The following is a 246,704-nucleotide window of genomic DNA, read 5'->3' on the forward strand; positions in this document are numbered from 1 at the left end:
TATGGTCCTTTGTAAACCGGTTTTCTTCAAATTCTAAGCTTTCTTTCTTCTGTATTCTCTTTCTTTTTGTTCCCTGAAAAAGTTTGGTCCATTTCTTCTTTTTTTTTCTGAGCAAAGGCAACTGGTGGCATTTGCACACGGCATCTTAAGGCCAGGAAGAGTCTATCTTGTACATATTTCTGGATCTGTGCATCACGATCTACAATGCTACCTTGCAATCTTAATAAATGTGGACCAACCTGTTACCTCCCTGCATATATATATATATATATGTGTGTATGATATATCAAACATGGGAAACTGTCACCTTCACTTCTCAATTTTTGTTGTGTCTCCCTCTCTTTCTCTCTTCTTACTTTCTCTTCACACTGCTAGTGTTGTAGTCAGACGATGAAAACCTAAATTCATATCGTGGTGACTTTTGTAGTATGTCTACATGGAAAAACTATAGAAAAAAGAGTTTATCTTATAAAATGGATGTATTACCTCCCAATAGATTGTGTGATTATATGAGCCCCTTGCCAAACTTGGGTGTTCCAAGCATATAAATTGTTGTGTAATCAAAAGAATTTCACTCGATCGCTCTCGATGTGGTAAAAACCATCAATCAAATTCGTGAGAAGATCATCTTTAATTTGTTAGCATGGTTGAAAGCATTTCTGTGGTCATTGATCACAGAGATGCATGAAATATCTATCTATATATTTATAGAGAAACTTTTTGGTTTATCATCTTTTTTTTTTCGGTTGAATGCTTCCAAATGACTGTACACCGATATGAATGAGTTATGCCTAGCAAATGCATCTTGGTTGGTTATATTCAAAACAGTCTTTGCTGTTTAAAGAGAGAATGAAGATTGGTATAAAGAGGAAACATTAATGGTTAGCAAGAAGCAGCACAGAGCTAAAAACCTACAATGGTTACGGAGGCATGAAATTGTAGCGGGTGCTAATTCAAATGCAAAGCGATTGTTACACCGACATCGTAGAAAAAGTACATGACACATTAAAAATGATCCCTGGACATGTGATTTGCCTGAAGACATCTGTTTTGTGATATTTTGTGCATTTCAAGCATTATAAGCCGATGTTAAGTTGCAATGAATGGAGAGCCTGTGATTGATGCATTAGTGTTAGTCCCACATACCCACTTCCCTGTCAGTCAAGATTCCCGCTCCCAAAAAGAATAACTTCCATACTTGCCTTGCCAGGAGATAAAGCAAAGCATCCAACCTGGCTTCAGGGGCACTAGATCATTTCTTTAACAGGTCCGTAGAAGGCCATGCATGCGGAAATTTTCTGGCTATAGATTTCATCTCTCTTAAAAATGGTTAGATTTCACTAGAAATTCTCTGGAAGTCTCATTTTTGTGCACATGTATGTTGTAATGCTCACATAATAAACAGAAATTATGATTATCTGATATTCTACAGGAGTGCAGCCACACACACACACACACACACACACACACACACACACAGACAAAACACCTTCCATCAATGCTGTTAATCAAGAGAGGTGGGGGAAGGGGGAAAACAATTCTAGATTGTCACTCCTGTTGGTTGTGGTTGGCAACAACTCTTCCAAACTAATGCCTCGCAATCATTCTGGGCGGGGCTACAACTTGACAGACATACAATACCCGGGTTAATGTATATTACACAGGTTCGTATCACACAAGTTTGTGCTACACATTCATCACACATACAGACCAAACAATCTTCAATCAAAACATTTTTGCATGAAAATCTAATCTAAACATGCCATCAAGATTTTGTAGCCGCATTACACCGTACATCACCTCCCATGCTAGTGCAAGCATCAATGCATTTATGAGTTTTAACCACTGAGATTTTGTACATTGTGATGTCATAGGGCAAGAGAAGAGGCAGTTAATCCTTTCATTGCTGCTGGCCATTTTGTTTCTGTACAATGTCTGTGGGCTTTTTTGAGGTGACGGTGCCAAGAGAGTTAAGCTGGCTGGTTGGTCGTGAGCATGTGAACTCTCTGTGATACGAAAAATGCAAATATCAGGGGGGATCCTTATTTGCTGCCGTTATCCCTGTGAAAAGTACACAGTGGTAACAAAAGTCCTTCATTTTAGAGTTTGCCTGCTCCATGTGATACAGTCAGTGTCAATTGTTAAGTTTATAATTTTCACAAAAAGTGCAAAATTCATGGTCAATTACTCCCCACCCCCCCCCCCCCCCCATGATTGCTTCCATGCTTTGCTGTAAAAAAACAAACAAACACAACAACAAAAAAACAAAAACAAAACAAAAATGTCCCCCAAGATTTACTGGAGGGTTATTGTCGGGGAAATTTACTGTTCAAGTGGTAGAGTGGGTAGTAGAACTGATTATTCAGGTGGTATTGTCCAGATACCTCGACATGAGTTTTTGTTTTGAAGTGTGCAAAGTTATTATTGACAGTGTGTTCACAGTGCGTCTGAAAGTGCCCCCATTCTCAAGTGATGTCGATATTTATAGAGTCGTTTAGACCACGCTGTCCATCCAGTGTCATCCACATAGTGAGTCCAAAGATTTCGAGGCACCGTTAAACGCCGGAAAGTTGTGACATTCATTTCAGATAAGGAGGGTGTAATGGTATAACCCGCATACTTACTCTCGTTTTGCGAGACTCCACGCCCTAAGAACAGGACAGGTTGGCAAGTGTGTGTGTTGCGAAAATCACACACTTATTTTCCTTGCAGGATACTGTTTATCTGTTAATTGTACGGTGTAATATCACACAATCGTAGTGCTAGTGAGCGAAAGTTTTTATCCTGTTAATATATAACAAACTTGTATCATTTTCTCACCGTGTCATATGTCATATATGTCTTCTTCCCCCGTCCTCGAATTAAAACAAAAGGACATTTGAATGTTTCATCATCTAAACCTCTAATTTTTATTCTGTTCTTGTTGAAATATCAAGATGCGTTATATCTACTCGTGTGAAAAAGTATACAGAGTATGTTTTGTTTTTCTTTTCTTTTTTTCTATAGGCCATGTTTGCTTGTTCTAACCACACAATTTGTGTCACATTTAACATGATAAACTTGTAACATATAATTCTTCCATACTGAATTTGTCATTAGTCGTAGGCTCCAGACTTGATCTATAATAAATCATGAACGAGAAAAAAACTTGTACAAACGAATCGTATGTGGTAATTTGGCCATATTGTCTGTGTGTAGATGTGATGTCTTTACCCTATGAAAAAAATCATTACTTCTTCTTCCATGGGTGGATATAGGCATAGTTTCCCTCCCTTCTCATGAACGCATTTTCTACATGACCCACTGTAGATTCCTTCTTTTTTTTTTTGAATTGCTCTTTTTGAGTTATAGGTACTTAGGTGTGTTAGCAAGAAAGCACATTGTGATAGATATACGGCCTTTTTCGTGTCTTCTGTTTCATCTCTCAATCTATCTCCTTCTATTTCTCTTTCTCGTTACGATCATCGTCATTGTCGTTCTCACTACTGTCGTTCTCATCACCAATATTGTCATTATCATCACCATCATCATGACTGTAATCTCCCATTTTCAAGTGGACGTTTCATAGCCCAAAGAATTTTATGAAATACCTACTGAAGTGGATTAGGAGATCTATCAATTACAAGACGAAAAAAAAAAATGTTGATGACTTATAAAGATTTAAAAAAAAAGATATCTATTTACTTGCGTAGTAGTTTGTGTGTATTACAAAGCATGTGACTATGCACTATTAACTGTTGGGATCTTATTTCACTTGTTATGTATTATGTATTACCTGTCTTTAATGAAAATATACATTTAAAGTAATTGTCCATTTGCAGCAATGTTTTGAAATAAACTAAATTCCATCTTGCCACGGAATATCAAATTTCAGGATTTGTCCTCGATCTGCTCATTCTTCTGTGTCCTTTTGTGTTTCCATTCTTCTCTGCATCATTTCCCTTCCCTGCCTGCTTCAAAATTGTTCTGAGAAAACCAGCTAGAAACGATAAGTTCATATCTAAGCAAGCAAGCAACCCCCCCCCCCCAAAAAAAAAAAAAAAAAAAAAATCACACTTCTATGAAGACACTTTATGGAGCATAAAACGTCAACTAAGAGAAGCGGCAAACATTGCCAGTGGTATATTTTGACCAACTCCCCCCCCCCCCCCCCAAAAAAAAAGAGGAAATTAGATAAAGTCTATAAAAATTTGTTTGGTCTAGATTTTTCTCATGCAAATTTCTTTCAGAACCCTTTTCTAGCTGTAGACAATAATTTAGCAAACTAGCCATGTGGGTTCTACTTGTTTAGACTTGTTGGAGCAATGGTATAGTTTGTGAGGTTTTTTTAATGACAAGAAAACATAATCGGGCTTGAATTATCACTCCTATACAGTATCAATTTCGGTATATCATAATTGAAGCATATGATGAATAATAAGGCTGAAAATATATGAAGTAAGTGAAGCTGCTTAACTTCTCTCAATCCAGTTAAAGTTTTTGTCCAAACTAAAATTGGAAATAAAGTTGCAGATTTTTAAAGTTTCAAGTTTCCATAAGATCAGTCATATTGGCTGGAAGCACATACAGTGCACTCCCGTTATAACGAACACAGTTATAACGAAATTCCGGTTACGATGGAATAAAAATTCAGGCCGCAACATTATCGGCTCTATGTTTTTTATTGTTTATTTGTTCGGTTATAACGAAATTTCGATATAACGAAAAAAAACTGCCGGTCCCAAGGACTTTGATATAACGGAAGTCCACTGTAATGCAAAATCAGATGAGGTAGTAATGTTGCCATGCAACTCTCTAATTTGCTGGAATGCAATCCACACAAATCTAACAATTCTGATCTTTCTAATTTAGCAAAACAAACACCCCCCCCCCCCCACCTTGAAATCATTCCTTTCTGAGATATTGCAACACAACAATACTTGAAAACCCCTGTTACAATAAGCTCGCTTGCAAGGTACCGAGGCATCACTTCACCGGTCCTGATTTCCATTACTGTACATATATTTTTAGCTGGTCTCTTTTAGTACATTTATGTAGGTAACTGGTCAAAAGGATGCAAAATTGGCAGTCCCGGCAACCTTGCTATAACAGGGTTTCCCAATATGTCGTTGCAAAGGTAATGACATCCTCCTCTAATCAAATTTGCCCACCAATACATGAATTTGACCAATATCGGTGTTTGCAAAAACTTCATTTCATATCAGATTCTAAGATGAAACTTTCCATCATTCTATTCCTCTGATTTGACTCGTACTGGCAATGCACTTTAAACCTCGAGTGACTTCTACATAATTTTTGAAGTACAGTGAAACCTAGTGATAATGAGGTTGGATATAGCTAGGTATAACGAGGTAATGCTTGATTGAAAGTCCCATTCTTTTTTTATTCTTTTGTTTTTATCCCTCGTATATAACAAGATACCTGATGTAAAGAAGAAATTTCAGTGGTGCCAGCAGCTTACGATAAAGAAGATTTCCTTCAGCATGTTCTCAACAGCAATAGATCATCTTAAGACATCGCTTAGTGGCAAGTCTCTACACTACTTCTTAACTCTCCTTTCTCTCCTCCTCCACCATCCCTCTCTCTCTCTTCTCATTCATCCCTCCATCCCCCCCCCCCCCCCTCTGAATATACCATCAAACTTGCCTAAGTCAACTTCACACAAGTTGGAAAACATTGACTGAGAACCAGAAACGCTCCAAAATTATAGCAATTTCAGGGCATATTGAGTTGTCGATTTTGATCTCCTGTTCACTATGGTGTCAATTCTGAAGTTTTTTTGTTTTGTTTTTTCATTTTCAGTAAAATGTTATTCAAAACCACAAGAGCACTTTCTTTACCCAATGTTTGGAAAAATGCTTATATATCTACCCACTTTTGATTACATTAACTTTTCATTTCATGAAAATTTATTGTTTAGTTTTCATTTACACTCAATTCTTAGAACATGATAGTGCCCTTCTGGTTCTCAGCTAACAAAAACAAAACAAAACAAAACAAAACAAAAAATTCTACCTGGGATGGATATAGACGTGTTAATTCTACTGTGTAAGTTGAAATTCATTTAAGTCAAGGGATTTTCTCTGGTCCTTTTGGATTTGACTTTGGTGCGGTTGACTGTAGTTGCATTCAGTTCCACCTGCCTGTTGTGAAAATTGAATGCGGAGCTGTTTGTAAGTTACATTTTTTCTTTCCCCCTTAACTTTATCTTATGTATGTGCTATGACACATGGGGCAGGTATAATATCTTTAGTCGTCAATATATATATATTTTTCTTATCTAATCACATAGCAGAAGTAACTGTCAAAGTTTTGACGACTTTCTTGTCTTCTCTTGACTGCCTAAACTTCATGATCAAACCATACAGAACATGTGGCAAGAAAATTGTAAGCCAGTTCAGGCCTGGTTCTACTCCACGCATAAGCAGAAAAGGGTCATTTGTACCAACAGGGCATGTTGGTTTTTAATTCACTGAGATAAAAGCATCAGCGATGTCATGATTATTCAAGTAATCCTTATAAATGGTGCTTGCTAGCACATCCACCTGACAGCAAAAGTGGTATTTGGCAATATCAACAGAAAGAAAAAGAAAGAAAGAGTGTTTATACATTCAATGCAATATAATGAAGTGGTTGCTTTCCTCAGTGTTAATTGATGGAACATTCTGGTCAGCTGGTCTATGCAAGTTTATCCTTTGTTTGACCATGACTGATGAATTCCATATAATAGATACTGTTACGTCCGGCAAGCTTACACATTTTGTGCGCTGAAAATGAGTGGAGTGCCTATAACAACTGAGTAAAGAAAGGGTCATTTGTACCCATATGCACATGAGCTAACTCTAAACTGGCTTACAGGTATTTCCCCCTCCCCATTAGCCAGACATGGTGATAATAAGGACCATAGAGGGCGCTCACACACAAATGGTACCGTCCACCCATGCTTCCCATGCTCTCAAATGGAACGCTGACTAACTCCGAATAAAATACATGCACAGCTAAGATTTACTACTTTAACAACATTTTTAATCATTTCATTCATTACATTGCACAGATAATGTATCAATCACATTTGCGTATCAAATTGTCGCTAGATAAACTTTGTATTATTTCTCAAATCAAAGACTAAAGTTGCCCCATATATCTTGTAACACTGACAATAAGTAACTGCCATTTATTTGATTTTATTGGTTCGCAGAGGTATGTAATCCTCATATTGCAAATGTCACATTTTGACGAGTCTGCCCCTTTGAATGAAGTACATTAGCACATAGCTGCAACAGATATTCTCTACATTCTGATTTTTTTTTTCTTTTTTGGTCAACATTAGGTAGAGTAAACCCAGCTGCTGGTGTGAACTTCTCTAAGAATGCCCATATCACTACAAAATAAACATGATACACAATGCAAAATTATTAATAAAGGAATTATGGCAGTGAAATGAACCACTGATATCGGTTTCAATATTGCATGTCAATATCAAATGTCAGTAGAAATGGAAAATGTGGCACTTTATCTGGGCAGGGTAACATGAACAACACACACAAAGAATTATCTAGTATGAGTTAATGGTACCTGTGTCCAACAGTTTTGCATCTCCGTAAGACAAGCTTGTGCTTCTAAAATCTAGAATAGAGGAATCAACTCTATAAAGAGCTATATTTTGGTATGATAGTAGATGCACTGACATGGGAATTATGGTGGTAAGAGATAACCACGATAATTTCTTGTCGCCGTTCTCAATGGCAAAATACCACAGTAATAGCAAATACAGATACCATGGAATTTCAGTTGGTATCATCCTCATTCATGAAATAGGTACTTCTGATCAGAAAGTACTACACTTCTTTTAGGTTAGCACTGCACATACGCATATCGCCTACAGGGAGGAGACAGGAAGTGTGTCGGGTCACATTAGAAATACACTGCAGTGCGGTGGGTGGTATTCTGTGATACGATTCACACTCAATTGTCGGATGCATAATTTGCGAGAAGTTATGATTACCACCCTAAATACCACAGTATTTTGCAATTGTAGGTATCTACGTTCACTTTACAAACTACCACAGTATTTAACCCTATGTGTGAATAGCCCTAGGTTTTTACCAGAACATTTTTTCATGAGTACAGTAGGACCTCGATTATCCGGCCACATCGGGACCGGCGGGCATCTGGATAATCAATTTGGCCGGATAAGAGAGTTATGCTCGAATACAGCACTTTACAGCATATCATGCTAGAAAGAGCAGTATTTGAAAAAAAAAAATCCCTTCATGTATTGTTTGTTTGATTGATACTGACCGACAATGAGATCGATATTGCAACTCGACAAATACTGCTGCTGCATTTTATTGTTACCACTGCTGTGCACTCAGTGCCAGTGACATGCGTGGCACCAGTCTTTGACATCATCTCATGAACTGACTTAAAAGTTACAGTTGGTTGCAATGATTGGAATGTGTCCCGTCGTGTATTCACACAATAACGGTTGAACTGGTGTTTGTTTTCAGTGAGATTTGACACTAAAAATACAGAAAAATATTTAAAAAAAACGTCAGCCAGTTGACGTCCGGATAACAGATAGTCCAGATAATCGATGGCCAGGTTAATCAAAGTCTACTGTATATTTGCACATATTGGTAGGCTTTTTATGGGTCTCTATTTTGCATCGTGCCATACATTCCTTCATGCAGAACATATTCATATAACAAGTATGTTGATGTGACTATCAGTGCTTGAGGTGGATTTTCAAGTGGCAGTAATGGTGGTTTGAAACTATCAGTGCTTTTCTGATGATCAAAACAACTAAGAAAATTTATGAGACCAAAGAACATACATGGAACAGTGTGGGTCCACAAAGAATCATAATTAGATAACACAAATATCACTGTTCAGTACAGTGTAAGCATAGTTGCAAATATATTCAAATTGAGATGGTACACTTCTGAGACACACAAAAAACCAGCTAGTGAGTTTATAACCTATCAAGTGCCATTTATTCTAAATGGTTCTATCAAAAATATAGGTAGATTTCTTTCTCATCAAAAAATTTACAAGGCCATCAGCTGATTTCATTTATATTACAGAACACTTGAATTATCTCCTTTTTTCATGCAGTACTGTGCTTTTAGTATATTTCATGTTTTTCATTGTTTCCATTCTAGACAAATATAGAATGCATTATCAGTCACATGTCAACTTAGTGTATCAGCATTTACGTGATGATAGCTTGATATGTCACGCTACTCTTACTTGAGGTTACAAAATAAGGAACTAAAATTGGTAAAATTTTAACTTTCTGAATGTGAAAAGAGCAGTGTTAAAATGGAAAGGGACTCTGTACAGTAAAATAAATATTGTCATATGAGCAACAGAAGGCTGCACGTGAAGTTTAAGGTCTATGGAATCAAATGGCTTTCTGGATCTCAATTGACAAATTACTGGCATACGAATGGAAATTTTCTCTCAATTATTTTTTCACACTTGAACGAGTACCTAAAATGAATTTCACGTTATTAGTTCCCTGGATGGTACCGACAATTGAGCGAGCACTTTACAGCTCATCGTTGCTATGGTGACTAAGCAAAAGATTAGCATGTTTTTACTTTCACACTACTTAAATGTTGCATATAACAGGCGAAAACTTCCAACCCGCGAAAATTTCCACTGTAATAGCAATAGCCACAGTCACATGAAAACTTTACTGGACCACATGACTTGGACCCTGTATGAGGGCGTTTGGACTTTAGGCAGTCCATATGAAATCACATTATAAGGATGTAATAGTCATATATATATCACAAGTTGTCTACCAACTGGCTACAGAATCTCTGGGCGTGGTAGTAGCATCTTTACCACCAGATCACTAAAACCCCATAAGGATACCCTGTTGACTCGGTAATGAGCAAGTGCAGACATCATGCAAGCCCTTGCAAATGTGAAAGTTCCTCAGGACCACCTGTGTCCTAAATAGTGGGGGTCTTAGGAGGCCTAAGTAACCCAGTGCATGGTATGGATAGAGCAAGAAAAAGGGCCCCTTTTGAGGCTCGCAAGGTCAATAATAGGTCTTAAGTCCCATTCTCATACACACCTGATATTAATCATTTCAAAAATCACTTATTCTTGTGATATGCATCACAGTGAAAAAAAAATTGGCCCTGCTTGAATTATTTTTCTTTGTTTAACAAATCATGCAATACTTTGCTCTGTAAAGCATGTGTGAATGGCATAAGAATTCTGCAATTTCTGCAACTTGCCAATTTAGGTTCACACACATACAACCATAGCATATATGAAAATAATTGCTCGATATTTGGTGGCGGCAAATGCTGTTTGGTAATTACACACAAGAACTCTATGTAAAGATTGTATTGAGCTCTTTACATTACCTTCAGTATTGCTGTCCTAAATGCACATAAGACCTAAAGTTCACAGTATATGTATTAAGTAATGTATTCTACATATAACTACAGCTCAAAGTTTGGTATTTATATATATTTCGGGATAATTTTTAATGCACTCATATCATATATTCAGCCTTAAATACCATGCAAAACTCTTCAGAAAAAAACATTACCTGATACAGAAGTGTTGAACAATTTTTCCATATATTGGATTAAAATTGAATTTGCAACAATCCAAATTTAGACAATGATTTGAACAAAACAAAAGTGGTAGAAACACTGATTCAAAGGCATAAACCCTCTGTAGCATACTGTATACACCAAACAGTTTGCAAACTTCACAAGTTGACTGATATTCGTAAATTAATAACACATCAACATATTGCTTTCCAGAACACATATGCAATATAGTTGCCTGCAAGATGGGAAAGTGCTAACTTTGTTTTTTCGAAAAGGATAACACTTTTTTTTTTTCACTCCACACTGTGGTTCTAGACCACATACTCATGACAGTTGGCTTTCTAGTCGAAGTTCCCAAAGTCTTGGCCTTGCAATATTCTGTATATGGCATAAACAGCAGCATCCGAGGGGTCTCAAATGAAAAGAAGAATGAACCCATTGTAGATCAAAATGGCAACACCTTCTGGTTGATGTTATGTCAGCAGACTTTCTTGTGAGATGTACCAAAAAACTGTACGTCAGAGAAAGCCTGCTTAACGCTGCAGCGTGATTTCTATAGTACCAGGATGGAAGACACCCAAGCATGGCATGGAAACTGCCTATACAGGGGCAGAGCACTCCATTAACCCCTCCTGTACCAAGGACTTTGGACAGTCTGTACAATGCTATGAGGTTTTCTGTGCAGATTGGCATGCAAAGCACATGAAGGGTTAATGTCCATCAAGTTCTGTGCAGCATTTCATGTCACTCCTAACAACCATATTATAAAGACACACCCATAAACGTATACACTTTTACACAAATAGTATAAAATGGTCCCAAGTACGGTGGTACAGGATTCTGAGCAAGGTGAGAGATGAGGTGCTCCATTCAACAAGGCAAACCGATTTGAATAGAGTGTCTCTTCTCTCACAAAATGTGGAATTTTGTTCCATTGCACAGGCTAAGACCATACACTATTTGTTCTATATAACACCTCAGATGCAACCCAATGTGGTCCATGCCAATTTCTTAATATAGTACAGAAATGGCAAATTAAATGGGGGGGGGGGGGGGGTGGAGGAGGAGATTTAGAACTGATAGATATTGCTATAACTTTGGAAAGTAGATTACTGTTGTCAACTGAGATTTCTTTGATTTGATCACAGATTTATATTTTTTTGTCATCTCTATTATCAAACTTTTATACAAATAAGTCATTTACATGAATCTCAGATCCATAGAAGAAGTGTAATCACACAGCAAAGCATTCTGCCATTGACAGTTTACTACATGTGGACAGAAACTGGAGCACACACTACAAATATTGCTTTAATGATTTGGAGACAATGTTCAAATCTGTTTTAATTTAAATCAAATGTACACAGAGCTGATGATCAATAGCACCTTCATTCCTAAAGTCTAAAGAAGACTGTCCAATGCTGCTTCAAAAAACAGACTGATATACAAAAGATATCAAAATAGTATTCATTACACTATTCAAAGTGCAAAATTAAGTGATGAGTCTATAAAGTTGGCCTATCTTTGTCATCAAAATCAACAACCCTGGATTGCCAGTATCAAAGTTTTGACGCATCGCTCTACGAGTGCTCACCTAGCGGGAGTCAGTCCAGTGGACAGAATGCCCTGAAAGCCAACAGGCCAGACTGCAGAGTGAACGACAGCGTCTGATTGGCCGAGAGGAAGAGTACTGACCCCTTGCAGAACAGCAGGCTCTGTCCATCTCCCAGGGAGGGATGCGTCACCGCTCCGTCTCCCTCGATGATGATGACGATGCTCGCGCTATCCTCCGCTCTCAGAGTGTAACTGGTCTGTTCTGCTGGCACCTGTCAGATAAAAGGAAAAAAGAAGGGAAAAAATACAAAACAAAAAATACATGAAAAGATGAATTTCCTAAGAGATTGACTGGTCACTCATACACACAGTACTGATCATTAATTTACTTTGCATAAATTTCACAAGAAACTTGTTAATGTCAAAAGAAGACCCCTCCTCAACTTTCTACTCACTTATCATCATTCATTCTGAACAGTCCTTTTAAAGACCACTACTACTACAATGTACATGGCGCAACCCTAAAAACATTCAACATCACACTCCAGAGAGTTTCAACAAAAGTATGAATTCCAAGCTATGCTACATTCAGTCTTTAATTACATAATTTCTTTATTTCAAACATTAAGAAAGCTTTCGCATAAACCTGATTACCCACATCAATATCCACATTTCTTCACAGACAGTTGAAAAAATGAGTGCGGGCATTAACACTAAGAAACTTTTAGAGCTCTGCCCCAAAGAAAGGCTACACTCCATGCAAGTGAGAAATTCCCAAACCTTTATCCTTGCCACTGCAAAGTCCGGCACGGGAGGGTCGTAAATGGTGAGGGTGGGATCTGAGGGGTCGGTCCTGCTGGGAAATACCCTCTCTGCCGGGGTGGACGGGAGGTAGGTCAGCATGTCACACAGGGTGGGAATGTCCTTGAACTTTGGGGTTAAGCCTGCCCTGACCACGTTGTCCGAGCATGCCATACACTCCATGCAATCTGCAATGCAAGACACACGACTATTCTCAGAATACCAGTATACCATTTCAACTGCCTTAACCCATTGAGGACGAGTCCAGAGTATACTCGGGCAAGCGTCTATGGGAAATGTGTGTTGTAGCAAAATCAGTCCCTCCTCAATGGGTTAATCCCTGGTATCTTTGATGATGACGATCACAGAAAGATGAGTGATAATAACAACTACAACAATATAATCATCATGATAACAATGATAATAATAAGAACAATAATAGTATTGTCAGTCATCATCAGAATGACTATCATTATCATCACAGAAATGCTTTTTCCTTTAATACAAAATAACCTTAAGTTTATATCTTGTTTATTGATGAATTCATATTGGGTAATGTAAGTCAGATTTCCATGCATATGATTTGACAATAGGTAATGGATGTAATTTAGTGAAATGGGTAATAAAATTGAACAGTGATGGTGAAATTATCAATATATCAATATGTCATTGGCAACCATTATCATCCAGAAATTTCATGCCACGTTTACACTATGTTTCGGAAGGGCATAGCAGCCCCGTGTGCCCAAAACGTAGTGCGCCATGGGTAGATGGGACATTCTCCTGTTTTACCCCTTCGTATTCTATTCTTGTTCATTCCAGTCCTGGCTCCAGTGAACATGTAGCTATCAGACGCCCTTCTCACAGCATCTGGTCAGGCTAGACTACACTATGTTTTCCATAGCGTCCCGCTACAGACCACCTCCAAGTTTCGTTATGGCATGTTATGTGCTATCATGTTTCATTGCATTCACTCCATTTTATTACAGCCTACAAGGTTTCTCAATAGCACCCCCGACTGTCATGGCAAATTTTTTAACATTCTAAAAATCTGACACAGCATCCACGGCAATCACGGCCTGTCCCATTTGCCCATCCCGTCCCAAAGCATTGTCTAAAGTGATTGCCATGGCCGCTGGGGAACATGGTGTAAACGCAGCATTACACCGAGTGTTAACCTGTCCAATAAGGATAAGGATGAAATAATTCTAAAAGTGATGTGGCCTTTAACTCACTGCCTGACAGGTATGCATGAGGCTCATTGGGCCCGAGAAACATGGCCTGGCCTGGTTCCAGGATCACATGGTTGAAGAGGTAGGACACGAAGCAGCCGACATCACCGGGGAACTGCCCCTGCAGCCGTAGCACCAGAGCTCCATTGTTCTGGGTCAGATCCTTACCAGCCGCCTCTGTATTTCGCAGCAAAAACAACACTAAATCGATACACTAAATCAATCCTGAAACAAGCCTCAAACTAGCTGTAAGTTACTCCTTTGGTTTGCTTTTTCACTGAACACTATAAAAGGGTTCGAGGAGTATGTGACTTAGTTCACTTGAGAGTAATACATGGCAACTAAATATGAGGCTTCCTACAAGAGAGGATTTATGTTTACTTGCAACAATATATTTCAGAATACATACACAATATTCGGCATGAGGATATGAGCAAATATTTGCTTTATATCCCTCCAACAAACATTAATATGAAAAAGAATAGTAAACTTCTTAAAATGAAAATATTTACACATAACAGTGCAGTCAAACAGTGTACCACAGTGAACGCAATTTACACATTACACAAGGCCAAAACCAACAGCACTTCACACACTCTATTGACAAAAAAAAAATAATAATAAAAATATCTAAGACATCATATTCATGGTATAGTGCACTATTCCATGAATATGACATCACAGTATACCATATTTTTCTCCATTGGCATTTTGTCTTCAACATAGTAATGTCATGTTTGTTCACATGACATTATGTAGACCAATCACTGAACAGGATTTCGTTCATGAAGGATATAATATTATATCATGAAATATTTTCTTGACTTGGGTCAAATATAAACCAATACACTATGACTACAGCAACAAATCATGGAAAACTTTCTGCATAAATATAATAAAGAAGAAAAAAATCCAGCATCTGAATACAAGAGACCCGGGGGTCACGCGCTCACCGGAGTATCGCAATTTCACCTTCCATGCATTCTTGCACACTCTTACCTGAGAACATTGGAAACTTAGGTCTGCATATGGATCCCCCCCCCCAAGAGGAATATGGTGCCCATTTGAAGAAATTGAGATTCTATCCCCCTAGGGATGCTACCTGCTAAGTTTGGTCAAAATTCATCATGAGGTTTTCAAGAAGATGAACATGTACAATTCAGGCTCCATTACAACTGTAGTACTTCTCCCCATCCCCTCTCCTGGGTCCCAAAAGGGGGGGGGGGGGGGGGGGGGGGGCATCCTGATTCTGCCAACCCCATGAACAAACTTGAAACTACAGTCGTCAACGTACTAACTCATACTAGTATCATCTAAGCCCTGTCACTTCTGGTTCTAGAGAAGATTTTTAAAGGTTCTTTAATTTTAGGGGGTTTGGGCCCCCTGGGGACCCCCAGGTGGGCCATGGTGCCCATTTGAACAAATTGAGATCCTATCCCCCTAGGGATGCTACCTACCAAGTTTGGGGAAAATCAGACATGGCAATCTCAAAGTGAAGATGAAAATGTACAATTTAGGCCCCATTAGGACCCCTCCCCACCCCCTCCCCTGGGTCCCAAGGGTGCACCTCTGATTCCCCCATGAACAAACTTGAAACTACAGTCATCAATGTACTTACTCATAGTATCAACTAAGCCCTATCACTTCTGGTTCTAGAGAAGAAGATTTTTAAAGATTCCTTAATTTTAGGGTGTTTGGGCCCCTCTGGGCCCCCCCCCCCCCCCCCCCCCCCCCCCAGGTGAGCCATGGTGCCCATTTGAAGAAATTGAGATCCTATCCCCCTAGGGATGCTACCTGCATCCTAGGGATGCTACCTGCTAAGTCTGGTGAAAATCGGTCATGGGGTTCTCAAGAAGAAGATGAAAATGTGAAAAGTTTAAGCACGACGGACGACGGACGACGGACGACGGACGACGGACGACGAACGACGGACGAAGAGCGATCGCAATAGCTCACTTGAGCCTTCGGCTCATGTGAGCTAAAAATGTGAGATTATGAGTTTGTCCTGACCTTCAGCTTGAAGACGTTTGATGAGCTTGTCCAGTTGGGCCGTCATCTCACTGATGTCCCTAGTCATAATGGCAGAGAAACACTTCCTGAGGGCAGCGCGGCATTCCTCGGTCTTCCCTTCACCACCACTAGCTGTGAGGGCGGCCTTCAATTCCGACGCGGCCTCTTCACCAACGACAGCTCTCAGTTCTGGCACCACTGTGTGCAAAGGGTGAGATTTGCATCAAAAGATGAAGTGTATTGATCATTGAGAGATGTTGCTGCAGAAATAATCACCCTGTAATCACTAAATTGGCATCTCTACCCTGACTTTCGCAGCATATCTTACACAGGTGAAAAATTAGGTGGAACTGGTTAAATTCAATGAATCTCCAAAGAATTACTAAAAGAAAATGAAACAATATTTCTAAATAGAGAAAGAAAAAGAACACTTATCATCCAAAACGCTTTGGCACTTTAAAAAACAGTCATAGGTTGAACGATTAAGAGGCTTTTGAAAATTCTGCAACCCAAGCCATTATAAGTTAATAATACAGGGCTCGAATGAAAAAGTATTTTTCATTCAACCTTATGAAATACTGAAAATGAATAGTCAAAATTACCATAAAGAGAGATAGCATAAAACTATAACATGTGTTTTTCCGGGATTTGATGAGCTAAAAGTCATCACTTTCTTATTCAAATTTATGAAGTTCTTCCGTCGTGATGTTTTCATTGCAACTGATTGACAAATTGCCCTACATCGACGTAAATAAGCACTGAATTGATCAGTGTTTTAGTAGTAGCCATGATAAAAAATCATGGGCGTACATACTCGAGCAGGATTCGAACCCACGACCTCCTGATCACCGGACAGGCGTCATCTCCACTAGACCACCGAGCTTTCGCCCGACAGCAAGTGTTGGTTCTAATCCTTATAGCATGCAGCGGGTACTGCTTTTGTTATTCAAATTTATGAAGTTCTTCCGTCGTGATGTTTTCATTGCAACTGATTGACAAATTGCCCTACATCGACGTAAATAAGCACTGAATTGATCAGTGTTTTAGTAGTAGCCATGATAAAAAATCATGGGCGTACATACTCGAGCAGGATTCGAACCCACGACCTCCTGATCACCGGACAGGCGTCATCTCCACTAGACCACCGAGCTTTCGCCCGACAGCAAGTGTTGGTTCTAATCCTTATAGCATGCAGCGGGTACTGCTTTTGTTATTCAAATTTATGAAGTTCTTCCGTCGTGATGTTTTCATTGCAACTGATTGACAAATTGCCCTACATCGACGTAAATAAGCACTGAATTGATCAGTGTTTTAGTAGTAGCCATGATAAAAAATCATGGGCGTACATACTCGAGCAGGATTCGAACCCACGACCTCCTGATCACCGGACAGGCGTCATCTCCACTAGACCACCGAGCTTTCGCCCGACAGCAAGTGTTGGTTCTAATCCTTATAGCATGCAGCGGGTACTGCTTTTGTTATTCAAATTTATGAAGTTCTTCAGTGCTTATTTACGTCGATGTAGGGCAATTTGTCAATCAGTTGCAATGAAAACATCACGACGGAAGAACTTCATAAATTTGAATAACAAAAGCAGTACCCGCTGCATGCTATAAGGATTAGAACCAACACTTGCTGTCGGGCGAAAGCTCGGTGGTCTAGTGGAGATGACGCCTGTCCGGTGATCAGGAGGTCGTGGGTTCGAATCCTGCTCGAGTATGTACGCCCATGATTTTTTATCATGGCTACTACTAAAACACTGATCAATTCAGTGCTTATTTACGTCGATGTAGGGCAATTTGTCAATCAGTTGCAATGAAAACATCACGACGGAAGAACTTCATAAATTTGAATAACAAAAGCAGTACCCGCTGCATGCTATAAGGATTAGAACCAACACTTGCTGTCGGGCGAAAGCTCGGTGGTCTAGTGGAGATGACGCCTGTCCGGTGATCAGGAGGTCGTGGGTTCGAATCCTGCTCGAGTATGTACGCCCATGATTTTTTATCATGGCTACTACTAAAACACTGATCAATTCAGTGCTTATTTACGTCGATGTAGGGCAATTTGTCAATCAGTTGCAATGAAAACATCACGACGGAAGAACTTCATAAATTTGAATAACAAAAGCAGTACCCGCTGCATGCTATAAGGATTAGAACCAACACTTGCTGTCGGGCGAAAGCTCGGTGGTCTAGTGGAGATGACGCCTGTCCGGTGATCAGGAGGTCGTGGGTTCGAATCCTGCTCGAGTATGTACGCCCATGATTTTTTATCATGGCTACTACTAAAACACTGATCAATTCAGTGCTTATTTACGTCGATGTAGGGCAATTTGTCAATCAGTTGCAATGAAAACATCACGACGGAAGAACTTCATAAATTTGAATAACAAAAGCAGTACCCGCTGCATGCTATAAGGATTAGAACCAACACTTGCTGTCGGGCGAAAGCTCGGTGGTCTAGTGGAGATGACGCCTGTCCGGTGATCAGGAGGTCGTGGGTTCGAATCCTGCTCGAGTATGTACGCCCATGATTTTTTATCATGGCTACTACTAAAACACTGATCAATTCAGTGCTTATTTACGTCGATGTAGGGCAATTTGTCAATCAGTTGCAATGAAAACATCACGACGGAAGAACTTCATAAATTTGAATAACAAAAGCAGTACCCGCTGCATGCTATAAGGATTAGAACCAACACTTGCTGTCGGGCGAAAGCTCGGTGGTCTAGTGGAGATGACGCCTGTCCGGTGATCAGGAGGTCGTGGGTTCGAATCCTGCTCGAGTATGTACGCCCATGATTTTTTATCATGGCTACTACTAAAACACTGATCAATTCAGTGCTTATTTATGTCGATGTAGGGCAATTTGTCAATCAGTTGCAATGAAAACATCACGACGGAAGAACTTCATAAATTTGAATAACAAAAGCAGTACCCGCTGCATGCTATAAGGATTAGAACCAACACTTGCTGTCGGGCGAAAGCTCGGTGGTCTAGTGGAGAAGACGCCTGTCCGGTGATCAGGAGGTCGTGGGTTCGAATCCTGCTCGAGTATGTACGCCCATGATTTTTTATCATGGCTACTACTAAAACACTGATCAATTCAGTGCTTATTTACGTCGATGTAGGGCAATTTGTCAATCAGTTGCAATGAAAACATCACGACGGAAGAACTTCATAAATTTGAATAACAAAAGCAGTACCCGCTGCATGCTATAAGGATTAGAACCAACACTTGCTGTCGGGCGAAAGCTCGGTGGTCTAGTGGAGATGACGCCTGTCCGGTGATCAGGAGGTCGTGGGTTCGAATCCTGCTCGAGTATGTACGCCCATGATTTTTTATCATGGCTACTACTAAAACACTCATCATTTCAGTGCTTATTTACGTCGATGTAGGGCAATTTGTCAATCAGTTGCAATGAAAACATCACGACGGAAGAACTTCATAAATTTGAATAACAAAAGCAGTACCCGCTGCATGCTATAAGGATTAGAACCAACACTTGCTGTCGGGCGAAAGCTCGGTGGTCTAGTGGAGATGACGCCTGTCCGGTGATCAGGAGGTCGTGGGTTCGAATCCTGCTCGAGTATGTACGCCCATGATTTTTTATCATGGCTACTACTAAAACACTGATCAATTCAGTGCTTATTTACGTCGATGTAGGGCAATTTGTCAATCAGTTGCAATGAAAACATCACGACGGAAGAACTTCATAAATTTGAATAACAAAAGCAGTACCCGCTGCATGCTATAAGGATTAGAACCAACACTTGCTGTCGGGCGAAAGCTCGGTGGTCTAGTGGAGATGACGCCTGTCCGGTGATCAGGAGGTCGTGGGTTCGAATCCTGCTCGAGTATGTACGCCCATGATTTTTTATCATGGCTACTACTAAAACACTGATCAATTCAGTGCTTATTTACGTCGATGTAGGGCAATTTGTCAATCAGTTGCAATGAAAACATCACGACGGAAGAACTTCATAAATTTGAATAACAAAAGCAGTACCCGCTGCATGCTATAAGGATTAGAACCAACACTTGCTGTCGGGCGAAAGCTCGGTGGTCTAGTGGAGATGACGCCTGTCCGGTGATCAGGAGGTCGTGGGTTCGAATCCTGCTCGAGTATGTACGCCCATGATTTTTTATCATGGCTACTACTAAAACACTGATCAATTCAGTGCTTATTTACGTCGATGTAGGGCAATTTGTCAATCAGTTGCAATGAAAACATCACGACGGAAGAACTTCATAAATTTGAATAACAAAAGCAGTACCCGCTGCATGCTATAAGGATTAGAACCAACACTTGCTGTCGGGCGAAAGCTCGGTGGTCTAGTGGAGATGACGCCTGTCCGGTGATCAGGAGGTCGTGGGTTCGAATCCTGCTCGAGTATGTACGCCCATGATTTTTTATCATGGCTACTACTAAAACACTGATCAATTCAGTGCTTATTTACGTCGATGTAGGGCAATTTGTCATCACTTTCTTGTTATCAAAATTCTGTGTTATGATGATCAATCTATTCATGATAAAAAAAAAAAAACCTGCTATACCTCTCCCACTTCATGGAAATGTGGAGAAAACAGAGGCTACATTCTTGAGGGTCTTAAAGAGAGTCACCAAAAAAAATACATCGAAACTATATTTCTTGCAAACCACTGAGCATTTTTACCTGAGATACAGTGTAGCTACACTTTACCTCTGGAGATGTATACAGCATTCAAAGAAATAAAAAGGCAGCCACAATCTGACAACTTTAATTGCGAGGAAATTAAAGGATGATGATGATACCATTCTGGGAAATCATCATCATTATTGTTCTCCCTGAGATGCTTGTCATTCTCTTCTCTGTGCCAACAATGGCTGACGAGAAACTTACTGTCCAGAAAGGCACAAATCTGCTTGACCGGTCTAAAGCCATTCATGCCCTCGAAGGGCGTCAGAGCAAGGGCCATCTCTGGTTTGTGGTTGGGGTCTGGGTACTTGTCTGGTCTCTCTGCATGTAACTGTTCAGCATGTGCCTTAAAAAACAAACAAACAAACAAACAAGGAAAAATATCCTCCTGGAAATATAATGAATCACAAAGCCAATGGAATGCTGGTATGTGATCACAATAACTTGAAGAAGTGATTTTTAAAAAGAAAGTATGGTTCATTAATTTTTTTCTTGTTTTGGCATGGTTGAAAAGGGTGCAGCATTCAACTAACAACAATTAAAGTTTGAGTCTCCCTTTTCTAACCCTGATAATTTGATACCTTGCACTGGTATATTGTCAAAGTACGTAATTAAGACCTTGCCTCAGAGTAAAAAGATACTATAGATTTCCAATGAATTTGTTTAGACCTCAAAAATTTCTAACTGTTATTCTTGGTATAAAAGGGGGAGCGTATTCTCAAGTGACATGGGATTAGTTATTTTATATTTATCTTTTTTTAAACTCTGAGGTGTATTAGCATAAGGTTTAATACATGACTTGGGGAGATGTTATTGTTCAACCATGCAACCATTTTGAGGAATGCACAGAGATATGCAGTAAAACAGTCATTTTGTAAAGACGATAACGGAAAGGGGAGGGAACAGGAAGCAGTGAGCGACAAGGACTCACTTGCCGATGTCCATAATCATGTGGCTTAACCATATTTTTGTATTTCATATTCTTCTGATCTATCTGAACCGGGATCATATCAGGCAGAATCCACTCTGTCATTCTCACTTCTTTGGCTTGAAGAGATGATCCTGTGTGAACAACATATCAGGTGTAAAGGATCAGAGCTAGTGGGCACTGAAATACTTTCAAGTGACTTCCAGACAGGATTTAAAAATTCTCTGTGAGTCTTTCTCACGGATCCACGCAGATATTTTGTCATTCACTGGGCAGCTGCCAAAGCTAGCACCATTTTCCTCTCTCTTACTTCATGACAACTGTGCGTGAAACGACAAGATGGCACAACATTCAAACAACTAGTGCAATATGACTGTAGAGCGCAGTCAACTGGAATACCCCCACTTCCTGAGAATGAGAACATTATAAACTCTGTTGTCGCCCTCTATTGTCAGACAAGCTCTCAACATCAAGGATGAGGTACATTTATCACATCTAAAACATTGTGCATGCCAGGTGCATGACAGCCTACAATCCAAGCGGAAGATGCAGCTACAGTCTTTACTGTCACACTAAACGTCTGATGCAGCGGGACTGTTTTCTTCGCTAAGCAACATGTCTGATGCCGCGAGACTACGAACGATGGATGCCTGCAAAGTATCCACCACCTATATCCACTCGTCTTGCTTTAGTCGACCTCTTCTCATTATCAACTATGAATCAGTGGGAGTTTGGGTAGGAAAAACTGCTGACTCATAGTCAATAATAAGAAAACAACGGCTAAAGCAAGACACATGGATATAAGCGGTGGATGCTTCCACTGTTTATGGTATCACCGCATCAGACATATTGCTTGGCAAAGACAATAGTCTCGCCACTTCAGACGTTAAGCGTAACAGCCAAGACAATAGCTGCATCCTCTGCCTAGATTATAGGCTTGGTGCATGACACCTTGATGCTTACCTTGTTCGGGTGAGCCTGAATGGAAAGGGATTTGTTGACGGAGAGGACCTTGAACAAGAACGGAAGCTGGTCACCAAACTTGGCCCTGACCTTCGACCCCAGACACTCCGGCTGCTTGGCGATCCAGTCACTGAGGAGCGTACCAGTGTGCGCTGAGCTGCTCACTGATGACGGGCCCTTGGGATGCGTTCCCATCCACAGCTGTTTTACAATCGGAAATGAAAAATCACATCAGTATTGTATTTTGTCAATCATCACAAGAATACATATAATTCTTGTGTTGCAATTGCCTAGTGACAGGCACAGTGAAATATGAATGACATTTGTCAATAAATGCACAGTCTTTACATTTCTTTTTTTTAAAACTAATTAAATTAATTATTACATCTTCAGCAATGACACAAATTCTTTGTTTATGCAGCTCCATATATAACACAATAACATGCCAAAGAACCAGAAAGGAGCTAATGAAATACAGTATTCTTGTCATGAACTGAAAATAACAAAATACATTAGTAAACTAAAGTGCAAGTTGCTAATTATGATGGAAATGGCTGTATCTGCTAGAAGGTTTGTTTTGTATGTTTTGGACCCCTCATGAGTGAATAATAGAACAAATATAAAGCTGTGTTAAAGATCACATTTACTAAACAAAATAAAAAGAATAATCACCAAAGAAATTAAATGAAATCAAAGTACAAAACTACAATACACAATAATACCTATCCAGGTTGTGTGCATTTGTGTGTGTGTGTGTGTGTGTGTGTGTGTGTGTGTGTGTGTGTGTACATCATTTGTTGCATCAAAGTGTCATTAATGATAAACAATATAATTGTAATGGAAGATGCATTCAATATATCACAACACGAAGACCCAAGACACTACTCCATCTGGCCCTATGACAATATCCTCCACAACATTTATCCTCATAATCTCCTTGGATGCTTATCCCAGGACACTTATCCCTAGAAAAATACCGTCAGGACACTTATCCCTTATGTCATCCCTCATTTGATAAGAGCATGATGAGAAAAAATAAATCTACACAGAAGCCAATTACAAGCCATGATCCAGTATGATGGAACCAATTGGATGTTATACAAATGATGCACAGGATAGAGTGCGTTAGTGGAGATGTAGTGCCACGAAATAATCCTGTGCATCATTTGTTTTATAAAATGGGTCGAAAACTAACAGCATTTTTCACGCACCTTTGTGGGTCAGTACCAGTCAGCTACATGTAGCACTCGCTCGTCCCAAACATTTACGCACGTCGCACTCGGAAATCCCGCACATATAAGTACTGTACGTATAAGAGTATACGTACGCCACATGTTATGCACAAGAAAGGCCGGCCGGCAGCCCGAACTAGAAGTTGTTTACAGGATTGACAGCGCGTATAGTAGCACGCGACGCACTTGTAACAATTGATTGAGTGCGCACTGCTAGTGTAAACATTGTGACGTCAGGCCGTTCATGTTAGTGAGAAATTATTGCACGCACACGTGACTCATTTCAGCGCTTCCAATGGGCTACATTCTTGAACCCATTTTATAAAACCTATTAACCCTTTGAGGATGGGCTGATTTTGCTACAACACATATTTCCCATAGACCCCTGCCCGAGTATACTCGGGACTCGTCCTCAACTGGTTAAAGCGAGTATCTAATAAACAAAAAGTAGAATTCAGCTATAGGATCGCATAAAACTGGGTAGGAATTATGAAAGTGCAAAAAGGACAAGGACTTACCTCTGCATAAGGTTGGTCCACCTTCATCTCAAATGTCTTGCTGCCGCTCTGGCTCAGGGTAGCCACAGCGCTGTCACTGCCTATACGGCCCCATGCATACTGCTGTACAGCACACTGAAGAGTAACAACTACGGGAATAGGGAAGGTATACGACTGTAAATCATGAGCAACTTTTCCTTTTCATCACTCATTATGATATCCTCAACAGAGATCCAGTTTATGCAAAAAACAGAATGCTACTGAAAGGCAATGACATGCAAAGTTTGTCATGGGTAGAAAAGGGAATGAAAATAACCCAGAAAAATATCATTATGCGTACGAAATCTTGAGTTATACATACAGTGTAGTAGTGAGGAAAGATTTCTGCGCTGGTTAGTATGACCTACATAAATTGCAACGTCTACTCACGAATTCGCGAAGCAGATGTACATTAATTAACAGAGGTAAGTTTGGAGCAATTTCTGCTCCAAAGAGAAATCGCAGACATCCTTCCATCAGGCTTTCAGAAAGACTACTCATTCATCACAACAACTCTCTCCTGCAACCCAATCATGGAGATGAACTCTGCAAAGCGACAGGATACCTGCACTGCTCTGCTGGATGCCACCAAGGCATTCGATACGGTCTGGCATGATGGACTCTTCTCCATGCTCCATAAGGCAGGCATCCAAGGAAACCTCTAGAAAATCCTGGGGAACCTGTATTGAAGACTAGAGAGCATGGCTCTACGGAATGGAATTCTCAGCCAACCCTTTCCAGAGACTCCAACTCTCCCGCTTTCGACGGGAGATCTCTCGCCGAAAGCCCATTTTTGCAAAATCTCCCGTTCTCCCGCTTGAGATTTAATTTCTCCTGCCCTGGCTCTGTGTCTCCCGTTATAAAGGATTTCTTACTTATAGCCACTGTATGTTGAAAAATAAGCCTTAGATAGCAAGAGAGAGCATCTTGAACCCTAGAGCTTCCAGGGCCCAGCGTTCTCCCGCTTGAGATTTAATTTCTCCTGCCCTGGCTCTGTGTCTCCCGTTATAAAGGATTTCTTACTTATAGCCACTGTATGTTGAAAAATAAGCCTTAGATAGCAAGAGAGAGCATCTTGAACCCTAGAGCTTCCAGGGCCCAGCGGGCCCTGGACCCCGAACGCAAGGAACTTCACGCTTTGCGCATATCAACGTGGAGTCTCCCGTTTTTTAGGGGTTTCAGGCAGGAGAATCTCCAGATCAGAAGGTGCTTGGGGTTGGAGTCTCTGCCTTTCCTGTCACTCACGGCATGAGACAAGGTGGGGTTTTATCCCCATGCCTGTACCTGGTGTACATAGATGGTCTCATTAAGGCCCTGAGATCAACAAACGTAGGATGCTCCCTAGGCCATGAATTCCTCGGTACCCTGGTCCTTGCACATGATGTGACACTTATCAGTTCAAAGCCAGAAGACCTACAAACCATGCTGGATGTCACTTACAAGTAGTCCTACAAGTGGAAGTATAAAGATCAATCCCTCAAAGAGTGCCATCATCTCTTCTTCTGCACACAGCCCATCAAACTGATGGCATCTTGGTGGAGACACTATTGCACTGGTGGAGGCAAAATCCCATCTGGGCATCAACCGTACTTTCTCCTTCTGTGACCCTACTCCAATGAAGACATCAAAACGTAGGAAAACATCGTATGCCCTTGCTGGTGCAGGGGCTCACCGGTGCGGACCGACTCCATGTAAAGTCAGTGCCCTCTGGAAGTGTTCCTGTCCTCCACGCATGCTCTACAAATGTATGGAGTGGATGTTTGTCATATGAGCAAACGAATGCTCATATGACTGGAATTTGGACTAAATGACAAATCAACAGATTGTAAGTTTGCTGATGATACTAAGCTAATCCACCCAGTGCAATCAGATAGTGACAGAACAGACATGCAATACAGTATCAGCCACCTCCACAAATGGGCAAACATATGGCAGATGAGGTACAGCGCAGACAAATGTCGAGTCATGCATTTTGGAAAGAATAACCCACACTACACTTACACAATGGACAACTCCCAGCTAAAGGAAAGTACAGAAGAAAAGGACCTTGGGGGCATTAGTCAACAAGTCCCTGAAAGTGGGCACCCAGTGTGCTGCACCAGCAAATAAAGAAAATTGGATACTGGGAATGATCAAACGGAACTTCACTTTCAGGAGTAGAGAGGTGATCCTTGGACTGTCCAAATCACTCGTCAGACCCCATCTAGACTATGCCACGCAGACGTGGAGCCCATACCTCGAAAAAGACAAAAAAGTGTTGGAAGAAGTCCAAGCTAGAGTCACAAAATTCATCCCAAACATTCATCATCTGCCATATGAAGAGAGACTAGCAAAACTGAAACTAACTACTCTGGAGAAAAGAAGAGAGAGAGGAGACTTACTTCAAACTTACAGGATAACGAAACAAATCGACTTAATCCAAACCAGAGAATTATTTTGAGATTGCCAGAATGAATAAAACAAGAAGTCATTCCATGAAACTAACCAAAACAAGAAGCCGCCTTGGCATTGGGAAGAACTTCTATAGCCAGAGAGTTGTCAACAGCTGGAACAAACTACCACAAATCGCCATTGATGCCCACACACTCCTAAGCTTCAGAAGACAATAATCGAAACTGAGTTTTTAAAGGGGTCCCAAGGGACTCCCTTAACCCTGCCACACCACACTATCTACAGTAATGTACTACCACGACCGTAGTAGCGAGGTGTGGCCTTCAAGGTAAATTCACTGACCTCGACAGAACGCAGTGTAGCATGTTCAAAGCTATCCTTGGCCTCCCTCGCAAAACAGCAAATAAGGCAATCTCCATACTTGCCAAGCTCTTAACAGTCACTCATGAATCTGACAAGCAGTTCCTCAGACTTCCTGAGGAAAATCCTCCTACTCCCTCACGACAGAGTCAAATGGAGACTGCTCATGGATGCCATCTCCCACATACCAATAAATCATACCGTGAAGAACCTTAAAAACAAGCTTGCCCTGTATGAACGCCTACACACCATAAGACTGATGAAGTGACTACACCTCCTGTGATCCAGGCTGTGTCACCCACATGAAGGAGAAACTGAATCTGCCAACTCTTGCCTCGAGACGCCAGGTCCTGAGATTAACATCCTTCTTCAAAGTAGTCGACAGGTTGGTCCCAGCCCTACCTGTTGAAAACTTCCTTTCAAAAGTACGACCAGAGCAAAACATTACAGCAAAGAAATTCAAAGATTGTAACGTAGACAACATTGTAGAGAAATATGTTACAAATCATACAAAGTGTTACTTGGTAAGACATGTAAAACAGAGCAACTAAAAATTCTTCTTTTTTTTTGTAAAAAAATCCCTGGCTTGGAACCAGCTCCCCATCGAATCGAAGTCATTAATATTATTACCTAAAGTATTCAAAGCAAAGATTGAGACGTCATCTTCGATTCAACTAAAGTACCTGCGCCCTCTCTCATCCGGTGCCTCATACCAAAAGGTCCTGCACTGCACTACATCCAGATCCAAATCCAGGTAAAACAAGGCAAAGCCCAGGATGCCCCTGTCGTCGTACCATTGAAACAGTGACCCACTTGGTGGGTGACTGCTCATGGTACAAAACCCTCAGAGACAGCTTTCTCACCAAGTGGCTAAAACAATGGGACAAAACATCTCACCACAACTACAACACCACCTGAATGTTTTACCAGACTCACTCTTCTTGGATCTTGTTGCAGCTAGAATGGTGTGCAATGACCACAGACAAACCACTAACGTTACTGCCACAAAACTTATGCAGGGGTTAGGCTGGGACTTGCTTTCGATCCGAAGGAAAGCTTCAAGGGTCAGTATGTTGCACAAGACCTTGGGGGGGGGGGCACTTGGCCCTGCCAGTGTCGGACTACCTACGTCCAGCTACACGAGCCACCGGACGAACTTCAGGAAACGCTTTCATCCAATACTTCATCCGCACCACCTGTTTCAAACACTCCTATATTCCCCGTACCATCAAGGATTAAAACTCATACCACCAGATATTCAGAGCACAGCCAACAATGACACTTTTAAACTTCAAGCAACCATTTTTTTTTCCGCAACCAAGACTCGAGCTACAAGGACTAACAGAGCAATATGTCACGCACTCCCCCTTTCCTCCTCGTTTGGTTCTAGATGGAACGTTGAGGAGTAAAATTACCTAGAAGAACTCTGCTATCTCCCTCTCAGACTTGAGAAACCCCTCACTGTTCAATAATCTATTGTCAAGATCTTTCTTCTCTAGGTACACTCATGTATGTTGTAGAATCTAGAGATCTATCTCTAGAGATTAGGAAAGCTCTAGAGCTCACAGGCATGTCTTCTTGACGTACATACTACATACCAGGTAACAAATGTACAATTCAATTGTGCGTCCATCATCAATGCATCATCACATTGTTACTATTGCACTTTGTAACTAGGCCTAGGGATGTGACTGTGCAGTGTCTAGTATTCGTTCAAAAAACCTCGCAAGTTTCTAGCCAACTCTGCAACTTCGGCAGTTCTCCTGACTGGAGGAATTCTAACCCCGTTATGGGTCGCTGTAACCAGTTACAAACGTGTTGGGGTCGCTGTTGCAGTTAGAGGAATTCAAGCAAAGAAGGCCAAGTCAACCACAACTGACATTTCTTCCAACACGATTTTGAATACATCGGACTGACGTTTCGTTGTTTGCGATAGTTGTGTCGTTTATGAGCGTTTTTTTAACACTGTGATAGTAACGTATTACTTTATAATGCCACGAAAATGTTCAAAATCCTTCTTACCAGCTGGAAAAGCCATTCTTAAATAGAATAAACACGATGTCAGTGTAAGACAGCTCTACTTTGTCAGGTTTTGTTTGGGTCCCTCTCTGACACGTTGCTGCATTTCCTTCAGGAGCAATGATGGGGGTGGGGTGCAGTGGTGCACTCATGTGTAGGTAGGTGCACCTGTACCGTGCAGGCGCGAACGAGCGAGGTACTGGTACATACTCTCTATAGCTTATTGGAGGTAAAACGCTCGTTCACATCTTGATGACTTTGGAATGCGGATATAATTACTGTTATATGTATGTCTACGTGATAGGATGTTCCTTTGACTGGTCTATCTGTCTGATCAGGGAGGTAGTTTTGTTCATTTTCTCTGTTCTCTGTTAGTTCTAACTGGGATGAACAGCGGGGGGGGGGGGGGGGGGGGGGAGGGGCGGAGGGGAGGGAGGTTTATGTACATAACAACCTTTCCTGTCAATGCTGTTTGAAATATACAAATCATCGAATGGCCAAAAATGATAATGGTAATAAAGAGCCACTGTAATGATAATAATGATAGGTAGTGATTTACATCGTTTTTATCATCACTGTTTTTATAATTATTTCATTATCATCATTATCCGCATCGTCATTTAAAGTTCAGACGAGGAGAAGGAGGATCATGCCAGAGGAGCAAAGTAGTAACCACAGAAATTATGAGTTTAGTAAGCCGGGGTCAGGGAACCCCCCCCCCCCCCCATCTGATCACTTGAAAATGGCCGGGCTATTTAGGTAGATCATAGAGCCGAGGGGGGGGGGGGCCTCCAAGGCCCCCCCCCCCCCCCCCCAGATCTCCAGATCTCGGCAGTCGACAGCGCGATCGCAGCAAAAATTGGCACACACATTGCCTATGGTGTAATCTAAAGTACCATGAAGTTATATATATTTTTTTAATTATCATTTATGCTGAATTATGCTAATTTATGCATAATGATGCATGAAATCAGACAATTTGGTATAAATCACTAAATAATGCTCAAAATGGGCACTTTTTTGTGTAAATATTCTTTTTAGTGTCCTGAGCAAACATAAGAGAAAAAAATTGTGCCATCAGAAAAAAATTTCTGAAGTATTTTATTGTTTTTTTAATTTCTTATGTATTTCTGTGTTTTTTCGACTTTATGTTTTTCATTGTTTTTTCTATGAAACATTGTCCCGAACAAGAAAATATTTCATTAATTGATTTTAATCAATAAAACCCAAAAATAATCATGCTTTTATGAAATTTGCCTGTAAGCACAGTTTGCATTGAAATTGTACACGAATTCACTTTTTTGAGCAATTTTTGGTCTGACATGCACATACATAATTATTTATGCGCAACTTCAGAACCGCGCGCCCGGGCATCGCAAATTTGGTGTCAATAGATGCGGGAGACTCGAAAGAAAAAAGTCATGAAACGTCGCGGCGATGGCTTTTCACGTTAGCGATACATCGCGCGGAACGTCGAGGGGGGGGGGGGGCCTCGGAGCCCCCTCCCCCCCCCCCCCCCGGCCTATAGTTAGGGTTAACCCAATGGGGGTTATATACCTACCGGGAAAAAGCAAAATCGAAACGATGATGGAAACTTTACTCCCACGCTGTGTTATGTATTTAAAGACGTCGTGCACGCAGGTTTAGAATGGTACCATAAAGCTTGAAAATTAAGTTTGTTTTCTTCTTGAGTAAAGATAATAAGCTTGCATACTTCGTCAGGTATTGTCACTAAAAAACATAAGCGAAACAATAAAAAAAGAACAAACACAAGGGCGTCATCAGCTTTTTTCAAGGGGGTGCGTTTATATTTTTGGTTCCACTTCCGGGTTTCATCAGCTATAAAATAAGCAAAAAAAAAAAAAAAAAAAACTGACAAGCAAAAAAAAAAAAAAATACAAAATTTGCCGTTGGTTATGGAGCGTTGCAACAAAAGGAATAATCACACACCTGCAGGTGGAGTCAGGTGACAGAAGAAATTTTTTATCTGCAGCAGCTTTGTGTCAATAATTGGTTTGAAAACGTTCTATAGGAGAATAGGGATAAGCAAATATTTCAAACAATATGTTAACTTAACATTGATGCTAATGTGCTTGTATAATGATCCCACGAGTCTCATTGAATCGAGATGCGTGCAAAAAATCATGTGAAATTCTAGTTCCCTATGGAAAATTTATGGCTTGCGTATCAAAGGTCTATCTGGGGATTTCAGAGTTCTGTATTTAAAACGGGCGGGTTAAAAGTACGTTGAAATCGTATCAATTATAGAGAAATCTTGTTCGTTGAAGTTTGTGCACTTTTAGTTACTTCTTTTTCATCATTGCCTTACTAAAATACGTGTAATAGGCTGTATGGTTTCATGATTTTGTTTATTGTTAATTGATATTAAAGACTTGAGAACTTTTTTTAGTTCTGTTGATTTTATCCATCATGCGATAATTCCTTTTCGGTTAAAAACAACAACAACCGATAAAACCAATACAACACTAACAAAAAACAAGCAAACAAACGGAAAACAGAGAGTGGATGATGCGAGCTCAGCCCCAATACCAATTAACTGGAGATTCTCCAGCCTGGATCTCCCTTTTCTCTATAAAATAGTGATAGCAAATTGGAGACTCGAACATTATGAACTGAACACATGCACACCACCAGCGCAAAGCGCGACGTCCTTGCGAACGGGCTGTGTGTATGTCGCTCTGTAGCCTTATTTTCTAACATCTATTTTGTATGACAAAACTAAAGTTGAGTGGGAGAAAGCTGAATTTCAAACAAGAGAAAGTGCATCTTAAAGAGGAAATCCACCACAAAAATGAATACACTCCTAAAGAGCGAAAATACCATTTCCCTACAGAACGTTACAATAATGACAAGTCGGATAGGAAATAAGGAAGATATGACATTTCAAAATTTCACAATTTTCCGGAAAACATTTCTTGACTAGTCCTTATGAATATTCAAATGAGCGAGTTGAAGATGTCATGCCCTCATAATCCTTCATGTATGTTATACAGAAGCGGATTTAGAGGGGGGGGGGGGGGTCGCAACCCCCCCTCCCACACACACACACACACACACACACAAAATCCGGGGACCATTTTTTTATTTATCTTATCTTTTTTTTTAACTTGAAATTTCATTTTTTTCTATTTATATATTTATTTTATTCTTTATTATTATTATTATTATTATTATAAAATAGTGGTGTTTTAGATGCAAGAAAACGCCATTTTCACACACAGATTTTTAAAAATTCTCCCTATACTGTGGGAGGGGGGACACCCCCTCCCACACCCTCCCCCCCCCCCTTTATAAAAAGCTAGATCCGCCCCTGTTATATAAATATGAAAAAAAATTTTTTAGATAATGCAGGTAAAAAGCATATTCCATAAGTATACGGAAATAATATATATCAGAGGTAACATTTGCTTTTTTCGGTGGTTTTCAGGCAAGCTTTATATTCATACAGCTGAAATATGAAATTATTGTCATTTTTGTAGGCTATATTATGAAATAAATAAAATATTGTGAGAGCACTGACATCACAACTTGCTGATCTGAATATTCATAACGACTGGTGAAGAAGTGTTATCCGAAAAATTTTGCAATTTCAGAATGTCATAACTTCCTTATTTCTCATACGATTTTGATCATTTTTGCACTTTTTTGCAGGAATATTTTCCCTCTTTTTTGTGAAATTGATAAGAATTTGGAGTGGATTTCTTCTTTAAGCAGGAGACACACATTATAGAGCGGGACAGATTCAACTGACTCAAGCAGGAGATTTTGTGAAAATGGCCTCAGAGCGGGAGTATTAGCTGGAGTCTCTGGCAACGTCTAAAATAAAAAAAGCCTGTAAATCATAACAGTCCAGTCTCTAAGAGTAGTCTCTTACAAATCCCATGAATATCACTTGCCTTTGACTAGGACGGTTTTTTGCAAAATCTTTATTCTCCTTTTCTGGACCAAAATTCTGGAATTCTCTTGATAATAATATAAAAGAACTTTTAAGTTTAATACATTTTCTTCAAAGTTAAAGAATCATTTAAAAACTTCGTATGCAGTATGATAATCCATTCTTCTTCTTTTTTCTTACTTTTGATTTTCAAAGTTGTTGTTGTTTAGTTATTAATCTCACTACTCTTTGTTCATCAGCGAGCCCGTGCTTCTGTGCCTCTAGTGCCCTGGTTATGACTCACTATTTCCCTCTCCTCTCCCCCCCCCCCCCCCCCCTTGTCCACCTCGGACTTATACCTTCTTCACTACTATATCTTTCTATTCTCTCATCAATCTTTCCTTACAAGAGAGCCGCCATGTGTTTGTTAATGTGCGTCCGTATGTGTGCATGTATGTCTGTATTTTTTTCTGCTACCGCTTAGGGAATTTTGTTGTTGTTGTTGTTGTTTTTTGCAATTATTTTTTTTCTCTATGAGGGGACTGCATTCTACAAGCTCTACTTTTTAGCAGTCCCCTCCATTTCCAGCAATATTGTTTATGCATTTACCACAGTGACGTAACAGTTATTTGTATCTCTGTTGATAATTACCTGTATCTTTTTTACAATGTTATTCTGTTTATCGCATTGTGTTACTGATTTCCCGACGTCTGTGTATATGAACGTTTCTTTGTATTTCTTGTTATTTGTTGGAAGTGAAATAAATCAACTTGAACAACTTGAAGACAGAAAGAGGGAAAAGGAGGTGAGCTTAGAGAGAGAGCGAGAGCTTTCAGAGAGGGGTCCATGAGTTTTCCATTATGGAAGTTTGTGTTGTTTTTATTCTAATCTTTTGCGTTTGTTTACTTCCTGTGCAGTCGACATGACAATACAAAATATCTTATTGATTACATGAGAGAACTTCAGCTGATATTAACGTTGCAAATTTCCCATCCTGATGCCCTTTTTCTCTCAACAGTCTGTGCTTTTACTACAGTAATTGATGTTTTGAACAGCACACTGATAGCTGTACACGCCCATTTTCAAACTTGCGGCCTTTAGTCACATACCGATGGTTCCTCTAATCGCAGGCACGTATAGTATTGTAGTGTTGAATTGGAAGCGAGGTTGCGAGAGATCGAGGAGCGCGTACACCGGTACCGTTGTATTGCACTCAATTCCTCGCTCGCTTCTTGCCGAATGGTCGGTCATTCACATAAACACCCTGGCCGCATACCGTGCACGCGTGCGGCGTACCGAGAGTCTCGCCGCCGCATCCAGCTCACAGTCGACACTGCATGCACCGCACATTCAGTGTGCCTGCCAGCGGATACACGACCGACCACAACTCGTACTCCATATCGTATACACACACAGTTTGATCATTGCACTTGGTTGTGCTTGCCTCATACCATTTCTACTCATCTTCTGTAGGCTGTGGCTCTGTTGTATGTAAGTGAATGAACAGAATTTGACCATTCTCGAGTTCTTTTGTGGATACATTGCTAACTATGGGGTTTGTGCGTTGGTTGCATCTAATGCTGTCATCTTGTTCATGATTAACTGCACACGATTCCCATTACTGATGACGCTTTTTCTGTTTTGACATTTTCATCGGGAATACTCTCGCTCTCTGCGAGGTCTTGTTGTATCGCCTACCGGCAGTAGCCTGCAACACAAAATGGCAGCGGCTAATCTTCCGATGCCCGTTCTGGAGCGGATGTTCTCATATTTGGACCTAGCGGAATTACTGTGTTGTTCATTAGTTTGTAAAGCATGGTATGACTGTCTCTACGATGAAAACAGTCCAGTTTGGAAGGTCCAGTGCCTCCGCAAGCTTGCTAAAGACGCCGTGAATGGGAAACTCTTGCAACATCTACCTTCGTACAAATCCAGATTGCGTGCGTTTCACCACGCATTCAACCCAAACGACTGCTCCAGAAACATTTACATACGACCGAACGGCTTCACGTTGCACAGAAATCCGGTGGCGCAGAGCACGGATGGGGCAAGGGGGAAGAAAGGGTTCAACGAGGGAAGGCACGCCTGGGAGGTGTGGTGGGAGGGGCCCCTGGGAACGGTAGCCGTTGTGGGCATTGCCACCAAACATGCCCCCATGCAGTGCCAAGGGTATGTTGCACTGCTCGGCAACAACGACCAAAGTTGGGGGTGGAACTTGGTGGACAACCTCCTCATCCACAACGGTGATCATCAGGGAAACTTTCCAAACTGCAATAATGCCCCCAAGTATGAGGTGAGTGGAAAAATCCAGTCGCCATGGAAATGTCGGCAGAACTCCATCAGAAGTGTATCGAATGAGCACTTATCTAACCGTTAATAGCAAAATTTAAGAGAATTATCAAATGTCATAATTATTGATATAGCGTCAATTACCGTATGGTCGCCACTTGTGTGTAATTCTTGTGCACGTCCGCGCTGGCGAACTAATATCGGCACTGAATAAGTTCGCCGCTCATAGCCTGCAACATATTATTAGCGTGTGTGTTATTGTACATACGCTTCAATGAAGGAGGCATTGTCGGTCACCGCGTTTGAAAATCTCCCTTAATCTGCCACCCGAAATCCTTTCTAAATCAAAAACATCCTCACATTAAAAATGGTTTTATCACTTGTTACATATGGTAAAATATATTTTGATTACAATTATTTGTGTTTTTACGGAGGAAAAAGGTGAATTACGAATGTATTTAGAGAGTAATGAAAATCCGTCGCCCAACCTGATCTCCGATCGCGGCGCGCGTTACATGCGATGTGAATGTCTGGCGACCTTACCGCAGTGGCGAACATACCGTAATTGACGTTAGAGGTTTCTACTGTAAAAGTGAAAATTTTCGCTGTGTTCAAACTTTCGTACATTTTGTGCAACCGATAAAAGCTAGTGTGAAAATGAATATTTTGTGTGCCATATATCACAGTAGTTGATGTCTTGATTCCGCAGAATTAAAAACACGCGAAACTCTTCTTACCCGGCTAAGCACGAAAAAACTAGTTGCACGAAAATATCCATTTTTACAGTATTACCTCCACCAAGGAGATTGCAGTGTTTGTTTTTGTCTGCATTGGTTTGTTTGTTTGTGTGCAAAATATTAAATTCCAAATAGTTGTTAACGGATTTGGATGAAAACTGCAGGAAAACTTTATTATAATGACACAAGGAACAGATGATTAAATTGTACATGTAGATGTGATCCGGAAGTTTTTATGAATTTTTGAAGGTTGTTTTTTTTTTTTGCTTTGTTTTGTTTTGTTTTGTTTATAGCAAATAGGGTCACTGAATATGTGGTTCATGCTGCACTTATTTAAGGTTTGCATGTGCAATAAATCACATATGGTGTACATGTATTCTGCTTGAGGTGCGTGCAGCAGGGTCATTGATGAGGTAAACATGAACACAAAGCTTCTTTATCATTTGGAAATTGTGTTGATTTTCATCATGCGTACTCAGATGGGTAGAAATAAACTGCTTGGCGGAGGCCTGCGCTCTCGGAGTGCTATTCTAGTTTATGATGAAAACCTTTGCAGATAGATGTCCATTATAGACAGGTTGGTAGCGAATATGATATCATAAAATGGTCTTATTGGTCATTTCATCTCTTTCTTCTCTCTTACCAAAGTTTGTGTCTTGAACCTTCAAGTAATAATCCCTTTCAGCAGCTCCTTGGAACTACAATGTCTGTATCCTGGGATGGTGAAAATGTTGTGTGCCAGTGAGAGGTGGCTGGGAGAACAATGGTGTCTTAACTCTTTAAGCCCTGTTCTAAAAGACCTTACCACAGCAACATCGCGACAACGTGCGGAGAACAAAATTCCTCTAAAATTCCAATAAAACCGCAGGAGAGAGTGAGGGGTACAGTTTTAGCAGACACACACCAAAAACCTTACCTGGGTAGATTTCCATGAAAGGGCTGTGTCCACTTGGTTGTACGTTACTACCACACCAACCGGCCAGCACCACCTGTTGTTCTAGATTGTGCACATACAAGAACTGGGTACAATCCATGCACGTGATCAGCATATGGAGTGTCGGTCATTCTCTGTCTGCGATGTTGTGCATGCAGGTTGAGTCTATCGAAGGAATGTTACCGCAGTTGCGTTCTAATAGGAGAGTTGCCAGGGTAGTGTCACGGTAATGTGAGGATGATGTCGTGGCAATAACCTGAGCTGGCTAGGGTAGAATTTGGCAAAAGTTGCCACGGCAACAGCTGAGCAACATTTTGTGTGAAGAGCTTGAACAGGCAGGGTGAAAAAAAGATTACCCTGACGTTACCCGGACTTTGCAGCGGTAACTATTGTTTGAAAGGCTCTGTTAAAACAGTACTTGAGACTAACTTCTGCACTTTAATGTCTGTCCTTTAAATTCAAAGTTTTGCATGTGAATATGTACTGCACTGAGCCTCATAAGGACTTGATGTCTAGATACATGACAAGCGAAATTGTTGTGTGGTATAATCAGCTACCAGTACCTGGTATGTTGCTAATGATCTGTACTCATAAACTTGCAGTTCAATGTAGTCAGGGCAATTTTTCATCTACATTGTATGCTTATGATGTACATAGGATGTCCCAATTAGCCATTGTGTGAATTTGTTTGACACAGAATGTTCAAAAGAATTACATGTACAATTGTACAGTATAGTATGTCTCATATGGTTTCATTTACACTGTTGCTCCTAAGCTACTGTATCACTGCCCCATACAAAAATTTGTAGTGTGGTTAATATATGGTTTATGGGATTATGAGTTTATTTACGTACATGACTGTACAATGTACAAATCACAGGATGTGTGGGTCCACATTTTTTTTTAATGTACACTTGTACATGTACAATGTGTGATAAGATCTGTGGTTTAAGTACATGTACAGTACATTCAGTGGTGTGTGTGCCATGGAATATTGTGTTTGAGTATGACAGAAGAAACACATGATTATAGGAAACTACATGTATCTAGAGTATTCTAGATGAAATGTACCAAATGTACAGCCTATGTCGTTACTTAGAACTATAAAATGTTCTCACCCTAGAAGGTAAATACAATATACAGTAACTGTACCTTGCTGTTGTGCTAGAAAAGTAAGTTAATAATACTGCATGTACAACTGTATCTGTTTCATTTCACACTTTAGTAAAGTACCAAAGGAACCCTTCCTGATTTGATTTCAAGCATTTATCTGAAACTGATTGCTTGAAATGAACTGCCATATGAAATAAGACAAAAATATGTATTTCAGTACTGAAAATGTCACATCATGCATGACATGCATTGTTATTCCAACATGGCTGACGGTTCTCCAGCAGAGAAAATTAGGTTACTTCACAATGCCTCAATTACCTTTAGGGTTACTTAAGGTCGCGTTTGTATGCACATGCAGTTTTTGCGATGTACAAGGTTATACAATCGTAAGTAAGAGTACTTTAAAGCAAGGCTTTGACGCAGTGTGCCACATGGTGATGAGTGGTTGTAATTTGAAAAAGTGGTCTGTCATTCAAATCGTCTACCATACAAATTCCAGGTCTTAGTGTTTCTGTGAGCTTTGCACTGTATGTGTATACATATATATGCACATTTAGCTATTCAAATTACATTTTAAGCGCCTACATACATGTTGTAGGTCCATTTGTGTGCATGTACATGTAACACAACAGTAAGCTGTGTGCCATGACTTTTGCAGTGTATCTGTATCATATTTGATACAGGAGAACCCCTTGAATCTGCTTTTGGCTGATTCGCAAAGTGACTTTGCAGAAGCCTCAGTGGTTTCCCATCAGTGAAAGTGGTTCCAGTCATGACAATAGAGGCCTTTCAGAGGCTCGTGTGAACTCCGTCATGTCCTAACATGATCCACTTCCTTGAGAAAGGAAACGTCGGCGGAGCTTTCATGACTACTGCTGTATACATGCGAAGGAGACAGGAAAAGACTAATTTTGCCCTGGCTTACCCCTAACTGAAACGTGTGGGATCAATGGGAACTCGTGGCTGCATTAAGTCATTTTCTGCACTCCGTGCCATTGAAATGCCTGTCTTTACATGTACAGTAGATGTGTCAGCTGCTCTAGTTGGTATTCTGGGAGTGAGAGCTTAATTCTTTCAATATATTGGATTAATAATGTACAGTTTAAGGAAAATATGACTTTCAAATTTAGTCTGCAATGATCATGGCCACTTCTGTTTATTTTACTAGTTCAGTAGATATGATCTTTGGCAACAAATAATGATAACAAAACTTGTTATCATTGTTCTTCTTTCATCATGTTCTTTCTATTATCATCAAAGATACGTTGTATGTAGATGTGTCTTACAGCATCCATGGTCCATGAGCAATGCAATATTCCCTCTCCCCAGTAAAGAGGATATGATTTTTAAAAAAGGCCAGCCAAGAGCAACTCTTGCTGATCATGCACATTGTACAGAAATTGTTACATGTATGTGTACAATGTACCTTGTATCATGAGAAGCGATACAATAAGAATATGTACCATCCTCTATTCCCTCTAACTGACCAAGTTGTGTTGTACATGAGACTCTTTAAGATTTTGTTTACATTGGATGTCACTTACTTGGCAGCTTGAGAAGTTTGGTGTGAGTCAAGCACTACTTCACAACCATGTGCATCCCCTCACATGAATCGTTGTCATAGGAAATTACACATCTTGGGATGGGTAACCTAAACAGTGCAATGTTTCACTCTTGATACGGTGGCTGTTTCTCCATGAGGCAGTATTAAATTGATTTTTGCAAAACCTGCGTTTTTCAGATAGTAGATTTAGATTGCAGGTATTACTCAATGGAAATTGAATTTGTTGATTCTGGGTATAACTTCTTATGGTTTCATCCCATTTGCCACAGATGCAAGGTAGCAATTTAGGATGATGGAATACGGTATGTCACCCCCTTGTGCCAAGAGTCACTGTTTGACAGACATGGCATATTAGAGGACTGCATTATTATTATTATTATTATTATTATTATTATTATTATTATGATTATTATGATAATAAAAATTTTATAATTATTATTATTATGATGATGATGATGATGATCACGATTATTGTTATGATAATAAACATTTTATATTTATTATTATTATCATTATCATTATTTTCAAAGTGCACTGTATTTATTTGTTGATTACCAATTTTTGATATACGTCTGTTGGTGGGTGAGGGAAAAGTCATTTTGAGTTTAAAGGGGTCAAAACACCAGCCTACACTGTATGTAAGTGAAGTTTGTGGGAAATTCAAGAAAACCTAAATCAAAGCGTAATCTCTTCACAGTGACGACCATTGTATTACAGTAATTGAATAATTTAGTGATATACCAAAGGTCATAACCTTGTAATGATTTGTTTACTTTCACAAAGATATTCATTAGTCTGTTTATTAGACAATTTTCATTGTTATGAAGGTTATGAAATTTGTATTCTTGATGCAGAAAACTTTTATCGGTTTGGGAGAGAGTACAGTATCATAACAGCAGAGACTCCAACTCTCCCGTTTTCGACGGGAGATCTCCCGCCGAAAGCCCATTTTTGCAAAATCTCCCGTTCTCCCGCTTGAGATTTGATTTCTCCCGCCCTGGCTCTGTGTCTCCCGGTGGAAAGGATTTCTTACTTATTGCTATCGTATGTTGAAAAAATAAGCCTTAGATAGCCAGAGAACATCTAGAACCCTAGGAACTTCGCGCTTTGCACACATCAACTTTGGAGTCTCCCGTTTGCTAGGGGTTTCAGGCGGGAGAATCTCCAGATCAGAAGGTGCTTGGGGTTGGAGTCTCTGTAACAGAAATCAAAACTTCAACCAGCCTGTATGTTTGACTTGCATATTTTCATTTATTACTGTGGTCGTCCTCGAGCTGTATTGTATTTTCCTTGATTTACAAACAGTAACACTGCTCACCAAATTTATAATGTGCAAATGCATTATGTGGTGTATGGACCTAAAATGTGCTTCACGTTGCAGTGTTGAATGCGAGCATTCCTCCCCCTCACAACCCCCTGTTCTGCCCCATGGATTTCACAGAAATGACTCCATATCCCCATTACATGTATATGCCAGCCCAGTGGGTCTTCATAGAGAAGGCAATTTAGCCATAATGAGAGGTAGTAATCACAGATTAATTGCGTGTTTGTGTCCAGTGTTCTACCCCACAGGATTGTACACATGCTGCGCTGCATCTAATTCTATAGCAATGACGTGCTGACACTGAAATGTCAGTGCACACCAATAGGGTGTCATTAAAGGGAAGCAGTCCTGAGATTTTCACTGTACTGATAATTAAGAAGAGTAAAAAATATAAACTTTCACCAATTTATACGCTTGGACATCAAAAATTGTCTCCGTACGCGATTTTTGAAAAATAATTCCTGCAAGCGATCGTGAAAGAGCCGGCAAAAAGATGCTATGTAGTGCATGCCCTACTCACCAAGTAGACAGCCGTGCCTCTAAAAACCAATTTAAGTGTTCAAATGATTAGTTGCAATTTTATCATATAATGTGAAAGTTTGTGGTTTTATAATTTCAAACAAAATATTTCAAGCTTAGATATATATAATTTACGAAAAATTAATATTGTAAACATAAATTTATATGTATTTTTAAACCAAATATACCATGAACTTAACATCAAATAGGCACGGTCGTTTTCTAACTTCCGTCCGTGTTGCATACTTCTTAGCGTAGAAACCACTCTCGCGCGCAAATCCTTACCATCTTATATACACAGTACACTCGACTCCGTCCAGTCGATTTTGGCATTCAAACCGAAGATAACCTGTGCATGAAAGAGTCGAATTCTTCAAAGAAAATATTGTTTGTATCTCAATATTTCTGTAAGTAGTCAGATAATCGCCTTTCCTCGAAAAAAAAAAAAATATATGACGTGAGCCGGGAAGGGTAAACACATGATTTCGCTCCACTTTGCCGTGCATGTCCAGCCGGCACTGGCAGCAGCTAGCACAGTGGCACTGTACTGCAGTCCAACCCCGGCTGCAGGCCCACGGTAAATTAAACATAGCTAGCCACTTTCCTTACCTCTCTATGCTTTTTTCCCTCGGTTCTCTTCGAAGTCGATGCTTGAGGTGTTTCTGTTTTATAACTCATGTGAGCAAATGGTCAGGATTGCATCTGGTTTCAGGAGTTTTCTCGGTTTATAACCGAGGGCCACAGCCTGCCGGTCCACGTAAAAACATCGCTTCACAAATTGTCCACGCACAGGTAGGTCACAACACGATTTCGAGATTTTGTAGGCCCTAAGTTTCTTATGTTCGGCATCGTTGTACCGATATTTCCCAGCCATACAGCTCACCTTTCACGATACTTTTGTTGGTCTGGGACGGAAAAAAGGATTTTCCTGGGAAATTTTCTGCACGATTCGAGCAAAACTACTGATGTAAGATAGCCTGACCAGACGACGCTGAATGCGGTCGCCCCTGTAGTGTACTAGCAGGCCTGCCTGTGTAGAATCGTTTCTACCTACAAATATGTACACTCTGTACGTACTATAGAACATGCATGAGCGGCGACAGGGCTGCAGCTGCGCTTGAGACTGGAAAAGTGCGAAGGGCAAACCGCGTACGGGGTGCGTATGCGTATCTACCGTAGATCTATCATCTAGTTGTACCGTCCACACGTGCGAATATAATACACAATACATACACACACACACAAACACACACACACACAACGTAGAAACAATGTCAAATACGAGTCGGAGTAGCCACCGACGTCTTCATGCATCCGGGTAAACTAGGGAGCGTACGGATAACGAGCAGAACACGGCTGGGAAGAGTTGTGCATCGACGACGTATGACTCTCCGCCAAGACTTGCTCATTAGCATATTCACCATGCAGAGTCACACTTTTTCAACCAAAATGTACGAGCTTATTTGGTGATTTTAAAGTTTGTTTTTGGTGAAAGTAGTTCATTCGAGGTACCAACAACAACATATTTTTTTAAATTTCGTGAGGACTGTGTCCCTTTAAGGCATCGTACCTGCTTTTATTGGAAAAAGAGAGTAACATGTACATTGTGTTTGTCTCAGTATTCTTTGAGTGTTTGTATGCATTATACATTGTTTATGTATTTATAATTGATGTATGCAATGTAAAGTATCGCCAAAAATTCACCATTTCCATCCAATTTAATAAATGGTTTGACTACTGATATTACAGTGTGTTCTCATTTTATTAGTTGCTATTACATGTCATACTATTGTACATGATGCACTTGCCTTTCGGTATGGCAAATCTGGTTCCAAAAAGAGCCCAAAAATCAGTATTGACAACTACATGTAGAGATTGGGATTTGTGTCCTCAAACACTCCACTTTTTAGTGATGTTTTGTGACTTGGTGCATGAAACATATTTCTCAAAGTTTTGACAGAAAAAAAAAAAAAGCTTTTTGGTCAGAATCACACTTTGCATCTTATAGTATGTACCTAATAGAACTTACAAAAATGCAATGTGAGTTGTCTGTTGTGCCCTAGCTTATTTATAGTCTTCGTTGTTGCATCATGCCACAATGTATCTAGAGGAAATACCTTTTTTTGCAAGTATTGTTCTAAATGATGATACGTGTACATGTTATGTACAAGTGTATAACATTACAGTTTAACATATGTACAATACAATGTAGTAAGAAAGTCTCAAATACAGAAATGTCAATAGAGACACATGCTTTGCCTGTAGATTTTGGTAAATTGCATACAGCAGTCAGAACTACTTTTGTAACATAAAACATTATTCATTCTAGATTAAACACACAAAGTTGACAGAGAGGGGTTTTGTTTTTATTTTGTATTTGCTTGTTCTCTCTCTTTTTTTTTTAAAGTTATATTGTATCCTTACACATGGATGATGATACCCCTACAACTGCCACTGCTGTTTCATAAAGAAAAGAGGTCACAAATCAGTGATAACTTGAGTTATTTTACTTTATGATTTGTCATCCTGTGAGATTCTTGAATTGCTGCCATGGTGAAATAACTACAACTGTATAGCATTTCTTACCTTTTTACAGCTCTTCATATAATGGGCCTCACCCAAAAATTTTAAGCTGGAAGAAAGAGAGAACTCCCTGAACATAAAAGTATTGCAGAGTGCCAAAATCATTTCTAACACAGGATTATCAAAGCATGTTATGACTGTATGTTCCAAACAATTAATGTGAGTGCTGTTATATGAATGCACGTGTATTGTATATGACCCAGGGTTTGGTATTACAATGTGCATAAGAAATCCATGCAGTGTGTAGCCAAGAGCATGATGAGAACTACAGTACTGTTAAGTGTAGCAAGGGCTGTGAAACCTTACAGATGAATAGAGAGCATAGAAGAGGGTTGATGGCCCAAGAAAGGAGTTCAGGAAGGGGGGGGGGGGTCCTTTTCAAACATTTTTACCTCCATGGCACTTCTTGTGCCTTTTGTTCATGTGCCCCTTGCCCTTTCACGTTGTCCCCATAGTGATTTTTTTTTTCACTGTGGAGGTACCAGTAGCCTTCCATCCAGATACTCCCTTTCTGGAGAATTTGTTTTTATAAAAGAAAATCCCTCGTATTAGTTTCTTAGTTTCTTTGTTTCATCCATTTTCAATGCTTATCAGTCTATCGATCATATAATTTCTTGTATTACGTGTGGGGGGAATGCAGCCTACAAGCTCAGCTTTTTAGCATTCCTCCCCATTTCCAACATTTTCCTATACCTACAAGTTTTCTGTAAATTTATCCTTTACTTTGTATGATGAAATTTATGCACTGTATTCAATTTTTGTAATATATTTATATGTTTTTGTTGGAAATGAAAAATAAATGAATGAATGAATGAATGAATATTCTTTCTTCCAACGTCATCCCTGTACTATTTATTAGAACTTCTAGAGTCCGAAATAACAGTAAACGAATAATTGAAAATGTTGCTATGGCTAAAGAAATAAACTAATGTTCTCTTGAAATATTAGAAAGGAAACATCATATTTCAGCCAGAATTGTTTTCTTGAGCTCTATATGGGTCTAACAGCAACTGGAGCATTTGTCTAAAGAAATGAAGTTAAAGCAAAAAGTATGAAGTTTGTTGACTGCAGCAGAAAGTGAAATGAAATGTCTCTCTACTCCAGATTATTACAATCACACTCCATTTAAAGGGATTGCACAGTATTTGTGGAGATAAGAATTGGGCTTTTAAGTTTTTGCGAGATACCAAGAAAACACTTATGAAATAGTACAGAGCACACCATTTTAAGAGGAATTCAAAGTTTATTTGATGAAAATCGGGTTTGGAATGACTGAAACATCCAAAAACAAAGTAAAACAACGTACACTGTTGTAATAAAATGTGGGTCCCACACTTTATTAGAATAGCTCCGTTTTGGATATCTCAGCCATTGCAAAACCAATTTTCATCAAATAAATGTTGAATTCCTCATGGAATTACATGCTCTTTCATATTGCATTAAAGGGACTGTACAGTACTGGTTGAGGTAGGGATTCATGCTTTGAACATTCCTAAGTGAGATAATGAAAAGCCTCTTATGAAATATGAAAGAGCATGTAATTTTAAGAAGGATTCAACGTTTATTTGATGAAAATTGATTTTCAAATGGTTGAGATATCCAAAAAAGTGCTAATAATAAAAGGCGACATGCCCCAACTTTATTAGTATCTCTTTGTTTCACCTTGTTTTTGGATATCTGAGCCATTTCAAAACCGATTTTCATCGAATAAACTTTTGATACCCCTTAGAACTGCATGCTATTTGACATCTCATAGAGTGGTTTCTGAATATCTCACAAAATGTTAAAAGCTAAATCTTCACCTCGACCAGAACTGTACACACCCTTTAAGATGTTTCTCATTATCTCACACAAGTAATTATGTTAGAAGCCTTAAATTAGGTCTCAACCAAAACTTTACGATCCCTTTAAAGCTGATACCATTTAAATCCACTGCTACAATTGTATCTGTACTAAGCTTTGTTGAAATAATGAAAGGCTTCCACCTGTAAAATGTAACAGTGTCTCAATTGGTATGCACAGATCCATGCAGTAATACAAATTTGTATATTATCAACCTACACGCTTCATATTTGTACATGGTGTGGATTTTGATGTATCATTCCTGCCCCCTTCCACTCTATCAGCACAGCGCATTTCCTGCGAAGAAGTCCCTGCTATTTTTGTCAGGCATTTCTTCTCCCTACATCCCCACTTCTGTTTCGTCCAAGGCCGCCATGTGTGCACCATTCATCCGTGTCCCCTGACTCATTCTTCATTTCATTTTCCATCGGTTTATTGCTAATACCTGACTATTTACCCCCCCCCCCCCCCCATTACTTGCTCAGTGTAATGACCGCAGCTGGGTCTAACTGAAGTAGATGTGGGTGTGGGGGTGTTGCACACTTTCAAAGAAAGTGTGTAGATGTTGCCAGTCAATTAATGCAGTTCCTTGTCACAGTTGTCAATTTTTTTAAGAGGGCATGAAAGTCTATGATGTACACAGCAGTGGAAGACTGTTTCCTTTGGATATTCCAGGCATTCACTGTTTTGTCTGACAACTTTTTTTTTTTTTTTTTTTTTTGAGGGCGGAAACACCCACTCACACTTCGAAGTGTTGTTGCTACTGGAAAACAAACAAACAAACAAACAAACTTGAATGCCAGTTGAAAAGATGAGACATGTGTGTCTTATGTAATCTTTTCCTAGAGGGACATGTGTGTACACCTACCATACTTGATTTAACAAAGCTCAGCAATGCTCCCAAAGGAACTTCAAGATTGTTTCTCCCTCCATACCCATTTTATAGTCAATAGCAAGCCAAAAATCAGCCAAGCCTATTCCATATCTGTACAAAGCCGGAAACAATGTTCTTTTTAATACTTGAGGTGCACTTTATAAAGTTAAGAGATAGGACAGGCAAGCTACATGTATGTTACTACATTGAGCGGATATGTAATTTATTGTTTTCTTGACTTTGATACAATAAGGCATCTATCCTGTGTCTGGGCTGGTATACAAATGTAGCTACTGTACTGAGCCAGGATGGCCACTTTAGCCTGGTTACTTGTGAATTATTTCTGTTTCCTGTTAGGATTTCTATCGCCAATGCAAGCATTTAAAGGGTTGTCAACCATGGTAAAATGTTGTTAATCTATCAATGTCCTGTTCGTAAAGGAAACCAGTAGATCATGTGATTGACCATATATACACACCTGTATCACTTAGAGCATTCTTTCCAAATGTAGATGTATCAGACTTTTCTCCTTATTACTGTAGTCAGATCCAACAATATTTTATCAGGACTTACAATAAATGTACTAAAATGTTCCATTAATATTGATGTTGCATATAGTGAGCACTGTTAATATGTCCTGCCTTTTATAAAGTGAACCTGTTTTGTCCGCAGTTGTTTACGTGCTTGAATAAGGTATAATCTGCAGTTATTATCAGAGTGATAATGATATAGTCATTCACTATTAAAAGCTCATATTTGCTACCATGAATTCATACTCGTATGAGATTGAACGAGAAGCGTGCGTGAGGAAAAACAATCACCTTGTGGCTTCGGTAGTTCCACCACTGATTAATGCATGAAGCGTTATTCCGAGATCTATCAAAGTGGCCAATTTGAGTTGATAACGCCAAAGGGGGAAGAAAGCATCGTCTGTCCTGGATTGCCCCAAGAAGAGTTCAATCCAAGCAAGTGGCCTGTTTTCTCACTCTTGTGAGAGGATTTTGTTGGACGTGGTGGTGGGTGGGGGGGGGGGGGGGGGAGAAAATTCAGCGCTTAAATATATTTGAAATCACCTAGGTGTGATTGGATGTAGTTGTATCCCTCCGTTGTTGTTCATCCTTCCAGCTATTCTGGCAGTCTTATAGTAAATTGACTGGTGAAATCAGCTTTCCCTCTTCAATCTAACTTTTCAGCAATCTGCCATGTTCTCCACAAAGAGGAGAAACATTCTTGATCCTCAGTTCCCCTTCGTCCTCCGTAGTCGTTTACTGTATGCAGAATCCGTGGCCTATAAAACTGTTCGAAGTCATGCACATGTACTTCAAATGTTGAGTATGAGAATCCTATAATATTCTGATATCTTACACTTGTATGTCTAAGTAAGACACGTTTAAGTTACAATTTTATATATTTAAATTTGTGTGTGTGTGCGCTTACACCTGTATCTCCCAACCCCAAATAGCCAAATATTCTACATGTATGATTTCTTGGAAATGGGGACTTGTTTAAAAAAGGCCAAAGTTAATGACATGAACACCCTATCAATAGTACAATTGTAGTTTGGTTTTTTCAAAATGCCATAACACTCATTGAAATGCTAAACAAGACAAAGATCCCATGTTTTAGGTTCCCATGTCTTGTAATATCAAGGACAGACAATTGTAGTCAATGTTTGTGGTATCATTATAAACCGGGTATTTTAAGTGGTGCTCTGTTGTACTGTTGTCATTTGCTCTGCCTGAAAAAGCCATCATCTCAGCATTTTTTTTTTCTTTTCCAAAGTCGTATGATTTACACCCATTACCAACCATACGTGCAGATCATCTGGATACAGGCGGACTTTTGCCTGTGGATTATCGCGTTCACCCTGCACTCTGAAATTGCACGTCACAGGGGAATGCGAAAGCAATATCAATTTGCATGTTTAATACGTGTGTCTGCATGCTGGCCAAAACACTCTACATGTATGTGGCTGAAATGTGTAGCCGCCAGTTTTGTCAGCCCTGGGCTCCGGAGTCCCTCCTGATTTTCCACAGCACAGAAAATGTCTTCCCCGTGGGGCATGGCGCCAGCCGACACTCGGGGAGCACTCCTGCATGCAGACAAGGCTCAGTGACTCCCAGCTCCAAGCCCAGAGCCCAGAAGCCCAGACTTATTAGTTAAAGGTGGAAACACTCTGTTTGTAAACCCATCCAATCTCCCTCAGACCCGCCAACACATACGATTCATGAATGCATGTGAATCAAAGTCATTCCCATGGATGTTCTTCTTTTGATGATGCGGTGTAATCAGCAAATTGGTTAGATCAGTATGATTAAATCTGCTTCCCAGTTTTATGCAGAAAATGTGGCCTGAATATCTACCTGATTGCATGCTCAAAACATCTTCCATTAGTCTTTAAAGCTACAAAGGTGTACCATATAGTCTGTTATTAATGGGTTTTGACGCATTATGCTTATACATTTTTTATGCTGATTTGGTATTACGAATACGAATCAAAAGTTTGGTATGCTTGTGACATGTGTCGCGACCTTTTAAAGCTACACTTTCCTACTGTGGTAAATAACATTTCAAGCAGAGACACTAGTCGTACGTGGAGATACAAAATGAAAGTACGATTTAATTCTGAATTATGATTTGTTTTATGTTAACCTGAGGAGCCAATGAATACATAACAAGCAACAACAGAATCAACAGATTTTATTCCCCTTCAAAGGACCAGGCAGTTGAGGATTATAGTGCTCGGGTGCCTTAGTCAAGATTTCTGGCCTAACCTTGTTTTACCATCCACTTAAGCCCTTTTTACACTTGTGTTTCTTAACCCCGGACTTTCTCTGACCCAGGACTATCATTAGTCCCGCACCAATTTTTTCAGCTTCTTACACTGGCCAATTAGTCCCGTACTATCTCTTGTCCGGGGCTAAGGAGAAAATTGATCTTTTTACACTTGTATTTCTTAGCCCCGGACTTTCCAAACCACATGAATATTCATGATTACACTGTGTACTGTACACGTACACGCACGCACCGGCAGCACTTGATTACCTCGTTTCTGATTGGTCAGTGAGGGTCGGACTTTGTCTCCGTCGCTTAGCCCAGGATTATTTTTTCGTTCTGTTTACACTCACTTGCTTGGCACCGCAATTGCGGTGCTAACCCTGCTATTTTGCAGGGCCAGATAGTACCGGACTATCGGTGGGGCTAGCCCACTGTGGCAAAAACGAGTGTAAACAGAAAGTGGGCTAAGGATAGTCCCATACCAACGGTGGGGCTAAGGCCCCCCCCCCCCCCCCCCCCCTTAGCCCCACCGTTGGTACGGGACTAAGCAAAAATTTACAAGTGTAAAAAGCCCTTCAGTGTTTCTTGATGATTTTAACCTACTTCAAAGTTGCTGAATCCAAATCTAGATGATGCATCTCTTGCAGCCTTGAGTTTAGTGAGATATTCAAGATGGCCACCCAACTGGCCACCAAAAATTTTGAATATTTCGAAACCCTCAAGGAAGCAAGAGTTGAATCAACCAGATTCAGGTTTGGCACTCTCGAAATAGGGTAAAACTATAGATTTATTTTTAATTTATGCACCACTTACAAGGAAATACTTGTATTGGAATTATTGGCTACCATCTTAGATTTTATCTCAAAACCCTCAGGGGCACAAGAGTTGCATCATCCAGATCCAGCGCCCTCGAAATAGGTCCAAACAATTAAATCTTTTCAATATTTCGCCATTTATATGGAAATACAATTGGAATGTCAGTTTTTTGTATCTTGAATATTGGGTGGTAGAAGACTTGACGGTGCACCACATACTCTTTCTTGGGTCTCTCTAGTGGGTTGGCCCTTTTCAGGACCGCATACATACCCAAGAAAGAATATGTGGTGCACCGTTATCAAAAGCTTTGTACCACCCAAAGTTCTACCCCCACGGAAGCCTTCAAAGATTTCATCATCTTGAATCTCAAAACCCTCAAGGATGTAAGAAAGTTTGCATCATCGAGATACATTGTACAGATTCAGCCCCCTCAAAATAAGGTAAAATGTTAATTTTTGTTTTCAGTTCTTCACCATTTGTATGGAAGTACGTATGTAGCGATTTCAGACTTACACAACCATTTTGCCTGCCATCTGGCATTATGTCAAAATTCTCAAAGATGCAAGAGTTGTATCATCCAGATTCGGATTGTGCATCCTTTAAATACGTAGAATAAAACCATTATAAAAACAGTAAACAAGGTTCAGCCTCTGGCACCCAGACTATTGCATAGGAGCACAACTGCTGCTACCAGGTGACTTGAACCTCAAAGACAAGTTTCACATTCAGGCCTGCACTTTGGTCATGTGATCATGCATGGACACCAAATGGAGGTGTGCACTTCATCATAATTTAATAGCTATTGGGATAGAATACAGGTTTTATAGTTCATTCAGAATAGAGCATGACAGTTAACAATCTTTGTACTGATTTTAGGCTGGTCTCTTAGATTTGACACATTGAGAACTTTCTGGTTGAATGCAAACTATCTTTCAGAAGAATTTTAGGACAATTTCTGTCAAAAGTGTCTTCATAAGAAGATATTTGAGGTACAAAAAATGTACTTGCTGTTCCTTATCTGCAATCATCTAAAAAAATGTCACCTAATAAATTTTCAAGCCTGAAGTGGATATGAATTTGACTGTCCTGATTATCATAGTTTTTCTGATATGTACATGTATAACTATCAGAGCTTAGATTTTGTGAAGAATTGATACATAATATCTTTGGGAAATTCAAATGGCACATGGTATGGAGATGGGCTGAATTATCAAACCATGTGAATCTTGTAAAACCTGTCATCATTACCATTTCTCGATAATCATTACAGATGTTCTGCTCCTTGACATCTTTGTGTTAATGGTCTGAGTAGATACAATCCATCCCAGTAATAAAAAAGAAAAAACAATACTGAAACTGTGGCAACTGCAAAATAGTGATCACTAATGCATTGAGAGGATATAGTAAAATATTTTAAATTTATCACTTGAAAAATCAAGGAAATTTAATTGCAGAGGTTTTGTGAAGTATGAACACGTTGCTTGTTAGCAACTGACATCACTGGATTATATCACATACGCTGTCCCTTGAGGTGAGCTTCGAAAAGCACTCAGTCTTTTCCAAACTCTCCCATCCCTTCCCCACCCCAACCCCTTCCCCAACCCCATCCCCACTATCACTACACACCCAGCAGAGAAGGAGTTGTCCTGCCATCTTGTGATTAACATTCCGAGGGACGTAATGATGTTGCTTTCATCCCCGGTGGTGGTGATTCAATGGCACACAGGCAGCACATTTTCAGCCCGTGACCTTGAGGGCAGGTCTGATGCACAGAGTGGGTGGAAGAGAAGATAACACTGAATGGATTGCATTGCCATAGTTTTTACAGTAGCATGGCTGATACGCACACCTACACACACATACATGCATACACACACACACACACACTCACTCACACACACAAACACACACTCACACACGCACAGCATTGTATTTATCATACTGATGATACTTAACATGAGACAGAGAAAATGATAAAAAAAAAACTTCAACAAATTATACATAATGAGGAGAATGTATCTGATAGGTACAATTGTAGATGTAAAGATAGATAAGTTCATCAGTCTCAGAGACTGATGTGGTGAGAATTACTGGCAATAAGAGAATGCAAGGAATATTTGGGAAATGAAAGTGATTGAATTATCCACCTGTATGATTATCTACAGTATACATGTCTGTTACAGAGAGAGAGGTACTGTATGTTGACTGCCACAGAATCAAAGGAAAGTAGATGAGAGTGGTGAGAATTATTATGCATACTGTATTTTAAAAAACTTATTTTTGCGAGGGTGTAATTTTTAGCGAATTTTTTAAATCACTGTCTGGCTGCAAATTTATCAACTGGCAAAAATATCGCCACCTGATCTTGATCACAGTCAGGCCGTAGTGTACTTAAATTAGTGTCCCTGTCAAATTGCAAAAACAGCATCTCAGAAAAATCTCTCTGACCTCATTTGCAAAAATACATTATATGTGTATGCAAAAATAACAACTCTTACAGTATCCCTACACGTACCTTCTTCAATCTGCCTAGATGGGCATTTCCACAGTGAAAGGGTACTTTTCAGGGATGTCTCTTTATTTTTTGTTTCCAGTGTGCAGTACCCCCAATACAGTGTGATCTTCTAGAGCACTTTAATGAGGAATAACTTTGCCCAAAAATTGCTTCAAACAAGCAATCTATTTGACTTTATTCCAAAATGAAAAGTTTCAGGTGAATGTGTGTAACACAGTCTGACAGAAATCTATGTACCTAAACATACATGTATGAAGGTCAAATATGCTCATTGAAACTTTGTTATATTTCAATTGAATGACCTAATTTTGATGAGAAAAGATAATAACAGCTCTAAAATTCTATTGAACATTGTGTTTATACCATTTCTAGACTTAGTGGTGAACGCGCGTAACATGGACAGACCAAAATGTGACAAGGAAATGCCCAGATCTGTATATCCAGCTACACACGATTTATCACATATCGGTCTCAAGACAGAGCTGGGGAGATGGTCACATCATCTGGAGAAAAGAAAGCAAAGTCAAGAGAAGTGATGTCCCATCAATTATCCCTCCGTCAGTCTACGTACAGTCTATGTCTCTCACATGCAGACGCAGAGAGGTGTAAGAGTTTTCACAGAATCCAGAAGGAAAAATTGAAGAAAGTGAAAAGTGTAATATCCATACTCTTCTTTTTTCTTCTTGTCTGTATTTCCACAGTATGTTTCCCCCACAGACAAATACACAGAAGATCATATAAATAGATTATAATGTAGGGGCTGTCATAGAATCTGGAAGAAAATTTAATGCTGTTAAAGAGGAAATTTTTGGGCAAGTAATTTTTTGCGCTTGGCAGGGTAAGCTAAATTTCACATGTTTTTAATTCCACAGAGTCAAAACGTTATATAATAGCATCACATTTAACAAAAATATTTGCATATTCTTGTGCATTTATTTTTTGCACTATTATCTGCTTGTGCCAAATGCATGAACATTTCTGCATCATGAAAATTTCCACTTTTACAGCAAGTGACAGACCCCGTTTACAGTGCAAGGCCGGGCCGAGCCGCGGCCGAGCCCAGCCTCAATTGCGGTACTCGGCCCCGCAATTTCGTCCGTTTACAGTGCCGGGCCCAGGCTTTTAATTCAAACCTTTCAATATTTTGTTGTAGTAGCGCTCTGCTTGTAAACAGTGGTATAGTCTGGTTTCCAGACCCTTTGTCGACTGGACTCCGCGGCAACAAAGTTGCCGCTCCGCGACAAAGTCGCCGCTCCGCGACAAAGTCGCCGCCTTTGCCGAAGGCAAAGACCTCTGCAGGACAAAACCACCTTAAACTATGTAGTTTTCGACGTTGAGGGCGTTAATATCCTGAATAGCGAAATAGTATGGGCAGAGGATCTGGAACCCAGACTAAATTTGGTACCGCATTTGGCCCAGTTTGCATTTACAGTGAGAAAAGGCCAGGCTCAACCGAGACTACCTCCAGAGCTTGGCCAAATGCGCGACCGATTTTGGTACCGCATTTGGCCTTTTGCGCGTTTACAATGAAATGAAGGCCGGGCTCCGCCATGGCCGAGCCCGGCCTTTTCACTCACTGTAAACGGGGTCTTAGAAGTCCCTCAGACAGAAAGTGGATTAAAAAGTGAAAGACAAGATGGAAGAGAAGAGGATTATGATATCCTTTACAGTGGCGTGTCCAGGAATTCAGTAAAGGGCGGCACAAAAAAAAAATATTTCTGGTGCCACTTCCGGGTTTAATCAGCTGACAAGCAAAAAAAAAAAAAAAAAAAAAAAAGGTTCCCGTGCAATTTTTTGTTTTTGCTTTTCATGCTGACAAGCAAAAGAAACAAAAAAAAAAAAAAATGTTTTTCTTTTTATTTCTTTTATTTTCCAAGAAATTAAAGGGGGCATGCGCCCAGTGTGCCCCCTCCCCCCGCCCGGATCCGCCACTGCTTTATTTATCCTTTATCCATCAACATTGCATCTCTCTCACAGACAGACATGCAGAGAAGTAGCATCAGTCCCAAAATCTCAAGGGAAATTGGAGACAAGAAGACCAAAAAAAAACCCAGGAAATAGTGTGGTTAGAGCATGGGAAGAGAGAACAATGGCTCCCAGGGAAGGCTGAAAATTGCAGATATTTATTAATGAGAAAAATAAAGTTAATGGGAGGGTGGGGGGTGGAGAAAAACAAGGCAGTAAAAAGGGGACCATAATTTTCAACATAACACACATATAAATGACAGAAGATTATTGCAGATGACAATTCTCCGTGGAGTGCATGACTTTTACATGTCAAGCCAGTTCTGCCCAGGAGCAACATTGTGAGATTCAAAGGAGAAAGGAAATAGCCTTCCCGCCGGCACGTTAAGATCAGCAAGGAAAATGGTGATTATATTCAGAATGCGGAATCAGCCAACCGGAAATATGATTCCATTCCTTGCAAGAATGGCAGGTTGTATTCGATTTTTTTTTTTCCCTCATCATCATCCCTCACTCAATTTTCCACAACGAGAAGACGAGAGTGTCTGTCAGATAACGATGACGATACGAGACTGCAAGTCAATTTCCACTTCCACGGCAAACATCGCTGAGAAGGAGTCAATCAATATATGATATTTGATTCATGAGATATGACAAATTTGTTGGCCTATGCTTGATGATTATGCAGGCTGGTGCATTCCGGGCTATAGATAGACATGATAGAAGCAAATCAATGGATTCAAGGCACATTCCATCCATTCAAATATGAAATTCCGGCACAGTTTATGAACAAGCATCTAAAGACACTGCATGTACCTTTAAACAACTTTCATCTCCATGTGGTTTACACGTATGTTGATTCCGAATATCTCGTTTTCTTTCTATTTGTATTGAATGCTTTATTGTGTAGGTTCATGGAAACATGCATGGGTATTTATAACTTTATTCTTGAAAGCTATGCTTGGGGAATTTACTTTTCTGAGGAGCAGCAAACCACTTGATAGCCTAATTGGGTACTCTTCCATTGGGGACACCCTAATTAGCTTTTGTGCAATATATTTAAAAAAAAGTTGATAATTGCCATATTTTCAAGTGGGCATTGCCTTCCTTTATATCTCGGTTCCAAATATGAAGGCTTGTTTCATCAGCAACAACAACAATAACATCAACAACAACAACATCAACAACAACAACAACAACAAAGAGGATTGTTTTCTTGGCTCTTTCTGTGTACATCGTGTGTATACGACTGAAAAGTCAGTGCGGGATATACTACCCCTTGTATTCACAGTAGATTTTAATGAGAACATGTCCTGGTAATATTACAGAACATAGTGCTGTATTACCTCGATGTGATTATACAACTGTACATATATCTGTTTAATGAGGTATTTGTTTTTTTTTAATGTCATTTTAATAGTTATCACTGACCTTGTCCTTTATGTTGCACCATTAGAATGTACATTAAATTGTAAATTCGCATTATATTATAAATTTAATCTAGGGAAGAGAACTCAAGGACTGCTGTACTAATCTGTTACATTCTGAGAGTTTACTGAGTCTTTAAATCAAAGGAGTGTATTATCTTTCAAATAAACAATTTATTGATTTATTGACCTAGATATTTAGAAATATGTTTCATTTCTGTTTCCTCAGTTTTGGTATTAATTGTCTCTTTGTATTTCCCAAGATGGTTTACCAGGAGCTGTTAAAGAGAAGTGAACAGAGAAAATGTCAAATTCTAAACTCACACAGGGATTAGACTGTGCGTTTGCTTGTTCAAGCTACACAAGAACTGACATATAACATGTACTTTGTAATAAGGTAGGACATAAGACGAAGCAACTCTCATGCATTTATGATGTGTGAGAGTGGCAACAAATGCGATCAATTGTAAGATGTTTGTTGCACACAGGCTAAACAGATTGTCAGCTCGTCTTTCAAGCGTGTCACTGCACGAGCTTATGTCGTTTCCAGAACTTTCCGCGCCGAGCAGAGCGTACCTTAAGATCAATCGTACATAATGAGATTCATTTTCCGGAGTTGACCCACTTTGGAAATGCCAGCAGAGCGCACTTCGCTGGGGGTCGGCATGCAGCGGCACCTGAGCGTCTTTTCATCGAGCGTTCGACCTTGAGCCGCTCCCTTGCCTCTGCGGAGAGATGGCTGTATCAAGTCGGCAGCATGTGAGGGAGCCCTTTATGAGATGCTTTTTAGTCTCGGGGGGGGGGGGGGGGGGTAGTTCATTGGATGAGAAATGGAGGTTAAGGTTGCGGGGTGTTTGATCATTTGTGAAAAGAGTGAGTGTGGAGAGATTTTGTAATTGTGTGCGCAGTGTAACTCAAAATAGACATTAGTATTAGATGTATAACAAAAAAAATAGTGTTACCACTTCATTTTGTTTTGTTTCTCGCTTGCTCTTTTTGGGGGGAATAAAAAAAAAGGAATGTTAATATTGTGATAAAGACAAGCAAGTTGGGACTTGGAGACAAGTATTTTTAAAGAATGCTGATCAAACTGGCTGAAATTTCTACTTCATTTCTTTTTTCCTTCTCTGAGGTTGAAGGTAATCTTTCCTCAAACTAATGACTTCAGTGGTGTATTGGGGCAGTGAGATTATCTATGTAGCCATGCGATATAGCAAAATGATAACTTCCCAGCTAGAATAAATCTAATAAAAGAGAATTTCTAGCTTCATAGAAGGGCAATCCAGGGGATTTGGAGTGTTAGTGGCTGCAACTCTCCCAATAATGCCGGGATAATGAATGCTAAAGTGATTGACTCACGAAGGCATCTCATATGCACCGTAATGACGAAGCGAGATTCCCCTATGTTCACATCTAAGTGAGATGGCTATTACAGGCACGCAGCCACATTGGCAGGCATTCCTGATGTATACGGTTTAACCCACTATATCTACTGCTTTGAAGAATCTAGAGAGGTTGTATGTTCATCTCCTTCCTTTTCTTCTTCTTCTTCTACTGCTTCTTTTGTTTTCTTCTGTCTTTGCTATGGTTTGTGAGGGACTAATGAGGTTATTGGAGCAGAGCTGTTCTGGTTTTCAGTTCTCGTGGTGCTCCAGGCATGCTTGAAGTGGGCCGCTTGATGCACAGGGCCATGCGGAGGTCAACATTGGGACTGTTTATCCCACCTGATGGCACGATTGTATTCACATACGTGCAGTAGCCTCTCAGTCGGGTCTTTTCATCCTACCCAATACAATAACACCCCTCCCCTCATCTCCTTTCTCTCTTTCTCTCTCTCTCTCTCTCTCTCTCTCTCTCTCTCTCATTCTTTCTGTTACTTTCTCTTCCTTTCTCCATCTGTCTCTCTCACTCCTTTTGCTCTATATCATTTCATGGTCTTTCTTTTTCCTTTACATGTTCGTGTAGTGTGCAGTGCTTTTTTTTTTTTTTTTTTTTTGTACAAAGCATAGTTCCAAAGGATAATGTGATTCTTACATTGTAGATTTTCAGAGCTTTTCATGCCTAGATTCATTCCATTTTGATGATTATGCAAGAAACAAGCTTCCGGTGCTTCGAACACCTGCTTAGTAGTGTAAATTAAAATAGTTAAATGTGAAGATTGCACAAGTACAATGTATGTCAGTGGCAGATCCAGAGGGGGGCGCACCGGGCATGCGCCCCCTGTTTATTTTTTGTTAAACAAAAGAAATAAAAAGAAAGGGGGGAAGGGGTGTGCACCTCCCTTTAATTTTGTAAAGGTGCCTCCCTTTTATGGAATTCCTGGATCCACCGCAGTATGTGTAGTTGCTGCTTTCCCCACATGTACTCTGCAGTCATGTTTGAATATCGTCATTCATACACTTTTGATGATGTCTTCAAAATTATTTGCAGTGCAGGAGCAAAACATTTTGATATTTCCCCAAAGCATTTACACACATGTGTATACATACAGGGCTTGACACTAATGGTGGCCCGGGGCCACCAAAAATGCACTTCGGGCCACCAAAATTGCAGGAGATTTTGGTGGCCCAATTGGGCCACCAAAAAAGTTGGATGTTTGCCTTTATTTTTAGACATGGCTACCTGTATCACTTCAGTAATACTTGATGTTTATTTTTCTATGTTTAGTAGGACTGATTTTTTTTTTTTTTGGGGGGGGGGGCAACCAGATTTTACTTTCAGGCCACCAAAAAATAAAAATCAATCATTTTGGTGGCCTAATCGGGCCACCAAAAATAAAAGTTAGTGTGGAGCCCTGGTATATACATCATACAAAACTTTCATATGATCCTTCAGTTTGCTTTGCTGCAAGCATTACTTTTTATGCATCTAGCTTCCCATTCTGACTTCTTTGTCTTTTTTTTCAAAACTATTAAATCATTCTGTTTGTCAATTAGTCCCTTGTTCGTTATTCATGTTCAATTTCTGAGCAATATTACTGTTCTTTATCTGTGGTAAACACAGATCAGGAATATGTTATGTACATCTTGCCAACAGGAAAGAAACAAACTAGTGATGATGCAGAAAACATACAAATTTGATGCAATTATTGTCATTTTTCATATCATCAGCATTTAAGCAATATTTTAATTATTGATTCTCCCTGCTACACTGTACCCCTGTGGCACGCCTACTGTTTTCAAACTGTTTTTCTCTCCCCTACCTCTTCTATAGATGGTGCCTCACACATGTAGCACATTGTATATCACACCTTATCTCCCACTCCACTCACTCACCTCTCTCTCAGCAACCTCTATCAACTGTCCACTTCTCAGTGTATAGCATGACTAATAGGTTACTTACACACTACCAGCAGCGACACATATTCTGACCTTTAAAGCTACAGTATATGTGGGGGGAGGGGATGATTAATTCCATTTTTCATCACGTTTGCAATTATACATAATTCCAGTCAACTATGTATGCATAAAGTTCGTGTTCCACTATATTCTTCTATTATATGCAGCACTTGCTTCATAGGAACTCATAATATTTCAGTGCTTTGTATTATCCAATTCAAAGTGGCATATGTAAAGAATAAAGAAAGAATTGGAGTGGAGATTCTTTATTTGGCATGCCAAGAACTTGCTTTGTGTCGTCATACCCCTTTGTAATATAGGTTTGGAGGAGATTATAAATTCTGTAGGAGTTTCCCCCCACTATCATTACATTGCATGCAACAAGGTCGTTAGCAAGGAGCGGTCTCCCGGCACCGCTCTTCCAGTTCATTGCCCTGTATTGTTCATTTCGAGCGGGAGTTCATGCCGTCGCTTACCTGTGGGTGCTATTTTTAAAGCAATCTGTGCAAATTTGGTATGCTATTATGGTAGTCCAGCATGTGGGCTTGACACATCAAGAAGTATAAAGAGCATTGTTTATGAAAAAGGATGACGACAAACATTCACATGCATGCAGTTCAAACCCTCATGAAATTAGCTGCGGGAGTTCACTCTTATTTAAGTGCGTCATTGGCATGATTTAAATTGTTCCCCTTTCAAAGATCATAAGAAAGTACAATTTAGTATTCCTTTTTCATATCTACCTGATAGCGTGATATTTTTCTCAAAGGGGACACTTTCTCAGCAACAGATAATTCCCTTGTAGAAATCTAAAATGGTGGAGAATATGCAAACCTGTGTGCAGCTTGCGTCACCTCAAGTTTTCTTCGTTGTGTACGTTTTCTTTGCCAGCAGTGTGTTGACTCAGAACAAAATGCACTTTTCCACAATACTCTGAGCAGGTTATGGTCACTAGTAGCAGTGACTACAGTTTAGTCACAGCAATGACTGCATAGCAAAGAACATGGTTGAATTCACACAAAAAGATAGGTCTATAAAAAAAAAGGAGGGGGTAAGAGTGTAATGTCCCTTTAAGATTGTTCAGTTGCCACTGGACGTGAGTCAGGGCTTCAACTCTGTCAATAATGCAGCATAAACTCCTTGCCTCACAAATCGATTGCGATCCTGCCCCCAAAATTAATTGATTGTTGGTGGAAACAGGTTTTGCACGCAGGCCTTTCGGGGACACAGTGTAAGGGAATTTTGATGCCTTTCTCACCCCTAAAGATATATTTCATGATGTCGGCTCCCTTAAGCGAGTGCATTTTTATCAGCCCTCATGTGTCCGGGCAATTTATATTCATCACTTTTGCAAGTGGAGTGTCATATTTTCACAAGCCATCAAAATGACGGGGAAAGGGTGTCGGTAGGGTGAGGGTCAATTATTTCTCACCTATTGGATGTTGTGCCAATATTTGTCAGTCCATTATGTGATACTACGAGGGATCTACAGTGCACTTTTCCTTAAATAGCGAAGCTTAAGCCTGCTGTTGTCAATATCTAGATTGTGCCTTTAACCCACCCAGGAATTTATAGAATACTACATCAAATATCTCATTTAGTAGCCAGTTGCCAGCAGGGATGAAATGGCGAATGAGTGTGTATGTGTGGGCATTGTAAACCAGCTAGCACCTGCCGTCATTGTATTCGTCTAATTGGAGTTTCTTCAAGTTCGCCTCTTATTGAAGGGAGCGATACAGAGATGTGGCAGTCATTTTGCACACTTTTCCCAGTCCTCACATCTGTTATCAAGTTAAATGTAAAGTCTCTAGCATTTACCAGTAGCCTACTGAAGATTTTTTTTTTAATTCATAAGATTTATTTTTTTTTTTGTAGATTAGTTTGTAGCAATGCAGAAAGTTTTAGCCTTTAATTATCTCCTGGATGAATACATGCACCTGTAATTGATCATCAAGCCTTTAGTATAATATCATGCCACCAATGACTTTTGAAGTGATATACAAGTATGTGCATTACTTTTAATAGTACATATATAGCATAGCATGTATTGCCTGACAATGATTCTTTGGAATTTTTGAGGTCATAGGGTCAAAGATCTACTCTTTCTTTCTTTTTTTAATGCTAAAAATATACTGCTTACATCTGAAATTACACTATTTTCTCTATACCTTGGTAATTACTCAATGTACTGCAAAAGTGAATATTTTTGCGTGACTAATTTTTGGTGCTCGGCCGGGTAAGAAGAGTTTCTTGTGTTTTTCATTCTGTGGAATCAAGACATCAACTACTGGAACATAGCAAGCAAAACTATTGGCATGCCTTTATTTTTTTGCTCGTTTCTGGTTGCGCGAAATGCGCGAAAATTTCAACACATCGAAAATTTCCATTTTTACAGTATGCACTATAAACTCGGTATATAAGATGTCATGCACTGCTGCACAATAATTCTTTTCTGAAAGATTTGTTCCAAGGGGTCAAAGGTCAAGTTAAAATGGTAAAATTTTGCTATTTGTTTCTATGTTTTGATGTGGCTCAAAGTATTGTCATGAGAATTTATTATAGATATTGCTAGATAGTGATTATTTGGGGAAAGTTGTGGAGTATGGGATCAAAGGTCTGTCCAATTTAGTAATACACATTGTCAAGATGAATGTACTGTACATAGACCTACTGTACATGTACTAGGAGTATAATGCGATACAGTGGGGGCATACCAGTCACCATTGCAACATTTCTAATTTTCTGAAATTCTTCTGCTAAACTACACCCAGTATACATGTGATTGTACCTTCTATGGAGTTGGAAGTTGATTCCAATCATCTATACATGGAAGACATTTGTATTATTTATTCATTTTTTAATCATGAAAAGTGGACTTGATATCAGGCACTTGCCAAATTTCATGTGTCATTGCACAATGCATCTCATGTGTAGACCTGTACAACTGTATACAGTTGAAAGTGTTGCACACCGTGCTCATGCAGCCCTCATTTACTGTATGAAGCAATGTTTGGAAGGGGAAGCTGCCTTCACACAAAAACACGCTAGAGGTAGAATGATAATGATAATGATGATAATAATAATAATGATAATAATAATGATGATGATAATAATAATAATAATAATAATAATGATAATTTTGATAATGATAATAATAAAGATAAATATTTGTATACATACATGCCTATGTGTGGGGATGAGAATAATAATAGTGTGTACTTCTATAGCGCAACAGTCCATCAAAAAGATGCTCATGGCGCTTGTGTAAAATATGTAAAAATGTGAGTTTGTTTTGGGTGTTTTTGTTGGAGATCTTTGAATAATTTATATCATCCCTGTACCGTATCAAGGTACTTGCCTGGGAAAGGTGCACTTTTTGGCAAGAAATACAACATTATTTTGGAAATATGCAAACAGTACTGACTGAAATACCACAGTAGTACTGTGTTATTTCGCCAATGAGAACAGTGGCAACAAGCTGTGGAATTGCATACCATAGTCCAAGTAATTCTAATGTGGATGCTCCTATTGTGTATGGTCAGTGATGACCACTTTCAGAGATGTCCTGAGGGCAATGAGTAGACATCACTGCTGGGATTAGAAGTAGAAATTTGGAGTGGACACACGATCTGACCGGCTGCCTGTGAAGTTATCAGAGGATTTGGGTCGCAAGGTTTTTGCCTCCTACATCTCTGTACACATTCTGCAGCTGAGCTCTGGATTTTCCTTTGAAGTTTTGCCATGTCGTTCCTCTTTAGCTCACTACACAAGACACCACAGAGGCACTCACTTTTATACTCGCTGATGAAACGCTATAATTTTGTAACCTATCCAGCCCCAGAAAACACATTGCTGTCGTCAGGTGCTTTTTATCATTTTACTGTAACTTTTGATATTTATTGTCAGTATTTCATACAAGTGAAGTTATAAAAACTTATTTTAGATTAGAATATTATCAGGGCCTACATTTTTATTATTTTTTTGAGGGCCCTATACCATTGTTTATTTCAGCTGCAGAATTTTTAGAAACTTCTTCATTAAGTATTTTTGATTAGTCCTTAAATTGGCAACACACGTAAAAAGGTGAAAGCAATCATTTCTAATTGGCAAATCTCGGTATTTTTTTCAGATTTTTGTGCAGATGTGTAATGAATTCAACCAGTTCTACCCTCTCTTTCTCCACTGTAAGATATGCATAAAAAATACTGAGTTGCCAATTTCATGAGGCTATTAGTGATACTTTTTTCAAAAGATAATCCATTTTGAGAATTGGAATGATCGCAAGTATAATTCACAAAATTCATGCATCCTTATCTTTAGCTAAATCCAAACAAGGTTTTAAATTTTTGTTTAGTTGTACTGTGAGAAATGTGCATTAAATCAAACATTTGGCTCTGACTGATGAAGTTCAGGGAGAACTTTCCATGACAGAACTCATATTATGAGCAATGAGAGTGAGTTCTGTTGTCATAGTAACAAAAGTCTGTATACAATGTATTGCCACTTGCTTACAATAAGCTCAAACTGGTGAAGGCCTTCCATTATTCTTTACATAGTTATTCAGAGAGCAGTAAATAATTTACAGAGCTCTGTCAATGCAAATGCATTATATACGTGTAGTATCGCAGCGGATAAAAAACATACAGATAGGGTAATGTTCAGTTAATAATACGGAACTCAGCTTGTGAGGCTGATGTATTTGCCAAGAACAAAGGCTGCCCACTCTAACAATTTCTCAAAGGATATTTTGGGTAAGCACAATCAAACTCGCCAACCTAATCCAATAAATGGCGAAGGGCGAAACTTGGGATCCTATTCCGTCCTTTCGCGTCGCCAGCGACATCAGTCAAGCTCGACGCAAGCAATGGTGTGAAACCGTCATTATCGCAATGAGGAAGTCTTATTTTCTCTCTATCCCTCCCTCTCTTCTTAGCACCCCTCCCTCTTTCTCTCTTTCTCTATATTGCTTTCCACACACACACACACACACACACACACACACACACACACACACACACACACACACACACACACACACACACACACACACACACACACATACTCGACACTGTTTCAGTGACATACCGGTACATTCATGTTCATCCAATCTTCCCTTGTGCTGAAATTATTCGTACTCGGTGTAAGAAGCTTCAATTAAGTTTGTATAACAAAGAGAGACTTTCATACTGTATGTGCCATGATTAGTGAGTCTTTTTTTCAAGAACCAACAATTTAACACATGGTTGAATTTGCAACCATGGAGTACAGCAGAGACAGAGAAATGTACATGTACACGTTGCTTTCATGTCGGGATCAGAATTGATAATTTCCCATGTTTTAAAATTCATGGATAGTACTTGACTCGCGACATTCATAAAAAATTAAAACGCAACAAAGTACATTTTAATTTGTATATGGCATATGTTATATACAGCATTATCATTGTGGTTATCATACAGTAATGTCAGTCATTACTGACCATTACAACCGTGAAATTTGTGTGTTGTATGATAGCATTTGAAGTCAAAACAATCGACCTACAGAAGAGGATTGCTGAGGAGTTTTCCCCAAGTTTGCAATTAAAAAAAAAGTCTCTTCAGTGAAATTTGCAATAATTCTATTCAGTGAAGTTAGGCAAAGGAATGGAGCAGAAACAGAGGAATGTAAACACAACTAACTCCCACTGTAGCTTAAGTATTACATACACACATGATCATTTAGAATTTTTTATTTCAGGATGGATGGTACCTGACATTAGATCGCAAATGTTTTGGCTAAACACACGTGCTAGACATTCAAATGGGCATGATTTTGTGGTGAGATCACCCTAGCTATGCGAATCCATCAAATCCATAACTGTGCACTTACGTCATATCGCTGGCATATTTTCATGCTGAGACGCAAGCCGAAAACCATTCAGAGATCCAGGCATTCTTATCGCAAGCCTCTTTCCAACTCGCAGTCATCACCCAGCATGTCTTTCCTACTCCTTTCTAAGTGAATATGACGAAGAAGATGAAGAAGAAAAAAAAAATGTAGTCGCTATTACTAAATATGCTGTGATTCATCCTTAATCTCCCAAATTCATGGAAAATCAGCTGGGGGCGGGGCAGCAGATGGGCTGAAGGCAAGATGGAAAAGGCCTGGGGACTCTTGGAAGATGTCCTAGCTGTACATGTAAGGTTGACCTGGGGGTGGGATATGGCCTGGGGGGAGGGGGAGGAGTGGGGTGGGCTTTGAATTGGAGGAATCTGCCAAAACATTTCTTTTGAAGGATGTCAGCTCAATGTGGAAGTGGTATGACATTCATCGTCCTCCGAGAGCATCCCCTCGGGAAGCAAGTCATCTGAATATTGATTGCGATCCATTTTTCTTGATCCGTGTTTTTCTTTTTCTTTTCTTTCTTTTTTGATTTGACCCAAGGGCTTCACCAGGCAAACATGAATCATGAGTCTCTCCTTAGATGAGTAAATACCAACATTCTCCATCCTGGTGTTAAAAATAAAGAGACTTGCAGCCTTTTGGTGGGTAATAGCAGGGTGGGTGGGGAGTTCCCTGAGGGATTATATATTGAAGAGTTTGATCGCAAAATGAAATAACTCCTTTCTTATTAATTTGAGATATTTGTGATCGAAGCTTTGAGAAAACAAAGAAAATAGTACGAAAATATGGGATATCTTTAATCATAGCTTGTAGATTACTCCTTGTTATGTAATAAGTGAAGTATCACTGGAAAGGTTTTGTTTTATCTGATGATGGACATTGAAATGTTAAGAAATGGCTCTTAAGCCATTTTTGATTAAACTCTTCAATTGTTTTTATACCATCACCTACAGTGTGTAAGAACAAAGAGGACTTTGTCCTTTCCTTGTTATCACCACCACTGTAAAAGTCATTACCAGATGGTGCTAATATTTTCTGTTGCATGGACTAATTCCTTTTCATTGTATTCTTTAAATGATGTCTTCTCTGTGATCATGACATTGACGTCATTGAGTATTAAGCAAAACCAAAGCTGTTTGCAGGATGTGTGAGCTTATGTCATTCATTCAGTGTGTTTGCTTAACACAAATATGCATATGTGGGACTAATGTGCATTTGGTTAACATGTTGACTAACAAACTGCTTTTTTTTTTCTTAGTAGGAAGAGGAATTTTGCTGCCCGCTTTTAGATCGCTCTGTGTCAAAATTTGATTTTGCTGCTAGATAAAAAAAGAAGGAAAAAAAAAACAAGATTGAGTGATGAAATCAGCATCTGATTTCTTCCAGGGTTTTTTGTGCAGTAGTTTAAGTCTTTAAGGAACAAACATGCCATCAGGCACGCATGGTGAGTCATTATTCAAGAGCCAGCACTTTGAGCCTCTTCATCGGGACATCATGCATTTTCATCATGCCCTTCTTGCAAAGCTGGCCTGCCAGATGAAATTTTATTGACGTTGTCATCAGGCGGACAGTTAGATAATCTGTATCAAGAGTCAAATTAATGGACTTAAACTCATAAAAACATTTTGTGAACTTGCGATCAGGTCACATGACAGAGTCCATGTCAAAATGTCTTCTGTAGTCAAATCTTTTCTTATTTTTTAATCCAAGCCCCTTCAAAAAATATTTTATCCATGTTCTTTAACAAATTTTATCCATGTTCTTGAATGAAGTCATGTGAGTCTACATTTGTGGGGGAAGTAAAAGGTGGTTCAAATTCTGAATTCTTTGGCAGAACAGTGCGGAGAACTAGAATGATATGTAATTCAGTATTTTGTCTGCAGCTTCTCCTGTGGAAGTAAAGACAGTACATGTACTTTATTTTTCATATTCGTGAGATTCAGGCTGATCAGCATGTTGCATCCTGTGTTTCTGTACTCCCGTACAATCATTGCTTCTATAACAGAACAGTTTTGTGAGCAAAATATGGAATAATTTCATTAAAATCACAATGATAATGAAATCACAGAAAAACTGAAGCCCCTTGGCACTATATGTTCCAGTTCATTTTAAGAGATCATTAATGAGTTTTTCTTTTCACCTATGACTGACTTTCCGTGTTCTAATTTCACGCTAGGCTGTATTTCAATAAGTGTCCTATATTCCCCTAGCCCATGGTGTTACATGTAGGGCCTACCTGTGATGCTTTTTTTTTTCTTTTTTTTTCTTTTTCTTGTTATTTACAAAGCATCATCCAGGGAGTAATTTGGAAGAGGTAATACCCCAAAGACATGATTCTCAACTAAGGATCAAATGTGCCAGACCAATATGACATTTAACACCACCTGGGCTACCTTAAAGGTAGTATGCCGCAATTGGAAGCCATCCCATTCACAGCAAAATTGATTCTGAGTGTTGCATTTGATTTGAGAAAGGGGGAGGGGGGATCGGATCTTTTATCTACATCAATCTGACTCTCAATCTTGCATTTGAATAATATTAATCATTTTAAGTACAAATTAAGACATTCATGAAATTCTTTCGTCGATATGTTTCCATTGCAACTGATTGGCAAATCAAATATTTACGTCGATGTAGGGCAATTTGTCAATCAGTTGCAAATGACATGTTCTAACTTTGTCAGAATCATTGTACATGTAGATACCTCATGTAATTATTGTTACTTGAAAGCCCTGGCATGAGATGTTGTGGTATATGCACAACATATGTTGAAATTTCAAGCTTTTGCTATGGACCCATTTTTGTGTGATAAATGATGTTAGAATTTTGACACCCACTCTTCAGGAAAAGATCCTTTCGAGTAGAATGATCAACTTTAAGTGTATGAGTAACACATTAAAGTAGCAGTGCTTGATAGGGCAAATGCAGTGAGTATATAGTACACATATAACTCTGAAGCCATCGTCAACCTTATGAAAAGAACAACTGTGATATTTTTGAAAGCTGTAAAATTATCAGAAATAAAATAAAACTAGAAGTGCAGAAATTTTGTTTCAGAAATATCTTTTGTATTAAACCAGTCACTTTGATTTATTATGAGTTATTGCTTACATTTTATAATGACTTCATCTGTTATTTTGCAATTTTCCAGCATATTTCACATATATCTCTGTCTAGGCACGTATGCAGAATGTGAAATTTGGATTATTCACAAGAGGATATTAAGGAAAAACAAGGAAAGGTCATTTTAAATAGATTGTTTTGAACATTGCTGTGGAGCGAGTGCAAGGTACAAAGTGTAGCTGTCGGGCAATCAAGACAAATATCAGTTGGGAACACAGCGTCCAAAATAGTATGATGAAAGTGATCTCCGGATGAGGGTTAAGACGCGAAAAAGCGAGTGATTGGCCGTAATACGGGACACTTGAAGATGTGGATGTTTTCTCGATTTTCATCTTCGCCACCACCACGGGGGTTGATGATGGGATGGATGATTGCGATGACAAGCACGATGAGGGTGACTAACGCCTCCGTCCCCCCCGCTAGAAATCACTCCTCAGATTGCGAAAACATGACCTGGTATGGCACGGTGATCCACCGCTCCGCTCCTCTATCTCCCCCTCTTCCCTGCCCCATCCCTCTCCACTCTATCCTCCCAGTTCTCCTCTCTTCTCTCCACTGATGCAAGACCCCTACACAGGTAGGACCATCACGGGGTTCATCTGAAGGTCGCGGCGCAATTAATCCTCCAAATCATCACCCAGCATGCAAGAGTTTTTTTCCCTTCCCACCATCTTTACCCCTCCCCCCCCCCCCCCCACTTTCTCATCTCCATCTGCTGGCAAATAATTTTGCGTGTTAATGAACGATGTCAGCCAGTATCGCCAGAGTGCATTTCTGAGATTTTTCTGTTTTTTGCTGACAGATATTACAAATACAGCTGCAATACCATGATGTATTCAAGGAGGAGTATTTTTCATCTGTGTGATATGAAATGAACAATCATACTCAGTGACACAAGAAAACAACAAAGCTAATGTTTTTATCGAGAGAATCTACCTTAGCAGATGTACAGAAAAAGCAATCGGAGTTTGAGGTTGGAAAAACATGTGTGACGTATGTGTGTGCCTTCTTGAGTGATGAAATAAAGACAGCCCATAATTTACCAGAGTTTGAGTTTACCAAAGATGCATTTATAGATTCGTTTTTTTTTATGCATAATTTGATTTGATTTGATTTGATTTATTTTAAATTATCTGAATTATCTTAAAAACTGATAATTATTTAAAATAAGTATGTTTCACTATTGATTTATGACAATATCTTGACAGGCATTATAGAAAGGATTACAAGTTATAATTCAGCTGGAATATACAGTTGTACCATTGCAACAAATGGTTTGCTCATGTAGAAAGCAATTTTATTTTAAGGGAAGGACGCTGTGGAGATAGAAAATGTACATAATATACCTTCGTGGGATTTTTTTGGTGGTGTTGGTTGTGGTCCATACGTCTCATTACATAGTTCGGAGCCATTGATTGGTACATGGCAACGCCAACCTCATTCAAAGGAGTCGTGCCAGCGTGCACACATAATCTATTGCAGCCTGCTGTGCGTGCCAATATTGTACTCTGCTGTGAACAGTCACTCTGCGTACAGTGAATTACGGGGGGGAAAAGCTGTACGCATGACTGCATGGCTGGCAGTATGTAATGACCACATGGTGTGTATATATGTGTGTGTGTTATTGGATTTACAAGAATGTGTCATCGAAAATAAATGGATTAATCGTGTAGAATCAAGGGGTGTATTACCCCTACTGTATCAAACACATTTATCATTCCTTCCAGACAAGCCCCTCATGTTTTGTATCTATAGTCAAACACACACACTCACACACACACACACACACACACACATACTAACATTGGTTCATATGAGTGTGTCATACAAAATAGTTGGATTTGCAGTATCATGCACAATTAGGCATGCACCTGCCCCTATCATTAAAGTAAGCATTTAGCATTCTTTCTGGACAATTTTTCCATGCAGATATACATGTGCACACGTATGTGTATCCACAACCCCCCCCCCACGCACACACAGACATGTAACATACACACATATATTCACACATACATACTTTTAAAAGACAAGTCCACCTTCATATACATGTGGATTGAGTGAATGCATCAATATTAGTAGAACGCGTCAGTGAACATTTGGGGAAAATCTGACAGTCCGTTCAAAAGTTATGAATTTGTAAAGTATCTGCGCATTTACTGCTGGATGAGAAGACTACTTCAGTGTATGATGTCACTTGCGTACAACGATATCAGGAAAATGTAAAGAGAATTTCACAGAATTTTACTTTCTGAAAAAGCATACATTTTCTTGACTTGTCACTGACATTTGTTAAGGGTAATATTATTCCCCTTGACTTCTGAAAGAGGCAAGTCAGGTGACCTTCTATTAAGTGAGAAAAGTGAAAATATGTTGAATTTTCTTTATATTTTCTTTATATCATTGTACACATGTGACATCACAAGCTGTAGTAGTCTTCTCATCCAGCAGTGACTGTGCAGAAACTTCAAAAATTCATAACTTTTGAACAGGTTGTCTGATTTTCCTCAAAAACTCTCAATGATGTGCTCTACTAATTATTGCTGCATTCACTCAATCCACATGTCTATGAAGGTGAACTTGTCCTTTAAGGTACACATAGGAAAACTTTATATCCATATGTTTTTCTTGATGTACCTTAAAAGTCTTACAGCAGTGCACAGTGCTATTAACATCTTCACATCTCCTCTAGATAACACTTTTAATCAAATTCTTTTTATTATCAATTAAAACATGGACTAACGTGGAAGCAATGGTTGGAAATTATAGTGTTAGATAAGTACTGACTATATGATGTACTAAATCCAGGGACACAAAGAATGGTCAGAAATTTTGTATTATATAGATTAACTGTAAAAGTGAAAATTTTCTTCCAAGTGAAAATTTTCTTGCAAGTAAATATTTGTAGGATAGTTGCATGGACTTATACTTCAGCAGAATCAGAATATAATATTGTGTCATATGTAAAAAGCAAAAAAAAAAATGTGTGCTTTTAATTCTTGCGCTAGTTTCATGTCACACAAATTGCTTTAGAATTTCCACACTGCAAAAATTTGTCACTTTTACAGTATCTTTGATCCCTGTCAGCAATACAATTGTGAATTCTTCCATCAAAGATGTAAGATGCGCCTTTCTTGGCATTGAAGTTTCACTTTTAATGTTACAAAGGATAGTCAGTAGTATTGCATTTTTATAGGTATTCCCATTTGACAGGGCTTTTCTGACTGATTTGAAGCCTTTTCCTATGAACAAAGCTATGAGATTCATGTCAGTACCTTTTGCGATGAATATTGTGTTCAATGTGTGATGTCATGCCATATCTCAGTTTGAGCAGACCTCATTGCAGTGCCCTGTTCATACATGTAGTCTGTCATTGTTATATACCCTTTTTATTCTCATCTTTCACATTTCTCCCTCTCCATCTTGTTTCCAGTAAAATATTGTGCCATAATGATGAGCTTGGGGAGATAGTCCACACTCTGAAACACAACATAAAATTTGTTCCAGACTACTCTGGTATTTGTGCTGGTATTTCCAACACATGCAGTAGTGTGTAGGCTGGGAATTCATGGTATTTTGTGCAAAGGGCCTATTGTCACAGTCATTGGACAGTAACCTCTTAAAGGTGCAACAGCAGGGGTCGCACTTAACTTTTTTTTTAACTAGCCAGGCGGACTACTTAGAATCAATTTTGACACTGAAGCAATATTTTGGCTAGCCAGACGGACTAGTTACTTCAGAATTTTATGATTTTTAGCTAGTCCGACATGATTTTGGGTGGCCAATGGCCAGCGGACCATTGCCAATTTCGAACCCTGAACAGTATGGGTTACAGCATTCCAAGAGTGAGAACTATGCAGTTGAACACTAGGCGTTTTCATATCAGCCCGATAAATATCCAAGCTGGAGATATTTTTTGCGATTGCGAATTAGCGCGCTATTTCATTTCTTATTCACATCAGCCCAAAGAGAATTAGCCCGGAATTTTTTCGAGTTAATTCGACAGCTAAGCATGTGCAAACAGCATCAGTAATGTGTGCACTTTCAAAAATTTCTCATGCTTTTGTGTGCAGTTTGCCTCGATCGATTGGGTCACACCCGCTAGGCATGATGGGATGCATCGCGCTGATTTCTTGAGGTGTTTTCATATTATCAAATAGCGCGCTAGTTCGCCAATTATCCCGCTATTTCAGAAATTTCCCGAGTTGGACTCGAGAAATTTTCGCGACCAGAGCGATACAATTAGCACGCTAATTTGTGTTCACATTATCAAATAGCGCGCTATTTCGTGATCGGGTTAATTTCCCAAGTCAGAAAATAGTGCGCTATTTCGAAACATCGGGGCTGATGTGAAAACGCCTATTGAGTCTAAAACTTCATATAAATATTCATAAAAATATGGATCTGTTTGATTGAAATCATGCATCATGTTGCATGTCTCACAGTGTTATGTTGCATTGATCGCTGTTGGACAAATAATTGTTTCTAGGAGAGGCATGTAAATATTGAAATGCTGACGTGATCAAATTTGTATCACATATATTCTCTCATGCAAAAGATACTCATGGCATTCACACTCTCTGCCGTTAATATTAGCATACACTGTATGTGTCATGTATTGGAATGATGAGCATTTGCTGATGATCTGTGGCAAAGAAAAAAAAAATGAAGAATGGAAGTTATTTGTGTCAAATACTCCCATAGTTTGTTCAATAAGCCATGATAGTATAAGGAGAGTTTTATTTAAAGGGATTACATAGTTTTGGTAGAGACCTAACTTCAGGTTTCTAACAATTTTGGGTGAAATAATGGGGAACCTCTCATGAAATATGAAAGAGCATGTAATTCCAAGAGGAATTCAATGTTTATTTGATGAAAATTGGTTATGAAATGGCTGAGATACCCAAAACAGAGCAATCCTAATAAAAGGTGGGACCCACCTTTTATTACGATTGCTTTGTTTTACCATGTTTTTGGATGTCTCGGCCATTCCAAAACCAATTTTCATCAAATAAACTATGAATTACTCTTAGAATGGCATTCTCTGTACTATTTTGTGAGTTGTTTCTTGATATCTTGCAAAAAGTTAAAATACCAATCCTCATCTCCACCAATACTATACCATCCCTTTAAAGCCTGGTTGATGTTAACTGATCAGATTTTAAGAAAAAAAATCGTAAAATCATCTTTTATGGTGAACAGAAGTAGAACTCTTCTCCATACTAAGAGAGAGAGAGAGTGAAGAGCATTTTGCAATGACTCTGATAATGACAGTAAGGATGCAACTTGTCATATTCCACTTCGGAGCTGATATAGCAATTTTTCTCGATTAATATTATGTTATGTTTTCATGAAATTATGAAATTTAGACTTTAATCAGATCATTTGTAAATTCCATTTTGTTTTTCAGACATACTTCTTGCTGGCAAAATATGACCATGATGGAACCACTTCATACTGTTCCTAGTAAAGTGGTTTTGATTTCATGACATGGTCTGCTAGTGCTATACGTGATAATCTCTCAACACTCATTTCAATCACTTTGTCTTTCATTTTTTTCTCCCATTTTATAATCTGTCTCATGTACATCATGAAATTGTTGCACATTTTTACTTTGACTGATTTTGATACACATGCTGTAGCTTGTCAATGCTCATTGCATCTTTTTTTTTTTGTCTTCTTTAATCCTTTTTCCTAGGTGGGAGAGAAAATCCGGGTAATTCTTGACTGCGAAGACAACTACTTGGCCTTTGAGCGTGGCTACGAGTTCCTGGGCGTGGCTTTCCGGGGCCTGCCCAATGAGAAGCTGTACCCATCAATCTCCGCTGTCTACGGCAACACGGAAGTCACCATGGTATACCTCGGGGAGCCTGTGGATGGATGACGAATGCTTCACAAACCAAACTCTTCTTACGACACCAAACGGGGGAATGCAGAAGCAGAACAAGAAAGAACTCATAGCAAATACTTAGCATTCAACAAGTAATCATTGTGTACATAGTCATATCGATATAGAACTTTTTTATCACAGTGTGTGAAGAGGGGGAGGAGGGTCGTTGCTATGGTTGCGAGAGTCACACATCCAGCATTGCAGGACTCAAGTGCCAAAACTCGACCGCTATCGTTTGCCAGGATTACCAGACGACCGCAACGGGCGAGCGATTTTAGCCGATGACGAAGTACGGAGATTGTAGGCAGGTCAGGGAAAGGCTCCATTCACTACGTATATTCTGCGGGTGTAATGATGCGGGCAGAGTCCGGCAGAGTCGTCCAAGCTGCCAGCGACTGGGCTTGTTGCCATGGAGACGGCTTCTCTTGGAGGGCAACGAGACGAGCAAGACATCTGCATCCAACTCCTTTGCGCAGCTAGCTGATGTGTGCTTAGCACCTGCAAACCCCCTGCTATGACACCACTACAAGAAAAAAAAATGATTCCCGAAACTTCATGTTGTAGCCATGGTGCATAGCTAGCCATTATCTAGTGTGGTGCCTGTTAGTTATGATGATACTTGTAGGAGGAAACAGTCCATTTTCTAGTCCTGGTGGCTTTAAAAACCTGAATATCAAGATAAATGGGTCAGATGTGAACATATTCGGAACATATATGTTTCATAAGTCATCTGGTACGATAGTCTGATGTAGAGAAAAGAAAGGGATACTGGTATCTCATCACAGATTTAATCCTAGTAGTTCATTTTTTGGTTTTGTAAAGGTATGCCTCTTTTTGCACATTTATTGGTATTCCTTTATTTTACTTCGTGATTTCTTCTGCTCATAAAAGGTTGATAAACTGATGTCGTGACAAAGAAAATGAAGGCGCTTTTTTTTGACAAGTAACTCTCTGTTGAGAGCGTATGAAATGTTTGATTGTAGAAACATTTGTCAAACTTCAGAGTTGCAGTTTATAGAAGTGGTTCACATTTTATGAGTGCAGTATTGAATTACGGCTCACGATGAAGACAATTTCTAAAAATACATTTGAATCTTGGAATTTGAGAATCCGGCTGAAATTCACCAGGATTAATTCCATACCTTCTGTCACTCAAAGTGAAGACTACAAAAGGACAGTAAGCTCTTATTTCCTCTTCTTTCCCATAAAAGCTTTGCCATCTGTTTCCCATATGTTAAAAATGAATTGACCATAATTTATTCAAGATCTTGCCATCCAATGCAACAGTTGTGCTGATTCTACCACCGTCCACCGCAGGCGGTACATTTGTGACATATTTGACTTATAATAACTGTAGATTTTAGAGCTGCAAATATGATCCAATTGTCAGTATTACATATTTCCATTCAGAAATACAATAAAAATTTTGATTTCACCAGAAACAATAAAATGTGAAATGCTTTCTACTACCAGAAAAATGAATCTCTGTCAACGTTAGCCCCCAGATTGAAAGATTTATGCATGCACCTCAGCAAATTACATCACCCAGCTGCAAATATAGAAAGTATTAGGAGAGATTTGTGGTTATCGATGCTCCCGAGTGACCTGATATAGCAGATCGAGTGCAGTTGGGCATCAAGCAATTTCTTCCAAATTGAAATGAAATACAGTCTCCATCATGATACGGCAGGTAGTCCCACCTAAATCCTGCCTAATTGTTTTGATTTGAATAAACAAAGTACATTTTGAAGCTATGGGACTGGATATGAAAATGAAGCAAATTCACTCATTTCATGGAAGAGCAACTGAAAATCAGAGTAATTAAGTGACAGAGTATCAACCGTCAATTTGATGTCAACAATTTGCTCGTAGAACATAGGGTAGCTTGTAATAAACAGAAAGATGTGGCAGTAAAACCTTTGTCAGGATCAGATTATTGATCAAAAAACGTGTTGCATCGGAATATAATTAATAATAATAATAATAATAATAATAATAATATATGATAATAATAATGATGATGATGGTGATGATGATAATAATAATAATAATTAAAAAAATAATATGGGAATGTTAATGATTTGTCGAAATATGCAACCGATCAGCAACTGAGTTGTCTCAGATGACCACAACATCAATGGAGAAATATTCCATATTTGGAATATATCCATAATAAATTACATTTTTTTTTAAGGAAACACATCAGTAGGCATATCAAATATGATATTACATTTTTTTAGGAAACAGATCAGTAGGCACCTGTTTGTATACCATCATCAAGACATAGAAAGTCATTTCCATCGTTCAGAGTACAGGGCAAAAACTAACAAAACTACACTGTGTTTTCCTGACTTTACGGACAAGGCAAATACCGTATGTCAAAAAAAAAAATTACAACGGGACCCTCAGCAGTGATAACTTTATGAATAGTGAATCAACCTAAATACACTGTCAAAGTATGAAACTATAACATGTTACCCATATTTTACAGAAACCCCATCCGATTTGCTTCTCTGGTCAAAGAGAAATGAGGATCTTTGTAGAGCATGTCAGGAATCCCTTCCTTCCAAGTTCTGTCCATTGTGTTCACTGCTCCAAGAGCATCCAAGTGCTGAACTTGGAAGAAACAGGCCCATGACTTGCTTTTCAACAATCCACATTTCTCTGTGACTGCTTAACCAAATTGAATGGGGTTTTCTCCAAAATGTAGGTAAGAAGTTAAAGTTTCATTCCCTGAAATAGCATTCAGATTGTGTAATTATTTTGAAAGTTATCAATGCAAAAATCCGATTGTAATTTTTTGTGGGGGACATACTGGATAGGAGGGCTACCCAAGACATGTGAGTGAGACTAAAATATGTGTCTGCCATTCAGATGGCATGTTAAAGTGACATAATTTCCATTCAGATTTTTGTTGTGCGTTTATTAAAATTTGCAAGATTTTTTGCAGCAGTGTTCGCCAAAACTGCTGCTAACATGTCCCTGAGTTGTCATTCCGAACAATTCACTCTGAAGTAAATTCTGCCATAGATTGCCATCAACTTCAAATGAAACTTTGAATTTCCCCACGTGTGCTTAGAGTGACAAAATCAATCACAACTATTGTGCAGATTTTAGTACTAGGATTATCACGTTTGTCTAGCATTGTCCAACCAGGTATGTTCCTTTAGGACGGGCATTTGCTTCTTCTTTTTTTTTAATCACAAAACCATTGTGACACCATGTGTATAATAATGTTTTCTGCCAAAGGGGTAACATGCTGTCCAACACATTTTCCAACTTTTTTTTTATTTATTTGGCCCTTGCTGCAACTATCTCTTATAAGATGAACAGTAAACCACTGATAGAGCCCAGAACACACTTTATCCATTAGACTGCGTTGACTTATGTGAAAATATTGAGAAAAACAAAATATTTGTCAATTTGTTAACTCGGTCACGTCACTCTGTTACTTTTACTAGCCATTTTCGAGAGTAAGTCATCTTCCAAATGAACAAGAAATTAGTTAGTATTCATTAATTCCATGCAAGAATTATTGCCAAACCATGTCAATCCACTGCCAATGTGTGCATATCAACTCCTCTCATTTTTCTGTGAAACTATTCCAGACAATATGCCAAAACAAGCAAACATCCTGTATTGCTCCCATAATGAACACTGTAAATACTCCAAATTTCACTTTCGAAGAGAAATCATATCATAAATGGTATAGGTGTATGAACTGATGAACTTTGTATGTGAGGAAGGGGATTCCCTATCCCATCACTCAAACACACAAACGCCTTTTTGAAAAAGGGGCTTGTCTTTATAATGAAGGTTCACTGTTTCCTTTGCATTGTGTGATATGTTGGACCAATAGCACTGTAGGGATTTAGAATGGTAAGGGGGCAGTCTTTTCTTTCAAAGCTCCTTGGAGGGGGAATGATACACCAAAAGGATGCTGTTGATGTGGTATAGTGGTCTTGGCCCAGGGGTCTTTAATTAGAAGTCCTGGGTTCAATCTGTCAGCCGCCTTAATACACATCCTTTTGATGTCAAGGACAGAGTGATCTCCATTCCCCTTTTTGCCTGCCTTGATGATGCCGAGCTAAGGCTGTCATCCATTTCGGAGGGGATTTATGGAGAATGTGTAGGCAGGAAGGTAAATAGTGAAAAGAATTATGCACTAAACTAATGACGATTGCTCAAAGCTTTGCCTTTGACCTTTTCTGGACATATTTATGACTACACGTTGACGTAATGATAACTACCTAACGAGTTTGAACGCATTCTCTCCTAGTTATGAGTCTACGCCTGTTTCTGCAAAGTTGTGTCATGGTAAAATTCAACACTTTAGAGACACGAGGGCATAAGTCAACATTTGTAAGTTTGCAAGTTAATGCCCTTCTGCATCTTAAAGTTATTGGGTTATCAGTTTTGTTTTGTTTTTTTAAACCACACTTGTTGATGATTAGATACTGTACACGCCAAATATTTCGCGAGGTTTTTATTTTCGCGAATTTCACGAGTCAGGTGCTATTCGCGAAATTAAAGACACACGAAAATATTGACTCTGATCCCGATACCCAGTCCCAGTACCAGACTCCACGATCACCAATTTAACCACTCGCAAAATCATCAGGAATTCCCGATTCGCAAAAATTTAGACTCGCAAAATATATGGCGTATATAGTAGTAGTGCAGTAGCAATGCAAGCTCGCTAGGGTCTGTTAGTGCCTGTGAACCTTCTACTTTAGGAGGAAGTTGAAATTGACTTTGTGGTAGCAAGAAAGAGGGTTTGGCATATTGATATAACTGCCCGTGGAATGAGGAAGAATTGGGAGTATAACTATTGATTCGATACGATGTCATGAGTGTGAGAGTCTTCTTAGTGATATATCAAAAAATTACATCTAAAGTTGTGTCTTATGTTGTGAGCAGAAGATTGTGGTGGAAATTAAAGGCATGTGTTTTTAAGTCTGCGGGAGATTCTGAACGCTGTACCGTCTTTCTTGTTCAAACGATGCTAAGGCATTTTTCATAGTGAGATTTTCTAGAATTCATCAATATTAAGGGAGGCATTCTCCAAACAAAAAATTGTAGGAATAGCTTGTTTAAAAAATGCAGGTTGTCGGAGCATTCTGTCAATTGTAAATTACCTTCAGCTATGAGGGTGAATAGTCTGAATGTTACCATTCTACAAAAATGCAAATGCAGATGATTCACATGTTAGCACTGTTTTATTTCATGGAGGATTTTTGCCTTTTATTCAAGACAGCAGATGCAGTGTAGGGTTTAGAGCTACTAAACTTTTGCATTACCCTACAGTTCACTGGTGGGAAAAGGGGGCGGGGTAAGACAGTTGCCATTACTCTGCAGAAGAAAAAAAAAAGACAACGGAAAAATCTGTGAATGAAAAGAAGCTGTGTGTTCAATGAAGCATTCATTGTATGTTATGGGGACAGTGTAGACACTGGATGTGTATACAAGGAAAACTTCTTTTCTTTGTATTTTTATGAGAGGGTATACATTACGGGAGACTACCAACACACATCATGAGTGGCCTCTTATTCTGCTCTGCACAAACTTGTCTCTTTTACGAAATGTCAGTGATGTGATATATGATACATACAAACATATATATATATTTACATATATTTATATATTTGAGATATTTCTTCTCTCATTGTGACAGATAATATACCTCAATAACAAAATTTCAATCTGTTTGTAAAGATGTCGTTTCTACAGAAGTGATTAAGAGTCTACACTTTCATCACTTGCATGGTAGGAAAATAGAAAAGGGCAAGATTTTTGTTTTATATAGTTTGTCAGGATATGATTGTCCTTTGTGTATGTTAGTTTGAATCTGTCTGCTGCATGTCTCTATGTGTACATTGCATTGGCCAAGTGTCATTACTTTGCTATATTTGTATACAAAATGATAATGGAAGTCTATGCTAGAAGTTTTGATGAATGGAATATGTCTTGAAAGCAGATATATATATATTTGAAAAAGATTCTTGTTCTAACAAAAAAAAAATATTTCTTTTTGTTCTGTGAGAATTCTATGGACTTTATTGCAGATGTATACTTTTCTCTTGACTACCTTCTGGAAGATTGTATTTTGTTGATTCAGTGGATGTACGATGCTATAGGCAGAACGAGGTGTTTGGGAATTCTTCTTTGTATAATTCGTGCAAATGTAAGTTCATTTGATGGTTTTGATATCTGTGGTTGAGAATCTTCGTTTAAGATTTGGTTAAATATGATATCTGATTCCGTGATAAGCTGATGTCCGATGTCCTTGCTATGAGCTCTTGTTTTTGTCTTTTTGTGTTTGCTATATAAAGATGAACTGCAATTTGTAGTGGTTAGAATTAAGGGATGAATTTGACACACAACTTCCTCACATTTTTCACTTTTCTGCCAGGATGGCCTGGTTTGAAATGATGTAACATGGGTCTCTAGTGGACTCAGAAGAATCTGGTATTTCGCGTGTTCAAACAAGAATAGACCAGTAAGAGAGATATTCCATGAATTTAGTGAGACTGTTGCGAGAGACAGGTGAAATTCTGGACCGATATTGCCTGAATATTAAGAGTGTTGCGACCAGGCAAATGTCAGTATGGATCTAAAAGGGTCTTGAACCACTTTTTCTGCGTAGTTGTCATGATCAGCTGACTTTGACACCACTTGCATGTGTACATGTTAGGAATCCTTCATTTCAAACATAGAAAGTATTACTGCTTTCACATTGTTGTAAAAGTCACAATTCTCACTGTACATCTGTACGATGGTGTATAATTGCACATCATCAACGAAGAAAGGAGGTTGACTCCTTCTTAAGCAATTCCCTACCAGTTCTTGAAATCATACTAGACCTTCTGCATGTCCTATCAGACTCCTGCAAGTGGTGGGTTAAATGAATGCAGTGAGGGCATATCTGTTCTCTTTGTATACAAGAGTAAAAGGAATACCTCCATGTTGGTGATGTCATAGTAACATGACAGACAGCTACAGTGTATCAAAGGTCATGTAGTTAAGTTGTGTTTGATAATTTGATGTTCAGACTGTCCATTAAGTATTTTAGTATTTGTCTGATTTCACTCGAAATTTTCAGATCTGTTGCTTTCACGTCACAGGATTTCATTCCGAGCAGCTTTCTCTGTGAAGTAAATTCTTTAAGCCATTTGAGATGTTTTGTTGCACTATAGAAGCAAAAACAAACAAACAAACAAACTAATAAGAGGTGACGAAATATGAGCGTGAACACTCTTTTGACAACAGCAAGACCAGCAGTTGACAGTGTATAACATGTGATTGTTAAGTCTGACGGCAGTGCATGCAAGAAACCCCCTACCATTTGTCATGCTGCAACAGGTGCATTTCAAAGTGCTCTGATCAAATTTAGATGAATGTGAAATCCTTTTTTTTTTTCCACAGGATATTCTCTAATCAAGTGGTTGTTAGGAAATTATTGTAAATGAATTTAAAGACAAAAATGAATTGAACAAATGATGCGAATAACTTTCTTTCTGTCAGTTTCCCTATCTCACAAAAATACTTTACACCATGTAGAAATGTAGAATGACTGCAGTTTCCATGATTGCGACTGGGCAACAACCAATCAGCTACAGCTATTTCAGTTGATATCAACTCCAGTCAAGTTATTGCTAGTACTGTTTGTTGCAAACTCCCCTCCCCAAAGTTAATTACTTTTTCTGGGTTATCATATGAGTTTGCAAAGTTATGTCAGCACACAAAAATAGCAGTGGTGATAGTAATTTGTTTCCCTGTAGGCAATGTCTTTGTGTGACCTGTTGCAATTGTAAGATTATGGGTTCCTCCTCAGTTAAAGCCCACTTGTGAGTGAAGAACAGACTGTCAAGAGGGGGAATGCTATGATCTGGAGGTGAATTATGTGCTGCCATGGACCTCAGGTACTGTACTTTTCAAAAGTAGGGATGGATAGTACCAGGTAATCTTTTAATGCTTGTCACTTTTAAAACAATTATTTAAAATACCATTATCACTTCTCTTCCCATCAGTTTGAAAGAAGAAAGGCATTCAAATCCATAGCCTTTGTTTAGTAGTATAACACCTTTCTTCTGCTTCTTCAACTTGCATGAACTTCACTGCAAGAACCGGTCTTTTCACCCCCAGCCCAGATATCACCGTAGAAGGTCATTTGAAGTTCATTAACATCTAGCCTATGCTTCGCATGGTTAATTGACTGGTGTGAGATTAAATATGTTGTGCTGCCCTCTACTGTTCTCTGATGGCAGAGTGGTACATAACCCATTATTACCCAGCATTGATCATTGCATTAAACTCATTGAGAATCTATGGCGTGTAGTAGTCTTATTGCTACAGGTGCTATTACAACCTACTGTACGTTTGATGGATATGATACTGATGTACATATCACTGAAACAAATCAACATATTTTGAGTGAAAGTACATGACCATTGTATACTTGACAGAGGATGATAGGGAGGGTACAAGTTACCCTTCTGTAATGCTGCAATTTTTAATGGTGATTTAAGGGGCGAGTTTTATCCCCCCAAGAGAAGTTTAACGTATTGAACACTTTCCAAGTCGTTATTCCGGATTGTGCATTACTGCACTAATGTACTGGTAATGTTGCTTCTTTATGGAGGTATTTTTAGTGCAGACATTTCTAGAACTGAGTTTGGAGTCACTTGATGAGTTTTTCATTTGTTTTTCATTTTTTGTTGGGGGGGGGGGGGAGGGGAAAAGATGAGATGTTACATTAGGGGATCCAAAAAGAAGCTTTTGTGTAATAGCTTAATTAGCCCTTGAAAGGTAGTAGCTATCATTTCCAAGGTATTGTTCAGCAGTCGAATGGAACTAGATGCGCTGTGGCACAAACTGATTGTCCATGCAGCAGTTTTGATTTTCATTCCACCTAGATCCAACTTTTACCTAAAAGGCTTTTTGCTGTCCAAAGGCAGTGAAACATGTTATAATCATTCAGTGTGAACAGTGGTATTACAGCTTACTGTCTGTTGAAACAGTCTAAAATGTTTAGAATGCTGTGGTACAGATTGTCCTGCTTCGTGCGAAGAAAGTGCGAGCAGAACTTAACCCCTAATATATTAAAATGGATCAGGATGCCGTTTTCAGAGAGTATTAAGTGCTAAAAAGAAAGGAGACGAGGGAAAAGTTCATTCCAGAGTGAGGTACTTCTAAAATGCCATCAGAGGAATAATCCAACTTCCAGGTAGTAAATGAGTTTTCTAATTACAAAGCACCCATGCCTATTTTCATTTGAGCCTCATTGCCATTGGAGTATATGCAATTTAATCGTGGGCCCCCTAATGACACTTTCTCTGGAATGTGTATAAGGTGCAAGTGAATTGGATAGGACGCTGTCTCCAAATTAACCCATACGTCCTTCAGCGCCCCACCCTCGTTTTCATTGAGTAGTCTACCTACGCAGACATATTCCTACACTCTGTAATGCAACAGACTCCGATCTCTCCATGTACCTACTCATTCAGGGGACCCATGACAGTGGACTATTATGTGATTACCACAGTTACTCTCATTTAAATGATTTTGTGGGTTTGAGGTTTACTTATCATGCAGTCTGTTTATGAAAAAGTTAAATGTCATTTTGCTATTTCCATAGTCCCTTCTATTTTGTTAGATGTAGTGTCTTTCATTAGTATTAATGTTTGGATTAAGTACAGATCAGGTTCAATGTATAAGAAATGTATGACGGGTATAATGTCCTATCCTGTTTTGTACAATTTTTGTACATTGGCTACGCACCCCAAACCGTTTCTGCAGACACCTGCCATTTTGAACCTCATCCCTTTTTTTCACCTTCCTTCCTTCCTTCCCCTCCACCACCCCCTCCCCACCCCACCACTCCCACCATCATTCAAGTGCTTTGTCGATTACAAAGGTGATTTTCTAATGGCATGTTCTGTGTGATTTCCAATAACTGTTAATGCCATGTAGGTTCTTTCTCTGTACAAAAGTTGCAAAACCCATGGTCCTGTGCAATTCAATTTTGTATGCAAACTGTGTAATGGCCTTTTTTTTTCCATTTGTGTATGTCTTGAACTAGCTCATTTGTTGTGATGTTATCAGATCGCACAAGCGAAATCCCATTATCAAGGGTTCCTGTGTCCACTATGAAGCTTGTCCAAAATGCCGACCGTTGATAATAGATAGAAAATTGAGGAAGAGAAGAGCACTGTTTTCCATGACTTTTGAGGAGCATTAATGCCCTTCTAGCTCAATGGATCGCTTTTATACAGTGTAGATTGGAAGGGAAATGCCCAGGAATTCTGAGTACATGGTTTAGAAAAATAAGGCTAATTCCAAGAAAGTGGCAGGTGTTTTTAAGCTCTTGCTTTTCTGTACAATTGTATGTTAATGTTTCAAGAAGATTTGTTGTACCTCTTTTTTAAGAATTTGTTTTTCAATGTTTTGTTTTGTTTTTGTTCTTGTTTCATATCCTGGCCTGATATATCAGGAAGATTTCAGATTGAATATTAGATGATATACGTACACATTATGACCCTGCTATCTCTTGTGTGTGGCCCCTATCTCTTTCCTGTTTCCAGACTTTGCATAGTGAGTAGATACATTCTTGGGAAGCCATCCAATGAATGCCTTTATGCGTATGATACTGACGATTATGGCCCCTTTCGCACTCGCAAAATAAGAGAGTTTGTACCATAGATCCAGACCTACCTCCGTCAGAGATACAATGTATTAACACTCAAAAGGTATGAGCATTGCAACTCTCCTACCGATTGTCACAGAGAAGTTCATCCAGGAGGAGAATGCAAGTCTGAGAGTCCTTGTATGTGCAATTTAAAGACAGGAGTGATAAGATCTGCACACAAAAAAATTATGATCGTTACAGAAGTGTTGCAACGCCTTCTCCGATTCAAAATCAGCTGCCCTATTGCAATGTATTGACAGTGTTGTGGCATGAAAAGAAATGCATTTAAGTGCAGAAACACGCAATCATTGCCTACCATTACAGCAATCATATGAATTTGCACCACTATTAATGCTCTTATTTCCGAATGTGAATGGGTCCTATGAAAGCTAGTGTGCACTTGTCTGACTTACGCATTATGCTTGGCCAGAGGTAAAGTAATGTAACTGCACATGCGCATTTCAATTCATCTGTGGTTGTGTGAACGGGGCCAACATTAATGCTAGAGCAACAGCAGATTGGGTCACTTTGCCCCATCGTCGGCAAATTGTGGAGTTGAAGGACTGTGCCCTCAGCAGACAGACAAACCTATCAGTCCGCTTTGTGTGTGGCTGCCACCATGTTGTACCACTTTGTGTGTGGCTGCCACCATGTTGTACCATTTTTCGTGTTCTCAGAGGCTTCAAGTCAATGAAGGAAAGATTAACCATAGCTAATATGGATTGTTGCTATATGGAGTATATTTCTCGAGACTGAATAATCAACAAAACATTTCTAACTGTTATGGTTACTAAAGAATTGCCTCATTCTCTCTTGCTTGGTTTTAGTAGTCCTTGTAGCAGGTGTTGTGATGTGCTCTGGAGGTGGCAGATGTGCCTGTTACAATTGTAACCGTGTGTCTTTCAATCGTACAAACTGTGTTGTGATTTGCTGTTGTGGAGGTATGTGCTGCAATTGAAACTGCACTTGTTGTGATTGGAGTTGTATTGGTGGTTGCTACTTGTTGAGATCATGATTTTCTGTGTTGTAATTGCTTCTGTGTTTTGGTGTTTCTGAAGTTGTGCGTGTTGTGAATATAGCTGTGTGTGTTGCAACTTTAGTTGTGCCTGTTGCACAGCAGCTGTTGATATGATAGCATGTGCCAATTTAGTTTTGAGCTGTTAAAAAAAAAATGGTTAAAGTGATTTTTTTCTGTATTTCTGTAGTTTTTAATGGTTGTTACATCCCTTTTGCAAAATAATGTCAAACAATTGTGCATGATTGGTGAATAATGTCTCCCAACATTGTGTATGAAATCTTATGGTAATTATACACCTCAGAGTTGAAATTAAAAAAAAAGAAATGAAAAACTAATTAACCCCACATCACTTCAGAATACGCTCCCCTTTTAGGACTGTGAGTAACAGTTGGATTTTCTTGGAGGGTAGAGTCCGAATAAATTCATTGGAAATCAATAAAATTGTTTCCCCGTCCATCATAAAGAAGTTTCCAGATTTATTTTTCTACCTCTTTTGAGCTTATGAAAGGACTCTTAATTTTCAGGGTTGCAAAAGGGACACACAAACTTAAAAACTTGCTAACATTATGAGGCTCAAATTAAAACAAACATCAAGTCACTCACACTTTGGTTTCAGAGCATTTAGCAAACATTTTCAACATCAAAATACTTTGATTTTTTTTTTTTTACATGTTGATAACACTGGTAACATTTAGGACAATACTGCTGAGATATTCAAAGTGAAAACACTGTTTCCAGGTTATGCCTGTTATTGCACCTTTCACATTGACAGACAGAACTTTACATATGAATATAAATGACTCGAATGAAACCGACTTTTATTTTTCATTTTTTTAGCTCTACCCTGCAAAACACTACAAGTGAATAGTAAAAATTACCAAAGAAAGTTACATCATTAAGCCACAGAAATGGAGCTTCTCGGATTTTATTTCCCGATCTTCTGTCTTACTCTATAGCAAGCAAGATAAGATAATTGAACTGATCAGAAGAAAGCGAGACTAAAAAAAATTAAAAAAAAAGATAATCATCATAATTTCGCGAAGCCGTTGTTGCACTACCTGAGTGTGCCAGCGGAGCTTGTAATGATAATAATAATAATAGTAATAGAGCAGTATATCCCGAACAACAAGGAAAACACTTGCAAGAAAAACTTGTCCAAATCCGAGAAGAGAAATATCAGGTCGCAAATACCGCGATGAGTTGCTCCAAAGAAATGTATGCTCAAAATAAAAGATGGTATAGTAGCAGGGCGTGAGAGAAGGAGAGAGAAAAGACATTGAACTGACTTGTTAAGAATAGATGTGACAGGAGCTTATTCTTGAGGCATTCTGTCACAAACCACAAAGACATGCTCATGAAAGAAATGAACTCAATTCTGATGAACAGAAATACACCGGATGACAAATATTGCGATGAATAGAATTACAAGACACAAAAAAATATATATAATATGAAGACAAGAAAAAAGATTGCGCAAACCTCAACATTGCACATTCATCGCGGTTTGCGGTCGCTTTCCCTCCTGGCGTCATGGTAACTCGAGATACCTCACTTGGTGCGAGGATCAAACGCCAAAATATTCTCTTGATGAGCTCTTTACAATACAAAGACATAATTATGCATGAATGTAAGTACAGCTCGAGATGAAATCATTGTTTTTTGTTTTTTCCCCGAAAGCGACAGAGAAGTGACTGGATTTGACAAACCGCAATGACGAACGAACGGACGAACTTTTCGTCAGCGCGCGGTGCATGGATGCATGGTCACCGCGACACTCCATGCTATGACGCTGTAGGGCCCCCAGACTACAGATTGATTATTAATGAAGATATTCGATCCCAGCATGTTACTAGAGTTCAGTAGCCGGTAGCAATTTCACATGAAATTTGAGACCCTCGTCCTGGGGAAGGCTTTACTTTCCTCTTAGCATTTTCGTCCTCGTTTTTGTGTAATGTATTGCATCTTGCCTGAGAGTTGTAAACAGATGAAGTTTTAGGACTTGTTTTTCCAACTGCTGTTTCTTGATTGTTAAGTAACTTGTCAGTACTCAATATTCAATCCTCTCTCAAATTCTTTCTCCCTCTTTCCCTTTGTGTCCTGTAAGGTGAATAAAGTGTCTGAGCTTCCTAATATACAGTATAGCTTTCTCGGTTTCTGTGATCTCAAAATTAGTCGGCTTGGCCCCCAACGACGGGAGATATTAAGTCTCATTAAAACTCAACCGGTGAAGAACACGAATATTCATTTTCGGTCCCACCTTCCATGGTGTACCGCAAACTATTAACAATAATCGACTGTAATGCGTGGCTATAAAATACAATTTCTTCGCTCTTGCATCTGTATATATTCGCCAGCTGGTGGTATACAATGCAATGGACTTTTGCGGAGGGAAGGGGGGAGGGGGTGAGTCAAGATGGTAAGTTTTACAGAGAGACCAATGATTGATTTCTTTTGAGCGATCGGTAAAGCGGATGTAAATCCGAGGTGTACCCAAGGTGGTTTATATTTCCATCTCTCTTTCTGAAAAACTCTCTTTATATAATCGGTCTGCCTGTCTCTCTCTTTTTATATTTCATTATCTATCTATCTCCCTCTCTCCCTCCCGCTCTCTCTATATCTCATATCTTCCTCCTTTCCAATCTCTTTTTCTGTCTGCCTTTCTGTTCATCTCTTTCCCTCCCTATTTTTCTTCCTCTGTCTATCTCTTTCTTTCTTTCTGTCTGGGAGTCCATTGTCTCCAGAGGATATTGTGATGCTCAAGTTGCAGAATACTGATACAAACTTTTTTTTTTTAAACTAAAAGTTATGGAACAATCAGGGGATCGGACAGAATTTACATGCGACATTTTCATTCCTTTACAGAGGCCAGTCTCCTGTTTTGCCTATGAATATGTGTGTATTCGTGGATGTGTGTGTGAGTGTGTGTGTGTGAAAAAAATATCGAAAATTGAAAAAAAAAGTGTGTGTGTGTGTGTGTGTGTGTGTGTGTGTGTGTGTGTGTGTGTTAGGGTGGGGCTTTCATATTTTTTCATTTTCATTTCATTTATTTCCACATCCTGATAAAAAACATACAAGTAATACTAGAACAAACACATACACAGTAGAACATTGGAGCAATACAGAAAAATGTTCAACTTATAACAATTCCACACCATACAAACACAACATAAAAGCAATTCGTTCAGTTTGTGGGGGGATCAACATAGACCGTTTGGTCTTTCTATGGCTGATCCCAAGTATTACAAATAAGATAGTTACATTGATGGAATACAAACAAGAAAACTATACTACCGGAAAAACACATACATTTAAAAAGGCAAGAGTCTCCATAGTGGCATGCTTATACACTGAATAAAACTTGAGACTTATAGCATATCTTTATAAACAAGAAAAAATTTATAACTTCTTTTAAATATTGACAGTCTATTAGACAACTTTATTACATTTGGCAAATCATTCCATAAGACAGGTCCCGTATATTTAAAAGTATATCTTGAAACACAGTATTTAAAATTTGGGATATGCAATCTATTCATCTGTCTAGTATTGTAATAATTCTTATTTTGGATGAAGGAAGTATCAAGAAACTTTGGCAAAATGTTGTTCATATATGTGTACATGAAAACAGCGAGAAAGAATTTGTGCATATCAAAAATCGTCAATAAGTTATGCTGTTTAAATAAAGGACCTGTGTGGCTAAGGAATGATCGATTACTAATCATACGAATTGCACGCTTTTGTAAAATAAAAATGCGCTCTAAGAGATACTTTGCACAATTTCCCCATATTATGTTACAGTAAGATAAATGAGGCATAATCAAAGTATAATATAACTTTATAAGAATTTCAGATGGTACGATTGCACGTATGCTATTGATTGCACCTATTGCTCTGGAGACTTTGCAGCATACTTCGTTGACATGATATCTCCATGTTAAATGATCATCAATGATGACTCCAAGAAATTTGGTAAAACAAACAACCGGAATTTTAAATTCAGCAATGCTAACATCAAAATTATCAATACTTACTACTTTATTTCTTGGTCTAAAAATCATACATGATGTTTTATCTGCATTTAATTTCAATTTATTGGCTATGAACCACTGATTAACTTTCTCTAATTCACAATTTAAGATTGCACTGATACTTTGTATATCTTCACATGAAATAAAAAAACTAGTATCATCTGCATATGAGATCAACTCTAAATATTTGCTAGCATACTGTAAGTCATTTATGTAAAGAATAAAAAATAATGGGCCTAAAACTGACCCCTGAGGTACACCGATATTTACAGTCACACGGGGAGAAGAAAAACCATTATATGTTACATATTGCACACGATTTGAAAGATAACTCTTAATCCAATTCAAAGCTGTACCTCTTATTCCATAAAACTGCAGTTTACTCAACAGTATAGTATGGTCAATGCAGTCAAAGGCCTTCGACAAATCAAAAAATATTCCTACTAACAGGTTCTTATTTTCAATGGAAGTTGTGATTTTGTCTATAAAATCTAATAATGCCATATATGTGGAGTATTTTTGTCGAAATCCAAATTGTTTATTGAACAATATATCATTTTGGGAGAGGTAAGACATGAGACGAGTATGAACAAGTTTCTCAAATATTTTGGAAAACACAGATAAAATAGAAATTGGTCTATAATTTGATAAAACATTCTTCTCTCCTTTTTTATATATTGGTATAACTTTGACTACTTTTAAATTTTCTGGAAATATACCCTTTTCTATAGAAGAATTAAATATATGACACAATGGTGTTACAAAATAATATATTGACTTCTTTACAACTGAAGGATCGATGTCATCAAATCCAGAACTCTTATTTGTTTTCGATTCTCGCACAATATTAATTATTTCGTCTACATGGATAGGTTGCAAGAAAAGAGAATGTGAGAATGATATATGTGGCAAGAATTGCATAGAATTTGAGTCAGATTCAGGTAAACTCTGTGCGAGTTTGGATCCTATATTGCTAAAAAATATATTGAATGTATTGACAACAGTTTGAGGGTCAGATTAGGGCAGATTAACTAATGATAACGAAAGTGTGACGGCATAACGGAATGCATAGCAACGAATGAAATCAAAATAAAATAAACAAATTGGAGGAAAAAAGGTGTGTACACCTATATCATTAGTTGATTGAACGATTGAACTGGAATTAAGTAAACTTCAAACTTTACGAAAAAGATATTGCCGTATCTATAAAGTTTATGATTATATAATTACGAAAGTAAAGAAGTCACCAGAATTGTCATTGTACTCGGTTGGAAATAAGATCCCCACCCTTCTGCTCCCTCTCATTCCTACGTCACCCCCACCCTCTCCCCCCCCCCCCCCCACACACACACACAGACATACTCACGCATATAAATCGAAATTGAAAATTACGTGTCCTTTCCACTCTCCTGCTCGCATTGAAATATATTTGCATAATGAATCTGATTCTAGCGCCGCCACTGGTACACATCTCCATTTCAAATTGAATTTCTCTCTTCGTTCGATTTCGTGTTAGAGCAGAGCTATGTTTTGGGTTTCAGGGTCATGCAAGCCTTTTCTCTCCGTCAACTATCATGCTACTAAGAAACAATATTTCGATTTGTTTTCCTTGTGAGACACATGATATGAAAAAGTTTGATGCCAAAACGAAATAAGTCCTTTATTGTTAATTTGAAATATATGTGATTGAAGCTGCTGAAAAAAAAAACTCACACAAATAGTAAGACAAATTTATTATGGGATATTCTTCATTATAACTTCCAAAATATTCCTTGGTATGCAACACGTGGGATATCACTGGAAAGTTTATTTTGCTCTACACTGTAAAAACATCGGTGTTAGATTTAACACCACGGGTGTTAAATCTAACACCGATCAAACTTCAATAGAGGACCACATCCACAGGTGTTGAAAATGCACTGTGATGGTGTTGAAAAGTGTTCACCTGACACTTCGTGGTGTTAATTTGACACTGTACCTGGTGTTATTTTGACACTGTACTGGTGTTAATTCAAAAATGACACCACATGGTGTTGATTTGATATTTGTTGGTGTTATTATCAATGGTTTAACACCCGTCCAGCTTCAATAAGAGACCACACCAGCTGGTGTTACTTTGGTGTAAATTTATTTTCACATTTTTTTCAAAAATCTAGTATTTTAATGTAAAATTCATGATCGTCTTGTTTAAATTAAAAATCAACAAGAAGTGCAGTTACTAAGAAACTCTTCAAAAAACAGTTTAAAATTTGGAAATGACACCCGGAGGTGTTAATTTAACACCAGCTCGGTGTTCACTATTTAACACCGGATTTTTTGCAGTGTACTAGTATACTGATAATGCACTTATGTTAACATGCTTAAAATGGCGCTTAAGTCATTCTGCAATCAAACTCTTTACTATATATTCGACGTATCTTACATGATGATGTATTGTCAATAAGTCCATAATCTAGTTTGGCTTTTGCATTCGGATTACTTTCATTTTTACTTCTCCATTCCTCCTCCTCGTCCTCTTCATTCTCTTTCATTCAAGATTACATTTTTGTTATCCATATTTACCATATATATAAAGCTATTAACCACAACTGGCATCGGTATCACTCTTTTTTTATAGTTGACTTTCTTTCTTCTCCGCTTTCACTTCGCCATTCTTCTATACGTTCCTCTTCAGAGACAACGACAATATTATTCCCAGATCCGATCGCTCTTCGTGAACATCAATGACTTTCACAATCAATCCTTCTCCTCTTTCTCGCCCTCGTCTTCCTCCTCTCCTTTCTCCTCCATCTACTTGTCCTTCTTCTTCTCCTCCCCCCTCTCTCCTCTTCTTCCTCTTCTCCTGCTTCTACACTCTTAGAAAAATAGGTTCAGCTTTGCACCTTTACTAATTTCACACTGGGAGCACCTTTACGGGTGCAACTTTGCACCTTTCAAACCAGTATCACAATGGGAGCACCTTTAAAGGTGCAATTTTGTACCTTTCTGTCACAATCGTATTCATAAATTACATGAATTTATCATGTAATTGTATTCATAAATAATATTACAGAAACGTAGTATTCGGTTGATTACCCACTCTTCATATTTAGCTCCCAGTAAGCCATTATTTCTTAAGATGAAAATTTTACCTATTCAAGAATTTATTTCTTTGGAAAGTATGATTTTTATGTTTAAAGTTTGTAATAATGTTCTTCTTGATATATTTCAGAATCAATTCATTCCAAACTGTTCCATTCACAATTACAATACCAGGAATGCCCAAAATATTCACACACCATTAAACCGGATTTCAGAAACTCAATCTTCCATATTTTACCATGGCCCTATTCTTTGGAATACCCTTCTTCCATCAATCAAGAGTAGTAAGACTTTAAGTCAATTCAAAAGGCTTTATAAAAAACATATTTTTGATGAAATGTACTTGAAGCTATAAGTATAAGTATGTATTGTTTCCACCTCTGCCTCTTTTCTTCCCTTTTCATTGTATCTTCCACCTTTGTTTTATCAATCGAATTTGTCTGATAATTGTTCAGTTGAAATGTAATAATTGTTTGTGTGGGGGATCATTTCCAACAAGCCTCTTGTGTGCTTTCTATGATCCCTCCATTCAAAATGTGATATGAATTGTACCAAGGCAATTGAGTTTTGATTTTTGTAAATGTTATGTTTTGATATGCAAATAATATAATGAATGAATGAATGAATGAACAATGGGAGTCTGAAAGGTGCACAGTTGCTCCCGTAAAGATGCTCTCAGTGTGACATTGGTCTGTACCTTTTAAGGTGCAAAGTTGAATCTATTTTGTGTGCTTCTTCTGCCCCCTCCCTCTTCATCTCCCCTGTTCTCCTTCTCCTTCTTCTTATTGTCTTCTCTTCCTCCTCTCCTCCCCTCCTCATCTGTCTCGCCCTCTTCTAACTCCACCTATATTTTTCTCATCCTATTTCTCCGTCTCCCTCATCTGTCTATACGTATTGGATTAAGACATGAGTTGCGTCCCAGTTATAGGTAGCCACCCTAAAACTCCTGGGCAGAGTATCGCTGTACTCTACCAGGTCCTTAGTTTTGCATCCATTCATCTCAATGAGCACTTGTTGGTTGGCGGCTGAACGTGCCGTGTCCACCGGTACGTGAGATATGCGTCTCCAGTGTTTATAACCGCACTCCTTGAACGTTGAGTGGCTACCGACTTGAAGTATATGTGCCTCTCAATCTATTGAACTCGGGATATACGCACATTTCTTGTCAACCCAGCTGGAATAAAGACTGCACCACAAGAAGGATCAATGTCTTCCAAATGCCTTCGCTCACATTACTCTCTCTCACATTGCTCTCTCTCTCCCTCTCCCTCTCTCTCTCTCTCTCTCTCCCCCTCTTTCTCTTCCTCATGTATCGTATATATATATATATATATATATATATATATACATACATACAATTATTTATATACAACATAACATTTATTATGATGTGTCTTCTAAATATCTGTAGTAAATATTTTATTCGGGTACTTAACAATACAGGCTTCTATACAGAACTGTATATGCCTCTCTCTATATATATACGGATTTACAATAATTTCCGGAGGGAAAGTATTGATGACTTATAGGAAAACAAAAAGGATAAAAAAGATACAAAAACAAAGCAAAAAACATATACATATATATTATGTATATATATATATATATATATATATATATATATATATACATATAATATATATATACATATATATATATATATATATATATATATATATATATATATTATGTATATAATTAAGTCTTATGGCTTTTTCTGACTGCCACACATGGTAAGTATATCTTTTTGTGTCATTCTCTTGTTCCCAACGTAAACGCAATGTGCAACATAATGTTATGTCCGTGTATTTGTGTTTTCTTTATACATATTTTTAGCATGTGGAATAAATGAATTGAATTGAAATGAATAATAAATACATACACAAATATACGTGTGAATTTAACATCTTTCATCTAGAAATTTGTTATCAACATGATGGACACTTCAAGCATCTGAGAAACACTTCACTGCTCTTCTCGAAAGAGCAATGTTCATCAAATTCGCTTAGTGTTCAGTTTTGTAATAAGGGCACATGATGTGATCTGTTCCTTTTTTTTCTCTCCTTCAGGTTGTCTAATTTGGAGCCAGCAACCATGGAAACGAGCGTTACTGATGACGTCACCTCGGTGCTCGATTTGGTATACTCTGTTTGTATCGGAGTGGTTGCGTAATCGAGCGTAACACTCTCTAAATATTTAGCGAAAGTGTTGTATTCTAGATGGCTATAAATACCCCTATAGTTCAAACGGCGCCACATTCGATGAACAGTTTTGTGTCATTCTTGTCTTTGGTGGACATGATATATCGCTATGTCCCAAAATATAGCCGCTCACATCCCTGGAATCTCTAGACAAAGTCGTCGATGTTTTGATGACGGCAACGCTGGCAGCAAATTAAAGATATATTGTAATTTTAGGCGCTGATCTTCGCTCCAGTGAATTCAACGGACACAATTTGTAACGTAGTGGAAAACACTGGAAGACTCATTGATTTAAACCTGAAGTTGATTTGAGTACACTATATCTTCATTACACCTTTATTACTTAAATTGCATTCATCTATACATTTAATCCCTATATATTGTGATGCCATAGAATACAAACAAAAATCATAAACATACAGAATGTTCAGTATGGAAAGATAAAATCTGAAACTGGGGAATAAACTCGGGCAGGTTGTTTTTCCTTGTTGTCCACGTGAGATATAAAGGCGCCACTCCCCGACCCTTCATCGTCTTCTACCGGGGCTCTCTCCCTATGGGTAGGAGGGATGTCGGGCCGTTGACCCGCTCGATGCTTCTTACGTTGTCTACGTTTCTCACTTTTGCTCGCTCTGAACTGTCTAGACCTGCGTAAATGGGAGGAGGAATAGCGAATAGATGGCATTACGTAATCATTTGATTAAACGAATAGACCGTGATGACGTAGTGAAAACGCACTCAATTAAATGGTCATTACTATTCTTATTGTTCAAACTGTGTTTTTTTTTTATGAAATAAAAAATGGAAAAGATAATATTAATCGCCTTATAGGGCAGCTGGATGTATCTTTATGAGAAATAGAAGAATTCGCTTTTAGAGTCTGTACTGGTTTGAATATTCTAATTTACACAATAATGCACAATATTATAATACGAACATGTACACACACACAAACACAAACAAACATTATAGTGAAAACTTTGAGCAAAGAAAATGAGTTTCCATCGGGATTTATTATATACGAAATGATGTATCAACACACGGGTGCAGACAAGAAATTTAACGTACCATTTTCAGTTTGTCCTTCTCTCTTTCTTTCTTTTGTCTATACATATATTCGGAGTTTTTTATCTTTTATCTATTTCCTTATTTCTTTTTCTGTATGTACGTCTAAATCCCTGAGTTGACTCCTTAACCTTGTTTTCATTTGACGCCCTTTATTCATTTTGTTTCTCTCTCTCCCTCCACTCTCTCCCTCCTCTCTCTCCCCTCCCCCCCCCTCTCTCTCTCTCTCTCTCTCACTCTCTCTCTCTCTCCTGCATGCTTTGGCCTCTCCCGAATCCCCTATTTCATCGATTCTGCTTTTCTCACCCAGTTTTTGTGCCAATGAATCAAATCTGCACAAATTTTGCACACAAACCTACATGCAGGTTATGCGTCACGCAGAGGGTTATAGGCTCACCCTTCAATCGCGGCTTCCTTCGGTGCCATCCCGTGGTTGAGCCACTTACTCACACTGTCTCGGCCGTGATGGAGGACCCCGTCATCATTGCCCTGTTCAGCGTAGGCTTCGACGTCGACAGACTGGCCCGAAGCAGCCGCGTCCGGAGCGCGAGGTCCTGGCGGAGGTCAGTTGAGAATCACACATAACATGAAACTCCGCTTTAATTATGTTTTAAATTGACACTAAAACGAAAAGAGGACTCTCTAACGAACAGGACACAATGACTTTCCTTTGCAGACTAAAAGGAGGATTGATCGAACTCATAATCAAATGTTGCAATTTTTCACGAATTGGCGATAACAGTGGGGAATTTAAAGTTAATGCCGATGGTTTCATCACCTCAAATCTGACTTATTCGTATGAATGTGAAAACGTTTCAAAAGTCAAGGGCTGTCAAAGATTCAGCAAATGTTTCACGTCTCATTTGAAAGGTCATCATTATTTGATTTGTACACAATCCTACCATTATTTCACCCGAGGAGAGCAACAATCTGCTCTTTTTGCATTCAGTAAACAAGCAATTTGACGAAAAGTGCATATCTTACTAAGTAAAAGACTTCTGAGGGGATGATGTTATCAAACAGTTTAAAGTGCTTATGTGACTTTCAGCCATATCAATGTTTTATTAAAAACGAACAAAATAAGATTTTATCCGATTGTGATAAAATTATCATTGTTTTGTCTCTTTGACTCTATTATTTATAGCAATACTGAACATGGAGCGAGATTTTCCTACGAAGGAAAATGAAACCCAAATATATATGTGGATTGGGTTAATGCTAAAATTTTAATAGGACACATCAGTCAAATTTGAGGAAAATTGGACAACCTGTTCAAAAGGTATGAATTGCCAGTTTTGGTATACCGCAATTCACTGGATAAGAAGACTACAGCAATTCGTGATGTCGCATATATTTATGAACAATGATATAGAGAAAATATTAAAGAGAAATCCACAAAATTTCATATTCTATGAAAAGCATACATTCCTTCCACTTTGTTATGGTATAACTTTGTTACTGATTATGTTGAGCATAGCAATGATTACCCCTGCCTTCTGAAAGAGTTGAGCCAAGCGCTTTTTCATTGAAAATCAAGTATCTTGAATTTTCCAAAGCTAAATGAACTTGCCGGATTGACGTTTTCGGTTTAACTTTTATATTATTATAATTACACACGATAATAGCAAACACACCTGTAGGAAATTGAATTCATAGATAAAATTCTTCTATAGGACCTACACCACTTGGAATGTTCATATTACTATAAAAGATATTCGATACATGAGTTTCCCTCTCAGCAGAAAAAGATAAAATATCGACATTTGTTGGCAGTGATAATGTTCCCGAAGGGCCTATTTTTACTAAACCCTTTACCGTGAATTCATGGCCCGGTGTGAAAATGTCAACAGCGACGATAGGTACAAAAGTATAAATAATTAGTTCACGTATATTGACCCTTACGGAACAGCGCGTATAAAAATTTTATACTAATTTCATTTATTCATTCTCATTTTCAACAAAAAATATAAATGCACAAAACATATCATGCTAATAAGAAATAAGAATACACAGTCATATTCAAGATATGTCAAAATTTAGTATTATCACAAAATTGTAGGTTGCAAAGCAAATATTCATATCTACTATAATATTAATGTTGAAAATTGAGGGGAAGCTAAAAAGCAGGGCTTTTAATATGCATTCCCCTAAAAGCAAATATAATAAGGTAGAGAACATTTTTGGCTAAAAAAAAAGAAGAAAAAATCATGAGTAACTGTTTGTAAAATTCAAATGTTTGATATCTATTTGGGTATTTGGACCAATGTTCAATAAAACAATGTCCGTATTACCCCTGACATTGTGTATACTTTCAACATTTTTACATCTGGAATATCTACCTGTGAAATTTTTACCATGCACCGGATTAAACCGTTGATCACGTCTTACCTAGAGCTCTTGCATTCGTCTGGACTGTCTCGAGAATAATCATCCCAAACAACACCGGGAGGAAGAGCATCGGTCGCATTTCTAAAGTCAGGTTTTCACTGCAACTGCAACGCACAGATTCTGTTTTGAGGAGAAAACTAAATACCGACTGGCTCCAGAACCAGTTGAACACCAGTTCCGAAATGGATTGTGGATTGTGTTTTATTGAAACCTGACTACAATTTCAACGTATGGGCTCAACATGATGACATTAACGCATGGCAGCATAAAATAGTGATACACTGTCGCGTCAAATGAACTTCGCTAATTTTAGGACAGTCTTCTTTACCTACGTGTAAGCATTTGTTGCTATCAAAAGAAAGAAGGAGAGAAAGATAGATTACAAAAGCAAGGCTTATCCAGTCAGTGAGCACCCAGCTGTTTAGAAGTAAACAACCGTTTTGTTCAAACACGACGTGCATTCTATGAAAGAATTGATTACTTTGTCTTCCTCCGTCATAGCATATACCTCACTTCTCTTTTTTAAAGGGATGGTATAGTTTTGGTTGAGATGGGACTTCAGGTTTCCAACTTTTCTTTGTGGGTTAGGAAGAAACCTCTTATGAAATATGAAAGAGCATATAATTCTAAGAGGAATTCAAAGTTTATTAATATTTTGATGAAAATTGGTTTTGAAATGGCCGAAATATCCAAACAAATTGATACTAATAAAATTTGGGACCCGCCCTTTATTAGGATCACTTTGTTATATTTTGTTTTTGGATATCTCCGCCATTTCAATTTTCCTCAAATAGAAAAGTATGAATTCCTATTTGAATGAAATTCTTTTTGACATTTCATAAAGTCGTTTCTAAATATCTCACAAAAAGTTTAAAGCTCAATCCTCACTTCAGTCAATACTAGTATACCATTCCTTTAATAATCTCTTGCTTTCACGACAAGCTTTGTTTAAACTGGTTATGCATTGACTATGAGCAGTCACACATAACAGTTGACGGTGCATGCTTCTTTATGAATAACGCGTCCTTCCTAAATGAATTCGTCAATCAATTTACATTAGTCCAATATCTAATCAGTTAACATTTAGTTGTTTTTCTTTGTGTTGTAGTTTATTGATGATGTCACCACTATTCTTTTGGAGAAAGCTGCATTGTATAAAAGAAAAATGTTACTCGATACACTCAATATTAGATTGGATAGTAACTACCTTTGTATGTACTATGACATTTTCTTTAAAAAAGAATTAAATCAGGTTTCAGGACCGTCCACTATATAATCTCCTGCTCATTGAAAATGATGTATTCTCTATTGTGACCGTTATGAAATTAAGATAACTCATTATAATGAAATGAAAATATGATTTAATTACACATAACCGCGAGTATTCACATTAATCGATTTTTGCGTCGAGTTATTTTTCGTTCCCTATATACTGATTAACAAAGTGACCTGCAGTGCTCTGTGGCAACTAGTTAACAAAGTGCTTTAAATGAGCAACGATGTTTCGGTGTTTACTGTAGCCATGATAAAAAAAATAATAATACTTGACGAATTGCCTTTCATCGATGTATCCTGAAGTAAGCACCGATTATTCAGCGATTAGTAGGCCTATAGCTATATATGATAAATAAATGAATGAACAAATATATGTATCATATATAATATATCTCATGGCTTAAACTCAAATACTGATCATGACTAGTTCCAAAGAACATGATGAATGATTAATATCACATGATTACATCGTTTTACATAATATAGAAAACCAATCATGAACGGTTGAATAAAAGTGAACGGAAAAGAAATGGGACATAAACTATTTACACCATGTAGCGGTTTGCAGAGGTGCAATTGATGACGTCATTAGGTTTATAACCTTGCACAGGCGCCTTCCCCTATCATTGCTTAAAATAGAAAATGGCCCAAAGGCAAATTCCACACCACCAGACGTTCAAAATAATCACACTTCGACAAACACCATACAGTCAGGTAATCAAAACCCAAGAAATATGGACTTCGACAAATTTAATGTAAGAAGTTTTCTCGAAACAGTCGGATGCAATTACATGCATACAAATGCATATAATAATGAAGTGATAGGGGCTTATTAGTACCACACACAAGTATTGCTTCTATGTACCCAAATCCTCAATTTTCTTTCTTCATGAGTTAAAAAAGGTTGAGATTGTGTCCCTCGCATCAAACTATTCTTTAGTTGTAACACCTTAAAGAAGACGACCTTAAAGAATAGAATATAATTATTCTAGTTACTATATCGGTTAAAAATAAAAATGATTCTACTCATATTTTGCCGTGCACAAAGTGATGCCAACATTGCATAATCGCATTATATTTACTATGTAATTGTGAAGCCAAATTACAATTACATAAAGGCGATAAACTCAAAAACTCTCTTCACTTTCCTCCTTATCACTTTATTCTTTGATATTATTACATAACATCATCAAAACCAACGTGAAGACATTGAATATACATATAGCAACCATTTATCCACCACACTCGCAAATATATGAGGTGAGTAAAAAAATAATGTGTGTGTATGTGTGTATGTACATAATGTAAATAAATTATGTATATATATATATATATATATATATATATATATAATATCTGTCTATTCATAATCTTGATTAATAGAGAGCATATATATATATATATATATATATATATAATATATTTCTTTGCTCAAGTTGCACTAATAAATCATTCATTTCTGGTCAGTTTTCCCTGTTTTCATTATATATTTACACATATTATGCATATGTATTTCTTATATCTATCTATTCATAATACATATAAAGAGAGAGTGAGGGAGACAGAGGGGGGGGGGGGGAGGGGAAGGGGGGAGGGAGAAAAGAGAGCACGATGGGTTTCGATACATTTCTTATCACGCGACGTCGTGGTCCTTGGTCTAGAAATTCCTAATTATAAACCGAGAGACGGCTGTTGCGCAATTAGCGTGTTTGGCGATACAGACAGGGTATACAACTAGAAGATTAATCAACACGCATCAAGAAACATCTGCTTGAATAAAGGAGTGGTGATTATATCGATTCAACAGCTGGCAAAAAACAACAACACTTGCAACATATTATGACTCATCGGTTGAAGGTGCGAATATTGGAAAAGGTCATAATAACGTATTCTTGTTTCATGCATACATGCATTATGGCAAAGGTTGTTCCTGACAGGTAGAAAGCTTGCTCTAGGCTCGTTCTATACATAGCAACAATCAACGCATGCAAACTGGATCAACGTATTTGAGTTTATTAAGTGAAAACAGGTGAACCGAATAACTCGCAATTAAAGTCCTTCTCATGGAGACATATCCAGTGATAAGTTTGAACGATCCTGAACAGTAGCCTGCCCCTTCTTGGCCGTTCCACGTTGTTGTTGTTGTTGTTGTTGTTGTTGTTGTTGTTGTTGTTGTTGTTGTTGTTGTTGTTGTTGTTGTTGTTGTTGTATGGTATAGTTTTGGTTGAGATGGGGCTTTAGGTTTCCAAGTTTAGTTTTGAGATGATGAGAAACCTCATCAATTTCCTTATGAAATTTGAAAAAGCATGCATTCCAAGAAGAATTCAAAGTTCAGCTAATGAACATTGGTTTTGAAATGGCTGAGATATCCAAAAACAAAGAGGTCCTCGTAAAAGGTGTGACTCACATTTTATCAGGACCACTTTGTTTTACTTTGTTTTGGGATATCTCAGCCATTTCAAAGCCCATTATGCAATGCTATAGGAAGGGGAATTCAAAGTTTATTTGATAAAAATTTTCATCAAATAAACCTTGAATTCCTCTTCTTATAGAATTGTATGCATTTTGATATTTCCCAAGTGGTTTCTGATTATCTCAGAAAAAAGTTAAGATCTGAATCCCCCATCTCAACCCTCAAATATACCATCGCTTTGAGTACTTAACTGCTAAAACAGGATTTCTGGGGAATAGAAGAACATGAATTATATGACTGCTAGAGCATGGAGCTGCTAAGAAGCTCCATTGTTGAAGCTGATTTATTCTCTGATACACACAAATGGATGAAAGAAAAAAAAAGACTATACAAAGTCACAGCCGCCAAGATTATTGATTGCTTACCAAGTCTGGGAGCGATCAGCTGTCTCTTGCACAAGTAATTACAAAAACCAAAAATAAAATGGTTGCGTAAAACCAATCAATGCAGGAATTCAGTTGCACATCGAAAGGAGTAAATGACAGGTGGTGATGACAGAGATTACGAAGCGTAATGATGATGCAAATGATGATGATGATGATAATGATGATGATGATGATAATAATAATAATAATAATAATAATAATAATAATAATAATAATAAACAATATTGACACTACAAAAATAACAATCATAATCATCATCATTATCATCATCATCTTCTTCAGCACGATACCTGCCAGGTATCCACATACCAACACCATTAAAGAGGAACATATTAGTGAACACATGTAATATTGTTTGTGCCAATGGGGATTCGAACCCCTGACCTGCTCATAGAGTCCAGAGTATCATCCACTAAACCAACAAAAATTGTTAACATTGCAGTGATGATGGGGATTCTGCTTCCTAAAAATCAGATTTTACGTCTTCATAATTTACATTTCACAGCTACTGCATCATCTTGCCCAACGATCACTTCACCTGCTTTTTGAAAATAAAAACAAAAACAAACAAAAATGCCTTTGCTTGTCTTCCATGCCGTTAATTGGTCTGTTATTCCATGTAATTCTAAGTTGATAAAAAGCTATCATTCAGGACATTTATAATCTGCAAACACATCTTGTATGTATGCATTTTTTATTTTTTTTTTGCAAGCCGACCTACTTTTTGGGAAAGGACTGCCTCAAGTCATTTGCAATACCTCCTAGCTGTCCTCTGCAAAAGAGTGACTGGAGTCCTAAGCGGATCGGGGGGGGGGGGGCGCCCTGGGTGCACGCCCCCTATTTTTTCTTCTAAAACAAAAGGAAAAAAATTGGAAGTGGGCGCGGGTGCCCCCCCCCCCCTCAGGTTTTGAAGAAACCACCTTTGTAAGCTTTTTGTTTTGTTTTTTTACTTGTCAGCCAATGAAACCCGGAAGTGGCACCAGAAAATGTTTGCAGCCCCCCCCCCCCCTCCCCCTTTCGGAATTCCTGGATCCGCCCCTGGGAGTGGTTCTCAAAACAACTTGTGCATGTATAATATGTGGTTAGTTCCCTCATGCACATTCCCATAACACACACACACACACACACACACACATGCCCGTGGGATTCATAATTTTAACGGTGGCTTGACACAGTGCATATTTTTGTTTTACATCCCTCCAAAGACTCGTTAAAAAGATCATGGAATGGTTTTAAGACAAAGATGTTTGCTTATTGAAGCACAAGGTCTGGTGATCACAGTGCCGCAGAGGGACTCATGTTTACATGGTAGTCTACAAGGCCGATACTGATATCGATAGCGCTTTAATTACACTATCAATGACAAGCCATTGATTGCTAGCATGATATGGTGCACTATACCATGAATGACGTCACTGTATAGCACAGTTTTCTCCGTCAGAATTTTGTTTCTAACATCATTGACATAGTAATGATGTGTTTGGTCACATGACACTGAAATAGACCAATCAGTAAATAGGATTTCATTAATGAGGTATATAAAAACAAATATATTATAATTAAAGGAAAGCAAGATCCACACATGGCTGAGACCACATATGAATCATTTAATTTTGGTGAACTTGGATTCACATGCTGCCTTATCTCCCTTCTCAATGACCCCTTTCCTCTGAAATTGCTCCATTTGTGATGTACTTTGTGACCATGTAACAGTCTGTATATCTTGTTCTTTGGTCAAATTAATAATTGAACCATTTATAAGTAAATGGATCTGATGACAGTTATAGTTACCATAAGAACAATGATGATGATGATAATGGTGATAATGATGGTGATGATGATGATGATGGTGATGGTGATGATGATGATGATGGTGATGATGATGATGATGGTGATGATGATGGCAATGATGATGATAAAACAATATTAATAATGAAGATGATAACAATAATAATAATACCACACATGCGTACACACACATACAAGCATACATACATACATGCATACATACATGTACATACATACATACATACATACATACATACATACATACATACATACAAAATATGCATATACATGTATGTACTTATGTGTGAATATGTTTGCATACGTTCACGGGTAGCAAACCAAATTAGTAAACACACTTAGGCAGATACCAGAACCAGAAAGTAAAGTGACAGTACTACAAATACTTTATTTACATCAACTTTTTTTGAGTTGTAGGTTTCAAGAAACCTTTGCTTTTCAAAATGTTATTGCTCATTGACACCATGAAATTTGCATCAAAGAAGACAGATAAAATTTTGCATGCACTTTCCCTGACTGAATTCATTACTACAGTTCAGGTACGCATATGATATGTTGCCATTTTCTTCTAAAATTAGAAAAAAAATATATAGTTTAGAGCATTGTAAGAATGGAAGCATCATAAATGAATGTACAGAAGGATGATATTGAGTAGATTTTTTTTTCTAGAGAAGAGTATATATGATGGTTTTGGACATTCACACACTAAAATACAAATTTGATCATTCAACCGTAAGTATCCATGCTGACCCCTGACCCATCTTCCTCAATAAATTGTCCAGTAACAGTTAGTGGTCTTTGTCAAACTCCCTTTAAAACTGCCTGAATCCTGTCAAACTATTTAAAAACAATGAAATATTACAATTTGACATTTATAAGATTAACCTTCATTCCAGCCTAAACACATAACCAAGGTAATACTATATTGCACTATTTCCAACTTTGAATATACTGAAAATGTCCATAGAGATACAGTAGAACATACAACAATTCCGACTTGTACGTAGACTACAGATCCATTACTACAGTAAAGGAAAAAAAATGCTCCCTTTTTAACCTGTCAGTGACTGCATTATCAAATAAATGTAATGAAATGTCTCTCAATTCAGTGACTAAGATGAACTAATATATATATTCATCTATTTATTCAAACTCACTTCATATCTTCCAATCTACAAAACAAAACCCATCAGTAATTAACCAGCTTGACAATTTTTCCTTTGACCTTCATCACAAAAGTTTTGGTTTATCATTTTATATCTTGCTTCCTCTTTGTTCATCTTTGTCCCACTTTGCAGCAATGTATGATCTCATCAACGTACACCTTCAGACGATAAAAAGGATTTTATAAAAAGCAATATTATGAATGGACAGAATATATTTGGAAGAGGTACAAAACAATCAAGACAATCATGAGGTAGATAAAATATGAAAAATCCATCTATGATATTCATATGCAAATGTCATTTCTTTCTCCTACAGAAAGCTTGTTTAATCTTGAAAGAAAAAAAAATTGAAGGAAAAAATTAAATGAAAATGCCTACATATTTTTACTACTTTATTTATTTATCCATTTATTCATACTTACTTCATGTTTTCCACACTCAAAAGATTTTGAACAGAAGATCTAAGCAGCTCTACCCTCCCCCCCCAAAAAAAAAAGAATATCTAGCTAAAACATAACAAAATCAAAGCTCATCAACAATTAACTAAACTTTTTTTTTCATCCTGATTAAGATGACCTGTGTTGTAGTATCAGTCCAACATATGTTTCTGTCCACTGCACTCCTCCCAGTTGTCCACCAGTTTATCCTGCTGTTTGCCACGAGTCCTGTAGCTGAAATTCTCCTATGAACAATTTGATGATCATATGCAGTTCTTCCAACTCTCATAAGCTGAATATGTAGCGGATACTGGATATACTGTATAAGCGGTTATTTTCGTAAGAATTTAATTTTCGCGAATTTTGCGAATTCCTGATGGACCATGAATTTAACAACATGAGAAAATCTTGCCATACACTAAAGTGATAGTGCACTTACTACAGCCTCTTGTTGATTCGCAAAAACAACATCTTGAAAAAATGTCTTTGATCTCTTCATTCGCGAAAATAACAGCTTACACAGTAGTCGAATGCAAACATCTGGATGTTAAGTATGGTTCAGAAATCTCCTCGATGCCATGCTGACACTGGTAGATATATAACAGCTTTTCACGGGAAGCCCTTATCAATCCTGAGTATCTTGTAGAGAACAAAGTGCAAGACACTGAAGAGCATCAACCATCGGCAGCCTCCTTCGCCTTCAAGGGTGCAAATCGCATCTCCCTCGTGACGTCGTGTGGCGCGACCATCGACCGGCGGGCGTAGCGGTGCATGATGGTGGGGAGCGGGAAGATGTCGACCCACGCCTCGTCGTCGATCTGCTCGGCGTTGGCGTCAAACTTCAGTCCGTGCTTCCGTAGCCTCAGCATGTAGTCCGAGTGATACTTGCCATCTGTGTAGTCCAGGAACCGCTGGTAGTCTCTTTGGATGTCCTAGGGTGGGGGTTTCAAAAGGAAACCAAGCGATAATTTCAGGTGATTAAAACACAATGGGCAAAAGAATCTTTAATGAGGCAGCCCGTACTACTGTAAAGCCAGAAATGTTTGCATGCAAGAAACTTACGCAAATTTCGCAAGGAGCCAGGATTTTCAAAAGTAAAAAGCATACAAAAGGCTATTTCTACACAATGCATTGAATGCCAGCAGCAATGCACAAAATTTCTATGTCACCAGCTCCAATTTGCGAATTTTTCTGGTTCTACAGTAGTCCTATTGTCAAATGGTACTTATTCACACATAAATACATAAAAACTACCTTGTCTGTTGCTTTGGCATTGACTCAATGCCCAACTTTCTATTCTTCAATCAACTAGCTGGATGTTATCATTTCAGCCCAAGATATAAGATACTTCACAGGCAAACATAACCAAGCAATTACTTCAGGTGATCAACAAATGATGAGGAATCACAGGAAAGAATCTCCAATGAAGCATTCTACATTTTTCTTTTTTTTTTAAATGACATATTCATAAAGAAATACATGAAAGCAATTTGTCTGCCTAGTTTGACACTGATTTGACAACATCCTCTCTTTCCCTCAATAGACAAGTTGGACGTTGTGATGTCAGCCCAAGTTATAAGACATCGATTCTTTGCCTCTGCCCACTCTTTGCCAATACTCCAATAATGGATTGTATGTCCACTGACATTTATCAGTGACACCATAAACACTGTGTAAGCTGTTATTTTTGCAGGGGTTTAATTTTTGCGAATTTCGCGAATCACTGTTGGACCGCGAATTTGACAATACGCGAAAATGTCGACAAGCGCTAGGGTAATAGTGCACTTGTGATAGCCTCCATGTCAATTTGCGAAAACATCTGGCAAATATGTCCATGACCTCCTAATTCACAAAAATTACTGCTTATACAGTAGAGCAGGAGAGCCAGTGAATACGAAATATCTAGGAGACAGAGACAAGCTTACCTTGAAGTCAGTCTGTACCCAGTCTCTTGCCTGCATCTCATCCCGCAGCTCTCGATTAGTCTCATGGATACTGTCGATACAAAAAAAAAGAAAAAAAAAAGAATGGCAATACAGTGCACTCCCGCTACAACGAACACAGTTATAACAAAATTTCGTTATAACGAAGTAAAACTTCTGGTCCCAAAATGATCGCCATCAATGTCTATGGTACAAAATTCGCTTACAACGAACACGGTTATAGCGAAATTTTCATTATAACAAAGTCTTTTCCGAGCCCCACGGACAAAGAAAAACAAAAGAAATGTGCTCCGTTATAATGAAATGCGGATGGCTTTCGAAAATACGTATAATTGTATAGCGGAACAAGCATGGGCGAACGCTTCACATCACGATGTGTTCACTCCGTGTGTCACGCACAGTTTCCGTCAATTTTATGCTCTCTTTAATGTAATATCCAAACGAAATTTAAAAGGTACAGTGTACCATCCCGTTTCACATAGCTGCACAGTGTAAGATGAGTATTCAACAAACAGAATATGATATATGCGTGGTTTCCTTGTTTTTGTTATATATTGTATTTGTTCGGTTATAACGAAATTTCGTTATAACAAAAGAAAACTGGCGGTCCCAAGCATTTCGTTATAACGGGAGTGCACTGTATGTATTGTAATCTTTCTGACTAAAGGTGTTGTTTAAATTGTGTTAGAGTATGTCAGAGAATTTCAGTACTGTACAGAAAAAGTTACAAATAGATCCTTCTCATTCATGGGACATACATTTTTGCCCAAACCTGATTTGACATCAATCAAATGTGAAAGTGGAATTGGATATATTATATACCACACACTTCATGTCAATGTTATCTCAGTCACTTTGAAAAAGAAAATAATGACAGCTTCACAACCAGAAATCCCAATGTCGAATGGCAAGGTAACTACTCCAGGAAAAAAATGATTCTCCTGTATCCTGTATAACGTCGGTTGAGAACCAGTAGGGCGTTGTTGGTATTTTTTTTTTTTTTTGGGGGGGGGGGGGATCAGCTTGATCTTCTCTGTATTATGATGTCAATATTACATTATTTTCATTTTCAGTAAAATGTTACAAATCAAAACCACAAGGGCACTATTTTACCGGACATTTAGAACAATGCTTATAAATCTACACACTTTTGATCAAGTAAACTTTTCACTTCACTGAAATTGAATGTTACGTGTACTCTTAGGCTCAAATCGTAGAATGCAATAGTGCCCATCTGGTCCTCTGCTGAAAAAAAAAATATATAGACATCTGACATATCATACGGCAACCACTCACACTTTGTTCAGCCTCATGCATTCTTCTCTGTGTAGCTTGGCAACCCTGGCTGTCTCCTCCGCCGCCTTCCTCTCACACTCTGCCTTCGTTTCCTCTATAGCCTTCTTCAAGCGATAAGCAAAGTGAAACTGCAGCAATGACAAGGAATACAAAAAAGAAAATAAAACTTGGTTAAAGGGGTATTTAAGACAATATATATAATTTCAAATTGTGTAGCATCATGTACGGTGTAAGCTGTTATTTTCGTATACAAATATTTTCGCAAATGAGGAGGTCACAGACATTTTTGCGAGAAGCTGTTTTCGCGATTTTGACACCGACACTATCGTAAGCGCACTAATGCTTGACAGTTTGAGATATTCTTGCATGTTTCTAAATTCGCGGCCCAACAGTGATTTGTGGAATTCGCAAATATTAAACCATCACGAAAATAACAGCTTATACAGAAGTATATAAATTGATAGTGCTATGTATAGATTTGTGGAATTTATTGTGGTCCTTGAGCAGACACAAACAAATACTCTGAAAAACTCAAAACAGAATACACTGAACAAGAATGATGGCATACAGGCTCACATACTCTAGTAATGTAGCAATATTATCCATTACAACACCACTTCCTTAACAAGTTCACCTGTGTATAATCTATGCATACTTTCTTCATTTGTCCTACTTCCTTAAGCACCCAATCATGCATTCTCATGTGAAGCTGCTATGCCATCATTCCTGTTCACTGTGATTTGTTATGAATTTTGAACAACAACAACAACAAAAATAAACCACAACATATTACTCATCCCAATCACTATAAATTCTGAAACTCTGTACCCAGTATAAATTTATAGATGCTCAAATGCAAAAACCTAAAGATCATCTGGAGGTCTCCTTCAAGAGAATGCGTGCATAGTACAGAGTGTCTCTTCATCTCCCTGATGAGCAGTTTTCTCCTTTTAATAATGCCAAACTATTCTCATCGAGGTTGCAAGTATATTTGCTCAGAATTCAAAGTGAATATTTGCTCTACTGGATGATTAATACTCATTGATTGATAGATATGTTTCTAACTTTAATAGGCAGTGTAAGATGTATTGTTGCAATTAACTTGACTATACAAATGTACAATGTATACCATGTCACTTGTTCTATGAACTACTGAACAATATCTCAGTCAAAAGCATCACAAATAATGATCAACTTGAGATTCCAAAATCTAATTTCATACACATTACAGAATGAATGTGTATATACTTCATATCATCCTGGAAGAAAAACATAGGGACAGAAATATCTTACCCTTGCTATCTTCAGTGCTCTCGCGACAGCAAATTCCTTGGCAACCAGGAACTGCTTGCGGAGTTTGATGGTCGTCTGCTCAATGGCATCTTCCACCGCCTTCTTCTTGATGCGTTCACACTCCTCCCACTGTTGCCGTAGCGCCTCCTCCTTCTCCTTCCGGAAGGCCCACGTCAGCTTGGCGATGCGCTCCTCCTCCATCTGGTCTCTTGCCGCTTTGACCCTCGCCGCCGTTTCTTCGGCGATCTGTGAAGATTGAGTTTAATTTTCAGTTGTATCTATTCATCTGCATCTAACATACATGGTGAGGAGGAGTCTTGTTGCTGTGGTTGAGAGCTTGGGCTAAGAACAAATGTCTGCTTGTTCGAGCCAAAGTCACAAATGGCATCTAACAAATTTGGCACAATTAGTTTTGTTTTGTCTTTTTTCTCCATCTGAACTGCCACTCTCCAACTGAGAGCAAATTCACACTGCTCTGGACATCAGTTTGTCCAGGGCTCTGCTGTGTGAAAAGTTGTGATTCAAGTCAAGCATTACTGTACAGAGCAACCAATTTCAAAACCTTTAATAGCTAATCAGAATCCTGCACCTTCAGAATCGGTCTTCATTTTACAGCTTGATTTCAAACACAGCTTGTGAATGCCCCAGGTACCTCACAAAACAAGGCACTGTCAGTGAGAACTCAGCCAGACAGAGAACCTGTAAAATTTGATTTTTTTTTGCTCATTTCGCATGACATAAAAATACTGTGAAAATAAAAGTACAAATAATTTTTGCTTGTTATATCAAGCTTGTGTCATATGTAACACTAAATAATATTTTGATGCTGTAGAATTAAAAACGTGCAATTAATTCTCACCGACTGAACGCGAAAAATCCCTCATATGAACATTTCCACTTTTACAGTATATCTTTTTGAAAGACACTGACACTACTTGCAAAAGTTACAGAACAAGCAACTGTTCAAATTTCTCAATGAGAATGAGAAAGCACTACAGTATGGTTTGTTTTGTTGTGTACCAAAAACTTAATGAAAACCCAATACAGTATCACCAAATGTTCGCCGGCACCAGGATGTAGCTGAAATATTCTTTTGGGGTAGGGCAAAACACGTACTACATGAGTTATTTTCATGAAATGTAGTCTTTTCTTAGTGCTAAAGACTGATTTATTGACAGGTACCTAGCTATGAATTCCATGACATAAAAGAGTCTTGATGTTCCACACAAATAGAGGAAACAACAACCACAACAACAACTTGACTTCTTCATTTAGGGGGAGAGTTTTTTGGGATGGGCTGAGGATCGAAGACGGGGACCCAGAGAAAAATGACATCACGCTCCCTACCCGTCTAGCTTCCTCCAGGGCTCTCTTCTTCTCCTCCTCCGCCTCCCGATGAGCCCGCTCCAGGGATTCCTTCAGGATGCGGGCCGCTCTCGCCTCCGTCTCCTCGATGGCTCGTCTGACAGACTCCTCCTTGTCTAGCCTCCAGGCCTCGTGGGCTCGGAAGTACGCCGCCTCTCCAACATCTACAGTTCGAATTTAGTGCATGGAATATGAGGGAGCATGTGGGTCAAATCGAAAGTCACAATTAGGAATAAATCATGTTGGAAAAAAAAAATTGATGTTGCCTTTAAAAAGTCTCTCTGCAACTAGAACTTAGTAGAAGACCGTCCAAAGAATTCAATGTATTTTCACCTTTACCTTTCTAGCATAATGAAACAGCACTTGACTTATCTCTTTCAGAAAGCAGGGGGAATAATATGACCTTCAACATACATGTATGTCAGTAACAACTAGACGAGGGTATCATTGTCCAGCAGTGATATCTTTAACTGTTGTTGTCTTCTCATCCAGCGATGGCGGCAATGAAAATTTAAACATTCATAACTCATGTATTGTCTGATTTTCCTTAAACTCACCAATGTGTTCTACTAATATCGCTGAATTAACTGAAAAAATCCACAAAATATATGGGTTTCACTTCCCTTTAACTTTCAACAAAATGAAGAAATTCCCCAACAGATCAACCCAGACTACATTATACATAGAAACAACATTATTCATTCTCTAAATTCATGTAACGTTATTAAATGCTAAATTTGCAGTCTTGGGTAAAACCACCAAAGGTCTGTTTTGAAATCAGGTTAATTGATTCCTAGAAGAAATCATTAATTTATAGGGAATTTAATTGATTAAATAATCATTATGAGGTTTTAGAACTCTCTTTCGAATACTTAATAATGACTACTGAGGAACATCAATATCGATCACCAAAAAGAGTGTCAGTGATCAAGTCATATAATTATAAGAGTAAATACTTATCACCAGCACTGACACCACTCTATTCATGTATAAAAATGTTTAGCGTTTAATACGGTTTCATTTCAGCTAACATGTAATCTAAATTTATTTATTTTCGTGATGACAGCAAAGATCTGCTTGTCTGAAAAGAGTGTCTCGTCCAATTTCAATAACGATATGCTCGGCTTTCACAAGTTTTAAATGGTGACAGGCTCATAATACTACTTAATAATGCTGTTACTTTTGTCATACTTTGCTGTATTCCACGCCACACTTTAGGCATCCCACCGAGCCTCGGCTGCTCGGTGATCACCGGCCCGGGCGGCGGGGAGCACTCGACTGCAGAGTTCTTACCTTCAACGTTTTTATGCGCGATCCGCTGAGTTGTGAGCGTTGATCGCTCAAGCATACGCTCGAGTAATTCTGTAGAATTTTGTTTTCTTCTGCACGACCTCGTAGACATGATGTCCTAAGATTGTTATTGATATTTACCATGTAAAAAGGTTACTTTGATTTTGATTGCTTGAGTATAAAAGTTCGGAGAGAACATGTCCGTCCTTCGGATTGAGTTTACGAGTCGCTAGCTATACGAGCGAGTCGCTATCTAGCTAGCTAGCTATACGATAACAACATGACACACTGCGTGTGTTTGCACTGTGCATGCATGCATCATGCATGCACCCACAACGTACTGTGTACGTATGTGTACAGAGACCATACACACAAGCGAGCTGTGCGCGTGGGAAATCCCTGGCAACATGAATATTCATTCCAAAATATGCAAAATATGCCAAGACCGTGTAAGACCTTTGACCTACATCTTTGGGTGTCACCGGCTAAAAAATGGCGTCTCACATCGACAAGAATTTCCCAGTTGCCGGTTTATTGCCAAAGAATGAGACTGGTGCTACCGCTTTCCTCACCAAATATCCAGAGTATGATGGAAGAGGGGTAACAATCGCAATTTTGGATACCGGAGTCGATCCAGGCGCACCGGGTCTTCAGGTATGTATTGGTCGTCAGGGTTGTTAATTCGCTTTCCTAGCCTCATCACTCGTAGTCCCACATATTGCATGAAGCAACAGGAATCTAGGATTCGGACATCCACGGCCACGATCGGCATCCGGCATCATGCATCATCACGGGTGTCACACAACCGTCGTAAAATTGTGGAAGATGTTATTTAGATTCTGTAAACTCTCTGTCTTACCTGACCTGACAATAATCTGAATTGACTAAACTAACTCAATTGTAACTGGTCAGTTTGAGTTGCTAGTTTGTAAATTGAGACCATGGCTAAGTGAACTCACGACTCGGACGAGCTCACTTTTTTGAAGTTGAAAGATATTTCCACAACATAACAACATTCTGGAGTGGATTATAGGATTTCTAACTGTTAGTGTTAGATTCTTCTAATTTTTAGATCACTCTAATGGTTAGTTAGATAGAATTGTAATTTCACAAAACCAAAATTACATAATAATATTCGTGCCTTTAAATGTAAAATATGAACAACTTTATATTTTCAAAGTCAATACTGAGAGCTGTCAGTAGACACTTCTAATGTTAGTTCTAGTATTTCTACTGTAAAAGTGGAAATTTTCGTGGTGTTGAAATTTTTGCGCAATTCGCACAACCAGTAACTAGCGCGAAAACAAAAGCACGCGAATATTTTTGTTTGCCATATGTTCCAGTAGTTGATGTCTTGATTCTGCGGAATTATAAAAAAACATGCGAAACTCTTCTTACCTGGCCGAGTGCGAAAATTAGTCGCGCAAAACTATCTACTTTTTTTACAGTAAGTTTAGACCAAATTAGTAAATAGTAGCTGTAAATTTGAATTATCTGTGTAGCTTACAATAGTTACATAGTTTTATTAAATGTTTTATTATCATAATTGTGATTTGATTCTAATGAAAAATATGAAAAAAAAATTATTAATCAGCCTCCATTCTGCCTCCTTGAGCACCCAATCAGGCATTCTTATGTGAAGCTGCTGTCATCCTCGTTCATTGTAATTTGCCATGAATTTTGAAAGCTGCCTTATTCCTTATTCAAATCACTATAAATTCTGTAACTCTGCACCAAGTATAACCAATTTATAGGTGCTCAATTGCAAAAGTCTGAAAGTCTTTCGGAATACTCTTGTTAGTTTTGTGTTGGTTTGCAGGATTCTTAAATTGAACACTTTATAGGGAAACTATCCTTCCCTTCTCAATTTTAGATATAGGTATGTTTTGTTAATTCTCATTTTGACTTTGGATTATCTTGCATCGACAGACGACGACTGAAGGTCTTCCTAAAGTAGTGGACATCATCGATGCTACCGGCAGCGGTGACGTGATAACCTCAACGGTTGTAGAAGTGAGAGATGGAGAGATAAATGGTCTGACAGGCAGAAAACTGAAGGTAAAATGCGATATCCCACAAAATCAACCACTGTCTGTGAAAGCTCTGCAGACTGTAGGCTCATTTTGTCTTTGAGGTCAACACCGTGTTAGGCGTAATCACTGTATCACTCTTGTATTTGTCTGACTTTAGAAATTTGATTTTTATGCCTCCGCAACGAAGTGGCCGGAGGCATTATGTTTTCGGGTCGTCCGTCCGTCCGTCCGTCCCGTTTTGTTTTTGTCGATATCTCAAGAACCGTGTGGTGGTTTTACATCAAACTTGGTATGAGGGTATATCCTTGGGGGATAATACTTTGTGTGGATTTTAGGGTCACAGGGTCAAAGGTCAAAGGTCACAGGTTATTTTGTGAAAAAAAAAATTGAAATTTCATGTTTTTCTCCATATCTCGCAAATGGTTCAAGGTATCTTCATGGAACGTAGTATATATGCTTGTACTGATGGGCAGTGATTATCTAGGGAAGTTGGGGTCGTGGGTCAAAGGTCAGGGGGTCAAAGGTCAAGGTCAACTCCTCAAAATATCACTACTTTCCTTAGAATGCAATATGCCTGAAGGTTTTTTTTTTTTTAATACTTGATGTATGGCATGTATTACCCAATATATATTTTTGGGGAAGTTTCTTGCCAAAAGGTCAAAGGTCAAAGGTCAAAGGTCAAGTGAAAGTGCTAAATTGCACTTTTTCCTCCATATCTCGAAAGTAACTCCAGGTATCATCATGAAACTTACATATTTATGCATGTTCAACCTAACAGTGATTCTCTTTGGAACTGTGAGGTCAAAGGTCAAAGGCCAGGTTTAGATAATGCTATTTTCCCATTTGATACTGAAATTATACTTTTCCTCAATACCTTGAAAATTACTCAATGCATAAACTTATAAAAGGGTCAAAAGTCAAGTAAAAATCATCAGTTCCCCAAATACCTGCACTCTGACATTTTAATCATTCATCCAATTGAACCTAGTTCTAGGAAAGTGAACATTCAGCACATTTGTGTCAAACCTGTCCTTTTAATATTTTGCCAGTTGTGTGAAACTGTCATCACACATTGTCAAGACATTGTACTATAGACCTATTAGGAGAACCATGCATTATGGCGGAGGCATATCAGTAGCCGTAGCGATATGTCTAGTTGTTGTTGTTTCTTGGGGGGTTTAGATTTAGTGATGTCATCATGTGGTTTGAGGCTTAATGTTTTGATAAAATATTTGCATTAAATAGAAATTGTACTGTGGATTTAATTCTAGTATCATTAGCCTTGTCTTTGTTATTATAGTGTTCTTTTCAGGTCACAGGCTCTTTTCAGAAATTTAACTCGAATGTTCTACTAAATTAGTGTTGTTTGCATTTATGTGTTTTTACAATGTATATGATTTTTATTTTTGTATGACTTTATGGTAGAACACATGTCACAGAAGTTTTGTACATCTGCATTTTTCTGTGCATTCAGATCCCCTCATCTTGGCAGAATCCTAGTGGGAAGTATCACATCGGTGTGAAAAATGCATATGAACTTTATCCAAAAGGGCTCAAGGAAAGAGTTCAGGTAAGATTCTCCTACTAAGGACAATTTTCATGTTCCAGACACTTTGATAAAAGTGATACATGTAGTACAAAAAACAAACAAAAAAATCTGTTACAGATTTTTTTGTGTGTGTGTTTTTTTTTTTAAGTTTCATAAGTAGTATACTCCATGGACACTGATTTCTTTTTTTCTGTTCCCTTTCCAGTTAATTTTCTATCCAGTCTCTACATAAGTATTTGTTTGCTTGTTTGTTTTTTGAAGCAGATTGAATTGTGAAATATTGACACATATTGATATTTAAATTGAAATGTAATAATGAAGGCATGGAAAAAAATCACCTCTATTTGACACATGCATTAATACCACAGACTACTAATTCTAGGCAAGTCATGTAGTAATGTCTGCAGAAGAAACTTAAGTGTCCTGTTACTCACTCTTGTATTTATTTTTCTATTGTCAATGGTTGCTTTACAGAGAGACAGAAAAGAGAAGCTGTGGGACACCTACCACAAACCGGCTATCGCCGAGGCAACGCGTCAGCTGGAAGCGTTTGACTCCGCCCACCCGAATGTCAGCAAGCAGGAGGACAAGCTAGAACGAGACAACCTGGTTGCCCTTCTGGAAGTCCTGAACAGTGCTGACAAGAAGTATTCCGACCCCGGGCCGGTCTACGACTGCGTGGTCTTCCATGATGGCCAGACTTGGAGGTAGAAATGTCTTGATCAAACAAACAAACTAATTAGCTAACTAACGAAGGAACTAACTAACTAACTAACTGACTAACTAACTAACTAACTAACTAACTAACTAACTAACTAACTAACTAACTAACTAACTAACTAACTAACCAACCAACTAACCAACTAACTAACTAACTAACTAACTAACTAAAACCAGCAAACACATTTGAGAAGTTGCATGTGGTCACTATAGAACTCATTATTTCCCTTTCACTTTGATAACAAAGCACAAAATTGTTCACATTGTTTTCACTGTCCATTGTTCATTGAGACCCTTACATGTTTCTTCTCTGATCATTGTTTGAAATTGTATTCTGGTTTTAGTTAATTTTCATTATTTACGCTATGTACAATGTGTAAAATTTGTATTGTGGAAGCAAACTTCTCACACCTCATATTTTGATGCTGAGGCAGGGCAAAATGGTATGCTGTAGGTATACGTGTGATTCAAATAACCAATATAGTACTCCATTATGAAGCACTTTGCGCACCACAATAATGGGGAAGAAACGTTCTATAGAAGAGAAAAACACAGCAACAAGTTATTAGGTAAGGTTTCATAATTTTTACCAAAGTTTACATATTGAAAGGAAAGCCACATTCACTTGTACAGACACTCACTGAGGTATTGTTGCCAATTTGCACAATTACATTTCACTTCCCCCCCCCCTTTTGTTTCCTTCCATCCATCTGCTCATGGTTACAGAGCTGCCGTTGACACCTCCACCACCGGTGACCTGGCCTCCTGCACTCTGATGGCTAGCTACAAGGAAGAGAAGCAGTATGATACCCTCAGTACACTGGGTGAGTAGACTGTGATCTAGAATTCATCAGGGACTATTATTCAGTATTGATGAATGGCATCTTTACTGTCAAGAACTAACGAGACTTGAGTTTAGCTGTGGTTTAGGTTCTCCAAATAAATGTCTGAGTGAGTTCGCTCAGTTGTGGGACATGAACTCCCATCTTGACTTTCATGTACAATGTCTGGAAATTTTGTTTATGTGATTACTTTCCCTGCCTGTTTGTCATTGTACCTCAGACGAAGATTCTGCTAGGATCGAAAGCTCGGGCCCCGTTTGACTCCATTCATGTTTTTATTAAAACAAATGTTGAAATGTCAAACTGCTTGAATCCTCTCAGATATGTTGAATTACTCCCTCAACATCTACGATGATGGGAACGTCCTGAGCATAGTGACAAACTCTGGCTCGCACGGTACCCATGTCGCCGGCATTGCGGCGGCCCACTTCCCAGACAACCCCGAGAAGAACGGTGTGGCTCCAGGGGCGCAGATTGTGGCCGTGAAGATCGGCGACTCTCGTCTCGGCTCCATGGAAACGGGGAGTGCGTTGGTCAGAGCGGTGAGTCGAACATCGCACTGTCAAACTGGAAAGATTTGTGCGAGAAACAGCAACTCTTATGAATTCATGTTCTGTGCATGCTTTGGTCACAAAAGAATCCCTTCACAATCGCAAAGCTTTGCCAGAGACTTGCCCTATATAGCAACAACTGACGAATGTGAGGATAAATTTCTGTTTAAGAAAATGGGAGGCAACAGGTGAATAAAAATGTTTCATTACTAGCCTTAAGGAAAAAATATCCATGAATGTTAGTGTGTTACTGAAATGACAGTCTATTGATTGTTAGTGCTCATGCAAATGTTATTGATGTTACATTTTTTTTCAGGTCCACTCTCAGTTTGCTATTAGTAATACTGTATATTCTTGTGGATAAAATCACATCTTGCCAAACTTTCTGGTTTTAAGCATATTAATATAGCAGTAAGATTGGCATGTTACAGTAACAGTCATTTTCTTTCTTTTTCCTTTTTCTTTTTGTGCAGATGATAGCTGTGATAGATCACAGGGTAGATTTGGTCAACTTCAGTTATGGTGAGGCAGCACACTGGCCTAACGGAGGGTAAGCTCAGTTAGTAGTGCTTTGGGTTATGGGTTCAAATCCCAGGCTAGTTCTTCGTGTTTGTGTAAATACAAATTGAATGTGCAATTGTGCTTATAGAGAGCAAAAGTGATGAAGATATTGTCTTTGTAGCTAGTGTTCAGGAGACTCATGAATTACTGTAAGAGTGGACAATTCTTGCACATTTCCCAAGACCAGAAACTAGCGCAAAGGTAAAAGCACACAAATATTTTTGCTTGTACAGTACTCTCCGCATAATAGGGTAGGCTCGGGCAGAGCATTTCTTACCCGATTAAGCGGAGTACCCGATTAACAGAAGAACACTTCTAATTCACAATTGACACACGCAATGTGTATGTACATGCATCGTACACTGCACCAAAAACCTACACCGTATGCTTAACACGCGTGCTTGCACGGCACATTATACTCAGTACATACCTTATTCTTGCTCAGTTACAAGCAATAATTTACACTCGTTTTATGGACAAATATGTCTTCAGAAAATTTTGTCATTTGACTATAGACTTCTCGCTAACACGCAGGCGTTTTCCGAAATGCACACGTCTCTTTGCGTGCACTAGTCACGTAGAACATCGGGTTACTTTTCGAGAAGTGACTGGGGAAAATGACAATTATGGTGCTGGTGCATGGCCTGATTTTCGTCGCAAACTTCTCGTATTGTGAATGTTGTTGTGGTGCAAAGGAGGAGCGCAAGTGTGTTCAACTCCTGTCTGTCTATGCAATTGTGAGCGCCAGCTACATGTGTAATGTTCGTTTACGTGTGGCAATATGTCGGTACTGGTACATGTGTTTTCATGTGTAAATCGCTCCCAAAATGATCGGTCTTCATTGCAAATTAAGCAGAGAATGCGATTAGTCGTGAAAATTTTGACATTCATGATTTCTTGTAGTGTTATACAATTGTATCTGCGATAAAATGTGGGTAGAAATAAGATTAGAAGAAAACTATTTACCCGTTTATGCGGAGAGGCAACCCGATTATCAGGTAATTTTAATGTGCATTGGAACTGATTTTGATATTACTACCCAATTAAACGGAGTACCCGTTTAAGCGATACCCGATCACACGGAGAGTACTGTAATATGTACCACTGTGTAATGTCTTGATTCCGCTAAATAGAATAAAAAACACGCCAAATTCATGTGACTCGACCGAGCACGAAAAATTACTCACACAAGAACATCCATTTACTTACACTAGAGAGAAGGAAAATGTGAAGTATAAGGCATTTATTTGAATATTTGTTCCAGCTTTACTGTGTCACTGTACGGTGGGGGGGGGGGGGGGGGGGGGAGGGATGGGATGGGGTCTTAATACATACTTCTCAGAGCCTCCCCAAATAATCTTTTTAATACTTGAATTCCTCTGGCATCACAATTTTCAAATGTAGTGTGCTGTCTCATTTAAATCAAATGATCTGACATTCCCTGTTATATCTGATTAACTAAAATGTGCAATTTATACCATAATGGCGTATTTGACCTGTGAATCCCTTCTTACTCTCCCGATCCCTCGACCAGCCGTGTGTGTGAAATCATCTCAGAAGCGGTTAACAACCACAACATCATTTTCGTCTCCTCGGCGGGGAACAATGGACCTGCGCTGTCCACAGTCGGGTGTCCTGGTGGCACAACTTCAAGTATTATAGGTAAGTTTGTAACATGGCAAAAGATATTGTTGCTGTTGTTGTTGTTTGTTTGTTTGTTTGTTTGTTTTTTTGGTTGTTTTTTTTTTGGGGGGGGGTAATGGATCCCACAAAAATAATGATTTGAATCTTATGTTTCTCTCATGTTGCCATATTCATTCTGTATTATATATTCTATGTAATATATCGTGGATATTGGTTAATGTCTATACCAGAAAAACAGTAGATTTTGCTTGATTTATATAAACCAGTCAGTGAGTATATTTCATTGAGCTGATAATGAGATGGGTCACCATGACCACTGGTGTGAAGGTATTCTTTTACTTTGTAAACTCTCTTGTTCATTCCGAAGACTTTCGCAATGTGCAGTATAGTATCAAATCATCCAATTTTCGAATTTCTCCATGAACTCGATGAAGATGTCTGATAAGGGTACATTGCTGTGACATCTGGTATTGATCTAATGACAGTTTGAAAATATATTCTACTGTGTGAAATGTACACAAATGGGAAGATGTATGCCCTTTCATACTAAGCAAATTTCATTTGGTGCACCCACATAGACATGCAAAATCTTGTAATATGAAAGGTCTTGTCACTAGCTGCAGTGGCAGAATCTTGGTTTTGAAGTTTTGTTTTTTTGTTGTTTTTTTTTTGTGGGCATATCCAAGTAATCTGAAGAAAAATAGTAGAAATATTATTATAAAACATACGACATATATTTAGATATTCTTTTTTGCCACATATTTGTAATTATGAATCAGTTCAAGTCAGCATGCATTTGCATTGCATAGTCCCTTTAAAGGGACTGTCTAGTACTGGTTGAGGTGGGGATTCATCTTTTGAACATTCCTAAGTGAGATAATGAGAAACCTCTTATGAAATATGAAAGAGCATGTAATTTTAAGAAGGATTCAATGTTTATTTGATGAAAATTGGTTTTCAAATGGCTGAGATATCCAAAAAAGTGATAATATTAAAAGGCGACAGGCCATGCCTTTTATTAGGATCTCTTTGTTTCACCTTGTTTTTGGATATCTAAGCCATTTCAAAACCGATTTTCATCAAATAAACTTTTGATACCCCTTAGCATTGCATGCTCTTTGACATCTCATAGAGTGGTTTCTGAATATCTCACAAAACGTTAAAAGCTAAATCCTCTCCTCAACCAGAAATGTACACACCCTCTAAAATGACAAAGTCTGTTCTCTCTCTTCATCCCGGTGTGAAGGTGTGGGTGCCTACGTGTCACCTGAAATGTCAGCAGCTGAATACTCACTCAGGGAGAAGCTTCCAGGGATGCCATACACGTGGTCGTCACGGGGACCGACGTAAGTTTCCATTCTCCTTCGTCACGAAGATGACGATGATTACTGTAACAATGATGATGATGAGGATGATTTTTGTAACAATGATAAGGATGTTGATGATGGCACTGATTGTAATTTTGGTGATGATGATAACGATGATTATTGTAACAACAGTGATGATGATGATGTTGATAACAGTGATAGTGATTTTGGTGATGGTGATGATGGTGTTGATAGTGGCAGTGGTGATAACGTTGCCATCAAAAGACAATGACAATACTGATAATGTTGGTGATAATTATGGTATTGATGACATCAGTGTAAGCAGACGTATACCCACATGTGTCAGTTACATGCTGTGTTTCCTGATAAGACACCATGTGTATACCCCAGTGATTTACTCTTTTGCTGTGCAAATTGATAAAAAGCGTGTCAACATCTCAAAATATGTAACATGTCATTGTGTGTGGTTCTTGCGAAGAATAGGAGCAAATGCAAATTGGATTTCCTTCTGTTATATTGCATATGTAGTTATCTGTAACATCAGTTTTAAGAGATGATGATAGTGGTGATGTTTTAGTAGACAACTCAAGCCAAAATAAATGTGCTGGACTGAAGATTCTGTTGAATACTGTTCCATTTTGCTGGAATACACTGAAATTCTAATAATGCAAGTGACTTAATATCTGTCCAAATTTTCATATACTGGTACAATATCAGACCTTCAGTATAAGCCAGTTCGGGGTTCCACTTTGAGCATGAGCAGAAAAAGGTCATCTGTACCAGCAGAGCATGTTGGTTTTTTATTCACTGAGATAAGCATATGTGATGTAATGATTATTCAAGTGATCATTATGACTGGTGCTTGCCAGCACATCCACCTGACAGCAAAAGTGGTATTTGACAGTATCAATAGAAAAAGATTGTTAATACATTCAATGCAAAATAATGAAATGGATGCTTTCCAAAGTGCTAATTGATGAACCATTCTGGTCACCTGGTCTACGCAAGTTCATTCTTTGTTTGAACATGACTGATGAATTCCATAAATTGTTATGTCGGGTAAGCTGAAATACCTTCTCTCGCTTGAAAACTCGTGGAGTGCCTAATCAACTGAGAAAGAAGAAAGGTCATTTGTACCGATGTGCCCATGAGTTAACCCCGAACTGGCTTATAGAGATTGAGTTGAATGTTCATTTTTTTTTTTTTTTTGGGGGGGGGGGGGTGGGGTTCAGCATGTAGGATCTTTAACATCATAAAACCTGTAGCATCAAATTGTATGTTAAATTCAATCTGCACCTTTTCATGCATTTTTTTTTTCAAAGATATGTGTGGTATACTTTTCTAAGGCATTGCATTGACTGTTTCTTTCTACATCTTTCAGGGTTGATGGCGCTCTAGGTGTAAGCATCAGTGCTCCAGGGGGCGCTATAACATCCGTACCGAATTGGACATTACGAGGGTCCCAGCTCATGAATGGAACGTCCATGTCCTCGCCGAATGCCTGCGGTAGTATAGGTGAGTGATAGGTTGCTCATTGGCATTTGAAATTAGGGTGGGGGGTGGGGGGGAGGCCTTTTTGGCCCCCCTTCAGATCTCAGTCGTGGATCGCACGATCCTCACGAAAGTTTGCACTAAGGTAGAGGCCAACGTAATCTACAGGACTGTATAGTTAGATTTTTCAAATTTTAATTTATGTATTTTATATTAATTTATGCTAATTTATTCAAAAATATTTTGTTTGCCTATAAATATAAAAATAAAGCTCCAAGACTTCTAATTTTTGGTGAACATATTCTTTTCAATATCCTCAACAGTAATTCTGAAGCAAAAATTCGGCCTCATAATGATTTCTTATGCATTTTATTGTTTATTGAATTTCTTATGTATTTCTTTGTTTTTACTCTTTTTTTTTTAGCATCACGCGTTGCGGAATAATAACGCGAAACGTCGAGGGAGGGGGGGGGCCAAAATGGCCCCCCTCCCCTGGTGGGAATAGGGTTAAACTGGAGATTCTCTTGCCTGGATCCCCAAGCAAACTGGAGACTGATCGCACAAAAATGTGCACAATAGTATGAGCGCAAAGGGCACAATACAAGTGTGATACACAGTGTCCCTTCGCAGGGTCCATGGGCCCTCTGTTGGGTCCTGGAGGCTCCAGTGTTGCAGATACTCTTTGGTGCTATCTTAGCCGTATTTTTGAACATAGTACTATGTCAAGTAAAATTGGACAGGCGAAAGTTGAATTTAAGGTAGGAGAAAAGCATCTTGCACAGCTAGAGTGAGAGAAATTGAACCTCAAGTGGAGGAGCAGGAGATTTTGTGAAAATGGCCACAAAACAGGAGAGTTAGCATCTCTGTACATATGGGTACAATGCTTGATCCTCACCTCAGATACCAATACATCAGAGACAGTAATGTGTCTCTCCCAGTTTCAGTAGCAATGCAGGCTAATGATGTTTCCATCATATTCTTGTCTCTGCTCATCGATGTGTAACAAGACATTAATCAGTGACTGATATTTCAGATACTGTCAAACATACTCAGTAGAGCCAGGCAAAGGATAAGCAGAAATGATCACTATGGACAGGTGGCCACTAATGACAGGTTACGATTATAACAGGCTCCAGCACTTTTGAAAAGAAAAGAAAAGAAAAACTAGAGAAGCACTCTGAGAGTGCAGACCTCCGCCAAGCATGCAAATCATTTTCACCACTGATCTTGTTCTTCCGTAGAGATATCAGTGATTTCCACCCATACGTACTGCATTGTGTGCTGAAAGTTGCCTGATTTCCCAATATAGAAGCCTTTGTTACGTCATAAACCCTCAGCTGCACGGCGCGCCTCACCCCAGCAGAAACTAGAGCAAGCACTTTAGTGCGCGCAGGCAAACCTCAAATACGCACAGCCTGAACTCCCAAGTTCACTGACCCTACCTGCCAAAATGTCAAAAATCCTTCATAAATTCCCCAATAATTCTCGGATCACTGCCAACTAACTAACTAACTAACGAACTAACTAACGAACAAACCAACGGTAACGAAAACATAACCTCCTCCCTTGGCGGAGGTAACAACAGAATACTAACTTCACCTGTGGAGGAACACTGCACATCAATATAATTAGCACAAGTGAGCAACCAAGATGAAAATGAGTGTGTTTTGTAAACAACCATATTGGTTTTACAAGGACCCTTCTGAGTTTAGGTCCTGTTTGATTTGAATTTCCTTTCTTTTCTTCCTTTTTTTGTGCTAGTGTTGGTACTTTCCATGAGTCTCTCTGCTCATTTATTGCTGTCTCATACATCTGGCTTAATGCAATTGTTCAGATGAATAGTATTCTCAAGTTGTCAGGTATATCTCTCTTACCATCAAAGAGCACCTTTATCACTGTACTCTTTTTATTTGGGGGGGGGGGAATGGGGGATGTTGCTCTCGTCCGTTTAATAACTACTCGGCTCACTATTCATCTGTGCCATGTACTCAACTGATATCTCCTATGCATGTATTGCTCATCTCAGGTTTGATTCTGTCGGGGCTGAAAAAGCTGTCCATACCGTACACACCTCACAGCATACGTAGGGCCGTGGAGAACACGGCACAGGTCCTTGACAACGTGGAGCACTTCTCGCAGGGATATGGTTTAGTCCAGGTGAGTTTGTCCTTCGCTGTAAATGCCACCAAACCCGGACTCGTATGTTTAGGAAGCAAGAAACCCTCACTCACGTGTTCATATCTGATATTTTTGTGGTAGAGCAGAGAAGAATGGAAATGGACGTTCCTTGCATTGCGCATTTGTTTTTTAGTGAGTTATCAAGGCAAATTTTAGACATTTGAGTATAAGCATGCCTTATTCATGTATAAATGTGTAATAGTTTTGTGATATGAGTACATAAATATTCAGATGCAACTGCAAACACCGGCAAAATATTATATTGTGAGCCCTTTTTCTTTGATTGTATTACTCCTTTCATTGAACATTCCTGAAAAACTTTGAAATTTCAGTCAACTTTGTGTCAAATGTTCTAGCAATTGAAACCATCAACAAATACTAATCGTAATCAGCAAAGTTTATTTCCATGTTGTTTGAAATTACATTACTTACAAAAATGAAATTAATAGTTTGTTGGAACCTTATAATCTGTGTCTTTCTGCTTTTTTTAATAACTGTAATTTCAAACTCTTAACAAGGTTGTGATTGCTCGTAGTGGAAATCTTACATCACAGTATTATAAAAGCTACATCGTCATATCAGTTTGATTGTAACATACATAATGGTAAATTCCTACATTCTTACGTAAGGAGTGTGGATTTACCTATTCATTTGCTTCATATCAAAGTCATATCAAATGAAAGTGCATGGACGTCGTACTTTGTGTTGCACACACACATAGGTCATCAAAGCATTTGAATACTGTCTGGAATATTTAAGATGTATCTAGCGTGATTCGTTTGCTTTGGATCAAAGTAATATTAAATGACTTTGCTATTGTACACACAGAGGTCATCAAGACATTTGAATACCTTTAGAAATATGCAAGATGTATGGAGCAGTATTCATTTGCTTCATATCAAAGTAATATTATATGACTTTGTGTTGTACACACACACTACACACACACACACACACACTTAATTTGTCAAGACATTTAAATACCTTCAGAAATGTTCAAGATGTGTGTAGTAGTATTCATACCACTAGATACATTGTACATATTCAAGATGTATCTAGCAGTATTCATTTGCTTTTGATCAAAATGATATTAAATGACTTTGTGTTGTACACATGCAGGTTGTCAAGGCATTCGAATACCTTCAGGAATATTCAAGATGCGTGACGCGCAACGTCAAATTCAACATATCGTTTGAGGGTGGGCGGGGCATCTACCTCAGGGAGACGTCTATTCTCAACAAGACGAGGGAGTGCAATGTGTCCATTGAGCCGGAGTTTGTGGAAACGGCAGGTGAGTTTGGGATGGAGGAAGAAGATGGGGAATGCATCGATTCACATCAGCGCAGAAACTAGGCGTACATGTGGAGAGCGCAGATAATCACTGTAGCAGATATAGACAGATCGTACCTGTCGCCATTTTAGGCTTTCAAAAATTGTGAGGGAATGCTAATCAGTCAGTTGTGTCTGAATAGTAAAGTACTGCCCATATTATGTGTAATGCAAGAAAGCACTGTGGTGTGGTAAGTTTCAGCCCACAGGGTTGACTTGCATTATATTGACTATGAGCACTACCCCTACTTCCAGTGTGATATATTGTATTTCAAAGTTATGACGATCAAGAAGCTGTGCAGAAATAAAAGGTACCTTCAGTTGAAATAAAGACACCTCAGAAATGATTAAGCTTGTGAGGTCGACTAATATCGCAGGAGAACGTCATGGACTTTATACTGTAAAATTGAAATGGCTTTTTACGCTGTTGAGCATTGTGACATTGCAACAAAGATTTTGATACTGTGATAGCATATCACATTGACTGTAACAAACATGGTGCGGCAAATTGCCCCAAAATCTCTGAATTCGGTAAAACCAGAAACATTCGGGGCTTGAATCTTTTGCAAATTGGAGACAACTGCTTTTTATTCGCAGCATGAAACTTTTGCAAATCGCTGCTGGCATTCAATGTGTTTTGTAGACAAAACACTTTCGTGTGCATTCTAATTTAACAAATCTTGGCTCCTCGTGAAATTTGCAAAAGCTTCATGCATTAAAAAATTTCTCGTTTTACTGTATAGTCACTGTAAGACTATTAAAGTCTGATGTTATGGAATATCATATCCAGTAGTATTTTAGTATGAAGTGAGACTCTTCTGCAAATGCCATTTGTTTTGTTTGTCACAGACCCGCAAGAAAAGATAGCATTCAGTCTCCACGTGGCGCTGGTCGTGGAGGCCCCCTGGGTGCAGGCGCCCTCACACCTTGTCATCATGAACACGTCGAGGTCGATATCGCTGAAGGTCGACCCCAGGGGTCTACCAGAAGGGGCTCACTACACTGAGGTACGGTTACCTGCCTGTGACCCCATAGGAACATGTTGTTGTAATCATTCTTTTTAAAGTGAGCTACAATTTTATGCTGTATATGCTATTTTTTTTGTGTATATTCATAATGTATTTCCTGCTCCTTGTAAGTCAGTGGGAAATGGTTATGATGAGGAAGAAAGGAATCATGTCATGGAGATAGTAATGGCTTGAAATGAATGTTTTTTGACTACCAAACAATCAATACCATACAATTATGATTATCAGTCACATGTCTTCATGAGAAAATATATGCTTTTGCCTAGTCTGGAGTTTTATTTTTGGCAATTCCTCGCAAGTTACCGCAAAATCATATTTGCAGATGAAAGTATTCATCAGGATAGAACCTGTGAAATTTCATTTTAGATTGCATGCTGTATTTGTAATGAGAAAAGTTAAACTCCTCTAATATTCTGTGCTCTCCTTCCTTCAATGTGTCTGAGATATCAGGTGGGGGTTTCATAAAGCTGTTCTTAAAGTTACGAATGACTCAAGAACGACTGGGGATCAGTTCTCGTGCTGAATTATTTAATTTCTGCTAAGTATAGCACACACAAACTTATCACCAGTCGTTTTTAAGTCGTTCGTACCTTTACAAACAGCTTTATGAAACAGGGCCCAGGAGTATATATCTGTAGGAGACACTAATGATAAGCTCACTGTATTGTTTCATAATGATGCAATATTTATTACGGAAGTGATATAGATGAAAGGTACCCAAAGTACTTTAAAAAAGAAAAATTAGATGTGCCTTGCTTACTCATTAGAATTAGGGAAGCAGTATGGTGTCGAATTTAAAGCATATTTTTCAGAAGCCAGTTGTCCAATTATGAAGAAGATTTTCAAGAATATGGGCTGAAAAGAACCAATATTACCAATACTGGTGGTAAATCATGTCATTTGTCTTTGAATCAAACGTCTGTGTCCCGACTGTGTCCAGGTGTGTGGGTACGACGTCAACGAACCGGGCAAGGGTCCCCTGTTCAGAATACCCGTCACCGTCCTCAAGCCGCGCTCTCTGGAGGGCGAAATCGACGTGGAGTGGAGCGATGTGGAATTCAAGTCGGGCCAAGTGAAGCGCCATTTCGTCAAGGTGCCAGAGGGCTCAACATGGGCAGGTAGGGCAAAAACAAAAAAAAAAAACCATTGAAGGAGGATTTTTGTAGAATTTGTCATTGTTGCTGGTTTCCGTCAGGCGTTTGGTGCAGTTTCTCTGTCAATTTTTGCAAAATTTGTTATTTTCCTGTCCCTGTCAAGAACGTTGATAAGAAATAGTACTGCCACCATATTGTCCATTAAGTGGCAAGACCTTGTATCCAAGTTGGCATAATGTAATCTCAAACAATGTTTTTACATAATTTCACATCAGCATTGATCTCATTTTGTGAAAGTGTTGCAAAAACAAATCAGATTTTTTGTTTTCTTGAAAATTCATGATATTGAGGTAAAAAGTCTTGTCATCCCAGGGATCATATGTGTCATTGTTGCCTGCAGTAATTATAGAATTAGATAGATTATACTGCCAAATATATTGCAGTTAGTAGAACTTTCGCATTATGAGTTCACTCTGCTTCTGCTAAATCATCCCTACGTATACTTCCGACCCCAAACAGAGGTCAGCATCATGTTGCTAGAGAAGGAGCAGTCCTCGAGGTTCGTCCTCCACGCCGTCCAGCTCCAGCCGCAGACGGCCTACCGCAACAACGAGTTCTACAAGTTCCTGGCCCTGCAGGAGCAGTGCGAGGTCCAGCACTCCTTCGCCGTCCACCCGGGCCAGACCATGGAGTTCACTGTGGCCAAGTGGTGGGCCAGCCTGGGCAGGTCAAAGGTCAAGTACAGCCTGTCCTTCCACGGCCTGACGCCAAGCGAGAAGACAGTTGAGATGGTAGGTCCGCTCAACCCCTCCTGCCCCAGAACCTTGGCACCAGTGTCGTAGACCTTGAGAGTATCAATGAAAGTATCTGATATGTTGACTACATCATTGGTCTGTTGACTCATGTTTGTGAAGAGGAAATGCTGCTTTATATGTGAAAGTGTATTAGAGGAAAGAGAATTATTGAGTAGATAAATCAATCAAGCAATCAATCAATTGGTGAGTGGATGAAAAATAGATGAATATGAGACTGAATGAATCAACATATCAATGAATTTCATGGTTGAGCCTAATGGGATAGACAACAGTGATTGATTATTTGTGTTAGCATTAGCTTTTCAGTGTAGCATGCCTGAGTTGCACACCATTATTCCCCTTGAGTCCGTAGGTATTTGAACATAAGCAAAAAAAATTCACCAAATTGCCATGTGCCCTGCCTGGTCTAGTATCGATGGAAAGGCATGCAATATATATTTCCACTTTATTTTAATAAAGCTGAGCTGTGTGTTCAAAGGCCATGCAGCATTGTTATTTGTAAAACAGCCTGACTTCATTCATGTACGGTGAAGTCAAGAAGACAGAAGACAAAAGTTTCTACTGAAATCATTGGTTCATTGCAATCAGCAGTGTCTTGCTATCCGTCATCCATGTTCGCAAGCAAACTCTACTCAAAGGAGACTCTATGTATAAGATTTCGTGCGAGAGTCCATAGGCTGAACGAATTCCGTGAAAACTCTTCGCCTGTTTCTAGTGATTTAGAAGTCTACATCCCTATATATGCAAAGAAACAGGAGAGGGATTCTGAACCTCATCAGTAAACCATGTTAACGTGTACCATCTGTCTGTGTGTCACCATGTGTATGATACGCTTAGAATGTTAACATGCCATGTGCCAATGTGCTAATCGCAGCACTGCTACTCACTGACCATTTCAGTCCAGTTCAGTTCATATCTCACACTGCTTGCACTAGCTGCCAGAAGGGGGCGCTATTACATGTACTTTCAACACATACAGCATCATATGATACATCTGCTCTCCCCTTTTTTTTCCACTGACAGCATGCTGCAAATGGTGTGAGGAAACTCTTTGTCAAGTCCAATCTCAGGGTGGAAGAGCTCAGTCCCTCCATTTCCATCAAGAATTGTGTCCAACCCCTCAGGTAAATGGAACAGGCCATGCAGCTTCTTGTGCTTGTTATAGTTTGATTGGTATTCTGGACTCTACAGGCTACTAGTATTCTCAGAATCAGTCCCTGTTACCTGTTATCACAGTGATCTGGTCAGGTGTTGACAGACATTGAATGAAAACAACTGTGTTGTAAATATGCACACATTATCTAGAGCTTTGCCATTATCTATTTAGAAATGCATCAATTATCATATTGATGTCTTTTATGGTGTCAGTGCACATTTGAATGATAGGACATCAGTAATGTATACCAAAACAAATACACTTTCAGCTGAGAATCAGAAAAATTGACCAGAGATGATGATGTTGTTTTAGAATTTTTCGTCTCTCAATATTTCATTCGCAGATCAAAGATGTAGGACATACATTTGCTACATCATCACTGTTATGTTTTCTTGTGTTTAGTTTAGTTTAGTTTGTTTTTTTTTAATACAGTATAGTTCTACTTGTAATACATCAGAAAACACAGTGAATCTGATTATGTCTCTTTGTATTTGCTGATTTGAGAAACAGCAAGTAGAGCTTCCCATCGTAGGTGTACTTCCTATGGATGTTTGCACTTTATTTGCTGTGAATTTTGAATTTGTCTGAGGGCATCCCATTCTTGCAAACTTAGATGTACTGAGGTGCTTCATTTCACCAAAGAATATCAGATTGGGTTTGGATGGAGAGGAAAGAGTTCAGTGGAGAAGTGTGATTCTCAGATTATGATGAATCATCTTCTTTGATTTTGAAGTTATGTTGTATATATGGTTGATTGTTGTGCTTTTATAATAGCGTTTAATTTCATGTAAGTTTTAATGATTGTTTCCCTCCTTGCAGGCCAAATGACTGCGAGTTCCGTCCACTGGGTTCCAGAGATGTGCTACCAAAGGGCAGACAGATCTATGAGCTCATCCTTACGTACAATTTCCACCAGGTACTGGACGGTTTAAAAGTGTTTACTGAAGAGGACTATGCAGAGAGACTAAGCACTGTTAAACTCTGTGTCATATAAAGGCATTTTTACCTTCTCCTCCGCATGGAGAATCAGTGTTGTACAGGCAACTGTAATTATAGCAAAGTCCTTCGGACTGGCCAATTTTTTTTTTTTTTTTGGTATTGTTATGCCTCCGCCATGAAGTGTTGCCAGAGGCATTATTATATACACTCTATAACAAATTTCATTATGGCTGAACAAATCAAGTATGTAAGGATATATGCAGATAATAATTTTAGTACCTAGATATTTTATTTGTTGAAACAAACTTTACTTATAACTTTGTTCGCATTTTAGTTTTTTTTCTGGACCATATTTTTTGAGGGGACAGGTGTTGCTTTCACCAGGTTTTTTCTTGGATACTTCTGCACTGGACGCCCTTTTCTCCCTTTTGTATGAAACTGCACCACCTAACTCTCTTATATTTCAATCACTTTTTGAATGGGTTCGGATGGTCCAATTTCACCAATTTCAACAAGTTATAATTATATCATTTTAAAGCTGGGAACTCACTCTTTCAAACTGTGTAAAAATGTGGGAATTCACTTTGGCCTACTCTTTGTGGGATTTGAGCCGGGCAGACACAAATATGATTTGGAGCTCTTTTTCTGTGTGCTTGACAGAGCAAGACATCAGAAATCACTCCCAACTGTCCACTCCTGAGTGATCTGCTCTACGAGTCGGAGTACGAGAGCCAACTCTGGATGCTGTTTGACGGCAACAAGCGCTACATGGGCTCGGGCGACGCCTACCCTCACCAGGTGAGCACGTCTGACATCTGACGGAGTCACCCTTTTTTAGCCAAAGCATCATGGAGTTTCCTCCAGCACAATGAGATTCGCTTTATTTTGAACAACAGCTTCATTGTGATCCTCAATCCCATATCATTGTAAAGACGCTTGGAATTGGCTCATATTTGTTACGAATTGCTAATAATGTTGGGATATATTTGTATTTCATGATATTAATGTATTTGGAAAGAAGACAGCAGTGCAGATTTTGGGGTTGTCTCTTGTAAATTCAAGGTGCTAACATGTTGGTGGAGGAAGTGTCACGCTGTAAATTTGTGCAATCTTATTCTGCTAATTTTTTAAATCAAAGTAGTTATGTAGATTTTGATCACGAAAGTGTTTCTCACAACAAAATCAAGTTGTTGAGCCCTCTAAATTTTCACTGCTGGTAAATTATGTAATGACTCGTCTGTGCTGTATTTCACATATGTAATAGATTCTGTTGTTATCAATACTTTTTGAAGTCAATCTTTAGCTGAAAAATTGTTGCTAAATAGGACTTTTAAAAAACAAAGGACCTGTGTCTGTTATCCCCTTTCTTGTAATTCATCCCCTCCCTCTTTACTCTTCTCATTCCTCCTCCATCCATACCTTCCTCCTCCCTCTTGCCCCACTCTCTTCCTAAACCTTCCACCTCCTATCCACCCATTCCCTCTCAACCTCCGTTCCCTGTCTCCTCCCTCCTTTTTCATTTATCCTCCCTTCCCCTTCTCTGTCTTCCCCTCTCTCTTCCCATTCCCTCTTTCCCTCCTGCCTTCTCGTACCTCTCCTCTCCTTCATTCCCCATCTCTTTTCCCTCCTGTATCCTCTCTCTTCCCCGCTCCTCACCTCTCACCCTCCTCCTCCTCCTCCTCCTCCTCCTCATCCTGCCCGTCATCCTCTCCCTCCTCCTACCCGTCCTCCTCTCCTTCCTCCTCCTCTTCCCTCTCTCCCTCTCTTCCTCCTCCTCTTCATCTACTTCTTTCTCTTCCCTTCCCTCAACCTCCTCCATCAATTTCCTTCCCCTCCTTCTCTTCCTCCTCCTCCTCCTCTTCCTTCTCTTCCTCCTCCTGTTTCTCACCCTCCTCCTCTCCCTCTACCTCCTCTTCTCCTCCCACACCCTCCATCCCTCTCCTTCTCCTCCTCTTCCTCCTCTATATCCTTCTCCTCCTCCCCCTCCTCCCCCCCCCTCTTCCCCAACCCCTTGTGACTCCAGTACACATTAAAGCTAGACAAGGGGGACTACACGCTGAGGCTCCAGGTCCGCCACGAACGCAAGGAGATGCTGGACAAACTACGAGACATGGTGCTCCTCATCGACCAGAAACTCTCCTCCAGTCTCTCTGTGGACGTCTACCAGACAGTGAACGGCGCCCTCGCCGGCAAGGCCAAGTTTGGCTCCACGGTGACGGTGTCCCGGGGCGGCTGCGTGCCCATCTTCATCCCGCCCATCCCGGACGACAAGCTCCCCAAGGGGGCCAGCCTGGGCCAAATCCTGACGGGCACGGTCACCTTCGCCAAGAGTGAGCTTGGCAAAAAAGTGAGTGATGCATTGTATTCATTCATTAACGTATAGGTGTCTGTGCAAAGATTTGTTTCACAAACACTTTCCCCCTCTGCGGAATTTTTCAAAATGAGGTTGCAAATTATGCAGGAATTTTTGACCTTGCATTCATCAAATTCCACACTTCTCAATTTTCATACTTCAAATTTGGTATGCATCCAAACCTTGAAATTCTTGAGAGTATTGTATCAACCTGTCATTTCCCTCTGAGAATTGATTTATTTTGTACAGGGAATTCTTTGTTTTGTTTTACATTTTTTAATACTTGAATCAAATGTCAACATAGCTGTAGCAAAGCAGACATCTTAGGGATGAAAAATCATTACAATCGAAAGCAAAAAATAGGAAAGCTAACGTCAGAAAAATGATCATGGACATGTTTTGTCAGCAAACCATTGAATTTGTGTGAGAAGACATTCACTTTTAGTCTTTGACATTCCAATGTATCAGTTTAGAATGATGTGACAGTTCAGGGTATATTAAATCACTTAAAAGCAGAGGTGTGAGGAGGAAAAGCCCTCGTCTGCAGGACGGAGACAATTTCATTGTTTGAGAGAGAGCCTGTTTCATTATCCCTGAAAGAAGAATCCATCGTAATTTACATAACCACTGGAGCGTTCTCCCGACAAACAGTAATTTGTTGCTCTGCGTGTTAGATCCATATCCTTCCAATGCTCCCAAGAAATTCATGGTGCCCTGTGATTTCATCCAAATGATATTTTGACAGACCAAATTGTTGTTTAGGGGTAACGTGTGTCAGGTCTGACTAAGAAGGTGCACGTATGCAGTGGTCTGTAATTCTGACCATGATGCAGGCCAACTGAACCAATCACTCATCCTGGCTTGTAGCCAGTTTCTTGCGATCAGCTAGAGAAATCTAATAACCACATGGTAAATTTATACAAAATGTGACTTTATGGGTCTCATGACACTGGGAAAGCGCTCATACAACTCACATATATATCATTTCAGATCTGACAAGTTTGAGTCATGGTTCAAATATCTTCATTCCGTTTACAATTAAGGAGCACTCTTCAGATGTACCCAGTCAGATCTTAACAAAAATATAGTATCCCTTTGCTCGAGTGGACATTTGGGCATTTAGGCATTTGGGCATTTGGGCAAGGACTCCATGTTTAGCATGTTTTTCACCGGCAAGTGTCCATTCATTCTACTTGCCCAAAAGTGAGTTTTCAGTTGCCCTTGGCAAGTGGGAAGAAGGTCAGAAAGTTTCATCGTCAAAGTGATCCTTGAGGAAGATTTCACTGTGCCATCACAAGTTTTTCTCATGAGTGGAAGGGAAATTTTTGCTTCAGCGTTTTCATATTTGAGTATGTTGAATATATGTGACATTGAGTAAAGCAATGGAGATAGTTTTATTTTGGTCTGTCTTTGGCACTGTTAGCCACATAAAGAGAGTACAACTTTTGAAAGAACCTTCATTCGTAGGAGATTTTATCTGCAAAGAGAGTAAACCATGTAAAATTTGATGCCTAATCTGTAGCAGATGAATCCATAACACTGTAACTTGGCAGCTCATCTTGACAATATCAAAGTTCATTTTGCAAAAAAAAATTGGACATTTGCAGTAACTCTTGGATGAACCACCTGTGACTTTGTGAAATGTCTGTCAACTGTCTGGTTTGATGTACAGTTCTTGTTTGCTGTACATGGTTCTCTTGTCAAGTGATGTGTAACTGTGCACAGCTCATGACAAATGCCTTCTGAATATCTGTATGTGTGTAGCTTACCTGGTACAAGGTCCCCCAAACTTGTCAGAGCAATTTTCCTTAAGCCCGAAAAATAAATGCTTGCACCTTATATACGGAATGTGTGTTTGAGTGTGCGTGTTTAAGTGTGTGTGTATGTGTGCGTGTGTGTGTGTGTGTGTGTTGTATGTTTGTGTATGAGATAGTGTGTTACCGTCTGTTGTTGCTGTTGTTGTTTAACTGATCGGGTCGTCACCCCTAACAGCGTGTGGTTATTGTACCTTCTTTAACTGATATGATCATTCTCATCAACACTATGAACAACAAAAATGTTTTCTCACCGCTGTCTTATTATTTCCCCTATATCCTTCACTTCCATTTGTTTGATGTCCTGTCAAAAATTTCAATGGAAGTGAGGAAAGCTACTGTAGGCCAGGAGTATGTGCACGACTATGATGTTTAGGCAATCTTGTGTAATCAGTGACAGTGGCAGCATTAATATGCACCTGTTTTCTTCAGATATGAGCAAGTGCAGAAATGATGGTACTTGGTAGTTTGCACTGAAACTGTATCAGAAAATTGCCATTTCGCCATTTTGGAAAGCTTGGTGTGCACTTGATAGTGAATTGCCCATAAATATTTTTCCAGAGATTGGGCAGGAGATTAAAATAAGGAAGACCAGGAAGATGTTGTCATGGAAAACATGACTTAAGCTGGAGTAGATTCCACTTGTGATTCTTTGAAGAGTTTGTTTTCTTTTGCCATTTTCATGCTGAAGTGAATCTTTATTATTTCCACACTGGGTTTTATTCATAAAGGAAAGATCAAACAACATTTGATGTGGGTGTAAAGCACTTTCATTCATCCAGAATAGCTCTGATGCAAACAGTTGTGTGTTACTATAAAGGAGGAACTGTATCATTGACTAAGAATCACATTTCGGCATTAGTGGCCATTTATTTTCAAATTACGCTATGTTTTAATGACTGCTAGAGTAATTCTCGTGTGGAAAATTATATTAAAGGAAGAAGTGGAGTTCTTTCTCAATGTGTTGCCATTTGGTGGTGTTTGTTTTTCAAGCCGTCTGTGGGTCCCTGCCAAGTTGGTGTTGATGTCCCCGTCCTCTCAGCTGTTTCATGTTTCTGCACCATTGTTACCTCAGCAAATACTAGCTTCCTTTGAGAGCAGACTTTCACATGTGATGTGATAGCAAAAAAAAAAGTTAACAAAATGTAATGCTGCTAGCAATTTTTCTTCCTGATTTTGCCCCAAGGAGAACATTCTAGACATTATATCAACAAACTGAGAATTTCCTGTGTTAAAACAATTTCATAATGACATTGATTGTCTGTATGAAAGATACTTGATGTCAAATGTTTTATCGGTGCTTTGGTAGAGTTATAGTTAAGACTTTTTCCCCATAGATACAGTGGAAATTTAGATAGATTGATATTTCATTTTCCAGTTGATGTCTTATTCACTACTCAAACCATAGCATACATCAGAGTAATTGCAGATGACAATACATATCGATTAAAGTAGGTTGATATTTGGCTTGGTAAATCATGCATTAATGTTTTTATTGCCTATATGTGAACTTGTAATGGAAAGGAATGTAAGAGAATAAATCAAAATATAAGTATAGATAGATAGATGTAATTTATTCCTGTAGTTTGTTTTGGAAAAGATTATGTCTACATGATACTGAATCTGTCCTCTCTTTTTTGATCTTTGGTAAAAGTGGCAATCACAGAGCTGCCAAGTTTTTCTTAGTCTGCAAGAGGCTTCCTGAAAACCTAAGAATCTCTTCATATCCAGATAAGAGAATTCAAACGTCTCATTGATTCGCGAGACTTACATATAGTTTTGCTCATGAGACTCCTACAACACACATTACACTCTTCTCCCTGATTAGCTGTTTGGAATCTGTGATCTCCCTGATTTTGATAGCTGAATGTTGGCAACCCTACAATCAGAATTCGCAAACTGTTGAATAACTCCTTTCATTGTAGCTCAAACTAACAATATCTTTTGTAGAGATGTCAATAAGCAGTCATGACAAATGAGATACCAGGTAAATGAAACTTTCTTACTTTAAAGGCCATAACTGTCAATGACATTTACCCAAGGTATTTATTCTGTCTTTGTTTGATGTATGTTCTGCTGTATCTGTTGATACTTTGTGTTAATTCGTGAATGCAGGCTCCTGATAAATGTGACTGCATTCAGTGACTTTGTAATATATTTCTTCCTTTTTTGTTGTTGTGATAAGCCAGCAGAAATGTGTGTTGAGAGGGATGGAATATATTGAAATGGGTTTGACATACCACAAGAACATTCTTTCATTTTGATTTCAATATGATATACCATGTAGCACGGTGGTCCTTTTGTCCTTATGTTAACCCTATTTTCTCTCTCTTTGTCACTTCTATATATGTACCATATATATTTGTATATCTCTCCACTTCTTTTCTCTTTCTCTTTCAATTTTCTCTATATCTATTTTCTTCTCACTCTTACTCCCACTTTTTTTTCCTAGTCTATCTTGTATTCCTTCTATCCTGTCCATTTGTCTATTTGTCAATATGTCTAATTGTCTCTCGATATCCCTATCTCTCTCTCTCCTGCTAAATATTCTCTCATATTCTCTTCTGCTATATATTCTCTTCTGCTATATATTCTCTCCTGCTATATATTCTCTCCTGCTATATATTCTCTTCTGCTATATATTCTCTTCTGCTATATATTCTCTCCTGCTATATATTCTCTTCTGCTATATATTCTCTCCTGCTATATATTCTCTTCTGCTATATATTCTCTTCTGCTATATATTCTCTTCTGCTATATATTCTCTCCTGCTATATATTCTCTATCTTGTTCTGCTCATCTATTCCTGCACTGTTGTCCATCCTGTTGAGCTATGCATCCAAATCGCTTGCTCTGTTTGCTCATTAATCAATTCAGGTATATCCACCTGTCCAGTTGACTCTATCCTGTGCGTCTTTGTTATGTCTACTTTCTTTGGTTCTAAAAATCATCCAATCTTTTGGTCTGTACTGCATGAGAATGCATAGGGCTCAGAATATATAGCTACAAATTTTGTTTGTTTGTTTTTTCCATGGGACTAATTAGATTTTGCAGGTCAAACGGAAAACTTTGAAACATTTTATCCATTAGAAAAAGATATAACATTATGGTTGTGAGATCAACCAAATGCTGTATTGTAATCATTCAAGAACTCTTGGACTATGTTGCAAAATTTTGTAAGGATTTCTTGGTGTTTCTGGACATAGGTCAGCCATCTACATGTGTATTTTGCATTAGCATTGAGCTGATCTGCATGTCTACAAATTAGCCTGAGCCTTGTGCTGTGTATACACTAGATGCTTTAGACAGTTCAAAACATTGACTACTCAAAAACTTTATTTGAGTTCCTTTTTTTTGGGGGGGGGGGGGAGGGGGGGAGAATTAAGCTACCTACAGTCCGTTTCTACTAGGAATATTGAATTATGCTGTCTCTCTGTGAAATGCAGATACAGTATATGCAGGAGAAAGAATAAGTTCACCTGCTGGAGTGTGAGTGTGGGTCCTCGATTTTTGCATGACTCGAGTATCGCACTTGTGATACATGAATATTTTACTGCTCTCTGATATGCTATTCTGATTCTTTAAGTGATAAAGTCACCAAGTACAACTGTATGTCATGAATTGGAATGAAGCAGTCTATTTGATGAATGATATACCCCTTAAACAGCTCTTCTTCTTCTTTTTTTTTGTGTGGTAACTATTAAGGAATGGCTAACATGTGTTTTTCTAACACATCTATCATATTTGTTACATAACCTTACAAATATGATGTACAAACATGTCTATGTATAAAATGGCTAACCACATATCGAATGGCAAGTAATTTAGCCTTGCAGACTACATTGTGTTGGAATGTTTGTGCATGGATTCATGATATATCTGATAGATATACTTTTGCCATATATTGTGCCTTGCGGTTACATGTTTGTTCTACCCCCATTCCCCCTTTGACCTTTGACCTTTGTAGGTTAGGGGCAAGCGAGGTCATGCTGCAGGCTTTTGGTCAGAGGGAAAAAGGAACATGGGATTGAAGCCCGTAAGTTTTGTTCAGAAGCAAAGAAAATGCAAGAAAAAAAAAAAAGAAGAGAAAAATAAAGGAGAAAGCACAGAAGATGATTTGCAAATCATGGCATCTTGTTACATTGAAGCAGTAAATGTTGTAGTATTGCTGAGGTGCAGTACAGCTTTCTCTATGTGCTGCACTTGTTACACAGTGTCAAGCGTCATTGTTTGGTGGCTTTGTTTTTGCAATCTGTTACCAATTTACTATCCAAAGTAAGAAGGCTATCAGAAAAGAAAGAAAAAGATGCACGATGACAGGCTAAAAAAGGACTACTGAATGTGTTCTATAAAAAGTGATGATTTAAGAGACTAGTGTGTCAGATTGCCCAAAATGGCATCAGATGGGAGAACGAATCCTGGTTAGAATTCTGGATGCAGCAGGTCAATCTTTATTTTGTTCCGTAGATTTGCATGTGCGGAGAAACTGTCTAGTGTTCAAAGATCTCAGGATAGTTCCGTTTCACGTTATTGGGCTTAAATCACCAAAGTCGATTCAAAACACGAAGGAATTTCATTGTGATATTCTTGTTATGATAAGTAGCATCCGTTGGCCTCAAGGAATATATTAGCACTTCTACATGGTGAATTGGTCAGAGTAATTTGTTCAAGACCTTGAGTGGCTCATTTCCTCGTGTGGCGTACCAAACCCTCTTTTCACCCAAGCCTTGCCATCAATTGTTGTCCTTTCCAAACGTGTTCTTCTTGTTTGCCGTGTTGCATGCAAATGCTGAACCTCAATATAAGAAAGTAACTGCATCATCTAACCCACACACTTGCCTTTCAAACTGCAGGATGCTGGTTTGTGGATGTGTTTGTGTGTGGGGGGGGGGGGAGATGTCTTTATGTGTGTGGATGTGGACATATATGTGTGTATTTGTATATATATGTGTGTGTTTGCAGAAGATACAACAATGCTGAAAGATTATCTCGGATGTGTGAAGTGTCAAAAGACAAAAACACTTTTTGCAGCTGCTGCCTTGTAAGATGTATCCACTCACTTGTTCTAAATATTATGCAGAAATTAAACAGAAGAAGGTTTCAGTGTCAACTAACCCCTGGGAATTTTATCTACTTTTGGAAGGGTGAGGATGGGGAGAGAAAGATAAAAAGAGAGAGAGAAAGTGTGTGTGTGTGTGTGTGTGTGTGTGTGTGTGTGTGTGTGTGTGTGTATGTGTGTGTGTGTGTGAACAGGGAGCCGCATATATGAATTTATGTTTGTGTATCTCCATAATTCATGTTCGTTGTCACATATACATTTTTAATCTACTGAAGGGACGAGCCTTCATTGGCAAGCCTTCTCAAGTCTCCATATGACAAACGTATCAATTTGTCGTTTTCAATCAGACAAGTGTTTACCAGGTTTTGGCTCTAGGTTACCAGACATTCCATTCAGAAAAATAGATTAAAGCATTTGAAGTTCCTTTTCTTTTTAGTCCCTGGAATGAATGGGACAGGTATAGTGTAGTGTAGCTCTCTTTGTAGCCTTTTTACAAGACCTTCAGGCTGTTGTTAGTACTGACCATCGGGAGCAGGGAGAAATTTTAACTGGTGTACCACGCCAGTGGTATAATTCCCTTGTCATTTCGACCAATGGAATTGCTCAATTCATCCATGTGACATGCATATTCACAAGCTTCTGTGGACAGGGCTCAGCTGATCAGTTGTCATAAAGTTTTCCTCCAAAACATTTGTGGCATAATGAGGTACCTGGTAGTGTGAACCCAGAAATTTTTGCATGCATTTTAATTTTGCGAGAGCCAAGATTCGCCGAAATTTAAATGCATGCGAAAGTTTGTGTCATCGCTATATTGCATTGGATGCCAGTGGCAATTTGCAAAAACTTCATGCTGCAAAAAAAAAACCGTTGGCTCCTATTTGCGACAATCTCATGCTGCAAAAATTTCTTGCTTTACAGTAATTACAAAGGAGTGAGTAAAGTAATTCAGATGGGTCCTGAAAGACCCTCTCTCAAGGGCCTCAACCCTCCCTGATGGCTTGACTCCTGTCTCCCTCGACAACCCTCTGCTTGCTTCTCTTGCATTTGCTACAGCAAGAAAGCCTTTGACAAAGACTATACTCTAACTACTTAAAGGGATGGTACAGTATTGGTAGAGGTGAGGATTGGGCTTTTAACTTTTTGCAAGATATCAAGAAACTGTATGTAAAATAGTACAGAGTGTACCTCTCTAAGAGGAATTCCAAGTTTATTTGATGAAAATCGGTTTTGGAATGGCTGAGACATCCAAAAATAAAGTAAAACAAAGCGGTCGTAATAAAATGTGGGTCCCACAGTTTATTAGAATTGCTCTGTTTTGGGTATCTCAGCCATTTCAAAAACCAATTTTCATCAAATAAACGTTGAATTTCTTTGGGAATTACATGCTCTTTCATATTTTATTAGAGGTTTCTCATAGTCTCACCCCAAAATGTTAGAAACCCGAGGTTAGGTCTCAACCCAAACTGTACGATCCCTTTAAGACTAGTCCCAAGTACATATACTCGGGCAGGTGTCTATGAGAAATGCATGCTAGCAAAATCAGCTCGTCCTCATCGGGTTAAAGAATAATCAGGATAGGTGTACAGTATGGACACCAATGGTTGATGTATTACTACATTTATCGCAATGTCATACAGTGAGGTGAAAGAGAAGACTTTTCTTTCTCTTTTCCTTGTAATTTTTGATAACACAAGGTGACAACACTTGAAAAACCTAGAAGATTTGGGATAGGGTGATGCTGCAGATATTCACTTTTTATGTGAGATGTGTTGTGCTATCTCTGTTACTCTGAACAGTAGAAGTCAACAGCTGATTGGATCTTCATATTAAAAATGACCTGGCAGGACTCATAGATGTGTGGGTTTACCTGTAGATGGGGAGAAAGTTCAAGTTTTCTGAGAGGTGGAATGGTTGAGTCTGTCTCAACGTCAAGTTTACCGCATCACTGTTACTGTGTGAACTTGACTTTTCACTGATGCGATTAGTGTGCAACGTGATTCCTGCTTTGAAAGCCACCGGAAGCCCAACCGTGTATCGCACGATAGAGCGATGCTGGTTTTAACGACGTTTCGATTAGTCTTCAAGGAGTTCGAGAGTAACGAGATGAGCAAGTGTCTATCTGAACGTCTACAAGATTCTCGGATCTGGGAGGAGTCTGCGGTGATGTCAGCCGAGGTGGTTTTGGCAAGTCTTCCGCTTAGATCTGAAGTGCTCTTGGGGGGAGATGTGAGGGAAAACCCCTAATGATTGAGAAATATCGAGAGTGAAGGCCACGGAGTGGTTGAAGGGCATGATGATTATCTTAAGAAAGTTACTCCCTGTTCTCTGGATGAATCAAGTTGCGGTGAAACGGGATCGATTTCTGACATGCTCTCTGGAACTGATTGGCAGGCTGAAGGCATTGCGGGCTGCCGCCGGTTTTGATTTCATTTAAAGGGAAGGCAGCCACAGACGAGCTTCTCCTTTTTTTCTTCCCTTTTTTGGTGTGTGTGTGTGTGTATGAGTGTGTGTTGGTGTGTGTGTGTGTGTGTGTGTGTTCGTGTGTGTTTTTAGAGAGAGAAAATAGAAAGAGATAAGAAATCACAATAGAAATTTTGTCTGTCCATCTGTGTTGTCCATTGATCACGATAAGGACCTGTATGATATACCTGGTGAATAAGGTAGTGCTGTCAACACAAATGAGTAGCATCTCCATTGTGTACAATTGTATGTATAATAAAAAAAGAATGCACACGTTGGGAAGGATTTGCAGAAGCATATTGCTGAGAAGTCTGTGACGTGATGGGCAACATAGGTAGAGGAGTTATTGTGGCTCAGTGGTTAAGATCATGGACTCTCAATCTGAAGGCCCCTGGTTCAAGTCCACTGGCAGCATCGGTTGTGCCCCTAGGCAAGACACTTTATCCCCATTGCCTAGTCCTTCAGAGGGGACTTAGAGCCGTCGGTCCCAGGGTAGTTTCTGCATTCGCATCCAAGTGCTTCCTCTTGAGCCCATGCAAAATAAATTAACACACACACACACACACGTCATTGTAGATAGAGAAAGATGGGTCAGGAGTAATTTTTTCAAGACAACACAATGTTGTGGCTTTCACGGCTGAAGGATATGACATTAAGCTATCAATATGATACTCCTTATTTCTCATCCTTGAGTTCCTTCTATTGCTCTTCATCGTTTCTTAAAGGTGCATGGTCCCGGTGTTTTAGTCAAATGCGTACACGGGCGCACGGCGCAAGTTTCCTATAGAGACCTACGCTATCGACTTCTCTTTGGCGCTTACGCTTTGGCCCACTTTCACGAGTCTGAAGATGTCCGATTCACTGTAGTCAGTGGTCCAATCATAGTTCGGCTCATGATTTGGCTGAGGGGGATGACAGCTTTAGCAAACTTCTTTGTGATGTCATAATAACAAGCACATATTCACGCATCCTGGCATTACTACAGACTGCGCAATGCGCAAAGAAGACAACGAAGGCAACGTTACTTAGCAACACCTACGCACTTTACTTTTGATGACAGCTCAACTTCGGTAATCTTCGTATCAATGCTAACGGTGATCGGCAGTTTTATCAATAGCGCCATCTACACTACCGGGACTATGCCCCTTTAAAACATTTTCTTCACATTTTTTGTTAGCCATATCCTTTTTTTTTCCTCGAAAAAAGTCTTTGGTGCATTATTTCTACTCTGGTGCAATCAAGGTCATGACGATAAGTTAACAGTCTGCATGAAGCAACAATTCATGGTCAAATTAAACAATTTTTCCACAGCACATACTTTTGTTAGAAGGAAGACATGTACTTACACCATTGCACTGTTAGCACCGTGCCATTGTGGAAATCGACCCAAAACTCCCACACACTCGGGAGAGAGCACCGCACAGCTGTAATGTGTACCTTTGTCGACCAAGTTGGGAGCTCTGTGGAGCAGACTGCCTGACCAGTGCCACTGAATCGGTGTTTTTGTACAGTGCACTGCTATGTGTCAGAATACCAGGGCACCGTTTCATGAAAGTTGTCAGCCCTGACAAGTTGTCAGTTTCTGTCAATCATCATGGTAACAGTCAGACACCAGAGCTTCTCAGCCAATCAAAACCTAGGATTTTGCTGAAGTTGTCAGAGACTGACAACTTGTCAGGGCTGACAACTTTCATGAATTGGTGCCCAGGAGTCCTTTTCATGAAAGTCTTTAAGAGAGACTTTCGCTCACAAGATGCACTCATGAGAGACTTCACGAAATGGATTGGAAAGTCTCATATACATTTAGTTACATATGAGTGACTTTGGCCATTCTGAGGTTTATGTAAAGACTTTTATGTGATGACTTCATGAAACGGACCCCTGGCATACAAAGCTTCTACTTGTAAATGTGTATTTAGTCATCATTCCAGAGATAATACCCTTGGTGTTGATTTCGCTCAGCACAGGGCTTTTACAGACCATCATATTTCTTTCTTGCTTCCCCCTCCATCTTGTTTTGCTTTATAAATAAGTAAGATCTGCATAATGACAGAACAGTAACAGTTGATGTACATTTGTATGTTATTGGTTTTTTTTTCTGTTCCCTCATTTTTGCAGGACACGTATCCATTTGTGTACATCCTGACCCAGTCACCCCACAAGCCACACCCACCAAAAGCGGAGAAATCAACCAAAGAGAAGGAGAAAACCAAAGAGGAGGAGCTTGCCGAGGCACTGAGGGATCTGAAGATTGGCTGGTTGTCAAAGTGAGTGCAGCTGGGATTAAAATGGTGGTAGAGATGACAATAATGACGATGGTGATGATGACGATGGTGATGATGATGATGATGATGGTGATGCTGATAGTGATGGTGATGGTTGTGGTGAGGCTAGTAGTGGCGGAATGATGGTGATGATGATGACGCTGATGATGATGATAGTGATGATGGTGATGATGATCATGATTATAATGATGGTGATGATGGTGATGATGATTATGATTACAATGATAGCGATGATTATAATGATGATGTAATGATGGTGACGATGTTGATGATTACAATGATGATGATGATGTAATGATGATGTGATGATGATGATGATGATGATGATGATGATGTGATGATGATTACGATGATGATGGTGGTGGTGGTGATGGTGTTAGTGATGATCATGGTGATGATGATGATGATGATGATAAATGGTCATAATGATGATGACTGTGCTGATGATAATGGTAGTAGTATTAATTATAATGATAATGGTGGTGATGCCAGGAAGATGTCGGTCAACACTAATGATCGTAAGGATCTTGACAATCACAACAATGATGATTATTCCTGTGATGATGATGGTGATGATATTAATGGCAATAAAGATTGTAATAACATTGATGGTACTATCACATTAATGATGATATTAATTGTCATTTGTTGGTTTTTTCCTCGGCTCTCCATTTCATACTTCTTTTGTCTGTTACTGGTTTCAATCTATTTTCGTAGATTTTGGTTTCGCTGCAGATTCTTGTACGGCCCCATTAGGATCCTGGTAGTATCTCTGACGGATTTGGCTCTTTGTGCTATTGTTTGTTTTTGTTGTTGTTTTATGAGCCTCGAGACTTGGTCGAGTTGTACAAAAAACTGTTGCCACTCTGCATGAGTGTTTGCTGAATAGATGTAGATATTTATGCTTGTTTTCCATTACTCTTTGTCTGGCGGCTGAAATTTACCTCGAACTGACCAATCAGCAAAATTGCTTTTGTTGTACTCTTTGTTGGATGTCGGATGGAAAATAAATGAAACTGAACTGATCACCAGCAATCTGTGACACGCTGTAACCATTGAGAACGGACTGATTTTGCTACAACACGCATTTCCCATAGACACCTGCCCGAGTACAGTTATACTTGGGACTCATCCTCAACGGGTTAAGAAGATACTGTATACACCATAAATTCAGCAATTTTGGGCTTGTAGACAAGTTCGCAAGTGGTTAGATTCATAATCAAGTTTCATGGTGATGGGATGAGAAATAAGTATTGTCCTCTATCAAGAAACAAACTTTTTAAGTTAAGGATTTGCCACCTTTTGAGATGATATACATAGAGTACCAAAGTGTAATGTCATAGCCATTCATCGCCATGGAAACTTGTTTTAAACAACCTGACCTGGCCCAAGTTTTTTGCATGCCTGGTTCCAACCCAAGCTATAACAGAAGATTGTGACGTCATCACTTTGGTACTCTATCGCATTTGTGTAACAGGAGGCAATATTTTGATGTTACTTCGGTGTCGATATGGTGAGTGTCAGTCGACTTGCTACAGAGAAAGTAAAACGACTGTCAAATATATAGAGTGTACAGTATTCAGTCACATAGATTGCAATTTCTGAAGAGGCTCATTTTGTATCAGAGGGCAAGAAACTGTAAACTGTCTCTTATAAATAGCAAAAAATGATAGCAAAGTCACTGATGTTTTCAGTGGTTTAATAATGATATTATTTATGATGCTCATTATTTACAGATTAGAAGGAGATGATCTGTACAAGGAACTCGCTGAACAATACCCGTCTCACCTACCTCTCCACGTCGCACAACTGAACAAGAAGGAAAACCACAAGGTATGATGTTGTGTACTTGGTGTAGTCTCCCTCTAGAGCAAGTCTTCTTGGGGAAGGGGGGGCGATTCGAAGACAAAGGGTTTAAACCGCAAACTGTGTTATATTCATCAGCAGAGAGTAGTTGGGATCAAGGTTCAAATCTGCTTTGCAGAAAAAAGGGCATGGCCGTAGTCACGTTTGGATCATCCACAGAGGAAGAAATAACTCCACATCTGCTGTTTGGAGTGTCATATCAAGTACTATGCAAACACTTGGAAACTTCTAGGGGCAGCCAAAGACTTTTTGTGCAGACCCACAAGGAATGGATACCTAATCATACACATCCTTTGCAGCAATGCAAGAAAGATGATATTAAAAGTGCATGAAGCAAGACCAAACTAGAGTTATAGTGCTTGGCAGGGTACCCTTGTACTATCACCTACTTTGTGAATATGGTATCTGGATGTAGAAGGCTACAATAAAATATGTTCACCTCTTTGGATAAAAGACAGTGCACAAGACGATGCCTTGTAGCGAAAAACTTTCCGGATACTTCAAGCAGATACGATTTGCCATTACTGCTTGTTGAGTAATGATCTAGCTTAGTCTCTTTTGCTCACACAATGGCATTTGCTGTACTTATACTCCCCCAAAATTTTGTAGACTCAAAGCTTAGAGTTGTCTTTTTTTGTCTTTTAGTTCAGTATTTAAAATGACATTTGCTCTTAAAAATTGAGATCAGAGTCCCTTCCGCTTCTTGCAATTAAAACCAACAAATGATACTCTCATTTCCTCTGTTTACCCCCAGTGCTTGAGAGATTTTAGTCACATGATAGTAAAAAGAAAAAAGAAATTCTTTGAGATTTAAATGATATGTTTTGACCTTGAACCGATATTCATTGCAAATATGCACAGGGCGAGGTTTTATTGCTCACCGCGTCATGTGATAATCACTTGCTGATAAGCCCCCCCCCCCCCTTTGCCCTGAAAATGAGGGTTGCTACCATGTGCCATTAAAGGCCCGGGGGGTGTTTCATAAAGCTGTTCGTGAAGTTACGAACAACTTACGAGTGACTGGTGATCAGTTCTTATGTGCTATACTTATCAGAATTTCAATAATTCAGCACAAAAACTGATCACCAGTCGCTTGTAAAGTCGTTCGTAACTTTACGAACAGCTTTATGAAACATGGCCCTGGTAGCGTTGGGATACCATGGAGTGAGAAGGCTGGTCCAACTCAGATCTATTCAAGAATCCCCTTTAAACAAATTGTGTTCACCTTTATCACTGATCTCTGTTAAAGTACAGTTGAACCTCTCTTATCCGGCCTCCCTTTATCCGGATCTCTCTATTATACGGACGCAATCTCGCCGTGATTTTTTTAAAAAAATAATTACGGGAGGAAAAGGGGATTCCCAACTCCTTGAGAACCCCTACACAAACACACATGAATTACATATATTTGATACATTTCTTAATGGTTATTTAGGTAAATAATCTCAAGAATTTATAAAAGAAAATGATTTCATTCTTGCAAACACGAACCTCTATTTTGGGGTCTGCTACTGAGTGTAACAATGAAAAGGTTGCAGTATACACATTACTACATGTGGTACTACAATGGGCTACTGTACATGTGTATGTATATATGTGTATGTACATGTATAAAGCATTGAGTCTCCCGTATCCGGCCAAATCTCTTATCCGGATGAGCCCCGGTCCTGACTTGTCCGGATACGAGAGGTTCAACTGTACAAACATGGCCGAAGAATCTTGACTGGAGTCGATCGTTACTGAGCAGCGTAAACTATGATGCACATATTTGCTGGCCGCTGCTATTCATGGTTTTTTAATGTACCCCTGTGGGCAGCAAATGAATTGGGCCATCCACGAATCTCCCCACCACTGAGTCTTTAATGGGACGGGATCGCCTCCAGTAGCTTGTCGGTTCTCGTCTGTGTATTTACTTTGGCAGCAATTAGAAAGAGCAAACATGTCTGTTTGGAGTTTGTAGTCACATTGTCACATACTGCTCAAGAACATGTCACTTTTTTTAATGAAATCCACATACTTGAAGTACAGACTTCAGCCTTTGCTATAAGGAGATGAGTACAGTTCCGTACTTGAACATCTGCACGTAGATACTTCAGTCATTTTTATTGATGCACCAATGCCCTGGAATGTCTTCCAACCAGAGCAGAAGACACCAGAGAGGTGACTGTACTTTTATGGGAAGAAGGAGGATGGTGGGATGATTTTTATGACAATAGTAAAAGAATGAACAAAAAGAAGGAACTTAACCCATTGAGGACAGTTTGAATTTGCTACAACACGCATTTCCCATAGTCGCTTGCCTGAGTATACTCCAGAATTGTCCTCAATGGGTTAATAAGATAAGAGCTGTTGGGTTAAAAGGCTCGGCATATGAAGTGTGCACGTAATCTGCTGCTTGAAGCGGACAACCAGGAGTTTCAAACAATGGTTTGACTTGAAAACCAGCTCTTCAGTTATATACTGATAATAATAAACTGTTTGCACATAGAAAGTGCCTGTATTATGAAGACTACCATGGGTCCCAGATATGGCTGGCAAGACGAGTCACATAGTTGAAAGAACTTCTCTGGTATGTGAGTCCCCCGCCCCCCTTTCGACATGCTTGAAGTCTGCAAGAGAGATTCTATTTGTTTTGTAGTATTTATACAAAAATGGCTAATTCAAAAATCAAACACTCCAGAGTGTTCTTTGTGCGGACGACAGAGTAGACAAGTGGGACATTACGCTTTGTGTTTTTATTGCAATGTATTGACACACGTCGGAAGATCTTATCATTAGTGATTCCAGGAAATGTCATATCTGTAAAGCAAACACTGATAGCGAGATAAGACCGAAAGCACATCAAGTCTACCTTCACGCAGCTGGTGTGCTGTGACTGAGGAGGGATTGGTAGAAGACTTTAAACCCTTGGGATGCCCCCAGGGTCAGAGTCACCAAAAAGTGGCCGATTCAGTGATCAAAATGCTGCCATCCATTCTCTGCTTGAAGTAGATACTGCCACAAGCGTATCCCCCCCCCCCCCCCAGCAGTCTAAGAGCTATTTGTCTGACTTGCCGGGAGCTCTGTACTGTACAGTTTTATTGCCCAGTCATAAAGTTTGCATCTCCTTTTAATACAGAGCTCTCAACCAGTATGTTTTTACCGCACGTAATATGTTTTTCCTTCATCCAAAATAAGAAACTATGGCTTATAAATGAGTCTACTTTTCCTTTTTTTTCTGCAATTTGATTTAGCAAACTTACTACTCCTTTTCTTTTTCTTTTTTTATTCAAATTTGATTTAGCAAATTTAGTACCATGTGGAATTGCTCCACTTTGCCTTCAAAATGTTTGCCTCGCTCTGCATAGATTTGTTTGTTTGTTTGTTTGTTTGTTTGTTTGTTTGTTTGTTACCCACGCCGATGAAAATCGGCAGGGGTTATGTAAAGGGTTCCGTATGTTTGTTTGTTTGTTTGTTTGTTTGTTTGTTTTTTGTTTGTTTGTTTGTTTGTTTGTTTGTATGTTTGTTTGTTTGTTTGTTTGTTTGTTTGTTTGTTTGTGTACAAGATAACAAGAGAACGGGTAAACGGATTTGCACGAAATGTTCAGGGAATGTTTGGATAATGACAGGAAAGAATCGATTAGATTTTGGTGATAATCGGTTGACCCTTGCAAATTCTGTGTGACCTTGAAGTTTTGACCCCATGGTATAGTGACCATTCCGAAAATTTCCCGTTTCTCACTTTGCGATTTTCCACTACCATACGAAAACATAAACTCCCCAACGATCCGACTTCGCTGCTCAAATATTCGTAAGAATTCCGAAATTTACGTTTAGGCCTATTTGAGGGACTATGTCCTTCTAGATTTATGAAAGTTCGTTCTCCGTCATCACAAACTGGCCCGTATTTTGATGATTTTTCAAATTAACATTGATTGTTTTTTTCGTTGGAGGAGCATTTTGCTCGGTCGCAGTCACACTGCACGATATGCGTGCTCAATGTCAATGCGTGTGCAAGGCCGCTGAAAATGCATCGCGCTCTACACTGTTGGTGCAAAATTGCACCGGGGACGTTGCGGCGCTCGTTGGTGGCCGAATACTGGTGCAGTAGACATTTGCATTCAACCCTTGCATTGAATGATTCCCGTAGACACTAATCATAGGGGTAATTGCCTAGGGGGTACGTAAATTTTGTTTTTCTTTTTTGCTTTTGTGGATACCATCAAAGATCGTACACTCATACGACCTTTGATATTTGATGATTTTTCAAATTAACATTGATTGTTTTTTTCGTTGGAGGAGCATTTTGCTCGGTCGCAGTCACACTGCACGATATGCGTGCTCAATGTCAATGCGTGTGCAAGGCCGCTGAAAATGCATCGCGCTCTACACTGTTGGTGCAAAATTGCACCGGGGACGTTGCGGCGCTCGTTGGTGGCCGAATGCTGGTGCAGTAGACATTTGCATTCAACCCTTGCATTGAATAATTCCCGTAGACACTAATCATAGGGATAATTGCCTAGGGGGTACGTAAATTTTGTTTTTCTTTTTTGCTTTTGTGGATACCATCAAAGATCGTACACTCATACGACCTTTGATATCATCACACTCTCGGCTTGCTATAATCAAAATATCCCGCAAGAAAACGGCGTATTTCTCGATTTTTAGCGCTTTTTCCGCGACCCGTCGCGTAGACAATACTCTTAAAACTGGACTTAATTCGCGCGCGCTTGGAAAAGTTCCGATTCTGCACTTTTGACGGTGGAATTTGGGATTTTCGATGGATTTTTGGAGGAGACTTAAGGACTTTCCTGTACGTGAATGAGTGTTAATACCGTATATGTAATGATGTGATTTGCGTGTGATGTGACTGTAGAACCAAAGATCGTACACTTCAGTATACGATCTTTGGTAGAACTCACTGGCTGGTGATAAAGCACACTGGCAATTAAGTGGCCGAATTCTGGTAGATGACCGAATGCACATTATGTTTACCCCGACTTTGTACTTAGGCGTGGGTCTGCCGCCTTTGACGGCCCCTCTCTAGTTTGTTTGTTTGTTTGTTTGTTTGTTTGTTGATGTGCAGAGATTGGCAGCACTGCTTATTTGTGTCATTATCTCACTTGCTCTACAGCCTGGGAGTTCACTGTAACACTATCTTTCTGTCTGTGCACACGCACGTGCATGTGCATTATCTGTTTTATAGAATGGTGAACAAATTTTGGCAGAAATGCATTGTTTTAATTGTGTTTCTGATAATTACAGACACTTGGCAAATTTACTGAATTTCCTTTTGGCTTGCCTGCATTCATTTCATTTTATTTTTGATACAAATTTTTTGAAGAATAACCAACTCTTATATTGAGCATTTGATATCTTTTGTAACCGTGAGCAAGAGACATTGAGGGTAGAAGTATGTACCCTCACTTAAAACTTTGTGATTTCTATTTTTTGTTCCCCCCTTCTCATTACTGCAGGAAAGGAGCAAGACTCTTCCAGAAATTGTGGACGCAGCCAATGCCGTACTTTCTCTGATCGACCAATCAGAGTTGGCAATATATCTGGCTGTGAAAAATGACACACGACCCGATGCACTCAGTACCAAGCAGTAAGGGAATTTAGTTTTGATTTCTTGACTATCATCTTCGGCAGTCCGTCATTTGAAGTGACTAATTACTCTTTTTTGTCAATTGAATTTAGTGGTTAAAGTTCTCAAATACAGTACCATGTGAGAGGTGACCGCTATCTTGTCAAGATGATGTGATGTTTAATGAAACTTAAGTGATGATTTTATAACTCTCCATGGATGCTAGATAGCTATCAAGCAATTCAGTCAAATCAGGAGGTTTTTGTGTATTGACAGTTGACTAGTGGTAGAATGGTTAGGTCTTCAAACTCTTAACCATAAGATCGCAGGTTCCTATTCCAGCTGAGACGGGTGTGGGATATGAAGACCTGGCATCTGTGATGTGCTAATAAAGGCGGGGGCCATGTGAGAGAAGAGTGTACTCTCACTAAAGGAGCTGCCCGTGCTAAATTAGAATTTGTTTTTATCTCTGATGTGATGCAAGTATTCAGTCAATTTTGAAACTTCATCTGCTGCAAACTCATGCTCATATTTGTTCGTTCTGTTTTGCTTTTGTTTTATTTTTTACTCTTCAGAGAGATGGAAAAGCAGAAACATCATTTAATCTCCGCCCTTTGCCTGAAGGGCATCGCCCTGGCTGATCAAGTCCTCACTGCAACCGATTCTGTCTCCACGGAAACGGACCCCACCCCATCTTCTGTCGCAAAAACCACTGCCACCACCACGACCACCACTGCAAGCACCACGACCACACCCAGCACCACCAGCAGTGTTGCCACAACGATCACCTCTCCTGCTCCCACCGGAACATCCGCTTCGTCAGTAGCCTCCGCTGTCGTGTCAACATCGTCTTCATCGTCGTCGTCTGTATCAACGTCCGCTTCGCCTCCGGCCATGTCCCAGGAGGAGGAGAACAAGATGAGGGAAGAGGTGGAGGACACGTATCGTGAGGTGCTAAAGTGGGCTGACGCGGAGGAGAAGAAGGTGTGTTTTTGTGTGGAGAAAGAGCTGGGAATAAAATAAAGGAGGTCTGCAAAGCTAAGCAGTCACATGTAAAGAAATGCAGCTGTTAAAAATGAAGAAGAGAAGAAAAAAAAAATGAAAGAAACGACCCACAAAGAAAGTAAAAAAGAAAGAAAAAGGACTTCCTAAGCTTACTTCGCCTACTGGTAGTTGGTAGTTAAGATAGGCAGAGCAATTCTGGTGCTAGCAGTGGAAGAATTGGAAGCATTGGATACCGCAAGCAGTTCATTGCTTGGCTCTATTAGGACCAGAAACAATTAGCACAGATTTTAACACTGGTAATGGACTGGTCCATTTGAATCAAATGGCGCTTAGCGTCATCTGCTCATGTTCTCGTAGACAGGGGTTTGATGCTACTGCAATGCAAATATTTGGCGGTAGGGAAATGTTCACACATTCAGGGCTTGGTTGAACAAACACAAAAAGTAACTGCCCACATATGTTGTTATCATGATGACATAACCAAGTGAGGTTCTGCCGAAATTGGCCCAGCCCCGAAAACAAATGATAATTGCACAAAAGTTGTCTAGCTTTGTGGTTTGTTCGTAAGGAAACCAGTGATTTGTCTGACGTCATAGAATGCAACCATCCTATTCAGTGGAACGTCTCTCCCGTCTTACTAAAAAAAACAGGTACTGCTCTTCACCACTCGACACGCTCAAGTCAACAAGCACAGTGGGCGTCGGCTGAAGTGCATGCTGAAACAGCTGGAGATGGAGTCTAGGCCATCAAAGGACAGTGAATTGAGGATCATTGAGGTCAGTTTTTCTCCGGTCAGAATTACAAAAGGTCACGTCTCCGAGGTGACAGGAAATGAGAGCTTGGGTCTGCCAAGTTCCAGTTTCATAAACCTTTCTTGCGTTTAATGTTCAGGGGGGACATAGTATTGGGCCTTTTGCCAGTTGTCATTTATAATATCTCATGTAATGTCATGTTCGCATTAAAGACAATCTCGAATCATAGCTCTCACAATGTGCTGGAAATAACTATCACGTCCTTTGTTGCTTCAGTTTCACAATGTCGTTTGGTTTCTGTTCCCGGGCTCCATTTCATTAGAAAGTTTCAATGATAGGAACTCTTGCTAGAATGGCAGTGCTATGGGATGTAGCAATGTGGATGATATTGTGTCAAAACTGTGGCCATGTTGGATTTATTTTTCCAGTGCTTCCCTCCTCTGCCTATCTGTCCATCTCTCTCTCCACACCATTCTTTTCTTTACTCTCCCCTTCTTTCTTCTTCTCTCTCCATCATTTTCCTTTCCCCTCCCTCTCTCCTTTCACACTCTATCTTACTCTCATTTTATCTCCTTCATTTTCTCCCTCTCCTCCCCTTTACATTCTTTCCTTCTTTCTCTCCTTTTCACTTCCTCATCACTCTTCTCTGCTCACTGCCTCTTCCTTCTCTCTCTCTATCTTTCCTCTCCTCCTTTCCTCTTTCACTCTGTCGCTTTTACCCCGTTCGCTTGCTCTCTTTCCCATTCTTTTTACTTTTCTCTCCTCAATCCCCCTATCCCTCTTCCCTCATCTTCTCTGTTCTCCTACTATCTCTTTCACCACTTCCTCCATCTCTCTGCTTCTCTTTCTCTCCTTTGTCATACTAGTCATTCTATCCTTCTCTCTGCATCTCCCCTGCTGTCACGCTCTATCTCCTATCGCTCTTTTCCTTTCTCTTCCCTTTTCCTTTTTATGCTGTCTTTCTCCCTCTCCATTTAGCTCCTTTGTCACTCTATCCCTCTTCCTGTGTCTACCCTGTTCTCATTATTTCTCCCTCCCTCTCTCCTTTCCTCTCTTTCTCCTTCTTTCCCCTTTTCACTCTCTCCCTCTCTCTCTCCCTTTCTTCCTCCTCTTCTTCTTCTCCTCCTCCTCCTCCTCCTCCTCCTCCTTCTTCTTCTTTTCCAATACTGTCCAGCACCCCAATCAGAAATCAGAGGTCAACCGAACTCCTCTGTCATTCCGTCTCTCATCCATCCCTCTTCCTATATATCTCCTGTTCTTATGCCCTTTTCATCTCCTCCATCACTCTTCCCCTTTTGCCACACCCTCTAGCCACGCCCTCTTCTCATCAAAACTACAATGGGAGTTTTGCAGCAAGGATCCCAATAAAGGATTACACCTTTTAAAGGGATTGCGTAGTTTTGGTTGAGATGGGGGATTCAGATTTCAACTTTTTGTGAGATGATGAGAAATCACTCGTAAAATATGAAAGAGCATACAATTCCAGGAGGATTTCAAAGTTTATTTGATGAAAATCGGTTTTGAAATGTGTGAGATATCAAAAGAAAAAAAAAACAAAGTGAAACAAAGTGGTCCTAAAAAAAGGTGGGTCCCACCTAAATAGAACCTCTTTGCTTGTTTTTTATGTATCTTGACCATGTCAAAATGAATTTTTATCACATAAACTGAATTCCTCTTCAAATTTTGTTTCTTTAATATTTCAAGAGGTTTCTCATTATCTCACAAAAATGTTGAAGTCCCATCTCAACCAAAACTATACCATTCCTTTAAAATGTTCTGGTATGCAGATCCAAAGAGAAAGAGGATGTCAAGCTAGTTATGATACCAACCAGTAATCAATACCAAATTTAGCAGCAGTCTCTCTTCGTCAGGTGACTGGGAGATAATTGTGAAGACTGAAACAGGATCCCTTCTCTTTCTCGATGATCCCACATCCTGTTTCAGATCTAAAGTATTTGCCTCGTTAAAGGGATCTCATAGTTTTGGTTGAGACCTGATTTCAGGTTTCTAGCATTGTTTAAACCTCCTATGAAATATGAAAGAGTATGTAATTCCATGAGGAATTCAATGTTTATTTGATGAAAATTGGTTTTGAAATGGCTGAGATATCCAAAACAGAGCGATTCTAGTAAAGTGTGGGACCCACCTTTTATTACGATGGCTTCGTTTTACTTTGTTTTTTGATGTTTCAGTCATTCCAAACCCGATTTTCATGAAATAAATTTTGAATTCCTCTTAAAATGGTATGCTCTGTACTATTTCATAAGTGTTTTCTCGGTATCTCGCAAAAAGCTAAAAGCCCAATTCTCATCGCCACCAATACTGTGCCATCCCTTTAATGCTTCTAGCTGGATGTAGAATGTGCCCAAGAGAGCTTGCGACTGGAGTGGTATAAAGGCCAAAGCCCTTTACCTTTACTCCCGAATCTGCAAGCAAAGTTGATTTTAAGGCACTGCTAGTATTCCGTTATCAGTGAATGTCCTGTCAAAGTTCAGCTTCGATTACTGTTGCATTTCTTTGAGGTTTTTTTTTTTCTGTTCAAATTGCCTCTGATGGAGATGTGCTAGGATCAAAAGCTCAGGCCCCTTTTGACTCTGTTAGTTTGTTGTTGCAATTTAATGGAAGAAGGTGTTCTACAATTTTGCTATCATTTCTCTTTAGGTTTATGGCGTTGCATTTTAATGAATAAGATTTTGTATATTAAAGTGGATATTGCATCAGGATCAAGAATTGAATACAGAAGTTGATGGAGAAAAAAAAAGGACAGTCGTTATTCAAAGGCGTAATGAACCAATTACTAAACAAGATCTTCAATGCCTCGCTCTACGATATTTTGCAAATCAGTTTTAATAATTTTCAAATCTTGGAAAGAGATCGCAAGGAAAATGATGCCGAATATGCCCTGGATGGAATGTTTCTCATACAAGGGAACCTTGTTTAAACGAGGACCTCAGAACTATGGATTACCTCATTATATCAGGCTACTCATTATATCAGTGTACAAAAACAAGGAATATAAAGAGTTGGGATGCACAGAATCAACTTGTTATAGAGGATTTTGCCATATCTGACCTCTGTAGTATCTTTAATAATCATACAACAGAAGATTGTTTGAACACAATTCTGACCTTTACTCACAAGTAGTCATTATTTTACTTTAGGGTATACACAATGTTGAACCTTTAAGGGGGATTTTCAAAGTGTTTAAATTGGCTGTAATGCCTTTAATGATCATTCAACATGAGAGGAAAGCTCAGTGTGGTTTGCATTAGTTTCATTTCCTTTCTTTCTTTCTTTTTTTTTCCTGTCCTTTCTTGGTCCCTTTCCAGGTGTACAAGTCACTAGGCTGGGAGCACATGGTTCGTCACACGGTCAACTGGCTGCCGGTCAAGTATCCGGCCAATTTCATTCCCTTCTAGGAATTTGGGAGAAGTGCGTGGATGACGGGATGCCGCTACCACCATCTCCTCCATCAAGGGGACGTCAGATGGAGTTTCGCCAAGATGACGTTGAGGGGGGCGTAGTGGGACGTATAGTTTCGGGGGGTTTTGTTGTTGTTGTTGTTGTTGTTGTAGCAGAGCAGAGACAGTTGGTAGAACTGTCCGGAGACCAGAGAGTAATATAACCCCCATGTTCAGTGGAATGGGAGAAAATGAGAAACCAATCTAGTAAATGAGTTGAAATCTTTCTCAACTGTTGGGGAAAAGTTATTATAGCAATGTAAGTACAGACGTGGGATATTGGCTGACAGTCTGGATCGAGATACGACGTTTGACCTCCCGACCCTTGGATGTCATGTGTCAAATTGGTTACATAATGCGTTCAAGGTCATATCACGAGATGTGATTTATGCACTGCCTCTCATAGATCTGCCCACAACGCATCCTGCGCAGTAAAGAAGGTGCTGAATCATATGTGGGCATTTGTACATGATCACTAACTGCTAATGTTTGTGTGCGTATAGCCATGCTTGGCTGGACAATACTAGAAAATCAGTAGGTGGGACTAAGCAATGCCATCATGCTCCGTGGCTGTGTGCCTCAGAAGCTGCAAGATACACTGCCTGTTCAGAAACTCTGAATTCCTCTCCAATTTTTATATGCAATGGCAACTATGATCAACAGCATAATACCAAATGATTGAAATCTACCAAACGACTTGAATACCAAATAATTAATATCTACCAAATACAACAAAACACATATGCATTCAAATGTAATTTCCCTTCCCACAAATTGTCTGGTGAGAAATCTATATTTGGTAGATAATGAAATGAGAGTTTGTTGAGCCACAAACAAGGATGCAGAATCAAAATCCCAATTTTCCCCTCATTTTGACTTCCCTTCACTGTATATTGCCTTATGCATTGTGAAAGTCACAGTATACCTACATGGTGAATAGATTGTCCATTCTCTTCAGGTGTCCACAACATTTGTTCCACATGCAGCAACAATTACTTCAGTGATACCAGTTGCTACAATTTCTTTCTTTAATAGCAAGGTATGATGTTATATACTGGCAAATCATATGTGAATGAAGACTCGAAAGAAATCTGTCTAATGGAAGAATTGGGTAATGTCACATCACATGAGATGCACGACATGTCTTGTCATAATAACATCACACCATCACTTCGTTATTTTTTAACCAGAAGGTCATTGTTGCCAGTACGACGTCTATGTAGCTTAAGTCCTACTGAATCTCAGCTGCCATATTGCTCAGCATGAAGGGAAAGGGGTAGGTGGGAGAGCATGTTCATCCACTTACCCTGGGCTGCCTTTCGATTGATGTATTATGAACAAGAACTGAACCACATTACAGTGCGGTTGCTGGTGAATCCTTTATTTTCTTTCAATATCACTCTGAACAGCCATCTGTAGCCGCCTTCTATTTCTTTTTTCTCTTCTTTTTTTGTGGAGAGTAGGAAATGAAAAAGTAGAAGAACATAATATACCTGAGCAGACTACTCCATAATGTAGCTGAAAACATTTGAAGCAAATGGGTTGTATATGCATCGCAAGGCATATATTTGGCAGCAGTTTCATGTCCATGACAAAACTTCAATGACTACTGCACGAAACCTATTTCGAGGGCAGTACTGACAGAGGATAGCATACTTTAGAATCATATTTCCATAAAGTTTACACAGTGGGCTTTAGAAAAAAGACATATATCTAAACTGAAACATAACTAGAGAATAAATAAGTGATTTGTACTTACATGTATGCTTTCCACGAAAAGCACAATTGAAGGCACGAGAGTTTCGTGCAAAGTAACGCGAGGCAAACATGTGTATCAACGAGCTGACAGACCCTCAGGGAAGAATAGTTTGTATCGAAGTCTTAAAATGTATTCCGAAATACTTTCTATGCAACATCAGGGTGTAGTCCCACGCACAAGTTATTTTGGGGGGTTTATTGTACTCATGTAGGATTGTTGCATCATACGAGGATGGTTAGTAGGAGGGTGGCTTGGCATGTTCACTCACATAGTATCCACATAGGGCCTACTGGGTGAATGGTACTTGAAATCACATGAAACACTTTCTTACAGCACCAGAACGATTTATGTCATCACCACCACCATACATTAATCAAAGATTGACATTTATTCCCCCCCCCCCCCCAAAAAAAAAAAAAAAAAAAAACTCCAAAAACTAAAAACAAAAACAAAACAAAACAGGACAGAAAAAAAATCAAGCTCTGTGCCAAATTTGGTCTCTATATTTTATTAATGTGCTCTCTTTTTTTTTTTTCTTCTTGAAAATAGTTTTCACTTTCCATAGTTTGAACCCATCAAAACTAAAATGTCTGGCAACTGCATAGTTGGCCGTCAACCAATATTTCATATTCAGCTGTGTGATGTAGACTTTTCTGCACCTAGCTATCCCGACACTTTGTTGGACTAAAGCAAATGATGGTCATATCCTGGTGAAAGGGAGGACTGTCTGTCAGAGGCATTGATAAGAGCCAGAGATGTAATTTTGGGAAGCATGTGCTCCAGCGTTTACCTCTCGTCTTCAAAGCCATTACCAGGGGACATCTTATGACACAAATCTAAAGGTAAGGCATAGATGAAGAGAGCTAATTAACGAAAACAGAAAAAATCTGGCTAATAACTTTAAATGAGCCTTTAGAACTGAAGGAAAAAACACACGCACACATACACACATGCAACAAAACACTTGTTGATCAAGGTACATTGTTCTATAAACCCATGTCTTTGTAGCGGGTAGGGTACTTTGTCACCAATCAAACTTTGTCTTTTATACCAAGTGCTCAATCAGGAAGGAGAAAGTTTTGAAACTTTCTCTCAAAATTGTGTTTTTCTTTATCAAAATCTAGGTTAAACTTAAACATGTGGTGAGGGCAAATAGTTAGTGATTAAAAGAATCCCCCCTCCCCTACATTCATGTCAACAAGGAAGATAACATGATAGTCAGGGAGTGGTCATTAAGGGAAGTGACCTTGGCTTGGTACCAGTATACATTAGTTCAGCTGCTTTTGACGTAAGACATGCCAGAAATACTTCAAGGAGGAAAACATGACTGTGACGAGTTCGTGGTGTCATATGTCGCATTTGAAAAAAAATGTTCTCAAACGCTACATCTGTGCTGCTGTACTGTCACGTGTTCACCGTGTGCATGATGGAAATTTTTTGCTGCTTCTGACTGACTACTGTACTTGTCCTGTGTTTGGATTTACATTTGGACTATCTTTTCATTGTACTTTATTGTCAGGGGGAAAAAATATTGGCAGAGGGCTTTTGAAAGCTTCAGAGAGAACTCTTGACTTACGTGTACATTATTTTGATGGCGTTCATAATGCTTTGCTATGAAACGCTATACAGGGATGAAGAAATTTGAAGGCCAGTTTAGAGTTGACATTTCTGTATGTAATATATAGCAGCCCCTTCTAGATTGAAGTTGGCAGAGTAAATATCAAGGAACCTGTCATTGTGATACAGAACTATGAATGTGAAGTGATTTTTTTTTTCTTTTTAAATATACCGTAAATGTGTGTTTTGTAAAATATTTGTATGTTTATCAGATTTGGGAAGACGAAGGTTACTTGTTACTTCACAATATTACATCCAGAGGCTCTCTTATTGTGGTCAGAAATTTTTGTGCAGAACGATGTGCCGTTTATTCTTTTAGCAGTTTACAACATAGTCTAGAGAGCTAGCGTTGGTAAGTGCTATGCATTAGGGGATTACCTTACCTCTGTAGTCAATACATACATTTTTTGCAATGACAAATGTATAGATAGACATGACATGTAAATGGTGAACTTATCGCGAGTAAGTGGTTGCAAAGGTTTCGTTACTACTGCTTATGATCAGACAAAGCGCTCGTGTGACGTCACTATGTATTGTCCCTTTTGTCAAAGTGGTAGAAAAGCGTGAGTAATGGTGAGAAATGTTTAGCTATATAGCTTGACCATTCCACACTTGTGATGTACTGTGACTGGTCATTTTTACTACTGGTATTTTATCACCGTGTGTAGCTGTACTGCCCAGTCGTCATGATCTGCCAATGGCTTTTTCAAATGTCTTACATGCCGTGGAGACGCGGTATTTTTAACAATGTCTTGACAATTTTTTTTCTTCACTGTTTATCTTCATGTTTACCGTGAGAAACCTGTTTTGCAAAAAAAAAAAATTACAGGGAAGTATAATGTACAGGATAATATATCTTAAAAGCACTGTAATGTAAAGAAACTTGATTATGCTTTTCATAGGATAATTGAGCAACTGTTGCTACTTGGTTGAATTAGTTACTGAAATTCTATTTCCTGCATATGTATCTTTATGTTTTTATAGGATTTTCTTGCTTATTTTGCCTTGGATTTTATGCTAAAATGTTTCTAGAATTACATTTGTGATTTGTTTTTTTCTTTAAGTGATTTTTTTAAAGTCTTACTGAAATCTGTGTGCTTTCCCTTTTTTGAACATGAATAATAATAATACAAAAAAATGTTATAAACTGTGTGAATATGACATGTACACTGTGTTAATTTAAAAAAAAAAACAGATTAGCAATAGATAACATAGCACAATGTAACTTTCCTGTTTCCACCTGGGTTGTTCCATGGCTTACAAGTGTGAATTGTCCCACTATTTTATCATATTCGGCAAAAGGCGATTTCAAATTTACATGTAATTGAAGCCTCCAATCGCAATTTCTTTTTCCACGCGAATGTGTTCGGTATTCTCAGTTTTGGACAATTGAAACTAAGTCACTTAATATCTTCTCCACGAGGTGACATAATTGTATCAATAGTTTCGTTAGGTGCAGCAATTACCAAGGCGGTTCCTATCAACATTTGCTGTTCTGTAATCAACTTGTTTAGAACTGGATGGATGTCTTTTTTTTTTTCCACAAGTGTCATTCTCGATTTCCATGTAGACGTGATGAAACCGAGAATTACCAGTGCAACTGTGGAGAGTAAGGAGTCGGTTTGAGTCAGTAGGAGCACATAATAATGCTTTGCCGGAAGAACTTTACGTTTTTTAAACCCGTAGCCTAAGCCTTCCAGAATAAAACATGTTTTTGATGTATTGCTCTGTGTTGAGCACAATCAAAAATTGGAAAGAGAGAGGGAGAGATGAAAAAAAAAAAAATTAAATGCCACGTCACGTGTCTTCCAAAGTGAGACTCAAGAATTTGATAAGAATATTTTTGATTGCTATGTGAATTACACAGGGTCCAAACAAGAAGGTTGGTACTCGTCGCCCTTAAGTCTACTTAATTCTAACGAGTTCACCCATACTCCTTTAGAGGAGCAGTCATTCGATTGATCGTTTTTCACCCAGAACTTTTCCCAGGGTGGTGTGGTTCTCAAGGTCATAGGTCACGGCCACTGTGTTGCAGGAATTGCACATGGTTGCTGGATGGAAGAATGGTACAGTGTCACAGTATTATTATTATTGCATTTTTGGAGCAGTCTGCCTAAGCAACTAGGGTCACTTAATATGTCAGCATGTAGGTTTCAGATGTGCTAAAAACACTAAGCAAAATTACCTCATTTAGATTCGAGACGGATTTGACAGTGCCTTTTCTTTGAAGTATATCAGTATAGGTACTACGACTCTCGCAGGTGTAAATATTGTATTAAGAGAAATCCATTTGTGCGGTCTACCACTGTTCCCTGTTGTCAGAAATATCAGTCAAATGTAGCACTTTGTGTCAAAGTACACCCTGTTATCTTCGATTAAATGACTCCATAGGAGAGATTGCAAACAGTCTTGCAAAGCACATGGCATGCGTCAATTCAGATGTGTACAAATGCTGTTACCAGGCATGCATATCGAAGTCAAATCAGTAACAAAGTACATGTTAATGGAGATGATGGATACATGTACGTGTATCTTCATGCTGGATGTAGATTTTTCTAAAAAATGAATGCATATCTGTCTTCTTTTTTTTTCCTTCTTCAAAATACAGAAGTTGAGTAATGACAGTTTTCAGCCTGATGCAGCTTCATTATATGCAGTTAGTTAGCCCTCATATTGGCAACAATTTGATATGACCGCTGACTCCAAAGGTTACATGGAGTAGAAGAGTGAGGGAAACTATAGATATGTATGTTTTGGACACTGAAACGAAATGTAAACTGAGCCAAAGGTCTTCAGAAACCAGAGCTCACAGCCTCACTGGCTGTGGGATACTGACTAAAGATCAGGAGAAGGTTGCAATTATCACAACCAGCCAGCCAATACCCATACGTGTATTAGGATAATTGTAGGCCTACATGGCAGGAAGAAGTTGCCCCGATGCAAATAGGGTACCAAAGTATGATGTCATGGCCATTTATCGCCATGGAAAGTGGTTCTAAACAACCTTACCTGGCCCAATTGTTTATTATACGTGCACTGGGTACCAACCCAAGCTGTAACAAAAGATGGTGACATCATCACTTTGGTGCTCAGTGCTGACAGCAGTGATAGGAAATTATCTGGGCTCAAGTGGGGGAAAGGTGGGGGGGGGGGTGATATCTTTCACTGTCACATAATCGTGGCCTTATTGTCATTTCTGTATACCGCCATCATTGGTCAACATCATCTTGACAGTCGTCACCGCCAGCACTTTTGCTGCTGTCTTCATCATTACAACGGTACAGTGGTTCCCCCTTGTCGTCCATGGCAACCGTGTTTCCGCAAATGCTCAGATGTGGGTGATCTCGTCTGTCGATCATCTCTAAGCATCATTGCCGCGTCGGGTTTTTGATACTCTCTTTCTTCTGTAGATGCAATATATTGAATCTGCTGTTGTTATACTTGTGTTACAGACATGTACCTCAGAACCAGTCTGGTCAATTCTAGTAAATGAACCCAGTCAGCCCTCTAATTTATTACGTCAATGTGGGTCTGATATGGTGGTGCTTAGTATATTTAATGCCAGTATAACCAGTAAAACAGTTATCCGTTTCTCTTTAGAAAAATGTAGTTATGAGTGAAGTAGAAGTGATAAAATGTACATCAGTTACAAGTGTGAACACAGGGATACACCTGAAGGTGTGTTGGTGCAACTGATTTGTTCTACTCCATATTTTTTTTAATTATTATTATTATGACTCTTGTTAGTGATGATGAAGCTGACTTTAAGTCAGTCTTCAGATCACTATTTGGGTTCAGTAAATGCTTATTATGATGAAAACACACACAAAGAAAGGAGAAGGTGCAGACGAATTATGTAGTTTATCACGTTTAATAATAATGATAATAATAATATGGAAAATTTATATAGTGCTTAAGACATACATTTTTCCCATTTTGAATGTTGCATTTGAATTTATTATACCTCTTGGGATGAAAAAGGCATTTTTACTACACGCTGAATAGGAGGAGGAATGAAGTCTAGATCACAGTCTACCGTGTGGACAGGGATCTCGAATGAGGCTCAAATCATTAGCTCTCCACTTTATCAGGAGACTTACTGACTGCTCTGTGGAAAGAATGTGTTCTCATTTAACCATATTCTCTTAATGCAGACCATACGCGAAAGATCCCCCATGTCAGAACTTGAGTACTTGTGAAAATTCTGTTTGTTTTCTTACTGCTGCCGATTCCGTAGTTGCGATTTTAAGCTGTGCAATATCAGATAATCTAATATTCTTAGAAACCGTCAATGCCGAGAGTTTGACCAGATCAGAGCAAAAGAGACGCAAAAACAAAATTGCTGCAGGTAGCAAGATCAGTCATCATAGCTTTGATATTGCTTGCGCAATTTTAGAAAGTCGGACTGCATCTTCAAGTAGCTTCACAAAATAATAATGCTGCTTGATTCTGGACAGTGTCAGAAACATTTATATTGCACAATGGGGCTGGATTTGCGTCATGTCTTTGCACCTATTCCAGAATATTGTTTGGAATGTTGTTGCAACCAGAGGTAAAAAAAAAAACAAGAGGAGGAGAAAATGTTGGTATATAGTTATTTATATCATGGTGACTCCAATACAAACCATGATGGTATGCTATGTAGATCACACCACTACTGGTCTGATTTCATTTTGGTTTGTGAATGGCTTAAAGTTAAAGCTCCTGTATCCATGGACACTGGAAGTACTATCTGTTATTGATACTGTCTTTGGACATCATATTGTCTAGCTTACTTTTGATAATCATGAAGAGCATCAGGATTATGTATGGCAGGCGTTTCCAGTGCAGAGATGCATCTAGTTAACAGAATTTTTTGCTCTCTCTTTTATTCTTTTCTTTTTTTGTCAGTTTCTAATTTTCTGGGTATCATTCTAACAGTAATTAGACCACAGTGTGATATGCAGAGAAGCAACAGTGGCTATGGTAAAACCACTTGTGATTGCAGTACATAAGTTAATGGTTAAGATGTTGAGATGATATAGTATGTGGTAGTTGATTACAAAAAAAAAAGACTAATATACAGCTTTTTAGTATCTAATGAAAATGGGTGAAAAGGTCTGTTGTAGGTTAACAGATTGAGGTATAGGACTGTGTGTTTTTGTGATGTAAAAGTCGAGTGTTAACTTTGGAACGATACCGCAGGAGCTTCAGTGAGTGAGGTTAGCCCCTGTCCTTCTGTCGTAGTTGAGTGGAATATGATATCTACAAGTGTTTGTGCTGTAAGGTTTTAGTAAGTTGACTTCATTAAACAGTGCAAATTGACATGAAAACTTGCTGTGCGTGTGTGTTTTATGGCTTGCTGTGATATGACATTTTAGGGGAAGACTACTGAACTTCAATTTAATATTTCAATTTTTATGAAATATCTATTTTAGGTACATTCTTTTATTAACAGGGGTAGAGGTGTTTGCAAGGTTAAAGGGGATTGAAGTCCTAAAGATAAATGTACATTGAGTGAATACAACAATACAAGTAAAACACATCAGCAAAGATTAACAAAAAGTGGAGAATCCATTTTTTTATTTGATTTGATTTGATTTATTTCTGCTTTCAATGAAATACAAATTGAATACAAATTTCAAAAGCACAAAACAAAAAAGTGCAGTGATTTAAAATGGTAATATAACATTACACAAATAGATAAACATAAGAAACTATATTGAGCAGTATACATAATACAGAAACATGCAATAAGATATATATATACTGTATATAATGTACTATTTTCCAGTAAGTAACAGAGATAATTGAACGTAGGACACCACCATCATGAGCGATTAAGCTTGAAATGAATGGGGCCTCATAAAAAGACTATTCGGCAACAACTCTCTTGACGAAAACTGAGCGATCATGGGTGCAGTGCAATTGCAGGTGTGAGTGCAGAATGCAGTTGAATGAAGAAAAACAGAGATTGAACAAATAACAGTCATTAGCCAACAATTAGATATGACTGTTATTACGGAATGAGGGAAATTCGTGACACGGAATAATTCACCATCACGCGAAAACTTAAAGTTATAACAACTTTATTCCTCCCTCTGAATTCCTCGGACAGCATGGTCCCAGCGTCACTCGAAAATGAGCCATCTTGACTTCACCTGGGCCAAACAGGCCACACCTCCTTTGTATAAAATGCATATTCATGACACTGTATTTAAGTGTAGCTTGTAAGGAATAGATAGTTGAACAAGATTTTCTGTTATCTGGAAGATTATTCCAAATGTCCGGACCGAAATGTTTGATAGATTTGTGTGTCACTAATCATTTGGGATTCAAAAGATAGAAATTTCTACATATACATGTAGGATGCGAGTGGACAGAAGTTTTAAACCTAAGCATGTAGTTAACAGATGATAGAAGTTGATCATGAATATTCTTAAACATAACAACTGCTGCTTGAATAATATTCAAATCAGAAACCTTCAATGTTTTAAGTTTATAAGATAAAGAATCAGTAGGAGCTAAGAAATGCAATCCAGTACAAATACATGTAACTTTCTTTTGTAATTTAAAGATATAATCTATTTTGGTGGAGCCACAGTTTGCCCATACAATATTGCAATAACTTTTATATATATGGGAGAATTAAGGAATTGTATAATAAAAATAAAGTTAGATGAAAGAGGAGAATTTCAGCTTGGAAATGATCCCAATGTTTTTAGAAATGCACGTTATGACATGATACAAATCTTCATTCCAAGTCGAGGTTTTGTCTATACACACTCCCAAATATTTTGAGTTTGTTTTCTTTTCTTATGGTATTTCATTAATCTTGATATGTATCAGCATATCTGTATTATGAAAGCCTTTTTTACATTCAAAGAAAGTTTATTGAACTTTAACCAATTTGATACTTTACCAGATTCAACATTCAAAGTACAATGTATCATTTAAGTCTTTGGGATCTTTATGAGAATATAATACATTATGTATCATCAGCAATATAAAACAAAAGAAAGAAGGGAGGATGTACTAATGATAACATTGACATAGAGAAGGAATGATAGCGGGCCAAAGATGGAGCCTTTAGGAACACCGCATTTGACTAGAAGAGGATCGGAATCAACCCATTAAAAGTAACATACTGTCTTCTATTGGTTAAATAATCTTTAAACCATGAAAATGCTTGACCCCGAATACCATATTAACTGAGTTTAGAGAGTAAATAGCGTGGTCAAGAGTGTCGAAGACCTTACTCAAATCACAGAATATACCTACATGTTCTTTATTAGCAATAACACTTGTGATTGTATCATAAATTTGAATTAATGCTAAATCAGTAGAATAATTCTTCCTGAAACCATATTGATTTGAAATAAGTATATCATGTTTAGAAATTAATTTGAGTAATCTAGGAAAAACTTTTTTCTCAAATTTTGTATATACTAGGCAATAGAGAAATGGGACAATAATTACTAATTTCATGGGGATCATCTTTTTAAATATGGGCTTAACTTTAGCTACTTTTAGCAAATCTGGAAAAACACCTTGTGACAGAGAGAGATTGACTATATAAGCTAATGATTCTGCGAGTGGATAAATGATTTCTTTAAGAAGCGTCATACTTGTTTTGTCAAAGGGGAAACATTTTGAACTATTAAGAGATTGGTTAATGTTAACAATTTCACTGGTATTTGTTAGGTTTAAATAAAAAGACTCAATTTTTGTCAGAGAGATAATCTGTAAAATGAACATGAGTATTAATAATTTTAGTAGCAAGTTCTGGGCCGATATTAATACAAAATGAATTGATTGAATTGGCTTACAAATAAGGATCATTTATTTTTAATACCATTTAATGTGATATTATCCATTGGTTGGGAATCTGACTTTTTCCATAAAAGCTCTTTGATAACTTTCCATTGAAAAGTTATTAATTCTTGAAAGTTTTGGTACAGCAATCACTGGTTGAGAAGACTACTTCTGTTTGTGACATCACCTGTGGAAGACAAAATAAAGAAAATATAATTTAGAATTCCACAAACTCATTTTGATTGAAAAGTACACACCCCCTTAACTTTTTACTGACATAATATATAAATGTTAATGGTAATACTATTCTCTCTGCTTTCTGAAAAAAAAAAGGAAAGTCAAGTGCTCTTTCATTATGTTAGAAAAGTGAAAATGTAATGAATTTTCTTTATTTTCTTTATTTCGATTGTATGTGACATCAAAAAATGTAGTCTTCTCATCCAGCGACGGAGGCATTGAAACTTCAAAAATGCATTACTTGTAAATGGGTTGTCCTATTTTCTTCAAACTTTTGCTGACATGTTCCACTACTTTTGGTTTCATTCTCCCTTAATATCATTTCATAAATAAATTAGCACTTGATACCTGTAAAAATAAAACTCTTGTCATGAAAGTAATACACACACAAATATGCACATAAACTTATTTGGCAGTACAAACACACACACACACACACACACACACACATGCATATGTATATATATATATATATATATATATGAAGAGTTTAAATGTAAAAAAAAGTCTAACCATTCTTATCAACTTGACATATTATTTAAGATTGAAACTGCTGAAAAAAATACATTAAAAAAGTAAAATGAATGTGGTGATTTTATATCCTCAAAAATATTTCTTGTTATGAGAAGTGTGCAATATCTTTGAAGAGATTTCATTTTTCTTCATCCAAAAACATACAAAAATTGAAAATGTCATTTATCTGTTCTTTCATTAAAACACACACACATACTCTCTCTCTCCCTCCCTCTCTCTCTCTCTCTCTCTCTCTCTCTCTCTATATATATATATATATATATATATATATATGAAGAGTTTGTTTGCAAAAACCGATAAGTCCATATTTGCCAAATGGAGATATTTGCGATTAAAGGTCAAGAAAAATAAAGAGAATAATAAGAAAATTTTTGCTTCTTTTGACCATAACTGAAAAAATATACCTCTATATGACGTGGCCAATATATCATTTAAAAGGTATCATTTTGTACTTTATGACAAAGATCGTACTTCAAAATCTTCAAAAATGGACTTATCGGCTTCAAAAATGGACTTATCGGCAAACAAACCCTTCATATATACATATATATATATATATATATATATATATATATATATATATATATATTGTAGTTGTTCCGCGTATTGGCAGTACTAGAAATAGCAATAATAAAGTCACAACAGAGGAATGCAGGGAATGCATTAATAGCCAATCTTGATTTAATGAATTATCCAAATTTTCGAGGAACCTTCCTCTTCTTCAGGGATGACAGTTCCTCGAAAATTCGGATAATTCATTAAATCAAGATTGGCTATTAATGCATTCCTGCATTCCTCTGTTGTGACTTTATTATTGCTATATATATATATACATATACATATACAATATGTGTGTGTCTGTGTATTATTCATTCCTGTATAGATTTAGCAAGAGAAACAAATATCTTATATATTCCACCTCAGAAAATTGCCTGAGCATAAGTAAGCAGTACGTAAAATGAATAAGAAGAAGAAGAAGAAGAAGAAGAAGAAGAAGAAGAAGAAGAAGAAGAAGAAGGAAAACCTACTGGGAAGTTGGCATGTTCATTATGTTTAGTATAAATATCAATTCTATAACAACTCAAAAAATACCTTACAATCCTCTGAACTTGAATGGAATGAGCAGCATCTTAAAGAACGATGGGTTTGAAAAAGGGGTGTGATGCTCATATCCTTGCCTTAAGTTAATGTCAGTGGTAATTATTTGTTGGCAATGTAATTAAAAAAAGATTTTTTTTTTTTCTCTGCACACCTGTTCAGTGTTGCCAAATTCCTAAAGTGATAAGTAGGCCCTATTTTGAACACGGTAATTCATTAGACTATAGCAGATGATGCAAGAACTCAAATTGTTACAGAAACTACTCCCAAAGAAGAAGTGTATCTGTGTCTTTAAAAACTTAAAATAGCATTAATGAATGTATGAAAATGACAACAATGGTGTCGCGTGAATGAAAAAAAAAAGAGGAAAGGGGAATTAGGTGGAAAGAAGGGGGAAGGGTAGAGATACAGGACTTGAATGATAAAGCAGACGTGAGGACGAGGAGATACAAATGGGGAAATTATGTTGACTCAATTGTGCTTGAAGTCCATTTGTTTCACGTTCTTACACAAGATTATGTCTTTCTTTTGAAATTAATTTCATTGTCTTTCGGGCTGAGGATTTCTTTTGCAGATATGTGTTACTCAATACATAAGAACCGCTTTTGGGTCCTCATGATTGTAGAAAGTTGTTCATTTCAAGGACGCAAGTACATTAAGAATTGCGCCCCCTATTGATTGATATTCATTAGTTTGCTCTCCCAGCAGCACCCGGCAGCTATTATCTAAGAATTTTATTCCTCCGGCAGTTTTATCAAACTGCCATGAAATCTGTCGATGAACTGCACGACTGTTTCAACTTTATCTCGTCTTTGTGAATAGCCATGGAAATCGCACAGAAACTATTAACTCACGATCACGCAACATTTCAGAACCCCAAAGTAAATTTGCATATGTAAACAGGGAGTGCGACATTTGTAGCGCAGTGCGCGTGCGTTTGTTTGGGTCATGTGACACGTATTTGACGAATCATGGCTGCTGTTTCTCGGCCACCGCCAAGCTTAGTTTTCTACGGAAAATGACGGAGACCGATGTAATCAGTAATTTTCATCAGAACCATGAAATATTTCAACTCGCCATTGAATGCAACTAACTTTCCCGATATTCGAATTTTACAGATACATACATGTCAAAAATTTACATACACTTTGTTGGAATATTTGCGTTAGTTGCTGACCTGACAGCTCGCCGTTGCGGCCGGGGGCTTTAAATTCTCCATAACAACACACGTAAATGAACGACAGGGAGCTCCGGAGAGAGTGACACGATCGAGTTTTACGTGCGCATTCCATGGGACGCCACCACTCGTACTCGGTCTCAGGCCCGATAGCTTCGAGGCTAACCCTGTATCGGTTGGTGATCAAACCCCATGCAGTTGTCCCATATGCCATACGTACACGTAAACGCCGACCATGTCAGACTACGTAGTATCGTAAGAAAATCACATCGGAAACATCTCGAGACAAAGGGAAAACCAATGACTGTTTCACGGTTCTATTTCTCCAAATCAGCCATTTAGACCCACCAACAATGGATCAATCGGCAACGACTAGTCTAACGAGTATGTGGGTCACGGAAGGTGAGACGATCATCGTCTATTTCATAACAGTTTTCCTTGTGGTTTGTTTTGCTCGAGTGGAATGGAGAGCGGACGTGTGCGGGTGTGAATTCCAAAGTGCTTCCACTTTTCAGAACATGTTGGCTTTCAATACTTAGCTCGCCACGCTCGCAAGCCGTATTTACCTATAGATATCTAATCACATTGTTCCTTCTGACGTGATTTACACTTTTCATGTTCATGTGAATTTCCATATGTAGAAAGCATGGCTCATGCACCTTGATCTGGACTGTGTGTTTAGTGTTACTAGAAAAAGTCTAACGTTTAGTCTAACTTTAGATTACTAAGATTAAGAATCACTCAAAGTCAAACCACAAAACACCAGGCACAATCAATGGTGATCAATGCTGGCACTTTTAAAACTAGTAGCAGGCATATCACCATGTAGGTCTATTTTATTCACACAGATGCAGCCTGTTCGTATTGCTTGTGTAATCCATGGTCTTCTTCTTCTTCTTCTGTCTAAATTCTGCCTCCTTCAATCCTGAAGATTCTTGCAGATTTAAATTTACATGTGTGTGTGTGCGTATCACAAGGGCACCTGGTCTGTTGCTAAAATACTAATACATAGAACACAGTCACAGACTAGAGAGTAACGTTAGCTGTAGATCTATGTATCGGTAGTAAGAATGATCATGTGATGTAGGCCTAATGCCACTTTTAAAGAGGAAGGATCAATGACAATTAATTCAGCATGCTTTCACCTAGACAGAAAGATCCATCTGTCCGGAGGAGTCTTTTATTTTTATTGACGTTATCACTCTCCTCCGTAGACATGAGGGGATCCTTGAAGCCAGACGCAGTCTTCACAGAACATATCCCCGACGACCAGATACAGACCGATCTTTCACCAAGTCCTTGCCCTAATTTATAGTAGGCTAATGTTAATAGTTTATCATGTATCTACCCACACCCACTGAGGTAGGACCTACCTGCCTTATCACTATGAAAGTCTTCCTTTCTAACATTATAGTCTTATAGAGGTTATATTACTACCTCTAATTTCATTGACATCAGTTATTTTTGTGTCACAAAATATTTCGAAACTACAGGTACCTAACCTACAGTACTGTAGTGTGAGGGTAATAGAAATTATTGTTTAGATCAAAGCTGAATAGCCATATGCTGTGCAAGTGAACACTGTTTGTATTGCCACTGCTTTAACCCTTTTGTGTTACTATGCCTTATATATGTATCACCATACATGTCCATGTTGTGTAGATCTCTTTTATTATGGAAGAGTATGTGCTAATTCTTATGTGTGTGTGTGTGCGTGAGGGTGAATAGACCAGTTCGTAATTCCACTTTGAGCATGAGCAGAAAAAGGTCATTTGTACCAACAGGCATTTTGGTTTGTAAATTCACTGCTGAGATAAGCATCTGTGATGCGATGATTATTCATGTAATCCTTATCCAAATGGTGCTTGCCAGCAAATCCACCTGAGAACAAGAATGATATTTTGCAATATGGAAGAAAATGTTAGTAGGCTGTTTCTGCATTCAATACAAAACAATGAAATGGATGCCTGCTAAATTGCCAACTGATGGAGTATTCTGATCACCTGATCTCAACGCAAGTTCATTCTTTGTTTGAACATGACTTCCATAAATTGTGATGTCGGTCAAGCTTATGCATTATGCCGCTTTGAAAACAAGTGAAGTGCCTAACCAACTGAGAAATAAGAAAGGTCATTTGTACCAATGTGTATGTGAACTGATTACGAACTGGCTTATTCATTTATCTAATAGGTGGTATAACAATGCTAGACTGATACACAGTGAATATTGTGCTGTAATGTGGCAGTAAAGAAAAAAAAAAGTATTTCTAATGTACTACAATTGTACATTGCATCCTCTGCTGATAATTGCACCTACTCACACAACCGGGCAATATGGGAAATAAGTTGGCATGATACACTGCAATGGGCCAGTGAGCATAATAACAACTTTATATTCATATGCCAATGATGATCTGTACAGTGAGTCTAACTTTTCGCAAATCAGGGACTTCCAGACAAATATGTGAGTGGTTAAATTTGTGATCGAGGAGTATAGTAATGAATGGGGAAATGCGCACATGTTTATTTATAAGGATCACAGTTGATTTTTATGCATGTTGTTAATTCGGAAATAGCACCCGACTTGTGAAATTCACACACACACACACACACACACACGCACACACAAACGTAATAAGATACACTTGTAGGTCCACTTGCATGGCAGGATAATTTTTGCCTGTGAAGGACAATGTGCTCCTGTATTGTGTCTTGTTCTTGATGTTTACATCTTACATTTATAATTGAGAGATTCCACTTCCAAGCATGTACAAGTGTATTGTATGTGTATGGTGGTAAATTGGTATTAGAATGCGTGTGTTTATTGAGGTTGGAGAGAGAGAACAAGAGAGAGAGAGAGAGGGGGGGGGGGTAGGAAGAGAAAGACAGATCATAGGCAGATAAAAGAATCAACAAATGTAATTCAAATGTCTCCTTTTCTATTAGAAAAGTTAAAGCATTCTCTGCTAGTCATCTCATGATCACGGCTTTGTGTAAGTTAATGCCCCAGTGCTAAGCAGCCAGTACGTATCTTTTCTTGTTAGTCACCAATTTTTATGTAAGCTCTGCTGGCAGTAGCTGTAAGAAAAAGGCCTGCTTCTTATATATTATCATTTGTTGAGTTTTCTTTGATTTGCACATCGTACATGATCTGTTTCATAATTTCATGCAGCATACGTACAAATACAATGTAGTTTGGCCAAACAAATTAGAGTAACCATCCTTCGTACGAAGATTGCATGAGAATTGAAAATCTGTGAGATTGTGCCTTTTGTTTAACTCCTTGGAATGGAATTCTATGCCATGAAGCCAACCCTTGGTAGACACAATGAGCAGATGCCACAGACTGTGTGCTGTGAGCTCCTCAATCACAACATGTGGACAAGCACAATGCAAGACCCACTGCTCCTTGTCATAGTGTGGTAGAGTGGGTGTGTAATGGAAAGGGGATTGGGGCTGCTACAATTGTGCTTACTGTATGTAGGCATTTTTGGCAGTGACCATGAAACAACTGTCTCACGTACAGTGCATTCAAGCTACTTCCTTCCAATAGCTTGATGGGATAATACGCTGTAGGCCTATTGTTAAGTAGGACACATATGTACAAAATGTATGTAGCATAATTGACACAATGTTAGTTATAAAATGATTATTGGAAAGTGCAATGCAGGTTGTTACAAACCCCACTTGCCCAGAGCAAGTGAAACTCACTATTGGGTGAGTTTAACATGATTGGGTACATGCCTAGGAAAAGTATGGGGCCCTTGCCCGAATGCCCATGTTGGCTCGTGGAAGAAATTATGTGTGTAGTACCATGATGGTATCGAGAAACAGGCATGCATTTTACATTAGGTCGTTCAAGCATGCAGAGTATTTGTTGGAGAATATGTAAGGTCTCACATGGAAAATGTATCTTTTTTTTTCTCATTCAGTGCCCTTGAATGATCAGGGTCACTTTATCTCAAAGAAAGTATAAAATTTATCACTCTTTGCGGCATATTGATTGATCTGAATGGTTTGTTTGTTTTTGTTTGAGCAAATAATAAGAGTGAGGTTGACTCTACGAAATGAGAATTGTAGTGGATGTACAATTTTATAGTGTGATGTAAAGATATTTGAAAACAAAGGCCCATTGCTTACTCAAGAAATAATGTGCTTGCTGCACTCTTTAAAAGAGAACTAAATTGGGCATGTGGTGTCACCACTGTATTGTTCTTCGAGTCTTTTGTTGTACTTTCGTGTATGTACGTTGGATTAGTGTCACAGAAGAAAGTGCTTTTCTTGAGCTGGGATTGTAACATACCATAGCCTAGGCTTAAAAGTGTACACTGTATGTGTGTGTGTGTGTTTGTGTGTGTGTCCTTGAAAAGGGAGAAAGCCAGGGCTGAGGGATGATGCCATAGGCTTGGGAAGTGGAAGCAGGGCTGGCAGAAGACTACAGTGTTCACTGTCGTCATTAATTTGCTTCCAAGCTCTCCTGAAAAGTGAGGCTGGTATTCGGGGGCAAACTCTGCAGCTGGTCTGATCTGTCTTTGTCCTGTACAGCCTAGCTGGTCTCTAAGCATCACAAAAGACAATAAGGAACACTTCCTCCGCCTGCCTTGGACTAAGATATTGATGGGATGGCCACATTTTGCATGAATGATGCCTCATACTACCTCAATAAACCATTCTATGTGTAACAGAACAATTTGTTCCCAGTTAGTACCACACAAAGTCTGTTTGTACTTGACAACTTTTTCCTTGTTTTATTCAGTGTTTACATTTTCAATTACAACAGCATCGGGCCTTTGTGGCAATTGCACTTCACTACCTGTAGAGTATGATCAGATCAAATGTGAGCACGTGCTACAACAGTTTGCTGCTGGGTTTGCTTCTTGTAGCCGCAGAGCATTACATGCAGTCATGTGGCTGCTCAGGAGCTCTACATTGTTCACCTTTGATCTGTAGTTCAGTTGCACTGGAGTGCATGCAAACATCTGTGGTGGGGAATTCCACCTTTTGTTTGAAAAAAAGAAAGAGAGTATCATACTAAAAAAAATGATTATCTGAAGAAAGAAATCATATTTTTGTTTTATTAATAGGTAGTATACTGCAGGCCTATATGCCATATATTTCGCGAGTCTAAATTTTCGCGAATCGGAAATTCCCGACGATTTCGCGAGTGGTTGAATTCGCGATCATGGAGTCCTGTACTGAACAAAGAAGTGTACACTATGCGTACGTCACATTCACATCAGGATCAGAGTCAATATTTTCGCGCGTCTTTAATTTCGCGAATAGCACCTGACTCGCAAAATTCGTGAAAATAACACCTCACTAAATATTTGGTGTATACAGTAGGCTATAACGTATCTATTCTTTATAGAGAGATCACTGTCTTGCTTCTGGTTTGTTTTCATCCATTATTCATATATTATTATTATTATTTAGGTGACTATGATTGTCAGAAACAAAGCATTTTTCTTTAAAGCATAGTGATTATGCAGTTACCATTTGCTAAACTTTGTCCTTGTATGATCATCAAAGTCAAAATTGAACTCTAACAACAACAAAAAATCATCCTGTAAGCAGTTAAGGAAAAATATAAAGGATTGAAAGGAATGAAAGAAAGAACGTCAAAACTGCTTCTTCCCCACCCTTACTGCACTTAGACACAATGACAAAGAGGTACACAATTGCACATACACTGTACCTGCCATGTACAGGTGCATGCCTGATCATATTTGACAATAAGGCAGGGCTTGGGGCTGATTTGTGTGTGTGTGAGTGAGTGTGTCTATGTATCAGTATACAGTGCTATTAACTTTTGGCTTTGTTTGTTTTATTTATTTTTTTCATCAAAATAGTGCTACTGTTTGCTTACTCTGTAGGAGGGTTGGAACAATGTTCACGACACTATTGTCAAGTTTTAGTTTAGTCTTTTTATTTTCATTGTACTTATCCCCCCCCCCCCCCACAGTTTCAAAGGGATTTGAGGATGTGGGTATACATTCTATTTCCCATGGATTGTACAGCACATGGCAAGGAATGGAGGCATAGGAATACATGGGGTATTTGTTGGACTGTATCACCAGCATTCCATGTGGAACTACCACTGGACTTGTGTTGTAGAGTTTCTTTGTTGTCAAAACCTGGGTCTGTCCTGCCAAGCCGATCTGAGAGTCTTGAAATTTTGGGGGATCCATGTGGACAAGTCATGCAGCTCGAACAAAGTGATACCAGAAGGAACAAAATGGCTATTGGTAGATGGGGGATAGTGAGGTACCCCTTTCTGGCCAAGTACCCTCCTTCTTTTGTGTACACTCAACTCTACTCTCAGCCATCCCCATGATGATATTGTAGCCCCCTTTCAAACTATACCTGGCCCTTTGTGTTATGCCCCCACCCCACACAACAGAGCTGTGACCGGCTTTAATAATAACTTCCTATCCTCGGCCCATTCATCCTCAAAATTTAAAGTCCACATTCTAGCGGAGGGCAAGTGGGGTAAAGTCGCCAGACTGCATATTCCATGTACTGGTCTGCTGAAAGCGGACTCCTCCCCTCTCCCCCACCCCATCCCCTCTCTCACTCTTCAAAAAAGAAAAAAAAAAGTGACGTTCCTGCACGAGGCAGGGTTTCCCATTCCACAGCACAACAATGAAGTTGCGGTTTGCATGAAAGCAGGTGTTATCCTGTACCTATTGTGCGTGTCCCCTCTCTCCGCATGCCAGTGGAGCGAGCCCCTTCAGGCCTGTGCCACAAATTGCTCCCTGACACCCACCCTCCCCACTGCTGAGCCCAGCTGAGGAACAGATAGCTCGTCTCCATCTCAGGCACTTGGGAATGATCAATGGGAAAACCTATGTATGTATGTGTGTGTGTGTGTGTGTGTGTGTGTATGTGTATGTGTGTGTGTGTGTGTGTGTGTTTGTAGTGTATGTTTGGATTGTCTGTGTGTGCGTATTACTATATACAACGTATGTGTGTGTACCTATGCACCAGTGTATGGCTTTCGTGGGCCCTTTAAATTGCCCATGTGCCAGTCCTGCTTTTGCTTGCTTTGTGAGTCCCAAATTGAGTGTCATTGTCTTGTGCACCCAGGCACTCACAGGTTTTTTTCCCCTGTCTGTTCTGGTGTAGACCTGATCATGTCCCCTTTGTACTTAAAACAGGCCCTTTGGAAACTCCCAAAGCTGTGGAGCCAGGTGATCTGTATACATAATGCAGGGAGGGTATTTAAATGTCATATGAAGTAGACTAATGTCCATGTAGTGAACAACGATAATGCTTCTGTAGGCCTAGTCATTTTTGTACCCACAGTAGTGCCATTACATGTAGTAGATGATAAATACTGTATTAAGCCACATATTTCATGAGGTTTTTATTTTTGTGAATTTTGCGAGTTGGTTGCTATTCGCGAATTTAACAACACACAAAATTATGAAATCTGATTATGAGATGAATGCGAATAGTGTATTCATAACTGTACTATATATGACCGTGAATTTAACCACTCGTAAAATTGTCGGAACGTCCAGATTTCCAAAAAAAAAAAAAAAAAAATTAGACACGCTAAATATATTGTGTAGGTCCTATATAGTAATTGTGCATACAATGTATGTCCTTACACATAAATATTTGTCCTTGCCTGCTGGTCCTACATATGAAGTATCAAGTGAAGCACTTCATATTTTTGTTTGTTTGTTATGTAGAGCATTGACATATCGGATATGCCCAAAACTTCACCTTGTTATGAAAAAAAAAATATGCCCAACACATAACAAGAAAGACCCATTCAAAAGAATCAAACATAAAGGATGAGGATCTTTGTGGGAGGTTTTGCACATTGCCGGTCCCATTGACTGATGGCAGAGTTCCGCCCTCCCTTGCTGCTGTGGCTTTAAATTCGAGAAAGGAGCTTTCAACAGTCATTTGTAATCAATACTGGAAGGGCTGCAGACCATGACAAATATGCCGTCGTGGAGGTCATTTTGTGGATATGCTGGTGGATTTTGTTTAAATGAAAATGTTGTGTTTGGTATCAAGACAGTTGTACAATGTGTAGCGCGAGCATTGTGTATGACATTTTCCTCTTCCACTGTTACTTCATAGTGGATATCATGTGATCGATAGAATCATGTCTGCCACATGAGTGTGTGTGTGTGTGTGTGTGTGTGTGTGTGTGTGTGTTTTATACAGTATGTGTCATCTTTTCCTAGCTTCCTGCTGTAATATTTTATGAGCCTTGATACATACACCATATGGCAGGCATGGGACTGGGCAAATACAATTGCAAAACTTTGGTTGTTGTTGTTGCTATTTTCTCCAAAGTCCCTGTGTGCTGAAGGTTGAAGAATAATGATGCGACAGTAACCATATCATACACAGCCACATGATACTACGCAAGCTCTACCAAACAAAAGATCACGGGTATTCCTATCCATAACACACTCTTGAAGCAGTACTTGTGATATTGTTTCATATTGTAAAGATTACTGAGGAATTTCACCATTTTTGTTTAGTTTTGTGTCACATGCTCATATGTTTTGTTTCTGTAACTCCTGCGGGAATGCATCACAATAAGTCATTTCTGTCTTTGTTAGTGTGTGTGTGTCTATGTTTATGAGTTTTGAAATTGAAATGCTACTCTCTGTCAGAGACAAAATCCTTTAGGGTTCCTACGTAGGTACTGTGTGTAGCATGTGCAAACTAAAAGTGAATAGTCACTGCAAAAATGTCTTGTTGCAGGTATATTCTGAAAAGGGTAATCTCAGTTTTATGTAAAAGTTAATAGTGACAATTTACTTGACATTGTTTTTGAGGGAAACAAACCACCAATGGGAGAACTTGACTTGAACTGGTTTTGATTTGTCTGATGCAAGTATTTGGTCCCCCCCCCATATTTAATTATTTTGTTCACACCCATAAACCCTGAATGCAGACGGGAACATTAATTGATAATCATGCAAATTGAATTCTGTTGCAATTCTGTCATAAAGATTAAAATCCATTTAAGATGCATTTGGGTTTAAAGGTTCATTTAATTCAATAAGTTTCAAAGTTGTTCTATGTCACAATGATCAATGAATATGTTTGTCTGGGGATTAAATATGGATATTTCATGTGAAATACAGATCTGCCACTTGGCAGAGGAAGAAGCGATCCGAAAAGGTCATGCACATGCTTGAACATTGGCTACTTGAATCTGCCCCCACCCCCCCCCCCCTTTCTTCAAAGATGCATCTAATGTTGTGTTAGATGAGTCTGTCTTTGATATTCTGGGAAAAACTTGTAACAAGAGAGTGAGGTGATTATTTCTGCAGAATTTGGAGGTGGTTGAACTTTTCTTGTCCTGCTGAAAATCCTTCCTAGCTAGCTTGCCTTTCTTCATAAGAGCTGGAGGGGAAGGAAGATAATTTACTCTGTGTGAGATGAATTTCTTTTGAAGATACCAGCCTACCCCTCTCCCTCTTCAACACCCGTCCCCCTTTCTTTACCCCCTCCTGACAAGTACCACCCTCTCTGTCTCTGCCCCTCACATATTTCTCCCCCTCCTTTTTTTTTTTTTGTGCATCAGCTTTGCAGCTCTTTGTAGACAAAAGATTCGCATTGCCGGGCTGATGCTGGGATGTGCCGCAGAAATTGTAGTGTTATCGGTGTGTGTGTGTTTTGTTTGAAGTACACATGGTAGTTTTTCTACTTGGCACAGAGCTTGACCCTTTGAACAGCAAAGGCGAGGAGACGAGATCGATGGCTGCTGCAGCAGGGAAGGCACTTAGCTCCAACCGTGCTTCAGTCCGAGGTGTGGGAGCAGCCTCCAACAAGCTGTGCTTTGTTGCTCGGTCTTCCCTGTCTAATTTGAAAGGTAGTAGCTTCCAGTTTGGGGGTCCCCCCTCTGCTCCATCCTCCCCACCCCTTTTCTGCCTTCCTCCTCTCTCCCCATCTCTATGTATCCCTGCAAGTCTCATCCACTTTTGTGTATTATGGGACCAGCTATGATTGGCCTCCCACATCTTGTGGAACTGACCATATTTGGTCAAAGTGCTGCCTCATTTTGTCTCGATAAATGCAAAGTTGAATAAATGCAAAATAAATGCAAATTTTGTAATTGCAAATATATGTGGGATATATTATCACAAGATACAATATATTTCTAGCATTAAATGAAAGAGCATTTGACTTGTATAGTGCAGTGGGAAAATATTTCCCTTACATGTGTCAGTGACAATGCAAAGGAATGTGTACTTTTCATTAAGGATTAAATTATGTTGAATTCTATATTTTGTTAAGGTCTGTACTGTTGCCCTGCTGTGACATCATGCATTGTTGTAATCTTCTCTTTAAGTGATGTTGGCACATGGATTTAACCAAAGCTTTTAAAAAATCATAACTTTTAACCAAACTGTCTAGCTTCACCACTGCTATGAACATTCTGCATTCACTAAATGTCACGTATTGAGGTACTTTTAAATGTCCCTTTAAATCTGAGTTACTTCTGCAATTTTTTTTTTCTTGATGCAGGAACAAGTGACATGCCCTAGCATGCAAGTGAAATTTTTTGTCGTCTCTTGATAAAGATCTGAGGAAGTGAGGAAACGCAACTTCCATGTTTATTCAGCGGACTTTTTCCTGGGTGTAACTTGTGCTCAGTGGGTCAATGGCATTCTTTCTTAAATGTACATTTGTATGCAAATTCAATATATCAAATAGGACAATAATGTGTAGTAGTGTGCTCTGTGACTGTGTACCAGCACGTAATATTTCAGTCTGCTGTGTATCAGCGATGATTTTGTGAATGTGTGATGAGCGTATAAAAACTGTAGAAATATCTGCAAAACATATGAAATAGTTCCCTGTTCTTCCCATCCCTATCCAAACAGTGAAAAAAAAAAAGGAGAAAATTTTAGAATGAGCAATCGAGGCATTGCTGAAGATTTTTGTATTACATGAGACATATTTGGGTCTGTGAATGTAAGACTAGGAGAAGAAAGAGGAATTTCAGTAGGGAATGTTGATTCGACAAAACCTCAGAGCAACAGTGAAGGGAGTTGGACAGGTGGCATGTTGCTTGGAATGTTCAATGTAAGTTCAGTGGCAAGTGCGACTTCCTCTTTTTGGAGTCCCTCCCCATTCCCTTTAACTCCCGCCCCTCCGAAAATAAGGAGAATGCATTGTATGTACTGTACCATGTTGTGAGGGCTCCAAGGTGGTTAGCTGGATTCATATCAAATTGAAAACGGTAAAGAAGAGTTGCAGATGTTATAAAGTATGCCAATTGTTATGTCATTTCGTATTTAAAGTTTTCCCTTACATAGTGCAGTTCGTACAATTCTGTTTAGTAGCAGAAAAATAGCTTGTGTGTGTGTGTGTGACAGAGAGAGAGGGAATGATGTTCTCAAATTGCTGATAATACAATAATTTTTAAAATGGCAGATCTGCTTGGATTAAAGTCTTGCCGACTTTAAAAGAGATAAAGCTATATGATCCATACACGTGTAGATGTATTCCAGGCATATGGAATCCCAGCCTCAACTTTGGTGGGTAGTACCAGTAACTAAAAGACCCCCCCCCCCCCTCTTCCATCCTGTTCCTGAATGAGCTGGCAAGACTCATCTGTTATCAGATTAGTCTTCCTCTCTCCCAGACATGCAGATGACCTACTCCGTCATTGGCCGCGTGTAGTTTATCTAAATTTATGCACATGCCCACACACAGGCATGTACGTACATCTGTACAGATGTAAAGTTTGTAGATCATACCTAAAAAGATAGCTTGTTGTAGATACAGTTTGTACATTACACACAACGTTAATATGAATCAAACTGTACAGTATACAGATAGGAATTCATATCAGTAATGTACAACCAGAATCTAGGGGTCAAATGCGTAATTAGTCGATTGGCATTGTTTAATAACAGGTGGTCATATGTAAAGGGTGAATGTCTATATCATCTCATTTCAAATTCAAGCCAACAGTCATAAAGATTTATGGCAGTAACTCAAGCAGAGCCCCCCCCCCCCCCCATCCTTACCACCACTCCAGGCATCATCACCCTACATTCTTATTTCTTCCCCATCTGCCCTGATTTACAAAGATGCAAAATGAAGAATGAAGTCACATCCAGCCCCCCCCCCCTCTCTCACTCAAACTGCTCTTTGTCTGTTGGCAGAGGTGGTGGGAAGGGGGGGGGGGGGAGGGGAAGAGACTGCATCCATAAGATTCCCTCGCTCACTAGAGGGCTGTGACCCCTGTCTTGTCCAGCTCTGTGGAGGCATTTTCATCCCAATTGCTGCAATTATCATAGGACCCATGGGCAGGGCAGCATCGGGGCTGAGGGAACAAGGCTGTACTCTCAGCTCCCCACCTTTTCCCATTCTCCCCTTCTTTTCTCGACCCATCCAGTTGGGAAGTGGAAAAAAGGGGAGGGGGGAGAGAGAGGAGAGGGGGAGGGGATGTGGGAGGGAGGGAGTATGCACAAAGTAGAGAAATGCCTGTGTTGTGCTCTGGCATGATTGTAAGGGAATGAGACATTGTCAGTTTCTTTGTTAGGTTGTAGCCTACAGATCATACACGAGTATGATCTCATTCATGCATTAGTAGTTTATCATGGAAGTTGGTCCCTCTTTTCAGAGGATGGAGTGGGGTGGGTTTACTTACATATTAACCAAGCAAAAAAGCCTTTAGGTCAATTTTGAAGAGGCAGATCATTGTGGTTGCTCAGGTTTTAGACCCCAAGTTATCGACTGCATCACTGTATACTCATCCTGAAATTTATCCAATCTATCCTACAGAATTCTCTTTGTATGAATTTATGAAATTGTGTAAGATTTGTTATCATAACAAACTATTCATTGATTCATTGAATCAGATTTGCTTAATGACCACTTTACATTGTTTGCCTAAGGCAGCAGGTGCTGTATAATCATTGGTCAACTTGTAACTCATTGTGTGCATGGAAGAACTTCAAAGTCATCAATTTTCTATACAAGGCATTCACATTCTTTAACTATTTCTAATCGGTGATTTTTGAATTCTGCAGGCATTACATTAAGAAAAAAAAATGTCCTGTAGGCCTACAATAGAACTGTTTTCATTTCATTAAAAAGGAAGAAAAAAAAAAGAAACGCTATTTCGGGCCACAGTCAGGATTGGGACCAAAATTTTGAAAAATTTTGCTGTGAGAACAAATAGTGCATTATTTTGCAAGATTTGGATCGTGATCCAAATCATGATACTTTTTGTGATCGTTTGCTAAAAGACAAAAAGATGAGCAGTGAGAACGGTGATAGCAATAAAAAAAAAATTGAAATGTTTATCCCACAATGCATCGCGCATGTCACTCTTTGCAATCTTTAATAGTGTACCATTCATAACACGCACAGGTCAGCTCTTCGCAAATAATCACAACAATTCTGCAGCAATTCCAAAGTACAGTAGTGTTAGATTTGATATTTAGCCCCTATAAAACTAAGGAACCTTGAAGAGAGACTATATGCATGGAAAAAAGAAGTGGGCAAAGAGAGGTTCTGAATCGGTTCCTGTCCTGTGTATGTGTGTGTGTGTGTGTGTGTGTGTGTGTGTGTATGTGTAAAGGATATGCTAGCTTTGCCTGGACGACAGAAGGTAACAGGGCAGGAAACTCTGGGTGGTGGTAACAAAGGATATCTCACATACTGCATGGGCTTTCCCCTACACAGGGCCTCTCGTTATGAGAACTGATGCTCTAGGCTCAGTGGTGTGCCAGCCGAAATGGAGGTTGCCTTATAAGAAATGTCATGAGCATTATAATCATATGTGGAGCAAATTGTTCTGAAGAATATCAAAAACTAAGGATATGGCTATGTAGCATTTACAGTTGTATAGATAGTTTTGATCCTAAGGTACAGTGATGATAGAGGTGATGGAATTTTCAGTCTTGTAACAGAGCATGTCCTGTAGCAAAAAAAAAAAAAAAAAAAAAAAGCTGCTGAAACACACAAAGATATGACCATGTTAGACTTCATGTTAGACAATTTGTTTTGTTACCCTGGTATATGGACAACAGGCAAATTCATTGACACCCCCCCCCCCCCCCAAAAAAAAAAAAAAGTATCACAAGATACAAAGTATCTAGGAAATCGTGTTAGAATTATAAAACCCAAAGTTGAAGAGCATCAATCAATTGAAATGATTTTGAGGGAACAGATTGATACAGGTGATGAATGTTGTACAGTACCTGGCTAGGTAGGCCTACACTAGGACAGAAATGCATTGGTCGGAATTTGATGGTAAAACCTACACTGTCTTTATGTCTAGATGTATTTATGTATATATGCATTCCTTGGACCTACATTTGTATTAAAGATAGTTCTATGGGTTTTGGGTTGTTTTTGTTCTCATATGTGTTACACCAATATGAGGCATTGTATAGCTAGCATGATGCCTGTTACTATGACAACCAGAAATAACTGTTGACTTTCTATCAGGCCAACACCATCACTGTCCCATGGAAAAAAAAAAGAAGGATTGTTGATTAAACTTCAGATCAATGTCCACTCAAACAGTAGCTTTTCCTTGCTTCAAGACGTTGATTCGTTGCATGCATCGTGTTCTACAAAATTTACAAAATAAATAATTGGTGAGTCTTGGCAGAGGCTATCATGATATGTACAGCACTGTGAGGATCAAAAGTATGGGGGAGGGGGAGAGTAGTACCTCTTTAATACTTGAGAATGTGCTCCTGCTACTGAACAACCATAAAGTGGGTCAAGTGGCCAACATTCTGAAAGAGGAGCTGATCAGAACAGTTTATTGATGTTTTAGGTCCCATAACTACCAAGTAGAAGAAGGTTTTCCTAGGTTACCATTTAGGGGTTACCATTTGAGGATTGTTTGTATGTCTGCTAGAAATTGTTTCTGGTATAGGAAGGTACAGGGAGGTCCTAACTTGCTATTAAAGCAAGTAAAGTGTATTTGCAGTGACATTGTACAGAATCATCACTCCGTTGTCCTGGAGCTCAAGCAGGCCTTGCCGTAACCACTGTAGGCTATAGCCTGGCATCCAGACTTTTGACTGCTTTCCCTACACACACCATTCTTTTTCTGTCACATGCATGGAATCATAAAGATGCAATGTATCTTTCCGTGTTTGACGCCCACACCCATGTATTCATATAGATGATAAGAGATAATGTGTATTCCCAATATAATATGTGCTGGTAGTTTAGCAACTGACACAGCCTGGAAGCAAGACTAGCCAGTCCTGTCCAAATGCGTTTGTGTGGTTATTGTTGACCTTTGAATTATGGGGGCCTGGTATGTCTCTTTGTGCATCTTATTTTATGCACCTCATGTCAACAGGTAAAATGCCAGGATTAGCCCATTTAAACTGCTGATGACCAAATCCTGTGGACAACTCTACCCACCCCACCCCAAACAAACATTAATTAGGCCTGTGTTGTTTCACAACAATCAGAATCGTGAGGAAATTCGAAGGAAGAGAGTGATTTTGCCATTTGAGAGTTCTTGTTGAAAACATGACTTTGTATGGAGAAAGGAAGTTGATCCTATTAGAACAAAAACTAGACTGCATGAGACAGCCACAAGAAAGAATTTAAAGACCCAGTGTCGTGGGGATACCATGGAGTGAGAAGGCTGGCTCAGCTGGGATATTTTCAAGAATCCCCTTTAAACAAATTGTGTACAGCTTTATCACTGATCTCTATGTGAGTACACACACAGCCAAAGACTCAATTTGAGTTGACCATTACCAATGAGCGTACGCTTTTGATGCACATTTTCACTGACCAGGGCTATTTATGGTTTACGAATGTTATCCCAGCAGGCAGCGAATGAATCAGGGTACCCACAAATCCCCATGTAACTGGGTCTTTAATAAGCCTAAATGCAGTTCTGGGCACTCAAAAGAAATAACACATTCCTTTCAGTTTTTTGCATTTCTTCATGGTCACATTTCAATCAAGAAGGTGTCGTGTAACTCAAACTTTTTATTCCAAATGAACCAAGCATACTTTCTAAGGTGTTATCTTTTATGTTCGTTTGTTTTTATAGTGCACATGATCTTCAGAAAGTTGTTTTGATTTTGTGTTGACATTACTTGTTGGCACAATGTACTGGAGTTTACATGGATGTCAAACATTTGGGAGAAAAGCAGTTTCCTTTTAGATTACTTTTATCTCCACAACTGTACTACAGCTGTAGAAGAGAAAAGGAAGAAAAACAACAAACCAATAGTCTTCATTTCATGAGAATAATCTTTGTAGCAGGTCGTCATTGTAGCCTTAACTCCTTTATTATAAGAAGTATCCCTTGAGGTAAAAATTATATTTAGCAGCAGGGATATACAGGCAGAAGCCATGTTAATGTTTTAAATCTGATACGTAGCAAAAAAACAACAACAAACAAACATGCAAACAAACAAATGCAAAAAAACAAACAAACAAACAAGAACTCCATCATCCTTTAAAGAAAACCAGACTGTTTCAATGTCATTTTGTAATTTCCTGTGCCTTTCTTATCTGGGTAATGTTACATTTTATTGAAATTTCATTTCTGAAGTGTTGTTTGCAAAAGTCAGTACGTTTATCATTTTATCCAGAGGAAATGGTCCACTTGTGTAAATATCACTGTAAGGGTCTTGGAAGGTGGTTGGCTCTTCCTCACTTCATGGAAAGTGTGAGATGTGTCTCTCACTATCAAATTAATATTAGACAACAGTCTATGTTCATACTGCTATTGCCCAGCCTAAGGTGTCTGTTTAGGCAAGGGACCACATATTTTGACAATCAATGAACATTTTCTGCTCACATTAACTTTAATGGAAACATGACAGGCTGGAAATTGACAGCTATGACTGTACAATCATGTTGATTCAGATAAGATAGAATCAGTCAAAACTGAGGATGTTGATGGTTTGCATGTGAAATACAAACTACTTACACCGACAAAGCAGTGTTGTATGAAGACTACATGTACTTAATAATAACTCAATAACCCAATAAAAAGAAATTGTTAGTCTACAAGTAATTACTTTGTCTTTTGTCAGGCAGCAAACACAAACTGTGTCAGCTCCTGTATTACTTTTCACAGGGTTTGTGTTGACTGATAGAGGTCATACAGGGATCAGCAGGCCATAAAACTTGATTTTTACCAGCATTGACCCACTATTTCAGGGGGAGCTGCTGAGAAGGGCACTTCCACCTCCAAATATGGTAGGAAAGGCAACTAGAACATGACAAGTGAGGGAAAGGGGATACCTACTGAAGTATACACTTGATTCATTGCCAAGGTATAGAGCAAAGCTGCTAGTCGCTGTGGCATTTGCTGAAGAGATATTTAGTGCTAAAATGTACATAATTCACTATCTACTATATGTATGATTATATACTGAGGCTGCACACAACCAGTGAATATTACATGTATGTTGATGGAGCTGAATTGTGTTGTATGGAGAGAAGATATTTTTACCTCAAGTGTGCCAAAAAGTTGCTTACTAAAATACATGTAATCACATTTGTTTTTATGCCTCCGCCACGAAGTGGTGCCGGAGGCATTATGTTTTCGGGTTGTCCGTCCGTCCGTCCGTCCGTCCGTCCTTCCGTCCGTCCGTCCATCTTTCCGTCCGTCCGTAATGAATTTTGTGGACAAGGTAACTATCAAAACCTGTTGAGGTATCCTAATGAAACTTGGCATGTATGTGTATTAGGGGATGAAGTTGTGCCTATCAACTTTTGGGTGCACATGCTCAAGGTCAAAGGTCAAAAGGTCAAGGTCAAATACATAAAATTTCACTATTTCCACCATATCTATGCAATGCCAGAAGATATTTTCTTGAAACTTAGTGTATACATGTATTACCCAATTTCAATTCTCTGGTGAAAGTTTGGGTCATGAGGTCAAAGGTCAAAGGTCAAAAGGTCGAGTAAAAGTATTAAAACTTCTTTTTTTTCTCTGTAAATTGGAAAATTGTTCAAGGTATCTTCATGGAACATAGTATATACATGTACTGACTGGCAGTGATTATCTAGAGAATGTAGGGTTCATGGGGTCAAAGGTCAGGGGTCAAAGGTCAAGTGCAACACTTCAAAATTTTACTCTTTCCCTCATGTTCATGCAATGCCAGCAGGATTTTTTTTTTTTTTTACACTTGGTGTATGCATGTGTAACCTAATAGAAATTCTCTGGAGAGTTTTTTTTTTCTTTTTCTTTTTTTTGCCTCAAAGGTCAAAAGGTCAAAGATCAAGTGAAAGTGCTGAACTAACTTTTCCTCCATATCTCAGAAGTGGCTCAATTTATCGTGAAACTTACTGCATATATATGCATGTTCTACCTGGAAGTTATTACTAGTACCTTATGAATTTTAGGGTCAAAGGCCAGATGAACATGGTAACAATTTACTATTCAGTACAGAAATTGCACTTTTTCTCCATACCGGTACCATGAAAATTACTCAATGCATAAATGTATGAATGGGTCAAAGTCAAGTTAAAGTCCTTAAATCCCCAAATACATGCTCTCCTATTCATCCAATTAAACCAAGGTCAAGGAAGGTGAACATTCAACACATTTGTGACAAGCTTGTCATTTCAATATTTTGCCAGTTTTGTCAAAATGTAATCACACATTGTCCACATGTACTATCTAGACCTATTAGGAAAATCATGCATTATGGCGGAGGCATACCAGTCGCCATAGCGACATTTCTAGTTGGATATTGAAATAAAACTGGAAAAGATGTAAATTTTGTGTTGTTTGAATGCATGGGTTTGCATGGTGAAGTGTGTATTTTGTGAAGAGTTTGTGGTGTCACTATATTAAATATATTAGATAGGAAACGGACCAATTACGTGAACATGTCTTTTGTGATCCAATCTGTGGGAACATTAACTGATGTGGCTGCTCTTAGATGTACTTGTATGTGACCAATATGTGCTCTAATGTGTCGTGGTTTTGCTCATTGTCATTCCTGGAAAATGCTCATTCTACACATATTAGTAGTTTGTGATTTCTACTTTGCAGGAATGATCCTCAATCTTTGATGACCATGTGATTTTATAGCTTTCTGGGCTCAGTCAACACCAAGGTTGATGTCATTTTCAATACTGCACAATATTGAGTGGAATGCAGTATTATTCATTCACGTTTCATATTTAACTCTATTTTGATGACTCCTCGGTAGGGTGCTGAAACCAGGAGTAGAAGATGGGCATTTCAGTGACTAATGGGTTTAGTTTGGCCCAAGTATGCTGTGGAAGGTGTACATGCAGTCAGTACTTGTTTGGCAAAATCCTGCTGCAAGGCCAAAGTTGAAAGGTCACTGAACTTTGGCAACCAAAAGAAGAAGAAGAAAAAACCCAAACCCCAAATGATAATTTCCAGCCATACAGCTGATAGCAATGTCATATTGCAATGTAAACTTGAATATGGTGACAAGGTTAGAAATGAATAAGAAATGAGGTAGGTGAAAGATCAGAGGTCACTGAACTTTGGCTAAAGTGTTAGGCCCATAACTTCAGCTAGAAATTTCTAGTGGTGATTGTATGATTACTAGAAGATAGGAAACATTTACTTTGTAGAAAGGGATCAAAGGCTACCCCCCCCCCCCCAGGTCATAGTTCAAGGTCAATGTATTTTATGTCAGCGGAAAGTCAAGGTTCATTTTTGTGGTGGTACATAGTGAGTATTTATTAAGAGCAGAGACATACTGGTTGACTGCATGCTGCATTCAGTTTGTTCTATAGTATATTTTGCACTTTGTTGTTGTCATTTTTATTTTCCTGTTTCAAACCAAATCTATTCACTGATCAAAGTGAAGTGAGAAAACAAACTACTTTGATATTTTGGAGATCAGTGATGAAAAGTTTGATTTTCCCATGATGTGCAAATAACATTTGTAACACAGTTAATACCTTCGAGTAACACAAATAACATTCTGTGCCAAAACACACCTTTTCACACCTTGCTGATGGCCTTGTCCTTGACTTAAGTTGTACAACATACCTGCAGAAGAAAAGGGTTGGTAGAATAGAAGTAATAGCACCCAGCTTCGGCAAGTTCTTTGCCATGCCCCATGCAAAACTCTTAAAGTATGAGTGTGATTTGAAGAAACCAACGCCAGCTCCAAGAAAATGTAAAGAAAACTTAGAAAGAAAGGGCCAAATCTGTTAATGCATAATTATTTCAAAGTAGAGGGTAGGTCTATATTGCACCTGATTGCCAAATTGTCTGTCATCAGCATGTAAAATAAGTATTGATTATTTAGTGTTCTAGTAGTAACCATGGTAAACATAATAGTAATGGGCCAGTTTTGAAAACATTGAATAATCAGTGCTTATTTACCTCAATGAAGGGCAATGTGTCAATCAGTTGCAACAAAAACAACTCGATGAGAGGTTGCATAGTTTGTGAAATGAACTATAAAGATAAAACACACAAAAAAAGAATGTCTAATGAACAGACGAATGATACAAATATATATTTGTGCCACTTGCCTCCTGCATGAGAAAAGTGTCCATTATATGTCTTGCCCAACAGTGATTTGTAGTTGCCCATAGCGAATAGGCTGGTGAGTTTATTCACCTTACGACAGTAATGATCATAAAAACAGCTATGCTGAATTCACTCCTGATAGACTAGTTCAGTGTACTATATCCACACAATTTTTTTTTTCTTGCATACTTACACGCATTCTCTCGTACATTATGAATTATTTTCACATTCAGTCCTGAACACGTGTCGCCAATTAACTTTGTAATACAACAACTGTACAGTTTCATCAACCCAAACTATATTTGGCCTTTAAATGCTACTTCATGCTAATGGACACAGCATGTGGTGATGTAGCCATGCTGTCGCCAAAATAATGACAACTCATTTGCAAAGAAAAGAAATGATCAGATTAGATTTGCAGGTATTCGTGCAGTGCGAGGTACTAAAAAAATCAACAATAAATTAAGAGATAAAGAGAATGTTGTAAATATAAGTGCAAGGTTTAAAAAAATCAGCAATAAATCATGAGATAGAGAATGCAGTAAATATTGATCACATGGAATTCTGAGAGGGTCCCATTCTGTAAACCCATTTCTGATGAACCATGCTCTCTGGTGGCGGTGTAGAGATTGCCCTGAGCATTGGCTGTGCTGGAGTGATCCACGTGGGACTCCAGATAAAGAGCTCAACAGGGGGCTTGCATACCGATCTCTGTAATATTATTGATCACGAATGCTTTGTGGTCGGTTCGTGGAGGAGGCTGCTAGACCTCCGTGGTTGGTTGTTCCGTTCCGTCCGTGGTGAGTGCTTGCTGCACATGAAGGAGAGGAGAGACTGTGGGAGAAGTGTGTGACCGTCAGTCGTGTATGTGGGGAATGACCCTGAAATCGGTAGAAAACTGTATCATGGGAATAGCCTCGCTGCAGGCTCATTTTGCATATTCCTAGTAGTCATATTGCAGCAGCAAGTAGCTGTAAAAAAATTCTAAGAGAAAAAGGAAAGAGCATATAACATGTACTGTATATGTTGGGGATGGAGAAATTGAAAGAAGGAGGGATAATAGGTTTTAACTCTGTATGCAGTAGGCCAAGACATTTTCTCAAGCTCGCCGTCTTGAATCTTTATCCTAACACTGAGACTATATTCCTTTCTCACATTTCTCTGCTCAGATATGTCTCGGGTCAAACTAAATCACTTGTCAGGAAGGAACTACCCTCTTCACCATTTTGTTTTGTTCCTCCTAATGCTCTTTGATATATTTCCCACCTTGAATTGCTTATTGACGGATGTGGAAGGTATTGCACACTAAATATAATTTTCTTATATCTCAATTTTTTTCCCATGATAAGTGAAACACTTGGGCCCTATTTGCACATACATTTGTACATTGTAATGTGATGTGTTTGTTTGATGGGGATAGTGGGGGTGCTACATACTGTAAATAGATATGTTGAAGATGATACAGATTATATTGGATTCTTATGCAATTTTCTTTTCATAGAAGGAGTTACAGTTTTCAGTATGCATGGAGTTGAAGCAAAGCGGGGTACCAATATGAAATGTTGAGAGTGGCAGAGAGAGAGAAAGGGACTTAATAAGAGAGAAGGATAGAGAAAGTGGGAGAGAAAGGAAGAAAGACAAGGGGAGAGAAATAGAGGAGAGAGGTCTTTAGGAAGGCAGCGATGCATGAAGAAAGCACAATTTGTTAAACAGACAAAGAGGTGAACTTACAAAGTCCGGTAATAAGAGGAGTACAATTGCAGTGTGCTTGCCCAGTGTACAGTCTTACAAATTCAAACAGGTTTTACTTCAGAGACTACATGTATGTAGGCCTATGGAGCATCAACAGATGGGTCTTCACTAATACAAGATTGTACAAAATAAAGTTGGCGAGTCCTTTGTTCCAAGTGATTTCACCAGTTGTGTGTGGAAGGTGCCTGTTTTGGCTTGAGCTAACTAGCAAGAGCTATCTTGACGCTACAGAAGCAATCTACACCGTAGCTCATGAAGGGTGAACAGACATTCAAAAGATACAGGGCACGACTATGCAAATTATATTGAAGGCACGACTATGCAAATTATGTTGAATGGCAACGACTTGGCAAATAGTGGCGCTAGTTTTCTGAATATGTCAGTGGAGAGTTATCTATGGCATAAGGAAAATTTTGCATGTGTAGTCATATTCACTCTGTATGAGACATATGATGTGCATTGAGCTGGTACCCCTGGAAATGATATCATAATGTACATACGTAAACCTGCTTTTTTGTCTCCTTAAGGCTAGAAGATCCTTAGAGGTGTAAAATGAAAACAGATATTAAACAGTAACTGAATTGAATTGAATTGATTTGTTTCATCTGGTCACTAAGGAAGCAGTGAAAGCTTTTATAAAGCAAGCAACCACGGACTGATGGCTAAAAGTTCCTTGTGAAGTACTGGGCTTTTAGGGTAAAGTACTGTACAATGTACCTTGCTCAGGAGCACAACTGCTGCATCCAGGGGACTTCAACCAGGAACTTTGTGATTTGAGAGCCTGTGGCCATATCCACTGAGAGAGAAAAAACAAGCAAACAAACAAACAAACAAACAAACAAACCCTGCTTTACTATGCTCCATTCTGTGCCATGATGAAGATGCATTCAAATATGCACGTGGTTGGATGATGACTAAAGATGATGTCATTTTTTTCAGATCAAATTGCAATGAAACTAAAAGTTCTCGATAGATGCAAAATGCATTGTGCAAACCATTGAATCTGGAGTGATAAAACTGAATAGTTCCAGTGCAAATGGTCCATTATCCCTGGCGAATACAAAAACTTTGATACACCCTTCTGACCCATTTCCAAAACCAGAGGAATTTGCATGGGAACTGTTGTCTTCGTGATATGGGATAGGATTTCCTCATCTTTTATGATTCATTGAGGTGTAAAGATCGTGGTCCTCTGTCCATTTGCATTAATTACATTTGCACAGTGTACATGTTAAATGCCTCATCAACTTTAGAGTTTCTCCAGGTGCATTCACATTTGAATTGCTGTGGTATCAAAATCCATAGTACAGTATTCATCGCATAATCGGGCATCTCATAATCGGGAACCTCGCTTAAATGACATACGCTTCCCAGAAACATTTCCAATGCATGTTATTTTCACTGGATAATCGGGCGGGGACCTCTGATAAACGGGACAATTTTTCTTCAAGCGATCTTTGATTTTGTTGATACATGTATTTAAAAAACATGCCTCGCTCACACAACTGTGTACGTTGTTTAATCTCAGTCATACACTTTGATTGCAAAGTCCAAATTCCTCGTCTCTGAGTGTTTCAACTTTCAATACACTGTGATCTGTGCGTACGTCACAATCTTCCTCAGTTGTGAATGAGCTAGAGGGTCGCGCGGAGGGGTAGCGTGGTAGTGTATTCATGCACATGTACAGTACGTCAGTATGCATGTGTGTGTGTGTGTGTGTGTGTGTGCACTACATGTACATGTCGTATGCCGTTAGTGTATGATGAGTGCTCATCGCGAAATCGGGCACCTCGCTTAAAGGGGCCGTGTTTGCTACTCCCAACCTGTCCCGATTATGCGATGAATACTGTAATTTGCTTTCACTGTTCTCACTGGCCAAGTACCACAGTAATAGATGATGTATTTCAGTTGGTACGGTTCTCATTCACTAAATATTGTGGTATCTATGGCCCTGAAGTACAACTCTTCGAGGTAAGCACTGTGCATGTATACGCATACAAACCATGTATCTCCTAGGGAAGAGGACGGGAAGTGTGTCAGGTCACATTAGAAATACATCGCAGTGTGGTGGGTGGTATTTCGTGCCACGATTCACACTCTAAGTTCGCATTCGTATGTTGTGCAAAGTTTGAGAATTCCCACCTTGCCCCAGGTATTTGTGTTACTAATCAAGACATTACGAAATACCGTGGTATTTCAAGTACTCTACCACGATATCAACAAATGATGCACACGACACAGTGGATCGTTGAGAATTGGATGCGCGAGTTAACTTTGGAACTGTTAAAACCAAGAGGGTAGCGAGTGGGATTTAGACTGTTTCCAAAGTTTAATGAGAGCATCTATTTCTCAGTTATCCAGGAAATAGGCCTGTGCATCATTTGTTATATAAAAATGGACCCGTAAGTTCATGAAATTCAATCTTTTTCCCATCATGCATCCACTATACCTGCAATACTATACAAGACTTGAGCCATGCGTTCGGATTTTACCATGGCTCTGTGTAACAATTAATGCATTATAATTGACCAATCAGATTGCAGAGACTATAAAACCCATTTCATAATATTTCATTGTTGGTGTAAATGGGTCTATTCACTGTTTATCATAGTACACTGAACCTTTCTCTCTCAACATCATCCCTTATACTTTGACGGCAAACTAAATTATGTGTTGCAAGAAATGTTTCCCCTCTGTTAGCTTTGGGTGTGTTGGCTAATAATTCTTCCTATGTCCTCTGTATATTGGCATCAGGAGGGCTTTATAATGTTGTAGACTTTGGACAAGTCTATCCCAGCCAGTCTGGTTCTCATCTGACAACGTATTCTCCGAGACATGTCCTGTTCCTGTTTTAGAAGCTGGATCATGGAGTCATATTATACTTGCATTGATAGCCAAGATTATGTTGTCAGTTTAAAAGCAGAAGGATGTAAAAACTACAGACTTTACTCTCTGACGTCTTTGGGAAGCACTTCAATTCCAAAGTGCTCTCATCATTGCTTTATTTTGTTTTTTAAAATGCAAACATCATTTTAGATATTTCTAGCTTTCTTTCCCTGAACCAGCTACAAAAATAAGTTATTTCAGATTTCTGGCATGATGCACTGAAACTCTACAAGAAATGCATGTATTTAGGACCACATGACTTTCCCTTGGAGTCAGATGCTACTCATTAATCCTCAAGGAAGGTTACCTTGACATTGCCACAAGCTTTCCTGAGAAACTTGCCATACATACAACATGTATCAACAAATGTGTGCATTGAGACAAAATTTGGACAAATGGACAATAAAAGAGCTAGCTTGTTACTTGGGGTTTCCAATACTAGGAGTCAATAACCGCAGGCACACTTGCAAAATGTCTCAAAGTTTAATTTCAAGAACTCTTCACGAAGTTTGCTTGTCCATTTAAATTGGCAGCCAAACTTCTGGAAGTTCTCAAAGTTAGGTTTACTGGGGTGCTTGCGCAACAAAGAAGAGAGTGTGTGCCGTCTGACAGCTAATGATTGTTAAGCAATGCACATACGTACATCCCAATAAGTGCGTGCTTCGGAGGCATCATAAATAGGCTGGTCATGTGGCAAACCGCGGGAAGTTGCAGCTACAAGCGTTCAGACTGCACAAACTTCGAGAAGATTTGTGGGGTTCTGGAAATGCCCCTAGATTGAGTGGGAAGTTTCACGAGATGTTTTCGACAAGTTTACGGTCACACTGGCAAAACTTAGAGAACTTAAACTTCGCAACACTATTCCAGTGTGACGGTGGCAATTGAGTCAAGGATCTCTAGATTCAAAGAAATATCAGATTATAATAAGTCACAGATACATTATCAATAAAAGATGCCAGAGGCATGGCATTTTACATTTTATAGATCATCAGGTCTGTCCAGTTCTTCATGTTCTTTGGAATTCTGTAGTGAATAGTAAATAGGCCGACTGTGTCTATCTTCACATGCCTCCACCAAGGTCAATGTAACCCAGGATCGGTCATGGAGAACCTGATACCATGGCGAATGCTCCGAGGTGCCCTGCTTGAGTGCACGAACACACAATGAATGGCCCATGGTAACGTCTCCATGGTAGCAGTGTTTATGAGTAACTCAGGAAGTTCATCAGTTCATTCATGTATGGCATTCCTGATACATTGTTATCCCAGGTCAATTTGGTGCTATTTGCCAGCTACACTGCCATGAAACTTCAAGACATTCTTCTTATAGGGCACTTTCTTAATGGTCTTATCATTTCTACAGGAATGGGCCCTCTAAACACCCATGTTATGTAATCGCAATGTCAGGGGCAATCCAGTTTGCCAGTTCTTACAGGAGTATACATTGAGTCTGTCTGTTCTGCACCAGATCAGGGCTGTGTAGTAGAGGGGGTTGTTTGTAGAGCTGAGCTTTTCATTCACTTTGCTGTGTAATACATCGGCAGAGGAATCAACATATTTGACCCCTTTTTGGATCACTGAGAGGAGGTTAATTTCATAATGCCAATATCAGGTTTCAGCTTTCAGCTGTAGGTTAGCTCTGGACGAGATGATGGTAAAAACGTTGTGGAAAGTCCTATGTTGGTAGGGGATCTCAGAACTGGATATTATATGTGAGTGTGACTTGTAAATCATGTGACATTCGATATTAAAGAGATACCATGAACTTGCCAGGGAAAGTATAGTCAAGGAGTGTACTTCTTCAAGCACCAGGACGTTCTCATGCAATCTGTGGTAAAACCAGAGTCGCCCTACCCTTTGATCTTTTAGTCTTGTGCTCTAGACATATTCCTTTTGTATCTTAACAAGGTGGACAGGTCTATGGGGATTTCAAGGTGCTCCCCATGTCATCATGTTTACCATTGGACTCTGCCATGGAGCTGCTTAGTAGCTCCATGGACTCCACCAAGAGTTGGACGACTGTTGCATTAGTAGGCCTACATTCTAGCTGTTGGATGCCATCCCTAAAGTGCTTGGGGCAAGACAGTTACAGTATGAGATTAGCAAGATGAGTGGAAAATGGAGGTGTGGAAGCCTTACTATTGATTTTGCTAACGAGAGAATACAGGTTTCTGTGTGTTGTGTGCGTTTGTGTGTGCATGTGTGCATTGGGCACTCATTACCCCCAAATTTCCAATTGCTGTTGTTGCTGTTGTTGTTGTTGTGGGGGGTTTTTTAAGTCAAAAAAACTTCTCAAATCTGTTCTGTGAAAGATTTTTTTAAATATAATTTTGAACAACTCATCCTTTTGCAAAGTTCACATGATTGATCTGAAGCTGATGGCATTATACAGGACATTTTGTGGTATCCTGTCATTTTCTTGTCATTGAGCGATCATAATGTGTATTGTGTTGTAAATCAGGGAAATGATTATCTTTTGAAACCGCACTATTTTTATGTTGCAAGCATAAGCAGACATAATGCAGTTCAGGACTTCTCACAACGAGATGTATTACACTGACAAATGAGGTCTGGATGTGGAATACTTTTGTGTGTGTGTGTGTGTATGGGGGGGGGGGGGAAGTATCCCACTTGGAACTGGTAGAGTTTACACACAACATTTATTGACAACCATCTTGTGTGGGTATTCCAGACAGACCTGTGGTAATTGATTACATAGCCAATCTCTTTGCGGACCACTTCTTCCCAGAACAAAGCAACTAGTCTCTTCTCAAGGACACCGTCCTCATGCAAATGAGACATTCTTGTTTGTTGTCTTTGAAAGTTACTTTCACCTCCAGTGAAAGAATGTAAAGACTGCGTGGCAAACAATGTGTGTGTTTGATTGTTACTGACAGTAGCCTCTTGTTTCAAGGGTTTGATGTAAGATCAGTGTTGTTGAATTCTGGTGTCTGAGCTAACAGGAATAGATACTGTATGCACAAGATAAACCTGTTGATTCCTAGAAACCAAAATTTTTTGGATATGATGCTGTGTCCTCTCCTCACAAAGAGTCACATTTTTTTTTTTTTGAAAAGCGAAGAAATACACTATGGTTTTAAACCCTTTGCTGTTGTTTGATTTGGTTGCAGAATTTCCAAAAGCCTCGTAATTGCAAAATTCATTGTCCTGATTATCAAATTGGCAACATTTTAGGAGATTAAAGTTGTTTTTATACCCCCGCCAAACGAAGTTTGAAGGGGGTATATAGGAATCAGCGGACGGTCGGTCGGGCGGTCGGTCGGGCGGTCGGTCGGGCGGTCGGTCCGTTGCAAATCTTGCGTCGCGAACTACTTCCTCAGTTTTCAACCGATTCCCATAAAACTTGGCACAGATGTGTGCCTTGGGTTGTAGATGTGCAAGACGTATTTTTTGACAGTACCCAAAAGTACGTTGCCATGGTAACGGCATATTATGGGCAAAAATGGGTACAAATCTTGCGTCGCGAACTCCTCCCACAGTTTTTGATCAATTTTTATGAAATCAGGTACAGATGTTCATCTGAATATGTTAATGTGCAAGACACATATTTCCGCAGTGGCAAAAAGTGCATTGCCATGGTAACGGCATGTTATTGGTAAAATATAGGGCAAAATGCTTCATGGCAAAACTGCTTCATCAGTGTTCTTCCAATTCTCATGGAATTCATATTTAATGTTTGTCTTAGGATATAGGTCAGCATGACACATTTCTTGACAGTGACAAAAAGTATGTTGCCATGGTAACAGCTCACATATTATGAGCCAAAATGATGGAAAATTTTGTGTTGCAAACTACTTCCTCAGTTTTTGCCCAATTTCCATGAAACTTGGTACAGATGTGTGCCTTTGGTTGTAGATGTGCAAGACGCATTTTTTTGACAGTACCCGAAAGTACGTTGCCATGGTAACGGCATATTAATGGCAGAAGATCAAGGAAAGATCTTGCGGATTTAACTACTTCCTCAGTTTTTTGACCAAAGCTTATGAAATGTGGCACACACCTTGATCTTGGTGGGAAGATGTGGAAGACATATTTTTCAGACGTGTCGGAAGCTGCGTTGCCATGGTAACGGCATATAAATGGCAGAAGATCAAGGAAAGATCTTGCGGATTGAACTACTTCCTCTGTATTCGACTGAAGCTCATGAAATGTGGCACACACATTGGTCTTGGTGGGAAGATGTGCAAGACATATTTTTTGGACATGTCGGAAGCTGCGTTGCCATGGTAATGGCATATTAATGGTGGAAGATCAAGGAAAGATCTTGTGGATTGAACTACTTCCTCAGTTTTTGACAAAAGCTTATGAAATGTGGCACACACAATAGTCTTGGTGGGAAGATGTGCAAGACATATTTTTCGGACGTGTCGGAAGCTGCGTTGCCATGGTAACGGCATTTAAATGGCAGAAGATCAAGGAAAGATCATTCCTTGGGTAAGACTGTCGTCATGGGGCGGGGGTATTAATCACCTTAAGTGATATTTCTAGTTGTTTTTGTTGATTTTATTTAGCATGTGAAATAAATGAATTTGAATGAATTTGTTTCTGTCAAATTGGCAAGTTTATGTAAATATCTTTCTGATTTGTATAGATTTACTGAATTCAGATCATTTCATCTCATCTTTACCCACGCCGATGAAAATCGGCAGGGGGTTATGTAAAGGGTTCCGTATGTTTGTTTGTTTGTTTGTTTGTTTGTTTGTTTGTTTGTTTGTTTTTTTGTTTGTTTGTTTGTTTGTTTGTTTGTTTGTATGTTTGTTTGTTTGTTTGTTTGTTTGTTTGTTTGTTTGTGTACAAGATAACAAGAGAACGGGTAAACGGATTTGCACGAAATGTTCAGGGAATGTTTGGATAATGACAGGAAAGAATCGATTAGATTTTGGTGATAATCGGTTGACCCTTGCAAATTCTGTGTGACCTTGAAGTTTTGACCCCATGGTATAGTGACCATTCCGAAAATTTCCCGTTTCTCACTTTGCGATTTTCCGCTACCATACGAAATCATAAACTCCCCAACGATCCGACTTCGCTGCTCAAATGTTCGTAAGAATTCCGAAATTTACGTTTAGGCCTATTTGAGGGACTATGTCCTTCTAGATTTATGAAAGTTCGTTCTCCGTCATCACAAACTGGCCCGTATTTTGATGATTTTTCAAATTAACATTGATTGTTTTTTTCGTTGGAGGAGCATTTTGCTCGGTCGCAGTCACACTGCACGATATGCGTGCTCAATGTCAATGCGTGTGCAAGGCCGCTGAAAATGCATCGCGCTCTACACTGTTGGTGCAAAATTGCACCGGGGACGTTGCGGCGCTCGTTGGTGGCCGAATACTGGTGCAGTAGACATTTGCATTCAACCCTTGCATTGAATAATTCCCGTAGACACTAATCATAGGGGTAATTGCCTAGGGGGTACGTAAATTTTGTTTTTCTTTTTTGCTTTTGTGGATACCATCAAAGATCGTACACTCATACGACCTTTGATATTTGATGATTTTTCAAATTAACATTGATTGTTTTTTTCGTTGGAGGAGCATTTTGCTCGGTCGCAGTCACACTGCACGATATGCGTGCTCAATGTCAATGCGTGTGCAAGGCCGCTGAAAATGCATCGCGCTCTACACTGTTGGTGCAAAATTGCACCGGGGACGTTGCGGCGCTCGTTGGTGGCCGAATACTGGTGCAGTAGACATTTGCATTCAACCCTTGCATTGAATAATTCCCGTAGACACTAATCATAGGGGTAATTGCCTAGGGGGTACGTAAATTTTGTTTTTCTTTTTTGCTTTTGTGGATACCATCAAAGATCGTACACTCATACGACCTTTGATATCATCACACTCTCGGCTTGCTATAATCAAAATATCCCGCAAGAAAACGGCGTATTTCTCGATTTTTAGCGCTTTTTCCGCGACCCGTCGCGTAGACAATACTCTTAAAACTGGACTTAATTCGCGCGCGCTTGGAAAAGTTCCGATTCTGCACTTTTGACGGTGGAATTTTGGATTTTCGATGGATTTTTGGAGGAGACTTAAGGACTTTCCTGTACGTGAATGAGTGTTAATACCGTATGTGTAATGATGTGATTTGCGTGTGATGTGACTGTAGAACCAAAGATCGTACACTTCAGTGTACGATCTTTGGTAGAACTCACTGGCTGGTGATAAAGCACACTGGCAATTAAGTGGCCGAATTCTGGTAGATGACCGAATGCACATTATGTTTACCCCGACTTTGTACTTAGGCGTGGGTCTGCCGCCTTTGACGGCCCCTCTCTAGTTTCCTCATGCAAAACAAACAGTGACATTCAGAGGTGCCAGTGTAATGACAAACCATTGATTTGTGCAGCCCCCCCCCCCAGTCTATATGGGTTATGGTTTGCCTCGTGACTTTGGTTCTTATCTACTGTAGTTCAAGGCCATGTTCATTTCATGTACAGTGCATTTATCAGTGTTGCCCTTTTACCCTTTTTTTTGGGGGGGGGGGGGGAGGAGATAGATCATTCCTTTGAAAATCAATGATATGATTAAATCAGTTAACATCAATATGTGACCTACTTGATAACCTGAAAAGACAAATTAGTACATTCACTGGAAGAGATTCCCTAACTCAATTATATTCTGAAGGTCAATCAGATTCCAAATGAGTGACCAGTATTTGCGAAGGGAGATGTCCACAGTCGGTCAGTCTGTCCATCTCTTCTTGTTTGATACTGGTCAGAAGAAGGCATTGCAGCAGAAGAATGGGAAGGAGACAATGTTGGTGCATCTCATAGCTGACTGTTGTCGGGCTTCGCAGGGATAGAATTGCTCGCTGATTATTGATTGATTTGTGGTTTCCTTTTATCCCTCTTTCTCACTGAGCCTACACATGCATGTATCTTTCCAGAGCACTTCTTTTCAAACTGATTGTACAATGCCGAGGGTTACAGTAGCTATCTGACCATGTGCTTTTTGATTTACTTTTGAGCCCATACACAAAGCAGTGCAACCAATTCTCCCTGGCTCTGGAGGAGGCTCTCCGTTGCCCTGTTTATGCTGTAGGTGGATTCAGTCTCAGAGCCTCCTCAGAAGTTAAAAATCCGACTAAAAAAAGTGGTCTCTTGTCAGTTTGTGCTTTTAGAGTTGGGGGGCGTTTCATGAAGGAACTTGTCGGATAAAATGTCCGACAAGTCAATTATATCTGACAAGTTCAGAGAAATCAGCCAATCAGACTAAAGAATTTCTCAAAACTTGTTGGATATAATTGACGTGTCAGATACTTTATGCGACAAGTTTCTTCATGAAATGCCCCCCTGGTTTCACCCGAGCGGGCCTGACCACCTCCATTTCCATAAATTTGTAGAAATATCTGTACACGAAAATAACAGCTTACGCAGTACTGTGATCTGTGTCTACACATATTTTTACTAGTTTCCATTTTTTTAAACATTTAAATAAAACTCACTTACAAGTATGCAAACACACATAGACACAAAAGATAAATAAACAATTGACAGTTCCCAGGGTTCCATGTTTCATCCAATCAAAAGAGAATCAGCATTGTGCATAGGCTAAGCGTAGAGGAAATGCCCTCTTGGATCTTCAAGTTGACGTGTATGAATGAATTCAAAGGAGCATAACTTTGATATTTCCGACCTTGCGATAAAAGTGGCTTGTTCTTGCAGACAAAGTGAAATGCAGTCAACCTGGTACAAGTACTATTCTATAAGTTTGTTAATCTGTAGTCACGACTGGTGAGCCCACTGTCAGGAAAGGATTGATGTTCACACACCTAGAAGCAGAGTCCGTCTTCACACATACCGAGAGAGCGTATTTTGAAACACGATTCTAGTAATGCATCACTAGAATCATGATTCAAATGATGCTTTTTGGAATCACGGAGGGTGATTTAAATCGTAAATTGAAATCATAATTCAGATGACCATCCGGAGGTGTTTTCCAGTGGCAATTCTCCAGAACTACGGAGTGCAACAGTTGTGTCTGCAGCGTGACCTACAAATCATGTTTTTTTTTTTTTTTTTGTGCATAGCTTATATTGTCCTTTCAACCACTTTCACAGATAACCGCGTTCCTCAAAGGCTCAAACTGCATGATCTGCACTGCAAGGAGAGAAAAAGAGGTACTAGTAGTCAAAGCAAGCACTACTTACAGCTCAAGAGTGATTGGTGGGAAGCTACACCTCTCCTCATTCTGAAATTCAAAATTGCAGAATCCGCAAAGCCTTCCTTGGTTGTGTGTGAGGACAATAATTTTATTAAGGGTAATTGCAGTCATGATTTTATTTCAGCATTGCAGTTATGTTTCTCGACCCGTGTGAAAACGAGCAGAGTTACTGTGCATGTCATGGCTGTTCTGGTGACTTGGGTCAGTGTTTGCCAATCTACTTAATCCCTGAGTGCTTTTAATATCCTTCCCTCTTCCTGTGATTACCAGGAGTGAATGGCCATCTCTGCGATGTGGATGCTATTTGTTCCAGCGTGTTTTACAAGCTGACGCAGAGTTTTAAGCATTGACTGGCACGATGGGTAATGAAGTATTTACAGGCTGAGTTGGAGAGGCCGCTGCCCGTGCGGTCTTTATGGCTGCACTATGCCTTTCCAAGCTCTCCAGGCTATAAGGCCTGTGGAAGTGTACTAACTCACTCTCCGTCTTCAGTACACTTTCGACAAAAACATACACATACACTTGTACTCATACACAGATGCTGACACTTGCACGCGTGAATCGCAAGACTGAAATCTAGACTGAAATCGAGAATGAAAATGGAACCAGAAAAGTTGAGAAGATGTTTAAAAGGGTGTCAATGAACTGTTTCTGTCATGTGTTAAAGTTCATGGATGTTCCTTTTCCTCCAGCTTAGAACAATTCTATTCATGTGCTCCCTCCAATTAAGTTTCATAGGCAAGAATTCACATTGTTGCTAGGTGGGGCAAGCCTTTAGCAAGCTTTGTGGTCGTTACCGCAGTCTCTTGTGCACAAAGCTCGTTTAGTTTAGAATCTATTGGACTAAATGATTGACGTGATTAACATAGTTGTGTGAAAGTGTCATGATTTATAGCAGTGACGACTTGAGGGGAAATTCTGAGAAAGTGCAGCAGACAGATTGATGAATTGAAAGAGATTCAATGGAACATGTTGCTCCTCCCCAAGATTGTGGTCTAATGTGTTTGAGGATACAGTGCTCCAAAGAATCTATACCAAATTAGTATTAAGAAGACAGAAAACTGTAGCCCATGCTGTTGAATTTTGCCAGTAGGCACAGATTGACATACACAGTAGACTATGTATGGGACCATTCACTTGCCCTCAAGCCACGGCAGTAGCCTTTTCTTTTTCCTGGTAACTTTGCTGTTGTTGTTTTCTTTTTTTAAGAGTATGGTTTGAAAGTCAGGAAGTTACTCATATGGCTGGAAGCAATTAATGCCACATGACGAGAAACAATACTTTTATCATCACACGCGATGCGATCAAAATCAATGAAGAATGCTGGTGCAATTCTTTATCTGCTAAACTTGTCTATTTGCTGGTTGTATTTATTTACTAATACCAAGGAGGTACTATTAAGCTAGCCTGTCTAGTACCTCCTTGCTGATACAATGTACAGTACCGGTACTTGTTGAAACTTCATGCCGTAGTCCTTAAGTGGACATAATTTAGGAAGACCTATTTCCTGATCCTTTAGCTTAGACAGCCTGGAGTAGAGACTACTTGACCTTAATGCGTACTTTTATGCACACATACACACACACACACACACACACACCCTCAAGAGAGTGACCAGGTCAGTCAAAATCCACTTAGGAATGCATCGCAAATCTTAATTCAAGGCTGCATCATCAAAGTGTCACAACATTTCCCTTTAAAAACGCAAAAAATGCACCTGTACCTGGTGTCCAGTCATTGAATGAAGTGATACGCGAATGGGCACTCTAATGGCTAGACGTGGCATTGAATAAGACTGACCGCATGGGTATCTCCTGCTGCTTTCATTTTCAGGGAGGAAAACATGGCTCGCCCCTACTTTGTTTTGAATGCAAAACCAATAATGTTGCTATTTCAAGTCTGACTCGTGTGTATTCTAGTGGGCCGTAATTAGTTGAAATCTGCACTAGTGCATAACATCAGTGACCCAGAAATTGTAGTTCAGGTGAGTTTCATATGTATCATGGCAACGTATCAATGCTCTTGAGGTTGTTCATGATATTAATATTGATATCAATATTTGAATTCTTCAGAATGAATAAGTCAATACTGTAGATGCCAGAGGCTTTATTGTTTAAAGCCCTGGTGAGTTTTGACAACGGAAGATTTGTCATGGTTGAAACTTGCATAGATTTGATCATTTCAAGGTGACTGATTATGCAAACACCCATGCAGTCTAAAATGATTGTCTTTACTGATCTATTTTATGTAAGGAAAAAAATAAGATATTCTGACTTATTATTAACCAAATGTGCCGAGAAGTACTATTGATATAAATGTGGGAACATCTATGTTGGACTCATTGGTGATAAAGAGTGATGAAGATGATGGTGGTGATGATGGTGATGATGATGGTGGTGGTGATGGTGATGATGATGATGATGGTGATGATGGTGGTGATGATGATGATGGTGATGATGGTGATGATGATGATGAGCATGATGATGAGCATGATGATGATAACAATGAGAATGATTAACGATTGCTTGAATGTTTTGTATCAATATGATATGGTGGTATGGAAAGGTACAACGTGTACAGCTGTAGTTGCTACAGACAGGTCTTTGTAGCTTGTTTTGTTCATTGTATATATTGCTTTTGAATCTATGGGTGCACATTTGATGTGACTTTGTTTTTTTATTTTTTTCTTCAAAATGCTGTCAAATCAAAATGAATTTTTGCAGTTCTATCAAACTTAGAAGTTCTGGAAAATACACTTGTTAAAAGCAATATGTTTATCTTGGCAAGACAAGCATTTTCTTGCAAAATACATGTAAGTGACATTCTGAAATTATCTTTATACTTGAATGCTTACAAACTTTTTGAATAATGATAAAATACTACTCTATTAAACTTACTGCAGTAATATTGATATGACAATGTTATTACACACATGCTAGTAAAAGCAGTGTCATGATTGAAAGTATAAAACTGATGGAAAACTACAATACCTAGAACCCAAAATGAATTTGAGCCTATTTCAAAATAAAAAAGCAAAACAAAACAAAAACAAAATGCAGAGGGAATGGTCAGTTTGTCTGCGTACCAGCCAACATTTCTCATGCTAGTCTCTGTATGTACTATACATGTAGCTACTCTTTGGCAAAAGTCAGGTGAATTACCTGGTAGCAGTTCTACATGATTGCTATCATGGTTGTGTCAAAGTCTGATATTTTTAGGGTACAGTGTATGTTGCATTCAAAGACCTGTTTTAGCTGAGCCACTGTCGTGTCCTTTTAATTCGCACAAGGCATTCTGTTCTTGGGCCTGCAATGCACAATGTTATGTAATAGTGTTTGTGATTTTTTTTTTCTGACTATTGATAAATCAATAGCAGCTTATGATGGGACATTGTCACTTATACACTTGCTCAGAAATAGAAAAGGGGGCTCAGAAAAGGTACAAAAGTTGTGTTTCTACATTTTAAAGCCTCTTAGCATGTGAATGTGTTAAATGCTATCAATGCTATTAAAGCAGTAACTATTTCTTATGAGAGCCATGTACAATTGTATTGATACTTTTATGCTCCCTGCAATTATGTAATAACAGGTCAGTACTTAGCTGCTGACTAAAAGTATATGTTTGAATTTTTTTGTAAAAAGTTTTTGTGACAAAGGTGTTCAGCGTGTACTGTATAGCTTGGCACAAATCAATTGAGATCTGAATGATAAAACAGTTGTTTTTGAAAACCAAGTCCAGAGAGATATATTCAAATATGAAGTACCTGAAGGCATTGTCCAACTTACCTGACTTCTTTTCAGACATGGCTTACTTATAGTCCATGGATGATGTAGCCTTCTGCTCTGTCTCTTTAAGAAAGTTTTCATAGAATACCAAAAATCAGCAGATTTAAAGGAATATGTACTTTACAGAGACCTCAGCTCTGTGAATATATTTTGGTTGACGTAGGAAATGAGATGCATTGTTTACTTTTAGTACTTAGTTTTTACCTTAAGAAAGGATTGAGGAATTGAAGTAAAAAGGATTGTTCTGTCTGATATACATGTATCCAGCATTAAAGGCAGTGATTGTGAAGTAAATTTCATGGTGTTATTTACATAATACCTGTAATAGTAAATTTACCCTGACCCTATTCTTGTTAATTCCAGCTGGTCAAGGTAGCCCCTTGAAGCCCCAGCCCTCGACGCCCTCCAAGTCATTGGGAACCGACATCGTTGGTGACGAGGTGATCAATTTCTACGAAGAGGCTGGTCTAGAAAGCATCGCAAGAGAGGTGAATTAAACATGCCTAGAGTACTGGTACTAATGAACAAATACGCATTAGAGGGTCTATTATTTATCGGAGCTTATGCATACTAGTGTTGATGAAGCATTAAGTCTCTGTGTTGTGTGCTATAGTTCATGTTATCACATACACAAAGCATAGCTTACGTCCTTACTGAGTGATATGATTTCAAACCATTGATTCCTTTCACTTGGTTCATTTCTTAATCCCACATATGCCGTACGGTGTTGCCTCTGACAGGGGTGACAAGTCCATATCAGTTTTACACTGCTGTTGCAATAGTTTAGTAATAGTGAGGACTTGACACACACACTTGAAGAGGTACTGCCGTGGATTTGATAGGAATCAAACCGTTGAATTCAGTTTCCGATACAAATTGCATATTACCAGGTCTGTTTCATGTCGTATCATTGAAATCTTATCACGAGATCTTTCCTTGCCCAAATGTTCATTGTAGCACCATCTTTTACAGAAGAGGTCACAAAGTACAGGGGTTCTCAAAAATCAACGTGGGAATTCAATAGGTGTGATGTTGGCACAATTACAGACTGCTACCAAAATATACCAATAATTTGCAGAAGCTGACAAAAGTATGCAAATTGTATGATGTTAAGATAAAAACTGAATATTTGGGAAGATTAGAATCCAGTCTTTTAGTGATGTTTACGAAGATGGTTAAAGCTTAAAATGAAATTTTGTGTGCAAACCAGGGTATGAAGTGGAAATGACTCTGTTCATATTTCCTTCAGAAATGAATTTTATCGTCAGTCTAAGCTCAGATTTTCCTCAAACTCATACTGATGTGTTCGACTAATATTGCTGCATTCACTTAACCCACATGTCTATGAAGGTGAACTTGTCCTTCAATAGCATGTGGTACTTCGTTCATCACTATTTCATCAAAATGCAGCAAATGCTGACATATTTGTATGATAAGTATCTATATTGTGATATATTTAGATGTTTACAGATCAGTGATGCCTCTTTTAGCTATAATTAAAATGCTAACTGAAAGTACAAGTAGGTACTTGTATTTGCAACAGTATGTGAAACAGAAACAGACTCACTTTGACTTGAAAATGGGGTCAAGTATGAGTTTACTTTTTGCTTCAAAAACAGTCAGAAATTAGGGAGAAGGCCTTTATGTGAGATCCATTGTGATCATGCTACATTACGCTCATTCTGACCCCTTCATGTTTAAGGCACCCGAACAGTGGCTGAATCACATGGCAATAGTACAAGAAAATGCAGGGAATGCTTTATGTTTTACAGCTACCTCAGCTCGTTGGCTGTAAGCAGTGTAGCATTACAACTAAGATTTGGCAAAAGCCAATCATCATACAAAAAAAGTGTCTTATTTTTGGAAGCACTATTCTGATGGGAAATTTGAGATTTTCATCACATGAGACCATTTTCCATGAGCATAGGCATACCGTACAAAAAGTGTTCATGGAAGGAAAATTTATCCTGGGAAAGAGAGACTGACATATTTTGTGGATTGGTACATAGTGTTGTTGCATGGAAACAAAGGTGCGATCATGATTTGAGCTGATGGATAGACAGAAACCTGTGTGAATCGATGGTCCAGCGGGGTGTGGTGAGCCGTAGAAGTTTTTTTTGTGAGTTTGATAGCAGCATTTGTTTGGTCTCTCTGTGGGAGTGGGAACAGAATTGCGATCGGAATATTGGACAGGAAGCTATTTCCTCGCATCAGTGGTGACGTATGAATTTGATGTTGCGCTCCTAATGTGGCACAAGTTTAGGCAGGTTAATCTTTGGTTGTTTTGATTTATGATCCTGTTTGAGAACCGAGGCAGTGTACCCCCCCCCCCCCCCCCCCCCCACACCACACCTTTGATTTGTCTGACAAAAAGTTCAGTTAATGCAATTGTCTTGTTGCCCCATGGTCGATATTGTTTTTAAAAGACCTTGACATTTCTGAGACAGCTCTTAGATTTTTTTTTTCCTGATCATGATATGATCAGTATAGTTGCAATTTCAACTCTCCCCTCCCACCCCATCCCCCCCCCCCCCTCCTGAAAAAGGTTAAGGTATACCTGTGCCCTATGTAGTTTTCAATTGCATTTTGCTATCGCTGTTGAGCTACTTGTTGAACTGTTGGATAAGTATGTTACTGTGACCAGGACTGGCTCAATGTGCTTCTTGTAATGATACAGAGCTCTGTATCTGTGGTAGTGTCCAATGCATACGTTATCAGGTTGTTGCTTTATTAGGCAAGCTGTTTGGCTGCTTTGGATTTGTTGAAGCGGTCATTGTTGAGTACCTGTAAACGGTGCAAAATATTCATATTATGCAACGTATAGTGCACATATGTAAATCATATGACTGTGCCAAAGTTTGCTCGAGGGGCTGATAGCCATATGATATTGACCAGCAGTGAAAAGGTTGTCTTAGTATAATATTGTACTGAGATGAGTCCAGATCATGTCACAGAGAGCAGAGTGCAAATTGCATAGCAGATTGCAGTGTTTTCTTCTGTCCACTGTATATAAAGATCCCCTGTTGTTATAATTAATAGTGACATCACAGTGGAGTTTATTAGACTGATAGTATGATAATCTATGGAATAATGTGTTTAACTTCTGCATTACCACAAATGCCTGATTTGAATGTTGTGGAAATGCATCTACATTACATCCTGTTGCAGGGAAGTTGGTGGAAAATGTATGAGATCATTTTTGTCTTTCTCTTCTTCTCTGCTATGATCACCTAGGCCAAACTAATAGACTCCAGTTCCAGGAGTGTGAGGAGGGATGTCCAACAGGTGACCAGAGGTAAGAGAAGTCCAAGCCTGCCTTTTTAAGATTTTGCTAACCGAGAAACATCTCGAAGGTTTGAAATATGGTTTTTGAGTCATGGTTTTGAAACTTGGTTTTGAAATGTGGTTTTGAAACATGATTTTGAAACATGGGTTTGAAATGTGGTTTTGAAACATGGTTTTGAAACGTGGTTTTGAATTGTGGTTTTTAAACATAGTTTTTGAAATGTGGTTTTGAAATGTGGTTTTGAAACATGGTTTTGAAATATAGTTTGAAATATGGTTTTGAACATAGTTTAAAACATGGTTTTGAAACATATTTTGAAACATGGTTTTGAAACATAGTTTGAAACATGATTTTGAAACATAGTTTTGAAACATGGTTTTGAAACATAGTTTGAAACATGATTTTGAAACATAGTTTTGAAACATAGTTTGAAACATGGTTTTGAAACAGAGTTTTGAAACATAGTTTGAAATGTAGTTTTGAAGCATAGTTTGAAATGTGGTTTTGAAACATGGCTTGAAACATGGTTTTGAAACATAGTTTTGAAACACAGTTTTGAAACAGGTTTGAAACAGGATTTAATTTGGTAGAGGAGCATCAATGAGAGTTTCTCCTGAGTGTGTTTGTGACTTGCTTGGACTGTACCATTGTGCATCTCATCATACACAGCTTGTCCCTTGGCGAGTAGATTGGTCAAACAGGGCGCGCAATTGTGACATTCAAACCATAATGTTTAAGATGGCAGTTGCATTTTTGAGACCATGGAAGGCCAGCTGAAGTACACGTAGCTGAATATAGGCTTTCCAGCCATCTTGTTAGATGGACAATGAAAACAAAGAAACAAATGTTGACATTTACTCAGCTGACTCTAGATTTACACAGATGTGTTAATCCTCTGTCATCACTTCATCCAGAACCATTTTTTCCGTCTGAATTCAATCTTCCCATCAATGGGGCATGTCACATTTATATCTACATGTCATGGTGGCATGCCGAAACAATGATCAGTAGAGGCAACCAACCCAGCATCACCCTTCCCAACTTCACCATGCCCCCTTTGACAATACCTTGAATAGGGCATCGGCAGACACGAGCCCTTCTGATCATTCAGCCAGGGATTATTTCCTCGCATTGTTTAGTATACCAATGAGTGGCATTTTTATGAGCATACAAAAGTGTGTTACTTGGAACCTATCATGAGCTGGGAAAGATCTTTCATGTCTCAGTCTGTGAAGGGTGTCAGAGACATTCCTTTACCCAGCACTACTAACTGTGAGCAGAGGCATCCGAGTGATGTATACCATGTTTTGTTTCGGAGCAGCTGGATATGTAAGCAATCAATGCACATTCTGAAACATCATTCAGTACATTCTGACTTGAACCAAGCCCCTATTGTCAACTGAGCATTAGCAAAGACAACTTTAACAGCCTTCAATAGATATAATGTTAGGCATTATCATACCACCCACCACTCACTGGCTATTTAAGTTTACTGTGTCGTGAAAGCTTGTGCTTTTGGACAATGGTTGTGACCATTTGGGATTCCCCCCTCAGTTGTACATGAACCACTGGTTCCATTTGACTACATGTCGATTCTTAGAATCCTCTCTGTATGCACCAGTGGTACAGTTGGTAGTAATGGTATTCAGATCTCTAGATATCTTATCTCTGAGAACCTTATGATAAAATGAAACTTTGATTATCCATTTGTACATCTGCTATGCCTTTCAATAGTCGGAATTCAGCTGGCATGCATTGGTTGTCGTTATGTTTGCTAGCCTCCTGCAAGCTTTTTTGTTGTCTGGAACAACTATTGTTATGAAGATACACAAATTGAAGATGTTTGTAGAGTACACCAGTCTCTCACTGCTATGCGAGGAAAGTCTCCAGCAAAGTTTTTGATTGACGGGAATAACCTTTTTCTTACAGGATGCATAAGATTCAATATTGCAGTTTAAAAGTACGCCTAAAGTATCAAAGTGGAGTGCCATGTTCAAATTGATTTGAAATACTTCTTTCCCACTCCCAACACACAATTACCCCCAGTGCCAATAGGTTGATGTACTGACGTACTCAAATGTGATTTTTTTTCCTTTCCTTTAGGGCCTGTTATAGGGCAATTAATTAATCTGTTTCCATTGAATGCATTTAAGATGCATGGAGTCCACTTTGCATGCATATATGTTGTTGCCATGACAGGCAAGCCGCAGACAAACTATTCAGCTGTCAAGAGACACCTTTGTCATAAAAGGATGCATGAGATCTGTAAACCAGATCCATTGTTTGTTTGTTTTCTGTTTTGCCAAGACAAAACAAGACAGCTGGTGAACCTGTATTCAGCCGCACACTATTTCAGTGCTGCTGATCTTGCATTGGGACCAGATGTATGTAATTGTGTATATTTTGAGTAGACCACTTCACTGTGTTTAATATAAGTGCACCCTGCTCTTTGCAAGGAATGAACGAAGCGTGATCTTTTACATCCATGAGACACATGCAGTCACACCCACACCTCCTGCCCTCAAAATGCATATATGTACTACCCTCTTTTTATAACTCTACAGTGCTAATTAGTCTGGCGAGCAAACCCTTTTGTGAAACATGCCTCAAGAAATTCTGGGAGTGGGCATCTGTGTTCCTTATCTGATGTGAGGATATTTTTTGTGAGCCTAGGAATGAGAACGGTACAATTCTTTCTGTTTATGATGCATGTGCACATTGTGGAATTTGGGAACCTGGCAACTGATTTTTTTTTTTCCAACTGTTACCAGGGGTGGCTAGAGATCAGTGTGGGCGAGAGTTGGTATGTCATGTCACATGAAATGTTAACTGAGGGTATTATGTGGTTACCTTAGGAGCTTACTCATGTGACGTGAAATCCCCATAGGTGTGGGAAACATAAAAAGAAAAAAGAAAAACAAAACAGGATTTTGCAAATTTTCACTCATTTTTCTGACTTACATGAAATTGGACACCAGGTGTCGTGTTTACACATTTTATGGTGTAAGACAAGAAGACAAGTTACTGACATGGTGTTTTACCAGAGAATCCTCACTGTGTTCAGTAATGGTCCCACACATCCTAATCTGTGTAAGCTCTTCTGTCCATAATTCGGAGCAAGTTTGTGAAAATTGTACAAACTTGTGTCAATAAAAGTTTTCTAGTGCAAGAGATCCAGCGAGGAACTGTTTGAATTGGGCATTCAGAATGAATACAATTTTGCAACTGTGCGCCTGTTCCAGTGAAGCTCTTTCACTTTCAATATCAGAGCTACAGTACTGTAGTCCTGTTGATGGTAGAAATGACATGGATGAAACAAGATGCTTCTTCCGACTCAGTTGTCAAGAACTTTGGGAAGTTGGAGGGAAGGAAAGAATGACCTTGATTGTTGGTCGGATGAGTGGATCATGATAAGCTCCAGTTTCCATCAAGGACTTGCAAAGTCTAGTTAGTACCCTGTGTATATCAGTTTGAGGTGCATTACTAGTAATGTAGGAAGTGTACCATGGTTCATGGCATTGATCAGAAAACATTGATCTGAAATCAGTTTTACCCATCTGTTAACATCTCAATATTTTATAGAAGATGGTAAGATTTGATTCCAAAATCAGTAAGCAAATTGATAAACCCATAGAATGCTGTTTTTTTTTAAAAATGATTATTGTTATAGATTTTTACTTCTCTATCTAGAAATTTTGTTCATCCAGTTTATTACTAGCCTCTTTTTAAAACCTCTCATTGGAAATTGGATTGGAAATTAAAAAAAGAAGATAAAATGTGTTGAAATTCTGCATTAGCCCTGGAAAAAAAAGATGAATAGATACTTGGATAGTTAAGGATTTGATGATTCAAAATACCTGAAAAAAATATTCCAAATTTGTGCATAATTTGAACGCTGAAAGGTATATTCCCACAGTCGATTCATGCAGTCATAATCATAAAGTTCAACAAATTGGAAATTGGATTGGATAGGGGCAGAAGACTTGTTGTGGGTCTGTGTTCAGTCTGGCTGAACCTGGGTCACTCTTCAGGGACGTTGACACTTCTCTTTACACATTCTTACACCAGGACAACAATCTCCGACACCCCCCACCCCACCTCCTACAAAAAAAAAAAAAAAACACACACACACAAGGCCTTTTTCTCCTAGCAATACCAACAACTTGGGACAAAGAATTGTGAGAAAGACGAAAGGTAGGGGGGGGGGGGATGATGGATAGCCTCTAAAGAGCTTTGATTTGTCTTTGAGTTCTTGCAATTTTGTCCAGACAAACTGCCATCTCACACTCAAGATATCATTATTTTTCGGAGACCAAAGACTTACAGTATCCTTACACACAATATTTTCAACTATTGGGTACACTAAGCTAATCAGTGCCCGTTCAACATCCAGACCCATTTCCACAAGAAGGTAAGTGTCAAATGCATTTCCGTGTGATGTGTAGTCCAGTGGACCCATTTGAACAAACATGGATGTTTCTTGTCGGAGGACTGTCCAAAGTGGACAGCTACGTGTATGTGTCCATGCGGTTGTAAGTCACATAATGAAGGCAGTTGGAAGCACTCATACACACACACACTCATTCACATACACATATCACATGGCACTCTAATGAAGTGTTATACAAATAAAGAAACATACTAGTATACCTGTAATTGATATGTATCCACAGTGCCTAGGCCCGTACAAGTGAAAGTCCAGTCCATATTCTGATGGACTTCAATATACAGACTGAACAATATGATAAAAGTGTCATGTAAATTTGGACACAAAATTCTAAATCTAGAGTTATAAAAATCTGAAATTGGGCATGTTATCCAGCTATAGTGATATTTGATAACCTATGAGATGAGGACATTACCTTTTTTGATTTACGTATCAATGGTGACCAATACTGCTATTTCACAATGCATGGAAAAGTAAATAATCCCCAACTTTCCCTTTAATATTTCTGCAATTTTTGTGAAATTTTGTATTTCATTTGTTTGCTTTCAATCTTCTTGGTAAAAAGTCACACATGGAACAAGGAATGAACTTTTCCTTAAAATTTGCGCCAGAGCAAGCCAAGATACATACAATCTAGCATGTATGGCACAAAGGTGCTATGTTTGTATTATAATTATGCATCCTGTACAAGGTATGTGTCGAGTGTCCCCGTTTTCTGATTCTTCTCACCACAAGGGAGTGTGATATGTGAGAGAATATTGGGGGCGAACTGGGTGTGATCTGCTGTTTATATTTGAGAACTTTTTTTTTCTCACATTCGTGCATTCTTTACCTACATTGTTCACCTACATTGTTCAACACGATTGTAATTCAGTAAAGGCAGGAATATAATGAATAATGCCCTCTTGTTTGGATTGCCATCCCAATCAGCGTGCAGTAACAAAGTTGCATTCTTCAGTTGTACGCCTCAGCACTCCTGTGTGAGCACATGTTTGCAGAACTGATTAAGAAAACATGGAGTCAGCAGTTCATTTCTGTCATTAGTTTACATTTTCTGTATGTTTGTTTAGACTTTTTGAGCAAAAGGGAATGTAGCGTACTTGTTATAGATGGATTGTGAATATCTTTTTAATTTTTTTTTAACATACTAGATATTGAGTCAACTTGCAATACATCCACAAATATAAAACAAACTTGTTGCATTAGTTTTACTGAAACTGCTCACATGGATATGAGTATGTGGGACTGATGTGGGTCCATGGTGATATGACTTTTTTTCCCCATGGAAAATAGATCAAAGATTCAATCCTGCAAATGTGACTCAAGTTTGCCTCCAGACTACATTATGCACATTGTACTTCATTTTATACCCTGATTAAATGGACCCTCATATTGCCCATGAGAATGAATAACTTTTCCTGAATTGTGAGATCTGCCCTCTGTACCATTTGAAATATAGGAGTGTAAAGTATTTTCATATCTACATCTCTTGAGAGATTTGCTCTTAAGTAATTTTGAGAACTTGGTCACTATGATAAATGGAATTGATTATTCTGAGTGCAGCTGTTTTTCTTATGTTTTGTTTTTGTTTGGCCATCATGTAAATGAATTACATTGTCAGTTCATGTTATGATTTGTGAATTCCTCCATCTCTACAGTGGTTCAGCTTCCCCAGCTCATCTCACCCAAACCTTCCCCGATGAAGACAACCACACAGATCCTCCCCAAGGTGGCGACCATCGTCACGACAACGAACATCAACGCTGTGCCGATGGTGAGATGATTTAAGTCACGCGGTGATGGAATTATGAAGAAACTCGATATGCTCATATAATACATGGTTGTTCAAAGTAAACAGTGTAGATTTGGGGTGGGAGGTCAAAGGTCAGAGGTCATGAGGTCACTTTTGGGCTCGGGATTTTACATATCATGCAATGCTTGGAGAAAGCAAATCAAATATGATTTAGAGATGAACTTGAATGCAGTTGACTTCTTGATTTTTAGAGAGATCAGCTGATGTTTGGTCACTTAAGTCAAATTCTTGAGTTTTTTAAAATACTAGTATGCTATTTTAAACTGGAGAAGAATTAAAAAAAGAAAATGAAAAGCAAGAATAGCCAAACATGAAGCAATTTGGGATAGGTGTAATAAAGGTTTCTTGCCATGGTCAAGTAGCATTGCAGGGCAATGAACCAGTTGGACATAGAGTAAGGTGTAAGTTCTGTGAAATATGTATTGCACTGGTTAGTACCGGTCAGTATTCTGTACGTGTAGCAGCGCATTCGCTGTATTTGCTATGTAACAGCAACGGTTATAGGGGCACTGGAGTCAATATCAATTTGTGGTATGGTATGAGTCAAGTTGATTCAGTGTATATTTGTGTGGGTTCACATCTGTGATGGTCATGAGTATTACGCTTATGACTACATCATAATTTTTTTTTTTCGATGTCAAAACATAGAATAAACAAACTTACAAGGGCAGTCATCTTTTATTGTAACATCAACAAAAAGTATATGACTCTTGAAGCCAAAGAAAATTGTCAGTTCTATTTTGTTGGTGGGCAGAAATTTGGCCAATGCTGGCCTGTGATAAAGTCATTGCCAATATGGGGTGGGGTCATTACTGGGACATATATATTCATTTATTCTTTCCTACCTCGTGTGCATTGAGAGGAAGTGTGTTTTGGCTAATTATGTGCAATTAAATCGTACCTGCCCTAGTTATTTCAAAACATTTCCTAGCTGTTGTGGTATGTCAGAAAGGTGTTTCAAAACTGAAAATGAAAGCACCGTTCACACTTCCCGTCCTTCCAGTTATGGAAACCGGAATCCTTGGCATAGTTACACACATTATATGGATCTGCTTCCTTATCACCCCCTCCCCCCCCCCCCCCCCCACCCTGCCCATTATCCAGTAAGGCCACTAAAACTGTGAAAAGCTAGCACACAAGAGCGCAAAGTGAAACAAACTTGGATGAGATTTTCTCATGGGGTGTTAACCTGATGGATAGTGGGTGGCGTAGAGGTGCAATGTAATGTAAAGAAAGGAGTAGTCAGTTTGTGCAGGTGGAAATATAGAATTAAACATATGCTTTAAATATATTTAGACGTGCCAGTGATGTGCTACCAGCGTGCCGTACATCAGGGGGTTTTAATAGCACCCTGCAGTAAGACTTTAACAGTGGAATATACTGTAAAACGAGGAATGTTCGCGTACATTTTAATTTCGCAAATTTCACGAGCGGCGCCATTCGTGAAATTAAAATGCACGCGAAAGTTCTTGCCTACACAATATGCATTGGACACCAGTGGCAATTCGCAAAATATTTCATGCCGCGAGAAAGGTCATCGGCTCCAATTCGCGAAATTTTCATGCCGTGAATATATCTTGTTTTACAGTATACAAGGAATTCCAGTGCAAATTTTACCTCATGAAAGCATAAGACTTACTTTGCTGTAGACAGTAACATATTGTCACATGCGACTTTTACAGGCTAGGTGGGCAGGCTGAAAAAAAAATACACAGACAAGTTTCTACAATGTGTTTAAAGAGAGGACAACTCCTTGTACACTGTCACATGTATGAACTCTCTACACACCAGGCATTCAATTTATGAGAAATGCTATAGACAAGAGGTCCTCAGCCTTGGGTAAGAATAGATTATTTCATGCCCCACATCATTCTGTGAGTGCGTGACGACTCAGGTTAATTAAAGTTACCGGTGAGATTTTATTTCAAATTTGACTCCCGTGAGCAGGTGGTAACTTTTTTAGTATTGCTGGTATGCATAATAGCTTTTAGCTTGATGGGCATGTGACTTGGTAGGCGGTGCAATGTACTAAATCTATTATTATATCATTCCCCAAAACCCTGTCAGATAATATAATATAGTACTGGTATATTGTTACATCATTCCATAGGACACATGGTCTATTATACAAATAATGCATGCTCTGTCATGCTCTATACTTGATAATAGAATGACAAATACTAAATTATCCCAAGCGCTGTTTTGTTTCTTTGAGGCCACAGGACGAGGTGAATAGAACTGCACGAGGGATAATTTAGTACTTGGAGTTCTATAGTCCAGTGGCTAGACAAGGACAATTTCACGTCAGGCATCGCAGTGCCCCATGTACAGTATTTTATGCGTCAGTGTCGCGAATCAATACCACTATACTCTTTTTGTCTTGTTTCCATGTCAGATCCTCGGCACATCCCAGCGGCAAGGGTCTACCATCCTGGCCAACAGTCCCCAGGCCCAGTATGTTGGCACACCCATCCAGATCCAGTCTCCTAGCTGGTCGTGAGTATACGCTGAAAAAAACAAACAAATAAACAAACAAACAAACAAACAAATAAACCTGTGGAGCTCACAGTGTCTTCTTTTGCTCTGCCTTGTTTTGTCCTCTTAAAGACACCATAGAATTTGTGCTCATGTATACAATGTATGAAGTTCAACAAGTACTGGGAACTGTATGTGCACTTTCCATGTTTCTTTAGTTGCAACATATTCCTGTTGCTGTGACAATATAAACTATAATGTGTCTGTATCCCTATACAACATGTATTATATATTCACAAGAGCCTCGTGCTGAAGATATTTGATCTTATGTAAAAGGACAATCCCAACCCTCACACTCGTACCATCGATTTTTTTTTTTTTTTTTTCTGTACACCTATCAGTGCTGGATTCCTGCCCAGGTATTTTACAGGATCCCCATTTAGCTTGCACATCTTCACTGTTTGTCCAGAGATAGTCCCAGGCGTGCGATATTTCATGAACTGATAATGCCGACACTTTGAACGCAAATGTTCATCATATCTAAATGAGAACATGTAAATGACTCCAATGATTATGAACTTGAACTATCCCCCCCCCCCCAAAAAAAAAAAAAAAAAAAAAAAGGAGAGAGACTAAAATGATCCGTAGTTTGGAGTCAAGCTCAGTCATTGAGGATGTTTGAAGCATTTGGAATTTTGAATTCAGGCTATAAATTCAAATTATTGGAAATTGACTGTTGCCATGAAAAGATGACCAGACTGTTGCCATGAAAAGATGACCAGTACATTATTAATCATGAAAGAATTTGAAATACTGTTCTTGTTGGCAATGATATTTTTTCTTTTGTGATCAATTGATTGTGAAGCTTCTTCCTGTAGCAAAATATTTGTCAGTATCATGATACAATGCTTGTCATATATTGCCTACACAGATAAGTATGTGTGGGACTACATGCAAATAATCACACTTGCTGCATCTTCTGAATATGGCTGAAGTTTGAGCTCAGAATTGATTTTAAATAATTATAGATACATGTATATGATGCTGTCTTAACAGAGAATGAATGAAATGTAAACACTGGCTGATAGTTTTCTTTCGTACCTGTTTTCTGCAGAACTTTCTGAAATCATAATAAGTCAAATCTGACAATTGAAACTCTTGTAAGAATGATTCATAATTGAATAACAATATCTCAAGTTTCAGAAGATGGTAAAGAAATGTGTTTTCTTGCAATTTTTCTCTACAGGAATTCACAAAAGAGGAAAGCAGAATTCTCAGATGAATACAGCGACAAGTGAGTTGTCGCACATAATACCAGAAATTTCTGTGTACCCCATAGCGATGTTTTCATTTCACAGTATTCTACAGTTGTATTGTCTATGGTTGTGGATGAAAAGTCACATGAGGTGTACTTCGAAGTTGGCAGATATAATGAAATATTCTGACAGAGACAGATACTGAATTCTACTTACTGTATCAGACATGATACTGGCTCTGACAGGCTTAAAAAAGAAAAAAAAGAAAAAGAAAAAGAAAAGTGAAGACCCATACTGAAACAACGTGAATGCTTAAGAGTTGAGTTGAAAATATTTCATGCTTGTGATGTTGCATCATAGCAAAAACCCTGTGATATCACTGTGTGTGTGTTTGTGTGGATTAGCAAATCATGAACATTTTTTCACAATATTGTTTCGGTGTAGTATCTACGACGCAATTTTTACAGCTTTCGTACATCATTCCACTCTTGATGACCCCTCACATGGCATTACAGTCCTTTGCGTTCACTGACATGCATTTCATTGTGACTGAACAGTGTCTGCTGCAGATCAAATTATGTCCTGCGGGTATTTGGTGTCCTGTGACAATGTTTATACTCTAGAAAACAGAGAATCAGTACTTGACTATCTTCCTCAGACAATGAACTGGTTCCATTTGCCAAATCTGTCGACAATGGCCTTGAGAATTGCGTGTACATTCCTGTTGACATGGTATATCTCAAAGACAGACATTTATGGAAGCGTTGTTCTGCTTTGCAGTATTATGATTTGTTACGTGTATTTTAGCCTTGAAGAATTGCTAATGTGCCCTCAATGTGTAGATCACCTTGTGTATGGTTCAACTTGTCTATGCATATCATTAGTATCACTGTGTGATTGAGAGAGAGAGAAAAGAATGAAATTGTTGGGGTTTTTTTTGCAAGAAATTGCAACTATTTGACTCATAGAAGTACTACAAATCCTAAAGAACCATAGGTGGAAAAAAAAACACAATAAAACAAAAATGTTGTACTGGATCACAATAAGCCAGTTCATAGTTCCAATCTGAGCTTGTGCAGATAAAGGTCATTGCAGACCTTCTCTTGAAATGGAATTGCAACTGAGGTACTCAAAACCTAGATAGGGCTTCATGACAACTGTGTTATAAATGAACCAGGTGCAGATTGGTATTTACAAGTGAATGTGCATTCTTTTCAGTCACATTAACAAAAGCCATTCATGCAGCACTGACATGTAAATTAACACTTCCTGCATGGCTGTTTTCAACTGCTCTTCTTGAAGACTATTCCATGTTTTGCAAAGTCTGTGGTTGGAGAGGTCATTGCAGACTAGTGCTAACTGTGAAGTGGCTTTATATATGATTGACAGTGTCTGTACTGTGGCTCGTCTTTTTCACTTTGCAGTGGCAGTAGCAAGCGGAAGAAGAGGGAAAAGGAGTCGAAGGGGCTACGACACTTCTCTATGAAAGTCTGCGAAAAGGTCCAGAAGAAAGGGGTCACATCGTACAACGAGGTTGCTGACGAGCTCGTCCGGGAGTTCAGCCAACCTGCCCACCAGTTCCTACCTCCCTCGGAGCAGGTGAGCGCAGTGCAGATTGACACTTTATCCACACATGATGCTGCGTGAGGTTACATGGCAGAGATATGTGGTGCCAGCTAAAGCTAACAGTTGACTGGTATTGGACAAGCGGCTTGCTCTGGAGAACCAAATGCTTTAGTTTTTCCCATTGTAGTATGATTGTCTGCCTTGGACCTTGGCCAGGCTTAGTGAAAAGGGAATGCTTTCTTGTGCAAGCCTTCCAAATTTCCCTCTAGACTTTATTCTCAGATGATGGCATTTGGTGTGGGTCAGAATGGTGCCTCAGGTGTTTAGATTGGTCATGATGCTATGCATTTAAGTTATGAAAATCAAAGTATTTATTTGTTAATTTCTCCCTTTTTCTTCAGTCGTAAGAAGACTGTTCAGTTAGCTTGAGATGTAAATGAGAAAGTTTGTTTCAGGATATAAAGTTCAACCCAGCTGTTGGGCAGTGTCTCGTTTGTATTGGCACAGAATGTTATCACTAGAATTTGCAATAAGCCCCTTACCCTTTGAGGCCTTTGTAACAGTATGCTGCATGAAGATGTTGTAACTTATCATCATTCCCATCTTTGCTCTCACTCCATCTCGCTCTCACCTACCAGCATCAGTACGATCAGAAGAACATCAGGCGGCGGGTTTACGACGCCCTCAACGTGCTGATGGCCATGAACATCATCTCCAAGGAGAAGAAGGAGATCCACTGGATCGGCCTGCCCACCAACTCCCGCCAGGAGTGCGACAAGCTGGAGACGGAGAAGAAGGCGCGACTGGAGAGGATACGGCAAAAGAAGTCCCAGCTACAAGAGCTCATCCTCCAGGTAGGTGTTGCCTAGCAACCGCCTCGTCTTTCTTGTCTCTGCCGCCTAGCAACTACCTGTACCTCATCTGTTTTGTCTCTGCCTGTTGGGGCCATAAATCAAACATCTTGACTGTTGTGGCTTGTTGTGATGGAAGCCACCAATGCCATTTGAAAGTTGGCCTTCCTTTGGCCTTTTCCTTTGGCCTTTTCCTTCTACAAGCACTGCAGTGGGACTTGCATACTTGACTTGTTTTGTTTTTCCCCACAAGTTACATCCATAGTTGCTCTTCCCCTTTTGAATGAGTTATAAGAGACTTTAAATTAACTTTACAGGGCCACCAGGTGAAAATGTCATTGTCATTCTAAACAGAAACAGGTGGTCAAACGTCATTGGGAAAGGAGAAAGTGAACTTAAAAATTGCATGTCCTTAAACCATATGGAGGTTATTTGCCATCTAGGACCCCGTTTACAGTGCGAGGCTCGGCCGCGGCTCGGCCCAGCCCCGCTTCAGTGTAAACGCGCAAAAGGCCAAATGGGGGCCAAAATCGGCCTCGCATTTGGCCTCGCTCTGGAGGTGGTCTCGGCCGTGGCCGAGCCGTGACTGAGCCCAGACTTTTCTCAGTGTAAGCGCAAACTGGGCCAAATGGGCGGCCAATTTTAGTCTGGCTTCCAAACCCTCTGCCCGTACTATTTCGCTATTCAGGATATTGACCCCCTCAACGTTGAAAGCTAGTATAGTTTAACGTGATTTTGTCCTGCAAAGGATTTTTCCTTCGGCAAAGGCCTTTGCTTGAACAGCGACTTCGTCGCCACGGAATCCAATTGGCAAAGGGTCTGAAAACCAGACTATACCAATTTATGATTGTTTACAAGCAGAGCGCCACTACGACAAAATATTGAAAGGTTTGAATTAAAAGCGCGGCCGATCCCGGCAGTCTAAACGGACAAAATTGTGGGACTCGGCCCCGCAATTGAGGCTGGGCTCGGCCGCGGCTCGGTCGCGGCCCGGCCCAGCCCCGCACTGTAAACGGGGTCTAGATTCATGCTTCTTAACATTTTATTTCCCTTTTTAAAAAAAAAAAAAATCCAAGGCCCATTTTGGCCCCTACAAAGTTATTTTGAGGCCCAATTACATGTGTAGATCAAATACAATTTTTTAAAAATCTTTCTTTTGGGAAGACATTGCCGCCCACCTGCGAGAATTCCGAGGCCCACTGGTGGAGAAGCACTGATCTATATTATGTGTTCTGAGGTTGTTCTTAGGTGTCTGTATGAGTTACTACATGAGGCATTTGGTGTAGGGCAGTGCCCTATATGTTCATCTTCATTCATTCAGCCGGAGAGGACCATTGCACTTGATATATTTGTCTACAATGCCTTGATGACCCCTCCTCCTGTGGCATGCCTTGTTTTCTTTTCTCTTTACCAAAGGGAATGGGGTAAAATTTCATGTTACCATGCATCATCCGATCGAGAATTATCAACAGGCCTCCCGTTTCATGTTTGGTTTTCATATTGCAATATATCCCCTTACAGTGGTCATAGTCCACCGCAATCCCTAGTGATATTTCTGTCTCCTATTTATGGATAATACTTGCTTAAACATTTCTGTAAAGTGATGTGATATGATTTCATCTGAATTTTGCTAGCAGAAATTCCTCCACTCCCCTCAAAAACAAAACCACAACCAGCCACAATTGCAAGACTACACTCTTAAATCAAATCCTCTTTGCTCGTGTTGTAAAAATAACAAAAACAAAACAAATACCAATGCCTGACAATTTTGTGAAGATAAGTAATGTCCGTTCATAATCTATGTTTGCCCGATACCAAAAATCTTGCAAGAGTTTGTTCAAATTTTGCATTTGCAGTTGCATGTACAGACAGAGCTGACAGCAGTGAGACTATGTTTAGCCAGGGAGGGGTCACAGAGACATCTTCAAGACTTCAACACTTTTTTGAATTATTAATATTATTAAAAAAAAAAAAAAAAAACTTTTCTACAGTGTAGATATCCCAGAAATGAAATGATCACGTTGCGGTCATGCCACTCTGTATCAAATTTTATGTCAATTATATCTCAAGTGCTTTGGTGCGCTGCTTCCTCCTTGAAATCTCAACACACACAAGGTCAGGCATTCATCCTTGGCCAATATTTCATATCTGGTAAAAACCTTGGCACAGTTTCTAGAAAGCACAAATCGAAAAAGAGAAAAAAATGGAGATATGTGAGATTTCCTGTCATAATCATGCACTAAATTATTTTGCACGAGTGTTGTTCCGTTTAGAAAACAAAGTTACTTATGATGACCACAGCCATGTGAGAATTGAAGTATACCCATGTAATGTTTCATGAATGAAAACAAAATAGGGCGATAGCCCTATGTATCTGTATCCATGTTGGTGCCTTGTGTGCATATATTGGTGATATTGATTCATATTTTCCACTTTCCCATAATGGAGGATGTAGGAACATAGAAACTGCAGCCATTTACAACAAATACATCCTGTTGATTGCATGAAAATGTTATATATATTATCTAGTATTTGGAAGAAAATAAAAGTGAATCCATGCTATACACTGCCGGCAGTGCGAGAGTCGGTCCACAACTAGGACTAGCAGTGTTTGTTTATATATAGCCTGTGTAGTTTTGGGAAGCTCCAGATTTAGAAGACAATGAGGCGAATTTCCAGGAAAGCGGAAAAGGGCTGCAAGGCCCTAATTGGCTGTGACAACAATGTCGCCTTCTTTCACTTTCACTGTGCCTGTTGGAGTCTTGCTGTCTATTTAACCCTTCAGCTCTCAAAGCCTTCTGACACTGTCGACTCTACTGAATGAATGAAGGATGATCTTTGCACTATTTTGCATGGATGTGGAGTAACTTGAGAATGTGTATTGTCAAGAATTGATGTGCCTAATGTGGGTGACAGAGAAAAGATGCAAAACATGCCAAAGAGAAATTTGCATTCATATGCACTGGCACTATATGCGCACACGCACACACATGTGCGGCATGCAAAGGCAAGCATGTGCACAAGTTGGGCCGTGTCCCGTGCGGGTAGGACAGGGTTAACCACCCTCCGACTTCCTGGAGATCGGTGTCGTGCAGCGCTGGGTTAGTTTATGATGATGAGCTGTATGGTCTTCAAATGTACCATGTATGCAGACAAAAAGTGTAGCTTTACAGGAAACAAATGTTCACAGCGATGTGAGGCTATGATGTGTGTACCTGAAGTGTATGAAAAACCATGTATTTCCTCCTTTGTGTCCCCCTCCGTCTTCAAGTCCATTTCGTGTATGTTTTGAAACTCTTGAATGTTTGTCTTTCTGCTGCGATGTGTCACTGGAGACATATCATTAGTGTTCAACAAAAGATCCTGGCATCACTTAGCGGATTCCTCCCTCATCTGTTCTGTTCATCATTGTAATACTGCTACCAATAATCTGTCTGTACTCCCCCCTTGTCTTTGTATTCGTCTTCACTATTTAGTTCCTGTCCCTCTTTAAGAAAAATCCTTCTTAATCAATTACATGTATGTTGTTCAGCTTCATGAAGCAAAGCTTATTCTGAACCCATCCTGTTTTCATAAGGTCTTTGAAGTTCAGGGTTTATGCAGAACCACTGCAGATTCTACCAGACTTATGTAATTCTTTTTAATATAAAGTGAATGAGAAACCATGCCAAGCTCGCTCAACCATGTCATCTCATCCACCACCCTCGGAAATTAGACTGCTTTGTTTGCCCCTAGCTGAATAGGAAAGGGAGGGTGGCTGTTGGCACAACATGAATACCAACTGAAAAAACTTGACCGAGCTAATCTCCAGGGATTACACCAGATTACATGGTCCTATGTCCAATTTACTGACCCCTTCCTCATCGATCTCTGACTCTGCAAGGGACAAAGAAAAAGAGAGATCGTTACTAAAGATGAGTGAGAGGTCAGTTGTTGGAGTATTTGATTCACTAGAGGGGTAGGATGGGGCAGCATTCCTCAAAGTCTTGGCCATTACCATAATGAAAGTCTCCTCACCCCCCTCCCAAAAGAAAGAAAACACAACAACTGTTGATAGAGAGATTGAGCTTTTTGTGTGCATCAACCCAGAGATTGAAAGTGAAAGGGCAATGAGACCTTTCCCAATTGTTCAGGTTTTTAAAAATGCCTGGCAGGCTGGCTGGCTTGGTGTGAGAGAGAGTTCAAGAGATAATTTAAATGTCCTTGTGCATGTTAATGACAGTCAATCTTTGCCCAGCATGGAACCTCTGTCATATTGGTATTGGTTGGTGTTGGTTGCAAGGAATGTTGTTATTCAAAGAGTCGCCTCTGCTGTGCGATTGATTAATCACCACACATTCACAAAATTGGCTACATGGTGTAAATTTGGTTTTGGTGTTGTTGCTTTTGTTTGTTTGATGAAACATGACAGGGAAAGAAGTGTTTGTTGCTGTTTTTGCATATTCTCTATTAATTTTGTTTTTATTTAAGTTCAAAAGCAGTACCTTGAGAAAGTATTCAAAATGGATTTGAAGCAGTTTACTATAATATTCATTTCTTCATGTAAGTGGTGTCAATCTTTTATCAATCTCCATTTCTTTTTATTTTATTGGGCTGAAAATATTTGAGCATGGCTTCTTAAGCCATTCTTGTCTATACAAGTGGAGTCCATTGAGCATGTGTGTTAAAACGTGAATGTCAGACACACTGGCAAGTGAACTCTATATTTCCATATTACTGGTATTCAGAGCGGAAATGGGCCTGAGTCATAGTGCACTTCAGTGACAAGTCAAGTGGACTGCTCTTGTGGATTTCTCTGTTTAAGCTCATCGTGTCCAACAGCCGCTGCACTACATGAGGTGTCAGTGGTGTCTGAGACTTGATGGTTGTGAAAGGGGTAATTTGTGGAGCACTTGAGGAAGTTCCTGTACTACATGTCCCATTTGGAGTGCAGCTTTATGTTCCTGCCATGGAGGCACCTGAAGTGCCAGGCAGACACAGGGGAAGAGGCAAGCCCAGCAAGTCTGTGTAGACTGTAAGCTGGTCAACCCTTTACATTGCCAGGCACACAGCTGTTAAACTCGCCATGCTTTTTTTTCCATCAGCATCCAGCTAATTCCTCCAAACTTGACCTAATTGTAAGCTAAACACCCCACTGAGGCATGACAATGTGCCCCAGTCCAACAGAAAGGCCATGGTGACACAGTGAGGATTATGGGATTAGATAATCTCTATTCATTCCCAGCTAGTTTTCAGACATCTATGGTCATATAATTTGGCAAACAACACAGAGTTAAAGGGTAAAGTTTGTTTACATGCACACATTCTGTCTAAATTACCTGGTATGTGAATCTGATCCTCTTCCTCCTGTGTGGAAACTGCTCAGCTGGGACTATTTACATATCATCTGCATATCTTGTTTTTGCATACTATTACTGCATATTCATAAATGTTCGATTTGCACATTTAATGTTACTACACAGGAGCTAAAGATTTATGAATTTATCCAAATGAGGAAGTGGGCAGACTGTAGGAAGTTATTGTCCGTTTCTTTTTCACAATATTTGAGTAAAATTGAAGTTTGCTTGAATCTCAGAGTACCATTGGGTCAAGGTTTAAAGTTATGATTCAAGGTTAGAAATGATCACAGGTGCATTGATTCTTTTTGGTAAAGTTGCAATTAAATGTGATTTGAGAAATGTGACTTTGGAGACAGCCCTTCATACATTTTACAAACCTGTGTGGAGTATATTGGTGGTATCAGTGGAACAGGTTAGCATGTATCCATCGCCTGCCGTGCATATGAAATTAATCCATGCCATGGAATATAGATCAATGCCATTCCAATTATGCCACAATTTGACAGAGTGAAATGAAGTGCAGTGTGTGTGTTTGTGTGTTATCCCTCAATTAGTGACAATCCTCTAACCATTGATTTCCCCTTACACCCAATGCAGCAAATCGCCTTCAAGAACCTCGTGACACGAAACAAGAGGCTAGAAGAGAGCGGGTCCAGCCCTCCGACCACCAATTCAGCGATTCACCTCCCCTACATCATCGTCAATACCAGCAAGAAAACCGTCATCGACTGCAGCATATCGAATGACAAGTGAGTGCTCAATCAGGGCGATTGTTGGTGTGAACGTCACATGCCTGTCCCCTCCCCCAGCTGAGTATGGGTTTACGATATCTTTCCGCGGATGTGTCTTGTATAGATGTGTTTTGTTTGACAGGCACAAAACAATTTGCAGAGTGTACACTCTAGTGGAGTAGTGTGGCTGAAGGCAGGAGTGTAACAAGCCTTGCTGCCAAAAAAAAAAAGGGGAGACAGAAATTGAACAAAAGTCCTTTTAAAAGCAACTTTCAAACAAATTCATTTAATATCATCAAAAAAGTATCTGACAAAACGGTTCATGAAATGCCCCCCAGGATGCATAGCCCTGTGAAGTGGTGCTGCTTCATATCCAGCTGGACCACATTGAAGACTCGCTGGTGCAGCAGAATATGGGCTATCCAGTCATCTTCTCAAATGGAAATCAAACAAACAGACAAACAAACACACAAACTGTCTCTACTGTGAGATGTGCCCCTGGTGTCACGTAGCAGTGCCTTCACTCAGCCTCCTTTCTCTCTCAAACTCAAACTCTCTCTCTCTCTCTCATCAATCCAGGTATGAGTACCTCTTCAACTTCAACGACACGTTCCAGATCCACGATGACATCGAGGTGTTGAAGCGGATGGGAATGGCCTACGGGCTGGAGAAGGGTCAGTGCTCACAGAGCGACCTGGAGAGGGCCAAGACCATGATACCAAAGACTCTGGAGCCGTACCTCCTGGGTAAGACCACCACTCATCCCTGCTAAGAAACCCCCTACCCCACTCCCCCCTCTACCTCCCCCCTCCATATCCTCACCCTTCTTTTTCAATACTGTTTAAGCTGTTATTTTCGAGAGGGTTTAATTTTTGCAAATTTCACGAATCACGGTCAGATCGTGAATTGAACAGCACACAAAATTGTCGCATTGCACTAAGGTAATATGCATTTATGATACCGTTGGTGTCAAAATTCGCGAAAACAACATCTCGCGATAGTGTCTCTGACCTCCTCATTCGCAAAAATATCTGTACACGAAAATAACAGCTTGTATAGTATTCTCTTGTTATGGATCTTTGACAATAGAATGCATTAATTCATCCCTGCCAACAAACTCCTTTTCCCCCTCCATATCCCCACCCCTCTCTTTTAATAATCTCTTGTTATGAATGTTTGGACTAGAATGCAATTAATCATATCTGCTTATACTCATTCTGTCTTCTGTCATTCCGAAAACACTGTTAATGTAAACGAAGTTGCACAGGTTAAAAAAAAAAAGACAGAAAGATTGATACAATAATATACGGTATAGATACACACCTTCACAGATTTATATGATTTGTGAATATGTATCGGACAAGAAATGTTCACTCTGAAAAATTTACAAGCAACATGCTTAAAATGTGGACATACATGACACACAGGCAGACATGCCTAAGTGGCCATCTGTCTATAAAGATCTCACGTCCATGAGACAACTGAGTTTGATTCCCTTTAAAGAATGTAGTGTGATGATAGCTATTAACCTGTCTGTAGTGACCACATGCTAATTAACACACATTTACTGTCTCACATGGCTGGAAACCTTGAATGGTCTTTACATCCAGTGATATTGGAATAGGTGTGAAATATGTGATGTGTATGATGCATATATAGTTTTTATGATTCAGGATAACGTTGATTTGAGATATATTGCAGTAATGAAGGGAATAATATATTGTCATTGAAACTTATCCAAACTTTTGGTAATCTTCTCTGTTCTCACCCCCTGGTGCGTCCCAAGATATGGCCAAGCAGTCACAGAGCAGTGCCACGAGTACCTCCATCATTGCTGGTCCCAGCGGGATCCAAACACAGGGTACATCCAGGCCTCATCTACCGGGCGACCCCCAGCTCTCCCCCCTCGCTGTTCCCCTTTCCAGTGACGCCGAGGTAAGGCTGGCTGACCCGTAGAACCCGCCCCCACACGGTCAAATAAGCCATTCGTAGTTCTACTTTGCACATGAGCAGAAAAAGGTCATTGGTACCAAAACGCATGATGGTTTTTAAATTCACGGAGATAAGCATATGTCATTAATGATTATTCATGCAATCCTTGTACATGATACTTGCCATTACATCCACCTGACAGCAATCCTGGTATTTCGCAATACGAATATAAACATGTTTTAATGTATTCAATACAAAACAAAGAAGTGGATACTTCCCCTGAGGGTTGTTTGACGGACCATGCTGGTCACCTGGTCTCGCTGTGCAAGATCATTTTTTGTTTAACATGAATTCCATAAATTGTTATGCCGGGCAAACTTTCGGTGCGCATCAGTTGCTTTGAATACGAGTGAAGTGCCTAACCGACTAAGAAAATAGGTCATTTGTATTAACGTGCACATGAGCTAATTACGAACTGGCTTATTGCAAGAAATGGTGGTGGTGATGGCAGTGAGCCAGTGTTCTCCAACGACTGGTGGGATACTGGAACAGTGAAAAGTCTGGGATACAGATTAGTTCGTTTGAGGTCAAGAAGCTGATGTTTACGATACTTTCTGTTGTTCTATCACCTTTGATCAAAAGATGGATGCATTAACATTGGTTGATTAAATTCAAATTTATAGTGAATCAACACTCATCTTGTGGTTATGACTCTATAAATACAGCAGAAACAGGATGTCACCTAAAATGTCTGGCAAACATTATAAATTGTCGTCTGTCTGAATACTGTTTGATTTTGTTTTGTTTTGTTGTGTTTTATTTCCCACTCCTTAGTATCACCACATCACTTGTAAAGAGTATTAACCAAAATGGTCTTGCCTCATAGTGAGCCAAAGTAAACTGTATGTCTCTCAGGTTACACCGGTCTGTATCAGTTTTCAATTTGAATTAGTTGTGATTCTTCCCTGGTCTGCATAAACCTGAAACCATTGTCTCTGTTCTCCTATTCTTGAAATCTGTAATACTTAATAAGTGGTCAATGAAGAAAGAAACAGACAAAAAAATGTTGCCAATTTTTTTTTTAAAAAATCACGTACAGCCCAACTAGAACATGTTTTCGCAGAGCTCTGTCTTGATAGCGATTAGACTTCGATAAGTTTCAACTTCAAGTGAGTGCCGTGTAGTTTGATAAGGAGGATGTCTGACAGCCAGGTAACTCTCGTTTCCTTCTCTTCCTCCCACCCCAGGTTGCCCTGGTAACGCAGGACCTGGCCATTTCGCAGTCCTCCAGCCTAAGCTCTTTCTCCGATGCTGGACCCTCGCGAGGCGCCACCGACACGCCCAGTTCGTTGCTGGACAGCGACAGCGACGGCGACGAATCCAGTCGGGACTCCTTTAGCAAAACGGACCATGTGTACTGAGACGGGGGGAGGGGAGAGCACTCTCCCTCCTTTGCCGTGCTATGTCGCTGCCAGGAACGGAACGATCGCGATCGTCCTGATTACTCCAATGGGGATGATGTGTAAACACGTCGGTGCAGAAGCGGACAGGGTGGGAAGAAAAAAGAGCACAGACTCATTTTCCACAGTCTCAGTCGTGACTATCACACTCCTGCTCACGTGTCGCGATATTTCATGCATGACTCGAGCTCGTGGATCAGGATTTCCGATCAGTAATCTTCAAGCGAGGCTTGATAGGAAAACACAAACTAAAAGAGGAAGAAGCTCGGCACATCCCTGATATGTATTTTTTCTCCCTCTTTTTGTTCCCCCCCGTACTTCTGGGAGAGGTACGATTATTGAAATGAAATTCAGAATTTTGTGATTAGCAGTCAGGACGATTGGATGGTCAGAGAAGGAATTTGCTCTTTGCCCAGGCGAGCTATGAGCGGTTGCCGATGTGAAGGAGAACAGCGATTTCTCCCTCACTTCTATGGGAGAAGATGCATGTGATGTGAGGAAGCAATGCAAAGATGAATGTAAATGGAAATCAGTAAGATGAAGAAGGTTCAGATAAGAGGACCCAAGAAAAAAAAAGAAGAGTGAGACACAGCATTTGCTTAAGGCATTGCCGTGGAAAGGTATAAAATGTTGGAGCGAAATGTTATTCGTTGCTCATGAATTAATGGCAGTGAATGGATATGCTAGTGCCCTCCATGGCCAGTAGACTGAACAGTGCAGCACACTGGAACAATGAATCAGTGCAGCCATGGATCCATCTCTAGAGGATGTCTAGCAGGGGTGCTGCTAGATGGACCATAACCATCTGAATCATCCAAATAATTACTGGAGGGAGAAGATGCAGTACAGATGGATCGATGTAAAGGGAGGATAAAAACATGAAACCGTCAAACACAAAGCGCAGAGGAAACTGTGTTGGTATTCCATTTGCTGATTTAAATGATGAGACCATTGTGCACAAATTGTGAATTGTGCTTCACCGGTAAACCAGCCCTCTGCTGGCTCATTTTTTGCTGGGATCTTCCAGAGAGTAATATCGACCCGGAGTGTACATGTAAATGACTGGAAATCACTTTTAACGAGAGAGATTTTATGAAGCTATTGTATCGTTTGCTGTGACAAAGTGCAGTGTTGCTGACACATAGGTGTGGCTGCCTTTTTGTGAGTAATATAACCCAATGTATTTCACGCGTACTGAGTGTCTTGTCTGATAAATTCGTAAGTCATTCCTAAACATTACGCTCCATAGAAAAGTTTCTTTTTTTCTAAAGGTTAGAAAAACGACAATGAGTCAATAATGGAGTGTTTTTTTAGAGGTGGTTTTAGTGACATTTTTCCATTAATTTTTGTTTTAATCTTCACAGATGGCTTTCTTCTTGACATTGTTTTATCTTTTCACAAAGAGTGAAGGGATCAAAGAGCTTGTTGATATTATACATTTCAGATGTTATATATGATAGGAGAGCAGCTTCTTCAGAGCTTAACTGAACAAACTGACTTGAAACAGTAAAAACAGACGAGGATAGATTCTCTATATATTCATTTCAGTCTCTTTGTGTTCATATGTTTCTATCAAAGGTCATTTGTTTTTGTTGTCTGATTTTGTAGCCAGAAAAAGATCAATGTCTCTATGACTTCTCCATTGATGTTCATCTCTGTACATACCGCGACCCCATGTAGTGAGATTTCTTTACGGGTAAAACTGTGATTTTTGAATGCATGTGATACCCCGATGGCGTATGATAGGAAAAGAGATTTATCGAGAGCGGGCACAAGGAATGGCAGAACTAGAAACTAGCTTAATGAGAGAGAGAGAGGGAGAGAGGGTGAGAGATTAGAGAGAGATAAATATATATAGAGAGAGAAATGAGGAAGGATTTTTTTCACATGTAGGAGCACGAAATGAATATGTGCTGTCCGTTGAAAAGCGAATGAATAAATGTCTTCTTTCAGAGCAAAACTGTGATCTGGATGAAAAGAGCAGATAATCAGTCAGATTCATGGAAACCTGCAGCCATGTACCTGTGGTGGGCAATTCATAACAGCAGTTCTGAGTTGCTGTTGTGCCGTAAGGTCATATCAATCAAGCTCATACCACTTTCTCATCTCTGGCGATGTCACAGTCATAATAGGGAGCTTTAGATAGCCCTGCAATGCAGACATAGGAAAAAAAACACCTGTCCTGCGCATGCCCAAGACCGCTTATCAAAATTGCTCTCGTGTCTGAGTTTTTCCACGACAGTTCTGGGCCATTTTAGCGTCCTCTCAAGTTCATGACACACAGAGCTACTTAATGCACCGATGACATAATGATGGCCCCATTTTACTTTGTATAGGCTGCGTTTTTGCAAAGTCTAAAGCTACTTTGCAACATGACGCAGGGGGGAGAGGAGAATGGCCAAGACAATTGTTGTCTTAAATGTCCGCGTCACGAATCTAAAGCTTCATATTGATGATGTCAGTACAAATTGGCTTATTGGGCGAAGAAATTGTTATGTTCCAGATACTGTGTACGTCACTCTCATTTTTTCACATGCTCTTGTAATACGTGAATGTCGGATAAAGCAATATGGACACAAATTACAGATCACAACATTAAGTTCTTGCAAATTGGTAGAAGTGAAAGTCTATTCTGCATGGCAGTCAAAAGGGTAAAATCAATCTCGTTAAAACAGCAAGTTACTGTTATATCTTTTTAAATTCAGAAATGAAGAGAGGGTATTTTTTGTTGAGGGGAGGAGAGGGAATGGGTAATCATACTTGTAGTCCTTGTTGTACTGCTTGACAGAAAATACGATCCTTTGATCTTGTTTTGATTTTTCTTTTTTTTGTGTCGTTAAAGCGTGAAATGTACTTGGGTAAGATATGTTAAAAGGTGCAACGCGGGTGTACAGTCCTGTGCAGTGTTAAGATGAATGTACCAAGTGCTTGGCTGGGTTGTCACTTTTTGCATTCTGACTACCAGGTGGCATTCACATAATATTAATACATTCCAGGTTGCATTTACAGTAAAAGTGGACATTTTTGCTTGAGTCATGTATTTCCGGGCTTTGTTCGGTTTGGGGAATTTCGCGTGTATCACGGACGGTAATGCTGATTGACCACACCCTTCAAACAGCTCACCGCTGCTACAGCAGTAACAGGCTTTGCCAACACATGTGCACTAGAGAAAACTTTAAGTGGTCCGCATTACGACAGCAAAAAAATTCATTCGTGCTACAGGACTAGCAAACGTGAAGAAAACTACAAACAACATAGCAGTCATACCTCTATGGTATACTGTGCGAGCTGAAATTTTTGCGTACAGATATTTTCGCGAATTGCTACTTGGAGGACATTTTCGCGTGTTGTTAATTTCGCGGTTGCGAGAGTCTAACTGAACTTAGTTATTCACGCGTTGTTATTTTTGCGGTTCAAAGGAAATTCGCGAAAATAAAGCCACCGCGAAAATTTCAGCTCGTACAGTACCTGCCTTGATATCAAAGCTATGAAATGATATAACACGCTAAATATTTGACCCGAGTGCTTTTATATTCATACTAGTGTAATGTTGTGCAGATTGCATGAAAATTTCCACAATGCGAAAGTATACGCTTTTACAGTACTGTGATTAGTATGGTGTCAGTGCTTGCTAGAGAAGTATTCATGTCCGAACAAGACATCCCCTGTAAAAAAAAGAAGTGATAAACTGATTTTTTTTTTAAAATTCATTCCTGGTTCATGTTTTCATTAGTGTTGGAAGGTATGATAGGCAAGGTATTGTGTCTGTGTTGTTAGCATTGCTGTGAATTGAATCTTACATCCATGTATAACCTGATTTCGAGACACGGCTGCATATATCAAAGAGTGTCATTCATCTACATTTGTGTCTTACCTGAATGATGCCTGTCTAAGAGTCCAACAGCCAATTGATGTAATCTTAAATCCAAGTGCCTTGTACAGGATCATAAAACGAAAATACAGAGATTGTTGATTTTTGTGCAAGAACAACCAAAAAGTCGTTCGTCTTGTGCTTTCCAAAAGACATTGTAGTTCCTTGGGCTGTGAAATCACCGGTGTAGACATTAAACTTCTTCAATCATTCTAGGATGTTTTCTACACACATACTCTGAGAAGTGGAAAACCAATGTTGTCTGAACTAAATGTACAGATATCCTGAAAAATCTTTTCCCTTATCCACTTAGGGAATTTTTTATATGAATCTGGTTTTTCTGGATGCTGTGTGCCAACCACAGGAGATGCAAAGTTAGTGGGTCGACAGAATTAGCAAAAAAATGCAACTCTTCCAACACATTTGCATCCGTTAAAGCCATTTAACGAGATTCAACCAGATTTAGCCGAGTTTCCTGCTGTTGAGATGCTAGCGTTTGATGCCTTTTGTACTCATGTTTGCCGTATATAGGTGTTGATTGGGACTAAAAAAAAAAGAAGATTTTTGCTAGAGTTTAACCCGGTGTTGTGTGTTTCCGTGTTTCTTGAGCATATATCCCAAAGGTTTTAAACATTGACGCCTTGTATGCGAATTAAATTGTACTAGTACTGTGTACTTTTGATTAGAGGAGAATTGACCCTTAAGAAAGAGTTATACTGAAAGTTGTCCAATTGTCCAAAGTAGTAGATTGATGATGGTCAGTGTAAAATAGAGCAAATATTTCAGGCAATACTCTTGTTAGTGTATTATGTGGAATGTGATGTCACTCATGAGCTGTTTGAAATGTCCATTGTGATCACTGAAAACACCCCAAATATGCTTTGTATCCACTGTGGATGAGGTAAAAAGTGTATTTTCTGTGTCATTTACACGAAGAAACCTAATTCTCACAATAGGTAACATTGGCTATTTTCATGTGCACACCGGAACTCCATACCTGACAACCATTCCCATTTGATAGGAGCATTCCTATTTCTTAAGGAAGAATAAGCTTCATTTATTAATCTTGTATTCCTGTTTTAGTCAACACCTGCTGTTACTAATGTATGAGAGATGGATGAAAATTCCTATGATTGCATGAAGTTCTCCAAGATATTCTTGTTCTCTGACTTTTAGGGTTTGACAGGTATGAAACTTACATTGCCCAACCTCCTGTTGTTCAATACCAGTAGACACAATCTCAGTGATTGTACAATGTGTACTTGCTCGAGTTTTATCTCGGATCTCTGCCGTCGCCTCGCGGCTTTTAATCAAATCACATTTCTCAAGGGTGAATTCTCCTTTAACGTGTGGACACAGCCGGTGCTGTTTTGGTGGATTATTAGTGAGATGAGATGTATTAGGTCTTTTGTCACAGTGTGATGTGTGTGTGTGTATCTTATGCGTCTTCTGTTTTCTCAAGCCTACATGTATGATGAAGTGGTTAGAAAATGTTCTAGGATCCTCTTGACAATGCAATGGTTAGGTTTAAATTTATGGAACTGATTGACAAATTGCTCTACATTGATTATAAGCAAGCACTGAATTGTTCCGTGTTGTAGTAGTGGCCACAATACAAAAAAAAAAAAAAAAAAATCATGGGCGCACATACTTGGGCAGGATGTGAACCTATGACCTCCTGATCACCAGACTGGTGGATAAGACACCTGTCCAGTGATCAAGAGGTCATAGGTTCGAATCCTGCGCAAGTATGGATGCCTGTTATTTTTTTATCATGACTACTGCTAAAACATGGATTAATTTGGTGCTTATTTTACGTTGATGTAGGGCAATTAGTCAGTCAGTTACAATGCATAGGTTGTTGTGGGCTGTGAAGTAACAAGAAAGAACTGAGAGAGAGAGAGAGAGAAACGGAAAGATTCCAAACAGATTTATCTATAGGTACCCTCTGAAAAAGTGTAGTATCCTATGCAACGAGTGACACATGTAATGTAACTATTATTTAAGGAATTAAATTCTCTTTCGGTAGGGCGAGTCCCTAACCCATATCCACAATCTGTAAAATCTTGTGTTTTTATCAAGGTACAATGTATATGGACCAAAATCTTGCTCTGTGAAATAACTGTGACATAATAACATTGTTATTTTAAGAGTCAAAGGTGTAAATTTTACATGGAACGTACCATTGTTAAAAAGGGGTGGGCCATATTGTTGAAAATGTGGCCAGACATGTACCCCATATAGTGATCAATGCATGTTGAATCGTAACTCGAGTGTGGTCACTTTTGATATTGAGCAGCGTTAGCCATGTTTCAAAGCCAACAAGGGTGTAGTACAAATATGCCAAGCTCAATTTATACCATGTTGATTGTGAGACCATTTTTGTCTTGTAACAAGCCAACCTGTGTAGATATAAAACAAATTCTTTCTGTCAGAGATGTTTAGGAGAAGAAAAGAAAAGACGGGTAAGAACTTGTAAAAGGAAACGAGATATTCCTCAGCTCCACTGTAATAACTTCCTCGCTCAGACACAGGTGATATAATAGGAGAACTTGGAGAGCGAGGCGAGAGAGAGAAAAAAAGAAAGAAAGATTATTTCTAAACTGTACATATTGTGTGACATTTTGAAATAAACACACAACTATGAGTGAATAAAAAGAAAAATGTGTCTTATGTGCTATTTTTTTCTGTAACAGCAAAAACAGTTATGCTGTGCCAAAAAGTAGTCGTAAATGTGTAGGGACTGCACCATGCGAATGCATGGATGTTTTCTGTTTTGTGTGATATGCGACTTGCACTCATACTGTTATTTTCACTGAGCTTTGCTTTGGCAGAGTGTTGAAACTTTGGCAAGATAGGTTGTGCATGTTGTGGTTGTTGCTATTAGCTGATTTTGGTTTTTGAAAGGTTGATTTTTGGAAATAGAAGTGTAATGTAGGTGGGCATTTTAATGCAGGGCCACCAATATTAAAGGCATAATTTACCATTTGCAGATGATACAAAAACCCATCATTAGTACGTATGTACCTTAAAATAGTTCCAAAATGTGAGATAGGGATAGAAACAACCACTGTAAAAATTTGAATCTGTATAATCAATGTTAAGTATTGTTAAATACACAAAATGTGAATAAGAATGCTTCCAGATTAAACTGTCTACAGTTACGGTTTACTGAGAAAAATACTGATATCACCTTATATTTTAGGCTTTATTGCTAAAATTTTATATGGTAGGATGTTTTGTGATACAACAGACCTACACATATGCATCAAATGTGATATCTTGAACATTTTTAAAATCACTGCTCCCAAAGGTAAATGGCCCTTTAACTTGTCAAAATTAGAGAGATTCTATATAACAGAGCCATCGTTGACTAGCTTTACATCATCAGTCTTTGTAATGAAGATGGCAAGAATCATCATGCTCTCAAACAGCGCCCTCTTGAATCCCTGGTCTGTGTAACTTAAGGGACCCTCTTTCAGAATGAGGGAACCTTGAAGTTCTGCTAAAGAAGTGGCTAATTGCACACAGAAAAGGAGAAGGAACACACTGCGAGTCCTTTATACACTCTTTTTTATTTACAATGTACACTGGAATTTTACATTAATTTACAAAAGACAAGTATCCTGAACCTCAAATGTGGATTTAAAGGTCCAAGTGACATTTTTGAAACCCCTGGAAAGAGTGGGGAAAAACTCAACAAAAAACCTATTTCTTTGCACTGTTTTAAGACCTTCATCAGTTGAGATAAGTTTCAAGAATGTTTTAAAGCACAGTTGCAAATGCTACAGATCTCCAAGCAGGAGATATGTGAGAAATACCAGTTTGCTGACATCTTTTTAATTCACTCAGCTTGCAGCCAGTTTTTGAGAAAAATGTTCATTAATGGTCTCATCCCAAGTATCCAGGTTCATTTAATTCCCGAAGCAATTGTGCAACTCAAAGTACATATTCTTTCTTTGTGTTCAAAATGCTGGTTTGTTTGGGGCACCTGCATCTTCAAGGCCTGCAATAAAACAGGAAGGGGATTTACTACCTTTTACGCAGAGATACTTCATACCCAAACCAAACTCTTGATAAGACAGTATGCAAAGATCAAGCAGTACACAAAAGGTTCCACTGCTCTGCATAAGTGGGTGTTCATCATCTCTAGGGATAAGAATGAAGATAAAGGAAGTCTCAAAGTCATTTAAAGGACAAGTTCACCTTCATATACATAAGGATTGAGAGAATGTAGCAATATTAGTAGAACACATCATTGAAAGTTTGAGGAAAATCAGACAATCCGTTCAAAAGTTATGAATTTTTAAAATTTTTGTGCAGCAACCGCTGGATGAGAAGACTACTGCAGTGTATGAATAACTTGCGTACAACAATATAAGGAAAATATAAAGAGAATTTCACAAAATTCCATCTTTTGAAAAAAGTACACATTCCCCTGACTCGTTACCGACAAATGTTATGGGCAATATTATTCCCCCTGCCTTTAGAAAGAGGCAAGTCAAGAGCTCTTTTATTATGCGAAAAAAGTGAAAATATGTTGAATTTTCTTTTACATTTTCTTTATACTGTTGTACGCATATGACTCACAAGCTGTAGTAGTCTCCTCATCCAGCGGTTCCAACACAAAAATTTTAAAAATTCATAACTTTTGCATCGATTGTCCAATTTTCCTCAAACTTTCACTGATGTGTTCTACTAATATTGTTGCATTCTCTCAATCCTTATGTTTATGAAGGTGAACTTGTCCTTTAAGAGGTTGAATGCCGAGGTAAGGTGATTGCCATAAGCTCAGTGCATGGACGATCCGGTTCCTACATGCAATGAGTTCAGTATCCCCAATGAAGTATACATGTAAAAGCAACACAAAATCTGAGACTGGTGAGATATTTAGAGGTTCCATGTTAAAAAGAGGAGAGCAGTACATAAATATAAAAACTGTACAGGGGATTTTTCATCTTTTTACAAAACAAAACATTTAGTTCCTTGAAAAAAAAAGGTCATAATAACTTAAACATTAACTACAAGATATGCTGTCCAGTACAATAAAATATATCATTCATAACATACTTCATATGATTTCTTACAAGCAAATCAATTATACGTAAATACTTGGGTTAAAAGGAATAATCTGCACAGAAAATCACATCAAATCTTTAATTTGACAACAATGCCCCTTAAAAAATACAATACCTTTCTATGTGCTTTGCACTGTATTTCTCTCTTTTTTTCCATCCTGTGATAAAAGGTGATTTCCACTTGCATTATTTGTGTGTTTTACATATTCATTAACCTCTTGTATCATCTCTTTGGTCATGAAAAGGCATAAACACACACTAAATATATCTGTGAAATTGCTCCCCAAATAGATAATGTGGAAAAAATAAACATTGCAAAACTTAGCTTTTCATTTCTGACAAAGGTAGAAATGAATATCAAACAACGTGTCAACAAGTTAGATTTGACCATCAAAAATCTCCACAGACTAGTATTTTCAAATTAGTGTTGGAAAAAAGGAAAAGAAAAGAAAGAACAAAAACAAAGCAACACCAACAGAAAATGCTCTATTTTTCTATCCATATTCAGTCTCCGTTCCAAGCGTAATTCCCAAAGTCTATTTGTAATGATACTACTGTTCTGTTTCAATTTATGAAGCTCACAGAGTCAAGAGCGAATAATATAGATATTTGCTGGCATACAAAATCATAATTATCAGGTAGCCTCTTCAAATTTCTAAGCTGGTTTGTGAATAATTGTACCCCACAAATATTTTCTACATACTGTATACGCCATATATTTCGCAATTCTAAGTTTTTCGCGAATCGGGAATTCCCGCCGATTTCGCGAGTGGTTAAATTCGCGATCGTGGAGTCCTGTACTGAACGGAGAAATGTACATGCGTACGTCACATTCACATAGGGATCAGAGTCAATATTTTTGCGTTTCTTTAATTTTGCGAATAGCACCCGATTCGCGAAATTCGCGAAAATAAAAACCTCGCTAAACATTCGGCACATACAGTACGAAGTTCCTTGGAAGATGGTCCCACACATGAAAAGTCAATTTATATTTCAGGTTATTGTATAGATTCACTAATCAAGTGCATCAGGGATTTACCAATATATGACTTACACAATGTCATAATCCATGGCATACACTGTACATCTCGTGAAAACTTCATACACACAGAATTCAATCAAAATCAAGACGATGTTCTCTGTACGATCAGGACCACGTAGTCTAGTTTGCAATCAAATGTGAAAACTAATTCACCTCAATATCAAATTATAAAATATCCAGCACTCAGGACTTCTACTTGACTATGACATTTCATATCAAATGTAGCAGTGAATGCAACATTGCTAGATTTGTCGGCTTCCAAATCTAAACACTTAATTGCAGCAGAATAGACTCTTACTCTCTTACTCCTTGTCAAAGATATTAAAGGTACATATGTTACCCATCACTATGTTACTCCATAATAAAGTTGATAAAAACTGTCGAATAAGTAATATGGTTGAAAATTTAGAAATTTCAGTTTTTTCCAAATACAAAAATCTATTATTTCAACCACTCTTCCCCACAACTTGTCCCAGCATAAATG

At 39.0% G+C, this 246,704-nt stretch overlaps 5 protein-coding genes across 5 annotated transcripts; 3 read left to right on the forward strand and 2 right to left on the reverse strand.

Moving 5' to 3' along the window:
* Positions 1-11,948: 11,948 nt before the first annotated feature.
* On the reverse strand, positions 11,949-29,310 carry LOC139744761 (mannose-6-phosphate isomerase-like). The gene is made up of 8 exons (XM_071655183.1): positions 29,295-29,310; positions 24,504-24,631; positions 22,754-22,954; positions 21,067-21,208; positions 16,181-16,378; positions 14,174-14,347; positions 12,918-13,126; positions 11,949-12,409 (listed from the first exon to the last, which is right to left on the reverse strand). The coding sequence occupies exons 1-8, from the start codon at positions 29,308-29,310 to the stop codon at positions 12,188-12,190; spliced, it is 1,290 nt and encodes a 429-aa protein (XP_071511284.1). The 3' UTR covers positions 11,949-12,187.
* Positions 29,311-34,636: 5,326 nt separating this feature from the next.
* On the forward strand, positions 34,637-75,332 carry LOC139744762 (F-box/SPRY domain-containing protein 1-like). Its single transcript, XM_071655184.1, has 2 exons — positions 34,637-35,479; positions 74,509-75,332. The coding sequence occupies exons 1-2, from the start codon at positions 34,907-34,909 to the stop codon at positions 74,692-74,694; spliced, it is 759 nt and encodes a 252-aa protein (XP_071511285.1). The 5' UTR covers positions 34,637-34,906; the 3' UTR covers positions 74,695-75,332.
* A 32,008-nt stretch (positions 75,333-107,340) lies between these two features.
* Positions 107,341-114,010, reverse strand: LOC139744763 (uncharacterized). The gene is made up of 6 exons (XM_071655185.1): positions 113,902-114,010; positions 112,591-112,772; positions 111,244-111,489; positions 109,951-110,078; positions 108,637-108,706; positions 107,341-107,643 (listed from the first exon to the last, which is right to left on the reverse strand). Exons 1-6 carry the CDS (start codon positions 114,008-114,010, stop codon positions 107,386-107,388), a joined length of 993 nt encoding a protein of 330 aa, XP_071511286.1. The 3' UTR covers positions 107,341-107,385.
* A 379-nt stretch (positions 114,011-114,389) lies between these two features.
* LOC139744764 (tripeptidyl-peptidase 2-like) lies at positions 114,390-160,883 on the forward strand. Its single transcript, XM_071655186.1, has 26 exons — positions 114,390-114,552; positions 115,828-115,956; positions 117,406-117,501; positions 117,955-118,187; positions 118,927-119,024; positions 119,364-119,584; positions 120,067-120,143; positions 121,689-121,816; positions 123,045-123,144; positions 124,508-124,641; positions 126,644-126,774; positions 127,915-128,086; positions 128,974-129,131; positions 130,093-130,270; positions 130,766-131,037; positions 132,085-132,185; positions 133,037-133,133; positions 133,817-133,954; positions 135,180-135,503; positions 141,291-141,359; positions 146,961-147,109; positions 148,864-148,960; positions 154,450-154,580; positions 155,135-155,543; positions 156,215-156,340; positions 159,646-160,883. Exons 1-26 carry the CDS (start codon positions 114,391-114,393, stop codon positions 159,733-159,735), a joined length of 4,020 nt encoding a protein of 1,339 aa, XP_071511287.1. The 5' UTR covers position 114,390; the 3' UTR covers positions 159,736-160,883.
* A 13,318-nt stretch (positions 160,884-174,201) lies between these two features.
* Positions 174,202-237,471, forward strand: LOC139744773 (transcription factor Dp-1-like). The gene is made up of 12 exons (XM_071655194.1): positions 174,202-174,395; positions 211,437-211,561; positions 214,308-214,368; positions 220,465-220,580; positions 223,015-223,115; positions 224,341-224,388; positions 225,775-225,949; positions 226,555-226,770; positions 232,704-232,855; positions 233,417-233,583; positions 234,624-234,772; positions 236,017-237,471. Exons 1-12 carry the CDS (start codon positions 174,347-174,349, stop codon positions 236,188-236,190), a joined length of 1,533 nt encoding a protein of 510 aa, XP_071511295.1. The 5' UTR covers positions 174,202-174,346; the 3' UTR covers positions 236,191-237,471.
* Positions 237,472-246,704: the final 9,233 nt, after the last annotated feature.

Source organism: Diadema antillarum, unplaced genomic scaffold (assembly GCF_040938485.1).
Source record: "Diadema antillarum isolate AM-2024a unplaced genomic scaffold, OU_Dant_1.0 seq00001208_RagTag, whole genome shotgun sequence".
Taxonomy (NCBI): Eukaryota; Metazoa; Echinodermata; class Echinoidea; order Diadematoida; family Diadematidae; genus Diadema; species Diadema antillarum.

What these genes read in the sequence shown, in the direction of transcription:
- LOC139744761 (XM_071655183.1), bottom strand. An exon ending in TCATGCATACCTGTCAGGCA is followed by an intron (nt 13,127 to 14,173) that starts GTGAGTTAAAGG and finishes CTTGCATTGCAG; the next exon opens with ATTGCATGGAGTGTATGGCA. An exon ending in TTGCAGTGGCAAGGATAAAG is followed by an intron (nt 12,410 to 12,917) that starts GTTTGGGAATTT and finishes TTTATCTGACAG; the next exon opens with GTGCCAGCAGAACAGACCAG.
- LOC139744762 (XM_071655184.1), top strand. Translation starts at nt 34,907, where the DNA reads ATGGCAGCGGCTAATCTTCCGATGCCCGTTCTGGAGCGGATGTTCTCA. An exon ending in ATAATGCCCCCAAGTATGAG is followed by an intron (nt 35,480 to 74,508) that starts GTGAGTGGAAAA and finishes CCTTTTTCCTAG; the next exon opens with GTGGGAGAGAAAATCCGGGT.
- LOC139744763 (XM_071655185.1), bottom strand. Translation starts at nt 114,010, where the DNA reads ATGTCTACGAGGTCGTGCAGAAGAAAACAAAATTCTACAGAATTACTC. An exon ending in CGCGCATAAAAACGTTGAAG is followed by an intron (nt 112,773 to 113,901) that starts GTAAGAACTCTG and finishes TTCGAACTGTAG; the next exon opens with ATGTTGGAGAGGCGGCGTAC. An exon ending in TGCATGAGGCTGAACAAAGT is followed by an intron (nt 108,707 to 109,950) that starts GTGAGTGGTTGC and finishes TTGTATCGACAG; the next exon opens with TATCCATGAGACTAATCGAG.
- LOC139744764 (XM_071655186.1), top strand. Translation starts at nt 114,391, where the DNA reads ATGGCGTCTCACATCGACAAGAATTTCCCAGTTGCCGGTTTATTGCCA. An exon ending in CATGATGGCCAGACTTGGAG is followed by an intron (nt 118,188 to 118,926) that starts GTAGAAATGTCT and finishes TCATGGTTACAG; the next exon opens with AGCTGCCGTTGACACCTCCA. An exon ending in TGATACCCTCAGTACACTGG is followed by an intron (nt 119,025 to 119,363) that starts GTGAGTAGACTG and finishes GAATCCTCTCAG; the next exon opens with ATATGTTGAATTACTCCCTC.
- LOC139744773 (XM_071655194.1), top strand. Translation starts at nt 174,347, where the DNA reads ATGGATCAATCGGCAACGACTAGTCTAACGAGTATGTGGGTCACGGAA. An exon ending in TAGAAAGCATCGCAAGAGAG is followed by an intron (nt 211,562 to 214,307) that starts GTGAATTAAACA and finishes ATGATCACCTAG; the next exon opens with GCCAAACTAATAGACTCCAG. An exon ending in ATCCAGTCTCCTAGCTGGTC is followed by an intron (nt 223,116 to 224,340) that starts GTGAGTATACGC and finishes TTTTCTCTACAG; the next exon opens with GAATTCACAAAAGAGGAAAG.